We start from the raw sequence: 220,834 nt of genomic DNA, 5'->3' as shown, positions 1-220,834 counted from the left end.
TCATCCCAACTGTAAAGTATGGTGAAGGAAACATCATTATTTGGGCCTGCTTTGCTGCATCAGGGCCTGGCCAGCATGCAATCACTGAGGGGAAGGTGAATTCCCAATTATATCAGACAATTCTTCAGGATAATGAGAATGTCTGTACGTCAATTGAAACTGCGTAGAAGGTGGGTGATGCAACAGTTCAAAGACTCAAAACACAGGAGCAAGTCCACAACAGAATGGCACCAGAAAAACCAAATCCACCTTTGGAGTGGTCGAATCACGAAACAGGGGTCAACCTGTTATTAATTCTAAGGGTTCACTTACTTTTTCCACTGCCGTTTTGAATGTTGAATGAGTGTTGAAAAATCCGAATTTTGTGTCATTATTTTTAGACACATTATGTTTGTCACCATTGACTTAGATGAAGATCAGATCACATTTTATGACAAATCCACTCAGAAAACCACGAAATCCCAAAAGGTTCACATACTTTTTCTTGCCACTGTATCTCCAGTACTATTGTTCCTTTCAAAAATAATATATCTCTGTGTCAGAATTAGACAATTACTTATAACTTTTTACAAAGCACAGTTTTTAAAAACTAAGTTAATGTTACACATTGCTAAAAGCATCCAAGCTATGTACCAATGCAACTATTTACTAGCTTTTTTGGTTACTTTAAAGGTTTTTACTGAATTTAACCATTTTATTAAGTAAATAACTCTCAGTGTGAATTAAGGATATGTTTTTAGCATGTGTTTTTTTTTTATAAGGATTGGACACATCAAACGGCAAGGAGAAAGTGCTTTTTGTATTAAAGTTACATCACTTTGGTCAAATGCATCAGAAGTCCTTGGCTAGATTTTCCCCACCATTCAACCACATAAGTTCACCAAAAGCAATAAACAATGAGCCTCTGGAGACGCAGCCAACCTTCTGTCCTCGTGCTTATTTTGCATTGGGACAGTAAAGTGGCCACACCCTCCCCACTCACTGTCAAACTGGAGCTACCTCCACACTTCCCCGAGGGACGTGGCAAGAAGTGTTCGTCTGTGTCTGAGGTCCAGAAACCTCCAATGCCTCGTGTTTGCCGTTGCTTTGGGTGACCATTGGGGGCCTGTTATCTCCGTTGCGGACGGTGTCGGGGCAGTTCTGTACAAAGATGATCCTGTTGAAAGCCTTCAGCCTCCTCCACAGCTGCAGATAGACTTTGCACTGAATGTACATGAAGACGAGTCCCCCAGCAAATCCAACGGCCACCACAATAAGCTTGGTCCAGAACGGCCACTCCAGCACCCCTACGGCAGTGAGAGGGGACAAACGCAGCAACGCTGTGTGTGCAATGAGAGCATGGCATGGCATTACAGCGCTATATCATCACTATGCCACACAGCTACTCTAAAAAATCTGCAGCATTATTTTAAATGTTTTTAATAACAGCAAAAATTACTAAATGACTTTTAGAATGTATTAACATCATCATTAAGGATGTACATATTTACCTACCCAGACAATTTTTTCATTTAAGCTCATGCTCTTGTACACAATTCATACAATTATTTCTTTCATTTGTTTGTGTTTACCGTTGTTTTTGCCTTGTCGGATTTCTTCAGCTGTACGGTCAATCAGAACATACAGAGACCAGACGACGCACACCACGGCTGCCAGATGAAAGGTCACCGAGCAGAAGATCTTCCTTCGTTCACTTGCAGACATCTGCAACTTCTCCCACTAAATCAGAAAGAGAGAGGGAGAGAACAAGAGTGCAGAAAAGGGTTAAAAAGTACACTTCCACAATGCAATGCTTTTAAAAGCCATGGTGTGGCAGCACTAGTCTGGCAAGCTTCACTGTTAATCTCTAATTCTGCATCTTTGTGATAAATTTAAAGAGATAGGTGAGCTTTTGACTTAGGTAATACCTTAGGTGTCCATAAATATGCCAAGAAAGTGAAAATCACTTATAAGTCAGAATTTTGTAGCGTCATACACAGCACAAGCTGCCATGGTGCACGTCGCTATGGAAACAGGAGATGTGATGATAAAGTTTGGCAAAGGCCAGAAAAGGACATTTTTTAATAATGCTGATTCACCCGCCATAGCAGTTTTGCTAAGAGGCGAGATTGGGGCTAGTTGTCACATAGGGAAGTTATACTTCAGTATTAACACTAATGGTACATTTAAATGGGACAGAAGCGTTAACGCTTGACGGAAGGCTTGTCTGAAGCGTGGCCAACAGCCAATCGCAGTGGCCGCAACACATGCATACTCCGGTCTTCCATAAACGTAATTGGCTGACATATTTACATGCCGTTCCTTAAATTATCGTCTTTTGAAACTTTACAGATTAAACTCTAAGCAACTGTTTTCTAAACAAGCTACACAGTTCTACTCCTATTTTTGTTAATTTTTAAGAAGAAAAAAGGTTACAGATTGCAGCTTTAAAAATAAATATAAATAAATATTTATTTATTAAATTAAATATTAAATATAATTAGTTGTTGTAAATTGTATCCTTCAAACTAAAAATCCAATATTAACGTATTTTATTAGCTTTTAGGTAAACAATGTAACACAAGAAAACCACACTTGCATATATTTAGACAAGGCTAAACAACACAATGAAAGCAGTGGCGGCCGGTGACTTCTTTTTTCGACGGCGCTCGATGCGAAGTTCGTCACAACATGTTTGTAGCCCGCCATGTGCGTGGTTCTTTATTTCAAAATATGTGTTCTGCGCGTCGAGAGATCCTGTGTGCATCACGTGTCTTGTCAAAATAAGTGCCTGCTGCAGACACGTCTAAAGGGTTTATGATAAAAGAGACGCTCGCGTTTGCAATATACTCGCATAATATCATGCGTAATCAGAGTTTACTGTTAATAAGGGTGTCTGGCATGTATTTCGTGAACGCAAGCGTCTCTTTTATCATAAACGGTTTTGATGCAGGCACTTATTTTGACAAAACACATGATGCACATGGTTCACATGACGCAACAAACACATATTTTGAAACGCAAGCAACACACTATTTTGAATTTGCGCCCCTCGGATGAGCAGTCACGAGCAGCCACTGAATGAAAGTAAGAAATGTATTTTTCATAAATTTGAGATTTATGCAAGCAATTTTTTACAATTTATTACTTTACAATTTTATTACGTTTCTGCCTAAAACAATGTTTTTGTATTATAACCTTCGTATAAATTTGTGAATTCAGTGTTTAACTTTCAAAAAACGTTCTAATAGGCTTTTTAATGGCAGGCTACTATTGTGACAACATGCCCTACAAAGTTTGTTTACTTATTTATTTCTTTATGCCATTTCAGCATCCAGGGCTATATTTGTGGCAAGAATTGGTTTAAGGACAACACCACCGTTTTTCAAGATTTTACAATGTTCTTACCTCAACTTAGACGAATTAATACATACCTATCTTTTTTTAATGCCTGCACTTTTAATCTTTGTACAGCGCCTTGTGAATGTCTTAGCATTTGGCCTAGCCCCATTCATTCCTATGGCTCCGGGCGGGGACGAATTTGGAAGCCACCAAACACTTCCATGTTTCCCTATTTAAAGACTGTTACATGAGTAGTTACACAAGTAAGTATGCTGGCACAAAAAATAAAACTTTTGTTTGGAGCCATAGGAATGAATGGGGCTAGGCTAAATGCTAACACATTCAAGAAACCCTGTACAACGATTAAAAGTGCACGCATTGAAAAAGACTGAGGTAAGAACATAGTAAAATATTGAAAAACTGTGGTGTTTTTCTTTAATCTATACACAAATAATTCTGTGGAAGGACATTTTGGCATCTCTGAGGACTGAGAAAACCAGAGTACCTAAAGTCAACCCAAGCTGACACAGGAAGAAAATGCAAATGTCACACAGAAAGACCTCCCAATACAACCAAGGCTCGAACCAGGGACCTTCTTGCTGTGCCCCTGTCCCACAAGGTCAGTGCATGTTCAGCATGTATTGCTAATTGAATAATGGTTATGAGCTGTGTGTGTTACCTTGCGCAGAGGTTTGAGGTGTGTTTCCATGATGAAGTCATATTTGCACAGCTCACAGCAGCGTGTATCAGAGCTCTTGATCCACTGGTGCAGGCAGGTCTGATGCACGAAACGCAAACTTCCTGTACACCGGCAGGGCGTGATGAGTGGACACTCTTCATCACCTTCACAGTGACAGATCCTGCAAAAACACACAAAATCAGATGAATCCCTTGGCATATTCCAACTCTCCCACAACTATCTCTCTGTCTCTCTATCTCTCTCACCTGCACACCTCTAGTTCATCATCAGTGCATGTTTGTTGAGAAGAACCATTTTGATTGGTGGAATTTGTGCATTTATAGGGAGATGGGACAGCCATATCTGGGTGTCCAGAGCTGGGCTCCTCATACGACTTTGTAATAGGCTCCTCCTCCTCCTCACTTCCACACCTACTACTGCCACGCCCACCCTCTTTAGGTGCCTGACTTTGGCTCCCACGCTCCTCCCTTTTTGCCAAAACCTTTTTGTGGCCCTTGGTGGTGGGTCTCTTGCAGTGGGGAGGCTGGTTCTCTTTCTGTCCCTCATCAAGCTCAACGATGTCCTGTGCTTGCACGTGCCGGCCGCTGCTGCGCCTCCGTCTAGCTTTCTGTCGGCTCCAGGAGCGAGCTTCTCTCCAGTGCTGCTCATCTTCAGAGGATGAATCATATCGTGTGGGTACCTGTTTATGTGACCGCGAAGGTCTTGGTTGGTTCACACACTCTGTGACACACCCAGCGGTCCCTGTTCCACCGTTGTCCCGCCGCCGCCGCATGCGCCGTTTGACTTGTCGCTTCGCATTGGGAATAGAGTGGGGGGCGTGGCTTACAGGCATGATGAGTGTAGCTTGATCTAAGCCATCTACTGCATGTTTAGTGTAACCAGTAGAGCTGAACACATACACACATAATACCCAAAACAAACACACAAACATACATCCACAAACAAATGGGATGAAAAAGGAACAAAGCGTGAAATGATTTTGACTGAAAAACATGATGTAGCTACAAATAAAAAGTGAATCTCTTTGGAAATGGAGCTTGTGTTACATTTATTAAAGGGCTCAATTAATTGTTAAAAAAATATATTTTCAAATTTGAGCCCCAGTTCTAAAGAAAATATGACATTCTGAAAACATGTAGTTTGGTTATAAATGCTTTGACATACCTTACCCAACACTGTCAAAAAATGTCCCTAGCTGTCACTGGGGTACTACTACCCTTTAAAATGTCATAATATGTACTATATAGGTACAGAAATGTATACATATGGTACCAATATGTACCTCTGAAGTACTTATATGAACTTTTTAGGTGCAAAGCAGTACTTTTTGAAAGGGTACCGCCCCAGTGACAGCACATATATGATATGCTTAGATGCAGATGAGCAAAGCCATGGTTTATCCTAACATGTGAGGCCAATGCAATGTTTTCCAGGCACACTAACCTGCATATGTCCTGAGAGGAAGGTGAAACTGATGTTTGCGAAACACTGTTTAGTACGGCTCCCTTGGGCTCCTTGGAACTGCTCGCCTGAAACAGCCAATCACAAAAGTGCAAAATTATTTTGTATGGGAGCTGAATGCAAATCATTTACTTTGTTGTGATTAAGGGTGTGGAGGATAACACAACATGTTAAACACAACAAAAGTTTTGTATGTTACCTTAGAAATATTGCTGGAACGACTTCCTGATCGTCCAGGTGCCTTTTCACCCTGATAAAGACAAAGAGAATGAATATGCTCTCTCTCTCTCTCTCTCTCTCTCTCTCTCTCTCTCTCTCTCTCTCTCTCTCTCTCTCTCTCTCTCTCTCTCTCTCTCGTTAATGTTGCCGAAATTAACGTCCTGCCACAATACAGAGTTACAGACAGAGATCGGTTGTGTCACATGTTTGAACAGATCTATAATACGACTGCAGCTTTAAGACAAACCAATCCTATTACTAAAGACATCCTAAGACGTCTCTGCATGTGCACGCATACACGTCTGTTGCTTCATGCTAACTGGTAAATTTACAGGCTATTTACATTTATTTTTAAAGGTCACATTCCGAAAGGTCATGTTTCTGATCCCATTTTTTAAACCCTAGTAAGTGTGTAATGTTGCTATAATAGCATAAATAATACCTGTAAAATGATCAAGCTCAAAGTTGACTGCCAGGCGTTATATTTCCTTTAACAGAATTCACATTTCAAAGCCTACAGTGAACGGCTGGTTTGGACTACAGTCCTCTACTTCCTGCTTTAATGACGTCACTAGAATAGTTTTTTGACTAAACTGACAATGAATACGTCAGTCGCTAGCTAAGCTAACGGCAAGCTAAGCTGCTATCGAATTACATCACACTAAACAAACTACACAATCAGAACTCGATACGTATTTCTGAAGGAGGGACTTCATAGAACAAGGGAGACATCAGCCCGTTTTTAGGACAGTGAAGCAGCGCTATAGAGATAAGTAAATTGTGTAAAAAATACAGCGTTTTTTTTACACGTGAAACATAAACACATGTTATATTGTGCACTGTAAGCACAATCAAAGCTTCAAAAACACAGAAAGAACGAGACCTTTAAGACAAAACTTTAACGGCAAAAAGAAAGAGGGATCCAATTATTTTTTCAAAGGTGTGTGACTAGCACTGTATGTCTACACACAATTTCAACAGCATTAAACAGGTTCTGTTGAGGTTCATATTACTATATGTATATTTTCTGTGACAGTGTAATAATGATTCGTTAACATAAACTGTCAAATAAAATTCTTTGGGCTTTTAAGACACAAAAATGCTGGGTTATTTTCAACCCAGCACTCGGTAAAAAAGGAACAAACCCAGCGAATGGGTTAAATTTACCCAGAAAATTTTTATATTTGGCCCAACAATGGGTGTAAACAACCCATCATAGGTTAAATTACAACCCAGTGGGTTGGGTTCATCCATTTTTGACCCAACATGGGTTAAAGGTAAGCCAGCATTTTTAGAATGAATTAGTAGTAGACACTTTATTTAAATACATGTGTGATATGCAAAATGTGATTTGCATATGGTTTGCATACAATTTTCTATATGTAACTATTCAACAGATTAAACTGGAAATCTGTTTGAAACCATTCACCAGTTTCTGAAAATAATTTCTTTAAAAAGATTTATATTTTATATATTTTGTGGCAGTACTCCAGAATCAGTTGAAGAAACTAAATTCGTTAAAGCTTATTAAATACAATAACAGTTTACATATAAACACAATGTATTTTTTTGCTATTAGGCCAGTTTCTATATGACAAGAGTAAATAGGAAAAATCAATATAAAAACACAAAATTTAACTTCTAATTTTTAAAATGCTGAATGTTTTGTTTGTCTTTTACTGATGTGTATTAGCATTTACTGCCTCTTTGTGCCTCGGGCATTTCTCCTGCTCTTTTGATGGATCCACCTTTTCCTCTGGTCCACACCTGGCTCAGTATTATCTTGAAATGTCTTTCCTGCTAGTTCTAGCTAACTTACAACAGCAAAAACAAACAAATGATCCTCTGATGGTTAATATCATTTTAGAAGCCTATGCAGTGTAGCTTAAATGCACTACAAGCATAAGGGCATCAGATTTATTTTGCATAGGCCATCACTATAAATTCAACCAACATAAAATCGTTTTTATATATAAAGGTCATAAAGGGACAAGCCCAGACCATTAGTTTAACCTATGCTGTGTTGTTTCAACCAAAAATGCTGGGTTGTTTTAACCCATTGTTGGGTCAAATAGAAACATATTCTGGGTTAATTTCACCCAACGACTGGGCCCAATGCTAGGTTAAAAATAACCCAGTACGAATATGGTACTTTCTTTTTAAACAGGGTAATGTTGGTTAGTACAGCTAGCATTAGACTGTATTCTCTCTTCTGGAGCCACATTATATCCATCTGAATTATTAATGCAAACGCTGACAGGCTCCAACATCTGATCAGTTTATCAATATTTCATACACTCGCAGTCTATCTGTCTATCTGTGAAGGTGCTTCCATTGTGTACAAAAAAAAAAAAAACACTAAACTTCCTAATTTTCTGAAATTCAAGCATTGTGCTTACACCTAAAATATAACCAGTGGCAGCTGGTGACTGCTCTTCCGAGGGGCGCAAATTCAAAATATGTGTTCGGAGTGTCGTGTGTTGCTCGTGTTTTCAAAATATGTGTTTGTTGCGTCATTGAACCATGTGCATCACGTGATTTGTCAAAATAAGTGCCGGCTGCACACGCGTCAAAACTGTATAATAAAGAGACGCTCACATTTACAAAATACACGCAAGACACTCCCTTAACAGTAAACTCTGATTACTCATGAGATTATGAGAGTATCTGCCAAACGTGAGCGTCTCTTTTATCATAAACCCTTTAGACCAGGGGTTTTCAAATTGGGTGAATGTGAGCCTCCCCTTAGAGTAGGTAAGGACAGCCAAGCCCCCCCTCCCCAAAATCCCATCCGCCTGCCCTAACCCACACATTAAAAAAAAAAGATTTTTAAATGTTGTTTGTTTTGTTTAAGCAGTTTAGTTTAATGCTACACGTTTGTTTTAGTTTTTTTGTTCAAACACAATTGCAATGCATAATACTGACATAAATGGGTAACTCTTTGACATAACTCATCCAATGAGTTATTTTTTTGAGTGCACACGCCTCTGCAGTAATGCCATCTTTTGTGTGTTCCAGGCTATGATGACTTTAAATATCTGATTGAAAACATTTTATTTCCACAACTTTTTCAAAAGTGCATTCATAAATGATTCTTTGCAACAGCAAATAATTTCCAACTTCATGCAGGCCTAATTAAGGCTTAAAATCACTGAGCATCAGTTGACAAAACAAAACATGCTTAAAAATACAACAATACAACAAGCGCCAAAAATACAACTAACGACACTCCACGGCTGCAGTCGGTGCGTGTTTCTGCGCATATTTGAAGGAGATCGTCTCAAACAAAATCAGCACAATGGACAGCTCTCTGATCAATAAAAAACAACGCTGTTTGTTCACGGAACACATAACATCTAACAGTTAACTGCATTGCAGGTATATCAGATCGAACAGATTAACATATTTTCATCACATTTTTTTAACGATTTCAGCCACATAACACCTTAAAAAACAAACAAAATGCCATTCACATAATGTGTGCTACGAGCGGCATCAACCCCATGGCCCAACCAATTTATGCATTCAATGCCTTGGTCCGGTGACATGATCCCACAGAAGAGAATTTTGAAAAAAAAAAACCCTGAAATGAAGACTTCTGGTGAAAATATAAATATATTTCATACAACTTCTTAGGCCTAAATATTTAATGAATAGCAAAGTATGCCTAATAAGTATACAAGACTGAACCACATAGATGTGAAATATAAAGGCTATCATGATCATTTTGCCAGCAAAGAACCATGGTTTTGTTAAGTTTATAATACGCCCTCTTCAAAGACCCCACCCCTTTTTAACGCTTGAGCTATCTAAATCCATAATTATTTAATAAGAAACCCATCAGAAATGATTAACACATTATGAGACGGGAGGGAGCACTGGATAGATGTGGATTGTTAGTCTAAACCTGTACTATCTCTTTTAATATAATCACTTTCTTATCAACTATATTTGAGTTTTAAAAATCCACATAATTACATACCATATGAGCCTCTGGAGACGACTGATGGACAATGAACCTTGACATTGCTCCCTGTGCCCGCAGCCTCTCGCTCCTCTTGTGATTATCTCCTCATGAGTGCTGCTTAATATCACACACTCCGGCGTGACAAACAGAAAAAAACGCGACGGCATATGATACAATTGGCCTTGTATTCATTGTCCCTCACGCATTCCAGCCACGGATAGTCATTTTCCCAATCAATTCTATGTTTTTGTGCTCGTTTCTTTTTCGCCGGCTGCTCGGATGCAGTCATTTTTACATTTCCCGCTGTTGTCACTTGTCGTCATCGTTGCTATGATACGTGACATCACAATGACTGAAACAACCAATTAAAAGGGCATTCCCTGATGGCGCTGCAAGATGTTAAAAACGCTACGCTGATCATAGACAAACAGAGGGAGAAATTAACGCACCGTCAGGGTTTTCTTATACAAATGACGCGGTCTTCGTTCGTGGCTGACATATTAGAAGCTATGTGTCTGTCATGTATTTGCACTAAATTAATTTTCATAAAATACGGAACAAACTGCTTCCTCTCAAAAAACTCAACTGGCTTGTTCACTAGATTTGTGTGCTTAGTTTCAATGTGACGCCTAAGTTTGCATGGTCTCATGCTATCATTCGCTAGCACCTCCTTGCAGACCACACACTGCGGCAGCGGTGCAGCCTCAGACCCCAACCAGGTAAAACCTAACTTTAAGTATTCAGGATCATATTTCCTACGTTTTTTGCTGGGTCCTGTCTCCTCCCTTAATGCTGACTTCTGTTGAATTGGGACAATGAAATGATGCATTTTAAATATAATACACGCACGCACAATTACAGATATCAATAGAGCTGCATACAGATGTGTGCCGTTATTTTTTCTTCGCGTGTCGCGCCTCCCTTGTGGCTCTTTGGCGCCCCCCTGGGGAGGCGCGCCTCACCTATTGAAAACCTCTGCTTTAGACGCATCTACAGCAGGCACTTATTTTGACAAGACACGTGATGCACAGAGGATCTCTCGACGCACAGAACACATATTTTGAAATGATGAACCACACACATGACGGGCTACATACATGTTGTGACAAAGTTCGCATCGTGCGTCCTCGAAAAAAGAAGTCCCCGGCGGCCGACACTGAATATAACCACAGCAACCTCTACTCAACTTATACTAAACTTAATACAATACCTTTTGGGGTACATTACTGTACCTTAATGACCTTTAAAGGTGCAGTTAACTTTTTTGTACCCCTGAAATTTAACTGGAACAAAATTGTGTTTGCTTGCTCTAGTTTAATGTATGCAGGAGCCTGTGTGCTCAGCAGGGCTGGATTAGATGAGGTCTAATCTGTGAGTTGTTGGGTTGCAGGGATCGGCTAACACAGGGATTTTAGATTCAAGTCTCATTTATTTCTCTGGAGTCTGAGGAAGTGCTTTCTGGTCTTCCCATCCAGAGCTCTGCATAACAAAGATTTCTTTCTCCTAACAGCTTTTATTTTATACAGACAAACTTGTGTATGCAGAGCCACATACAATGGTGAGCATCCCCTGTGATTGGTGTTTGTTTAAGGGACAATGTGCCTGCAGCCAATCACAGACCAAGATTAAAGCCCTTGCTGGCATTCAGAAGCCAACTATAGACACAGGTGCATTATAGGATGATAAAATGTACTGATAAAATACACATGGATAGGGCTGCACTAGTCTTTCATAAGGTTTTACTTAAATTGTAAAGATCACAGGGGTTTAGTAACTACTACCGTAATATGGTCACACCATTGGTTCTCAAGAGTGGGCTTTCCAGTAAAATGTGAAATTCACTAGATTTGTATGCTCTCACCAGAACAGGTGTTTTAATGGGAACGTTTCACTAAAATAAACATTCTGCCAAAGCAACTACTGAGTGACGTCCGGTATTTACATAAAGTCACATTTATACTTATAAATGTGCTCATATTTCCTCTAATTACCAATTTGCTTGACGTAAAGCCTTTTATTAATTCTTCTGGATTCAAATCATGTTCTCTCATAAGGACAAATATGACTCAGACTTCCTGAGAAACATGATAAATCCTAGACACAAACACACGCACACACAAAAAATCTGAACTAAGGTCACAATGAACTGTGGACAAGCAGAATCTTATTAAAGGAACCTTCATCTTGCATATGAAATCCTTAATGTAGTGACTGTTATGTTATCTTTTGAGGTAACAAATATTTTCCAATACTTCTATTATCTATAGAGAGATGTGGGGAGGTAATGATGCTGATAATGACATGAGTAATGTGGCTTCCTGTTTTAAAGAGTAAAGGTCAGAAGAGCCAGCCAAGGAGAGCCCAGTTAGCACCCAACATGATGCCAAGCAATTGTGAGTACAGCATAAGTGTGTATGTGTGGTTGTGTTTTAGTGAGTGATCACTAATTACAACTCCAGCAGAGAGCACAGTAGATTATATAGAGCAGGGGTCTCCAACATTTTTGTCAGCAAGGGCTACCACATTGGATAAAACTATCTGGAGGGCTACATTTTTGATATAGTCTACTCAAATGTTTTTGTTTTACTTGTTGATATGTTGTATTATTGTTTAAAAGATAAAAGAAGCCAAGCTAATATAAAAAATATGTTTTAAATAAATAACAACATTTAAACTATTTATATACTCCTTGCGGACAACATAACACTCTTGACCTATGACCGTCACACAACAAACTTATAAACACATCCATATTGAAGATCTGAGAAACTGCTAAGATCATTTCTCGGTGTTAAATTATATTATTTATTCTTTTCCGGTCCTTTTAATTATTTGCTAGCTTCGAGTAATGCCGCATTATCACCTTGGGTGTGCACTATTTTCAAATAATTCAACAGCCCGTCGTCATTTATTCCTTACAAAACAAATTGAAGTGAAATTAATGCTCAGTGCTTGGCAGTGATAACTAAATTCTTTAATAATAATATTTGGGTTATTCTCACGAAACCACTAATATATCATGACAGTAAAGATTTTAATTATAAAAAAAACATATAACTCGGTAACACAATGATCATAACAAACATAACTGTGTTTTCTATATCGCACAAAGAATAATTTTAATAAAGGAATGAAGTATTTTTGTATTTTATTGCTTTTCCTGCTGAAAATCTCATTACTGTAATGGCCCTGCCGTGATTGCATTGTGTTGTAATTTAAATATTTAAATATTCTGAAAAATATATTGGAAGTTCTACTCGATATTCTCAAAGAACAAAAAGGGGAAAATATTTTTGGCTAAATATTTATGTATAATTAAAATAAAGAAATAGTGAAAAAAGAAATGTCCATAACTTTTGTTCTCATCCTATAAAATTTTTAAAGGATACTCTCTGTTTTGATTCTGATTACTGAGATAGTTTTCCACATTACAAAAATGTTACATTTATAATTTTCTATTGAAATGTACTTCATTAATCTCTTATTTTGTATGATTAATAAAAACGCGCTTAGGCATTAGAGCTTCTCTTTATTTTAGCAAAACATGCTATGGTATGGTGGTTTCAAATGGTTACGTAAGTTGTTTAAGGATCTTTTTTATAAAAATTCGAAATTAATGCCTTTAAACATATTTTTAATGAATAAAAAATAAATTTGTTAATGCAAGTATTTTTAAAAAGTCTTATTGCACAGCTCATTCCAATACTTGATTTTGATTGGCCATTCACAACATTTGCAGGGTTGTTATTCCCAGATAAAACAGTTCAAAACTAAAAAAAACCATGGTTACCCAGATGCTGCAAATAATTTTGACACATACAGTTTAATATTACACAAAAATTAAATATATATAAATATGTATTTAAATAAGATATGTGGCATTATTTTTTACAATTGATTAAACTAAATAGTGTGTTTGTGACATTTGAACATCTTGTCTTATCTTAAGACTGAAAGTTAAAGGGTTTCCTCATAGAAGGTCTGCATTCATAAGAGAGCAAATAAAATATTTCAAATCAATATTTAATGTTTTGAGGTAAATAGCCATCTATTAAGCAGAATAATGTACAGGCAGCTAGTTGTTTATGCGAAATAAGCCCCTTGAGTGTGATACCTCTGATTCGCGTTAGGTCTTGATCACACTGTCGGGGCTTATTTCTGCAATAACAACATGCTGCCTTTACATTATCCCTCATGGTTGACATCTTTAAACTACAATTTCTTGAGAACCACCTATTTATTTTTTAATCCGACATTTCTTTCTTCATTTCTTTCTATTTTTTTTCGACACACATACCACAAACAAACTAATACAATACCAGATTCTCAACAGATGCTCAACAGGAAAACAACAGAATTTTCATTATGCTTTCAAACTTAAAGTATTTTCAACACAGTCTGATTAGTATATCATCCATTATTTTTTGATGTTTGCAGCGAATCCATTTAGGATATCAAGTGTTCAGACTTTGTCCATTTGCATCTTATTCTCCAAGAACCACCCACACAGACAGAATGTCTAAACACATTGTAAGATGAAAAACTGCAGTTTAGAGCCGAGTTTATCTGAATAGATGATGCCACAATCGTAGACCAGCAGATGAAGATTCTGTATCTGTCTGCTATAGCCTTCCATAGAAATTCCACTATTTATTTAAAGGGGAAATTTCACAAGACAATTGTAAGATGTCAAATAAATCTTTGGAATCCCCAGAGTACGTATGTGAAGTTTTAGCTCAAAATACAATACAGATAATTTATTATAGCATGTTAAAATTGCCACTTTGTAGGTGTGAGCAAAAATAAAAAATTTTAGTGTGTCCTTTTAAAGTGACACTTTGTAGTTTTTCAACCTTCATAATACTTTTAAGACCCTTGTGATGGTACATTGACTTATAATAGGTTAAATGACATATCCACCATAGCCTGACGGAGTCTGTATCATTTTTACTTGTACTTTTAAAATTGGGGTTTCGGCCCGAGCACAAAACAAAAAACTACAAAAATCTGCTTTACGGTATACGTCACTTCCTCCACTTTCTCAAATTAGGACGTGGGAGCGCAACTATTTATTTTCCTGATGTTTTTTTCATGGCCAAAGTAGCAACAAAAAAAACCCCAAGGTTTTGTCAGAGGAGACCAGAAAGAGAAAAGGTGAGAGTTACAGAATAAAAAGAAGGACACGGATCAATTATACTGGGCCAGTGTTCACTGGCTGGCGTGAACTAAAGAAGGAGGAGGGGTTTCTGACCGATGCTGACTTGGCCCTCATGCTTTTGTACTAGTAAGTATTGTTATATTGCTTGCATATATAAGTCCTGTCTGGCACCCGAACACTATTTTCTACATGAATTTTACTGGAGGCTACTTGGAGAGTTTAGAAAGAGACTTATATCATGTGACATTGTGGTGCCGTGGTGGCGTCATGGACCTACGACACGGGCGCTCCTGGGTTTGATTCCCCTTTAAGGCAATATTTTTTTAATATAAACTTTAACCAAGCGACCACCGTTACAACTGGCTGTGAGCTACGTTATATTATATGACACATGACATGCTGGAAGGCACACTTTGTGACCTAAAGAGTTGTCTTCTTTTCCTTTGCGACTGTGCTGGGGCGCTAGACGTGAAAAATACATGTCTAGCACACCCTAGTGGCCAAAAAGTTTCATGGTGTGCCTTTAAATGCAAATGAGCTGATCTCTGCACTAAATGGCAGTGCCGTGGTTCGATAGTGCAGATTAAGTGGCGGTATTATCCCCTTCTGACATCACAATGGGAGCCAAATTTTAATTACCTATTTTTTCACATGCTTGCAGAGAATGGTTTTCCAAAACTAAGTTACTGGGTTTTTCTTTTTTACATTTTCTACAGATTTTCATGATATGGCCTCTTTAAAGCAACAATTAGGCTTATTGTCCAATACAACAGCATCGTTTTTATAAGTAAAGTATCTGTTTGCAAAATTAAAATGAGATGATTGACTAATTTCTTGTATTCACATATTCCAACTTCAAAGCAGAGGAAATTAAGCTAAGGATTTGCTTAGTTTGGCTTTTTAATAATCTAAATGTATGCCATGTAAATATTAACATCTAAACACATAGCAATTTGACCCATAATAACAACTTGAGCTCTAATTCAACCCTTATGATTTATAATCATTCCTGCACAGTAATAATCAAAATATCTTATATATTATACATGCAACCACAGGTAAAGCCATAATTGGTTCCTATTGGTATATGATAATAATATTTGCCATAATAACATCAACCTATAGTCTAGTAGCCAGCCCATAGAGCCCCATTGTGAACCCGGAAATGTTGAGTACACCAAAGTTTTATTGCATGAATGGGAAGTATAGGTCCCCAACATACAGAAACTGCCGGATGCTAATTTGCATATGTTGAGCAATTTGCATAATTAGCATAATTAGCAATATTAGCTTAATTGTCCATTTTGGTCACGTATTTTGCACTGTATGGCAGATTTCTGCAGTATGTGAGTGGTTTTGGAGGTTTTCGAGGATTCTGATTTCATTTCTGCCACTTTCAGACTTCAAAATGACAGATTTGGATAAATTTAGACACTTTTTTATTAATTCCGAAAAAAATTTTAGGTTATTTTTATGATAAACACTATATTCTCACATTTCAGAATCACAAGAACTCATGCTCTTTGATGTGAATGTTGATAACCTCAATATGTTTACATTTCTTGAGGTCTGGTCATGTTTTTATGCAAATAAGCTGTTACAGTGAGCTGTTGTATATACAATAAGTATGTTGTGAAGCAAAGGAGCATAGTCCGATATTTTTATATTCTTATATCATATTTATGTTTTCACATTAAGATAAAAGGTTATAATGAGTTATAGTTTTGTTCAGTACATTGTGAATTTCTATTCAGATCCATTTTGTGAGTGAATCTGGTGTTCAAAAATTAGTTACCATTATTAAAAAAATTTGTATTCTTCTTTTTTTAAATTCAGACTTCTTGTGATTTGATCAGGAATGGATTAAAAACATTTGATATTCAGTGTTCTTGCTGCTTTCTCAAGTTGTCGTGTAGTATTAATTTAACCATTCGGATCTAGGTTTAAAGGACAAGTTCGGTATTTTGCACTTGGGGCCCTGTTTTCGGATTGTTTATGATGAGATAGAACGGTTTTGGCTGAAGTTTCGACATATGCAGCTGCCCTGAGAATTTTTGGGTCTTTGTGTTTCACCTCACACCTCTACAATGGGTTTAATGGTGCACTGGAACAATCCTTTCTAAAATGCATTAAACTTTCGTTTACAAAGACGTGAAACTCAGCGAGTGGGTGTTCACTGATATGCTCACACAAAAATCGCTGCAAAAGATGCTATTTCACTATTTCATCATAAACAATCTGAAAACAGGGCTTTAAGTGTAAAATACCGAACTTGTCCTTTAAGTACTTTCAAAACAAAGAGAAACATTTTGATCAAGTCGAAATGTCAGGAAAGAAGTGTCTGTTTGCACCATGCAGTGACAAAAATAGCGACTTTAAAATAACTTTACAATCAGAGGAACTCTGTAACCTTGGATGGAGCCCGTATGAAATTTACCGAAAGCGCAAAAGGCCCCCAGCAGTGAAAGCACTACCTCCTACAGAACGTAATATGTGCCTTCATGGAAGACGTGCCCACCTACAGGTGCTACTATGAAAATCAGCTGACCAGCCTGATCCACCGGTTGTGGATATCACCTTGTTTGGATGGGACAAGAAGATGGGTCTAAAGGAAGGAGAGGAACTGCTTATGCCCACACAGGATTCAAGTCCAGTTGCTCCTCCTGCTTTGTTAGATGTTGTCAGCTGTGGTTTCAAAGCTGTGTTGAAACCTTGTACATCAGCAAAGTGCAGCTGTGTAGCTGCAGGTCTGGGCTGTACCAGTTATTGTTCTTGCAAAGGCAATGATGGTATATACTGCAACATACTTACACAACACCAAGAACACAAAGAAAGAGATGAAGGGTCTGGAGAAGATGATGACAGAACAGAAGAGAATAGTGAAGATGATGAGGCTGCCTTTTTATTAACTGTGAGGCATAGCAGTTTGCCTGAAGGTGGTAGCCAGTGTGTGCTTTGTGTGGTGCGGAGGTAAGGCCCTCTTGGTTAGCCTTCCGTCTGGCGGGCTGACCCGGGTTGCCCAGACTCAGTTTTAACTCTTCCGTTTGGCGGAGTTTTAACTGGGTCCTCATTTGATTTTGCGACTTGCGGACCAACCTGGAAAGCACATCTGCCATTCTGGCATGGCCCTAGTGACTTGCGGGGCCTGTCTTGTATCGCATGTATATGTTGTATATTTACATGTTTGCCTTGGTGCAGAGGTGAAGCCCTCATGGTTAGCCTTGGGTTTGGCGAGCTGACCCGGGTTGCCCATACTCAGTTTTAACTCTTGCGTCTGGCTAAGTTTTATTTTACCCGATTACTATGTATCATACAGTTCCAGGATCCAAGTTATGTCAAATACCCGCATTTCTTTTTCATCCAGAAATGCATAACATTCAGCCTAACAAAGATTAATTGTTTATCCAAAAAGCTATTTTGAATCTTCAAAAGTGTCAGGATTCAGCCTCACTATACCCTGTAAACAATAAATCAACATTTATAAGTGCACTCATGATTCTGAAATGTTAGATTATTTTATTAACCATAAAATAACCTAAAATTATGACTGAAAGTAATAAAAATTTGAATAAATAAATCAAAATTTGTAATAAAATTAGCTCTTTAAAATCTGAAAATGCCAGAAATGAAATCAGCATCATCTAAAACCTCTAGAGCCACTCACATGTTGTAGAGGTTGGCCATTTAGTGCGGGGTGTGTGGTCAAGGTGGACGATTGGGCTAGTGTTGCTAATTATGCGAATTGTGCAAATTGCTCAACATATGCAAATTAGCATCCGGTAGTTTCTGTGTGCTGGGGACCCGTGCTTCGCATTTCTGCGGTGGAACTTTGGTGTACTCAACATTTCCGGGTTCACCTAGTTGGCTACTAGACTACTAACTTTAAAGGTGACATAGAATGATTGAACGGAGTATTAATCCTTGTTCTGTGATGTGACATGTAGACAATTTTTTTTTTTGGGTCTGTAATGCCTTAGAAGCTTCCTAAAAACCTCTCTCAGATAGCTCTATTAGGGTGGGGGATTTTAAACAAGTGGTTTTGCACCAATTTGGCTCCCCCTACTGGCTTAACTTGCAATCTCATTACTGATTGGCTAACTCTGCTGCCACTCAAAAAATGTAGCCAATTATTTTAAAGTGGAGGGGCAGTGAGATGCCTGTGATATCATAAGCATCAGTTTTTCAGATTGGGCCGTTTTCTGGCTGACATTTCTAAAAGAGGAATTTCTTTGAGACTGAGATGTTTAGCATGTTTAGCACTTTTTGTATGTTTGTGAATGCGAGTAGACTACCATTATTCAACAAAGACAAGGTAAACATGTTTTTTCATTCTCTGTCCCCTTTAAATTCTTATTTGTTATAAATAATAGTAGCTAAACATGCTTAGTAACTCTCTCTCACACACACACATACAGGAAGCATCATATGGAAAGATGTGCTATGTGTATCCATAAGTAATACAGATATCCATGTACATACATCTTTAAGCGTTTGTGTGTCTGTCTCTGTGTACTTACCTCATTCTCTTTACTCTTGTCTCTAGTCCTGCTGGAGCTCCGAATGTTACTTGCAGTCTCCTTGGCAATAGGCACAACTGATATTTGATGCACAGGCATGCTAGCAGTGCTCGGCACTGTGGGATACCTCTCTGTCTTCAGTCCACCAAAGACAACAGGCTCACACCATCCATAGGGTCGGCATGGAAACAAAGAATCCGACTCACTCTAGTGCTAATGCAGATAGTCCTATGGAGATATGCATGAAATCAGGTTAAGTGTCCTCGCCAAGATTTAGACTTGAGCTATATGGACAGAGAGAAATGTCTGGAAAGCTGCTTGCCACATTCCAGAAAAGCTTAAGACAGTGCTTCTTATTCCATCCTGTGTGATCTGTAAGAGAGAGAGGGAATGTGAGAGTGGTAGAGAGAGAGAGAGAGAGAGAGAGAGAGAGAGATAAGAGAGAGAGAGAGAGAGCTAATTCAAATTCAGTTCTACCTGGGAGCCGTAGGGATGTGTGTGTCTGTTCAATCTGACCTGTAAACATGCTGCTGATAGGACTTAGAGGTTATTTTAGCTCCAAATCTCCTCCCTCGAGGAGCAGTGTGGAGTAAAGCAGCCAACTAATCAGCTTACAACCCCACAGGCTTCCCAAAACCTCAGCTTTTGTAATACACAGACATAGACAAATACTACCGGCAAACTTGCTATATCATCTAAATTGTCATATATGGTACAAACAGATCATGTTTATTGTTCTTTTATAGGATATCGACATACCAACTTGACTTGTTAGGTACTAAATATTAAAATAAATAAAAAAAACAGGGGTGGAAAGAGTACTTAAAAATCATACTCAAGTAAAAGTACTGTTAATTCCCAAAACATGTAGTGTGAGTAGAGTTAGAAGTATGTACTAAAATCTACTTAAAGTAAGAGTAAGCTATTTGAAAAGTACTTATTAGTAGTGATTAATATTATATGACTATGAATGTTATAACAACTGTAGAACACCATGCAATTTAAAATATATCTTACATCACTGTCATATGTAGTGTTATATATAGTTTTTAGAAAGAACAAAAACACATTAAAGATGCAAGCAGCGATGAAAGGGCTGTCACCCCCATGGTCACCGCCAGCCGATGGCCATAGGAGAGCAGTGAACAGTGGGGGATATTCATTTAAGTGGGTATATATCGGAGGAATATGCACTGATATTTTCCTGTTGGCAGCAGGTGGTGCAACTACTAAAACTGAATAGAGCACATAAATGCCTTTAGTTCTAGAGTCTTATTAAACATTAATTAGAGCAGATTGAACACTGTATTTTGAGCTAATGTAAAACATGCCTGTTCATGGTGCCAGTAGGTGGCGCTATGACTATAAGTGTATATTGGCATGTAGATGTGTTAAGGTCAGGACTCTTATCAATCATGTGAAGTTTAGGACAGATTGGACATTGCATAATCAGTTTAAAATGTCACTTCCTGTTGCCAGCTGGTGGCGCTATGACTATAAGGGAATATTGGTATGTAGATGTGTTAAAGGTGCAGTGTGTAAGTTTTAGAAGGATCTTTTGACAGAAATGCAAAATAATATACAAAACAATATTATCAGTGGTGTATAAAGACCTTTCATAATGAACCGTTATGTGTTTATTCTTAGAATGAGACATTTTATCTACATATACCGAGGGTCCCTTCTACAGAAACCCTTAATGGACAAACTGTTTTTTACTAAGTTGTCTCTGATGACATGTTTGTCCAGTGGCGGCTACCGTAGCCTCTCTATGTGATTAAAAAAAACGAGGGGTAGCAGCAGACTGAGCCATTGGTTGCAATTCACCAGCACTTCACCACTAGATGCCGCTAAAATTTACACACTGCACCTTTAAGGTTAGGACTCTTATCAATCCTAGAATATATTCATAATATAGCCTGGAGTATTACATTATTTTATAAGAAATGAGTATGTAAGTTCAAATACTCCATGTTATATTTTAAACTGCCATGCTTTGTTGTTCTTTGCTTTTCTGTGTTGTTTCTATTTCACGTGAAGCTGCTCTGGTACGACAAACAATTGTTAAAAGTGTTATAAAAACTAAATAAGCGTTATATAAACTGAATTGAATTGCACATATAGTGTTTTCCAGTTTTGTTCGCAATATGGATCAAATTATTAGTTTAGACGTTGGGTGGTCTATCAAGAATAATAGCACTACTAATATGAAATTGGTTGCATTTTATTTGAAAAAAAAAATCTTAGTTTAAAACAGAATTGGAAAAAGACCTTTTCTCAGACCTGAAGAAAACAGACTAACAATAAAAATACTGCGTGTGCATGCGTGTGTGTGAGAGAATTTGCTTTAAATAAAATAAAACCCTTTTCTTTAAATAAACCTTTTTTTTATTCAGTCATTTCAGGAATGTTTTCAAGTGTTTGTACTTTATGAGAGTGTTTTCTTTTACTCTACTGCATTCTAAATCTAAAGCATATATCATACTTTTAAATGTCCTGACTTCTACATTTCACATTAAATTTCATATAATACCTTATTTCATTAAAAACCTAATATAGTTGCTTTTTAATGAGTGAAAATTAACTCAACGTTTTACTTGAGTATTAATATAATATAATATTTAAAAAATAATATAAAGAAAATACTACATTTTTAAAGTACCTAAGTATTAGGGGGAAAACAACTTGTATTTATAAAATGTAGTAGAGTGAAAAATACACTTTTATTTAATTTAATTTTTGCCAAATAAAAAACGACGTACTTTTACACCACACTTATTAATTAGCACTAGATTCTTCATTCCAAGTAACTAAAACCCAAACTATAGCGAGACTTTCAGCGTGGATTTTAATGCTGGCAGTTTCTCAATCCGAAGGCTGCAGCCTCCGGAGGGCGCAGTTCTAGGCTGCATACGTCATCAAGACTGTTTTATTTTAAAATATTAACAATTATAACGTTGACTATAATTCTTAATTAATCGTAAATTGTTGCAATATGCTTATGACTTGCGAATGTAATGCTCAGTTAATTTAAATAAACCAGGTTTGATGACGTATGCAGCCTCCGCATGCGATATCCGCAGGCTGCAGTCACTGCCGCTGTCATATCAGTGTTCACCGTGGGCGGTGTTTACGAACGTGCGCGTTGCTACGGTTGCGCGCCTGTCCCGAAGTTAACTTCCGGTTTGTGTTTGTTTTTGGTCTGGTTAGTGGCTTACAATATGGCGCCCACTACAAAAAAGGTTCGAATTAAGATAATGAGTAGAAAGAAGTTGGGATCGACTTGTAGTGCTCTAGGATGCAACTTGACATCTGGAACAAATACCTTATCGAAAATCAAAATGTATCGGTATCCTAAAGACGAAGACAGACGTCGAGCATGGCTCACCGCGGTGCAAAGAGACGGAGAGGGTTTGCAGACACGCAAGAATCTAAGGCTCTGTAGCAATCACTTCATTACAGGTAAACTCATGATAAGTGACAGATAAATCTAGCTGACCAGTAACGAGCTTTAAATAGGTGTGAATTCGCTACATTAATGGCTACACACGCGTAACGTTAGCTGACATTTTTACACAGTAAGGTAAGCTCGGTTAGTAGTTATTACGCTTTAGCTATGATTTTGAACTAGAGCAATGATACCCGATTACTACCAAACCTAATCTAATAACCTACAGTGCGCCTTTGGCTTGCTCCATAGGCACATGTCACATAACTAATACAATAATTTAATGCATTGCTTTTCTGATGAAGCTTTAAATCTTACTACTAAATAAGGACTTTACTACATTTTCTCTGACGGATTTTACTGCATTATCAGTCATTGATATATTTTATCTTTAAAGCTGCTTTGAAGCATGTGCATTGTGATAAGTGCTCCAAATAAATGTAACTTATCTATTTTTATTATTTTTTTTTGATCACTAGTAGGCTACTGATATTTTTAAAGTAATAATTTTCATGCAAGATCATATAAAGAATAAAAGTTTACACAAAAATGTGCATGTTTAACCAGAAAAGTGGATTAGGCAAAGTATGATGTATGATGCTCAGCAAAGTGCAATACTCTTTCTGTCATTGTTTTATTTTAGGAGCACCATCAGCGGATCCATGGAATCCAGATTATGTTCCATCAATATTCGCGCACAAAACCACCGCTGATGGTTCACAGAAGCTGGAGCAAAAGCAGATGAGACAGAAGAAAAAATCTGTGGTTAAGTCCAATGATTCACCTTCTTTAGAGGTCTCTCATACTGATCCTAATAAACAATGCACGGCTGCAGATCTTTCAATGGCAGACATTGACCGGCTACAAAAAGAAAACACTGAATTAAAAAGAAAAGTGGCTGTACTGGAGAAGACACTGAAATCTCAAGAAAATGACTACAAGATTGTATGTTGGGCAGTGTGTCCGAATTGCTTCTGTGTTTTTCAACCTCGTCCCTTACCTGACGACAAAGTGGAAAGCATCATCGACCATCCTTGCCATTCACGAGCAGTTTCTTGTGGTCCTGGTGAAGCTTCTTCTAGACTTAAATAAATTAAGATCTAGCTTTTCACTTCTGAGTGAATTGTGGAACTGTCCAGTGGCCGTCCAAAAAAGACATCAAAATAAATCTCCCCACCCTCTTCAAGACTACAGGTTACAATATAATAGTGTGAAGTTCCTTGTTGGAATCAGTCCCAACGGGAGCATTTACATTTATATCAAAAGTCTTGGGTGGTCATGTTAGCAAAAAGGTTATAACAAAACATTCCTGTTTGATTGACCTTTTTTCACCATTTAATAGCTGATTGAGGCTTTCATTTTCCTAATTATTTTGCCAACAAATGTATTCGTCTTTATGTACCAATAAAACAATTGATAGGATTTGAGGTGACACACTAGAAAAAAAATCACATGTGAGAATCCATGTGGAAAGGGCCATAGGAAAATTGAAGTCATTTAACACCTTGCCAGTCGGTATTGTTATATTATATGTTAAAATTATAAGTGTTTGCACAATAGATTTATTGACAGATTTATTTACTGATAAATAAAGTTACTAAAGACTACAATTTATGTTGTTTCTACTGTATTTAATATAAAAAGTGAAAATGCTTAAAGTAAAACACCACAGTTATCAATATTTTACTATGTTCTTACCTCAACTTAAACAAATTAATACATACCTATCTTTTTTCAATCCGTGCACTTAATCTTTGCACAGCGTGTTGTGAATGTGTTAGCATTTAGAATAGCCCCATTCATTCCTTGGGATCCAAACAAGGATGAACTTACTTGTGTAACTACTCATGTAACAGTCTTTAAATAGGGAAAACATGGAAGTATATGGTGGCTTCTAAATTCATCCCTGTTTCGATCCTAAAGAATGAATAGGGCTGGGCTGAATGCTAACACATTCACGGCTAGCTGTGCAGGGATGAAGTGCACGCATTGAATAAAGATAGGTATGTATTAATTTAAGTTGAAGTAAGAACTAGGGGTGGACGGTAAATCGATAACGATATGTGCTGCCGATAACGGTAGAACCAATTTCGGTATGACGCCTGTTAATGCACTGCTAAAACGGCATTGGACTACATTATATCGCCGTTCCTAGATCTTAAACAGCCTAAAGCATATAATATGCGTCATCCCTGCTTTCAAAGTACTGCGCAGAGTTTGAAGTGCTGCAAACTAAGTGCTCTTCCGCCATACAATATAGTTCTCATTTTTTTATTCGGTTAAAAAAATTGCCAAATTTTATTTCGAACCACCATACCTTACTCATGTAACAGTCTTTAAATAGGAAAAACATGGAAGTGTTTGGTGGCTTTTAAATTTAACCCTGTTTGGAGCCATATGAATGGGGCTAGGCTAAATGCTAACACATTCACAACGCACTGTACAAAGATTAAGTGCACGCATTGAAAAAAGATAGGGATGTATTCATTCGTCTAAGTTGAGGTAAGAACATAGTAAAATATTGAAAACGGTGTTGTTATCCTTTAATAAAGATGTTTGGGGCAGCACAGTGGCCACCCCTTCCTTCCACAGTCCAAGAACTATACAAAGGTTGATCTATACACACACACTGAGGGAAGGACAATTTGACATATCCAATTCACCTTTCCTGCATTTTTAACCTGGTGATTATTAAATAAGCATGATCATGTAATCCAACCAATCAGCGCTAAGAGGTCCATAGCCGTCCCTCACCTCTGTCCCGTGACAGTTTTTTGCAGTTTTTGGGCTGAAATTCCAGGGATCTTCCACACTAGACTGAATCAATCATTTTTTTTTGATCCATTTACTTTAACCATTTAAGTGATTCTGCCAACAAACCAGTATTTTGCATCTGAGCTCTTCAAATGTTTCCCACATTTGTATGTAAACCAACATTCAAATGGGTTATTGTTTAGCTTATAATGTTATAACTGGTTATAGCTTGATAAGATTTGTTTTGTTTTGCAATTGTATAGTGATCATATATAATTATTTCTCAGTTTCTTTATTAGCATACAACCAAAACATACATGAAATGTGTATGAAGTATTATAAACAGTATAAAAGTATATGCTGATGTGTCAAGTAGGGTAAACAAGTATAGGCAGCTGCAGGATCTCTTATACCTAAATAAAATTAAATCCTAATTTCTAATTCTAATGGAATGACTTCAAGACTTCAGTCTCCCCAAAAAAGCTCAAGATGTGTTTCATGCCAAGAAAGATTACACTTAATACTGACTGATGCCTGAAGACGACATTTAGTTCTGAAAATTGTTTAGTTTTTTTGTTTGTGTGCATATTTACTGTATTTTTTGTTTCTTAAAATCTTAAAAAAGAGTGAAAAATAACTTTACTAAAACAACAAAACTGCTGAAGACTTTTGCACAGTACTGCGTGATCAAATCAGGACACTAAAACATGCAAATGTTATGACAACTGACAAAACTTGATTTTTGCACATGCGCAGTTCAATTCCTCGCTGCCTGAGAGGAGTGTGTTCGCATTATTATGTGGATTTTGTAACAAAATAAAGTTTTAATATTACATTACACACAGATTCATTCACATTCATTAATTTAAAAGACGCTGAATAACACACAAAATAATACACAGAGTTGAAGCTAGAACAGAAGGGTTTTCTTCAGATGTTATTTTTTTAAGCTGAGGTGGACTCAGAATTTGCATTTGGAAAATACAAACATGAAAACTTAGCCCATCACAGATCATTCTGCATACCGAACAAAGCAGCGCATTTCACTAGTGGGTACACAAAAGTTGAAATGACGGATGTCACATGACACGTGTACCGCATATTTTAGTGAGGTTGGGGTGTAGGCTACATTAAGTTTCTAGTTGAAACTTTTCCTGACATAATCAGTAAATTTTTGTAAAAGCAATTACATGATGACAGACTGAAACATTGGATATATTCAAATCCACGGTGAGTCAAAGTGTATGTAAACATTTTGTAGCGAGGGAGACTCCACCTGGGATTTGCATGATCGTGACTGGGTCAGACCTCTTGTGTGCGTCTGTCTTTGTATGTGTACCTGGTATCCAAGGTAGAACCATCATTAGTTAATATCACCGAGCAATTTGAGCCACCCGTTATGGTTACCCCCTTATTGTATTACAGTTCTGTCTGTCTGTGTACAAACAGGTGCACACGCAGAGCCTAATAGACATAATGCGCATCGTCAATGATCATTAAAGTGAATGCCTGGATGTGCGCTAATACACGTGAGTATTTTCTCTTTTAATAAGAAATTCATACGTTTACATACTTAAAGTAAATAGTCATGTGCTTATTTTAGGTGTTTTTATGATTTTTTTAATCTTTAGGAGTTTTGAATTATTGTGTTGTTTGTGTGTTGCTAATTTACAGCTAGGTTGATGAATAAATTAGGATGATGTTAGTGTTGTTATTTTGTCAGCATAACTACATTCAACTTTCTTGTAGCTCAAGTGCATGGTGCTACAAAGCCAAGGTCATGGGTTGGATTCCCTATGAACACACCTGCTGTTAAAAAATTTAAATCTTGAGTACTGTAGTTAGCTCTGGACAAAAGCATTTGCCAAGTTCATAAATGATTATAATACTATATTGTTTATGCTGCAGGGTGTGTGAAATGTCAGCTGTGACAGCTTTGATTTTGCAATGTATTTGTGTTTCTTTCTTCATCTCAAGCAGATGGCCTCTCCCTTCACTGAGATGGAATGGTGCACGGTTGTCTTTTCTCTTTTAATATTCAGTGTTGTTACCCTGTATGGCCTAATACAAGAAAAGTGCATTCAAACTACAGGTAGGCTACAGTATAAGCGACACCTAAATGTTACAGTTTTACAAAAACAAGGATCTCTCAATTGATGCATCATTCATGTTTTCAGCACAAATAGTGTACATGTACACTGTACATGAAAAAGCGAAAGTCAGATATAATAAGTTGTTTTAACTTACATTTTCTCAATTTAAAGGGACACTAACATTTTTTGAGGGTGTGCTTTTCCAGCTCCCCTAGAGTTAAATATTTAATTTTTGCCGTTTTGGAATCCATTCGGCCGATCTCCGGGTGTGGCGGTATCACTTTTGGCATGGCTTGGCATAGTCCATTGGGTCTGGTTGGACCATTGGCGTCGCGCAAAAAAAATGACCAAAGAGGTTGGATATCTTTCCTGTTTGGAGCTTGACTCTTCTGTGGTTGCATCGTGTGCTAAGACCGACGGAAAATTAAAAGTTGCGATTTTCTGGGCAGATATGGCTGGGAGCTATACTCTCATTCAGGTGTAATAATCAAGGACTTTGCGTAATATTATTGCGCCTCCTGCAGCCATGGTACGATAGCAAAGTCGTTGATTATTACACCATAATGAGAGTATAGTTCCTAACCACATCTGCCTAGAAAATCACAACTATAAAATTTTCAGTCAGTCTTAGTACACGATGTAACTACAGAAGAATCAAGTTTTAAATAGGAAAATATTGAAACACTTTGATTATTTTTTTGCGTGATTCCAATTGTCCAATCAGATTCAATGGATTGTGCTAAGCTATGCTAAAAGGGCTAGCGCCAGACCCATAGATTGGCTGAATGGATTCCAAAACAGTAAAAATAAAATGTTTAACTCTAGGTGAGCTGGAAAATGAGCATGTTTTCAAGAGAGTGGAGTGTCCCTTTGGGTGAAAATTTAGGTTAAAATGCTTAAGTTTTTTAAGTGTTACCAATTGAAGTATATTTTTTAGATCCAACTTTTCACTTTATTAATGTGGTTAGGGTTAAACTTAGGAATTACATGTATTGGATGAAAATTCTTCATCGTCATTCCTCAACTACTCAGCACATTTCACATATTTACATAAGCCTAACCCAATCTGCAGTAATTTAACCTAACTAGTTTAACTTGTTTAAACTGTGACGTAGCCTTGGTTTGTTCTTTCCTTATTTTCTCGAAAAGACAACGAAGATAGCAAAGAAAGACTTGAAGAGCTACTCATCATCATCTGACTCGTGTCTGCATTCAATGGAACCAGATTTGTAAAGAAGACTGTTCTGGGATCAGTTATGTTTTGTGTGTGTCATCAATCTATTAATCAATGGACCTCTAAAGACTGAAGACTTGGCGTTGCATATCATCGTGGACACACTCAACTCTGTAACACTGTTCTGGGAACAGTCAACACACCTGACCTGCACGCAGCTGCTTAAAGTTCGATTGAAACTGATCACCTGGATTGAATCCAGCTGCAAACTCGGGTGAACAATAAAGACGGCATGTATGTGTTGGGTGCAAAAGTATGAAAAGTATGTTTGAACGCGTTGACGTGGTTTATAACAGCTGTAAGGAAGTGGGAAGAACTGGACCTTGATTGCTGTGTGTGAGAAAGCTCGTAAAACGCAAGGCTTTAAAACTCAAGCATGTTTCATACGCTGTGTGTGGTATAAATGGAATAAGTTCAATCCTGTGAGGGAAAGCGAAAGAAGGTATTTATATTTACTTCAATATTTAACCTCTCTATGTGTTACGTTTTAAATCTCTATAAATGTGATTGTTGACAGTAGAATAATGTATTTTCATATTATGCTGTAAAAATATACATAAATGTGCACTATATTGACAATACTATGCCATAAAAGTTGTTGAACACTGTAATTTAGGTTAATTATATATCCCAAGGTTGTGATTATCTTGTAATTTTGCTTTTATACTGCATGACTTCACTACAAAAGCAACTATTTATTGTGTTATTACAATGAGGGATAACACGGCCAAAAATGAATTCTGAAAAGTTTGACAAGAATGTTGGCACTGCTCTTTAGTACATCAATACCCTTAAATGCTTTTATGTATTCTAGCTATACATTTATAAAAGTGAATGTAAATAGATTGAGCCTGTCAGTAGATATGAATTTGGGAGAACATCAGAGTAAATGTTGACAGAATAAACAATCCCTTCAGCCTATCCAGTTACACATTCATACAGCACACCCACATCTCCGGCTCACAAGTTTATTGATCCTGTGTACAGTATAGCTTGATAATGGATATGATTTGTGCAGTCAGACTTTTGTGCATGTGTCCCTTCTGGTTTTTCAGCAGATGAGCATCTATTCATTTTTTATATAATACCACAATAATAATGGTATATTAAAGTAAAAATAAAAATGGAAGTAAATCAGATTGGGCTCTGGATGACAAAAGGCAACGTTTGAGTAGACTGTGAAAAGTAAAAGTTGGATCAACTTAAAAATTACTTCAATTGGTAATGCTTAAAATAGTGCCTAAAAAAAGTTTTTTCAACTTAAAGTTTGAAAATGTTATAGGTGTTACTAAGTGAAGTATAAGTTGATCCAACTTTTATTTTTTACAGTGTATAGATTGTGCACAGTGTGATAAAACCTCATCAAACTAACAGCTGATGGTGAAATAATGGCATAAACTAAATAAATGTAACAGCATAAAAATCACTGTAAAAATAAAATGCAGCATGAAGATAAAACAACTTGGTCAATTCAATCTACTTTTTTTCATTTTGACATAGGTTGAAATTGTTTAACCTAATTTGTTAAGTTAAAGTAACACAAAAATATGTTATTTGACATAATTTGTATAGTGTATGCATAACTTATATTAAACAAAGTTTAATGTCAATGTGAGATTTTTGTGGATGGTATTTTACGTTATTACTGTAAATTCAAAGGTGAGTGGTGCTTTTATTTAAAGATATTGTGCTATAAAAGGGTGTGTTTATTTGTAAATAAAAGAGATACCATTATGCTAAGGTAATTCATACTTTACATTTATTTAAACATCACAGGATGCAGCGTAAGAAAAATATCATAAAAAGTAATCCCTAGCTGTCACTGGGAAACTTTGCACCTATAGGTACCTCAGAGGTACCAAAGAGTGCTTAATTGTACCTCAAAGGTACATATTGGTACCAAATGTATACCTATCTGTACCTAAATGGTAACCTGGGTTTCCCCATGCTGTCTTGTGCGCAAATTTTTCACGCTGCAAGTCTAGCATGGAAACTATGGACCTAGTTCGCCCCTGAAATAGGGAACCAATCACCGAACAGGGAGGGGGCAGCAAGACGATGAAGTCGTCTATGCGAAACACCGATTGGCTATGAGCTACGAAGTTGCATTTGATAGACATTCGTAGCACCCAATAAACAGCATAGGGAACCAATCACAGAACGGGGAGGGGGCAGCAAGACGCTGACGACGTCTATGCGACACATCGAAAGGCTATGAGCTACATACAGACGCATTTGATAGACATTCGTAGCACCCAATAAACGACTCTGGGCATTTGTAAACCACGCCTCAAATACGAGAAAATTAACATGTGGTTCCCAGACCATCTCTCATTCTCTATGAGACTGGTCTGGTGTTAGCCAGGCTACCTAAATGGTACATATTAGGACCTTTTTATAAGGTACCCCAGTGACAGCTTGGGACCATTTTCGACCATTAAAGCACCACAACAGTAGTACTGTACATGCATTGATCTATTAATCTATTTAATATCTGTGATGTAGTATTTAGCATACATTATGGTAATGTAACTTACAGTTAGTTTATTGTCGCATTTTACAGCAGTCTTACATTACAATATTTAGAATTTCTTTATAATACACTGTGAAAAACAAAGGTAGGCCTACAAAAGCTATTACTGGGGCAGTACCCTTTAAAAAAGGTCCTGATATGCAGTGGCGGCCGGTGACTTCTTTTTCGCGGGTGCATGAGGCGAAGTTCGTCACAACATGTGTGTGGTTCGTAATTTCAAAATATGTGTTTGGCACATCTAGTGAACCTATGTGCATCACGTGTCATGTCAAAATAAGTGCCTGCTGCAGACGCGTCTAAAGGGTTTATGATAAAAGAGACGCTCACGTTTGCCAGATACTCGTGTAATCTCATGTGTAATCAGAGTTTACTGTTAGGGGGGTCTAGCGTGTATTTTGTGAACGTGAGCGTCTCTTTTATCAGAAATGCTTTTATCATATGCACTCTTTGGGTACAAAAGTGTTCCCTTTTGAAAGGGTACTGTCCCAGTGACAACTTGTGTATCTTTATTTCTGAAAGTGTAGTGTCTTTTATTCCCCCTTTTTGTACACTTTCTAGTAGTAACCATTAAATTGTAGAGATGAAAGACATGATGAACTGTTTAATGCTGTATTATTAAGTTATATATCACACCTGAAAGTATCTCTCTCTCTCTCTCTCTCTCTCTCTCTCTCTCTCTCTCTCTCTCTCTCTCTCTTTCTCTCTCTCTGTAGGTGTGTAAGAGTGTGTGTTTGTTATGGATCTGCCGTTTTCAGGATTGGAGTTGGTTTTCATCGTCATTGCTTTCACTGTCATGTGCTTATTTGCCTTGGGTGCTATCTACAGACATCATAGAAATGATCAAGGTAAACAAATTTTCTTTAAGCACACACCCAAGCACCAAAACAGTCATATAATTTAAAAAGGCAAATATTTGCAATGATTGTGTATGTGTCCTAGATGATATTCAGACAGAGCAGAGGATTACACATCGGAAGAAAAAATCTAAGAAAAAACAACCCGGCAGCAAACTCATTACAGACCTACCATGAACATACTGACATACATCTGAGTGCAGTTGACCAGAGGATTGTGGGATTGTCAGCATACTTGAGCAGGCCAAGAGTGTGACGTCAGGCACTCTCCGAAAAAGTTACAAAAGCTGTAACTGGGGCAGTACCCTTTCAAAAACTATACCTTTGTGCTTAAAGGGTGTGTATTACTACCTCAAAGATAAATATAGTGTTACCAAATAATACACATTTGTACCGAACTGCACTTATTGTTACATTTTTAAAAGGGTATATCGTCCCAGTGACAGCTTTTGTATATCTTCCTTTCTGACGGTGGGGTTTTGCAAAGGCCATTTGTGAAGATGCTGGAGCTTTGAATTCAGTGTTAAATCAAATCAGATTTAAATTATTTTATTTTTAATGTATTTTTAATATTTTAGTGCAGTTTTCGTGTTTTTATTGCTGCTAGACTGTGGGTGAGAATGTATTAAATTAACATTTGTTTTTAATGTATTATCACATATTAGAAAATGTACAAATGTGAAAATGTTTTTCTTTTATTTGTTTATATACCTATATGAGTGCTGTCTTTAATTTCCATATTGACTTTCATAGTAGGATTAAAGTTTACTGTGGAAGTCAATGAGGCCTCTGATCGGTTTGGTTAAAATTTTTTGCAAAATATCTTCCTTTGTGTTAATCAGAACAAAGAAATGTATATGTTTGTAACAACATGAGAGTGAATAAACCATGACAAATGCATTTTTTGGGGTGAACTATCCCTTAAAGATCTCTCTGACTGAATTTAATGTATGAACTTAATCTTTAGTTAACCAGTGAAGAAGAATTTATTGCTAGCAATTTGAGCTAAGTTGATCTTTTTTGGAAAATACAAATATTTGCATTGTTTAAAATGAGGTTAGACACTATACAGTATTGGGTTTGGTTCTGTGTGCTGTTTATCATTAGGGTGAATCATTTTTTAAACTTCTCAAAAGCTGAAGGCTGTTTTCAAGAACACTTTTAGGGACCTTTATTTTGTACAGTGTGTGTCAACAACAGGAACTAAATCAAGTGCACAAAGTCTGTTGACAGCAAAAAGAAAATATAACAAAATATACAATTTTAAACATACTAAACAGATTTGAAGAAAAAGGAAACTTAAAGTCAAATATAGGTTTAAATGAAGTTTATTTAACTAAGTTCGGGAGGAGCATGGTCATTTGATCCAACCAATCAGCGCGAAGAGGTGCCTATAAATAGCAGTCCCTCACCTCAGTCCCGTGACAGATTTTTGCAGCATCCCTCCTTCACCTCATCACCTTACTCTCATCTATCATTTAAATCCCAATTAAAGACGGGGGAGTACTCTGGTTCGGCCTAATATTCCGAGCTCGGAGCCCTCTCCTCGGACAGCGAGCCAAATTTATCTCGTTCTCAAATGTATCTCTATGTTATTGCGAACTCGTGAAATTGCTATTCGAAAAAGTCATATTATGTACAATTTAAGTAAATGTATACAGCCTACATTTAGTATCAATATGTATAGTATTAATATACACTTTGGGTACTCTAGTCTTAAGGTGTACCTTTTGAAGAGTACCGTCCCAGTGCCAGCCTTGTACCTTTCTCTGAAAGTGTATTGTGCATTAACGTGAGACCGACAGTCAAGGATTCAACCTACCGGGCGCCCTCTAACGGTAAGAAAGCGAACTGAGTTTGAAAACTTGTATTTTTGGAAAGTTTTTATAATCTAATGTTATTGTAAACTAGTTAGATTGTAAGAAAAAACTACAAGGAAAATAACTAGCTATAACTGGCTATTAAATAACCCGAATCAGAAAAACATTTACATTTTTATTAAAGTCTTATTCACACAGGTATGTCCTAAGTCATGGGTCTACAACAGGGGGTCTCTGGTGGCATTACAAGTGCAATTTCAAGTAGTACAACAAAATGCATAAATAGCCTAATAATAAAAATTGATTAAATCATAAAAAAACCTTCTCAATAAAAAAGTATTCAGTAAATTATGTTTACTGTATGTAGTATGTTAACAGTATGTGACTGTGTATATCAAAAATTATTATTTGATTAACTTTGCAACAACAACGTATGTAAATCCACTCTTCATTTGATGCCCAGGTGAAAAAGTAGTACACTTCCATAGTACTTTATTTTCGCACACTAATTTTGTACGCATAATAATTCATCTTTAGTACTTCTTATGATGTTCTTAAGATAATCTAAGTGTACTTCACTGTGCTATTTTGAGACACCATAAATATGAACTAAAATGTGCTAATAATGTATTTAAAAAATGTATTAAGGTAGGTACTACTTGTAGTAAACTTAAACCCATCTTTGTATGAAAGTTGAGTTCAAGTGTTAACTAAATACATTTTTAATACATTTAAGAATTTATGGTGTCTCAAAATAGCACAGTGAAGTACACTTAAATAATCTTAAGAACATCTTAAGAAGTACTAATTTAAGAGGAATTTTTAGTATATTAAGTACAAAATTAGTGTGCGAAAAAAAACACTTTAAGTACACTATGGAAGTGTACTACTTTTTCACCTGAATGTACTGGGGGTCCCTGTTCCTCCTCTCTATGGGTCCTTGGCCTTAAGACCTCTCCCCTAAGTGATACATTTGAACAAACTAAACTGAATTACAACACTAGAGTTTCTAAAATCACTTCTCTTTATTGTAAAAAAAAAGTTGTGGTGATGTATTTATAATATAGGCTTTATAAAAGTGTTTAAATGTGGAGGAAGATATGTTTGAGCTGGAGGAAAAGGGTATGTTGGGGGAGTAGTTTGGGTTTGTGCTTCCTGGCAGTAACTAGTTGTTGTAGAGTTGTAAACTCCAGAAGGAGGCATTGTCTCTCTCCCTCTCCCTTAGCGGGTGTGTGTATGTGTGTGTGTGTGTGTGTTGTAAATGGGGGTAGTAATCTAGTTTTGGAGGAAGAAAGGTTATGGGGAATGCCACTCTTATCTGCTGTTGCAACAAGCAACAAAGCTACACTCTGATAACATTTCCTGTTACACTGAACAAGTGTATACAAATGATACAAATGCACTTGGCAGCAACAATAACTTTTTCACTTTGAACTCAGCGCTGGGATAAAACAAACATTATTATGTAAATAAAAAACTCCTACTGTTACTGTTACTAATGTGTGAACATAGATGATCTACTCATATATAAACTGTTATATATATAGCCTACACATATGTGACCCTGTCTGTAAAATAACATTTTAATACTTCTCAAAGTAACCCTAAAAATTTATTTTAATCGTTTTTAAAAATTGCTGGTTCCTCATTGGCTGCCAACTTTTATTGTAGTATGCACACTTGTGTGTGTAGGGGGTGTCTGTCTACTGATTGACACATTATGTGCTCTTGATCCTGAGGGATGGACTCGACCTCTCCCTGGTGGGACAGGGGTGTATTTGAGGTCAGTGTGTGAATATCTGTTCGCATATGAAATTCCTTTCCTAATTACCGCCGAGCATCTACATTTACAAACATTATTGCCATATTACAATTTACAGGTTGCATACCTGAAATACAGAATCTGTACACTAAATAGCACTAAAAGCTCGTAATCATAGGGGAACCATTTTAGTGCTATATAAAGCACCTACGAAGAACTATTTGGGGGTGATATAGCACCACTATAGCACCAGATATGGTTCTATATAGGACAATATTAGGTGCTATATGACACTTAAAATGGTTCCCCTATGATTATGAGCCAATGAACCACTTTTAGTGCACTTTAGTATCGTTTGTTTTTAAAATGTATAGTACAGAAACACACACAGTATCCATTTCTCTCCCATGCAGCAAAATTGCACCTTAGGGCTACTAGAGATTTGCCACTGAATTGTGTGTCGATACAGCGGGTGGAGACGGTCACCTATCTGGCAGGCAGAAGGATTTATTTGCGCAGGCAGGTTAATCCAGGTACTGACATCTAATCCCCAATAAAACAAACATTACAACATACGCAGACGCATGGTCACAGACCCACCCAAGCCATCAGCCTGTGCGTGCGTCTGCCATTTCAAATCTGAGCGAGCCTGTGTTTTCATGCTTGCAATACCTACATCTCTGTCTCTTTTCTATAGGTATCAGTCTTCATGGATACCAGGTGGCTCCGAATAAGAATGCACCTTCATTTGCATATTTAAATTAAGGGAATAAAGCGCAGAGTACAATGTGAACCACCGGGGAGAATTTAAAGACAGTGAATATAGATTGTATGCCATTGATGAGGAACATTTTTGCAAACACCGTAAACCAGTAAATAACCTCTCAAGGGCATCTGCATGTGCACACAAATCGACAAACTTAACACACACATACTGAGATGGGGTCAAAAGCTGGTTTTAGGACCGAAGAGTCGGCTGTGTTGGTCTGTGTCCCTACATCGTCCATTAGCTTCATGCTGGGTTCTAATCCTAATTGACATGGAAAAAGCTCAGAGGATGTGTAGTCACACAAAACAGGTCGCACAAATGTATGCCTAAAAACAACTTTGAGACGTTTTCATACACACTTACATTTACAGACTGATCATATTCATTTAAAATTTTGCAAGATACTTCACAAACTGAAAGCGACACTTTATGTCCACGTGAAGCCTATTGTGTATCAACCAAAAAGATAAATGAACACACACACATGTCGCACAAATGGATGCCTAAAAAACAACTATGAGATATTTTCATACACACTTATACTTACAGACCGATTATATTCATATTTAAATTTTGCAAAACACTTCACAAACTAAAAGCAGGACTTTGTGTCAACGAAAAGCCTAGTGTATCAAACAAAAAGAGAATTGAACACACACACACACACAGGTCGCACAAATGGATGCCTAAAAACAACTATGAGATATTTTCATACACACACTTACACTTACAGACCGATTTTATTCATTTAAAATTTTGCAAGACACTTTCCAAGCTGAAAGCAACACTTTTTGTCCATGAGAAGCCTAGTGTGTATCAAACAAAAAATAAATAAACACACACACACACAAGTCGCACAAATTGATGCCTAAAAACAACTATGAGATATTTTCATACACACACTTACACTTACAGACCGATTATACTCATTTAAAATTTTGCAAGACACTCCCCAAACTGAAAGCGACACTTTTTGTCCACGAGAAGCCTATTGTGTATCAAACAAAAAGATAAATGAACACACACACAGGTCGCACAAATGGATGCCTAAAAACAATTATATTTTCATACACACTTACACTTACAGACCGATTATATTCATTTAAAATTTTACAAGACACTTCACAAACTGTGAAAGCGGCACTTTTTGTCCACGAAAAGCCTATTGTGTATCAAACAAGAAGATAAATGAACACACACACACACACACACACACATGTTGCACAAATGGATGTTTAAAACCAACTATGAGACATTTTCATACACACTTACACTTACAGACCGATTATATTCATTTAAATTTTTGCAAGACACTTCACAAACTGAAAGCGACACTTTGTGTCCACGAGAAGGCTATTGTGTATCACACAAGAAGATAAATGAATACACACACAGGTCGCACAAATGGATGCCTAAAAAACAACTATGAGACATTTTCATACACACTTACACTTACAGACCGATCATATTAATTTATTATATTGTATCAAACAAGAAGATAAATGAACACACACACACACACACACACACACACACACACACACACACACACACACACACACACACACACACACACACACACTTATAAGAAAGGTCAAAGAGTGGACACACATATGGCTGACACACCATTGGATTGCACACATATGTACTTAATTATGGACACAAACACACACTTACACTCCAAGAGGTCAAGTAAGGCCCACTCTCACACTCATTTTATCTCTAAAGCCGACAACCCCTCCCCACACACCCATTATTAATTGTCTTCATTCACGTACTCATACAAATGACCTGATATTTACTTGCATTTGTTTGCCTGAATGTCCCACTCATTGCATATTTGCATATTATACTAGTTATACACATTGTCTTGCACAAGCCGAGCCGTTCGCAGCACATGCGCACTCGGACACACAAACGTGCAGTATCTGTAAATCTAATAACATTACCATATTGGACCCATAACACAATGTGTGGTATCTGTCCAGTTTAGTATCGCAATAGAATGTGCACAATAGATGCTGTGCTAAAATAAATCTCTCTCTCTCTCCATCAGTAAGTCAGAGAGACTCTTCCATTATTCACTGTGTTGTTGGGTAAACAATCTTTGTAAGTCTCCAGCGCTGTGGGTTTGCTATACTTGTACTTGAGCTCATAGGAGGCTTCGGAGGCTTCATTCAACACACATTTACGTGCAAATGTTTGCAGCTTGTGATACACCGGGGGTGTTCCTGAATTAACCCATGCAGGCTCAGTTGAAATCCTAACCCCTAATGCAATCTTAATGCTTTTTCTTAATGCTCAGTATTTGAATTAAAATGTTATTGCTTTTTTATTTCCCTGGTTATGCCTCTAAGTCACTGGACGGTTTACAGGTACTTTTCCTGCTTCCAAAGGCAAGCTGATGAGTAATACAACATGCAATTTCATACTTCTGATGAAAAAGGTGGACATTAGCTTTAACAGACTCTGGCCAGTGTGTAAGTGTGTGTCAGACTGGCTCTCCTGTTGTGAAGCACAATAGTGGCTCATTAGTGAAGAGAGAGTTCATAGATCCAACAGCTACACCATAATCAGCACTTCACAGCTCGTTCACACACACACCCGCGCGCACACACACGCACACACATAACTGACCAATAATTCAAACCTCATTGACCAGTGCTGAAATAAATAGACCCACTCAAAAGCACATTCATTTCGTGACAATAACACGCATATTCATCCACAAAGACAAAAAAAACGTAACAATCTGTGAGTACATTCAGTAGTATATTTTTAATGAAACCTCAATATAAACGTAAAGTTTTACAATTTTTAAACTAGAGCAAATCTGACTTTTAAAATGTTTTTTGAAAGTTGCATTATGCTTACATTGAAGCACAGAAGATACTTATTGAAAAAATCTTAAATAGATTAAGTTGACCACGTGTTGCCATTAAAACAAAATACCATTATTAAGAAATTCCAAAAATCACTTAAAAGTGACATTTTACTAGTAGTCCCATACTTTTCTCTGTATCTCATTCTTAACCATCCCTACAGACACACTACACTGTAAAAAATACTTTGCTGCCTTAAAATATTTTGTTGAATCAACTCATATTTACAAATCATTTCAACTTACTATTATTTATCTTGACTAGAGATGAGTTGTTATAACTACAGGTGAGTTGTTATAACTTATAAAATTAAGTTGACTTTTCTCAACTATATTTTATAAGTTGTGACAACTCATCTCTGTTGACATGACTTGTTAATCTGAGTTAATTTAACAAAAAAATTTAAGGCAGCAAAGTATTTTTTACAGTGTAGAAACACATACTGCACCCTCTGCACAGCAAAACATACCCACACAGACCAAGGTAATGACAATTTGGCTAATTTATAGACATTGTGCAAAACACTTCAAATATCTTTACAACCGTGGTTCATTAAACTTTGTGAAAAATTTCCAAAAGATTTAGCTCTGATACCTAATACATGTGGGGTCTGTATGTGCGATGCAAAATGTGTGTGTGTGTTTGTCCCATGTCCCCACCCAGTTTTAGGTCTTCCATACCCCTCCTTCTGTTGTGCCCTCTTCCACCCTTTTCTCTCTCTCCTCCCCTTTCTCTTGTCTGTATAAAAAGGGGGTAAAGCTACATTGTCCTGACTGGACATTCATACCCATCAGGTCTTCTGTCTATCTATTCTAATGAGGAGAGAGAAGACAGAGTGAACACAGCGACTTGGAAACTTTGGATAAAGTTATACAGAGAGAGAGAGAAATTGTATATTGTAGGGGCTCATCCATTTAAAAAACTGAGACCAGAAGTCAAATAAGAGGACTTCTACTATCAGTATATCAACATATATACAGAGTTCCTTGGAGGTAACGGAGGACGCAGCATCACCATGAGATTCTTTCATCCTATGTATCTCCTGTTGTTGCTTCTGGCAGCCCTGCTCATCACCAGCGCCGAGAGACCAGGTAGGCCTAAAAAAGGTAAAAAAAATATTTATTATCTGGGTAAATATTTATTCATTTAGCACACATTTTTTTTAAAGGAAGCATTTAACATTATCCTTTAGGATACGAATAAAAGATGGGCTATATGCAGAAGTTTGCGATGGGTTTGCTTTTGGATGTTTTAAGCTTTATTTCGTAACCAGAGACTATGATTTTGTAAAGGAAAATAAGAGTGTTAGTTACTTTGTCTGTTGAAACCAACTCTTAGGCGAATAACCGTGGTTTTAATTTAGTAGGCTAATAACATTAGTTTTTGCGCAGCATCTCACTTTTGCGCATTAAACATTTTATGTCATTTATTTAGCTGTTCCACTTTGCAAGAACCCCTACATCAATTAACCATGGTTTTATTAAAATAACATTTATAATCATGTTAAATTCTTATTACCATTTGTATTAGGCTACCACCGTTTTAGTATACGACAAAAATATGATAGCCTAATGCATTTTTTTGTGGTTATAGGTTTTGCTAAAAAAAATACTATCATTAAAATATAGTAAAACCATTTAAAAAATTGTAGGTAGTAGATTTTTTAAATTAGTAGATCAGAGTCTTTACAATAAAACGACATTTTTGCGCAATAAAGAGCCTATGGTGCCAATTTTAGCTTGTGAAAATCAAACGGTTTTTACTGTAAAATCAATGATGTTTTGGTTGATTTATTACTATAGTTTTACTATACAAATATTATTAACTATTTGGTTCTTGTAGAGAGCTGCTTATATGATTTGCGTTGTATGGTTTAATGGGTGAAGTTCTCATGCAGGTGGTTACCGAAAGGTCGTAAGTTTGAACCTCAGAAGGACTGATCAATGAATTATAATATAATTTGTCGTATCAAACTGCTTAAGAATGACTGTCTCCGTGTTCATACACATGAAAATTAACCGTGGTTTTATTAAAGTTAAAGTGTAGTATTCGGTTTTTTGTCTATTTACCATTTATTACCTTAGTTTTACTTACAATTATCGTGGTTAAAATATGGTTCATATTAAGCTATGGCTACTGTATAAAACCATTATTAATTTTCGTAAAGGGAGCTGTGAGACGGGTGAATGTCAGCTAAATAACTCATTAGTATAAGATTTGCGTGGCAGGGCTCGTCAGTGGTCAGTCATGGCTAATTTAGGGTCAGTGCCTTGAGTGGTTTTAAGTAGCACTTGACGCCCCTGCCTGCACATACTCCAGAGACGGGTCCTTGACCCTTGCACGATAAATCTCATTTTGTATTTTTTATTTATTTAAAAACTATAAATTGTGCTGTATTTTATAACTGAATTTATAATTGTTTCTGTAAATAAACGGCTGCAAAGGTCATGGTTTAGAATCCCAGGGAACGCACTGATAGCCTACTAATATACAAACGCGCTGTAAGTTGCTTTAGATAAAAGCGTCTGCAGAAATGTCTTTTTGATTTGTACTGTATAATGGAAGTTTATTGTGAGTTACTGTAACTTGAACGAGCTACTACGTGTATAAACTCAAATCTCCCGCTGCTGTGGCGGCTATGCGCAATTAATCTGGTGCCCGTGGGCGATCAAGCACCGGCATTCATTGTTAGTCATGATGTTGCGCACAATAGGTATAATACATTAGCATAGGGTTACCGCGGTGAAAGAGAGAAAGAGAGGGAGGTGCGGAGTTCGCATAGCTTTAGTCAAAGGCGCACGTTTGTGAAGCGCATCTCCTCCCGTGGGTCTCGCGCCATTGTCCTCTCTCCTCTGGGTGAGGATCTAATAGCTGCTTATGGAGGGAAGTCGCATGACGGTTATCAGTAGACCCTCTGATTGTTATATTGCCCTCCAGATTGTTTGTTACCTACTGGGGAGACCATTCATTTTGATTTTATTTCAGGTAACACCCCAAACAGGAGTGTAGATCCTGGGTGGGTGCTGGGTGCTTCCCCCAACATTGATTGTCAATATTATAATCAATATTGTAAATGTCTTGTCCCCCCACACTTTTAAATATAAAGGAGATACAAAGGGTTCTTCACAGCAATGTCCATATAACTATTTTCGGTCTCCCAATAAATTATTCAAATAAAGGTTCTTATAAGAACAATTCCTTTTATATACTTTATCAAAGAAAGTTCTTAATACAGCCAAAATGCTTCTTATAATCTATGGGATTGCGTAGCACATTTATTTATTTTTAAGTTGCACAAAAGGTTATTTAAAGTGGAAAAATGTTTAAAAAGTTAAGAACAAATTTGTTCTTTTAAGAACATTTAAGCGAACGTTTCATAAGTGCACCAAAAATGTTTTTTCTATAGGAGTGCCGCAAGGAACCCTTGTAGTACCTTTGTTGTTTGGGAGAAATTATTAATAGTTTACAGGAAAACGCTAAGAATTTAGGTTTACGATTGCCCTGATTTTTACTGACAAGTGTTTTATTTGCCTCCCTTTTCAGATTTTCTAAATCTCAGGCGGAAATATCGGAGACACAACTGCATGAAAAAGCGCTGTCTACCTCTTCACTCAAGAGTACCTTTCCCTTGAGGTGAGTCCCATACACAATTTCATTTTATTGCGCTGTGGAATGAGTAAATATTGAATAAGAGACATCAAAGCATAACACATTGTTCAAAGAAGCACCGTCGCCAAATTTTGACATTGCGTGCAACTATTTGGCGACGAATAATCGCAAAATACCTTAAATAACTTCCGTGACTCCTCAACAACACTCATTGCAAGTCATTTAAGATGGTGTTGGCCTCTTCATTGTGATCCGTCAGAGAAGAAACAGCCACATTAATTAACAAACCGCCTGTCAGATCTCCAGCGGCCTAAAGCCGCAGTGGAACAAACAGAGAGCGAGTTAGAGAGGAAAAGACTTTGGGTAAATACTCCAGACTAAATGAGCTTGGAAATTATTGGATCTTTATAGCTGTGAGACTTTCTCTTGGACTGGGAGTAAACACAAACACTCCACACCCACACACATACACAAAAGATTGCAAACCTATACAGCCTGAGCAGAGAGACACACATACAGACGAGGAAAGCCCTACCCCCATAAATACAACCCATTTTAACTATCTGCCACACACACAGTAAAGCTTGGGTGGGACTCGACACTCAAAAACACCTGGCGACCTTTAGTGAGCAATGTATATGCAGTCGAAGTGTTCCGAATGTGGGAAAATACAAAATAATGGAAGGAGTACGACAGGTGCTAAATCGAATTACTCACACATAGCACACAAGGTAGCCTATATAAGGTGTGTCATAAGGCAGCACATGTGAGTTTATTGTGTGTCTGTGTACTGGTTTGGCAAATTTGTGGTCTTATTTGAAATGCTTATATCACACAAATCATGTTGTTTTATTTAAAATCTAAAAATTAAAATGTATAATAATAATTTGGTAAGTCTATATGAGGGTCAGGTTTAGTAAATGTCTTTGCAATGAGACGTCCTCAATAATATAGCTTCTTAGTTTTGTGTGCGTGCTGCTGAAAAAGGATACCAACACAAGTAATAAAGTGCCAGCTGGGCCTAAACACATTCACACATAGGCTACAAAAGCTGTCACTAGGATGATTCCCTTTTAAAAAGTGCACCTTAAAGAGTGCAGATAGCTCAGAAATATAGTGGTACCTTAAATTTAGGTACATATTTGAACCTAAATTGCGCATATTAGGACCATATTAGTACCGTATTTGCTTTTAGCATTCTTCTAAAGGTGTACAAACAGATATAACTCATGAACAGATCGTTCATCAACAAAGCTTTTAATTGATTCATTTCTAGAAAACCGTGTATTTCATACTCTATAGAATGACAGGGTAAGGGGCTTCAGAGTTTGTTCTGGTTGGGTGTCAATGGTGAAATGTGTGTGTGATGTGACACTGTATCTGCGGGGACACACATACAATGTGACAGCCTACCGGAGCCGCCTACTGTTTTCAGACTGTCCACAGAGGTTGCCACCTTTAACCTTTACTCTATGACCCCCACACAATGAGCCAGAGCAAGTCTAGAGTTAACAAAACACACAAACAGACACACACAGGGATATATATATATATAGAACAGAATGCAATATATAATGCAATAACAGTGAATTTATACTCTTTATGCTTTCTTCTACAGTTGAACATGAGGTCAAGCTGGAGAGAAACCTCAACATGGCCATGTTGGATCATCTATAGGATGCTTTGGAGATCGAGAGCCAAACAGTTGGATTACCAAAAGCTGATATGAGTATTAAATTAAAACTCACTAAGGACTGATATATGCCTTACTCCAGCAAACAATGAATGCTGGTGTACAAGCCATACATGGGGACATCCCATCCAACCAAAGATGCCAAATACTCATCGCTCCATCAGTTTGAGTTTTTCAAATCATTGTAAATAGTATGGACTGAATGAAATGTGTTTATATGTAAGTTATGCACTTCAAATGTTTTATTATTAACCTGCTTTAATAAAAAGTGTATCGTCTTTACAGCCAGACTCAGTGCGTGTTTTAACCTAACCGTTCTTTAACTGGTAGAACGTGTTTAATTCGATTCCCAAGTTCCAGTTGGATTCCCAAGTAATGCAGATGCTGATAACATGTATAGTTTACAATGTAGTTTAAATGTATAGTTTACAATTTAGTTTACATAGTCAATTTAGACAAAATTATCTGTCAATAAAACAAAAAAGAGGAATTATTTAATATTAGCTTAACTGAATGAAAATGTGTTAAGCTGTGACGTATCTTTATGTTATTAAGAGTGATCAGAAAATTGTCAGATGATTTTTTTTAAGATTAAATACTGGATGTTTCTTTAAAAGAGATTTATTTTGGTATACTTGGTAACAAATTCCCGCATTCCATTCCAACAAATAGGTGAATTACATTGAGGCAGGACATTTCATATGTGGGTATAGGGTATCATAGATGCATTTAATCATCAAAATGAGCAGATTTAAAACCCAATCCCTATTAATAGCACACTTACAATACAATATTTTATCAGAAAAAAGTTTGAATCATTTTATTCACATTAATTTACATAAAAAGTCAGCAGTCCGAAACATTAGAACTAAAAGGTCAGTATGTAACTTTTTGAGAATCACTCCGATATATAAACAAATCCCTGAATAATCTTTATACACAATAGCAGCACTGATCCACAAAGCTAAGACACAAGTTATTTGACAAATCAAGCACAAAATATTCCCATCTACTGTAGTACCCACTTTTTCCCTTTCTCACACAGACAGGAGTGAGTTAAGATAATGTTCATGATATTAAGATTTACTTTACACACACACAAAGCGTTTGGTAGGACAACAGGATCCTGCGATCCCAAGACCTCATAATGAGCATCCTTAGTGAGAGGTTTTTGCCTTCCTAATTGCATCCATTGTATAGTCCGACTTGTTGTCATGGAAACACGAGAGCATCATTAGAGAGGTTACCAGGGTTCGCTACCCACCAAAAGTCTTCTGATCAGTCAGCCACGGCGGCCGATGCCAGTCAAGATAAACGTGTGCTCGCACGCAACCCGTCATCTCCGCAATCCTGAGTCACTCTCTCCGTTTGCATGTGTCACTGTCTGATCTGCTGAGCGCTTAGGGTCAGGATTCGCTTGTTCAGAAGAGTATTGTGGTGTTTGAGATAATCAATCAGGTCTGCCTGCTTTTCGACCACTTCCTCCAGACTGGAGCCGTCCCTTAGAAATGAAACACAGACGACACGCGCACCTGTTTTAAGTGTTTGGTGCACACAGGCTTGACATGCAACCATGTGTGGCTATATAAACACCCGTCCTGTAGTTCTCAAACTGTGGTCCACAAAGATTTCAATTGATTGGTTGTGCAGCACTTTCCCAAGCTGTCACTGGGGCAGAACCCTTTAAAAATGTCGTAATATGTAACTTTAAGGTACGGATATGTATACTTTTCGTACCAATTACTAATATGCACCATTGAGGTAGTAATATGAACTATTGAGATGCAAAGCTGTACTTTTTGAAAGGGGCAAAGGTGTACCTTTTGAAAGGGTATCGTCTCAGTGACAGGATGGGGCAATTTTTTTACGCATACAAATGTACACCTTTAATGCACTGTAAGTTGCTTTGAATAAAAGTGTTACCTGAAACCCGTCTCTGTATGCTCATCACTGGAGCAGCCAAAAGATCGCTCCTCTTCATTCACATCAGGACGTGGCTTTTTGCTGTTAAATCTCACCACATGTACTGAAACACACAGAGGACGAAGTGAACAAATGTTTAGTTTTCCGCATCATTCCGCAAACATCTTACATTCTGCCTGAATATACCTTTTAGTTCCTCATAGCATTAAAAAATGATTGCTGGGATAACACAGATCAAGATCTCAAACTTAAGCGGCTTGAGCGCCTGCTCAACTGGTATGTTCTGCTTATGCTTAAAAAAAAATTCTTAGGTCAATATTTTAGTTAAGGTTTTCAATGAAATTGTTGACATATGCACAACAGAAGCATTTTTAATGGCTGTCTTTCACTTTTTGGTTTCTCATAGCGAGATAGGAAATGGTACTAAACTGACCAAAAACCAGCGGCGGCCGGTGACTTCTTTTTCGAGGGCACTCGATGCGAAGTTTGTCACAACATGTATGTAGCCCATCATGTGTGTGGTTTGTAATTTCAAAATATGTGTTCTGCGCGTCAAGTGATCCTACGTGCATCACATGTTTTATCAAAATAAGTGCCTGATGCAGATGCGTCTAAAGGGTTTATGATAATAATCAGAGTTTACTGTTAAGGGAGTGTCTTGCGTGTATATTGTGAATGTGAGCGTCTCTTTTATCATAAACGGTTTTGACGCGTGTGCAGCAGGCACTTATTTTGACAAAACACGTGATGCACATGGTTCACATGACGCAACAAACACATATTTTGAAAACAAGAGCAACACACGACACTCCAAACACATATTTTGAATTTGCGCCCCTCAATTGAGCAGTCACGAGCCGCCACTGCCAAAAACACTTGTAATTCTTTATAATATATAATTTATAATGTATATTCTTTGAGGATGATTCTCCTAAAAATATGCAGAGTTGCAGGGTTAAAAAATATTGTTTAAAATGATATGGCCAGAAATGTTAATAGCTGTGTATGTGTGAGTCTGATGGTGAAAGACTCGTAACATGAGCTAGGTGTGTGAAGACACGCATTCAGTGCGAGCAGAAATCACATTCAGTGCAATTTTTTTTTCACCGCAAGGTGGGCAAGGAGACGCGTGGCTGGCACGTGTTGTGTGTTTTGTAGGTGTGAGAACGCATGACAACTGTGCGATTTCACGCTTGCCGTATTTCCTTTCTCACACCCTTAATGTCTCTCAATCATTGTGACTTCCATCTTTCTCTACTACAACAGAATAGCAAGTCAAACAAAACCAGTAAGAAAGTACAAATAGAATCTTAACTTGAGAATTTACAAAAACTAAACTAAAAGGATGGCAGTTTGAAGGAGGAATTGGAGCTGATATGCATTTAACAACAGAACAACAAAAGGATTCTTTGCAAAATCCCCTTAAAGGAAGAGTTCACCAAAATATATAAATTCTCTCAACCTACGCCATCACAAATGTATAAGACTTCCACAAACAAATCATTTTATATTAAAATGTCATCATTTTCTTTTCGTATATCATACTCAACATAACAATGCCTCAAAATGCACATATCCATAATTGAAGTGAACCAAATGACTCCAATAGGTTAATATACATCTTCTGAAGCTAAACAATATGTGGGTTCATGGAGCTTATTTAGCAAACAATATGTCATGTATTATGCAAACAAGCAGATGCAGATCTGAGTTCTAACTTGAAACATGGTGGCATGTCGATAACTTTTAAAGAATTTGATTGGTTCTTGTTTGGCTCGTAACTAAACACGCATTTGTCAACTAATAACTAGACGTGCGAGAACCAACAATATTTGACATTATCGACAAGCCGCCATCTTTGAAATTAATAAGTCGACCCTAGCAGTGGGTTTATAGTTCGAAAAAGCTACAAATAGCTCCTAGTTGTCACTGCATTTTAAGCTGGGATAGAAATAAGTATTTTAAAGAGCACCTATTTCAATGCTAAAAACATCGTTATTTTGTGTATTCTGTATAATACAATGCGTTTGTGTTGTTTATGGTTAAAAAAACACATTATTTTCCACATACCGTACATTTTTGTCTTCCTGAAACGCATGGATTTTGTACAAAACTGTACCCGATTTTGCCTCTGACGTCAGCCGGAAATGTGATGCTCCTTACCATGTTTGAAAGATTTGCGCACAATGCAAAGCTAACAGGAGTTTACTTACAGGCTGTGAGCACGAAGCGGCAGGAATTATGATTGTGTCGGGAGTAATGCCACTAAATTACGGTCTTGTCTACATCACCAATCCCAGGAAGTAAACTGTTGCCTACAATCCGTGTGTTTGTTGTAGTCTAAGAAAAAAGATTTACTTTGGAGATGATAATTTGTGTCGTCATTTACTCTGGGGTTTGTACCTTTTGCATATCGTTAACATGTACTAATACACACCTACACACCAAAGGAAAGGTAAAATCGTGAATCGGACCATTGGTGCTCTTTAACATGGAACGTAATGGGGCGGTTTCCCAGATATGGCTTATCCTAGTCCCATACTAAAACGCATGTTTGAGCTGCCTTATACTGACATATCCTAAAGGAAAACATAACCATTTTTTAATATTTTACTATGTTCTTACCACAACTTAGATAAATTAATATATACCTGTCTTTTATCAATGCGTGCACTTTTAATCTTTGTACAGCGCTTCTTGAATGTGTTAGCATTTAGCCTAGCCCCATTCATTCCTATGGTCCAAACTAAAGTTTTATTTTGTGCCACCATACTTACTCGTGTAACTACTCATCTAATAGTCTTTAAATAGGGAAACATGGAAGTGTTTGGTAGGTTCAAAATTCATTCCGGTTTGGATCCTAAGGAATGAATGGGGCTAGGCTAAATGCTAACACATTCACGAGGCGCTGTACAAAGATTAAGTGCACGCATTAAAAAAGATAAGTATGTATTAATTCATCTAAGTTGAGGTAAGAACACAGATAAATACCGAAAAATGGTGGTGTTTTCCTTTAACATATATCAGTGGCATCATTTTATCTCAAGATGCACACCAGTATTGTTTTTTGTAAGGTATTTTTGTAAAAACGACTTAAATAATGTACTATTATAACTAAGGCCTAGTCCTGTATTAATCGGGAAACTGCCGTATGCCCTTCATATAGGTTGCCGTATGCTAATATAGGTTGTGATCAAACACAAATAAGCATAAGTCAAGGCTGAATAAGTCACGGCTGAAGAGCACTTTGTGACCCCTTCATCCGTGACGTATTCACAATACAGCACTAGCCTCGAGTACCATATTGCTTTTCTAAATCGGTAACTATACATTTAAAATATTAAAGCAAATATGCATCGAAGCAACTTTCATGTAGTAAAACCAAGCACTGCTTGTGCCTGACCGGCTGTGAACAGAAACACAATGTTTCACATACGTTTACGCTGCAAAGGTCGCTGTGCAGTGATAGACACAGAATCGTTGGGTGAAGTGATCGTAGCTGTGTTTGTTATATAATAAATAAACCACAGCTACTAACCAATCAGAATCAAGGACTGGAACTATCCAGTCTAATCTCTAAAACGCTCTACGTATCAAATGCATCTCAAGGTGTCTGAATACATTCTAATTACACCATAACGACCTAAACCAGCAACGCATATACAAAATCCTCAGTGTCATTCCTGACCCACACCTCAATCCCAACCCATCACAAACACACCAATCAGATAAAACCCCTCTTTATTCAATCACCTGCAGGAAATGGGGGCCAACAGGCCATTGAATTGGGCAGGAAGGGACTCCTCTCTTTAAAGATAACGGACACCTTTTCTTTCGCTCTGAAGTGCCATAAACACCAACTACATTAGCGATTGAAACAGTAAATGAAGACTAAAACATAATACTGTGTTGCGTATACCTGTGTGAGTTTAGGTATGTAATGTCGGAAGGTCATTAAGGGTAATTTGTCAGTTCTGTCACCACACATCAAGAATAATCCTGAAGGAATGTTTTTAAAGAGACAAAGTGATAGGTATTCTGATATACGTGTCACATTCCTCATATCTCTGTTAAACAGTAGTGCTTCCCTCCACAAAATACAACGTAAAAATAAACACCATTACAATAAACCATACACATACACACACAACGCGTTGCATTAGCAGTACAAAGGCCATGGGTTCGATTCACACATACTGATAAAATGCACAGCTTGAATGCATAAATGCATAAAAGCAACCACCAAATGCATACATGTAAATGTAGCAGGAACCTCAACAATTTCTCACTATGATAGTTTATTTACATTTAAAGCTAAATATGATCCAACCGATTTATGGGCCTTTCCCATTAAAAACCACTTCAAATATGACTTGTGCCTAAATTGACCAAACTTTGGCCATTACTGTACACAGAATTCATAACATGTCGATAAATAATAATTAAATACAAACACGTCCCATTAAATGGCATTTTTAATAATAGCTGACGTAGCTTCTATTAAAAAGTATAATTTATTTCCAAATCTTCCAAGTACACATCACTGTCACCCATCAATTCCTTCACCTCATCCTCTATCATCATCCTCTCATCAGAGTTCATTCTGAGGCTGCGCAGTTGGACGCGACGGGGGCCGAGCGCATCTTCTACGTGCATTGCGGTAAAACAATGCAAGTCCCGATTCATCTCCCTCCCTCCTTCGTCCCCTTTGAAGGGCCCTAAACTTCCTTTGAAGTGCGGAGGTGGCATACGACCCATACAGAACTCTGCATTCATGTTCAAATGAAGAGAGAGAGGCAGAGATACAACATCACAGAAGAGACTTCAAAGACCCTAAAGCATGACTCTGACCTAACTGCACCTTTCTTCAGGAAGAGGGACAGATAGATGGATATATGGATAGGGGAGATCAACGGCGAGTAAATGGACAGAGATCACCCATTAGCGCATTGAACGTGGATTTGGAGATGCACGGCGCCTACAAACGGTTCGTTGAGGAAATGTGTGCTTACTGGATGCACAAAGATACATACTGTATATACCTAAATACTTAACAGTATATAGATTTGAAGATAACACTTATCCCCCTTAAAGGGTGTGTGGGGGGTAACTAATATGCATACTTCATATAGAGTGATATATGAGACTTTGTGATATCTCCTGATAGGGCTCATTGAGAATGAAGTGACCTAATGAGGGTGTGTCCCTATAGATAACATGTGGTCAAGCTTCACTTCACTAATCATCTGTGGAATCCAGGCACTGATACGAGAATGCGTGTAAGAGTGTGTGCGCGTCAACAGTAAGACAATGCCATGGTGTATTAGGGTGGGGTGGCTTCAGGTTGCCTTTGGCAAAGATGAGCCCTGGAACCATAATAAGACTCTTCCCCCACATTCTGTATCTCTCTTTGGCATTATCTTAAATTTTCTTTCTCCTCCGTCTCCGCTGGATATCGCATTATGGCGAGTAAGAAAAAAAAGTAATGCAAAACACAGACAGATGAAGTAAGAATCCGATCTGAGTGGAACACCAGCTGCTTATTGTGTTTCTAAAGGGGGTTAAGACAGGAGTTTGGGCATTGTAATGCATGCTTGTTAGCTTCTGGGGGAGGTGTGTGTGTGTGTACAGACCTTTGTGAAAAATGCAAAAGTAGCCTTCAGGAACATATTAAAAGAATTACTCTACATCTTTTGAGATGTATGGGTTGTTCATGTATGAAGGAGAAAAAAGCGCGTATTTGTATTTTGCATTCCTCATAATTTAATAACTTTGTCACAAATAATTTTCTTTATTATAAGTTTCTTTATTAAAGGGGCACTCTGATTTTTGAGTTAAACATTTGATTTTTACCGTTTTGGAATCCATTTAGCCGATCTCCGGGTCCGGCGGTACCCCTTTTAACATAGCTTAGCATAATCCATTGAATCTGATTAGACCATTAGCATTGCGCTTAAAAATAACCAACGAGTTTCGATATTTTTCCTATTTAAAACTTGACTCTTCTGTAGTTACATTGTGTACTATGACTGACGGAAAATTAAAAGTTGCGATTTTCTAGGCAGATATAGCTAGGAGCTACTGTATATTCTAATTCTGGCGTATTAATCAAGGACCTTCCTGCTGTAACATGGCTGTATGAGGCGTAATGATATTACGCAGTGCCTGAAAATAGTCCCCTGCTATTGAAAGATACTAAGAGGACTATTTTTTAGCTGCTGCGTAATATCATTGTGCCTCATACAGCCATGTTACAGCCGGAAAGTCTGTTATTATTACGCCAGAATGGGAATATAGCTCCTAGCCATATCTGCCTAGAAAATTGCAACTTTTAATTTGATTTTAACTTTTAAAATCAAACGATCCTGGATCCCTGTGTATTTTCCGTCATTTGAAAGGGACTAAAGTCAATGCAACAAATTTTACGTAAAAAATTTGCATCTTGAATATTTTGTTGCTTTACATTACATGACCCTGCCTGTAAAATCAAGTTTAAAATCTAAATAATGAGATTTGAACTATCAAGATTTGGTTAATTTCGCTTTAATTTTAATCTTTGACATGGTCTTACTCAGTCAATATTAAAGATATCAAGGTTATATTTTCACAGAACGTTCTTTATATTATGTAGGAAGATTTTATGTACAAAACAGCAAAACGACAAAAAATGACTTTAGCTGGGTTTTCACAGGCTATTCATATATTGTTTTTAACTTTTAAATCATAAAATTGTGTTTTACAAGTCACATCAACATGTAATCAAATTTGAAATAAAGCATATTTGGCGTGCTGTCCGAGGGGTTGGCTCAGAGCTCGAAATATTAGCCCAAACCCAGAGCACTCCCCCTCTCTGGGATAGATATATATATATATATATATATATATATATATATATATATATATATATATATATATATATATATATATATATATATATATATATATATATATATATATATATATATATATATATATATATATATATATATATATATATATACATACTAGCAGAGAGTGAGGTGATGGGGTGGAGGAGGGATGCTGCAAAAAAATCTGTCACGGGACAGAGGTGATGGACAGCCATAGAGACCTCTTTGCTCTGATAGGTTGGATTACATGACCATGCTCTTCCCGAACTAAATAGACTTTACTTAAAAAAAATCACAGCATTTCTTTGTTTCTTTATTCTTTGTTCGACCATTCCAGCCTCTATGGCTATATTCATGGTGAGAACCAGTTAATCCATACACAAGTTGATCCACACAAGTTAATCCATATACAGGTTAGGAGAGGGGCAATTTCTGGTATCTCCAAATCACCTCATTTGCATGTTTTTGGCCTTTGGGAGGAAACCTAGAGTAAATCCACACTGACAAAGGGAGAATCACAGCATTTCAGTGTGGTTTCTGACTTGTGGGCCTTACTTTATCCTTTACACTTTCTTTAGGAAACTGACACTGTATGTGTGTGTGTGTGTGTGTGTGTGTGTGTGTGTGTGTGTGTGTGTGTGTACCTGCGTATTTAATGAGGCATATAATGGACAGCAGCAGCTCCAGACAGATGATGGTCAGTAGGAGATACACAGAGAGATTCTTCACATGTGCATCTAGCAGTGAGGATGAAGCGATTACAGTCAGCATCGCTGCATTACCTGTGTGTGAGGTCAAAGAAAGCAAAGATTTTAATATCAGCAGCATCAGCCATCAACAATTTCCGCTTGGTTGATTATAAAGTTTTAATGGGATAGTTCACCTTAAAATGAAAATTCTGTCATCATTTACTCATCCTCATGTTGTTTCAAACATGTATGAGTTTTTTTATGCTGTTAAACACGAAAGAAGATATTTTGATAAATGATTGTAAGCAAGCACACATCGACTTCATAGTATTTCATTTTCCTACTATAGCAGTCAATGGGTACTGTGTGCTTACAATCATTTATCAAAATATCTTCTTTTGTGTTCAACAGAATAAACAAACTCATATAGATTTGGAAAAACATGAGGATGAGTAAAGGATGACAGAATTTTTAATTTTGTGTAAACTATCCCTTAAACACCCCCCCCCCCCATTTGCCTGATCATAAAAATCTATCAACAGACGTCTTGAAATACATAATTTAAAACCAATTTTAATTATTATATATTTTACCTTCTCTACCGGCATTAACTAACCTTTTATATGATCATATGACACCCTGCTTTATAGATATCAGTGTTGCCCATTAAAATCTCCATATTTACGTAAGCTCATTGACAACATGTTAAATGCTCTCTCATTTGTAAGCCGTTACGGATAAAAGGGTCTGCTAAATAGTTTCTGTTTAGTTTAGTGGTAGAGCATTGCAAAAGGTCATGAGTTCGAACCCAGAGTACACACATACTGACCAAAACGTGTAATGCACTGTATGTTACTTTGGAGAAAAGTCTGCCAAATGGATAAATGTAATACTGAAATCTATAATTTGGTAAAGATTTAGTTCTAGTCACTTTTTGTTCATTTACTAATAATTGTCCTTGTGCTGCCATCTAGTGATCATTTGTAAAATACTGCACAGGTCATTTGATTAGCTTAAAGGGATAGTTCACCCAAAAATTACAATTCTGTAACAAAAATTATAAATGATGATGATATAATTTTCATTTTTGGGTGAACTATGCCTTTAAAAGCCTTAAGGTTATGAATGCAGATTCCGTTTATAAAGTCTAAACTGTGACTCTTTAGTTGCTGTTCATCAGTATAACAAAAACAAATAGTCAGAAATGGATACATACAAAAACTTTGACAAAGTATTAATATAAAATGAGTAATATATAACAATATGAAGCTCGTGATATATGCAAAATAGTGGTGAGAGCAGACCAAGGATTGGAATCTTAAAGGGATAGCTCACCCAAAAATAAAAATTCTGTCATCATTTACGCACTCTCATGTTGTTACAAACCTGTATACATTTCATTGTTCTGATATTTTGAGAAATGTTTGTAACCAAACCGTTTGTGGACCCCATTTTCTTCCATAGTATTCTTTTTCCTACTATGGAAGTAAATGGGGTCCACGAACGGTTACAAACATTTCTCAAAATATCTTCTCGTGTTCATCAGAACAAAGACATTTATACAGGTTTGTAACAACATGGGGGTAAGCAAATGATGACAGAACTTTCATTTTGGGGTGAACTATCCCTTTAAGATCTTAATTTGGTGTTTGATCCTACAGTTTTTTGTAAACTGTTACTTTTGTCTATAGTTTTGGCGAGTTGTGTTGTCTTATATTAATTTTCTAAATTAAAGGGATAGTTCACCCAAAAATGAAAATTATGTTATAGGAAAAAGAATACTGTGGAAGTGAATGGGGCTCATAAACAAACATTCCCCAAAATATCTTCTTTCATGTTGATCAGACCAAAGAAATTCATACAGGTTTGTAACAACATGAGAGTGATTAAATGACAGAATTTTAATTTTGGAGTTGTGAACTATCCCTTTAATAAAACGGAAACATGTTTTTACCTGCGGAGTAAATGAGCAGGGGAAGGCTTTTCATTCCTCTTGTCATCCTGTAGAAGTTCAGATAACCCCTCCGCCTCACAGCGTTATGATGATGCTGGACAAATCTATCGTATATAAAGACAAACACCCACAATGCGACTTTTCCCAGCACCACCAGACTTTTGGAGTCGATCCCCTGGAGCGCTGCTGTGCATTGAGCCGAATGCTCATCAGATATCCAGCAAAACACAGTGATCACAACACACAAGGCCACATACACCACATGCAGTCCAAAAATAGTGAGGAAACACAAAAAGCCTAATGTGAAAGCAATGCTCATGAAATTTAGTTTCACTGTATCTTCTACATTTTTGATGCCAGCAGATGATGTTTTATTTCTGTGGTTACATCTACATGTAAAGAAAATTTTCTGTGGTTAACACAATGTTCAAATGAAGCTTGCTATGAAATGCTGTCATATTTAACTTCCTGTCTCAGACTCAGAGCATTGTATAGTATCACAGGCACAGCATGCAGATTTTTTTGCAATGCGTACTAAAGGAAGACTTTAATGGTAAAAATTCTATCATTATTTGACACCTGACTTATGTTATTACAAACATGTATGCAAGTAGGGACTGAATCCTTATGCAGCTCTTTTCTATGCATTCAAGACCCTCTCTAACTTCAAAAAGCCTTATGATAGCTTTGTATAAAAACATAATGGTCATGTTTGCTCATATGAATCCCCACAGCAAAGTTCTAAAATCCAATTCATTAAAGTGTAACTCCATGTTTATGGCACTATGTTTCATTGATTTTGATTCATTCAAAGTATGTTTGAGTCATTATGTGTGTTCCCTGAGTATCGAACCCCTAACTTATGCACTGATCTACTAACTAAGTTGAAGGAACACATATTGTTAAATTTTATATTGTTAAAGCTTATACTCATGGGCTACATAACAACTTACATGCAAAAATGAGAGTACACCCACTGCCCAATGAGTGGGTAAAGTTTGAAACTCTCTCCTGATGGCTGATTCAAGTGCATCTTGGGAAAGAACCGGACCGTCGATTAGAGGCTCCTCATCAGTACTTTGTGTAAACTCTACATTTGAGATCTGAAAACACACACACACATTTGCATGCTTTCAATTTGTTACTTTGAAGTCTTGCATTTTAAAGTACCAACATATAAGGCGCATTAGGATAACATAACGACTCTCATTGATGAGTCTTGGGTGATTCAACAACTCAAAAAACTTTGTTAAAGGACTCCCATCACCAGCTGAACGACCTAGAAAATAGCGCAATTTGTAAAACATTAAGTTAAGTGACAAGTGCCTCATTAGAAAGAATAACTAAAGAGGTGCGTTGATATGGAGGTTTACCATAAGTAAACTGTATAACTTCTTACTAACCTAACAGCTTGACATATTAAATATAGTATCATTACAGCTTCGTGCACTGCTTCACATGTAAGGAAAACAGCGAGAAATAAAAGTCTTTATACACACGCCATGAGTCGATGAGCGTCCAGACTCCATCACAACTGCCTCTTCTCATAGACGAAACCGGGCACTTCAGATTTAAGCGAGACTCGCAGACAAAACATTTCTTAATATTTACTTCCGGATTTACCGATCTCAGTGTGACGAAAGCTTGACTCATGAATATTATTAAATACAAATTTGACCCTTCGATGATTGGCTGTCATATGTTGTGGGGTGGCATAATTATTCAAAATCATTGAATATGTAAAGTTTACCGTTCCGTCTTTGCCTTTAAGGTTGTGGCTTATGAATATTAAATACATCACATGACATGATGTAGACAACAGTAGAAATTACTATTTCTTAATAAGCCGTTATTATTAAATAATAGGGAGATGGGATTGATTTATTCCCATTTTCATTTTTTATTTTATTTCATTTTATTTTATCCTATTTGTTATACATTTAGTAAGTGATTATCACAATAAAAGTCCTTGCGTGAGTTTTTACCACTGCTGGGAGACGCTGCTTGTTAATCTTCTGCATCACATGACATTCAGACAGTAGTAGAAATGTAGAAACGCATTAAGCCTTTATTACTAAAAAAAATATAATTATTGGATTTAACTAATTGCCATTTTATTTTATTTTATTTTATTTTATTTTATTTTATTTTATTTTATTTTATTTTATTTTATTTTATTTTATTTTATTTTATTTTATTTTATTTTATTTTATTTTATTTTATTTTATTTTATTTTATTTTATTTTATTTTATTGAGCAATTACCACAATAAAAGTCATTGCGTTAGTTTTTATCACCGCTGGGTGTCGCTGCTTGTTGAACTACTCGTGTGACAGTCGTAGAGCAAACTTTAAAGATGGCGTCGACTTGTGCATGGAAACCATGTGGACAGACAAAACAGGATGCTTTTATAGGTAACTTAACTTTTAAATATAAGAAACATCTTAAAAGTACATTATCAAATTGTCTGCATTCGTCCATATCGATTTATTAAACTGAAACTGCATATTAACTTGCCCATGTGTTTGTATAAACAGCATCCCCTTCAAATAAATAGTCAGTGATGTTTATTTTGTCATTCTTTAACAAAACATGTATCAATTTTACAAATTAAGTAAATATAGTCTTAAACTGGCAGCAGCGATGAGATTGGTTGTGTTTTGTGGTTTTTGTAGTTATTTCTCTATGGTTAGTCACTACTGTCTTTATAGTGAAATTCTCTAATGGACACGTGAAAAAAGCAGAGCAGCTGAAGATCGGAGCCTTCAAACATACAGATGCCGTCAACCCCAGAAAGAAAAACCGACGGATTGTGGTAAAAACGCATTTGCAATTGAAATATTGCGTGTTTGTATGTATATAAAGCTGGAGTAAACCGGGTAAATATTTTGTGTTTCTCAGGTGGCAGAATCAGACAGACTTTCTTATGTTGGAAACAACTTCGGTTCTGCGTCATTGCAATGTAATAACATGTGCAGGTAAGAGCCTTATATACCAGCTGACAACTTGTGGTTTCCAGAACGTATATCTTACGTTCTCTGTTGGTTAGCCTGGAACGCTTTCTTATTGTAAATGTGGTGTTTTACTGATGGTGTTGTAATTGTTGTCATCAGGTATTTTGTGGGAGTCCTTGACAAGAGAACCATGAAAATGAAAGTTCATAATGCTCAGCTATTTAACATGCAACCTGTTATACCAGGTGAATGTATTATATATTACGTATGTCTTGGTTCTGTGATGTTTTTATGGTCACCACAGGTGTTGTAGTCTACAGCGACGGGAGCTATTGTCCATTGTGGCTTTTTATATGTTTTTAGACAAAATATAAATAAATAAATAAGACTGTTGTGAATTACATTATGTCTGTCTTCAGGTGAAGCAGAGGCAGCAAATGAAAACACAACACAAGCTGAGACATACAGAGATAAGGTGAGAAAATTCTCATGCTAATTGGAAGGAGATATGACAGGTTTACAGCAAAGGGTGCTTGAATCACATATTGCAATATATAAATTATTATTATAAAGGTTATGGAAGGCTTGTTTGCAATGCCTCTGCGCAGTTATTTCAGTCATGCAAGACTGAAGTCCTATCATCTTAAATGTGGAAAGACGGATATCTCTAAAATGATGTGCTAAAATCACAATTGACCTATGGCTAAGCCACGCCCTCTCCACTCACTCGCTATGGCAGCTGTCATAGTAGGAGACATTTCGCAGGAGGCAATTGATGATTTTTATAGACAGAAAGACTATATATCATCTCAAAGTCACCAGAAGGGCCTTAACTATGCATTGGAGGGTTATATTAATAATTTTATTGTTGAGAAGGTCGAAATTTGGCTCCCCTTATGATGTCAAAGGGGGTTTCTTATTATAATAATAACACCCCTTAATCCACACTATCCAACAACGGGACTGCCATTTAGTGCAGAGAGCGGGAGAGAAAAATTATAAAGTTTCAATTTAACAAACCTCCATCATCTACAAAGTGGTAATTTTAACATGCTATAATAAATGATCTATATGGTATTTTGAGCTAAAACTTCACATATGTACTCTTGGGACACCAAAGATTTATTTTACACCTTAAAAAAAGTCTTGTGAAATGTCCCTTTAAAGCAGCTTACAAATGAAAATAGCTTATACAGGTTTATGCTGTGATAATGGGGGGGGGCAATTCGGTGTCAATAATATCTGATTTTCCTGATCAGAATAACAGGCGATATTTTACATCCTTAAAAAGTGTGTTTGTTATAGAATGATGCAAACCCCACTTTCGAAACTGAGAAGATAAAGACTGCGGTCAGCTGAAGTTTTAGAAATTAATATGACATTGTTTTTTTACAAATCGTACACATGCCGCAATTAAATGCACATGCACACACAATTTGTGGGTACTGAAGGCTGAAAAGTGAGCGATGCACTCGATGATATGATTTTGCACAGCGATGTTTGATGGAAGTCTGGTTATGTATTCCCTGTCAGGTGGATGCTCTCATTGAAGCATTCGGGACAACTAAACAGAAGCGTGCGCTGAGCTCCAGAAGACTCAATGAGGTGGGAAATGACACACTGCAGAAAGCTGTGGCTCGAGCTGCTAACAACATCATTGATCAGAAAGGAGTGGAAGGTAACTATCAGTTTTTGACGTGGTAATCACAATATGGTGGTTTTAATAAACCTTCACTTGCATTTGACAGTAGAGGTTGAGCCATTGTGAATTTTGTGAATGCAATTGTTGAAAAAGCTACTATCGGCACAGATTCATCAGTAAAACTAATGGTGTTGTTTCTATGCATCTCAGCTCTGCATAATGCTGTAGCTGAAACGGAGGCTCAGACAGATACAGCAAAATTCCTACCTTTCTGCAATACTGAGGCAGACAAACCAGAAGATGTTTACTCTTTTGATGAATGTATCCTTTTAATTGTTTATATACGTAATATATAGCCACTTTGTCTAAGAGCTGTGTTTGCGTCAAGTTTCTTAACTCTGTTTAAGTGTTGTCTCCGGTTGAGTTTGAGGCCCTGAATGACGTTGGTGTGAAGATGGCAGAGCTGACCCCTGAAGACCTGCAGAAGATGAAAGATGAAGGCAGGTGAGGAGAACAGAATCATGCTTTGGTTGGCAGCTATATCTGGGATGACTGAAAACATATTGCTGAAACATTACCATTTATTTACCATTTAAAGGAATAGTCTACTCATTTTCAATATTAAAATATGTTATTACCTTAACTAGGAATTGTTGATGCATCCCTCTGTCGTCTGTGTGCGTGCGCGTGGGCGCTGGGGCGCGCTGCGGCGCTTCGATGGCATTTGGCTTGGCCCCATTCATTCAATGGTACCATTTGGAGATGGGGTTGGAGGTGACCAGGCGCATCGGCGTTTTTCCTATTTGAGACGAGTGGTTGTGCGAGCAAGTTTGGTGGTACAGAATAAAACGTAGCGCTTTTCTAAGCAGATTTAAAAGAGGAACTATATTGTATGGCATAATAGCACTTATGGGAGTACTTCGACTCGGCGCAGTAACACCCTCCCTCTCCCATTATGAGAGTGAGAAGGGGAGCGGACTTTTCAGGCTAGTCGAAGTACTCCCAAAAGTGCTATTACGCCATACAATATAGTTCCTCTTTTAAATCCGCTTGGAGGGGCGCTACGTTTTGTTTTGTACCACCAGGCTTGCTCGTGTGACTGCTCGTCTTGAATGGGAAGAGCGTTGATGTGTTTGGTCACTTCTAACTTTATCTCTAAATGGTACCATTGAATGAATGTGGCTAAGCTAAATGCTATCGAAGCGTCGCAGCGCGCTCCAGCGCTTACGTGCACGCACACAGATGATAGAGGGATGTATCAACAATTCTTAGTTAAGGTAATAACATATTTTAATATTGAAAATGAGTAGACTATTCCTTTAAGCTAACTTTAGATAGCTTTCCTAATTTTGTTTTGTGTTCTGTAGTCCACAGACTGTTCTTAAACATCTTGAATTCTTGCCCAAAGAGGCCGCAGCTCGCGAAAGATTGTCTCGGTGCGCCTGGTATTTGTCTTTTCTCATTAAAGTCTCACTGCAGAAACGTCTCAGTCGCAAATGTAAGTGTTTAAAATTGAATTATTTATGTCTCTCTGTCTGAATTGGTATTATGGCATGACTACATGCTGTTTTCTTTATATACCTTTTTTTTATTTAAGTTTGTGTTGAGAATGGGTGTCCTCGAATCATCATCAACAAAGTGCTGAAGAACTTCACAGTGGAGAGTTTTCACGATGGCAAGTATGTGTGTAGCAAATGTCTCCTTGAGGAGTACTTCATTTCTTCTTCGGTTATTATTTTAGCTTGGCAAAGAAAGTCTTTTATCTGTTTAGACCACCTAGCAACTTCCTAGCGATATCCAAAACATATTAAAAGGCACCTATGGTCCAATTCATGTTTTTAAAATTCCTTTGGTGTGTAAGTGTGTATTAGTACATGTTAACGATATTCAAAAGGTACATACCCCAAAGTAAACAATGACGCGAGTTATCGTTCCCAACATAAATCTCTTTTCTTGGACTACAACAAACACACGGATTGTATGCAACAGTTTACTTGATGTAGACAAGACCGACGTTATCATAATTCCGCCCTTTTCGAAATCAGCATTGCATTGTGACCGAATCTTTCAAACATGGTGAGGATTGTCACGTTTCCGGCTGACGTCAGAGGTATTCAGGCCAATCACGATGTACAGATTAGCTGGCCAATCAGGGACACAGCACTTTTCAAATCGATAAGTTTTGTACACATTCAGATGTAAAAATGTACGATATGTTGAAAATAATGTGTTTTTTAACCATAAACCACGCAAACACATTGTATTATACCAAATACACAAAATAGTGTTGTTTTTTAGTAATGAAATAGGTGCCTTTTAACAAAAGTCTATTTAGGGAAGTCGTGCCACTAGGCGGCCCTGTTTGCAACACCTCCGTGCAGTTATTTAAGTCATGGAAGACTTAAGTCCTATCTACTTGAATAGGGAAATATCTATACAATTGTGTGCTAAAATCACAATTAAACAACATATTCCTGACCAACAATTAAACCTGACATTAACTGTACCATAAAAAAAATTTCATAACCTCAAATTGCTCTATAACAGCTTTTTTCAAGGTTGTTTTAGCTACTGCGCATATGTACAGGTTGGCAGTCATCTCATGTGACTCTGTATAGACGGTTTCAGCAGTAACAACATAAACAAGCGGCTTTCGTGGTCATCACGTAACTTTCGGTAAACCCCGCAAAGAATAAATAACAACAAAGTCCTTTTGAAGTAGTTTATTTATATAACAAGCAAAATAAACAACACGTAGATTACATAGGAATAGGGATGCACGATATATCGGCCGATAACTGCTTATTTTTAATATTATTGGTTATCGGTCTGATAGCAAAATTAGGCCGATAAATGAAAGCCGATAAATGATGGATTATTTTGGTTTGTTGAACCACTTCACTTGCTCATTGCTGGCCATGTGGAGTTTTGATTGGTGTTTTCTGTGACATAGCACAAAGATGACACGTGTTGGGGGCTTAAGAAGAGTATGCTAGTCTAGCGCAAAGACAAGATGTCCACGGTCTGCGAGTTTTTCATTGTGAAAATAATATGAATATTTATCGGCCTATAGATATCGGTTATCTGCCCCCAAATTTAAAGAGTTATCCGTATCGGCCAAAATTTTCATATTGGTGCATCCCTACATAGGAACGCAAAACATTTGTTATTTTCGACAAGGTATTTGTTTAAGAGTTCAGTTTCAGCAACTAGTCAGACCATTAAACAAATAGAAACCAGAAGTAAAGTTCGGACCAGACGCTTATCGCGTCACCGCTCGTGCGCCCGATGAAACGGTCTATAGAGCCCCTCCCCAGAGAATTTCAGTCTTCAATGATTTATGATTGGTTCTTTTAACTGGAAGGCGGGACTTTCCTCACTAGAGCGGGCATTAGGGTTGGGCAATAAACCGGTATGATAGTAATTACCGGTATTGTGTCACGCCATGATATGGATTTTGCAAAACCGTTGATACCGGCTTTACATATTTTAAATTCTATTTTTGCACTTATCAGGGTTCCCGCGGGGTTTTAAAAAAACTAACCTTCAGAAAGTTATATCTATGGCCTTAAAATGCCCAGATCTTCATCCTAGGACTTAAATGTAACTTTATGAATGTTATTTTTTAAGACCCCGCGGGAGTCTACCCAAGTCTTAAAAGCCATACCTCCGTTCCCGAGATGTGCTGGCCACAGAAACACAAAACGAAAAGCTCTGAACGCACTTCAATCCATTCATCATAATTTTTTTAAGAGGATGCACATGCAGGCTATCATAGTGCACGCAAATCCTGCCAAAGACTATATTTCAGGTGTTGTGATCTGTACAGCGAGTTTGGCGAGAAACAAACCCGTGGCTTACCTAAGCATTAAGTTACCAGGTTCTGAAACAGGACCCAGAAGCGAACAAAATCAACACTGCTTTATTGAAAATCAACTTAAACAGTCGGGCTGTCGAGTCCCAAGGCACCAACAGCGCGTCAACAGTGTTATACATTTAGGAGGCTTTTTTTACTTCACTGCTTCAAAGTCGTTTAACGGTGTTACTCCCTTTTCACTCAGATCTGCTCTCTACTGCGCCCTGCACGCGCTCTCCAGGTAAGCGATTGGAGGATGGAAAGCAAGAAATTACCGTAATAAACCATAATTTGCCAAAAAGTGCAATTTATCTTCTTTTAGCAACCATTCCTTTTTTGATAGCGCAAATGGTCGAGGAGTTACGGTTAAATGAATAGCGCTTTCCGAGTCCTTTAGCAGGTAACGTAAACAAAATACCAAACACATTAAAAACAGCATTTAATGGTAAATTTCCTTTTCTTAATGCAGATTTATTAATTAGAGAGGCTATTAAACAATACAACGTATGAGTGGAGTGTTTTTGGCAATGTGAATCTGCTGGTTAATTAAATTAAATGCAATAAATACATTTATTAATATAACTAACTTGTATTAATAAACTGCATTCATTAATGCGTTCAGGGATTAATACTAATTTAAAGTGAGATGGCATCTCCCATCAGATGTTCATATTAACAACAAAAAGAAAATCTTGTTCTTTGTATATTTATAAATCAAACAGACACAAGATATACACAGCACACAGCTTTAAAGTTGTTGGATGTAGCGTAAAACATTGTAATAAGGCACATAGCCTACCAGCAAATGACCATACTAATTTCCATACTTTCATACTTCCCAAATTAGTGACAATACGCATAAGCAGATGAGTCCACCCATCCACACAATGGCACTTTTAAAGGAAAAAATGGGAAAAGATAAAAAATCATGTCTATGTCCAATCCCTCACTTATTAGTAAAATAAGGTTAAAAATACTAATTTTGTCCGTAATTTAACTAAGGTTTACTATAGTGTGACTCCAAAATGTTTTATCTCATATGGCAACATACCGTAATACCGTTATACCGCCTGAAGAGTGAAAAATACCTTGATATTAATTTTTGCTCATACCGCCCACCCCTAGCGGGCATATTGAGCGTTGCATTGTCCCCTATACATAATAATTATTATATCCAATATCTTTGTTTTTAACTACCTTTCTGCATATTGTACCTTTCTAATAGGGATGCACGATATATCGGCCGACATATCGTTATTGGCCGATAACTGCTTATTTTTAATCTTTTATTATCGGTCTGATAGCAAAATTAGGCCGATAAATGAAAGCTGATAAATTATGGATTATTTTGGTTTTATATATATATATCGGTTATCGCCCCCAAATATAAAGAGTTATCGGTATCGGCCAAAATTTCCATATCGGTGCATCCCTACTTTCTAAATTTTGTCAAGACAACATTAAGGGGCAGTTTCTTGTACAGGCCTTATCCTAGTCCCAGACTAAAATGCATGTTTGAGCTGCCCTAATTTAAAAACACCTTGTACCGACATATCTTAACATATATCAGTGCCATTGTTTTGTCTCAAGATGCACACCAGTATTGTTTTTTGTAAGGTTTGTTTGTAAAAACTACTTAAATGTCCTAATATAACTAAAGCCTAGTCCTGGATTAATCTGGGAAACCGCCCATATAGGTTTTTCATAATCTTTTCTTGGTAATATTTATAACCACTGAAATGTTGGATAATAAGTGCAAGTTTGTCCATCTCTGTAGTTTGAGGAGCACGGTGTCGACGTCCATGCGAATGAAACTGGCCTCTCACTGTTTGGCTTTACTGCTGCACATGGGGGATCAGACGGCCAACCTTACACTACTTCACAGAGACCTGGGCATCAGTGATATCAAGTCAGTCATTCATTTATTATAAATATTTTACACTTCGGTTGTGATATTCTATTATATCCATAATTTGTGTTTTTTGTCATTTGAATATCTAGGCTTTAAAAAATATAATTGTGACAGCAAATGGGCACTACGGCAGTCAAGCTGCTAAAATAATGTAAATATTTTAAAAAGTCCCATCTCAAAAAGACTACATGAAATTAAATTATACTGGAAACATTCCTTTTCACAGAGGCTTTCACATATGCACATCAGATATCTGATTTGATGTCAGCAATAATCAAAGACATATCTAATGACAATTGTTGCCAAATTTGACGCTAATGTGTCTTGCAGCTTGTAAATGACCTTTAAGTCATGGATTTTTATGGTGCATTTTTTGTCATTATGAACCTTGATGGCTTCAAACCCTTTACTTTGATTTGAAAACTAGTCATAAGGACATTTTGCCAAATATATGTGTTGATCAGTATTGTGTGTGTATATATATTTGAACTGTTCTTTTACCTTTGCCATGACTTAACACTTTGACTTTAAAATGTTGCAATGCACAGGATGTTGGAGTTGGCCAAAGCCATGGGCCTGACTCTGTCCCGTACATCTGCGTGCAGCACAGAAGAGGTTGGGACACAGGATGAGCACAGGATGGCATCTCTGGTTCTTCCACTGGTCTGTTATGATCGACATAATGAACGCAGGAAACGCAAAAGGATGAAATAAACTGTTGAGAGCACGTTTGACTGTTTTAATTCAGCAGTTTTTGTGATAAATGTGGCCAACATTGTTCTTGTAAGGAGTTAAAAAGTAAATGATGTTATTTACTTCAATAGAAGAAAACTGGACTGGCCTGACTCTTCATTAGTTTGCACCTAAACCTGATGCAGTGTTGATTTCTTGCTGAATTACTCTGTACATCATTGTATGACAAACAAGCACAAGCGTTGTTTGTCTTTTAGAAATCAAATGCGCTGGAGCCGAAGGTGTAGTGGGCAACGCTCCGACATGATATGCTTCCGGCAACCCAAGTTCGATTCCCGGCTCGTGATCATTTGCCGATCCCATACCCCTCTCTTCTCCCTGTACTTTCCTGTCCTTTCCTAATCTCACTGTTAAATAAAGGCAAAAACTGGCCAAAAATTACTAAATAATTACAGATAAAAATAAGTGTTGGGAAAATTAAAACATTTGTAATTATAAAAAGATTATATTTGTACTGCACATAAGTTAAAAAAAAATTAGTAGCTACATATTGCAATTTACAATCAAACAACTGTGAATGTTACAAAAACAGTAGCAGCGTGCTGCAAATCAATTTTTTTTATTAAGGTTAAAATTCAGCTCCTGAAATGTTGTTTTGGTTGAAAAATCAAATTAGACAGGACTATGTTTGTGTACTACCAAACTATTTCTGTAGCATGTCTACACTGTATGAAATTCTAAGTATGCATACAATTGATGACCTATTACATTTGCTACAACGGAGCATGCTGCACAGAATGCTGTATCCCACAATGCAATTCTCTGACTAAACTTGACTTTTCAGTGAGATGAATGGACTTGTCTGTGTAGTACCGAGCCCCTAAGGTGACATTGGAGTAAAAAAAATCTAAAGTTTAGTTTCATGTGCTGACGCAAAACCTTCATGTGCAGAATTTTTTTTAAAAGTTTAGTTTTACGTGCTCGCGTGAAACTATCGCTTTCACGTGCGCGCGCGATAGTTTCACGCGAGCATGCGAAACTAAACTTTAAAAAAAAATTCTGCACATGAAACTAAACTTTATTTAATTTTTGCTCCATGTCACCTTAGGGGCTTGGTAGTGAAATCCAGGATAAAGTGTAAAATTTTGAGATAAAAAATTTTTGTAAACAAACGGGGTCGAACTGCGCAGCACGGGGTCGAACTGTTAATACCATTTAGGCTTTATAATTTAATCTAACAGGGCTCAAAAACGATGACTTACCTCAAATGAAGTGAGCACTACAAACACAAGCCTCTTTGATATTTGCATTGTCCCAGTCTGCACGTTAATTGCTTGCAGACGCAGATGTTTTTTTTTTGTTTGTTTTTTTGAGATTCTGCATGAATCGCGAAAACTTAACGGAACACCTGGTGCGATTTTCACAGCCCACGACGTAGGCATTTTTGACGATACCGAATAATACGCAACTCAATCTGCTGTAATGACTTTTCTGACCCCGACATGCGCAGTGGGAATAGCTTGTGACGTGAACCGTGAAGGGGTCTATTAGGAGCATCTAAGTTTAAAGGCGGAGTCCACGATGTTTGAAAAATTCGTTGGAAAAGGAGACGGGCCGACTACCAAAACACACTTATAGCCAATCAAATCAAATCAAATGCCGGGTTGCGTATGTGTGGGGCGGGTCTATCAACAGAAGGACCAGATTCTATTGGGGTAGGGGCATGTTTGTTTGGGTGATTTCATATATCAACATTGGCTTTCAAACATCGTGGACTCCGCCTTTAATTATAATATTGGTTAATTATGTATGATACTTTTTATGTACACTGCAAAAAAAAAAAAAACATTTGTTGTTTTTAACTTAAATTTTTAAGGCAGCACAAACATGTACTTCTTTAAGTTGAATTCAATGTAAAACCAATTTTATTAAGTCAAAATTTTAAGGCAGCAGAAACACTTTTTAAAGCTGAAACAACAGACTGGGTCATCAATTTAGCATTTATTTTATGCCTTGGTACACTTAACAGATGCAAATCCTAGAAATATGTAATTTTCACACGATTTCTGTTTAACATCTGCAATGTACCTACTATTTATTTATTATTAATAATGAAAAAATACCTCTGTCTTTACTATGTTTAAAGAATACTAGGCAGTAAGCAGTGTTCAGGAAATAGTATGTTAGTACTCTTTCAAACATAGCCATGGACCCAAAAAAACCAACCCAGCTTTAGTTTTACTGGACTACTTTAGGACAGAATTTGGGTCTAGTGACCCCCAGTAGGTTTTATAGGGGGTCCCCAAAAAAAAATTCAGAGAAAAAGTTATTTATAATGTGTTTTATCTTTTCATTCTTGCTACATGCATTTCAGAATCATTTATATTTGCTTTATCTTTCAAGTGTGTTTTTCTTATTACAGTCCCCTTTATCTGGTGCGTAGTCAATTATATATTTACTATACATTCTATATATATTTTGGTAGGGGTCCCTACAAAACATTAATCATATTTGGAGGTCCTTAGCATCATAAGGTTTGAAAACGTCTGGTTTAGGGTAATTAAGTTTAAATAAAGTCTAAATTGTTTAGTATTATCTCTTAATATTTACTTAGACACTAAGGGTGTTTTCACACCTAGTTCGTTTGAGCCCTCCACACGCTCTCAGAGCAGTTCAGGGTGTATATGTGAACAAACCAAGTGATCTCAGACCCCCCTAAAAGGACCCAAAAGTGAACCGAACTCAGACCACTTCTGGATGTGGTCTGAGTACGGTTCGCTTTTGGGTTCTTTTGTGGTTCAATTTCTTTTTGATATGTGAAATCAATGAGGTCCCGGTCAGTTTCACGTGTGGTTTGACATTGTATCAAAATCAACTGCTGTACAGAAAGCTGGGATCTGAGTTCTTATGAAGTTGTGATGTAAACAAGAAAGGGTCTGAGATCACTTTAGTTCTGAAGAGCACTAAAAAAAGAACTGGGTCCTCTTTTGAGTCCACTATATTGTGAACCCCAAAAGGACTGAGGTCACATTCGGCTAGTTCCTTTTCTGGTTCACTTTAAGTGAACTGGGTTTGGTTCTTTTAAAATGAACTATATGTGAACAATGGTTAACACCCTAAGGGTTAACCATTAAAAGATTATGATCTGTATTATTCTACTGTTCAGATTAGTTTAGGCACAGTGTACCTTTTACCTAAAGCAGTGAGTCTTTACCATCAAAGAGCCAGCTGGCAGCTTTCAAGAAAAGTAAATCTGCTGTAAATCATTGCATATCAAAATATTTTATCTCTTCACTATTATGCAGTTAAAAATTGATTCATTGCTTTTATTCCATGCCTGTGAAATCACTTTTAAGATGATGTTTCTTCTGTTCCTGCTCCGCTCTACATGTAGTACGTTCATGCTGGGTTAACCATGCAGTAAAGTGCACCGGTACATTTTCACATGACAGTTCAGTATCACTGTTGATGTAATGTGACTTGAACATTACATCACCCGACTGGCTGCATCACTGTACCCAGCGAATGATGTTTTTATTCATTACAGCACAAGCAGCGTGACCAGAATTCCCAGGGAGCACCGAACCTGTTTATCTCCTATTTGCAGCACTGCTTCTGGTCTTTTGGGAGAACAGAAAGTCACGTGAAAGGCTCTCACTGCCATCTGACTTTGAGTTTCTGTGTAAAATAATAATAATAACAGGCTATAAATTTGCTGGTCACATTAATAAGTACATGTTACTTTTTAATAGGAACAGCCATGCACCTTGAATCGATGCTGAATTTGTTCCTTAATTCCACAGATTAATCCTGTCTCAAAAAATTGAGATATAGTACAGTCTATGGTTCCCAACACAAATGTGCACTGTTGAGTGAAGTAGACAGTTTATGTGTGATCAAATACAAACAGTAAGTGCTCCAGCAAGATGAACCAGCCTACTTTTCATTTTGTGTAAGTGAAATTCCTCACTCAAAGTGGATTAGTAACAGAAAAACTTCATAGTTTGATTGAGAAAGACCTTTGGTAAACATAATATTCTAAAGTAGTGAGTGCTAAGTGCTTTTTGAATAACGTCACGTTTTTGTTCGTTCATCATCTAACACAGTGGTTCTCAGACTTTTTGGTGCGTGGCCCTACCTCGTTTAGGGTGCCTTCCTTTGTGCCCACAGAATTAATGTAGTGTAAAATGTCATTAAACTGGGCCCCAGGCATCATCTCGTGCCCCCCAGTTTGAGAACTACTGATCTAACCCGACATGATCCTAGAACTCCAACTCATTCCTTTATTTCCAAGTGGTTAAGGAAGTCATGAGGGCTTGGTTTTATAAATGTCATCAAATCTGATGTGGTCCCTCGTTCTTCACAGAATAGAGCAGAAGATGCTCCCATTGTTATGGCAACCACTTTCTACAGAGGCAGTGATTCGGTTTGTCATTGTGATGGCGAGGTGAGTGGGGTGTGTTGTTGCGGGTGGGACACTAGAAGGGTTACTATTGTGAGGACGAGGAGGTGGATTTTCCAAAGCCCAAAGGGTTTGTGATCTAGAATAGAAGAACAAACGACATTGTCAAATATTTGCACAAACCTTTGTACATTTAACACATCACAAACATGCACAAACTGTTGGATGATTCACAAACTCATGTGCAGCATGGTAAGAATTATTTCTTACTCTTTAAAATAAGATGATTACTATATACTGCAAAAATATTTTAATGTAAATTAGGCCTTATGACAACATTTGTAATAGGATACTTACAGAAACTGATTTAGCATTTAGCTCTATACGTAAAAGTTTTGTATCGAAAAAACCTTGTGGTTTCGTGTGTACACCCAGGTGAAAAAGTAGTACAATTCCATAGTGTACTTAAAGTGCTTTATTTTCGCACACTAATTTTGTACTTAATATGCTGGGAATGAATCTTTGGTGCTTCTTGAGATGATCTTGAGAACATCTGGGTGTGCTTCACTGTGCTATTTTGAGACACCATAAATATGAACTAAAATGTGCTAAAGATTAATTTTTAGTATATTAAGTACAAAATTAGTGTGCGAAAATAAAGCACTTAAAGTACACTATGGAAGTGTAGTACTTTTTCACCTGGGCAGCCAATTCATATCTTTTGTGATACAATGTCATCACCCCACGTCTCAACCATAGTCAGACAACGCTACGTCAATGGCTGACTACATGCTTATATTCATGCTGCAGAAGGTAGGGAGCCCATTAGCTTTTGATAGAGATCATATTCAGAGCGATCTGAAAGTGTGAAAGCACCACATACACGGACATACAGCTATTTGCTCTAGGACAATATTTCTGGGTTTTATAAGTTGCGGAAGAGCACCTGGTGGATAATAGTGGTATTACGAATTGCCAGAAATACTCGTCCTTTGCAGTTTTTTCTCGTCAATGGCGGGGAAAGAGTTAACAGGATTTTTTAAATACTCGTCATTTGCAGTGTTTTACTCTTAATTGACGAGTTAACTAGTCAATGGCGGGGAAAGAGTTAACAGGATTTTTTTTTTTTTGGTGTACTATCACTTTCATACTTAACGCTAAAGCACACTTGTGGATTTGTGAGTGTCCCTAACCTTGGTGTGACCAGAGAGTTATTAAGTACGACACACTCCAGGTTCTGTGGACTGGTTCGTATTGGGGCTTTAGTATTTGTAGGGTGTCCTTGATAAACCAGGTTTTCCTGCACCACACCTCGTACCCGCTCCTTCACTGTAATCCCATAACCCCGCAATGCCTGAACGCGATTCCTCAATACCTGCCGAACAAAACACAAATCGAAATCAAAGTCTTTTACTATCAATTTTTTTTAAACATTTGAACGAGTAGCAGTAACAAACTCACTTTAACATCTGCGTTGTCCATCACTCGTATTCCAACGGAATTATTTCCAACAACATCATTTTCCATAATCAGACCATCGCCTCGGAAACAGACGCCATGGCAGCCATTGCCATAGACCCCATTGCCGCGGAGCTCCACCCTGCTTTCTCTGTCCACGGTTATGCCCATCCAGCCATTGCCAAGAATACAGTTGCCGACTAATCGCGTCAGCTGAGCGCTTTGAATGATTGACACTCCCGCTCCTCTGTTATTGTTGACCATGTTAGCCACCACATTCAGAGGCTCGCTGCTTTTTACATAGACTCCAACTGCTGAAAGCACAAAGAGAGAGGATGGAGACATTAGCCGTTTCCCAATGTCAAGGATACTTCCTTGGCAGGACTAGTCCTTACAAGTCACTTCCTTCAAAGGTTAGGCGAGGCTCCTTTTAAGAATTCAGAGAACACGTTAATGGAACAGGCTAGCAAGTGCACATCATTGCGTGTTTGAAACGTGTGCTTTCGGTGCTGCGCGCATAGGATTGTGGGTGATTTCAGCGCGTGACGAGCGCAAAGGATACACATATGCATCCTTTCCTGTATATGGGATATTTCTCGAACGAAGGACTCAGTCCTTGGCGGAAATTTCGAGGATCCTCGACATTGGAACAGTCCTTGACGGACGTCGATGACGTAGCATCCTCGAAATTCTGGCTTCCAAGGATCCTTCCTTGATATTGAGAAACGGCTATTGGCTTTAATTTATCAAGCTAGCATACGACAGAAAACTGTGCGTATGGTTATTTCCACGCAAGACTTGCCATTTATCAATATGGACGTGAGCGGTAATAAATGACGAGAGAAGGATGACATGAACTTCACTGCTTCACTAAAAAAAATGCAATTTTGATTTGCTACAAGTGTGTTTTGGTACTTGGACCGACTCCCTTTTCCAAAGCACTTTTCAAAAATCTTGCAACCCGCCTTTAACACGAGCAGATTTTTTCATTAGGATGTACGCTGGTTTTTACGTTCGTTTGATAAACGAGGGCCATTGTGTGAGATGCACCATTTCATTTAAGCTGAAAGTGATTTGATGTTTAACACTAACAAACCTCCATTGTGGCTCATGCAGTTGTTTTCCACTAGGGCAACTGTGATTGGTCGTCGAGAGGAAAAGCGTTCGTCCTCGCTGTCGATGTCGCTTTCCCACGCCATCAATTCTCCTTCCTCATTGAAATTCTCCGGCCCTCCTCTGTCCCTTTCTCCGGCCGCCACTCCTCTCTCCTGTAAAGAGCGATAACCGTCTCTGCTCACTGTCGACTCTGCGTCCTTCCGGCAGAAGACGGCAAGCCCGTACATACGGTTATGGTTAATGTAGTTCCCGGTGAGCTGAGGTAGACTGGATGACATGACCCATACCCCACAGCCTCTGTTACCTACAAAAAAGAAACAATGACATCACTCACAATGTAATAAATCCCTGTGCAATAGATCCATTTCTTATATATAAGTATTTCTTAACCTCAATGTCCACTTCCTGACCCCTACAAACTAAACTTTTTTGCTTATCAATATGCATTAACAAAGTAAGTGAAGTGTGTAGTGAAGTAATAAGAGACCTTCTTGAAATCTAATCACAAGTGGTCACAGGATCCACTACCATGTGTAACACGATGTTATTTGCAATGTGTCCAAGCTGACCATTTGTGATCGCCAGCTCTTTATAAATGTGTAATATCCAATTGGTCCAACAACCCACTTCACATAACTACATGCTATACTACACATCAAACAGGGTGCAACAACATTTTGATTTAAGGCAAACAGCACAATGTAAACGAATGAAATATGCACACCATATATGTGGTTGCCTTCAATGAGACCCCTCCCTCTCTCTCCCACCACCACGCCATCTGAATATCCATAGCAGATGAAGTTATTGCGCAGGACTGGATCTCCTCCTCGACGGATGTCAGCACCTCCCCATTGGTTCTGCCTAATAACGTTGTCTATTGAACACAAAAAGAAGTAGATCTGCCCTTAGTTACCCTCTATTTTGTGTAATTGGTCTATTGTGTTAGATGCACCAGTATGAACCATTAAAGGTCACGTTCTTTCTGATCCCATTTTTTAAACCCTAGTTAGAGTGTAATGTTGCTAAAATAGCATAAATAATACTTGTAAAATTATAAAGTTAAAAGTTTTTTTTACACGTGAAACATTGCGCACGTTGTATTGTGCACTATAAACACAATCAAAGCTTCAAAAACACAGAAAGAACGGGACCTTTAAATAGTAACTGCATTCAAACAGACCAGAGATCAGTCCTCTTCCGTTTTCATTCACAGCGATGCCTGCTGCAAGTCCGTGGAAAATGTGATTCCCACTGGTAAAATAAAATGCCTTTATCAAATATGCATACTTCTTGGTTTCATAACTATATATTTTTAAGTGCTATCCGGTATTTGCCAGAAGATACCTGACCACAGGATTGCCGTTAAAAAGAATATAGACGCCAGCTTCCTTATTCCCATAGATCTGGTTGCTTCGAATAGAACCTCTCCCGTTGCCCAGGACAACGATCCCGGAACGCAGGCCGCTGTGGATTCTGTTACACTGCACCCAGGAAACCAGATAAAAAATATATGGGATACTGGAAATTCCTTAAAGTTTCCTAGGTTACATTTTACCAAGTACAAAGAGAATTGAGTAGCAATTTGTTTACTAAATACAAATCTGTACCAGTATGACCGGGTTGGCCCCTTTACGGATGTCTAATCCCGCCTCTCCATTTGAGTGGATGTTGTTCTCGGCAATGAGACCTTGAGCAGAGAGTCGCAGGAACACACCAGACGCCTTGCACCCACACACTTCATTACGCAACATCACCATCTATTGGAAAAAATACAGACGGCATAAAAGATAGACATTGGTGAAAGAAGAACTAGGACATGATAAGAAGATGAAAAAGCCACTATGTGATATTTTCAATTTTCATTTTTTGGTGAACTATCCCTTAAAGCAAGAATTTTTAAATTATTCTAATATAGGCAAACCCTTCCACCCAAACCAACGTTGCATTCAAGGACAAGGTATACATTTCATAAGTATGCGTGTTCCCAGGGCACCCATGACTTTTGTACTGCTAACACAATCCTCTGCCTTTTGTGACCGTACCTGTGAAAACCCAGCTAAAGTAATTTTCTCTGTGATAAGATTGAAATCAACCTGATGGTTCCAATCTCAAAATTACATCACAGGCAGGGTCACAATTGAGCTACATAGACACAAACACACACATCAGCTTGTGCAAGGTTTACACACTTTTGCATACTGAATGCAGCGCACTGCGTAGTTGAGGCCTCTGAAAACGTTGGCCTCCAGGCGAGCCTGACCGTGATTGCACAGGTGCACGCCACCTTTTCCATCCCGCAGCAGACAGCAACGCAGCAGGCAGCCTTGAACTGATGCCACCAATTCCCGTGCCTCCGCATCCCTCTGCAGCTCTGCGGATAGATCCAGCAGTGCAGGAAATGCAGATGAATCTGCCATTAGCGGTTTGGAGAGATGCGCTAGTCCGTGATGCTCGTACGAAAGTTTAAAAGCTGTGCTTTTCTCGCCGTCTTTCTCATCTTCTTCCTCGCTGGAGTCACTCGAGGTTTCCATACCATCTTCATCGATAACTGTGCCATCCTGACCTGGAATGAGATTATCTACTTTTTTTTTGCTTCGTCCAATTGGTTTCCCAGTCTACGTCCTCTTTATTCCAGTCATCTGTTGTGCTTACTCCTTTTAAAGTTCTGTCTCCAGGACTATCAGCTCCTGTGCCGTCTTTGCCCTCTGGTTTGGTTCGTTCTGTAAACCCATTAGTAGGCATTACAGTAAAGGTCTTAGCCAAGGCGACCAGGTGCTTGAAGGCCCAATTGCGTTCAGAGACCGGAGCACCTTCCACAGTGACAGACGCAGAATCTCCCCCTGAGAATTCACAGCTGTCCATCAAACTGATGGCCACACCCAGAAAGTGGGCAGAGCTGCCCTGGGCAAAGGAGCAGAAGCGAGCCTGACACGTTCCTGGCCCCCTGATATGCAGTTGACAGCCCTCAAAATTACAGTTGTCCAACTGGACATGACCTGAGGATGTCTAAGGACGAAACAATATAAAATAAGTAATTATATCATGTTTTTTAAACTCATAGAATATGTTGATGTGTCAGGATGTACCTTATAAACCACAGGTGAAAACCACGCTGGCATAAACACTAAATTGCACAGCCTCGCTGTCGGGCACTGCTGGTCAAAACACACCAACAACGACACGTCCCCCAACTTCCCCATTCCGACAATCTCCACTGGCACTTTGAGGGCCACTTCCACCTGCTCCTCATACACACCGGCATGAAGCACCAGCTTGTCGTAAGGCCCTGCCACAGCCAGTGCCCCCCTGAGCGTCTCGTACCCACCCCCTGCCATTGTGCCAACGTGCCAAACCCTGCGATCTTTCCTTCGGCGGAAAAGATGGAGGCAGGCGGATGAGTGGAGCTCTGAGCCATTCTGAGTCCAGGTACGACTGGCAAGAGCATGCTGACGAAGAGCCTCCCTCCAGGACGGCGGAGGCAGGTGGGGCCGACGGGGCCAGTTTGGGTGGCGACATTCTGGGCATCCCAGACAGAGCTGGCGCCAGCGAGTGCTGTCCAAACTCAGGATGAGTTCACGCCAGGCTCTGCACACCAGACAACAGCGGCCCAAGTCTGGGAGAGGCAGATATGCCAGGATGAGACGCCAAAGCTCAACAGGCAGACTTCCCACCTCCATGTCTGTACGAACCATGCCACCTCACCTGGCCAGATCACCTTAGTGACAGAGACAAATGATTAGTGCGTTTACTTGTTAAAAAGGTACATTTTGAACAATATTAAATATACACATGAATACAACCATATTGAATATAACCATGTTTGTAACAAATAAAGTTTGTAAATCCTTAGATTTTGCGATATTATTAAACAGTATGCAACGCTGTCACACTTTATTCTTAGCTAAACACAGTGTGCTCAATAACAATGTGTGTGCGCAACTGCAAATCAATAAAGCATGCACAAGACACAAACAAAACATCGAAGGATTCATTACATTCATTGAAGTTCTTGTAGCAACGAAACCAAACCGATCTGTCTGCAGCAAGTTTGTATCTACGCGGCAACGACAGCGTTAACTTACAACGTTATCATCCGATTAATTTCAATCATAACAAACGTACCTAATTTGATCATACTGTTCCCAGCTAAGGTTTTATCACACGTACAGATCATCACAGCGAATGTGTCACGCGCAGAAACGACAGTATCCATCCGGGGAAAATCTCGGATTTCTTGCCGTTGTCCGTGCTTTTAGAGGCGTGGAAAACAGAGGCGCTTGCATATTAATTCAGAAGGCGGGTGCTGTTCTGCAAAATAAATCTCGGGTCAAACGTTTTTAATTATTCCCTATTGTATGATACAGTTGTTAGGCAACATGGCTTTTATTGTGCAACAACACACGTGCGTTTGACCCTAATTATGTTTGAAATCATGCGGCGCTGCGTAGAGCGAACGACATGTGAAATCTAAGTACCGCGAGATCGATTCGAGACAGAGTTCTCGACTCGCTCTCGCGGTACTTTGATGTCACACGCTGACTGGTCTGCGCAGTTCAACAAGACGTCGCACACCTATTTCTTTTACCAGCGCATTATTTGCTGATCAAAATCACGCACTTACTTTTCTTGTCATGAATACCCCCAATTAATTATTATCAAACTGAAATGTGGGGGATTAAGATGATCTGTGTAATAACTCACAATTTCTGCAACGACTGGCTCTATAATTATTTCACCAGTCCAATTATCTTATTTAATAAACTTGATTTTCCTTATTAAATATCACTTAAATACGGCTTTTAATAAAAGTGTCTGTCACATGAACCTACAATTAATGCCACCGTTTTTCCCCCAAATGTAAAAACTGTACATTTTTGCAGTGTAGTGGAAAAGTGAAGATAAAGAAAATGAAAAAAAAAAAAAATGAAAAAAGTGTAAATAACAGAAATTATGCGAGGCTTTGTCACATTATTTTTTTCCTTTCATAAATGTAAATTGATGCATATTTATTCTGTATGAGAGAGAGATAGAGAGAGAGAGAGAGAGAGAGAGAGAGAGAGAGAGAGAGAGAGAGAGAGAGAGAGAGAGAGAGAGAGAATAGCTGTGTCTGTGATAGGAGTGGCAGCGCTGCTTACTGGTGACTTCAGTTTAAACATGGCTGCACAGGACGAGCTCAGTAAGTTTAATTCACTCTGCATGACTCATTTCTTTATTACTAAGAAGCTGTTATTGGTATCGTTTTCATTATCGCTCATTCTTATACAGACCGAGCCCACAGTAATGTTTGTATATGTACATGTAGTTATTTAAAGCAACATTTGTACAGTAAAGCTCAGTTTGGCAGCTAGCCGGCTAGTATGTGCGTATAGAGGCCCAATGCTCAGTCATCCTCCAAAATGAAAGTGGGTCTTTCTGAATTACATTACGTTACCTCTTCCCTGTAATGTGAAATAAGCTTTATCTGAATGTTGGCTTGCGGTCCAGCGCTTGTTGTCATTTATTCACAGCGTGAGAAATAAGTATATAGGTGATATACGTTGACGTCAGTTAGCAAGCAGGCTATTTATCTCACAGGCTAACCAACAAGCGATTTAACCTCTATATTTAGATTATTTCCATTTGTAGTATAGCCTGATGTCCAGTACAAGTTTGTGCAAAAGTGTTATAATAAATAATATTCCAGCGAAATAAATTCACCTTAGGGAAAATATGCATTGCAGTCATTCTCGCTGTCTGTTATGTTTATGTAAATATAAGGTTTCTAACAAAAGTTTGAAGTAAATTATAATGTATAATCTTTAATTTTACACAAACATGTGTAAGCTTTGTGTCAAACTGTATGAGCTTTTTCATTGACACTGTCATTTACTCTATATTTAACCATTTATCTTTCCCCATCAATCAGTTGGAGCGTGTGTTCTTGCGGCTTGGTCATGCAGAAACAGATGAGCAGTTGCAGGATATTATATCCAAATTCCTTCCCCCCGTGCTTCTCAAACTGTCCAGCGTGCAGGAGGGGGTTCGCAAAAAGGTACGTGTGTGAGATACAAGATATCCTACGTGTACCATATGAGGAAAGTGATACATTTATGCCTTTTTGCATCCTTTCATAAATGTGACCCTGCCTGTGAAATCCAAGCTAAATTCTCATAATCAGCCATAGATTTTACATTGATTTCAATCTTTGACATGATCTTACTCAGTCAATATTAAAATAATCGAGGTTATATTTTCACAAAACGCTCTTTACATGGTTACAAATACTTTCCAGCTGTAGTATTGTGAAGTATTATTCTGTACTGATTCAAGGTCTGTAATGATCCCCTTTAGGGCTGCAAAATGATTTATCGCGTCTAGGGCTGGGCAAAAAAGAAATAGATTTTTCGATTAATCGGGTGTGTTTTCACGTGGTCGATTCAAAATCGATAATCAAAGAGCCGAATCGATTTTTTTTCTTTTATATTTATTTCTGCAAACATTGAACGTAAGATTAACGTTAATCTAATTACTAGTCTTCTTCACTAGATGTCACCCCCTTTTTTGCCTTGCGCGATGTGTGAATTGAATTCGAACCGATCCAATAGCGTGTGAATCGAAATCAAACCGATTTCGGTAGCGTGTGAATCAAAATCGAACCGATTCGATAGCGTGCGAATCGAACCGATCCAATAGCGTGTGAATCGAAATCGAACCGATCCGATAGCGCGTGAATCGAAATCGAACCGACCCGATAGCGCGTGAATCGAAATCGAACCGACCCGATAGCGCGTGAATCGAAATCGAACCGACCCGATAGCGCGTGAATCGAAATCGATTCGATAGCGTGTGAATTGAAATCGATTCGATAGCGTGTGAATCGATAGCGTGTGAATCGATACCCAGCCCTAATCGCGTCTAACCGTTTGCAGAATATATGTGTGTGTACTGTGTATACTAATTATGTATATATTAATAGTCACACAAACATGTATAATTTTAAGAAAATTAATCTATTTATATATTAAATATTTATGAATATATATAAAATAAATTGTATATACACATGTAAGTATTTATTAAATACATTCTACATGCATCTGTGTGTATTTATATTTGCATAAATATTATACACAGTACACACACATATATGATGTAAACAAAAAACTTTTATTTTGCAAACGATTATTTACAATGAATCGTTTTGCATCCCTTATCCCCTTGATTTCCGAGTCTGGATTGTGGTGTTGCTGTTTACAGGTTATGGAATTGTTGGTGCACCTGAATAAAAGAATAAAGAGTCGACCTAGGATCCAGCTTCCTGTGGAGACACTGTTGGTTCAGTATCAGGATCCTGCTGCTGCATCTTTTGTTACGGTAAGAGCGCACACATTCACATTAACCTTCAGACTGGCCAAGGTTTTACATTACATATCGTTGTATATGAGTTGAGAATTATTGATTGTAATGGCTAACTGTGTTTGTGCAGAACTTCACTATCATCTACATAAAGATGGGCTATCCCAGACTGGAGGTGTCCAAACAGTGTGAGCTTGCGCCTACTTTACTCACAGCAATGGAGGGTAAACCTCAGCCTCAACAGGATAGGTTAGTATCAGTTCTGTTACTGTTTAAAATGTATATTAATGTCATTGTTAAATTAACATGTAATGCTTGATGTAAATAATTAAAGGTCTTAAAATACCTATAAAGTACCTGTAGAGTAGAATTGCATGCTTTATATCTCAGACGAGTCTTTCAGTCCCTCCAGAAAAATGTGAGCCAAAGTCTGCATATTTGTGCTTGGGCCGCATTTTATCAAATACGCCACACTTTTGCAGCATAAATTGCAGATTTCTGTGAGGAATAAAAATTGCATGATTTCATACATTTTTGTAGCAAAAATCACATATATCTTAGCAGAAAGTTGAAAAATGTTGCATCTACTTTACACAAGCGCAGCCATCTCCCCTGTTGCCATGGGAACGTTATGAAGTGAAATAAACATCAAAGTTCCCGCAGTTTTTGCAAGTTTGCCCGCAGTTTTTGCAAGTTTGCCCGCAGTTTTTGCAAGTTTTATCATTTACATTATATGCACATGACATGTGACATGACCCGGTTGGGATTGACCCATTTCAACGAATTGTTATCGCTACTAGCCCGGTAATACAAACTGCATCCATTGTTCCCATAATGCTGTGTTCATTGGAAAGCTGATTAAGCTTAAATTTCCCTCACAAACAAAAACACACTTTTTGGTGATGTTGATTTCATGCCAGCTCCTGGTTGGTGTGTGCATGCGCTATTTCGAGTAAAGTGCCCATATAAGGACTTCCACTGTACTTCCAGCACTGGTTACGCAACAGAATCAGTAGTCGAAAAACGTTCCGAAACTTATACGAACCCTGACAAAGTGCGTTCGGCAGAGAAATACCCTGTCATACGTCCAAATGGTTATTTGAAACTTGCCCATGTTTAGCACGAGTTAACTCTTTAACCGTGTTAATAAGTCAGAATTCATAAGTTTTAAGTGATATTATTTTGTGCTCTTTATATCACCTTTTTTTTTTTTGTTTTTTTGAGGGTGGTATGGCATAAACGCTGAAAACTGAGAGCATGTAGGTTCAGATCTTGCAAGGAGGGGGCCATACTCACCATTTTTTAATATGGTGGAGTATCAGTATTAAACAGTATCATTGATGAAATCTTTCTCTTTTCTTTTTCTAGTCTGATGCACTTGTTGATCCCTACTCTGTATCACATGAAATATCCTTCAGAGCCGACTAAAGCTTCACCGTTTGTCCTGACGGAGAGACCCAAAACTGTACAACTGCTTCTAGAGTTCATGCTTGATGTTCTTCTGATGCCTTATGGGTATGTAATATAGATAGGCTGATGATAGGTTTTATTAGCTATGGGGATGTTTATGGAAACATTACAACATTGGTTAAGTTAAAGGCAAATTAACACAGATTTTATTCTTACTTTCTCAGTAGCGGTTGATGGTACTGTTTTCCTGCATCTCATCTGTCATTGTCTCTTTTACATTAGGTTTGTGTTAAATGAGCCTCCCAGTCGCCCGACACCTGCATCCCCACAGGGGGGTTCTGGATCTGGGGCAGGAGCTGCTCCGGCACCTGGTCTCCCTCAGCCGCCTCCAGGAATGAGTGTTTATGCAGTAAAAAGAGTCATTGGAGAAGCTCAGTGGAGCCCAGAACAACTAGAGCAGGTAAAGTTCCTATGAACACTTACTGGGAAACATCAAAGCTATGATCACTTCTGTAGTGGATAAACTAGTTGCCTCAATTCTGTGTGTTTTTCTGTACTACTAATCTGCATAGTGGATTTAAGCAAATGCCAAGGTTGTGTCTTTTGGTTGCCTGGCTTTAGCAGATTTGGGGTGGTTTTCATTGCATTGCTTTTACTGCAAGGTAATCGTTGTACCCGTTTTGTTTTTAGTGCAAGTTAGGAATTGTGAAGTTTATAGAGGCAGAACAGGTTCCTGAGGTTGAGACGGTCATTCACTTAGTGGTGGCCTCGAGTGACACCAGGCATAGTGTCGCCACAGCAGCCGATCTAGAATTGAAAAGCAAGCAGAGGTGAGTGGGTCTGCAATGTCAGATTGTTTAATGACCTCTTGCTATTGAAACTCATCTCTTGCTTTCTGTTTTCTACCACAGCATCATTGATTGGAACAATCCACTCATTATCAACAGAATGTATAAGATTTACCTGGGTGATATTCCACTTAAAACTAAAGTAAGCATGTATACACGTAATCTGTCTAATATCATTGTTGGCCAACATTAATGATATAACCTTAATATGCAGAGGTGTGTTAAATATGATGCTTTTGTACACAGGGGACCACAGTAAAGCAGGAACTGAAGCATGAGCCGGTCAGCACAAGGGTCAAGATGAAGATTTTGCCTCATCTGCTCCGCTCCAGACTGGCTGCAGAATGCTTTCCTGCTAATATACAGGTCAGAGAAAGAAAAGCCGGCATAAACACAATATTTGACTTTATTCTATAGATGTGGATATAATTTAACCACCAACATTTTTCTTATCCGGAAAGATGGCATAAGAGGTGAAATAATTTGTCACTTGTGCTGGCAAAATGAGTCGGAGTTAACACATTTTCAAAAATATGTGATTCTCTATTGATAAAACCCTCAAAACAATGTATGATTTGTTGGAATCTGACAAAAAATGACGGAGCTACACGTGTTTGGTTACAGTCAGCAAAGTCAATTTTGAGAAAAATCGAGTTAAAGATTTTTAAAGGTTCGGGGGAAAAAATCACTGCATCCGGATTCCATACATTAAAATCACTTGTAAAACTAATAGATTTTGCAAACACAAATTAAAAAAAACAATCATGTTAAACTTTTTCTTTCTTTTATTGTTTGATTGACATTGAGACAGACAGCTTTTAGATCTACTGTAATGCAATGATGTAATATTATGTTACACAACAGATATTTTTAAAGCTGTATTTCTGTGTATATGTGTATATATCTGGGTCACACGCTTGTGGGTGTGGGTGCACGGTTCGAATCTGTCAGTCAGTGCGAGGAAGGTCGCTTTCATGGCTTATCTTCATCAATTAAGAGAAAACGCTTCCAATGACGAGTATTTCCGGCAATCCGTAATACTGCTATTATCCACCACGTGACGCTCTTCCGCAACTCAAAAGACAGATGTATGTCCATGTAAGTTTTGAGGATCGCTCTGAATCTAATCTCTATCAAAAGTCCTTCACAAAAATAGAATTATCTCAGCTTTTTGCTCAAAATTTGGTGTCTTTAAAGAAACTTACCCATATTTAAGAGGTGATTAAAAGAGAACTAATGAAGGTAGGATCGGATAAAAAAAATTTTTTGGAAAAATAACCGATCTGTTCTTTCATTTGTTATATTGTATGTTTATATATTTAAAGAAGGCATTAAACTTTTGTGAAAATCATGAAAAATGCTTTCACTGGCTGGCAACTTTTTTTTAAAACGCTGGCGGGAAAAGAGTTAATAACTCCTTTAACATAAAGCAAGTTCTGCACTTTATTTCTGTTTCTTGCATGTTTTAAAACCAAAATGTCTGTGGATGGACACGCGTTTGTATTAGGTTAAGCATTTAGGATGGTACACCTCTCAAAAAATTTACAAATAAAGAACATTTTAGATGTTTAATGAATATTTGGAGCATTGGGTTCGCTAGACGAGGGCTCGGTGTACTTATTTGTATAATAACCTTAATTTTGACGAAAATCAGCATTAGTACTTTCCTTTTTCCTGTAGCTTAAAATTAGACCGTGCGCTTTACGACTCATTTGGACAGCACGGGTCACATTTGTGTTTTCTCAGTCACTAACCTCGGTACAGACATGTTTTATTCACATGGGAAACAACTTGTTCAGAGGATGATGTGATAATTATGTAATTAATTTTGTGTTGAGAAGATGTCATGATAACTATTATAATATATTTGTGTTCAGGTTGTCTATGATGGGCTTTTTGGAGCAAACACCAACAACAAACTCCTGTCCCTAACTCTGCAGTTTGTGCATCATATATGTATGGTGTAAGTGTGAATGATCTTCTCTCAAAGTCACTCAAAATTCATAATTCATATGTACTTTAAAAAACAGTTAGTTCCAGTCATTGATTCTGATTGATTAGTCATTATTATATATCATCATAACAGTCAGTCAGGGACTATTTTTCCAGTGGATGGAAGGCTTTTACCGTATTTTTCGGACTATAAGACGCTATTTTTTATGACTTGGCTGGTGGTGTGTCTTAAAGCCAGGTGCGCCTTGTAAGTCATTATGAATTAATTTTGACATTTATGAGGCAAGAGAAACCATTACCGTCTACACCCACGAGAGTCCGCCATATGCTGCCTCTGTATTTATGTTTTAAATTATGTATTTAATTGTCTGTTCTTCCGCTTGGATTTTGTGAAATAATTTTCGAAATAAACGCGACGTATAGTCTACTGTGACTTATATGTGTTATTTCATCTTAATGACGCATTTTTTAATGATGCGGCTTATAGTCGGGTGCGGCTTATAGTCTGGAAAATACGGTAGTGATTTTACTTCATAATATTTTTGTTGATACATATTTTTTGCTTTAGTATTTGAAGAGTTTTGTTGCAAAACGAGATAACCATCGTTTTTTTAATTGTTCAGAAGTCTCGTTTTTTGGTTGTGCGTTCCAATTAATTTCAATTCAACTGCAGGTTTGTTTTGATTTAAACCTTCATAACTTAAAAAATACAGCTAAGTAGCACCATAAAACAAAAGAATAACATGATAACATAATAATAAACATGTTTTGACAAAAATGTTAAAAAATGGATTTATCTCGTTTTGCAACAAAACTCTTCATTTGTACTGTGTGGTTACCGTTTTATAATAGCAATTTGGTATTAATGTTAGTGCACTTTGCTTTTTGTCATGCTTAACAACTCCCTTTAGCTGTGGCTTATTTCACAATACAGCACACCCTCTTGTTCCTTATTGCTTACATTTTATCACACATTTTAATAGATTACAGTGGTATATGGAAACGCAGTGTGTGCCCCACTTCCTTTTTTGGTCACTTTTCCGCTCCGAGCACTCCTAGAAAACCGTGTGGCACAGGTACCGGCCAAAACGCAAGGCGTTCGGCGTGGATAAACGGTGCACATAAAGCCTGCCATTGCCATAAACGCATTCTGTGTGATCCGCCCCTAAGTGCATCTGACATGGCATTTTTTATCAGACCCAAACTTAATGTTTGACGTAAGTGTCGAGAGAGCATTTGGTTTCAATGATCTAATTTGGTCAACAAAGTGGCATTTATTGGTTTTTACATTTGAACTGTTTAAATATTTAATATTTAACGTGTATTGTAATATGAAATTGTCACAAGTGCGATTCATTTGCCTCAGTAATTGGATTGTGGTCTTTGGGTTGGGAGTTACTGGTGCACATTTAACGTGTTTATCAACATCATTTGTCTTTTTATTTGCAGGTGCCCTGATACTAACAAACCGTTGGGTTTAATGTTACTGAACGGGCTAACCAAACTTATCAATGAATATAAAGAGGTAGGAACACATGGTGAACAATTCACTTCATCGATCAAACATAAATTACAAGTGTCCAGTAAAAATAACCTTTATTCTATTTTTATTTTTGTTGAAGGATCCTAAACTACTATGCATGGCATATTCAGCTGTTGGAAAACTTTCAAGGTAATACAACTTTAAAATTAAAGCTATTCGAACTTTGAGAGTACAAAAATAATTTGATTAAAACGATTATGCATGTGTGAATTTCCCCTTTGTCCTCTTCGTTGTAGTCGGATGCCTCAGCTTTTCACAAAAGACATTGCATTGGTGCAGCAGTTTTTTGAGTCCATGTGCAAGGTTTGTTTGATAATCATCTTATACAGTAATTCTGTAGTTATTGCTACATAATGGTTGTTAAATTCTAACCTAACATCTCAATGAAAATAGGAGGAGGCTGATGTGCGCCTGGCCATACAGGAGGCCTTGTCTATGATGGTGGGAGCATATGTTAACCTTCAGGGAGCTCTGCTAAACCTGATGGAAGCACTTGTAGCTGCATATATCTCAAAGGTTAGTTTATTAAATCTCTTATTACAATTTTTTTTTACTTGGTTGATGATTTGGTAAGGCAAAATAATGAGTTATTTTGCCAGGGTTGTCTATAATTGTTATTTACAGGATGTAACATTATATACTGCATATGGATTTGTTTTAGCCGGAGGTACAGGTGCGGCAGGTAGCGATGAAGTTTGCCAGTACAGTGTTTGCTCCAGATCATGTAGCGTCTAGATATCTCTTATTGCTGGCTGCAGGAGATCCGTAAGTATACATATGCTGCTCTTTGAAGTTTCATTTAAGTTTTGTAAGTATGGTACATCACACGGGCTGTGTTTGTAGTCGGGAGGAGGTGGCTGGAGAAGCCCAGCGTGCCCTAAGGTCTCGCCCATCTAAGAGTTCAGAGAAAGAAGGATCAAGGCCCATGCCGTCATTTCCAGAGATGGTCGGCTACATTCAGGAAAAGGTATGGTTTTTAGATTTGTCATTACTTGGAATATTTGTTACCGTTTATGTAAATAGTGACCAACTTTGGTTTTGTGTGTTAGGCTACACAGAGATTAAAGACTCCTGCCAAATACATAGTTGGTACTTCCACGCTACCTTTTAATCCTGGCACATTTGGAGAGGTACTTATTTGGCTTAAGATTTCCCAAAAAATATGTCTGTGCTATATATACTAAATTGTGTTCATCTCTATTTGCTTCCCTAGATTGTTCTGTATCTAAGAATGTGTCTGGCTAATAGCGCTGGAGCCACGCCAACTTCTCAGAGCTTGATTGACATGCAAGATGATGCTCCTGTTATTGGACGCTATGTTCAGTCGTTGCTGTCCAATGAAGTTTCTCCTTCCTCTGCCCCTAAAGGAGGAGAGGCCAATCCAGTTCACATATACATGGACTTACTGCAACAGCTGCTCTCAGCTGTAGGAGGTGAGGGAGATTTGACTTTATGGTTTCTTGTATGGGCTGTATGACAATGAGAAACGACAGGAAAGTTTCTCCTGGACCACTGCAAATTCTTATAATGGATTAAAGAATATGGCATCGCACTGAAAACTGCAGTTCTGAATAAAACAATTATAAATTAATTGTCATAAATGACTAAATTGACTAAATTATTCATGTTGCACTGCCCACCCCTACTTTCAAATAGAGACAGAGCGCCGTTATGCAGATTTGGGGGCCACGCCCACCGGGGGGGAGATCGGTCCGGCCGTCTCCATTGACTTTGTGTTGCGAGAGGCCGCCTCCTTGTCATTTCTGGCTTGTAGCAAGGGGCTGAATAATGCCTGGAGGCTGCTGTGTGACGGTGTGTACAGCTGGCGGGCCAAGGAGCCCAGAAATGGGTTTTTGTGGGCTGTCGAGCCGTAAAACCCAGTCTTTAAGGAGAATAAAGTGGATCGCTGACTGCGTTTCCCCCTAGTGGACGCAGTTCTGCTGATGGAGGTGGTATGGGGGGTTGCCTGTGTCCATTTTTGTGTCTTTAAACGCTCGTTTTTTGGGGTCGACAGCTTATAAAAACTTATTTACAGATTAAACTTAAAAACAGAATAATACCTAAAAGCTGCTGTGTGACAAGGTGTACATCTAACACGCCAAAAAAATAAATAAATAATTTTTTATAAGCTGTCGACTTCAAAAAACGAGCGTTTAGACACAGAAATGTAAACAGGCAACTTTTTATAGTACTCCTATTAGTAAAACTGCGTCCAATAGGGGGAAACGTAATCGGCGATCCACTTTATTCTCCTTAAAGACTGGGTTTTACGGCTCGACAGCTTATAAAAACTTATTTCTGTGTTATTTGGCTTGTTAGCTGTACATATTGTCCCAAAGCAGCTTTTAGGCATTATTCAGTTTTTTGTTATAAGCCAGAAATGACAAGGAGGCGGCCTTTTGCAATACAAAGTCAATGGAGACTGTTGGATTGCTTTCCCCCCCGGTGGGCGTGGTTTTCAGGTTGTGACGCGCTGCGCTCTGTCTCTATACAGGTTGCATACTTTAAAAATTAATTAAAGGAAAACACCACCATTTTTCAATATTTTAATATGTTCTTACCTCAGTTTAGACGAATTAATACATACCCATCTTTTTTCAATGCGTACACTTAATCTTTGTACATTGCGTTGTGAATGTGTTAGCATTTAGCCTAGCCCCATTCATTCCTTAGGATCCAAACAGGAATAAATTTAGAAGCCACCAAACACTTCCATGTTTTCCCTATTTCAAGACTGTTACATGAGTGGTTACACGGGTACGTATGGTGGCGCAAAATAAAAAGAGCCGATTTTTTAATCGGATAAAAAATGAGAACTATATTGTATGGCGAAATAGCATTTAGTTTGCAGCACTTCGACCTTGGGCGCAATAATATTAATGGAAGTTTTATTTTGTGACACCAAACTTACTTGTGTAACTACTTATGTAACTTTAAATGGAGAAAACATGGAAGTGTTTGTGGCCTTTAAATTCATCCCTGTTTGGCTCCTAAGGAATGAATGGGGCTAGGCTAAATGCTAACACATTCAGGACGCGCTGTATAAAGATTAGTGCACGCATTAAAAAAAGGGAGGTATGTATTAATGCATCTAAGTTGAGGTAAGAACATGGTAAAAAATTGAAAAATAGTGGTGTTTTCCTCTAAGCTTAAATGTGCTAGTGTACTCTTATATGTGACTTAGGATAAAATGTTTCTGTAATGTTTCTTTGTTTCTACAATGCAGGTATTCCAGTGATGTACTGTCTATTAGAAGTGGTCTCTGTGTGCCCGGAGAGACTAGCACCCAAGTTTGTCAACAAAATCGACTGGATAAAGGTAATTCACGGATATCTCCTGGAATGGAGTCATTTTGTATCGCAGACCTCTGTTTTATATGACTGTATAAATGTATTTATTATATGAACGAATCATGTTTGTTTAACAGGGTCTCATGAACACCAACAAAGAGGACATGCGTGAGTTGGCAGCTCAGCTGTACGCTGTGGTTGTTTCGTCTATGTCTGGAAATGAACTTAGTAGTGCTGTACAAAACCTGGTCAAGACATCTAAAGACAATCATGTACGTTGCAATCTTTTATTGAAAAAAAAAAGGTTTTAATCCATTTATTGTATTATGAACACGAGATTTTCCAGGTGATGAAAAGCATTTATTGTGCATTTATTGTTTTTTAAATATGGAAAAATACAGAATAATTCTTAAAATGCTAACGCTTTAACACATTCAGTTTGATGAGAAAATAGTAATAGTACATTTTTATCATAATCATCATTTGGTCTACTGTTTTCTTTAAAATTCATAGTCCTGAGACTCAGCATGGTGCCATCTTGGCTCTGGGTTACATGGTGGGCAGATACACAAATAAGAGGCGAAGCCTAACACCTAATGAAGTCACTCCCAAAGAAAATGAGGAACTGATTTCCATAGCAACCAAAACCATTGGTAGGTGCCTTTTCTTAAAAAGAAATACATTTCCCAGAAATAAAAACATTGCGAGTTGCGACCAATTATCAAAATAATTGTTGTCCTTCAGGTTCACTTTTGAATAGCGAGTCTCCACTGTTGACTGTCGCGTCGGTGACAGCGTTGGGCGAGATCGGGCGAAACAGCGTGCTGTTGATACCAGCAGATGGTGACGGTTTCAGCAAACTCAGTCTTGTGGATAATTTGCTCGCCCGAATCCCTTCAGGAAAAGAGACTGGCAAGGTAAAACAGAAAAATGCAGTATGATCATATATTTTTTTTAACACAAGCTTTTGCATAGTTCATAACATTTTCATAATGTAAGATGCAAAATGCAAATGTAATTTTTGTTGTTGTTGTTGAAGTGGGTTTTATGTTACTGATCAGCTATGGCTTGTGTTGTCAGATGAAAGAACGTGCCATCCAGACTCTTGGGTTCCTGCCGGTGGGAGATGGAGAATTCCCACACCAGAAGAAAATCCTGCAGGGCCTTTTGGATTCAGTAGAGGTGATGTTATTACATTGTTACTGCATGACATCACTAAATGGAAGGCCTGTTGTGATGATCTGTGGTTATAGTTATTTATACATGCTGATGCAAATAAGACCACAGCATCAATATTTATTAGCAGCTAATACGCACAAATACATAAAGGTTAATAACGTAAATATGAACTGTTTATATTAAATGTGCATTGTGTAACTTCCAGGGAGGATATCTTGACAGAAATACAATAAAATATACATAACCATATTATCTGAGGTGTATAAAGACCTTACAAAATCAACGGAATTATTTTTAATACCTTAAAGGAAAACACCACCGTTTTTCAATATTTTACTATGTTTTTACCTCAACTTAGATTAATTAATACATATCTATCTTTTTTTTTCAATGGGTGCACTTTTAAACTTTGTACAGCGTTTCTTGAATGTGTTAGCATTTAGTCTAGCCCCATTCATTCCTATGGCTCCAAACATAAGTTTTATTTTGTGCCACCAATTTACTCGTGTAACTACTCATGTAACAGTCTTTAAATAGGGAAAACATGGAAGTGTTTGGTGGCTTCTAAATTCATCCCTGTTTGGATCCTAAGAAATCAGTGGGGCTAGGCTTAAAGGAATATTCAATTTTCTTAAAAGAAAAATCCAGATAATTTACTCACCACCATGTCATCCAAAATGTTGATGTCTTTCTTTGTTCAGTCGAGAAGAAATTATGTTTTTTGAGGAAAACATTTCAGGATTTTTCTCATTTTAATGGACTTTAATAGACACCAACAATTAACACTTAACTCAACACGTAACAGTTTTTTTCAACTGAGTTTATAAGGACTAAAAACAATCCCAAACGAGGCATAAGGGTCTTATCTAGCGAAACGATTGTCATTTTTGACAAGAAAAATAAAAATATGCTCTTTTAAACCACAACTTTTCGTCTATGTCCGGTCCAGAGCGACCTAACGTAAATGCGTAGTGACGTAGGGAGGTCACGTGTTACATATATAAAACGCAAATTTGCGGACCATTGTAAACAATAAACTGACACAAATACATAAATTAGTATCAGTTGACATACAACAACGTAGGAACGGTCCTCTTTCAACACACTTGTAAACACTGGGGCGGAGTTTCACGTTCGTCTTCTGTGACCTCTTGACGTCATGACGTATTGCGTGGGGTCACCTGGCGCATCACGACCGGATCTATAGAAGTTGTGCTTTAAAAGTGTATATTTGTTATTTTTCTTGTAAAAAATGACAATCGTTTTGCTAGATAAGACACTTGTGCCTCGTTTGGGATTGTTTGTGGTCCTTTGAAACACTGTTGAAAAAACTTACGTGTTGAGTTAAGTGTTAATTGTTGGTGTCTATTAAAGTCCATTAAAATGAGAAAAATCTTGCAATGTTTTCCTCAAAGAACATAATTTCTTCTCGACTGAACAAAGAAAGATATCAACATTTTGGACGGACATGGTGGTGAGTAAATTATCTGGATTTTTCTTTTAAGAAAATGGACTATTCCTTTAATGCTAACACATTCATAAGGCGTTTTTCAAAGATTAAAAGTGCACACATTGAAAAGGATAGGTATGTATTAATTCATCTAAGTTGAGGTAAGAACATAGTAAAATATTGAAAAACGGTGGTGTTTTCCTTTTACAATGAGACGTTTTTATCTACATACACCGTGGGTCCCCTTACGTAGAAGTTGCTATTTTCCACCGCCATATTTCTACAGTAGGCCTAAACAGACAAACTGTTCTATAGAGAGAGTTTTGTTTTGTACATCAAATAGAGCTGCCATCTTGAAACAGGGGAGCCCTGCATCAGCGTCATTGTAAGCAATGGTGTATCGGAAATAAAATCACCATAAATTGTCATGAATGCGATTTTCTAGGTTTTGTTTTGGTTCGTTTCAACAGTCTGTTGTATTTAGCATTGAGTCCAGTAAAAAATAAAGTTTTGATATTATAAAAATCTACTTTTTCTAACTATAATGCATAGTGCTAGTAGGCCTAACATCCATACGCAGCACAAAAGTCCGGCATCGTCCATGAATTCGAAGGACAGGCGGAGATCGCCGCATTTCCTAGCTACTTCCTATGATAAGACCCCTGTTCCAAGATGGCGGCGGTTTTGACGCATGCTTAGAACCCCAAGGCGACATCTAGTGTATATATCTATGCTTTAAAACAGTGGCATGTTTCCTTTATACCTCTTAATTAAATATTATTTCTGTAAAGTGTCTGATATTTCTACACACATCTGATTTGTCTCACTACTTTATACTAACTAGAAACAAACATTTAACAGTAAAATCTCATCTAACCAGATATTTTGACCAAGCACCACTACTACTAGCCTTACCTGCAGCCCTTATGCTTATAGATCAAAAAAGCAATGAATATAATTTGTTTTTGCCAGCGCATGGACAAATACTGTCATTTAAGATTTTCTGTTGTTCATGTATTTGTTTACTTTCATTACCTCCAGGCCAAGCAGGTGGAGCTGCAGTTTACAGTGGGAGAGGCTTTAACTAATGCTGCTCTTGGAAGCTGCTCTGGAGCTGCCCGTGATGCGTGGACGTGCACAGAAGATCAGTACTGCCCTCCTGACAATGAGTGTATTTGTGACGGAGAACTTTGTGACACTTTTGCCTTTATTTTTCCTTCTTTTTAAATCTCTTTGGCCTTCACTTGCTCACAGTGCATTTAGATAATTGATTTGTCGATGATGGTGGACTTTGAGGAGATGCAAAGAAATGAGGAAGCATCCATTCAGTGGTCTTTAAAAGCGGGGTCCCTGATTTAAAAAAAAACACTTTGGAGAAGGGAGTCGGGCTGACTACCAAAACACACTTATAGCCAATCAGCAGTAAGGGCCGTGTCTACTAACCAACATTGTTGCCTGGGTTGCGTATGTGTGGGGCGGGTCGTTCAAATGAAGGTTCAGATTCTATTGGGGTAGAGGCATGTTTGTTTCTGTGATTTCAAATGTCAGCATTGGCTTTCAGAGATCATGCACCCCGCTTTTAATAGCACCCACTTTCCTTATACATGCGCTCCACTTTGGACATATGGTCTCTGTCCTCTTTCCATTTCCATTTAGTCCACTTCCCTTTTAGTTTGATTTGTAAACTGCATTGAATGCCTGTTTTCAAATCCTCAGATTTTGATAAGCATTTGTACTTGCCGTTTAAATGCATTTTTGTTTCTTCCTGTCTCTCATTCTCAGATGTGAAGAATAATGATGTGGTGCCCTGGTTGTTGAACTCTGTCTTGTCTAAATACATAAACAGTCCAAACCCTCACGTTCGGCAGGCGGCCTGCATATGGCTGCTTTCTCTAGTCAAAAAACTCAGCCATCACAAAGAAATACAGGTAAGCAAGCAATCGCTTACTCTCTTTTTATCTCACACACATTAAAGCTCCCATAACACAAGCTGTTTCTGCGTATCTGATGTTAAGCTGGAGTACCTACAGAGTAGTATTACATCCTTCATATCTCCAAAGAGTTTTATCAGGTTTATAAAAGGCAGATCACCTTTCTGATTCCTTCCGATAATGTAAAGAGGAGTTACTAGCTGCAGGAGGAGCGAGTCACGAGTCATGCAACACTTTATACAACACTGACTGGATAACTTATGATTCACAACATGTTTGCGTCATTTATATAATATGAACTTACGTGCCTATTTCCAGCATAACACAGAAGTATTACTTACTGCATGCAACTCATTACCCGGTTGGGACTTTTCAAAGAAATCCAGCGCAAAACAAACACACACACACAAAACTCCGCTGCTACCACGGATAAACAAACTATATCCATTGTTTCCATTATGCTGGCTTTTTTCTCCTTACATCCAAAAACACACTTCTTCTTTCGTGTCTTGATATGAAACAAAGCTGTCTCGTGAAGTGATGCCTGTAACTTAGCGTCCTCAGTTCTCGCTCTCCTGTTGATTGACGTGTGGACGTCCAAAAGTGATATGTATGGCTTACCCCTGAAACGTCAGCTGGACCCGTATTCGAAAATAGTTCCCGAAATTTGTACGAACCCTGGCGAAGTGCATTCGGCACAGAAATACTCTGTAACATGTCCATCTTTTTTTTTGACACTTTGCGTTTGTTAAGCATGAGGAAACCAACCCTTAAACAATAAGTCAGATACATGAAATACCATTAAACCCCCCTTTTAAGAAACATTCACCTCAACTAAAAAGTCTTTCTTCTCTTCATCTGTCGTAGTCCCATCTGAAAGAGATACAGGCGGCCTTTATCTCCGTCTTGTCTGATCCTGATGGTGAGTCACATAGTGTTTTTTTTTATGATGTCACTCTCAAAGGTCAGATAAAAGTCTTAATGATGTTTTGTGTGTGTGTGTGTTGGTAGAACTCAGCCAGGATGTGGCGTCTAAAGGACTCGGGCTGGTTTATGAGCTGGGAGGTGAGCAAGATCAACAGGAACTGGTTTCAACTCTTGTGGAAACTCTCATGACTGGTAAAAGGTACATGTAAATCAATTTATTATTTGCTGCCTCTTTGAATCCATGTTTTGTGTTTGTGTTCATCCTGTTGTTTATTTTGCATTTGGGTTTTGATAACTCATAGACAGAAATATGAGGTTTTTATTGATTCGCTTTTTCCACCAGAAGTGTTCCCATCAGTTTTTGGCTCGGGTTATTCTCAAAGTTGGATTTACAGTCAATGCCAAACAAAAACACGGTCGTCGCTTTCAATTGCTACATTATTTTCCCCACTATAAGGCGCACCGGATTATAAGGCGTACCTTCAATGAATGGCCTATTTTAGAATTTTTTTAATATATAGGGCGCACCGGGTTATAAGGCGCATAATAGAAGATACTGCAGTCAAACGTACGACTGGGTTTGCGTTATGCATCCACTTGATGGAGCTGTGCTAAAGGGAATGTCAGATAAAGTCAAACTTTATTAAGCCTTCTGAAAACTCAGTTCACCATGGTGACGTTGTTCAAACGTTAATGTGCATATTAACAATATCTCCCAGCCTTGCTCACTCTTCTCCCAAACGTGAAAGGGAACTTTTCCCTAGTTCAGTAAACACGTTGTAAATGAAACAGTCTGATACTCGTGCGAGCCGGCCGTGAAAGCGGCTCGGAACATTTTGACATTGACCTGGAGTTTGCCTTTATCCATTTATAAGGCGCTCTGGATTATAAGGCGCACTGTCATTTTTTTTTATAAAATTAAAGGCTTTTAAGTGCGCCTTATAGTGTGGAAAATACGGTAGTACTTTAAACGGATGAGTTACAAAAAAATTCACCACCCTCACAGCAAAATTAGCTTTATGGACCAAAAACACTTTTTGTATCAGGCTGTAAAAATTTTCTGCTGTAAAGTTGGGCATTTTAACATGGGGGAGGTCAGAAGGTTGCCCCTCGCTCCAGACACTGAGCACTGTTTGTGTTTTCAGAGCCAAACATAACGTCTCCGAGGATACTGAAGTATTCCAGGGGGAAGCCCTTGGTAAAGCGCCTGATGGGTATGTTATTTTACATTACCTATTTTTTGATGGTTTATAAAAGCATTTTTGGAATTAAGCCTACGTTGGTTTTATCTTTTACCATGTTAGGCAAGGGCTCTCCACCTATAAGGAACTTTGTTCGCTGGCAAGTGATCTAAACCAACCGGATCTCGTTTATAAGTTCATGAATCTCGCCAATCATCATGCCATGTGGAATTCCAGAAAGGTAAGTTATGCTATTTAAAATGTGACTGCTTACTGTAAGTGAAGTTTGTTTTCATAACCCTAATACAAAAAATACATTAAAATGATTGACTCTTTCTGGAATGTAGGGGGCAGCATTTGGCTTTAACATCATTGCAGCGAAGGCAGGTGAGCAGCTGGCTCCTTTCCTATCTCAGCTGGTTCCCCGCCTTTATAGGTACCAGTTTGACCCCAACCTGGCCATCAGACAGGCCATGACAAGCATCTGGGATGCTCTTGTTACAGATAAAACCATTGTAAGTGCTTATTACTTAAAGGGATAGTTGACTCCAAAATGAAAATTTTATCATTCATTCCTTACCCCCCAAAAAGAATGAAAACATTGCCAAAACAGTCCATGCGCCATTAGTGGTTCAATCAGAATATTATGAAGTGACAAAAACACTTTTGTGGGCAAAGAAAACAAAAAAATTTTTCCTCGTTGGCGTGTTCATGAACCACTGATGGAACATGTTTTTTTTGGCAATGTCAAGCCTCCCAGTTTTCATCAAAAATATCCAAAAATGTATTTTGAAGTACATACAGACTTAAGGGTTTGGAATGACAAGGGGGTAAGTGGTTTATGATAACATTTTCATTTTGGATTGAACTATCCCTTTAAAATGAATTCAGTTGCATGACATATAAAAGGAATATTTTTAAGTCTATGGATCTGAATATTTTGTTATTTCATAGGTGGAGAAGTATTTTAAGGAAATTCTTCAGGATGTCATATCCAACCTCACCAGTAACATGTGGAGGGTGCGTGAGTCAAGGTAACATGTCTAGATGGGAGGTCATCATGGGGTCATTTAAATTTAGAGCCTTTCATATATACGTATATCTATATATTTTTTAGTTGCTTGGCCTTGAATGATCTGATCCGTGGAAGGCAGGCGGATGAAATCATCGACCGCCTATCAGAAATCTGGGAGATTCTTTTCCGGGTTCTGGATGACATAAAGGTAAGAAACACACAAGGAACAAGGAACTGAGTGCAGCTACAGTGCAGTGACGCTTTGCTCTCTGACGTGACTTCCGGTTTTCACGCTGAACAGATCGTGCATCGGAGCTCCGTCGAGTTCTTCATCTAAAAGCCTTTTTTTTACTATCTTATTCCTATTTATATATTAAGTTTTACCTAGGAATACTTTACCGTGAGGATTATTGAGCAGTACTACCACGTGAAACTATTTATCACTAATAAACACCCACAGTGTTAGCATATAGCCCGCTAGCTTCAACAAACGCTGCCGACTGAAGCTAGCATTTTCCGATCTAATGGCGGATTCATCTGATATATGCTTTTCTGACCTGTCCTCGCCTGAGCGGGAAGCTACGAAGGAGTTGATCGGTTTGAGCAGATCCAACGCGAGCTACAGCGCCCACTTCACCATGTCTCCGGACGTCCACAAGCGACCGAGGAATGCGACAAACGAGTACTCCACGCGATGCAGCTTTACGGACCGTAAGCGAGTGAACGGAGACGCCATTGCCCAACATGAAAGCGATCGGGAAGCTGTGGAGGAGCCGCTGCCCGGCCTTCGCAGATTCAGCATGCCCAACATCACCCTGGACCCAGACGTTCGCAGGCGACTGAGGCGTACCACAACCAAACCACCAACGCGATGCAGCTCCGCGGAGCGCGTTCGGGTAAACAAAGACGCCATCGCCCAGCATGAAAGCGGTAAGACTCCGCTTGTTATTGTAACATGTACTACTTGCTACATGTATAGTTTAGCTTCTGCCGTTAGCATAGATGGGTTTACATGCACTAAGTGTATTGAAGTATTAAGATTAACTGAGAAGGTTGCTGAACTAGAATCGCGCATCCGAACGCTAGTTGAGGATAACAAAACCGCTAATGTTACTGTTGTAAATACTGTATCGAGCGAAAAGACTAATGGCTCGGTTCCGACATCAGATGCTAATGTAAACATTACAAACAATGTATCGAGCGCACATAGTGTTCCGACATCAGATGCTAATGTAAACACTATAAATACTGTATCGAGCGCGCATAGTGTTTATCATAATACACATGGCTCGGTTCCGACATCAGAGTCAAGTCGGCGGTCTAACTGGGTGACTGTCAGGCGGCATAGTCATATACGGCGTCCATCTAAGACCCATAACGTTACGGTACTTTCTAACAGATTCGATCCCCTAAGGAATACACTAGCTGAAACACCTGTTAAAAGTGCCCTGGTCATTGGAGATTCTATACTCAGGAACACTAACATTGAGGCACCAAACACCCTAGTCGACTGTATACCGGGAGCCAGAACGTCTGACATTAGATCCAAACTTAAAGTGCTGGCTAATGCTAAACGGAAGTTTTCTAAGATTGTTATTCACGCCGGAACAAATGACACCAGACTCCGACAGTCGGAAATCACCAAAGATAATATTAAGGAGATGTGTGAAATTGCAAAAACAATGTCAGACAATGTAATATGCTCTGGTCCCCTCCCCGCCTACCGGGGAGATGAAACACATAGTAGATTAGTGTCTCTCAATGGCTGGATGTCAAAGTGGTGCCCTCAGCATAATGTAGGGTTTATAGACAATTGGAAGCATTTCTGGGGTAGACCATTTCTCCTAACCCGAGATGGCCTTCATCCGACATCAGAAGGAAGTGCTATACTCACCAGAAATCTGATTAATATTCTTAATTCTGATATAGTATGACTATCCAGGGCCCAGGTCAGGAAACAGACGGATCAGCTTAACTGTCCGTCTGTTAGCTGGCATGATATGTCTAGATCACATATATCCCAGAACTTCGAGTCGATCTTACCAGAATATCAACACATTTCAACTGTATCTGTTCCCCGAACAAGCAAATACAGAGCACCGCTTGCCACATCACGTACAAATTTGACCAACATAAAATTAGAAAACAATACATTACAAGATGAACCTCGAATGTTAAAATTCGGCCTTCTTAACATTAGATCGCTTGCCAATAAAGAACCTATTGTTAATGAAATAATTAATGACCAAAACTTAGATGCACTCTGTTTAACAGAAACCTGGCTTAAAGCAGACGACTACATTAGTTTAAACGAATCCACCCCACAAGACTATTATTATAAACACGAACCTAGGTTAAAGGGGAGAGGGGGTGGTGTAGCTACAATATACAACAAAATTTTTAAAGTAAACCAAAAATCTGAACTAAAATTTAAATCATTTGAACTAATGTTGTTAAATATGGAAATAACTGATCGTAACCACAAACAGCTCTCTTTTGCCTTAGCTACAATCTATAGACCTCCGGGCCACCATGCAGATTTCCTTAAAGAAATAGCAGATTTTCTGTCTGAGCTTGTAGTCACTGTAGATAAAGCTCTTATCGTTGGTGATTTTAATATTCATGTGGATAACCATAAAGATGCTTTAGGACGTGCGTTTATGGATGTTCTAAATTCTCTCAATATTAGACAAAACGTGACAGGGCCAACGCATACTCGTAAGCACACATTAGACTTAATTCTGTCACTCGGGCTTAATATTAATGACATCAAAATATCACCTCAGAGTGATGCAGTTTCTGACCATTACCTTGTGTCATACACTGTACTTCTAGATAGGATCACTCAATCCACAACATGCTACAGATTAGCCAGAACAATAATTTCCACCACTAAAGATAGCTTTATTAGCACTCTTCCAGACCTGTCCCAAATTAAACATGCAGATAACTGTGATGATCTAGATATTGTAATAGAAAACCTAAACAATGTCTGTTCTAACACATTGGATGCCGTTGCTCCCATTCGAAAAAAAAGAATCAAAGAAAAGCCGCCAGCTCCATGGTATGATCATCACACCGCAGCTCTTAAAAAGGCAACTAGGAAAATGGAAAGAAATTATAGAAGCACAAAATTAGAAGTATGGCGTGCAGCATGGAAAGATAGTGTTAAACACTACAGACAGGCTATTAAAACCGCCAGATCTACCTATCTTAGCAAGCTTATAAATGAGAATCATAATAACCCTCGTTTCCTCTTTGGCACCGTTGCAAAACTGACTAGAAACAAAGAACAAACAGATACCAATAGTAAACTCCAACACAATAGTAACGACTTCATGAACTTCTTTTCTAACAAAATTACGGCTATAAGGGAAAACATCGTAGCTACACAGGCAGCCACCACTCTACCCGTTAGTTCACTTAACACTAGACTACCACACGAACATCTTGATTCATTTAAACCTACTACAATAGAAGAGCTCTCTAAACTAGTAACGTCATCCAAATCATCGTCCTGTATATTAGACCCCGTTCCCACAAAACTACTTAAAGAGGTATTTCCTGTAGTGTCAACCCCGGTTCTAAATATCTTTAACTCATCGCTAGAAATAGGATACGTTCCAACATCTTTCAAACTAGCAGTTATTAAACCGCTGATTAAAAAACCACAGCTTGATCAGGGAGAGCTTAATAACTTTAGACCAATCTCAAATCTCCCTTTTCTTTCGAAAATATTAGAAAAGGTAGTGGCAAGCCAGTTACGCACATTTTTGACAAATAATAGTACATATGAAAAGTTCCAATCAGGATTCAGGCCCCACCATAGCACAGAGACAGCGTTGCTTAGAGTTACAAATGACCTCCTATTAACATCCGATCGTGGTGAAATCTCAATTCTTATATTATTAGACCTTAGTGCAGCCTTTGACACAATAGATCATACAATCTTACTCAGTAGACTAGAAAACTATGTTGGTATCAGTGGTCAGGCGCTAGCATGGTTTAGGTCGTATCTAACCAATCGCTATCACTTTGTTTATGTAAACGAGGAAGAGTCATATCACTCCCTGGTTAAATACGGTGTACCGCAGGGATCGGTTTTAGGTCCTATCCTGTTCTCGTTATACATGTTACCTCTAGGAGACATTATCAGGAAACATAACATACGTTTTCACTGCTATGCGGATGATACCCAGCTTTACATCTCCTCACATCCCAGCGAAACACACACGTTTTCTAAGCTAACAGACTGCCTTAGCGATGTTAGTGACTGGATGGCACATAACTTTCTTAAGCTGAACTCCAATAAGACAGAGATACTTATTATTGAACCGAATCGCTACAAACATAATATGTCAGATTACACGTTGCACATAGATGGCTGCACTGTGGTGCCATCTTCCACGGTAAGGAACTTAGGTGTGATGTTCGACAGCAACTTATCCTTCGATAGTCATATCGCCAACGTCTGCCGTACAGCTTTCTTCCACCTTAGAAATATCTCGAAAATACGCCATATACTGTCTACATCTGACGCAGAGAAGCTTATCCATGCTTTTATGACCTCTAGAATAGACTATTGTAACTCGCTACTCGGGGGATGCCATGCAAATCAAGTAAACAAGCTTCAGCTAGTTCAAAACGCTTCCGCAAGGGTACTTACTCGATCTAAAAAGTACGACCACATAAGCCCAATTCTGGCATCTTTACACTGGCTACCAGTTAAATATCGCATACAATTTAAAATATCACTAATCACCTACAAAGCTTTAAATGGCCTAGCACCCTCATACCTTAGAGAATTACTATCAGAATACAATCCATCACGCACACTACGGTCACAAAATTCTGGTCTCTTGATTATCCCTAGACTATCAAAAGTGTCTAAAAGTGGAAGGTCATTTTCCTACTTAGCCCCTAAGCTCTGGAATGATTTACCAACCGATGTCCGAGAATCAGACACAGTCGATAATTTTAAATCTAGACTTAAAACTTTTCTCTTCAACAAAGCATTCGCATAATTTGTCTAGTAAAAGTACTTAACTCGAAATAGTTATTTGTACCGAACAAAGCACTCGCGGTCATAAAACAGACCAACCAAATAAATAAATAAAAACCTTATCTTAACGTATAGTCGGATTGCGATTTTGGAACTTTCGTGTTCTTGTGAATAGTATGCCATACAAACCCGTTTGCCACTGATCGTGCATTAACGGCGTCAGTGGGGCTTCCAGCCTTAGTCAAACGGGTTGGCACGTATGGTCGGGTTGGGCTTTTGGCGCTTTCTTTATATTGCGAATACTATGCCATACAGACCCGTTTGCCACTGAACCTGCATTAACGACGACAGTGGGGCTTCCAGCCTTAGTCAAACGGGTTGGCACGTATGGTCGGGTTGCGATTTTGGCGTTTTTTTGTGTCTTGTGAATAGTATGCCATACAGACCCGTTTGCCACTGAACCTGCATTAACGACGACAGTGGGGCCTCCAGCCTTAGTCAAACGGGTTGGCACGTATGGTCAGGTTGCGATGTTGGCTTTTTCTCATGATCTTGTAAATAGCATGCAATATAGACCCGTTTGCCACTGAACCTGCATTAACGACGACAGTGGGGTTACAGGCCTTAGTCAAACGGGTCGACAGGTTTCATTTTCTCTTTCTCTTAAAAATCAGAAGGTGACCCTTAGTTACCATATATACCGTCGCAGTGGGCCCCCAATTTGCAAAATCCTCAACTGTGGATAATATAATTATGCCGCAATAGTTAGTCTGTCTGAAACTAAGCTGATTAAACCACATCACTGTGTGACACTTGCATTACATGTGAACGGCCCCTACGCTAATATGATTTTGTTTTTCTCTCCCTGTCCTGTCCTCGACCCTGAGGACAATGGGACAAACAGACCCAGTTCCGGTAGATGTGAAAGTCGACTCACCTCTGATCTACTGGTCGTCCATCACTGTGATGCCCAGCTGTTGCCTGACCAACGACCACCGGCAGAACCCGCTTAAACCCCGCTTAATCCCCGCTTAATCTCCTTATCCGTTTATATGTGTTTATATACATATATATCTCCCAAGGGTTTTTCCCTCCTAGGACTTTTTATTTTTTTTTCCTCGGCTCAACAACCCGGGGTTTTTGTTTTTTTTCTCCTAGGGGTTTTTTTACCCCGGGGAGGTAGCCTGCTTGGGCTTAATTTAGCATCTTCTCCTAGACGTTACATTAGTAATACGCTCGTTCATAATGTCGAGTCATAGCCTCAGCTGATTTGACAGCTTATGCTATTGTGTATTATGTTGTGCTATCTGTCATTTTTCTGTGCTTTTACTGCTTCTATTAATGTAAAGCTGCTTTGAAACAATTGAGTATTGTGAAAAGCGCTATATAAATAAAATTGAATTGAATTGAATTGAAAAGACCGTGGTATGTTTGCTGCTTTCTGAGCTCATGATATCCACGTTTGCCTTAAAATACATCTTATTTTCATTTGACTTAATCAACTTGTTTCCTTGTTGTAGGAGTCAGTTCGTAAGGCAGCCGATTTGACTCTAAAGACTCTCAGCAAAGTGAGTCGCAGAACTGAATCACAGAGCTGATATTGTACTCTCTGAGCTGTTGCAGGTACTAATGCATGTTTGTTCCTTCAATAGGTGTGTGTACGCATGTGCGAGTCAACAGGTGTCACTGCTCAGAGGACGGTGGCTGTGTTATTGCCAACTCTGCTGGACAAAGGCATCGTCAGCAATGTGTCTGAAGTGCGATCTCTTAGGTACGGACACATATTTAAAGGGACACTCCACTTTATTTGAAAATAGACTCATTTTCCAGCTCCCCTAGAGTTAAATATTTGATTTTTATTGTTTTGGAGTTCATTCAGCTGATCTCTGGGTCTGGCGCAACCACTTTTGGCATAGCTTAGCACAATCCATAGAATCTGATTAGACCATTAGCATCACACTCAAAAATAACCAAAGAGTTTCAATATTTGTTTTATTTGGAACTTGACTCTTCTGTAGTTGTATTGTGTACTAAGACCAACAGAAAATTAAAAGTTGTGATTTTCTAGGCAGATATGGCTAGGAACCATACTCTCATTCTGGCGTAATAATCAAGGACTTTGCTTTGTATCATGGCTGCAGGAGGCGCTATGATATTATGCAGCAGCCGAAAATAGTTCCCTTAGTATCTTTCAATAGCAGGGGACTATTTTCGGGCAGTGAGTAATATCACTACGCCTGCTGCAGCCATGTTACAGCAGCAAAGTCCTTGATTATTACGCCAGAATAAGAGTATAGTTCCTAGCCATGTCTGCCTAAAAAATTGCAACTTTTAATTTTCTTTCAGTCTTAGTACACGATGTGACTACAGAAGAGTCAAGTTTTAAATAGGAAAAATATCAAAACTCTTTGGTTATTTTTAGGCCCCATGCTAATGGTCTAATCAGATTCAATGGATTATGCTAAGCTATGCTAAAAGTGGTAGCGCCAGACCCAGAGATCGACTGAATGGATTGCAAAACGGTAAGAATCAAATGTTCAACTCTAGGGGAGCTGGAAAATGAGCATATTTTCAAAAAACCACACACATTCAGGTTAAATATATTAAATTAATGCACAGTTCCGGTTGCATTTACTATGCAAATAATACGATTAAATAAAAATCACAACCCTATAAACAAGTGAAAGATATATATGTAGCCAGTTCATCTGCTTTTGGAAGGGAGCATTCATTTTTAGTGTACCTGTATATAATATGGATGTCACTTTGCTTTAGTATTCAAACTCTAGTAAAGATCAGTAAGACAGCAGGCAGTCGTCTGAAGCCACACGCTCCTCGACTCATCCCGGCTCTGCTGGAAGCCCTGAGCGTGCTGGAACCGCAGGTGCTCAACTACCTCAGTCTGAGAGCCACGGAGCAAGAGAAGAGTGAGATGAAGCTCTGTGATTGGCTAGTCTGCTCTCCAATGAGTCAATCTTAACATTTATCTGTTATATAGCCTATTATATCTACTAACTTGCCTTTCCATCTGCTGTAGAGTGCCATGGATGCTGCCAGGTTAAGTGCAGCTAAGTCTTCCCCCATGATGGAAACTATTAATATGGTAAGTACATGCTATCATAAGGGTTCCTAAATATATACACATCATGCATTTTGACACATTTAGATGATGTTTTTAGAGTGTGCCGAACATATACCCTTTGTGTTTTAGTGTCTGCAGCACTTAGATGTGTCTGTGTTAGGAGAGCTCGTTCCCAAACTCTGCGAGCTATTAAAAAGTGGAGTTGGCCTCGGAACAAAGGTACACGCTTCGCCCCATACAACTATTATGTACACTCGCATACACAGGCTTACCGTAATATTATTAATGCTATTGTGCACTGTTGTAGGGTGGTTGTGCCAGCGTGATTGTGTCATTGACAGTGCAGTGCCCACAAGATCTCACGCCATATTCAGGTAACACACGCGCACACACTAATAGATTAAAAAAGCTATGATGTAATTTTGGTTATGAAAGTCTTAATCTTGTGTGTGTTTTTGGGCTTTTCCACATTCAGCTAAACTCATGAGTGCACTCTTGAGTGGGATCAATGACCGCAGCAGTGTCATTCAGAAGTCATTTGCCTTTGCCATTGGACATCTGGTTAGGGTATGAAAACTTTTTTCATGTATAAAATTGGTCCACATTATTGTAGGACACTTAAATGCATATTTCAAGCTAAACGCTGGTTCCAAAACAGCTGTAAAATTGTGTGTTTTCTCCATCAGACGGCCAAAGACAGCAATGTGGAGAAGCTCCTGCAGAAATTGAACAACTGGTACCTGGAGAAAGAAGGTATGAGGACTTTCAGAAGTTTTGTAGAGGTTTTTAGCAGCTTGACAGGTGCATGTCACCTTATATTGCTTTTATTATAATTATAATTATATATAAAGGGAAGAGCTTTTGTGATGCATGATAGAAATGAATTTAGTTTGGACTGTGATTATTCTTGTTTATGTGTTATTTTTAAGTAAAGTTTTCCTTTTAATAAATCAAATTTCTTTCTGCTTTTGTGTCTCTGTGTCTCTCAGAGCCTCTGTACAAATCTTCATGCTGTTTGGTGACTCATGCCATCAGTCACTACAGTCCTGATGTGTTAAAGGCTCATGCTGGAGTGGCTTTGCCGCTTGCGTTTCTGGGCATGCACCAGGAGCCCGAGGAGGAGAAAGGAGAGAGTTCCGAGGCCAACCTTTGGGCAGAGGTCTGGCAGGAACACGTACCGGGTGAGTTAACATCCAGTATAAGCCATAATCGTTTGCAAAATCCAAGTGGAAGTGTAAAGAATTTAGTGAAATATATATAATATATATTTATAATCAGCTGCCATTATGCACCTTACATGTTGGCAGGTCTTTCCTGAACTTTCTTACTATAAACACTATGTTTAGCAACAAGAAAAAATGTCCCCTAGGCATTTATTTTACACGTAAAAATAAAAGCTTTTTAAAATAAAAGTCAGTCCCTTCAGAAAAACGCGATTATGCAATCGCATGATTTAATGCATAAACAGTCAAAGTCTGCATATTTATGCAGGGGCCGCATTTATTCAAATACGCCACACTTTTGCCACATAAATTGCAGATTTCCACACGCAAAATATGCGGGGCTTGCATAATTTCAGAATCCCTGCATTTTCATAGCAAAAGTCACATATATCTTAGCAGAAAGTTGAAAAATTTACATTTACTTCACACGAGCGCAGCCATGTCCCCTGTTGCAATGGGAACATTATGAAGTCACGTAATTACGTGACCGCAGTTTTTGCAAGTTCCCACAATTTCATCGCAATAAAATTAAATAAATATCCCGCATATACAGTACGTCGGAGCTGATGGTGTTTGCATGCTCCAAAACGCAATAGCGATGTCCAACGCAAGAACGATTTGCGTGTGATTTACTACATAGGCGCAAAAAAAATACTTGGGCCCAATAATGACATAAGCACATTTCCATAATGGCCATTGCAATCTACTAAGAGCAGCACAAATTAGTACAGAGACCTCGGCAGGACATCGCAATGAAAATGCTGACTGCGGAGTGTGAAATTCCGGCTAAGTAAAAGCACACTAAGAAGAACCGGAGGACGAAAGATAAAGGGTAAAAGAAGTTTTGAAACACCTGATTTGACTTCTCCTCTTTTCTCCAGCAAATTAAACATAGCAAAGGTTTTTCAAAACTATATTTTTTTTTTATATTTTTAAAAAAGTATGTTCCTCTGGCAAAATTTAATACTCTCCTCCCATTAATGTTGTTTCTAAAAGGAAAAGTTCTACAAATGCATATGCAATAAGGTCGCAAAAATAACACCTTTTCAGACCTAAATTTCTACTGCGTGTCTTTAGTAAGTTCTGTCGTTTCTTAAAGGCAAAATGATGGTTTGTGCAAGCTGTTAGTAAATCTGGCCCTTAAAGGGGTCATATGATGAATTTTTTTTAATTCGTAAAATAAGTCTTTGGCGGTCCCAGAGTCTGTATGTGAAGTTTTTTTCTCAAAACACCCAACAGATAATTAATTATAGCATGTCAAAATTGCCATTTTGTAGGCCTGAGCAAAAATGTGCCATTTTTGGGTGTGTCTCTTAAAATGCAAATGAGCTGATAAAATGCAAACACTGATCGCAAGGATGGTGGTTTGTTGAAATAAACATGCTTCATCAGTCAGTGATTTTTACTTTAATGTTTAAAATTTAATTAATTAATTATAGTGCTGCCTCACGATTAGTCGCAACTAATCGTTTGCAGAATAAAAGTTTTTGTTTACATAATAAATGTGTGTGTACTGTGTATAATAATTATGTTTATATAAACACACACACATACATGTAAATTTATAGGAAAATATATATTTATATAATAAATATTTATATTTATATATAATATAGATTATATATAAATCTAAACATGTATATACACATGCAAATGTTTCTTAATTATATACAAGCATGTGTGTATGTGTATTTATACATAATTATTATACACAATACACCCACATATATTATGTAAACATAAACTTTTATTCTGCAAACGATTAGTCGCGACTAATCGTGAGGCAGCACTAATTAATTGACCCTCAGACATTTTGAAAAAAAACACAGCAAGAACGCGAGCTTCAATGAATGGTTGAAACCGTAGCACAACACACATACACGTGAAAGTGCGCATGTGCAGCAAGCGAACCTAGAGGCGAGCACGTACGACGGTTATACGTCAACATATAATCAGAATGATTGACATCTGGGATGACCAATAGTCTTGATGATCCACCCGGAAAACGGAAATCTTCCGCTATACCTTTAATATTACTAATTATTTGTCTTTAAAACACAACTTTGGTTTAGTTTCAATGAAGGGGTACTTGAGCCTTACTGATAGGGCTGTGGGGGTACTTAGGGCTAAAAAGGTTGGGAACCACTGGTGTAGTGGACAGTGCTCCAATATATGGTGCAAACGCACTTTCGGCGACCCGAGTTCGAATCCCGGCTCGAGGTCCTTTGCTGATCCCATACCCCTTTCTTAATCCTGTACTTTCCTGTTGCCTTTCAATTACTACTGTCTATCAATAAAGGCAAAATGGGCCAAAAATATAACTTAAAAAAAAATCCTGCATATTCCATCGCATTTTTTAAGAATGTACCGCAAGATCAAGGATTTTTGTCTGCAACAATCAAATTTTTTTTTTTGGAAGGACTGAAAAGTAGTACCAAGTGGTACGCTTGATATTTACTAACACAAGACTCCATATCAGTAGTTTAAAGTTTTTTATTGTGCACAATATGTGCTGCGGCCAACTGGTATGGTATGGTGGTGTATAGTGTAGTGTAATGTTTGGTGTATAGAATAGATTTTGTGGATTTTTTAATTGGGAAATCTCTGTTAATGGCCCAAAACTATGTGCCCTAACATACATACTAAACGTATATTGTATGTTTGGGTAAAGAAAGAGCATAACTTGATCATAAACTTAATAAATTTTTTGTATTTTCTTTGTTCAGGTAGCTTTGGGGGCATCAGGTTATACATGACTGAGCTCATAGCTATTACACAGAGGGCTCTGCAGTCTCAGTCCTGGAAGATGAAGGCTCAGGGTGCGGCTGCCATGGCAACCATCGCTAAGCAACAGACAGGATCGCTGGTCGCACCTCACCTGGGCATGGTGTTGAGTGCACTACTACAGGGGCTTGCAGGACGTACCTGGGCTGGAAAGGTAATTCTCTCTCTATCGCGCGCGCTCTCTCTCGCGCGCTCTCTCTCTCGCGCGCGCTCTCTCTCGCGCGCGCTCTCTCTCGCGCGCGCTCTCTCTCGCGCGCGCTCTCTCTCGCGCGCGCTCTCTCTCGCGCGCGCTCTCTCTCGCGCGCGCTCTCTCTCGCGCGCGCTCTCTCTCGCGCGCGCTCTCTCTCGCGCGCGCTCTCTCTCGCGCGCGCTCTCTCTCGCGCGCGCTCTCTCTCGCGCGCGCTCTCTCTCGCGCGCGCTCTCTCTCGCGCGCGCTCTCGCTCGCGCGCGCTCTCGCTCGCGCGCGCTCTCGCTCGCGCGCGCTCTCGCTCGCGCGCGCTCTCGCTCGCGCGCGCTCTCGCTCGCGCTCGCTCACTATGTGTAATAACTTGTTGTATCTCCTCAGGAAGAGCTGTTGAAAGCTGTTGGATCTGTGGTGTCTAAATGCAGGTTAGATTCTACAATTCGTTTATTATGTTTGTATATGAACACACAAGCACAGGTGATTAATTGCTCGAGTGATAAATTGGCCTGTCAGTCTTAAAGATGTGAGAAATCTCTCCCCAATTTTAAAATTGCACATACAGCCAACATAAAAATAGTCTGAACAACTCCAGTGTAATATCAATGTCACTTTAAAACAAGTGAAATGATGTAATAAAACAATATTTCCAACGTAATACCGAAATTAAAAGCAAAATGAATTCGCATTATTGAAAAAATCAACAAAAATGTTGTGATAACTTTTTCACAATCAGCCATCATGATGCATCTGTAACACAAACACATACTGTATGCTGACCTGTGTTTATCTGTGTGTGTCATGTGTAGCGAAGAGCTACAGAAGCCTGCGGTGGGTCAGCCGACTGTAAGCGAGGTTCTAGATTTGGTGCTGAAGGAATGTAAGAAAGAAAATCTCGTTTATAAAATGGCGGCTTTACGCAGCGCTGCAGACATCCTGGAGTCGACCCAGACAGATCGTTTTCAGGAAATCACTGAAGTTGTGCTTCCCATCATTAAAAAGGTGCAGTTAACCACACTTCTCTATTAAAGGAATAGTCTACTCATTTTCAATATTTAAATATGTGATTACCTTATCTAAGAATTGTTGATACATCCCTCTATCATCTGTGTGTGTGCACGTAAGCGCTGGAGCGCGCTGCGACGCTTCGATAGCATTTAGCTTAGCCCCATTCATTCAATTGTACCATTTAGAGATAAAGTTAGAAGTGACCAAACACATCAACGTTTTTCCTATTTAAAGGAACACGCCCACATTTTGGGAATTTAGCTTATTCACCGTATCCCCCAGAGTTAGATAAGTCCATACATACCTCTCTCATCTCCGTGCGTGCTGTAACTCTGTCTGACGCAGCCCCCGCTAGCTTAGCTTAGCACAAAGACTGGAAAATGCATGGCTCCAGCTAGTATACTGCTCCTAATAAGTGACAAAATAACGCGATCATTTTCCTATTTATGTGTTGTGATTTGTATAGTCAAACCGTGTACAAATAACAAGGTGATATGAGACACAGCGATCTTTTAACAGTATACATACTGAGAACTATATTCTCTGAAGACGAAGCACTGCCGCATGGGCGGAGTGATCTGCTCGCAGCACACGAGAAGCCCCTGGTGAGGAGCAGAGAGTTCGGTCAGAATTGTGCAAATCACTCCGCCCATGCGGCAGTGCTTCGTCTTCAGAGAATATAGTTCTCAGTATGTATACTGTTAAAAGATCGCTGTGTCTCATATCACCTTGTTATTTGTACACGGTTTGACTATACAAATCACAACACATAAATAGGAAAATGATCGCGTTATTTTGTCACTTATTGGGAGCAGTATACTAGCTGGAGCCATGCATTTCCAGTCTTTGTGCTAAGCTAAGCTAGCGGGGGCTGCGTCAGACAGAGTTACAGCACGCACGGAGATGAGAGAGGTATGTATGGACTTATCTAACTCTGGGGATACGGTGAATAAGCTAAATTCCCAAAATGTGGGCGTGTTCCTTTAAGACGAGTAGTTATACGAGCAAGTTTGGTGGTACAAAATAAAACGTAGCGCTTTTCTAAGCGGATATAAAAGAGGAACTATATTTTATGGCTTAATAGCACTTTTGGGAGTACTTCGACTCGGCGCAGTAACACCCTCCCTCTCCCATTATGAGAGTGAGAAGGGGAGCGGACTTTTCAGGCGAGTCGAAGTACTCCCAAAAGTGCCACCACGCCACAAAATATAGTTCCTCTTTTAAATCCGCTTAGAAAAGCGCTAAGTTTTATTTTGTACCACCAAACTTGCTCGTATAACTGCTCATCTTAAATAGGAAAAACGTTGACGTGCCTGGTCACCCCCAACTCCATCTCCAAATGGCACAATTGAATGAATGGGGCCAAGCCAAACGCTATCGAAGCGTCGCAGCGCGCCCCAGCGCCCACGTGCACGCACACAGACGACAGAGGGATGCATCAACAATTCCCAGTCAAGGCAACAACACATTCCAATATTGAAAATGAGTAGACTATTCCTTTAAGCTTCTGAGCTTTGGCATTTCAGCCCTATTGATTTACATTGTAACAGAAAAAATAGCTTTTTTATTATTTTAATAGCTTTTTAATGATTTAAGGGTGGCATTTGATAAATGAGTGAGGATTTATTGTGTTTTCAGAACCAGCCAGCCAATGCTGCCTCCCCGAGACGTGTTGATGATGAAGACGACGATGATGCTAAAGCTCGTGAACGGCAAACCGAAGTTCTGCTGTGTGCGTTTGAAACGCTCGGAAAAGCCTGGCCTAAAACCGTCCAGACACAGAGTCAGTCTCTTTGTTTTTACGCTTTTAAACTGAACACTGTGTGTTGTGGGAAATGTGAGAGTTTAGAAAACAGAAAGAGCTCCGATTGGCTGCCATTTTATGTAGCACAACTTGTAAACACAAGCTGTGTCCTGACCATGTGCAGCATGTTTTTTAAGTAAAATGTAGAAAATTTTATTTTTTTATTTTAATTGTATTATATGTGTTTTGTTTTGCAGGTCAGTTCCAGATGGAGGTGTGTAGCTTGATGTGTGATAGACTGAAATTAAGCACATGGAGGGTTCAGCTGGGAGTTCTGCGCTCCATGCGGATCTTCTATCAGGGGTATGATCACACGCTTTATTATTTACACATGGTGTAATGTGTTAAAAAATGTAGATGTATTATGTTTTGGAAAAAAGTGCAAATCCAAATATGGATTAGAACTTAAAGTAGTTTTGTCTTATTGTTCATTTGCGAACTAGGTTAGGGGTCTTCAACTAATCTTCTTTGAGGGTCAGATTGTAAAATTGTTAATATGATGCGGGCCACTTTTATCCCTACTTTTACCTTACATATATATATGTGTGTGTGTATGTGTGTATGTGTGTATTTACTTTTACCTATTACATATTACTGTTATATCAAAGAACCATGTCAGTTTTGCTACTTTTTGATTTTATGAAAGCTTTAAGGATCATTTAGAAAGCATTCTTGAACCCAAATGTAGTTTGAACAAAACCTAAGTTGAGTGACTATAAAAAAGTTGCAAAAGTGATCTAGATCATTACCTAATGAATGAACAGTGATCCAGACTAGACATAAATGATACAAGTAAAAAAAATACCAACTGAAATACAGTTTATACTAAGTCTGGTGTGATTTTTCTATGTGCTATAGTTTGCTGCTGTTGGATAAGGATCACCAGAATCCTGCTGTCCTTACAGAGATGTTGACAGAGACTTGCACTGCCCTGGCATCGCCACTAGGTGGGGAACCCCTAAAATAACTCAATTCACTGGCACATGTCTTTTCATTTAGACTGAACTAACCAGCGCTCGTTTTTTTATCCCACTAGAAAACAAAAGTTACTCATCTGTAAGAACGGACGCTTTGACCGTAGTTGAACTTCTTTTGAAGAGAATTGAAGGTATTGTTTTTGAGAAATTCATATACAAGTTATGAGAAAACTTGAAGGTGCATTGTTTTGTTAAAGGGATAGTTCACCCAAAAATTAAAATTCTGTCATTGTTTACTCTCTCTCAAGTTGTTTTAAATCTGTATACATTTCTTTGTTCTGATGACCAAAAAAGAAGATATTTGGATCATGAGCCTTATTGACTTCCATAGTATAAAAAAAGAATAGGGGAGAACCGGGGCGAAAGTAACGTGGAACAAAAGTAACAAAGTGATTTTTTTTCTTATAACGCGTTGCGTTTCTGGTTTCATGTGTTACAGTACTGATCAATCTACAGGTTATGTAGTGCTCTAACACATCCTGAAGTTTGACTTCTCAAGAGTTTTTCAAAATAAAAGTAAATCGGGTTTAAATGTCGGAGTTCCTGTCGGGAAGAAAGTAACACTTGCTGCTTTTGTCCTGCTGCTAATACTGTTGCATTATGTTGAAAAAATAAATATATATATATATATATATATATATATATATATATATATATATATATATATATATATATATATATATATATATATATATATATATATATATATATATATATATATATATATATATATATATATATATAATTTTATAGTGTTATAGTTAAAAAAAAAAAATCAACTATTTAAGTTTGTACTGTCAGGTTGCTTTTGAAACATTTGATGAAACTGAAATTTAAGAAAAATGTTCAAGATTTTTTTGCTTACCCCATTGGTGGATTTTTTTGCTTGTTTTATGCACAAAATCACTTAAATTTGATTTTTTGGTCTAAAAACTAGACCCTTTCTTGGGTCGTTTTGCTCATCAAGAAAAAGCATCTTAATTTAAGAAGTTTTAGATATTTCTACTGAAAACAAGACAAAAATACTATGTGTAAGAAAGTCATTTTTTTTTCACTGTATGTACCTTTTATGTATTATAATTTGTAGTGTTTTGTGTTTCGTAGAAAGCGATCAGTGGGACTGCTTGCCTGAGAGAAGTCGTCAACAGCTTCAGCGTTCTTTAGCTACTATGGAAACAGACAACCGTCCAGATCTCAAGGAGAAAGCCCAGACAATGAGAAGAAAAATACAAGCCCTGCCATGAATAACCTTCCCACAGCCACACTCCAATAATAAAACTTCCAATATTAAACCACAGTCCTGTCGTACTCGCACAATAGTACACTTACTATGCCACAATGTCTCCACTCGATTTAAATACATGAAAGTTTAATCCGATTCATTTCTAATGAGGAATATGCAGTGGCGGCCACACACATTCTTTAATCGGTGTGCTATACAGTCAATTATTCATGTTGACTCAATGCATTTTAACCGTTTGGGTTTTTTAATCAATGAATTTGTGCATTGTGAGAATGCATTTAGATCTTTCATCTGGGGCTGTGTCTATTTTGCTAATGAAAATTATGGAGATTGTGAATCGGGTTGACACCGTTTGTTTCAGAGATGAATTAAGATCAAGCTTGTATTAGGGCAAAAATTGCACAGTATACACTGAATTACACCCTCAAAGGGTTTGCGACTACTGCAATTTATAAAGATGCAATCGACCTTGTTTGGCTAATGGATTTCTAAATTATTAAATCTGTCCCTGTTTGCTTTCATCCATTTAATGCTGTTGAAAAGAAATCACACTGACAACAAAATGATCTATCCCTACTTAAAAAGTTGTGTTTTTAAGAAAGAGTTGGTGTAAAGTTATTGTGTATTAAAGGGGTTTGTAACATAATTGAAACTCTTAAGCTGTCTTTGTTTTAATGTGTGAAGTGTATGTTAGTCATATTTTGTGATTTAGTGTTTTTTACATAATTCTGGGAAATATGACCTTAATATCATTAGTTTTTCCCTCAATCACTTTGGAGGATTTTTCAAATCATTCTTAAAATGTGTAAAATTTCTCAGAATAATATGTATAAACTGCACATAATGGATGTCATCCAAAAGCTTGTAATTGGTTTAAAATCATTAGTTCATCTTTAAAAAGTAAATTTTTATGTCCATGAACATGTCAGTCCTGTCAAAATGACAAGTCCTTGTGTCATTGTTCATGAACAAGACAGTCAAAATGAGTAGCCATGTTGTGAATATAACAATAATACACAATTAGGTGTCAGTATTTTCTGAGGGGAACTTTACGGCTACAATTTTTTAATTTTTGATGATGATTGTAAATGAAAATTTCTGCATTTTTTTCAATTTAAGTTCAATTTAAGTTATTCGAAATATTGCATTCGAGACTGGAATTGACATTTACACCCTTACTTTTTTCTGTAAAAAAGATACACACATTGTGCTATTGAATAAATCATGTTTTACAGTATAACTACAAAATAACAAAACTAGAAAGGTTCACTGATGTCCCATGCTGGCAGGATTGCCTGGGACATCAGATTGTCACCCACATCACAACAGATGTCTATGCTCGCAACTTTGCAAATGATTACTCAGAATGACACATCAGCATTTATACCAGTAAGGGGATTTCGAAGTGGGCTATTGACACAAATATTGAATTCATACATAGAAATCAGAACATTTAGGTATACGGGTTGAGTCATAGTAAAGTGAAATGACACAGGGAATAAGTATTGAACACACTTTATTTAATACTTTGTAGAAAAGCCTTTGTTGGTGATTACAGCTTCTAGATGCCTCTTGTTTGGAGAAACCAGTCGTCTGCACGGCTCAGGAGTGATTCTGGCCCATTCTTCCACACAAATGGAAGAATTCTTTTTCAGCTTTCTGGTAAATGGCAGCAGATTTTTATCCATAATGTCCCGGTACATTTCTCCATTCATCCTGCCTTCAATATGAAGTCGGCCAGTACCCCTTGCTGAAAAGCAGCCCCAAACCAAAATGCTTCCACCCCCAAACTTAACTGTTGATATGGTGTTCTTGGGGTGGTGGGCTGTGCCATTTCTTTTCCAAATATTGTGTGGAATGGCTGCCAAAAAGTTCACTTTTGCTTTCATCTGACCATACTATAGTCTCCCAATAATCCACAGGCTTCTCCAAATGCTCTTTCGCAAACTTGAACCGAGCCTCAACATGCTTTTTGTTCAGCAATGGAGTCTTGCGTAGTGAAGAGTAAGCATTGCTTATAGTTTTATTTGAAAAAACAGTACCTACTGATGCAAGGTCTTCCTGAAGTTCTGCCCAAGTGGTTCTTGGCCCCTGGAAAAGTCTTCTGATTATTCTATGGACCCCTTTGGACAGGGATCTTACGTGGAGCACCTGATCGTGGCCAGTTTATGGTGAAGTGATGTCTTTCCATTTCCAGAAAATAGCCCCCACAGTGCTCACAGGAACATTCAGCATTCTGGAAATGCGCCTATAAACAGTCCCATCAAAATGCTTTTTAAAGATACGATTACGAAGATCTTGAGAGAGGTCATTGCTTTTACCCATCATAAAGTCTTTCCTGTGTGCCTCCTGGGTAATGAGAAGCCTTTATAGGCCATCAATTAGGACATTGTAATATCAATAAGTACAGATAGAGGACAGGGTTTCTCTCTCAATACTGACAGATTTCAGGTGATCTCCTGGCTTTTTATGCCATTTTGCACCTTGTTCTTTTCATGTGTTCAATACTTATTCCCTGTGTCATTTCACTTTATTTATTATGACTCAACTTGTATACTTAAATGTTCTGATTTCTTTGTATAAATTTAATATTTGGCTTGATGGTTACATCTTGTGGAAATTTGGTGTCAATAGCCCACTTAGAAATCCCCTTACTGATAAAAAATGCTGATGTGTCAAATACTTAGTTTCCCTGCTGTATATGTTGACGATGAAAGCACTTTTTCTCTACATCGACCAAAAGTCTAAAAACAGCCGATATGACTGATGTCATGACTGACATATCCTGTCAATCAGAGAGAACAGCAAAATGCAATAAACTTTGAGCTCATCAAACATCACTAGTTTAATGTTCAATATTATCATTACATGAATTAATAAGAAAGGATGTTAATTTTTTGTGTTATGCTTTTAACTCATTATGTATCAGTTTGTGTTAAAATAAAAAGTATAAACCTAAAAATTATTTAGTATTTCCAAGTTATCCTATGGCTGTTAACCCTAAAGGTAGCAAAAAGCAATGTGTGTGTAACTCAATCATCTCAAGTCATGACATACAAAATCTGGTAAAACATCAGATTACATTTATTTGCAAAATATACGAAAACACATTTCTACTTAATTCTCTAAAAATTGCTTATGTACATTTAGGCATGATTTCTGAAATCACTACCTTACTTAAAAAGATCATATTGATAAAAAACAGCCTGCGGAGAGTTGAAAAAAGCGAAAGGTTTGAATGCATACATACAACAAACAAATATAAGAAAAGCAATGCACAGAGGAAAACCACTATTAAAGGTCATATGGCAACTAAACGAGTAAAAGCACAAAAAAGTTGTGTGAATATGGAAAGACCTATTATACACAACCCTTTCAAACACTCCATTTCATTTTAGTTGATACCTTAAAGTGATTACTGGAAGTAACATTGTTACATTTGTGTATAGCATGCGTTTAGCTGGCCAGCATCTGGCGCTGGCGTTTGTCCTTGGATTTCTGCTGAGTGCGCTGGGCCAAAACTTTTCCCTCATGCGTCTGAGCTGTGCGAGTTACCGTAGAGATGCCGTCTACAAATTTGGTCTTGAAAAGCACATTTGCGTTGGTGAACATACCGTCCTTCAAAGACACCACCACGAACTGCAAAGTAAAAATGACTTAGTTGGTGATCTGATCAAAAGCAGTGATGATGTATCTACATGGCACAGGTATTGCCCATACATTTTTATAACCTTATTAAGTGTTCAATCGTATAACATGACAAATGCAGTCAACAGTGTGAAATAAAAAAAAAGGTTATGTTATTTCTTGTGTCATGACTATAGCATTTATTATGTTACATTTATTGTAATGGAAGGAGGAAATTAAACAAAAACATTTTTAATTAAAAAAACCCCAATAAACAAAATATTAATCCATTAATATTAGTGTTTATTACCTGTGAATGTGTAAAGTGTGTGCGCAGCATCTGTCCGATGTTTTGCGTGTGTGAGAGATCAAGCGCAGCGTCCACTTCATCCAGGATATAAATGGGAGCAGGTTTGAACAGCAGCATGGCCAGAATGAGAGAGAGAGCCACCAGTGACCTGAAAAGCACACATGAAGGCATCAAAATGAGAATATGCGGTAATTGGCCGAGTCCAGATTGCTGGCGTAAGATCTGTTGCTGTAATGGATCTGTGGCCAAGAACCGTTGACCTGAAGAGCTATTAAAATAGCTAAATACCTAAATGGCTATTGATTCTTGAACTGTTATGCCATGATAAGCGAAAGAGTGCTGACCTTTGACCGCCGCTGAGCTCTGTCAGGTTCTCTTTCCAGGTGTTCCCTAGAGCCACTTTAAACTCCAAACCGTCCAGGACGCCACACCCCTCGGGCGGAGCCAAACGGGCATTCGCGCCAGGTAGCAGGGTGGAGAATATGGAGCCAAAATCCTTATTCACCTGCAATGATGGAAATTGTACTGAGCAGGAGGCATAAAAAATTTACACTTTATGCTAGTGTATTTAAAGGGACACTATAAAAATATGCTAATTTTTCAGTTCTCCTAGAGATAAACATTTGATTTTTACTGTTGGCGGTAAAACTTTTAGCATAACTTAGCACAATCCATTGAAACTGATTAGACCATTAGCATTGCGCTCAAAAATGACCAAAGAGTTTCGATAATCAATGACTTTGCTGCGTAAATTTTAAACAGGAAAAATATCGAATCTCTTTGGTTATTTTTAGCGTGATGCTAATGGTCTAATCAGATTCAATGGATTATGCTAAGCTATGCTAAAAGTGGTACCACCAGACCCGGAGATCAGCTAAATGGATTCCAAAACGGTAAAAATCCTATTTAAAAAAAAAAGTGGAGTGTCTCTTTAACATAGTAATCTGATGATAATGATTTTAAGGTTGGTATTTTACCTTCTGCCATGCCACATTAAGTGCCTCATTCTTTTTCTGGTCCAACTCTTCGATTGTTTCCAGAATTTTGGCTTTATCGTTCTCAACAATTCGCTTTTTCTTTCGAAGATCATTGTACTGAAAGAGGGCAGAGAGTACATACAATTACATTTATGCATTTGGCAGATGTTTTTATCCAAAGCGGGTTACATTTTATTTAAGGCATGCATTTTATTAGTATGCATGTTCCCTGGGAATCGAACCCATGACTTTTATTATTATTATTATTTTAATTTTTAAAAAAATACATTAAATCAGATGTTTTACTTTATCAAAATAATCATTAGAAAGAATACAGTATTTTTTAACAGTAATTTTGCATTCTTTTAATCTTTGGGTGAAACATGACAGGATATCTTCTTAACCCAAGTGACTTTTATTTTATTTTTAACCAATTTTGCTGCTTCTTGAGTACAGGACGTACCTCTCCTCAGCCTCGCTGAGCATGTTCATGGCCCTACGGTTGACGTTTCTCTCCAGCTTGTCTTTAGTCTCCTCCAGTCTCTTCAATCTCTGTCCGGCCTCTTTGGGATTGTTGGTCTTGAAGTCATAGGCGGTGTTGGGTTGGCCGAAGAGATGCTTCTCTGTGGAGATCCAGTCGTTCTCGGCTAACATGCGAGCCACCTGAACACAAACATTTCAGCTATATGTACATTCCTTTACACAATGATGATCTCCAGTGGTTTCATTCACTTGCTCAATGGTTTGCTCACCTTGGCCGTGGCATCGGCGCTGTCTTTCTTGTGTTTGCTGATGTTGTGCTCCAGCTCTTTGATTTTGAGCTGGGCGTCGTTGTTTTGCTCTCTGAGGCGGTTCGCTTCTCCGGTCTTTCCTTTAATTTCTCTCTCCTGTCCCAGAATCACCTCCTTCTGCTTGGACAACTGCTCCTGTGCGACACGCACTGCTTCCTGTATGTGCACAATGTAAACATTAATGAAACTGCGAAAGCAGTAGTATCATTAAAATAAATAGCAAAAGCAATTGAAAATGTGAAAAAAGTTTCCAGAACACTCCTTCTACATTGTAAAAATTCCTTGTTGCACTTAAATTTTGAAGTTAAATCAATTTGAAATTTCAATTGATTTCAAATTTCATGACTAGTGAGTAAATTAAAAACAAATTGTCCATTGCTGGAATAATATCACAATGCATCTAGTTAGGACACAGTGTCAGGTTCCAATGAGTCAGCAAAATTTCCCATTGTGCACCTTATTGGCCGAAACGTCTGTGGTCATGTTGTCGATCTGCTCTTGTATGGCTTTCATTGCTTCATCAACAGCTTGAATCTGCTGTTCATATCCGGTCTGTTCTCTCTTCAGCTCCTCTAACTCAAGAGCAACTGCTTCTGCTTCCTAGTTAAAGTGAAAGACAGACATCACATAAGCATTTATTACAACTAATAGATTTAAACTAAATATTTATTAAATATGCAATTTGTATAATCCGCGCCGCTAGATGGCGCCAGATCAAATCAATAACAATGATGTAGATTAATGATGCTCTGAAGCAACGTGGACTCATGGGATTTGTTGTCTTTAACTCAAACGCTGATGGCCATCAATGAGACGGGAACGAGAAATCAAGTTACACATGAGGTAAAGTAATCAAGTTTTATAAAAGTTTTTTTTTCATTATTTAAGGTTTCATGTAATGTTCAAAACGCAATTGTTAGTCATAGATGTTACAGTATTAGTCCAATACGATGGTTTGTTAACACAGCACAGAATTAAGTGTTCAGATGAACAAATTCACCATAAAAAGCGAGTGGCCCGACAGACGCTATTACTTCCACATTTGTTGACACTGTTGTCATGTGGTTTTTACGTCCGTAAAGGCGGTAACAAAGGGTAACGTAGATATTAACGTCATTAACAGGCGACTGCACTGCCCCGTGTCACTGTTTAGCGCAGCAATTTTCTCATAATTTACAAGTAGTTGAAAACATTATAGATATTGTTAGTAATCAGCTGGACAAAATATATAACACCAGACTAGTGGTTTTTCAATATTTTACTGCAAATATCTTACAAATTGTACCTTTAATAAAGCAGACACTTCATAAGTTTTTTTTAAGATGAAAATAATTTTTTAAGTATGTGAAGTTTTGTCTCAAATAAGTAATTTATTATAGCATGTTAAAATTGCCACTTTGTAGGTATGAGCAAAAATGTGTCATTTTTGGGTGTGTCCTTTAAAATGCAAATCAAGTTCAAGTTAATTTATTTATAAGCACATTTAAAACAGCCACAAGACTGACCAAAGTGCTGTACATTAAAAGTAAAGGAAGACAAATAAAGCAAAAATAAAAACAGAATGCATTTAAATCCAAAAACACTTTAAAATTAAGACCAACCGATTATACACTAACGTGAAATGCAATTAAAAGTTAATATGCCAGCTCAAACAGATAGGTTTTTAAAAGTGACTTAAAAGGAGATATCGAAGGTGCCACTCTAATCTTGAGCGGCAAATTGTTCCATAGACGGGGCCCTACCACCGAAAAGGCTCGATCCCCTCTACGTTTTAATTTTGATGGAGGGATTGCACTAAATGGCAGTGCCGTGGTTGGATAGTGCAAATTAAGAAACGGTATTATCCACTTTGACATCACAAGGGGAGCCAAATGTTAACAAACTATTTTTTCACATGCTTGCAGAGAATGGTTTATCAAAACTAAGTTACTGGGTTGATCTTTATCACATTTTCTAGGTTGATAGAAGCACTGGGGACCCAATCATAGCACTTAAAGGGATAGTTCACCCAAAAATGAAAATTCTGTAATCATTCACTCACTCTCATGTTGTTAAATTTCTTTGTTCTGATAAACACAAAAGAAGATATTTTAAGAAATGTTTGTAACCAAACCGTTTGTGGACCCCATTTACTTCCATAGTATTACTTTTTCCTACTATGGAAGTGACTGGGGTCCACAAACGGTATGATTATCAACAATTCTCAAAATATCTTCCTTTGTGCTCATTGGAACAAAGAAACTTATACGGGTTTGTAACAACATGAACGTGAGTAAATTATGACAGAATTTTCATTTTTAGGTGAACTATCCCTTTAAACATGGACAGAGCCATGTTTAATGCATTAGCATAACTAAATAAAGGGTTTGGCTTTTTGAGCAAAGTAAACTGCTCTTTTAAAAAATTACCCAAACAACAGTTAGTTGGAGCCATGTGGATTACTTTTGAAGGATGGATGCACTTTTTAAGGCTTCAAAGTAAGAAGTTGTTCCCTGATCCCTGTTTTACCCCATTATAAGCTTGGAAAACAAGGATATTTACTAAAATAACTCCAAATGTGTTCATCTGAAAGTTGACGGACATATGTATCTTGGATTGCTTGAGGGTGAGTACATCATGGGGTAATTATCGCTTTATCGCTTTAACAAGCTTTTATAAGGTTGGAGCACAGTAACCACACACAGTACCTGCTGTTTCTCTTTCAGTCTCTTGTTAAAGGCGTCTGCTTTGCTCTTGGCCTGGTTGAGTTTCTGCTGGGCTGCTTTTAGTTCTTTCTCTCTTTCTGCCTCTGCGTTTTTCATCTTGTTCTCCAGAACTTTGTACTTCTCCTCTGCCTTACTCCGAATCTCCTTCGTCTTCTGCAGCGTTTCCTCGCATTCCTCTAAAAAAAGCAAAACACCCAAATGTTAAAGAACAACACCAAAACCAGCAATACTACATCGTACAAAAAAAAACTGCGTACCAATAGTCTTGCGCAAATTCTCCAGTTCCTCCTGCTGCTTGTGGAAAGAGCTCTGTTGAAGTTTGGTCTCCAGAATCTGAGCCTCCTCGGTTTTCAGGTCCAACTGCTGCTTCAGCTGACGATATCTGCCAGAAAATAAGAACTGCTTTAGCCATCCATTTTTCTCTCTTTGCTCTAATTGGTCAGTAAGGAGGGTTAGAGCAGGTCTCTGATTGGACAATGACTTACTTCTCAGCTGTTCCCTTCAGCCCACTGAGCTCAGACTCCACAGCAGCGAGTTCAGACTCTTTAGCTCTCAGACTGTCCTGAACTTCTTTCACCTCAGCCAGTTTGGACAGGACAGAGGCTGTCTGAGCACGGGCACCTAAACACACCAAAAAGTGATGCAAACTTATATACGGCTTAATGCGTGGTAATAATAATTGTGATTGTGTGTGTGTGTGTATTCACACAAACCTCCAGTCAGCGTTCCCTGCGGGTCAAACACGTCTCCTCCAAGAGTAACAGTTTTTGTGCTCACACCTTTATCGAACGCAACTTTTTTAGCATTGTCCAAACTGTCACAAACCAGCGTAGTGCCGAACACATACTCCATGGCCTTCCTCAGCTCCGACTCATAACCCACCAATGACAGAGCTGTGTGCACGTTATCTGCACCAACCTGTAATAGAAAACAAAATTTGGCTTTCATATAGAAAAAAACTCAAGTCACAATCAATGAAGCTTATTTAGCAGTGCTCTCACCAGGTTTTTGGCAGTGCGCACTACGTTGTCATTTAGGGTACGGGCTGAGATCTTGTTTAGGGGAATGATGGTGTATCTGCGTTTCAGTTCGCCCTTTTCCAGAAGCTTCTTTCCAGTAACCTGCAAATAGTTTTGGTTTAGAGCCAGCGCATAATTTTGCTGTACAATGATATATATATAGTTAGCAATGCAAAGTACCAGTATGATTTGAAGTTGACATTTTCCCATACAGGGTTTAGATTAATCCAGGACTAGGCCTTAGTTTTTATTAGGGCATTTAAGTAGTTTTTACAAACAAAATAATACTGGTGTGCATTTTGAGACAAAACAATGGGTCTGTTGTATGTGAAGAGATCTGTCAGTACAAGGTGTTTTTAAATTAAAGCAGCTCAAATATGCCTTTTTGTCTGAGACTAGGATAAGCTCGGTCCGGGAAACCACGCCTTAGTGTGTTTAACAGTACATTACATCTTTATTGAATTTTGCCATGGTAGGGAATTGAATTGGTATAGAAAACAAAGTCTCACCTCATTGTCAACCACTACGTTATAGAGTCGACCACCAGCTACCACCTCCAAAGCCGTAGCGTTTGACACGTCAGTAACAGTGAAGAGATTTGCCACCAAACCCTTCACTTTACTGCGTTCCCAGCCTCTCTCTGGATCCCTGTGAAACACACACCATATGAATCAATGTTATGTTTACCTAAATAAAGTGTATGATGAATAAAATCAGCTTGTGGGTTCTTACGTATATTCAAAGCGCAGGTTGGGGAACTGGCCCATGAGAGACTCGTATGTTTCTCTGAGCTGAGCGACATCACGTGATAACTTTCTCTTCTGCTCCACCAGACCCTCCTCTCGTCCATCTGAGTGCACACATTGACAAGAATGTTTTAGACCACATCTAGAGCAACCTTTACCAAACTTTACACATCCAGTGCCCTCCATAAGTATTGGAACAGAGGCACATTTTGTGTTATTTTAGCTGTTTACCAAAATGTATTCCAGTTACAGTCATTTTATGACTATTGGCTTACAGTGCACACTCTCAGCTTTATTTTGAGGGTATTCGCATCCAAAGTGGCTAAAGGATTTAGGAATTACAGCCGTTTAATATGGAGCTCCCCCTCTTGAATGTCTTGAATATATTAGGAAGACTTTGAATATAGTGTATAAAAATGTTTATGGTGCTTTTATAATAGTCTGACTTTTCTATAGCATGACAGTAACAACCACGAGTAACGCACAGTATCGGATTTGGATCGGCCCCGTTATTCCGATATTCGATCCAGCAAAAACTCGATATTCGATCCAAAGTATTGGATTCGGCCCACCCCTAAAACATAGTAGGTGTCGATGTACATTCTCTAACTCAGACTTAGTACAATCACAATGTTAGTCTCATTGTAGCGAAATAACTAGCAGTTCAGGTCAGGCTGCAAAAGGACAGACGCCATTTCAACATACGTCACACACTCGGTTGCTCTGATTGGTTGTAGGTCTATCCAATTGAGTGCAGAGTCATCTTTTGTCCTGGTTTGGTTGAAACACGCCCCATAATCACAGCCTAATGGAGCGGTATCAGACTCAAATTCTTTCTGACTAGAATTTTGAGTATGACAATGTCACGTTAAGATAATAAAAAAGTCTAACGCAAACTCCGATTTAACCTAAACTTATTCAGTACCTTCATAATTGAGCTTCTTCATTTCTGCCTGTAGCTTTTCAATGTTTTTTCTCACAGCCTCAAATGTGTCCTGGTCTTTTTTGTAACCACTGTCCATCTTCTTGACCTGAGCCTGTTTAGTCTTCAGTTCCTGTTGAGCATGTTTGAGTTTCATCTGGGCCTAAGAGGGAAAACAAGACTTTTAACGAAGATAAATCGCATACTATCAAATGATATTGTAAAAAACATAAATGTGACCCTGGACCACAAAACCAGTCATAAAGTCGCAGGAGTATATTTGTAGCAATAGCCAACAATACATTGTATGGGTCAAAATTATTATTAGGATAATAAGTTAAGATCATGTTCCATGAAGATATTTTGTACATTTCCTAATATAAATAAATAAATATCATTATCATTAGTAATAACATAACCTTTGTTGCTAAGGACTTTATTTGAGCAAACTTTAAAGTTGATTTTCTCAATATTTAGATTTTTTTTGGACCCTCAGATTCCAGATACATCAATGGAAAGCTTATTTTTCAGCTTTCAGATTATGTAAAATCTTAATTAAAAACAAAAAATTATCCTTATGAGTGGTTTTGTGGTCCAGGGTAACAAATACTAATCAAAAGTTATGTAAAACACAGCCGTAAGACCAATCCTTTAAACCTGGAAAAAGCCAAAAACACAAACTGTAACCCTGTCTCGAACACATGTGGTCACAGGAGACACATTTTACTGCCTGGTAAAACCAGTGATGCGTCTCCATGACCACTTGTGATGCGACCACCTAGAATGCATCCTATACCATAAACAGGGCCTGTGATAATTGGTCTGTATTTAAAAGGTCACCTGTTTAGCCTCTGTTTCAGCTTTGCTCATGTCATTCTTGCAGGTCATCATCTGTTCATTAAGCGTGGCTTCCACTCCATCCTCATTGGCCGAGAGACCGGCTGACACCGCTTCAAAATGCTGTTTTGCCGCCTCCAACGCTTCTGCATCCTTCTGTCCCTCATCCTGAACCACCTTCAGCTGCTCCTTTGCCTTAGCAACCTCCACTTCCTTGGCTGACATCATCTTCTTATCCTAGTTAGAAATTATTTTTTGAAAAAAAAAAAAATCAATTGAGGTATGAAATTTGGATTGAGAATCGTACCATTTTATTGGTATTAGTATTAAGCAATGAAATTATGGTATAGTGACAATCCCAGTGTTTCTCATAACTCGCCGCCACCAAAAAAAAAATCAAGATTACCCGTCACAAATAAATTTTACATAGTGTGTGGTTGTGAGCGCTAAATGAATTTTTTTTTTTTAAATTTGGGTCATTTTTGTGCGAATGCGTCAAGAATAGGCATCTGAAAATTACCGACCTGACAGCAGTTACCCAGTATTCACCCATCTCCCCTGGCGAATGTGCCATCACAAATAAACTGTTAGTGTGTGGGAAACACTGAACCATATGAATTTTACTTTGAGTTTAGAAATTTACTTGCATTTTTAATTTTATTTAATACTATTTACAAATTAGTTAAGAAAGAGAGAATGATAAAGAAAGAGAAATGTTTGGATTCATAACAAATCTCTACAATCGTATATTACCTCCTCCATGTTTTTGATCAGCTCTTTTCTTTTCTTGGTTTCATCTTTCAGATTTTGTTTCTTCAGATCAAGAGCACTTTGGGCCTTTGTGTCCACTCTCTGTGCTTCAGACAACGTCTCCTCCAGACTCTTCAACACTCCCCCAACCTCCTAGAGAGACAGACGCAGATATGAGGCATGCTAATGGAAATGATCTAGAGGAGACGCAGATATCCAATCAATCAACCACACACTTTTCAAACAGATATCAATTTGCATCATAAAAAATTCACAAATGATTTCCCGTACAAAGAATTTAATACTTTTGCCAGTCCATTACCTACCATAACATCTACTATTTCAGACCTTCAGTCTGCACAACTACTCCATCACCAAACCAGTTAAGGCAAGTGTTACTGTGTTTTCAGTGCAACCAAACTTCTAAACCGTAGGTTGCTAATTAATGACCCCGGAAATGAGATCCAGAACTTGGATTGCTTTTTAACAGGACTACAAAGCGTATCTTTCCTGTCAATGTAGATCAGTGGTTCCCAACCTGGATGTCAGAGTTCAAAAGGGGGCACGGAATCCAATTTGCTTTGAGCTCAAATAAAAGATAATAATAAAGATAATGAATAAATTAAATTATTATTAGATAATAACTATTAATTTTATAACTTTTAAAAAAAAAATCATATGCCTACAATGCCAAGAAAAGGTAGCAGGGGTCCAGACTGCCACCAAAATTTGAGAGTGCGCCACTTAATTTTACATCTAGTTGCACATGTGCCACCAGTAAATTTGACCTTTTTTGTGATGTGACACTGAATTTGAAACAGCACATGATACATTTCTGCATCTATCATCAAAGTATTTATTAGTAATACATAGGAAATTAGTATTAATGTGAATATTTGATTAGCATGTTGATTTACAGTGTGTGCCCCTAAATTTTCTGGTCACGCCCCTAAAATTTTCAGTTGGGGCCACTGTGCTCCTATTGAAAATAGTTAGTCTGGAGCCCTGGGTAGTTAAAATATTCCATGTGTAAAATAATTATTTCACTTTTGCTTGCTCCATCTCAACATGCTCGTCAATGTAATGGAAAAATCAAAAGGAAAGATGGATGTAGAGGGTTGGGGGGCTCCGATTGTTGTACACAGCAAAAGTGACACATATGCTGTAAAAATAATTTTTTACATCCAAAATTACATGTCTTTTCAGTTTTACATGACTTTTCAGTTTTGCATGACCGCAGCAAACAAGTATTTGTGACCCTCATAATTGAATTTTGAGATTAGGGGCATCAAAGTTTGATCTCACTTATATCAATCATTGACATGGCCTTACTCAATCAATATTAAAGGGATAGTTCACCCAAAAATTAAAATTCTGTCATTTTCTCATCCTCATGTTGTTCTAAATCTGTATGAATTTCTTTTTTCTGATGTACACAAAAATTATATTTTGATAAATAATGGTAATCACACAACTGATTCTAACCACTGACTTCCATAGTAGGAAAACCAATACAATGGAATTCAATGGGTACTGCAACTGTGTGCTTACCATCTTTAACAAAATATCTTCTTGTGTGTTCATCAGAAAAAAAAGAGATTCATATAGGTTTAGATAGAACAACAAGATGAGAAAATGACGACAGAATTTTCATTTATGGGTAAACTATCGTTTTAAAGATATAAAGGTTATTTTCTGAATGCTCTTTATATTATGTAGGATGATTTTATGTAGAGAAAACACAAACAATTACTTTAGCTAGGTTTTGACAGACAGGGTCACATATATACAAGACAAAATTATTTACTCATGTTTGCCAAATCTCATGTTTACATTTATAAGTATCCCATCCGGCACTTCCTCCATTTAAAGTGCTGCTTGAATTATGGGTTTATTATTATTCATAAATGAAAAACACAACAACAAAACAATCTTGCTTATATTAAACATTATAAATTTTGCCTTCGTCATTGTTTCAGGCAGCTCGCCTCACATACTCTGAAAGTAATAAATGAAATCTGACACCTGCTGCTGCTCTGTGACGCACGTTTAGCACGCACTGAATTAAGGCAGCAGACACATTCAGTTTTTAGTGTCTGCTCTCTTACAAAACTAAATGATTTTATTACTAAAAAAATCAAAACAAAGGTGTAAGACGGTGAGGCTAAAGCACCGTGTATCACCGGATACATCGACTATTGCAACTGAGCATACCATTACGTTAACGACTTTGACAGATGCTTTTATCCAAAGAGAGACTTACAGTCCATACTATTATTTTACAAACATATTGATTTATCAATATCAACAGCTGACAATTCTAAACAGACCCATATGCACACACATAAGAATTGAAATTATACTTTATTATTAACTTAGTCAACTTAGATGAATTAATACATCCCTTTTTTTCAAAGCGTGCATTTTTAATCTTTGTACAGCTCCCCGTGAATGTGCTAGCATTTAGCCTAGCCCCATTCATTCCTATGGCTCCAAACAGGGATGAATTTAGGAGCCACCAAACACTTTCATGTGTTCCCTATTTAAAAACTGTTACATGAGTAGATACACGAGTAAGTATGGTGGCACAAAATAAAACTTTTGTTTGGAGCCATAGGAATGAATGGGGCTAAGCTAAATGCTGACACATTCATGAAGCGCTGTACAAAGATTAAAAGTGCATGCATTGAAAAAAGATAGGTATGTGTTCATTCATCTAAGTTGAGGTAGGAACATGGTAAGATATTGAAAATGGTGGTGTTTTCCTTTAAGAAGAGCCAATTGTGTATCAGATTGCATGGACTTATACATTTTGATGCATGCTTGCTAGGCTTGATATTTACTCCTATTTTTGGTGAATATCTTGTTCTAACTTCAAATCGGGGCAAAACTCAGAACTAAATTCATGAAGTATACAGAAGATGCATTTTACCGCCACACTCTAAAATTGATAGGTTATCTTAACTTAGGCTTGGTTCAAATATGGACACAAATCTGCTTATGTCACAGCTACCACTGGGTAACCTAGTAAATAACATAGAAAACAACTCTATATTGTGATCAGATCAAATACACAAATTTGCTTTAAGACACAGATCGGCTTAACCCTTGACTCACCTTATCCCTTCGGCGTTCCAGCTCCTGTATCTCTGCGCTTAGTTCTTTCACTTTGGCCTCATTCTGTCTCATGTTCTCCTGTAGCTGAGTGATGGAGCTCTGCATCTCCTGCAGGTCTTCAGTAGACTTCAGCTTGGTCTCCTCGGCGCACACAAACAAGTACGCCACATATAGACGACTCAAGTGTTCGATCTCACGCATCAGTTTCTGATACTCCAGGTAGGATGCACGCTCCTGAATAGGAGAGGGAAGGTGACAAGAGATGAAATTGAATTAAAATTGATTTATATAGTGCTTTGCATTGTTAAAAATCAGCTTTACATGGAATAGACACAAACCTCTTTCAGCTTTTCCATAGCAGGGGTGATTTCCTCATCCAAGATCTGTTCCATAAATTAAGACACATTTAATGAGACATTATTCCAGATTTTTAAATGTTATTTAATAAATGAATGAATTAAAAGTATGTACAGTTTGAATCTCTTTCAGCTTGGCATCTTTCTTCTCAATAGTTTTCTGAGCACTGATCTTCTTGCACTCGTACATCCTGGTACCCGCCGCCTCCTCAATCATGGCCAGAATCTATATACAAAAACTTGTTAGGACAAAATTGCAGAAAACATCTTGCATCCAAGACATTGGATATCTGTCTCACTTTAACCCTTCAAAATATAACCACATCTCACCTCAGGAGGCTTCATGTTTAGGACCTTGGTAATTCTTCCCTGAAATTACACACACAATTGGAGGTGACTGGATATGTGAACCATAACTACATTTGTACTGACACAAATGCTTTATGACAAGAATAATGAGAAGTACATACAATAATATACATAAGAAAAACTGCCTGCTATAGTGACTCGGTGTTAGATCAAAGCCACATAACATAAGAAACTGTTTATCACTGTTTTTGGTGATATGTACCTGCATGATCAGAAAGTGAGGGTTGTTGACATTTAGTCCAACCGAGCAAAACAGATCCTGGACTCTTAGGTTGTTTGCGTTAACACCATTGATGAGGTACTTATTGCGTCCACCTATGACCACCTGTGTAACACAAACAACATCGTAACGTTAATCATCACAGTTTGCTATGCAGTTGGGGATCGTTGAAATGTTACTATGGATTTGTGGACACTGGTCTCAGACCTGTCTTGTGATGGTAATCTCATCATGTGTCTCAAACCCCAAAGGGCTTTGTTTTTTGTTAGAGTTGTCGAAAGTGATGGACACTGTAGCCTTGGTAATCCCAGCCAGACCATTTTTGTACACCAGATCTTGGAGATTGGTGGCACGAACCTGCAGGGTTGGACAAACAAGCAGCGTCACACTTTATGGATTTTTAACTCTAAAACTCGCGTCTATATTTTATTAGAGTTAAATTCTATTATATTACACACATCTATTATATTACAAACACATCTAACGTTAGACACGTCGAAGAACAGGCCCCTATGCTTTATGTTATTTTGTTATTGACGCTATTTATAAACGCTTGAACTTTGTATTTATTTACAAAACACATTTGTCGGTATTATAGGTTTAAGACCTTGTTGATTTTACATAAATAAAAAGATAAATGTACTCACCTGTGATAGGTTTGATATCCCCAAAAGAAAGCAGATGGAGTCAAGTATATTTGACTTTCCGCTGCCGTTCAGTCCAGTTATGGCATTAAAAAACGGATCAAAGCCGTTAATCTCCGTCCTCTCTGCGTAGGACTTAAAGCCCTCTAGTACAATAGACTTTATGTACATTTCGACCGAACAGCAACGCTATGAGACGATAAAACGCGTGATAAATAATCTCTATGAACTTTCAGTTGAACGTTTTCAGTTCAACCATCCAAACTTGAAATTTGGCGCCAGGGACATTTCCGCCTCGCCGTTCGAAAAAAAAAAACAGTTCTGATTTATCAGTTTAAATACCAACATTCAAATTAAATGGAACAATTCAGATGCTTAGGCAAAATGTTGGTTTACTGTGTGAAATTTTACGGAAACTTCAAACAAAGACTGTAAAACGTACATCTTCTTTTGAATCAGGCAACGTTTTAGCCACCCCATTGAAGGACCCAAACAATTGAAAAGTACATGACGTCATCGCGGCGGTTTCGCTAAGAAGTGTATTACTGCTTTTATATGCAACAAAGATTTTTACTTACAAACAAAGTAAAATAAGTTTCTTTTAAATGACTTCATAATATAAACCCTTTCAAAGATTTTCTAAAAAAAAAAATCTGTTCTAATTTCGACACCAAATGTATCTTTTGTCAGAATGACATTGAAACTCTTTTTCATTTGTTTTGGTCGTGCATTTATACTCAACAGTTTTGGAAATATGTTGGTTTGCTTACTTCAAATAAGATTGTTTATGAGTCCTAAAATTGTTATTTTTTGGTTCTTTAAAGGATATTCAAATGCATGTTTTATAATAAATCTAAATTTGTATTTGTGTGTATTCTATATACATAAATGCAAATGTTCTAACTGTAAACCAATTTTTATTTATTTTTACAAGTGATAAAACAATAAAGACAATTTTATTTTTTCTCAACAAGACAGCACTCAGAACATGCACAATTTGCACGACTTATAATCTTTTCAATGTTTTTAATTTGTGGTTTCTCACAAATGTGTTCTGAAGTGTGTTACTTCTTCACCGTGAAGTTTTTATTTTTTTTACATAATATCAAACATTTTATAGCAGCGATCTTTAATCTGATTGGTTAATCGTAGCAGTCAAAATATTGTTTTGCTGTTACATATTCCCATAACTGTAGTTCTTTTCTCTCATCATAAAACATTTTATAGTCAAAATTTCATGTTTATATATAATATATAGTATTAACTAGCTAATACTATAATAATTATATTAGTATAATGTGTGCTGATCACCTAAATTAAAATACTGCATCAAGAAAATTGGCACATTTAGATCAAGAAATCACAACAAGTATTTTGCATTACAATTTTCATATTTATTTTGAAAGAATTGGACTTTAATTAACTTTAATGCATATTTAGCACGGTTGCGTTTTTCTCACCAACTTGTGAAACATTACAATAGAAATGTGAAAAAGGATGATAGGCACGTTGAGATGTAGTTTCCAAATGTTTCACTAAGCTTGCTCACATTTACAGTATACGTTTATGTCACAGTATCACTTATTGATAGGGCAAAGCTGAAATTATAAACACAACAAGATTCATAAGCTAAAACACATGCAAATAAGTAGCCCTAAAATTCCTAAGCCAGGTTTATCACATTCACAATCACATACATAAACAACATACAATTGGACATATATATTTAATCCCATTTACAACACTTATAATAAAATACATGTAAATTGTCATGAATAAAATTCAAGTCACAGTGTTCTTGAGTGAATAAGACACCCTTTTGTGCTGCATTTACAGAAGCACAAATTAAATTTTACCCACATTCTGGAGTTATGTTACAGATAGGGCTAAGTGCTCAAAGCATGGTCTAAGAGCTCAAAGAACAAAATATGGTTTTTGCACATTCCCATTATTTGTAACTTCCAAATAGGTATTGGAAATAAGAGGAAAATGGAAACATGTTTTATGAACATCATCCATTTTTAATCATCCATTTGCCTGCAGTAATTAATTTAAATGGTACTGTGGTGTGACAAATGAGTTTCTAGATGTACCATGTAGTCAATCAATATAAGATCATAAAAACTGCATGCATGAGATAATTAAAGAGGAAAGGAATGAGAAATATAAATGAGTTTATCGTAATGTGTGTAACTTGTGTTCCTGATAGACATGTCAATTATTATATTCATAATTGTCTTGAATTGAAAGATTGAATTTGAAAATACTCTCAGCATTAATAAAAGAATAAAAAAATGTGTGTAGACTACTAAAAAGTATAATACCTATTCCACTTGTTCTTCGTTGGATTAACAATACTTCATCAGTGATTTAATTCTTTGGGACAATTTTAGGAACAAGAATGATTTGCTATTAGGATCTCTTTTAGGAAGAATAATTATAACATCTCTCATAACATAAGACTTAGACAAGATTCTCACATATTCTCTATGCCAGAGGCATAGGGCACAGAGACAGACACACCAGATTAAAGGCATAGAAACAAACTTGCGTAAGAACCATACAGTCACCACGATCTGAATACATAGCAGTGGGGCGGATATACGTCCAATCAAAGTTCCGCAGTTTTAGTGCTGAATGCCGATACTTCCTGCTTAAGGAAAGCAGACAGCGAGCCAGAGAGTATTTGGCAGCACAGCTGATGGCTTTGATGAATCGTACTTTGTCAAAATACATCAGGAAACAGGGATCATCCTAACACAGCAGAGAGATGCAAACTGAGCATAAGTCTTGGCCAATGTTTATTGCATCAACGCCAATAAACATCAACATTTATTTTTTTATACAACCTCAGATCCATGGTTTTTAATCAAAATTTCTTAAAGTAATGAATGATTTTATAATTGAGGAGTGTTTAATTCATCTCACTATATCAGGGTCCCTGCCGTCCAGAAGCAGCAGGTCTTCCAGGTCCCAGATCTCTACTCGCTCATAACTGTCCTCCAACCCATACTGCTGCAGTTTCTTGGTCTGTGAACGCTTAACAGCCTGACACACCACCACTGAGATCTGGACTTGTTTATCTTTAGCTACATAAACATTAGTTACATTAGTTTTTTATCACACCCATTTGTCATGCCATGCCAATAGACCTTTAAAGGGATAGTTCACCCAAAAATGAAAATTTTGTCATCATTTTCTCACTCTTGTTTTGTTACAAGCGTGTATAAATTTCGTTGTTTTGATGAACACAAAGGAAGGTATTTTGAGAAATGTTTGTAATCAAACCGTTCGTGGACCCCATTTACTTCCATAGTATTCTTTATTCTTAAAGGAATAGTCTACTCATTTTCAATATGAAACTATTACCTTAACTAAGAATTGTTGATACATCCCTCTATCATCTGTGTGCGTGCACGTAAACGCTGGAGCGCGCTACGACACTTTCGATAGCATTTAGCTTAGCCCCATTCCTTCAATGGTACCAATCAGAAATAAAGTTAGAAGTGACCAAACACATCAACGTTTTTCCTATTTAAGACGAGTAGTTATACGAGCAAGTTTGGTGGTACAAAATAAAACGTAGCGCTTTTCTAAGCGGATTTAAAAGAGGAACTATATTTTATGGCGTAATAGCACTTTTGGGAGTACTTCGACTCGCCTGAAAAGTCCGCTCCCCCTCTCCCTCTTATAATGGGAGAGGGAGGGCGTTACTGCGCCGAGTCGAAGTACTCCCAAAAGTGCCACGTCTAGAAAAGCGCTAAGTTTTTTTTTGTACCACCAAACTTGCTCGTATAACTACTCGTCTTAAATAGGAAAAACGTTGATGTGTTTGGTGACTTCTAACTTTATCTCTGATTGGTACCATTGAATGAATGGGACTAAGCTAAATGCTATCGAAGTGTCGCAGCGCGCTCCAGCACTTACGTGCACGCACACAGATGATAGAGGGATGTATCAACTCTTCTTAGTTAAGGTAATAACATAGTTTAATATTGAAAATGAGTAGACTATTCCTTTAAGTGAATGGGGTCCACGAACGGTTTGGTTACAAACATTTCTCAAAATATCATCCTTTGTGTTCATCAGAACAAAAAAATGTATACAGGTTTGTAACAACATGAGAGTGAGTAAATGATGACAGAATTTTCATTTTTGGGTGAACTATAACTTTCCTAACAAGATGGTGAACTATATAGCGACCATATAAAATTCAAAATCCAATATACCTTTGCAAAATTAATTAACGAATCACATTTCCTGTCTAACCACATGTAAAATTTTGATCCAACAGGTGTATATAATATAATAATAATAATAATGCATGTTAAATTCCTTTAGGGTCATTTAGTGTAAAATATGAGATTCTTTAAAGTATACATCTCAGTGTCAGAGGTGTCATGCAGCCATTTCCTTTTGGATTTCTAAACTGATCAAAAAAACATCTTGCCACAAATGACCAATAAATATGTTACCCCTACAGATTTTTGGACAATAAGCATCTCAGTATATTACTGATAGAATATAATCCAGCATATACAGAATCATGCAACCTCCAAAAAGCATGCATAAAATACACCATTCTTTAGTGGAAACACAGAGGAAGTGTCGCCCCTGTTGCTGCTCCTCTATTTCTATAAACTCCTCCAGTTTCTGCCCCTTCGGCCGGAACAAGACTCTGGCCATCTCTTTCCTCAACAAAGAAGACATCTTAGATTAACAAGAGGGGAAAAAAATGAGACGTGATGGAGAGCAGGAGTTGAATGAAGAATGAAATGTTGTGGTATCTGGTTGGCAGGGTTAATCTCTCTCCTCACTCCTCCCCATCCGTTACTGTCTCTGCCTCCTGGGGATTTGAGAAATGAATTGACAAAAAGGTTTGTACTTAGGTTTGTTTCAGCTAGTAGCACAATGTGAATAAATCATCTTTTTGTGTATCTTTTATTAGAGTTGTTTGGGGAATGCAAAAGCCATTAATGCCAATTTTAATTTTGTTCCTGTGTATCCCAGAAGTTTCTGAAGAGTTACATGTGATATGTGTCTTCATAACCAAAATGCAACCTTAAAGGAAATACTGTGAATTGTCTCAATGTGATGAAGATGTTGCTTAAGTGATGCCAAACTTCAAAGATTTTAACCACCTAAAACCCAAGCTTTGGTTTGTCTTTTTTTCCACCAAGAACTAATAAATATAATAACCAAATATTTTTCTTTGAACATGAAGCAGTGTAATTTTCCACGTTTGTGTACCACGTGTTACACAGAATTAAGTATTATGGTGCAAACAACAAAAAAATGTGATGTCCACGTTTGTGGACATCCAGGTCTTAGAAGGTCAAACTTGTACATGAAATAGCATTGTGGTGCATACACACCCAAATTGCAATAAAAGAGTAGCATATAACCTATTTTTGGACTGATGCATTACACTCGTACATATACACACACTAACAAACCAACTACTGGCTTTACTTTATAGATGAGCTACGTCTGGTTGATTGCACTAAAATTGCCTTTGGGGAAAATACATAATCGGTTATGAAAACACATATGCCTCTTAAATCTTCAAAAGGAACCCATTAAAATTATAATCTCTGCAGGGATAGCTTTCGTATCGACTGCGGTCCCATCAACCTTCGATATCCAGCGGATCTACAGATGCATAATTTATAACCACAAAACACATTCATACAAACAAGTGTATGTATTGTATCTGATCAAGACCTTCTCACAGTTTGTGGCCTTCTTTATATCCATCTGTGTTTTTAGAAGGTAATCTCAGAATGTCAAAAAGCCACTCAACTTTTTAACAGTCAAATGAGGAAATGCCCCGTGCATTTGGTCTTTAGAATAGCTTTTAGCTGATCTTTGAGGTTTTACTTATGGCCACTACATTAGACTGTCAGCTCTAAGGGAAGAAAATGTGGTTCTGAATATTATCCTCCCATGTCCATTTGCCTAAGTAATGGAATATTTTAAACTATATTCAGGCAATTGTTGTGTTTTGCGGGGCAAGCTATACAGACCAGCAGATGAATAACGAAACACACACTAGAATATAAAATTGTAAACTATGTTTTTTCAAACTTATTATACCAACTTTCTCAGTTTATTGTCATTAATGCCAAATTATGTTCCTTGCAGAAACCTGGCAGTCTGTTTCTCAAAGATTTTGTCAGTAAAAATGGACCAGGTTAAATGCCATTCAATAATACAGATATGCCATATTTATTCTAAAACTACTTGAGAATAGAAACATTGAAAACTCCAGCTTGCCTTTAATTATCATTTCTACATGGATTGTGGCCATTTCAGTCCAGTGTCATGCTAACAAAAGCAAACCTCAGGAGTGACAGTCACCCAGCAGCAATGTAAAAGACTGAGAGCATGCCAAGACCCATGACAGATTAGACAGGTTATTCCATCAAATAAATACATGTAAAAAAACAACCGGTTCACTTCAAGATCTAAAAATATAGCATATTTTTGTTAGCTTATCTAGTTTTAGTTTTCTGCAAATAAAACCATTATTTTTATTAGGAATTTGGCAGGAAAGTTGTCAATAATTAACAGAACGAAATAAAAATAAAAATTTTGCTATTCACTATAAATAGTAAATTTATAACTAAAAATAATTTTAAAGGTGTCTTTTATTTTTTCTGTGGCTATATATATATGATTGAAGCTTATTATGACATTATTCTGCTTGAATTATCCGAAAAGGGATGGACATGCAACATCAATACTCAGGTAGGCCATGCCATTTCAATGATGCTCAATGGATACTAATAGTGTGCCAAGAAAATATCCTTCACACCATTACACCTACAATTGCCTGAGCCATTGACACAAGGCAGAATGGATGCTTTCTGGTTGTTTATGCCAAATTGTGACCCTAACATCTGAAAGTCACCGATGAAATCGAGACTCATCAGACAGGGCAATGTTTTTCCAATCTTTTATTTTGTGCCTGTAGCCTCAGTAAGTTTCTGTCCTTAGGTGACAGGAGTGACACCCCATGTGATCCTCAGCTGCTGTAGCCTATCTCACTCTAAAAATGTCTGGGTTATTTTTGACCCATAATGTATTGAACACGTGCTGGGTTAAAATGACCCCATGCTGGGTTAAAAATGACCCAATGTTGGATTGTTGTTATGCAACCATGGGGTATAATGACCCAGCAGTTGGGTTAAAATAACCCAGCACGTGTTCTGTCAAATATTTACCCATTATGGGTCAAAAATATCCCAGACATTTTTTGAGTGCTACTTCAAGGTTCGACCTGTTGTGCGTTCATGAGATGGTATTCTGCATTGGTTGTAATGAGTGATTATTTGAGTTACTGTTACCTTTCTATCATCTCCAGTCTGCCGCTCACTGTATATTTTCTCTTTTGTAGACCATTATCTATAAACACTATAGATAATTGTGCGTGGAAATCCCAGTAGATCAGCAGTTTTTGAAATACACTGACCAGCCCGCCTGGCACCAACAGCCATGCAAAGTTCAAAGTCACTTAAATGTGCTTTCTTCTTCATTCTGATGCTCGGTCATTATCACCATGTCTAGATGCCTAAATGCACAGAGTTGCTGCCATGTGATTGGCTGATTATCAATTTGTGGTAAAGGGATAGTTCCCCCAAAAATAAAAAAATCCATCATAATTTTCTCATTCTTATGTTGTTTTAAACCTGTATAAATGAACACAAAAGAAGATATTTTGATAAATGATGGTGAGCAAACAGCTGATTTTAACCATTGACTTACATAGCAAAACAAATGCGATGAAATTCAATGTGTACCGTCAACTATGTGCTTACCATCATTTATCAAAACATCTTCTTCATCATTTATCACATTTTTTCCATAATATTTGTTTTCCTACTATAGAAGTCAATGGGTACATTTGTGTTTATCAAATAAAAAAAAACTCACACAGGTTAAGAACAACATGAGTGTGAGAAAATGATGACAGTGTTTTCATTTTTGGGTGAACTATCCCTTTAACAAGCAACTGAATGTGCACCTAATAAAGTGGCTGGTGGTTGTATATATAGGCTAGAGTTGTGTGACATAGTAAAGGTGTGGGCTGCTCTAGGGGTCTGACCATAAAATAAGTGTATACTGTTAGTCACAAATATTTTTGGATAATAAATGATTTCTAAAAGATGCCTAACACCAAAGCAGAGATAATCCACTTATCCAGGTTGTTATCTTTATTTTCTGGAGCTCTAAATAGAGACAGCATCAATGTAAACATCCTGGCACAGTGCCATGATAAATAATATAGAAACTTACCATTGCTAATGATGTGGAGAGACAGATTTTATTATCTAAATCTGATGAAAGAGAATAAGAAGCTCTAAAGTAGCTGCTTAGTGAATTCACTTTATTGATTCTGACATGTGCAACAAATTGAGCTGGGAACAAGTCCAAGGAATTCGACAAAGTCAAGTTTATGCACAGCAATGGGCAAAATCTCAATGCGGTTACTTAAGGAAATTGCAATACAATATTCTTCAGGAACAGGCCTGAAATCCCTGGTGAGACCTGGGCTGTTAGAGGAAGTACTGTTTTATTGGCAAAGATATTCAAAGTTGTACCAGTCAGATGTAACATTTGCATCTGGGTCAGTGACATTACATTTTTGGGTTCAGGGGCGTTACAATAAAAGAACTTGATACATTTATGACATGTGCCATTTAATTCTATAAAATCTATTTTAGTTTAAATACATTTTCATTATTTCGTTGGTATCTCAAACTTGTGAAATGTACAAAATAGCAGTTTAAGGAAACTGTTAAAAATGGTGCTTCGTGAAACAAATCAGTAAACAAATTTCGTGAATATCAGTAGTTGTAGGGGCAATTTTAATGTTCTCAAATGTCAAGGTAGTACAACCGCAATCATGGGCCTTTTATAAATTTAAAGGAACAGTATGTAAGAAATTTATATCAAGTAATCATAAAATGGCCCTGATATGTCACTAGACATTAAGAAAGCATTTTCATTTCAAATACTTATATCACTGACAACAGTGGTCTGGCCAGGATATTGTCATTTAAAAAGTGGAGTTGCAGCCCTCAACTGATGTTTATGTTGTCATGTTGTGTATTGGCCACCAGTTGGGTGATTGCAGTACCAGTTTTCGCCACAAGTTTTGTTATTGCAATACCAGTTTTGACCACAATCCTACATACTGTTCCTTTAACAAGTATAAACAGTAAATGTAAAGTCATTGCAGAGGTCAGGTGGTCCAGCCAGAAAGGTAAAGGGTGCAACTGCTATGAATGCCCCAAAGAAACAAAAAACATTAAGCTAAATTATTTTAATAAGCAAATAATTTAGCTAATAAATTTAATTATAACAAATGCAAGCTTAAGTTGCCTATTATTGGTATTATACTTTTTAAAATAGTTCTTAAATGTTAGTTTTTTATAGTAAAGCTTTTTTTACAACCCAGTTTTATTTATTAACACAACATCTTTTCTGTCCAATATTTGCACCACATTGGTTTAAAGGTGCAGTGTGTAATTTTTTGAAAGATCTCTTGACAGAAATGCAAAATAATATTCAAAACTATATTATCAGTGGTGTATAAAGACCTTCCATAATAAACCGTTATGTGTTTATTACCTTAGAATGAGACGTTTTTATCTCCATACACCAAGGGTCCCCTTACATGGAAGTTGCCATTTTGTGCCGCCATGTTTCTACAGAAGCCCTTAACGGACAAACTTTTTTTACTAAGTTCTCTTCGACGATGACATGTCCGGTGGTAGCTACCGTAGCTTCTCTATGTGTTTCAAAAGCGAGGGGTGAGCAGTGGACTGAGTTCGCAACCTCACCACTAGATGCAGCTAAAATTTACACACTGCACCTTTAAAAATAACCCAGCAGAATTTAGAATGTACTACTATAAAAAAAATCAAACAATCAGCATGACACAGGGAGCGCATTAAAACTAATCCGGCAAATAGACAATGATTTTGTGAATAAAATATTATGAAAAAATCATTGAAATGCATTTTTAACACTTTTTAAACACACCGTTCCTGATTCAACAACATGCATTATATCCATTTTTAAAAAATTAAAAAAAATCTCAAACTCAACATTTGTAACTGAATAACGCATTAGGACAATACTCACAGGTGAAAAACATTTTAGGGGCATTTGTTATTGATTTATCCTGACACATGTAAAACCAGTGTGGTAATTTTCTGTTAACCTCCATCAACAGAAAAGCTTATCTGTCCATAGATCTGCCACTCAGTACATTTTGATTCACTTTTACTGTCATTCTGAGTACTCTAGAGATGGTTGTGTGTAAAAACCAAGGAGAACTGCAGTTACAGAAACACTCAAACCAGCCTGTCTGGCACCAATAATCATGTCAGGGCTAAAACACTGCGATCTAATACTTTTATGAAAAATAAACACCTCCTGACCAATGCAGATATGTGTGACAAAAATGCATCATCAAGATTTAAAATTGAAACTGTGTTTGTGGACTGTGTTGTGGTCATGTGACATGTCTTTACTCAGCAAGTTGACTAAGCAGAACTGTCTAAGACCATTTGATGCAGTGAGGTCATCGTGACATCAGCATGTGTATGAGTATGCAGACACAGTAATGCATTTGCCCCAAAATCTATACAAATAAAGTGCCAATTAGAGTCTTTCTGAGCACTTGAGAGACGCCGCATGGACGTTTATAGGGACTGCAATCACTATAAAAAGAGACGCAGTATTTATTTACTACTTAGTATGCCTGCGTGTGAACTTCTCTTACACATTTAGTCATGCTCTCCATTTGTCTCAGGAAGAGATGTGGAAAGTGATCAATAATTTCCAGTGAGCAGCAGTCAATAACTCACACAATGGGATGGGTTTATGTTATAGGAAAGACTTCAATTAGATTTTTTCATGTTTATATGGGCGTGATGCTAATGGTTAAGTGCTGGATATCCTGTGTCTCACCCACTCATATACCCAGGTGTTTTCAGATTTTGACATTTCATGATGTAAAAACAAAACATGAGTAATGATGCTTTGCATAAAAAAGACCAATTTAATTACTTTAAAGGTGCCAAAGAATGCATTGGTACAATATGTTACACTGTTCTCTGATACCTACATGACTTTATTAAGTGCAAAAAAATGATCTAGAGATGTTAAAAAAATGTCTATTTACAACCCTAGGTTTTTCCCCCAATGAAATGGTCTATTATTACCTTATTTAAGGGTCATGAATAATAATGTTGAGCTCTGCTCTGATTGGCTGCTTCTCAGAGCGTCTTATTTTAGTAGCTCTTTTATTGTGCAAACAGACCTTATGTTTGAGCCTGTATCAGACAAAGATACATATTTTGAGGAAAAATCTATTATTCGGACGTTTCTGAGTGGTATGTTTTGTGTTTTTTTTCTGTATTGACCTGCAAAATGTAACTGTAACGTCAATAGTACAACTTCAGCCTAAACACTAGCATATAGCATTAACTAGGATTAAGTGCAAACTCAGCAGTAAAACTTTGTTTTGTAACAACATTGTAATTAATTCAATGTGAAATTTAATGTTGGGATCATACATCACGACTAACGCCACAGTCGGTGTTGAGAATTGCCTATTTTCCAGCAGTCTTTTGCATGCACAAGGTTTACATAAGAAGAAAACAAAAGTGTTTGAGGCTCACGATTATTATTACCATGTACAGAACTCTTATTATTCATCTTTGCCTAGGAAAATACAGTTTTATATATTACCTTTAAAGCACCTTTAAAGTGCACCCATTTCATTGCTAAAATGTTATTTTTTGTATTTGGTATAATACAATGTGTTCGCGTAGCCTGGCTAACACCAGACCAGTCTCATAGAGAATGAGACATGGTCTGGGAACCATATGCTAATTTTCTCGTATTTGAGGTGTGGTTTACGAATGCCCAGAGCCATTTATTGGGTGCTACGAATGTCTATCAAATGTGTCAGTACGTAGCTCATAGCAAATTGTTACAATTATACACTGAAAAAAATGATTCATTGGATTTAATCAATTTTTTTTAAGGTAAGTGGTTGCAATCAATTTATTTAAGCTACATTTAAACAAAAAAGATTAGTAACGTAAAATGAAATATAATTTTTTTGTTTAAATGTAGCTTAAATAAATTGATTGCAACCACTTACCTTAAAAAAATTGATTAAATTCAATGAATCATTTTTTTCAGTGTACCAGATGACGTATGTACAGTGACATCAATTCAAGCGCCAACAACAACTTTTATCGGGTACGTGTGCACACAGGTGAAAGCTATGCAACTAAACTGGTAGCTGTATATTGATATTAAAAAGCAACACAATCCAAACATCCTTCTTGGATATGAAATTGTTTAATGGCAAAAGTTGCTCTTTAAATAAACTTGCGTTCATACTTGAAACACTATCAAAAAGTAACTTTGCGTCTGCTGCCGTGTTGGATAAACAAAACTGCTTCGGTGTGTCGCATATACGTCGTCATCTTCTTGCTGCCCCCTCCCCGTTCTGTAATTGGTTCCCTATTTCAGATGGAAAATTGGTCCATGGTTTTCATGCTAGACTTGCAGCGTGAATAAATTTGCGTACAAAGCAGCATGGGGAAACCCAGGCTAGTGTTCACGTGGTTTATGGTTAAAAACACATTATTTTCCACATATTGTACATTTTCGTAGCTCCAGATTTCACTATCTTCCTAAACGCACTGATTTTGTACAAAACTGTGTCCCTGATTGGCCAGCTAATCTGTACATTGTGATTGGTCTGAATACCTCTGACAACAGCCAGATATATGATGCTCCTTACAGACAGGGCCAGATTAACACTTTGTTATACCCTGGGCAACAATATTCAAGGGCCCCATCATCAGACCCCAGGATTACCATAATATGGTCATATACAGGATATATTACTGTAATATACAGTAAATATACTCAATACTTCAAATTCTAACTGTCATCAGGTGTATTTTTGAATCACAAATATTTAAAGGTGCAATTTGTAAGATATTTGCAGTAAAATGTCCAAGAACCACTAGGCCAGTGTTATATATTTTGTCCAGCTGATTACTATAAATATCTGTAATGTTTTCAACTACTTGTAAATCGTGAGAAAATTGCCATTCAAAACATTGACACGGGGCAGTGCAGTCTCCTGTCAATGACGTTAATATCCATGTGACCCTTTGTCACCGCCTTTACTGACGTAACCCACATGACAACACTGGTCGAGCTCGAAAAAATAAAATGGCGGCCAAGGAAGCGACTGGAGCACAAATTTAGTGTAAATAAACGTATATTTTCACATTTTATACATTTTAATTGCATTTCTAGCGAGAAATTAGTATTGTAGTTTTCAAATATGTGATTAGTTATCACAAAGGCGCTCTCTGTTCATATTTCAAACACGCTGCCTTTGAAGTGCGTCGGAAAGCCTTTCTCTGAGCGGCCTTCAGGCCTCCGAGGCCGAAGTCATTTCCTCATGAGGCAGCGAGGCAACAAGTCCTCACAGTCTTGAGGTTTCGGACGCAGCCAGTGTCGTGGACAATGCGGAACTATGCGCTTGCTTATGGACTTATGGATAACTCTTTACCGTCTGCCGCTGGTTGTGTCAGCTCCTGTTAGCGTACGGGCCAACCAAACGACCCAAGAAGAGTTTGGAACAAAACGAGAGAGGATCGATTTGTTGTTGCATTATCTGGATGGAGAGAGCTTCACGACAACATTTAACTAGACCGAGATTCTGATCCTGCTAGTGTTTTACGCGATGGGTGAGTTGTTTTGATTCGTAACATTTCAAAAAACGTATGCTATTATATTGATCACAACATTAGTGTGTCGATTGTAATCAGCGCGTCTTCCCGCGGACGATATGCACATCAAAGGTATTGTACAGCAATATAAATGGTCATTTTAAGACACTTCACAATAAGATTTGTACTCTCAATACATTATGTGAAAATCATTGTAGATTGTAAGTTGAAAACTTAATTCTGTGCTGTGTTAACCATCGAATTTGGACTAATATAATATCTATGACTGAAAATTTCGTTTTGAACATCACATATAAACTTACATAATGAAATAAACGATGTCATCAAACGCAACATTTATAAGACTTGATTAATGATTACCTTATCCATCAACGTGATTTCTCGTTCTCGTCTGATTGATGGCCATCAGCGGTTGAGTTAAAGACTACAAATCCCATAATTCCACGCTGCTTCAGAGCGTCAGTAAACAACATCATTGTTGTTGTTTGATCTGGCGCCATCCATCGGCGAAAATAATACAAACTGTATCTTTAAATGCGCATACAAATGCATTACCATTGTCTAAAAATGAAAATAGGCTTTTACTTAATTATTATTACAAGACCATCATATAGCCTAATATTAGACACCCAAACCAAAGTGAAGAAAATGATCTTTAATTTGCAAGTCTGAACTGAACATCAACGCAGACATGAATTTCCTCACAGAAGTTTAAGATCATATAGGCTACATCTTGAACGTAGATATACAAATGAACACAGAGAAAGTAAGTTTAACACAAGCAAACATGCAGGAAGGCAGCTAAAAACCATCAGGACATAAACACCGGCTTATTTTATTTTATTGGAGCCTTACCTCCAGATAAAGTAATAAACTGGAATACTAGATTGATGATTTAAATGTTGTTTACTTACATGTGTGTTGTGAAATCTCCGGATTTTATGTTGTGCACTACTCCACTCGTTCACTTCTCAACATGTTTATTTACAGCAGGGGTGGGCATCGAGGGCCACAGTCCTGCAGAGTTTAGCTTCAACCTTAATCGAACACACCTGAATGTCATTTCCAAACAGTCCTGAAGACTTCAATTAGATTTTTCAGCTGTGTTTGATTAGGGTTGGAGCTAAACTCTGCAGGGACACCGGCCCTCAGGACCAGGAGTTGCCCACCCCTGGTTTACAGTGTTGCGTGAGCAGCTACACTGCAGGTTCGACTTCATTTGGCGCTAAGCAGACCTCTTGGTGATGTCAAAGTACCGCGAGAGCAATTCAAAGCAGATTTCTCCATGTGATAACGGCAATCGCTCTCGCTGTACTTTGCTGTCACTCGTCTGTGGGTTCTTGTGGGGCCACACAAGTCTGCTCCCCAGTCACTTTCGCGCCGCTATAGTAATTTGATTTCATACGCCGATCGGATCACGCAGACTACACCACTGTTTATACTTTATATTTTCTGCGTTTCTGATGTCATTTTCCTTTTTTAATTTCCGCTTCGCGCTCCATGTCTCGTTTTTTTCTGTTGTAGCAGTAGTAAGATCCTTTGACCCACCTCATGCGGACTGACCAATGAGGAGAGGGTCTTAACTTGAGGCCCACTCTTCATTGGTCAGTCTGCATGAGACTGACTCTCAACCGCTCTCAACTCAGGTTCAAAGTCATAGCGCAGCGCCGCGTCTCTCTTTGCAGTGCAAAAGCCCGTGTTGACAGTTTGTTTAATATAAAGCGGCCAGTGGGAGATTACCAGATACAGTATTTTGCTCGTGCCCTTGCTGCCCTGGGCCCTTTGGAGATCTTGGGCCCCTGGGCAATTGACCAGTTGCCCGTATGGTTAATCCGGCCCTGCTTACAGATATATGATCTTTGAAAGATTCGGTCACAATGCAATGCTGACATTATGATAATGTCGGTCTTGTCTACATCACCAATCCCAAGAAGTAAACTGTTGCCTACAATCCGTGTGTTTGTTGTAGTCCAAGAAAATAGATTTACGTTGGAGATGATAACTCGCGTCATAGTTTACTTTGGGGTATGTACCTTTTGCATATCGTAAACATGTACTAATACACACGGACACAAGCCAAAGGAAATGTCCTGAATTGGTAAATTGGTGCACTTTAAAGCTTTATTTTTTATATAATAACAGATTTATTTCTTTTAATTTTGAGGTGAAATATGACAAATATTTTTTGTGAGATTCACCCACATATAAGACGGCTTTTATTTAAACAACAGAACAAATAAAGAAATAAAAAGAACTCAAATATACGTTTTACATGTTTTTGCCCATAGATACACACAAGCACAACCATCTTCTGTCCTTGTTTCTCCTTCCCCTTGTATTTTGTGGCATGCAAAACTATTTTTCTTCCGAAGGTTGAAGAAATAAAATAAATCAGTATAGATTTAATCCATCTTTGAGAACCTTGCAAACCATATTAAGAACAGCATATGTCAAGAAACTAGAAATACAGCAAAAAATTGTTATTAATATATCATTGCTTTACATTGATAGCTAAAATATTGTAGTTATAATTGACTAATGGATATCATTGATCTACCCGTTCTCACCAAGATGCGTACAAATGACACGCAGTGTGATTATCGTGCAATAGATACGCCAAATTCCGATTTTGCCAGTCCTTCCCATTCACTTATATGGCGAATCGTTTCGTGACGTTTTATTTATTGTTTTCTCATTTGTTTTCTGTTTTTTAAACCATTTTCGCTTGGGTTTAGGGTTAGATTTCACATTTGTTTAAGCAGGTTATTTAATATACAGGTTTCTCTATGTTTTTATCTATATTTAAGCCATGGTCGCTAATGTTGCTGACAGACACATATCATATCAACATATTTTAATCGTCTTTAAAAGTTTAATTCGTTTTGCTGCAAACTATGATGTGTCTGCAGCACAGTTAGCAACTCTCACCTCAGCTATGTTAACTTTTGTTGTTAAATTGAGGACATCGCACAATTTTAAAGGTAAATAAATTTAACTTAATTCACATTAAGTACTCACGTTGTCATAGCTGTGGAGCATCATGATTCGTACAAAACTTCATCTTTATTTTTCGTCAAACATGTAACTTAAAAACTGAAGAACCAATAATATAATCGCTGACAAAGGACTCGGGGAAAAATCTCGGGTAAAAATTCTCAGAGAAATATACAGATTTAAAGAAATCAGTTGAATTTTGAACTGCTCTACGGTCCCACACGTGCAGCATGAACTAGTCACGATCACGACACGCGTCGATCACGTGACACCGGCGTTTTTTATTAGTTGTATGGTTACCATGGAATTTTAGACCCAACATAGAACGTCTGCTCGGAGGCTAAAGCGCAGTTTGCATAGAGAAACACAGCAGGAAGGGTAGGAAAGGAAACTTTTAAATCTTATTAAGCATTAGGATAGAATAGACGATCCGCTTTTTGGTAATGTGTGATAATGTTATGTGATAAATAATTAACATGTTTTGGAGATTATTATGCATTGTGTAAATGGACCTAAAAAAGGTGTAAAGGCTAAATGGTTTTGGAAAACATAACGCTAACAAATAATTAGAAGTATCGTAGGACATATAAATATATCTAAATACTATTAGAAATTACACGTGAATAGCTTGTTTTAAACAACCCAAAACCTTTCAACAAACCTGCAAAATAATATTTTTATCAAAACGAGTTCACCTTGAATTGTCACCGTTGTGCCTTTACATATTTTTTTATATGAACAGTAAAACGCGGATCCCAAAAATCTTACAGATCGGGGGATCTGACTTAACAACGGTGACATGCAACGAACAGCAGTTCTAGTTTAGAAACGGTTTTTATTAAATGTCGTGACTGGTCTGGACGTACACACAGACAGACGTTTAGAAATGACACTTTGAACTGCCCCAAAACTGCTGATGTTTCCACTGCCCATCTACCCTCATCGGCTGAGGCCTCTCACCAACCACCAACCCCCGGTCAAAGTTTTTTGTTACCGCCCCGCTAAAGATCCACTGATTCTAATAATCCACTTCGTATTTTCCCGCTCACAATCTGTTTCCAAACAGGTAAATTCATTACATTACCTCAGTTGTTGTTGTTCCGCTAAATTAGTAATTTGGTAGTTTGTTTATGTATTTCTTCTGGTAATGATTTGCTCTCGGTGTATTTAAATTGCTAACCATTTAGCAAGCAAACAACAACAAAATATCCACGTTCTTAGAATTTTAATGCTTGTTTAATTGAAATAATATTCCCGAACAGATGGAATATAAATCACACTAAATATGTTGTTGTTCTCTAACTTTGTAGACAAAAAACAATGTCTTCACAAAACAAATAGAGGAAAGGGAGGCTGCTAAAGGCAGTTCAACATTGCAAACATGGATTCAAAGCTCCATCAAGCCAGCAGGTAAATCATATTGAATATTTAGCAGATTGTCAAACTTTAATTTTTGCTATTACATTTCGCATTATAATCACTTTGTCCTAGTTGATAGCACATCATACAACTCCCCTTAGTGACCTTTTTGGTTTGGCCCACCGCATTTTTGTAATTTTTTCACCGCAGTCATCTAAATGACTGTTCTGTTCTCATTACAAATTTATTTCAAAGACAAGTGAATGGTTTACGAATGCTTTTGGCATTAACAAGGTATCATTCTGTTAAGGTTCATGCAATGGAAGTTAAATTAAGCCTTTTTAATTGAACCTTTTAGCAGATGTAAATTTGTGTGTATAGTAGTATGTACGGTACATTATGAGTGTGACTTATGAAATTTAGTTTTCAACGTGCTATTTTTAAGTTTTTTTTGCTAATGAATTTGTAGTTTGTTTAGTTAATATTTACACAATTATAAGCACACTAAAACTTTCCCTCAGCCTTAAATGAGTTTGAAACCCCTGCCTTAAACCTCTTACTTTAGGTCGATACAAGGTGCTCACTATTATTTGCTTATTGTTATTTGCTTATTATTGTTTCACAGATTCATGTGTTGGAGTGTGGTGTGCCCTATGCAGCTCATGGATTGAGGCACAGTGCGTTTTTTGCTGGACGTCCAGGGCTGAGTTCCATGCCATGGCGTCGGGCTGTCGAACGAGTTCCAGAACAAGCTCCAGCCAATATCGTAGCCAATGTTGTCATGCTTTTCCGAACAAGTTCCAGAACGAGCTCCGGCCCATGCCGTCGGGCTGTTGATTCGAGTTCCAGAACGAGCTAAGGCCCATGCCGTCGGGCTGTGGGTCGAGTTCCAGGCCATGCCTCGATCTGTCAAACAAGTTCAAGCCTATAACATCGGGCTGTCGGACAAGTTACAGCCCATGCAACCAGGCCTGTCGAGCGCGCTCCGGCCCAGGGCTGTCGAGCGCGCTCCGGCCCAGGGCTGTCGAGCGCGCTCCGGCCCAGGGCTGTCGAGCGCGCTCCGGCCCAGGGCTGTCGAGCGCGCTCCGGCCCAGGGCTGTCGAGCGCGCTCCGGCCCAGGGCTGTCGAGCGCGCTCCGGCCCAGGGCTGTCGAGCGCGCTCCGGCCCAGGGCTGTCGAGCGCGCTCCGGCCCAGGGCTGTCGAGCGCGCTCCGGCCCAGGGCTGTCGAGCGCGCTCCGGCCCAGGGCTGTCGAGCGCGCTCCGGCCCAGGGCTGTCGAGCGCGCTCCGGCCCAGGGCTGTCGAGCGCGCTCCGGCCCAGGGCTGTCGAGCGCGCTCCGGCCCAGGGCTGTCGAGCGCGCTCCGGCCCAGGGCTGTCGAGCGCGCTCCGGCCCAGGGCTGTCGAGCGCGCTCCGGCCCAGGGCTGTCGAGCGCGCTCCGGCCCAGGGCTGTCGAGCGCGCTCCGGCCCAGGGCTGTCGAGCGCGCTCCGGCCCAGGGCTGTCGAGCGCGCTCCGGCCCAGGGCTGTCGAGCGCGCTCCGGCCCAGGGCTGTCGAGCGCGCTCCGGCCCAGGGCTGTCGAGCGCGCTCCGGCCCAGGGCTGTCGAGCGCGCTCCGGCCCAGGGCTGTCGAGCGCGCTCCGGCCCAGGGCTGTCGAGCGCGCTCCGGCCCAGGGCTGTCGAGCGCGCTCCGGCCCAGGGCTGTCGAGCGCGCTCCGGCCCAGGGCTGTCGAGCGCGCTCCGGCCCAGGGCTGTCGAGCGCGCTCCGGCCCAGGGCTGTCGAGCGCGCTCCGGCCCAGGGCTGTCGAGCGCGCTCCGGCCCAGGGCTGTCGAGCGCGCTCCGGCCCGGTTGCATGGGCTGGAACTTGTCCGACGGCCCGACGTTGTGGGCTTGAACTTGTTTGACAGCTCAACGGCATGGCCTGGAGCTTGATTGACAGCCCGACGACATGGGCTGGAGCTCGTTCTGGAACTCGCTCGACAGCCCAACAACATGGGCTGGAGCTCATTATGGAACTTGTCAACAAACTCAAATGCACAGCCTCATGTGCATAAACTCAAACGCACAGCCTCATGTGCACAAACTCAAACGCACAGCCTCATGTGGACAAACTCGAATGCACAGCCTCATGTGCACAAATTCAAACGTTTTACTTTTAGTTTTACTTTTAATCTTATACACCCCGCACCACTTTTATTAGATTCTTTAGAAGCTACTCTATTTATGCCTTACTAAACTGCATGTTTTTCATAGAGCTAAATATTATAATCTGTAGTGTTATAACGGACATACCAGGTCAGATATTTAGTCTTCTTTTGTGTGGTCAATCTGCATTTGAAAGGCTTTAGATCTATGAGTTTTATTATATTTTATACAATGAATCTCTTTTCATGATTAGTGAATATTACACGATACAATGGCGCCCTCTGTTGGTCCAAAAGTGTAGTACAGATTTGGATAGACTATTTCATACTACGTTTAGGCAAGTTAAACTTCAAATGAAGTTCTTCAATTTTTTTTAGCTTTTAGAACCTGATAAGTAAGATTTTGTTTGTGTATAATTGTTCTGTCCTTAACAGGACATTTGCTTTCTTTTTAAAAATGTAAAGTTATTGTGAAGTGTTACTTTTTTAGATTAAACATATACATTATTTCAGCCATAAGTCTCAATGGCAGATCATTATAAAAAAATCCCTAGTATGAATTCCACTAGTTTGACTATTTATTATCTACTGTATGTGCCATTGTAGCTGACGCTTCAACATGTACAGTGACCTACAGTTCACTAATTGCTGGAAGAGTCCCTCTGGAGCAGTTAGGGTTAAGTGCTTGCTCGAAGACAAAATAGGCATTGATCTTTGAAGCTCTGTAGTTGGGACTGAACCTTGTGCGTTTGTGTAACCAGCCCTAATTCTAAACCATGAAGTTGCTGCCATCAACATACCCATACAGAAAATGTATATATGACTGTTATGATTTCGGTCTTACCGGTTTGCTGTGTGCCTGTTTTCCTCTGTTGTCATGTATGTTTGTCTCACAGATCCATGTGCGCGTTTTTCACAGGTGTTCCCGTTTGCTGTGATTTCTTCACTGACGTCATCATCACCTGAAGCTTGTTGATCCCCAATCGGCAGTAGTAAATAACTCTCTTGTTCCCCTCAGTCTTTGCGAGTCCGTCATTTAATGTAGTAGAGGTGCTTCTGATGCATTTCGCTTTCTTGTCCTGTCGTGTTATGTTCCCAGTTTTATTCACAAATATTAGTCTGTGTTATCTGCTGTCTCGTCCTGGCAGACTTCCAGCCGTCACGCTGCTTCCTTCTTTCCAGTTCTACAAACAGTCAGTTCATGAACTAGATTGTCTTCGCTGTGGAGAGATTGGATTACTACGAGTCTCAGTCAGTTCTCACCTGCTGCACACAGCTGAGTTGTCTCTCATTCTCTGGACATTTACCACCGTCACCAGAGCTCTGTCACTGCCCTTCTCCAGCGAACTGAACAGTTTTTTGCGCTTTCTAGCGCTGTCATTTATTACCATCACTAACTGTGTTTCTCCTCTATATCACAGCTCTGGACTGTTGCTGTTGACGTGCTGTCCCTTTTGGGTTGTGCCGTGGTCTGGTTTGCCGTATAATTCCACGGAGATTTAATTTTCCCCAGCCTTCACCCTGAGCCGTCATTGCCAGGGAATATTCTTCGAGCTCTGTTATCCCTTCCCCGGATACCTTTAAGTGACTTTGGTGACTGAGAGACTTATTGTGTGTATTCAATAAATATCACTCTGCTCTGGAATCCTTTGTCTGTGTTCCTTACAATGACCAGATACAAAAATGAAAAATTGTTTAATAAATGTGTGTATACATGTTTTTAATTTCACTGTTTGTTTGAGAGAAGAATAGTAAAGTATGATCAGTGGTTCAAATATTGCTTTGGGCAATAAGGGGGCCTTGAAGTGAAACATGTTGAGAAACAGGGGATCTTAACAATGACTTAATTAGGGGGACTCAATAAGACTTAAAATTATAAGATTTAAAAAAAGATATATTTTTAGTTAGGTATATAAAATAAATTTTTAAGACAAAATTTTAACACAGTCGGTGTTATTAAAATAAGTTTGACCCTTGTGTGGTGTTCATATTTTTGTTACTCAGGCGGGTCAATTACACCCTCAGCATTATTGTTTTTTTTAAACAATGCAGCCATACAAATTTATGTAATATTGTTTACAGATGTTTAATTTAACTTTGTTACAAGCAGCATAGACCAACGTTACGCCGGTTTATATTTGTCATTGTCATTATAAAAGGGTTTTTCTTTATCATGGAGAGGATAATGCGATCATCCACCACTGTTAGATGGCTGTCCAGTATTTGTTTGTTGCTGGGCTCACCAGTGCATTTCTTTTTTTCTCAGTTTGTACCTAATTATTAATCTGGTCACTACTAATATTCCTCCTGTCCGACTAATGAATTTTTTAAAGGTAAATATGGTCTGTATCACTTGCATGGAGATCCCCCTGAACCACATGATTTGGGTTCACAGATTCCAAATGCAAATGCCACTTGTAAAATCAACTCCAGACCTTTAACATCCTTTATTTACAGTGGATATAAAAAGTCTACACACCCCTGTTAAAACTGCAGGTCCTTGAGATCTAAAAAATGAAAACAAGATGAATCACTTTGGAACCTGTTCCAACCCGACTACACACTTCCAACCTATATATTAAAGTTAATAACAATAAGAAAACTTCTGTGGTGAAAAAATGGCAAGCAAAGCTGCACAACAACCAGGCTGCACAAGCGTGCACACCCTTAAACTAAAACTTAGTTTAATCACCTTTAGATTTTTTCACAGCATTCAATCTTAATGGGAATGTGTCAATCAATTTCCCACTTTTTGAATTTGCAATATTTTGCCATTTCTCCTTGCAAAAGCATTTTAAATCTGTCAAATTGGTTGGGTGTCTCCTGTGCACAGCTCTCTTCAGATCACCCAATAGATTTTGGATGGGACTTAGATCCGGACTCTTGCTGGGCCATTCCAAAACCTTGATCTTGTTTTGGTGAAGTAATTCCTTTGTTGATTAGAGGTGTGCTTTGTGTCATTGTCATGCTGTAAAGTGAAATTTCTCTTCATTTTAAGTGTTTTGGCAGAAGCCTTTAGGTTTTGGGCCAAAATTGACGGGTATTTGGAGCTATTATTCTATCCACCCTGATTAAAACCCCTGTTCCAGCTGAAGAAAAGCAGCCACAAAGTATGATGCTGTCACCTTCATGCTTTACTCTGGGCATGGTGTTCATTTGGTGATGTGATGTGGGTTTTATTGCACCAAATATATATTTTGGTATAACGGCCCAAGTTCAACTTTGGACTCAATTGACTATAATACATTATTCCACATGGATTTGGGATATAGAAATATTTGTTTTTACAAACTTTAGATGGACTTGATGATCTTTTTGGTTAAAAAATGCTAATAGCCCAAACATGAAGAATTCAGGAGGTTTTTGTCACATGTAGGGAACAAAAAGTACTTGCCAGATATTGTTACAATTCTTTTAATGTTGCTGTAGGCCTCTCGGCAGCCTTCCTTACCATTTTTTTTCCTGGTTTTCTCATAAATTTTAGGTGGAGGCCTGGTCTTAGTAATGTCAATGTTGTGCCATATTTTCTCCACTTGTGGATTATTGTTTTTACAGTACTCCATGGTATATTCAGTGTCTTGGAAATGTTTTAACCCTATGTGGATTGATATTTTTCAACAATGGGATCATGTACCTGCTGAGTAAGCTCAATACGGCTTTTTCAGTTGGATGATACTCAGAAAAAATCCTTTAGGACCAGGCACACTTCATTAATAGTTAAAAGGTTATTTTAATTGATGACAGGTATGTACTACTTCATATTTAACTTAAGTCTAAATGTGATTGGTTGCTTCTGAACACTGCCACAATCACTATTGTAAAAGGGTGTGCACACTTATGCAACCTGGTTATTGTACAACTTTACTTGCCATTTTTTCACCACAAAATTATTCTTAATGTTATTCACTTTAATATAAAGGTTTGAAGTAGGGAATTAAGTTGGAACAGGATCCAAAATGATTCATCTTGGTTTAATTTTATAAATCACAAAAACATGCAATTTAAACAGTGGTGTGTAGACTTTTTATATCCACTGTATAAGGAAATAATTTAACAAATAGGCAATAACTGTCCATAAAAAAGCTTTTAAATCAACTGTCTCATTACTTTTGCCCTCTTTAAAAGGGGGAAACCACATATTAAATGCCTGTTTATTATATAACTGTATTTTGAATATGTTTTGGTAAACATCCTAAATAACAAAACTTGTGTCAGTGTCCAAATATATATGGACCTAATTGTAAATGTGTAGGTGGGTGTACAGTCGTTGTAAAGTTGTTTATTTTTATGTTGTTCATAGAAAATGAGCCAAGGCCAAGAATCCGAGGTTGATAAAACAATTAATGGCATCATTTTTGTTTTAGTAAACTTTAAAAGCGTATCCCACAGACCCGAACACCACATAAGGGTTAAATAACAGTATTATTTAACTTTACATGATTCATTTTTTTTGAAAAAATAGTTACAATGTCTCATTATGTTCTGGAAGCCCTGGAAGTCTGTGACAACTTGTTATGTCCTAAACAAGTCGATTACTTATTTGCCACATAATGGTCTTTAAGAATCACCCATGAGTTAAACCCATAAAAATCATCTCATATTCAGTTGATGTCAATGAACCAACATTCTGTTTGGCTTTCAAGCAGCTTCCTCGAAGACCACAACAGTCAGAACTTTCAGTTTGTCTCTGTTCCTTAGTAAAGGAAATCATCTCCTGTCGCTGTGGGTTCTTCTGGTTTCTTAGTCTTGATTTTAGGTAGATGAAGTCTACTGCAGGCTACTACAAGAATATTTGCTCCATGTGTAACAGCACTGGCAACGCACAACCAGAAAGAAAAGCCGAGACTTTCCTCGAGGATCACAAGTCGAAAAAGACTTTCTTTGTAGTTAGCCACGTGTTCTGTGAGATCATGGCACTGAACTGCTGCGAGGAAACATGCAAAGCCCATTGCACTGAACAGAGCTGAGAAATGAGGAAAAATAGGGAAAATAATAATAATGAAATAAATATAAATATGAACCACAATTGGCTGATTTATGGTTTATTGGTGTAGTGAATGTATTGAACAAATGTTCTTAATTTGTGATGGATTGACTTACCTGCAATAAAATTCCAGATGTAGAGGCCAAATGGTCCTCTGATCGATTGATAAGGAACTTTTCTGGCATTATATATACAGAAGGCTAAACTGAGCACTGCAAAGCCAATTGCGAAAAAAATGAAGAAGATTATGACCATGTGCAGACCACCGTTGATTTTTTTTAACAACCTTTAGGAACACTGTAGAGAGAGAAAAAGAGAGTCTCCCTACTAAAACGTCCTGTGGAGAACCAAAAATGGTCCTCCAACACTTAACTGCATTGTTTTCACCCATAGTTGGGGAAAATATGGGCAAATCAAACTGTAAAGTTAAGTTAAATTAACCTAAAAAATGGTTTATATCTGATCCAATCGTGGGTTAAAAAAATCTACCACTTAGCTGGCTTTGAACAACCCAGCACAGGATATTAAACAAAAAAGTTTGATGTTTCCACATTTTACCCATTCATTGGTTAAAACAACAGTATTTTTTGTTTAAAAAAATAAATGTCATTGCTGTGAAGAACCCTTTATACCAACTTTCTTTTCATGAGTGTGCTATATTTACATTATAGATTCACCTAAAGGATTATTAGGAACACATGTTCAATTACTCACGAATGCAATTATCTAATCAACCAATCACATGGCAGTTGCTTCAATGCATTTAGGGGTGTGGTCCTGGGCAAAACAATCTCCTGAACTTCAAACTGAATGTCAGAATGGGAAAGAAAGATGATTTAAGCAATTTTTAGCGTGGCATGGTTGTTGATGCCAGACGGGTCGGTCTAAGTATTTCACAATCTGCTCAGTTACTGGGATTTTCATGCACAACCATTTCTAGGGTTTACAAAGAATGGTGTGAAAAGGGAAAAACATCCAGTATGCAGCAGTCCTGTGGGTGAAAATGCCTTGTTGTTGATGCTAGAGGTCAGAGGAGAATGGGCCGACTGATTCAAGCTGATAGAAGAGCAACTTTGACTGAAATAACCACTCGTTATGTTGTGGCAAAAAGTCTTAGCTTGAATCTTCATAAGAAAAAAATACTCAGGAGACAAAGGTTCCAGGTGCCAAACAAAAAATTACTTTATTTGCTCGAGCCAACAAAGTTCAGATGATCAAAGAATTACATTAGCATGCATTCAAAAACCATCCCCAGCCTTCTAATTCGTACCTCTCTGACTCCATATTTTATACAGTAAGATCAAACACTTTTTATCTAAGATGACGTATACTCTTCTAATTGGTCTTGGTTTGCCATAATTAATTTATTTGTTTGATGTGCAGCTGAATCCTTCTTCATATCTAAAATGACATATACAGCTGGACTTCTCGAATCTTAAAATGACGTAGTCTGTTTGTCGGTGATTTCGACCTTGTTTCTCAAAATAATTGTAGCGAAAATAATCAGTGTATAGTCACAGGATTGCACCTGGTCTCTTTTAATTAGGAAACTGAGAAATGAAAGTTAACTAATCTAAAATGACGTCCTCTTGTTTATCGGTTATGTCGACCTTTTCTCATGAGAACAATCAGGGTATAGTGTTTTAATTGGGAAACTGAGAAAACGAAAGTTAACTAATCTAGAATGACGTCGTCTTGTTTTTCGGTTATGTCGACCTTTTCTCATGAGAACAATCAGGGTATAGTGTTTTAATTAGGAAACTGAGAAAACGAAAGTTAACTAATCTAGAATGACGTCTTCTTGTTTTTCGGTTATGTTGACCTTTTCTCATGGCATAATGTAGAAGCAACAGGCCTTATAGACCTAACAGGCCTTATAGGCCTAATATAATATTAATATAGTATATGATCAATAATATACCCTACAAAAACCACTATATATCTCCCCCCTCATGGACGTCCAAGTCCATCAAACATGAGGGGGTACTCTTAAGAAACCCATCACATAATGAGAGTGCTGCAGCAGAACGTCGTCGCACATGATGCTATACTAGCTCAGAGCTTTCATGGATAAAAGTTCCATGTAGATCCTAACACAGACGCAGTTAAGATGCAGCACTCACGCCCTTAAGAGAACAAGAACCAAAAAACTTCCAAAAAATGGCACCATTCTTATTTTTTTAAGTGATTATATTAGCTTAAAGGAAGGAAAAAAGATTCTTGGACCCTGTAAATACTAAAGGAACGCAAATATGAAAATGTTCAAAACAATTAATATCTCATTATTTGTAATTAAGAAAAGGGAAAACACATGTGAAATCAAATTCAGTAACTTTAAAGGTGTAAAACTTATCATTATTAGAGAATGCAGAAAGAAAATATATCAATCAAAACAAGCCAGTAATCATGATCAGTAGTAAATATATTGATTAATTAAAGATGTGCTCAGTGCAGGTAAAGAGATACAACAGTAATGTAATACAGCAGTGACGATTCAGTAATATATCAGTAATCAAAACATCTAGACCATCTACTTTTAATAATATAATGGTGATGTGTGACTTTAGTGCAACGATTATATTTCCAGCGACTGCACAATGATGGATTTTCGTTCTCAGAGGAACCCCTAGCTTTTCCGGTCACCAGGGGCGCTATCTGAGACACTCTTTAGTGTAGTCGTTGAGGTGAAGTTGTGCTCCGATATCTGTGTTTCGTAATACAGTCTATGTGTATTATATGGTGTATTTCACATCTTTACATTGTCCCCCATTGTGCGGCCGAGCTAGACAATTTGTCCCCTGGATTTTATATCTAAAAATGACACCAGGACCTACAGTCACCACACAAGAGGAGAAATTAAAGATGAAAACAAAGATTAAAAACAAAATTTCTCTAACTTCCTGCCTACTCAGGACTAATGATATGTAACTAATACTGAAAAACAATAAAAGAAATACAATTACAATCTAGCTCCCTCACTAACCAAACATATTACAAAAAGATGGAAAACAAAGAAACAAAAGAATGTAACATTTTAATACATAGTTTCATAAGTATTGTCAACTGGTGGTGTGGTGTCAACTAACGATGTAGTATGTATGTTTAGCATTAGGCCATCAGGACTTTGGTGTAGACTTAGTCCTGTTTGTACTGCCATCTGCTTGGCAGTTGCCTTAGCCACCACAGACCTGAAGATAGGTAGAACACAACAGAAGAGCAAGAAAAAAACAACAATTGCAATACCGCATATAATAGCAAGTTTGGTCAGCCAAGCTTTCCATGAACCAAAGACCGAAGCAAACCAGTTATCAATTTTCTCATCAGTGCCCGCATTAAGTTTTACTTCTTCTCGCAACTTTTTCAATTTACCCATGGCTTTCGTAAAGGCGCCGTTTGGCGCTGTATGGTTTGGAATGAAGGTACAACAGTCTTGTGAAAACATCACGCAGACTCCGCCCTTCTCCGCTAATAGCCAATTAAGTGCCTGTCTGTTTTGCCAGGCCATTTTGCTAGTAGGGGCTAATTGTTCCCCTATAGCTGCCAATGCATCATCAGTGTAGTTAATGAATCTCTGCTGGTTGTAGTATAGATAATTAATCCATTCAACATTTTTGTTGGGCGTTATCCATATTATAATGGATTCAAATCCTGATTTAATTTCGCTTCTGGCTTTAAATTCATTTGGTATTCCCCTTGGCTGACCAATAGCATCTATCCAAACATTAGGATCATTCTGATATGCTCTCTTAACTCTGTGGGTGGGAGGTACAGGTTCAATAGGGTCATCAAAATTCCAAGGAAACATAGTTACACCTTGCAGTAGTTTAACTCTAGCGCATAAGCCATGCCAATTAATGGGAAGTGTAGATCTTAATTTTGTTCCCCCGCATATCCAAAAATAGTCAGCTACAGCAGTTAATTGTTCAGTGTATAGATATGCTAAAGGGAAAGTGAGTGTTTGAGTTTCACAGGTCTGTATATTAGTGTGCACATAGTTAGTAATTCAATAAATCAATGCTGTTACTGCAAGGGAAACTGTAAAATTAACGGTTATGGTTGCTGATGCACAATCAATAGTCCATGAATAAATTACATCTTTTTGTTTGTGCATACGGGGGTCAAGGTGCCAAATTGTTACACAATTTCCTTCAAAATGTCCTACATTTGTTCCCCCATTGTCATGTGATTGATTGAAACATTCATATTGTAGTGAGTAATCAATGCTATATACTTCTGGAATTTCAACATATTCAGGGGCTATTTTTACACCTATGTGTTTACATTCTGTTCCCCACCTCTCATCTTGATAAATTGTGGAAGTGTTACTTCCTGCAAACGCAATGCATTCAGCTGGGCAAAAGGATACGTTCATCTTGTCGGGTAGGCAGTGGTCTGCATAGTGCTTAGCACAGTGTCTGTAATCATAAGGGTTAGGAACAACAACAAGCTTTGTCAAAGGAGATGGTGTGCAAAGCACACAGTCGGACATCTGTGACTCACCCACGGTAAACTGTGCCCACCTGTACCAGTCATTATGCAGGGCCATGTCGAGTAGTTGCTCGTATTGTTGTTCATCATCATCAGTGCACAAATCATTGGGTCCAGTCCAGCACTGAGAGGTCGATGGTGCTGAATTCTTCAGATAAGGGATGTCTACTGGATGGGCCTGGGTCTGTTGGATGAACTGTATCAGAGTATTCAGGGTCATCACAATGAGGAGAAGATTCTGTAACGCCCTGCGGTCCGTCGCTCGCATGTCCTTCAGTTTCTGAGGTGGCCCCCTGCAGGTGTAGTTCTGGTTCCGTTTCATCTCCTCCATCCTCTGAGGAATCAGGTTCATGAGGTGTGTCAGGACGTAATTCAGCATCCAGATCAGGTTCTGCAATGGAAGCAGGACTCGGGGTTTCTTGGCATCTGTCTTGTCCTGCTGGGTCAGGGGGCGTTTCCGGTTCTCCATGTTGACCTTGCTGATCCTCCTCTGATGTCTCAGGTTGTCCCTCCTTCTCTCCTTCTGCGGCTTCTGCGTCTCTTGGCCTTAACCTGGGAACTCGAGTACAGTGATTTAAATGATACCAGGTTGTGCTACCTTCAACTTGTACTGCGGTGGGCGTTGCTCTGACAACAGTGTAGGGCCCCTCCCGTCTTGGTTGATTCCACTTTCGTCTGAAAACTCTCAGATATACTCGGTCCCCAGGCACAATCATGCACGGAGCTTCCTCCTCTTGCCGAGGTCCGCGTTTCTGCTCCTGTGAACATATAGCCTTATGTATAACAGTCAATTGTCTCATATAGGCTCTTAGTTCAACTTGCAACTGCTCCAAAGAGGGTCCCTCATATGGGCCCCTCAAAAAAGGTACTGGCATAGGTCTACCAGTAAGCATTTCATGCGGTGTCAAATTTGTAATCCTGTTTGTTTGCATTCGGTAACTCATTAATGCAAGAGGTAAAGCATCTACCCAGTTCAACTTTGTGTCAGCACAAATCTTATTGATTTTTGATTTCAAAACTCCATTTATGCGTTCCACTGCTCCCTGTGACTGTGGGTGGTATACACATCCAAGTCTTTGCTTTATTCTCAATTTCTGCAATACTGTCTTTACAGTCTTTTGAATAAATGCAGATCCATTGTCAGAACTAATCTGTGATGGTATACCAAATCTGGGAATCACTTCTCTTGTCAAGAACTTAATTACAGTTCCAGAACCTTGGTCAGGTGAAGGCTCCGCCTCCACCCAACGACTGAAGCGATCCACGAGGACTAGCATATAACGTTTTCCTCTCACTGATCTTATCATATCCACATAATCCATAACCAGATGTTTGAAAGGTCCCTCTGGTACAGGTATGTGTCCTATTGGAGCTGAAATACCTTTTCTGACATTATTTTTAGCACAGATATCACATCCTGTCAAAAACTCATCAACTGTAGCCTGCATGTAGGGAGACCAATAGCCTTGCTGCTTTATTCTTCTCATTATCTCCCCCCTCCCACAGTGATCAAATCCATGTGCGTCAGAGATCAATATAGTCAATAAAGCAATTGGAGCAATCATTTGTCCTTCATGAGAGCGCCATATTCCATTAGCATCTCTGGTACAACCTCTCTGTTGCCATATTGAAAGTTCATATGGGGTGGCCTGCTGTTGTATACGCACAAGATCATCAACCTGTGGCTGCGGCTGTATTAGTACCATAGGTGACATAACAGCAACATGACATCCTGAGGCCTTTCTTGCCTCCAAATCTGCAGCATTGTTTCCTCTTATCACAAAATCATTGCCTTTTTTGTGCGCTTGGCATTTTATTATTGCCAAACGCTTAGGCTGCATCATTGCTGATATAAGCTTTACTATTTGTTCAGCATGCTGTATGGGTGTACCATCACTCTTTCTAAATCCTCTCTGCTTCCATACTGCCCCCCAGAGGTGACAGATTCCATGTGCATAGGCACTGTCTGTAAAGACATTCACATTTTGTCCCTTTGCTAATTCACATGCAGCAGTCAATGCCTTTAATTCAGCCAACTGGGCAGAGCATGGCTGAGAACAATGCTGTGAAATTACAGTAACAAAATCATCCCCCTGTCGTCTCACAACAGAGTATCCAGCATGATTGCCATCAAAGTCTTTAAAACATGATCCATCAACGAAATAATCTACAGTAGCATCTTGTATGGGTGCTGACTCTAAATCTGGCCTAAGGCGTGTAAAGGCTAGTGATTCAGCAACACAGTCATGTGGGGTTCCCTCACAATCTAAAGGAACAAAGTTAGCAGGATTTACAGTTGTACACTTCTTGATTGTGATATCAGGATATGTCAAAAGAGCAGAATATGCAAGGGTTCTGGCCTGTGTGAGTACAAATTTCCCTTGCTCCAACAATTCTACAACTTTATGATGTGTATATACAGTAACTGGATAGCCCATAGTAATAGTGGAAGCTTTTTCATAAGCGTAGTATACAGCTGCGAGTCCTTGATAGCATGGAGGATAGCCTTGTGCTACACTATCAAGTCTTGTGCTATAAAAAGCAATGGGCTGCTTACTGCGGCCCTTACAGGTTTCTTGCATCAAAACTGCTGAGGCATAGCCCTCCCTTCTGTCAGCTACATACAAATGAAATGGTTTTGTGTAATCAGGGTGTGTCAGTGCTGGTGCATTCTGTAGCTCTCTTTTGATTGACTCAAATGCTATTATTGCATCAGTGTTCCATATGAGCGGGGCCCTCAGATCTTGTTGTCCCTGCTTCATTAGTTCTCTCAATGGAGCTGTTTTTAATGCATAGTCCTCAATCCAATCAGAACTAAACCCTGTCATTCCCAAGAAAGTCATCATTTGTTTAACAGTTTGTGGCATAGGTGCCCTACTGATGCCCTCTAACTGACTTGGTGATATTGCCTTGGTCTTATATGCAATTAATCTCCCCAAGTATTCTACCTGTGTCTGACAGTATTGCATTTTTTGTCTAGAAGCTTTGTGACCCCCCTCTGCTAATTTAGTCAATACTTTAATTGAATCTCTATGACATTGCTCAAGTGTGGGAGAGCAAATCAACAGATCATCCACATATTGGATCAGTGTACTGTCCAGCACCATATCTTCCAAATCAGCTTTCAATAATTGATTGAAAATATGAGGTGAATGCCTATACCCCTGCGGAATTCTTGTGTATGATATTTGTTTACCTTCATATGTAAACGCAAACAAGTGTCTGCTTCTTTCGTCCAGAGGGATACTGAAAAAGGCAGAGCACAAGTCAATCACAGTAAAGTATTTTGCTTCAGGAGGGATGCTTGTTAACAGTGTGTGTGGATTTGGAACCTCAGCAGGCCAATCTTCAACAATCTCATTAATTGCTCTTAAATCATGCACAAGCCGCCATTTGGACTTATCAGATTTAGCAGCTGGCAGTATTGGTGTGTTGCAGTAACTTGTTATTTCAACCAAAACACCTGCTGCAAATAGTCCATCAATGGTACCTCTGATACCCTCCACTGCTTCATGTTTCAGTGGATATTGTTGTTTTCTAGGCAACTTGGCTTCAGGTTTTATTTTTATTCTTACAGGGCTGGCAGATTTAATTAAACCCACATCTGTGTCATGACGTGACCATAACTCTTCAGGCACCTGCTCTTCCATTTCTTTTAAGAAAGCTGCATTGCCTGCTTTAGTTTCTGGGGAATCAGCCAAATTCATCTCAATGCTATCTCCAACCACCACCTCCTTGGGAATTCCATTCATTACAGTTGTGTTGGCTATTTTTAAATATTTCCCATCCACTGACTGAAACAACAGGGGATTCTCTGTCTCTTTCCACTGGGCCTCTGCTGCTTTTTTCATCATTGGGCCTAAATCTCTTGACTCAAAACCTTCACCTACATATAAAGTAACATGTGGCTTTGAATTTGGTACCTGAAACCATTTTTCAGTGAAATTACACTCATCCACTTGTAATGCTGCTCCCTGTTTCCCTACAATAATGCTTTGTGAGGTCAATTGGATCTTCTGTCCTTCTGTTTTCTGTAACCACTCCGTTTCTAAATCTACTCTCTGCAGGGGGTCATAAATCATTGTACAGTGAAACTCAAAGCTGGGCAAGATGGGCTTCTCAATTTGTGCTCTTATGAACTTTTCCCATTTTATAAGTGTTTGTTCTACCTCCTCTCCTAAATTCCCTAACCAATACACATTTGCTTGGGGTGTGATCATTGTCATCTGCCTAACTCCTGCGCTGTCTATGTAAATACCGTCAGGTGAACAGGATATTTGCAATTTTAACCTACAAAGGGCATCTCTCCCTAACAAGTTAACTGGTGTGTTTTCAGAAACTAAAATGGGCAAAGTTATTTGTTTATCTTTTGCTTTCAGACAGACTGGAGCAGTTAATGGTGTCAGCTGCGATTGTCCCGAGAATCCTACTGTCTTTGCAAATTTTCCAGACATGGGGAGGTGTGAGGCATATTTTGGACTTACACACGTGTAAGTTGCTCCAGTGTCAATCATCATGGGTACAGTTGTGCCTTCTACTTCAACCCGCAGCATAGGTTCTTGGTCAGCATTCTCAGTTATCATTGGAAGCTGGCCCCTCCCCATAGGATTCTCTGGGCATCCCTAGTAGCCTTGGTCTGGTCCTCGCCATGGGTTAACTGGACCAGTCTGGAGTTGTTGCTGTGGTTGTGATTGCTGTTGCCAGTGCGGGGCTTGCAGTCTCTGGTTCGGTTGCCAATCTTGTTGGTTTATCTGTCCGCCTTGTTGATCTGGCTGCCAGTATTGTCGATCTTGCTTCTGCCATGAACTATTTCGACATTCACTTCTGATGTGTCCTATCTGCCCACAGCTCCAGCATCCTGTCTGTGTTCTGGTTGGGCCACCCCTTCCTCTTCCTCTCTGTGGTCTTGGTCCACTTCTGTTCTGTTGCTGTGGTTTCAGATAGATGACAATGGGAGTGGCTGGTTGTTGTGCACTCCCCTGAGTGGGCTGGGCAGGTGCTGCAGTCTGTGTTTGCTGGATGGTGGGGGCCGCTACTCCAACTGGGGCCATCACTGCTGGTTGCTCCTCCTCTTTCTCCTTCAGAACAGCTTGTGGTTTCTTCTTAGTTTTGCTCACAAGTTCATCCAGTTGTAACTGTGCCAGTCTCTTCTGCATTTCTTTCTCCACTGTCTTCGCCTTTAGCTCATTCTTTCTTTGCTGTTCAACTGCGTGTGCAACATGGTCACAGAACTCCTTGTGTGTCTTGGAGTTCAGTCCCACCACATCTTCAAGCTTGGTTTTAACAGGTGGCGGCATAGCTTCCACTATCGCATTTCTGAATAGAGCAGCTAGAACAAAGTCTTTTTCTGGGTCTTTTTCCAGCTCTTCACGCCACCGTTTCAGCTGTTTCTGTACGTATGCGGTTGGGTTCTCTGTTTCTCCAATCGGATCACCTCTCAGCATCTTTGGATCGATCTGCATGGGGTATTCTTTGCGTAATGTTGTCCACATGCTTGTCCTGTAGGGGTCAAAGGCCATTCCATCTGTTCTGATGTTGTCAATTGCAATTTCTAGTCCAGCATCAGTTAAAAGTTCATTCAACTTCGTTCCACCGACACATTTTGCCAACAGGGCCTTGATGTCTCCTATGGCTAAGACACGCCCCGTCGTTTCCTCCTCAAAGATTCTAATCCATTTGCCCGCCCCTTCATGTATTTCCGGAAGTCGTGCAACTAGTCCATCAATATCCTGGGTGGCCCAAGGCACGTATTGTCCTCGCTGTCCCTTTATCAAAATGGGGCACATTGACAGACTTCTTGGTCCTTCAGCACAGATGTTGTCTCCATGTGATAAATCCACCAAATCTGTACAGCTTGCTGCTCTTGTCAAACGTTTCCCAGGTGCTCGTTCCCATGCTTTAAATCCTTGTCCTCTTTCTTCATCTTCAAGATAAAGGCTACCGGTGACTCGCTTTAGTTTTCCTCTTGTGTAGGATTTTTTCTCTGGCCTGGTTTCTCCAGCCTGTCTGTTCCCTACTCTACACTTTCTGCTAGTGTTGTGTAGGGGTGTCTTTATCCATTCTTCCTCCCTAATCCAGTCTTCCTCCCTAGCGTGTCTTGTTGGTATCCAACCTCTTTCTCTCTCATCTTCCTCTCCTGATGATGTATCTGTCTCATTTTCTTCTTCTAAAATATCATCACTGTATTTGTCCATCCTCAACCTAGGCCTCACTACTCTTTCTAAGTTTGGGGGTGCTATCTGATGTAAGGCTGCAGCTGCCCTGTCATATGTGTTGTGTATTTCTGGGGGTGTCATCATCTGTTCTAATGCTCTAGCAGCATCAGCATATGCGTTAAATGCTGGGCTATGACCTTTACTTGCTGTCTGGGTATTTCCTACTGAGCCACTGGGCGTTTCTCTAATATGCGTGAGTGTGGGAATGTGTGTTGAGGTATGCGCAGGGGCCAATGAGCTAGCTGGGTTATTTGCAGGGGTTTGTGATGGGGCCTGTTGCTGATCTGGCTCTATTTCTATTCTCCCTCCAAATTGAATGTCACCTGTAATTATTGGTAATTGATTTTTTGGTTCCTCATAGGGAGGTGGGCTGGAGATGGCCTCTTTCTCTTTTTCTGAAACCATTTTTTCATCTTCTTTTAGAATTTCTCTGGTTACTTTGACACTCTTCAGGAAGTTTATCCCTTCTTTTTTGAATAAATTCAAAACATCCAGCTCTTTTTGTCTTTTTTCATTTCTCTTCTTACTTTTGTCTTTTGCCTTGTAATTTTTGATTAATGCCTCCATTTCCTCACACACTGTCACTTCAAAGGTGCCGCCCTCAGGCCACTTTGTGTTTAAATCTTTAGTGCGTTTTGTCCATTTGTTTGATATTTTCTCAATCAGTTCTCTACTGACAGGGTATCTGGACTTTAACGTCTCCAAAGATGTGGATGCCATGTCTGTAATTATATATATTTTTTTCTTCTGAGTGAGCTAACTCCCTATTCTGATTTTTAATTGTTCAGGTCAAAATGAAACGTCAGTTCTTTCAAGGTCTCTCCCAAAAATTGCCTTGGTGTAACCACCCCCTGTCTGTCACATGTGAACAAAAGTTTGCTTTCCCAATTTACTGTTCTGGTTTTTGCAGTGACTCTTATTTTTGGATTGCGTATATCTTTTCCTGTTCTCCCTGTCCCATTTATAAGGCCCAATTGGTTTCCAATTTCGAAATAGGAACTTGTCAATGTATCGATTGGTAATGTAAGAGTCAATGCTATTGAATTCAAACTATCATGGGTTGTATTTGCTCTGCTCAACCTTAAATAGTTAAATGTACAAACTTGTTCTACGAAGTTTTGCAGCACTGAGACCCTGCAACAACGTCTGATTATTCTCTGCCAAGCAATGTAAGGCCACTCTCTCACTATTTCTTCTAATCTTGGCACTTCCAGCAACTGGGTCAAATACCAATCTTTTCTGGCGTCTGACAGCTCGTGCTGTATGCCTGACAAATCTTTGTAAAATGTCTCTCTCCAGAAATGACTGTGAATTCCTTTGGTTTCAAACTGGATTCTAGCTTGTCTAATTCTTTCTTCAGCTATAAATTCACTTCTCTCATATCTTAAGCCATTATCATCCATAATAACTTCATTATACTTAAAAGAAAAAAAAAAAATATAACATAAAAAATTAAAAATTAAAAATAAAGATGAATAAAAGTATAGTACAGAACGCTATTGTTGAAAAATTAAGTCAAAAATTCAAAGCACAGTTATTAAAGAGTAAAATCAGCAAAAATGCATTCAAATCCACAACATACATTCACAAAGGCCTTTTTCTCTCCTTATCTCTTCACTTACACACACACATAAGCACACACTGAATCTCTCATAGACACACAGCTTCTCACACACTCTTATTCAAAGTAATTTCTCATTCACAAAAATCTCTCTCACTCTCTTTCTCATGCACAATCAGCCCCGCCTTCCTCTGCTCTCTAAGGTTTTATCTCTCTACACACACAGTTCTAGCAGACAATTATTTTCCCACGCTGAATAAGACACAGACACGCAAAACAGTCTCTCATCGGCCCGGGCCTTCACACAAGGCACTCAAACTCCCTATATTACTTGTTTTTGGCAGTGATTGTTGTCTCAACGCAATTCACCACAAATTATTACAACAATTGTCAAAAAATAAAAAAATGCACAAAGCAACAAAATATAGACTGTACCTACAGCCACCTGTCCTACAGGATTCTATTTGTTTTAAATCTCTCGCGTGACCTGCCCAAGCAGGGTTTTTTCGAGCACCTAGCTCCGGACCCCTAGGCCCGACACGCCCCCAGCGTGACCTGCCCAAGCAGGGTTTTTTTTCGAGCACCTAACTCCGGACCCCAAGGCCCGACCTGCCCAAGCAGGGTTTTTTCGAGCACCTAGCTCCGGACCCCAAGGCCCGACCTGCCCAAGCAGGGGTTTTTTTTCGAGCACCTAGCTCCGGACCCCAAGGCCCGACCTGCCCAAGCAGGGTTTTTTCGAGCACCTAGCTCCGGACCCCAAGGCCCGACCTGCCCAAGCAGGGTTTTTTTCGAGCACCTAGCTCCGGACCCCAAGGCCCGACCTGCCCAAGCAGGGTTTTTTCGAGCACCTAGCCCGACACCCGCACTCACACGCACACCTGTTTAGAATCTGGAACCCTTTATTGCTTTTTCAATTCAATATTTTATCATTATCTTAATGGAAGCAAATAATTAATATTATAAGTATCAAATTGCTGTGTTCAATTTGGAGAGGCCTGGAGTATCAACACCGCTCAGGGCTTACCTTCGGCAGACCACACAAGCACTATACAGAATAAGCAAATAAATTTATGCTCACCTCTATAGCGGCGCGCCCTTGTGTGACCTGGCCGACCTCTGCCCGTCTGCAGCCCTCCACTCCGTAGCCTCTGTCCAATCACGTCGCGGGGTCACCAAGTTATGTTGTGGCAAAAAGTCTTAGCTTGAATCTTCATAAGAAAAAAATACTCAGGAGACAAAGGTTCCAGGTGCCAAACAAAAAATTACTTTATTTGCTCGAGCCAACAAAGTTCAGATGATCAAAGAATTACATTAGCATGCATTCAAAAACCATCCCCAGCCTTCTAATTCGTACCTCTCTGACTCCATATTTTATACAGTAAGATCAAACACTTTTTATCTAAGATGACGTATACTCTTCTAATTGGTCTTGGTTTGCCATAATTAATTTATTTGTTTGATGTGCAGCTGAATCCTTCTTCATATCTAAAATGACATATACAGCTGGACTTCTCGAATCTTAAAATGACGTAGTCTGTTTGTCGGTGATTTCGACCTTGTTTCTCAAAATAATTGTAGCGAAAATAATCAGTGTATAGTCACAGGATTGCACCTGGTCTCTTTTAATTAGGAAACTGAGAAATGAAAGTTAACTAATCTAAAATGACGTCCTCTTGTTTATCGGTTATGTCGACCTTTTCTCATGAGAACAATCAGGGTATAGTGTTTTAATTGGGAAACTGAGAAAACGAAAGTTAACTAATCTAGAATGACGTCGTCTTGTTTTTCGGTTATGTCGACCTTTTCTCATGAGAACAATCAGGGTATAGTGTTTTAATTAGGAAACTGAGAAAACGAAAGTTAACTAATCTAGAATGACGTCTTCTTGTTTTTCGGTTATGTTGACCTTTTCTCATGGCATAATGTAGAAGCAACAGGCCTTATAGACCTAACAGGCCTTATAGGCCTAATATAATATTAATATAGTATATGATCAATAATATACCCTACAAAAACCACTATAGTTACAACTGAGGTGTGCAGCAAATTTGTGAAGCCACAACACGCACAACCTTGAGGCGGATGGGCTACAAAAGCAGAAGACCCCACCGGGTATCACTCATCTCCACTACAAATAGGAAAAAGAGGCTACAATTCAAGGTTACTTTCGTAAACGAAAACTGAAACTAAGACTAAAACTATCAGCTAAAAAACATTTTCGTTAACTGAAATAAAATAAAAAATTCATAATAAATGAAAAACTAAAACTGAACAAAACGAGCAACAGTTATTGTAAAACTAACTGAAATAAAATAATAATTATCAAAAATAAGTATTTGTTTTCGTAATTAATAAGCAGAAAATCTGAACAGGCTTTATAATAGACCCCTTAATCGCCTACGTCACTGTGACGTCACCGCTCTAGCTGGAGGCAAAACACTCATGGCAGGCGCACTAAAAGTTTGAGGTTTTGACTTTAAAATGTCATCTTCTTGTGTTTTTGGCTGCCAAAATATAAGTAACAGCACTTTTGGTTCAAAACTAAAGTTTTACCGGATCCCGGCAGACATTCCTTCACAGAAATAAAGAAGACCATTCTGGTTGAATTGACGGAGACGATCGCAAATAATGCTCGTGTTTGCAGTGCACACTTCATATCAGGTAAAATAATCTATGCATTTGTATTGGTGTGTTGGTCTTATCTAGTACAAATCAGAAAGTTTCTGTTTTAAAGGTGATGATAAGTCAACCGTCAGTGCACTAGCTAACTTAAATGTTAAACAAACATACAGCGATAGATGTGTGTGCCATCCTTTGAATGATCTCTTAAACTAAAATGGCCCCCACAGTCACCAGATCTCAACCCAATAGAGCATCTTTGGGATGTGGTGGAACGGGAGCTTCGTGCCCTGGATGTGCATCCCACAAATCTCCATCAACTGCAAGATGCTATCCTATCAATATGGGCCAACAAGAATGCTTTCAGCACCTTGTTGAATCAATGCCACATAGAATTAAGACAGTTCTGAAGGCGAAAGGGGGTCAAACACAGTAGTAGTATGGTGTTCCTAATAATCCTTTGGGTGAGTGTATGTAAGTGGTTAAATTACAACCCAGTGGGCTGTGCTCATCTCTTTTTGACCCAGCTTTTTTAGAGTGTGGGATGTAACCCTTGCAAAACCTAAAGGGTGCATATTAGCACCTAAAGGTACATATTGTTAACTCAAGGGTGCATATTTGTACTTAATGGTAGGCCTCCATAGGCCTTGAACCTTTCTTAAAGAGTACCGTCCCAGTTACAGCTTTTAAACCTTTTTCCTATATTGCAAATAATATGTAAAAATAAATCTTTAATACCTTAAAAAAATATTAAATAAAACCAAACCAAACAACGACAGTTACATGGTTTACGAATGCCCAGAGCCATTTATTGGGCGCTACCAATGTCTATCAAATGCGTCTGTACGAAGCTCATAGCCAATCGTTTCAATTATACCAGATGACGTATGTAGAGCAACATAAATTCAAGGGTCAACAACAACTTTTATCGTGTACGTGTGCACGCAGGTGAAAGCTATGCAACGAAACTGGTAGATGTATATTGATATTGAAAAGCAACACAATCCAAACATTCTTCTTGGATATGAAATTGTTTAACGCCGAAAGTTGCTAGTCAAAACTACTTAGAACACTATCTAAGGCTGCATCGAAATGTAACTTCGCGTCTGTTGCCATGTTGGATAAACAAAACAGCTTCGGTGTGGCGCATATACGTCGTCATCATCTTGCTGCCCCCTCCCCGTTCTGTGATTGGTTCCCTATTTCAGGGGAAAAATTGGTCCATGGTTTCCTGACTAGCAGCGTAAGTAAATTTGCAGCATAAGGCAGCATGGGGAAACCCAGGCGAATGTTTGCATTGTTTATTGTTAAAAAACACATTATTTTCCAGAATTGTACATTTTTGTTGCCACAGATTTCACTCTCTTTCTTAAACACACTGAATTTGTACAAAACTCATTGCTTTGAAAAGCGCTGTGTCCCTGTGCAAGCTAATCTGTACATTGTGATTGGTCTGAATACCTCTGACATAAGCAGAAAATATGACGCTCCTTACCATGTTTGAAAGATTCGGTCACAATGCAATGCTGACAGAAGTTAATTTACAGGCTGGGAGTCAAACCGGGAGGAATTATGATAATGTCTACATCACCAATCCCAGGAAGTAAAACTGTTGCCTAAAATCCGTGTGTTTGTTGTAGTCCAAGAAAAGAGATTTAGGTTGGAGACAATAACTCGCGTCATTGTTTACTTTGGGGTATGTACCTTTTGCATATCGTTAACCTACTAATACACACTTACACACCAAAGGAAATGTAAAATCGTGAATCAGACAATTTGTGCACTTTAAATCTTTCTTTTTTATATAATAACAGATTTATTTATTTTAATTTTAAGGTGAAAATATGAGGTGGCTTTTATTTAAACAACAGAACAAATAAAGAAATAAAAAGAACTCAAATATACGTTTTACATGTTTTTGCCCATAGATACACACAAGCACAACCATCTTCTGTCCTTGTTTCTCCTTCCCCTTGTATTTTGTGGCATGCAAAAACCTATTTTTCTTCCGAAGGTTGAAGAAATAAAATAAATCAGTATAGATTTAATCCATCTTTGGGAACAAGAAACTAGAAATACAGCAAAAAATGGTTATTAATATATCATTGCTTTACATTGATACCTAAAATATTGTGGTTATAATTGACTAATGGATATCATTGATATGTTGACATTTTAGTAGTCTACTTAAATAGTTCTAAATTACCATAAAAAAATCTTACTGCTTCTAAAAACATGTGTCATTATCTTATAAAACACAATTTCTTTTTTGTTTTTAGGTTTCTGGTTGAAATAAGTCTCAGACTGTTTAAAGGAGGTTTGTCAGAGCGCTGGTACATCATCATGATTGATGTGAAAGTATGAGTTATATCAATAGATCAGTATTTAAACAATCAAAACCGTTAGCAAAATGGTTAAACGACGACAATTAAACACTTTCACATTAAATACAAGTCTAATGTTGCTGACAGACACATATCATATCAACATATTTTAATCGTCTTTAAAAGTTTAATTCGTTTTGCAGCAAACTATAAGCGTATGATGTGTTTGCAGCACAATTAGCAACTCTCACCTCAGCTATGTTAACTTTTGTTGTTAAATTGAGGACATCTTACAAATTTAACGGTAAATAAATTTAACTTAATTCACATTAACTTTACTCGCGTTGTCATAGCTGTGGAGCATCATGATTCGTACAAAACTTCATCTTTATTTGTCGTCAAACATGTAACTTAAAAACTGAAGAACCAATAATATAATCGCTGACAAAGGACTCGGGGAAAAATCTCGGTAAAAATTCTCAGAGAAATATACAGATTTAAAGAAATCAGTTGAATTTTGAACTGCTCTACGGTCCCACACGTGCAGCATGAACTAGTCACGATCACGACACGCGTCGATCACGTGACACCGGCGTTTTTTATTAGTTGTATGGTTACCATGGAATTTTAGACCCAACATAGAACGTCTGCTCGGAGGCTAAAGCGCAGTTTGCATAGTGTTGGGTCATTCTATGATAAGGATGGTGAGGCTGGTGAGAAACACAGCAAGAACGGTAGGAAAGGAAACTTTTAAATCTTATTAAGCATTAGGATAGAATAGACGATCCGCTTTTTGGTAATGTGTGATACTGTTATGTGATAAATAATTAACATGTTTTGGAGATTATTATGCATTGTGTAAATGGACCTAAAAAAGAAGGTGTAATTGGTTTTGGAAAACATAACGCTAACAAATAATCAGAAGTATCGTAGGACATATAAATATATCTAAATACTATTGGAAATTACACGTGAATCGCTTGTTTTAAACAACCCAAAACCTTTCAACAAACCTGCAAAATAATATTTTTATCAAAACGAGTTCACCTTGAATTGTCACCGTTGTGCCTTTACATATTTTTTATATGAACAGTAAAACGCGGATCCCAAAAATCTTACAGTTCGGGGCATCTGCTTTAACAACGGTGACATGCAACGAACAGCAGTTCTAGTTTAGAAACGGTTTTTATTAAATGTCGTGACTGGTCTGGACGTACACACAGACAGACGTTTAGAAATGACACTTTGAACTGCCCCAAAACTGCTGATGTTTCCACTGCCCATCTACCCTCATCGGCTGAGGCCTCTCACCAACCACCAACCCCCGGTCAAAGTTTTTTGTTACCGCCCCGCTAGTAAAGATCCACTGATTCTAATAATCCACTTCGTATTTTCCCGCTCACAATCTGTTTCCAAACAGGTAAATTCATTACATTACCTCAGTTGTTGTTGTTCCGCTAAATTAGTAATTTGGTAGTTTGTTTATGTATTTCTTCCGGTAATGATTTGCTCTCGGTGTATTAAAATTGCTAACCATTTAGCAAGCAAACAACAACAAAATATCCACGTTCTTAGAATTTTAATGCTTGTTTAATCGAAATAATATTCCCGAACAGATGGAATATAAATCACACTAAATATGTTGTTGTTCTCTAACTTTGTAGACAAAAAACAATGTCTTCACAAAACAAAGAGAGGAAAGGGAGGCTGCTCTGCTAAAGGCAGTTCAACATTGCAAACATGGATTCAAAGCTCCATCAAGCCAGCAGGTAAATCATATTGAGTATTTAGCAGATTGTCAAACTTTAATTTTTGCTATTACATTTCCCATTATAATCACTTTGTCTTAGTTGATAGCACATCATACAACTCCCCTTAGTGACCTTTTTGGTTTGGCCCACCGCATTTTTGTAATTTTTTCACCGCAGTCATCTAAATGACTGTTCTGTTCTCATTACAAATTTATTTCAAAGACAAGTGAATGGTTTACGAATGCTTTTGGCATTAACAAGGTATCATTCTGTTAAGGTTCATGCAATGGAAGTTAAATTAAGCCTTTTTAATTGAACCTTTTAGCAGATGTAAATTTGTGTGTATAGTAGTATGTACGGTACATTATGAGTGTGACTTATGAAATTTAGTTTTCAACGTGCTATTTTTAAAGTTTTTTTGCTAATGAATTTGTAGTTTGTTTAGTTAATATTTACACAATTATAAGCACACTAAAACTTTCCCTCAGCCTAAAATGAGTTTGAAACCCCTGCCTTAAACCTCTTACTTTAGGTCGATACAAGGTGCTCACTATTATTTGCTTATTGTTATTTGCTTATTATTGTTTCACAGATTCATGTGATGGAGTGTGGTGTGCCCTATGCAGCTCATGGATTGAGGCACAGTGCGGGCACAGGCTGTGGTTTACCCCAGGTTTTCAGTAGTGAGGTTAGTCGTACGTGCACTGTAAGGTGAGTGGGTCGGGAAAAGGCATGCATCTAATGGTAATTACACCTTGTTTTCTAATATCACTGTTTTCGATAATATGCTAATCAATTGACATGTTTACTTCATAATTCGTAAATTATGTGTTTGCTGCGTTTTTTGCTGGACGTCCAGGGCTGAGTTCCATGCCATGGCGTCGGGCTGTCGAACGAGTTCCAGAACAAGCTCCAGCCAATATCGTAGCCAATGGTGTCATGCTTTTCCGAACGGGTTCCAGGGCGAGCTCCGGCCCATGCCGTCGGGCTGTTGATTCGAGTTCCAGAACGAGCTAAGGCCCATGCCGTCGGGCTGTGGAGCGAGTTCCGGGCCGTGCGGTCGATCTGTCGAGCGGGTTCGGGCCTGTGGCGTCGGGCTGTCGGACGGGTTACAGCCCATGCAACCAGGCTGTCGAGCGCGCTCCAGCCCAGGGCTGTCGAGCGCGCTCCAGCCCAGGGCTGTCGAGCGCGCTCCAGCCCAGGGCTGTCGAGCGCGCTCCAGCCCAGGGCTGTCGAGCGCGCTCCAGCCCAGGGCTGTCGAGCGCGCTCCAGCCCAGGGCTGTCGAGCGCGCTCCAGCCCAGGGCTGTCGAGCGCGCTCCAGCCCAGGGCTGTCGAGCGCGCTCCAGCCCAGGGCTGTCGAGCGCGCTCCAGCCCAGGGCTGTCGAGCGCGCTCCAGCCCAGGGCTGTCGAGCGCGCTCCAGCCCAGGGCTGTCGAGCGCGCTCCAGCCCAGGGCTGTCGAGCGCGCTCCAGCCCAGGGCTGTCGAGCGCGCTCCAGCCCAGGGCTGTCGAGCGCGCTCCAGCCCAGGGCTGTCGAGCGCGCTCCAGCCCAGGGCTGTCGAGCGCGCTCCAGCCCAGGGCTGTCGAGCGCGCTCCAGCCCAGGGCTGTCGAGCGCGCTCCAGCCCAGGGCTGTCGAGCGCGCTCCAGCCCAGGGCTGTCGAGCGCGCTCCAGCCCAGGGCTGTCGAGCGCGCTCCAGCCCAGGGCTGTCGAGCGCGCTCCAGCCCAGGGCTGTCGAGCGCGCTCCAGCCCAGGGCTGTCGAGCGCGCTCCAGCCCAGGGCTGTCGAGCGCGCTCCAGCCCAGGGCTGCATGGGCTGGGACTTGTCCGGCAGCCCGACGTTGTAGGCTTGAGCTTGTTTGGCGGCTCGACGGCGTGGCCTGGGGCTTGATTGACGGCCCGCCGGCATGGGCTGGGGCTCGTTCTGGAGCTCGCTCGACAGCCCGACGGCATGGGCTGGAGCTCATTCTGGAACTTGTCAACAAACTCAAACGCACAGCCTCATGTGCACAAACTCAAACGCACAGCCTCATGTGGACAAACTCAAACGCACAGCCTCATGTGGACAAACTCAAACGCACAGCCTCATGTGGACAAACTCAAACGCACAGCCTCATGTGGACAAACTCAAATGCACAGCCTCATGTGCACAAATTCAAACGTTTTACTTTTAGTTTTACTTTTAATCTTATACACCCTGCACCACTTTTATTAGATTCTTTAGAAGCTACTCTATTTATGCCTTACTAAACTGCATGTTTTTCATAGAGCTAAATATTATAATCTGTAGTGTTATAACGGACATACCAGGTCAGATATTTAGTCTTCATTTGTGTGGTCAATCTGCATTTGAAAGGCTTTAGATCTATGAGTTTTATTATATTTTATACAATGAATCTCTTTCCATTATTAGTGAATATTACACGATACAATGGCGCCCTCTGTTGGTCCAAAAGTGTAGTACAGATTTGGATAGACTATTTCATACTACGTTTAGGCAAGTTAAACTTCAAATGAAGTTCTTCAATTTTTTTTAGCTTTTAGACCCTGATACTTAAGATTTTGTTTGTGTATAATTGTTCTGTTCTTTACAGGACATTTGCTTTCTTTTAAAAAATGTAAAGTTATTGTAAAGTGTTGCTTTTTTAGATTAAACATATACATTATTTCAGCCATAAATCTCAATGGCAGCTCAGTTTAAAAAAATCCCTAGTATGAATTCCACTAGTTTGACACTTTATTATCTACTGTATGTGCCATTGTAGCTGACGCTTCAACATGTACAGTGACCTACAGTTCACTAATTGCTGGAAGAGTCCCTCTGGAGCAGTTAGGGTTAAGTGCTTGCTCGAAGACAAAATAGGCATTGATCTTTGAAGCTCTGTAGTTGGGACTGAACCTTGTGCGTTTGTGTAACCAGCCCTAATTCTAAACCATAAAGTTGCTGCCATCAACATACCCATACAGAAAATGGATATATGACTGTTATGATTTCGGTCTTACCGGTTTGCTGTGTGCCTGTTTTCCTCTGTTGTCATGTATGTTTGTCTCACAGATCCATGTGCGCGTTTTTCACAGGTGTTCCCGTTTGCTGTGATTTCTTCACTGACGTCGTCATCATCACCTGAAGCTTGTTGATCCCCAATCGGCAGTAGTAAATAACTCTCTTGTTCCCCTCAGTCTTTGCGAGTCTGTCATTGAATGTAGTAGAGGTGCTTCTGATGCATTTCGCTTTCTTGTCCTGTCGTGTTATGTTCCCAGTTTTATTCACAAATATTAGTCTGTGTTATCTGCTGTCTCGTCCTGGCAGACTTCCAGCCGTCACGCTGCTTCCTTCTTTCCAGTTCTACAAACAGTCAGTTCATGAACTAGATTGTCTTCGCTGTGGAGAGATTGGATTACTACGAGTCTCAGTCAGTTCTCACCTGCTGCACACAGCTGAGTTGTCTCTCATTCTCTGGACATTTACAACCGTCACCAGAGCTCTGTCACTGCCCTTCTCCAGCGAACTGAACAGTTTTTTGCGCTTTCTAGCGCTGTCATTTATTACCATCACTAACTGTGTTTCTCCTCTATATCAAAGCTCTGGACTGTTGCTGTTGACGTGCTGTCCCTTTTGGGTTGTGCCGTGGTCCGGTTCGCCGTATAATTCCACGGAGATTTAATTTTCCCCAGCCTTCACCCTGAGCCGTCATTGCCAGGGAATATTCTTCGAGCTCTGTTATCCCTTCCCCGGATACCTTAAGTGACTTTGGTGACTGAGAGACTGATTGTGTGTATTCAATAAATATCACTCTGCTCTGGAATCCTTTGTCTGTGTTCCTTACAATGACCAGATAAAAAAAGATAAATTGTTTAATAAATGTGTGTGTATACATGTTTTTAATTTCACTGTTTGTTTGAGAGAAGAATAGTAAAGTATGATCAGTGGTTCAAATCTTGCTTTGGGCAATAAGGGGGCCTTGAAGTGAAACATGTTGAGAAACAGGGGATCTTAACAATGACTTAATTAGGGGGACTCAATAAGACTTAAAATTATAAGATTTAAAAAAGATATATTTTTAAGTTATATAAAATTAATTTTTAAGACAACATTTTAACACAATCTGTGTTATTAAAATTAGTTTGACCCTTGTGTGGTGTTCATATTTTTGTTACTCAGGCGGGTCAATTACACCCTCAGCATTATTGTTTTTTTAAATCAATGCAGCCATACAAATTTATGTAATATTGTTTACAGATGTTTAATTTAACTTTGTTACAAGCAGCATAGACCAACGTTACGGAGGTTTATATTTGTCATTGTCATTATAAAAGGGTTTTTCTTTATCATGGAGAGGATAATGCGATCATCCACCACTGTTATATGGCTGTCCAGTATTTGTTTGTTGCTGGGCTCACCAGTGCATTTCTTTTTTTCTCAGTTTGTACCTAATTATTAATCTGGTCACTACTAATATTCCTCCTGTCTGACTAATGAATTTTTAAAAGTAAATATGGTCTGTATCACTTGCATGGAGATCCCCCTGAACCACATGATTTGGGTTCACAGATTCCAAATGCAAATGCCACACGTAAAATCAACTCCAGACCTTTAACATCCTTTATTTACAGTGGATATAAAAAGTCTACACACCCCTGTTAAAATTGCAGGTTTTTGTGATTTAAAAAATGAAAACAAGATGAATCATTTTGGAACCTGTTCCAACTTGATTCCGTACTTCCAAGTTAATAACAATAAGAAAACATTTGTGGTGAAAAAATGGCAAGGAAAGTTGTACAATAACCAGGTTGCATAAGTGTGCACACCCTTAAACTAAAACTTAGTTTAAGCACCTTTAGATTTTATCACAGCATTCAATCTTAATGGGTATGTGTCAATCAATTTCACACTTTTTGAATTTGCAATATTTTGCCATTTCTCCTTTCAAAAGCATTTTAAATCTGTCAAATTGGTTGGGTGTCTCCTGTGCACAGCTCTCTTCAGATCACCCAATAGATTTTGGATGGGACTTAGATCCGGACTCTTGCTGGGCCAATCCAAAACCTTGATCTTGTTTTGGTGAAGTAATTCCTTTGTTGATTAGAGGTGTGCTTTCTGTCATTGTCATGCTGTAAGGTGAAATTTCTCTTCATTTTAAGTGTTTTGGCAGAAGCCTTTAGGTTTTGGGCCAAAATTGACGGGTATTTGGAGCTATTATTCTATCCACCCTGATTAAAACCCCTGTTCCAGCTGAAGAAAAGCAGCCACAAAGTATGATGCTGTCACCTTCATGCTTTACTCTGGGCATGGTGTTCATTTCGTGATGTGATGTGGGTTTTATTGCACCAAATATATATTTTGGTATAACGGCCCAAGTTCAACTTTGGACTCAATTGACTATAATACATTATTCCACATGGATTTGGGATATAGAAATATTTGTTTTTACAAACTTTAGATGGACTTGATGATATTTTTGGTTAAAAAATGCTAATAGCCCAAACATGAAGAATTCAGGAGGTTTTTGTCACATGTAGGGAACAAAAAGTACTTGCCAGATATTGTTACAATTCTTTTAATGTTGCTGTAGGCCTCTCGGCAGCCTTCCTTACCATTTTTTTCCTGGTTTTCTCATAAATTTTAGGTGGTCAATGTTGTGCCATATTTTCTCCACTTGTGGATTATTGTTTTTACAGTACTCCATGGTATATTCAGTGTCTTGGAAATGTTTTAACCCTATGTGGATTGATATTTTTCAACAATGGGATCATGTACCTGCTGAGTAAGCTCAATACGGCTTTTTCAGTTGGATGATACTCAGAAAAAATCCTTTAGGACCAGGCACACTTCATTAATAGTTAAAAGGTTATTTTAATTGATGACAGGTATGTACTACTTCATATTTAACTTAAGTCTAAATGTGATTGGTTGCTTCTGAACACTGCCACAATCACTATTGTAAAAGGGTGTGCACACTTATGCAACCTGGTTTTTGTACAACTTTACGTGCCATTTTTTCACCACAAAATTATTCTTAATGTTATTCACTTTAATATAAAGGTTTGAAGTAGGGAATTAAGTTGGAACAGGATCCAAAATGATTCATCTTGGTTTAATTTTATAAATCACAAAAACATGCAATTTAAACAGTGGTGTGTAGACTTTTTATATCCACTGTATAAGGAAATAATTTAACAAATAGGCAATAACTGTCCATAAAAAAGCTTTTAAGTCAACTGCCCCATTACTTTTGCCCTCTTTAAAAGGGGGAAACCACATATTAAATGCCTGTTTATTATATAACTGTATTTTTTTAATATGTTTTGGTAAACAACTTGAATAACAAAACTTGTGTCAGTGTCCAAATATATATGGACCTAATTGTAAATGTGTAGGTGGGTAAATGTTTTTTGTGAAAAATATGTACAATGTCTTCTTATGTTTTGGAAGCCCTGGAAGTCTGTGACAACTTGTTATGTCCTAAACAAGTCGATTACTTATTTGCCACATAATGGTCTTTAAGAATCAACCACGAGTCAAACCCATAAAAATCATCTCATATTCAGTTGATGTCAATGCACCAACATTCTGTTTGGCTTTCAAGCAGCTTCCTCGAAGACCACAACAGTCAGAACTTTCAGTTTGTCTCTGTTCCTTAGTAAAGGAAATCATCTCCTGTCGCTGTGGGTTCTTCTGGTTTCTTTGTCTTGATTTTAGGTAGATGAAGTCTACTGCAGGCTACTACAAGAATATTTGCTCCATGTGTAACAGCACTGGCAACGCACAACCAGAAAGAAAAGCCGAGACTCTCCTCGAGGATCACAAGTCGAAAAAGACTTTCTTTGTAGTTAGCCACGTGTTCTGTGAGATCATGGCACTGAACTGCTGCGAGGAAACATGCAAAGCCCATTGCACTGAACAGAGCTGAGAAATAAAGAAAAATAGGGAAAATTAATCGTAATAATGAAATAAATATAAATATGAACCACAATTGGCTGATTTATGGTTTATTGGTGTAGTGAATGTATTGAACAAATGTTCTTAATTTGTGATGTATTGACTTACCTGCAATAAAATTCCAGATGTAGAGGCCAAATGGTCCTCTGATAGATTGATAAGGAACTTTTCTGGCATTATATATACAGAAGGCTAAACTGAGCACTGCAAAGCCAATTGCGAAAAAAATGAAGAAGATTATGACCATGTGCAGACCACCGTTGATTTTTTTAACAACCTTTAGGAACACTGTAGAGAGAGAAAAAGAGAGAAAGATCAGTCTCCCTACTAAAACGTCCTGTGGAGAACCAAAAATGGTCCTCCAACACTTAACTGCATTGTTTTCACCCATAGTTGGGGAAAATATGGGCAAATCAAACTGTAAAGTTAAGTTAAATTAACCTAAAAAAATGGTTTATATCTGATCCAATCGTGGGTTAAAAAAATCTACCATTTAGCTGGCTTTGAACAACCCAGCACAGGATATTAAACCAAAAAGTTTGATGTTTCCACATTTTACCCATTCATTGGTTAAAACAACAGTATTTTTTGTTTAAAAAAATAAATGTCATTGCTGTGAAGAACCCTTTATACCAACTTTCTTTTCATGAGTTTGCTATATTTACATTATACATTCACCTAAAGGATTATTAGGAACACGTGTTCAATTACTCATGAATGCAATTATCTAATCAACCAATCACATGGCAGTTGCTTCAATGCATTTAGGGGTGTGGTCCTGGTCAAGACAATCTCCTGAACTCCAAACTGAATGTCAGAATGGGAAAGAAAGGTGATATAAGCATTTTTGAGCGTGGCATGGTTGTTGGTGCCAGACGGGCCGGTCTGAGTATTTCACAATCTGCTCAGTTACTGGGATTTTCAGGCACAACCATTTCTAGGGTTTACAAAGAATGGTGTGAAAAGGGAAAAACATCCAGTATGCAGCAGTCCTGTGGGCGAAAATGCCTTGTTGTTGATGCTAGAGGTCAGAGGAGAATGGGCCGATTGATTCAAGCTGATAGAAGAGCAACTTTGACTGAAATAACCACTCGTTACAACCGAGGTGTGCAGCAAATTTGTGAAGCCACAACACGCACAACCTTGAGGCGGATGGGCTACAAAAGCAGAAGGCCCCACCGGGTATCACTCATCTCCACTACAAATAGGAAAAAGAGGCTACAATTTGCACAAGCTCACCAAAATTGGACAGTTGAAGACTGGAAAAATGTTGCCTGGTCTGATGAGTCTCGATTTCTGTTGAGACATTCAGATGGTAGAGTCAGAATTTGGCGTAAACAGAATGAGAACATGGATTCATCATGGCTTGTTAGCACTGTGCAGGCTGCTGGTGGTGGTGTAATAGTGTGGAGGATACCTTAGTGCCAATTGGGTATTGTTTAAATGCCACGGCCTTCCTGAGCATTGTTTTTGACCATGTCCATCCCTTTATGACCACCATGTACCCATCCTCTGATGGCTACTTCCAGCAGGATAATGCATCATGTCACAAAGCTCAAATAATTTCAAATTGGTTTCTTGAACATGACAATGAGTTCACTGTACTAAAATGGCCCCCACAGTCACCAGATCTCAACCCAATAGAGCATCTTTGGGATGTGGTGGAACGGGAGCTACGTGCCCTGGATGTGTATCCCACAAATCTCTATCAACTGCAAGATGCTATCCTATCAATATGGACCAACATATCTAAAGAATGCTTTCAGCACCTTGTTGAATCAATGCCACGTAGAATTAAGGCAGTTCTGAAGGCGAAAGGGGGTCAAACACAGTAGTAGTATGGTGTTCCTAATAATCCTTTAGGTGAGTGTATGTAAGTGGTTAAATTACAACCCAGTGGGCTGTGCTCATCTCTTTTTGACCCAGCTTTTTTAGAGTGTTGGATATAACCCTTGCAAAACCTAAAGGGTGCATATTAGCACCTAAAGGTACATATTGTTAACTCAAGGGTGCATATTTGTACTTAATGGTAGGCCTCCATAGGCCTTGAACCTTTCTTAAAGAGTACCGTCCCAGTTACAGCTTTTAAACCTTTTTCCTACATTGCAAATAATATGTAAAAATAAATCTTTAATACCTTAAAAAAAGTTAAATAATTAAATAAAACCAAACCAAACAATGACAGTTACATGGTTTACGAATGCCCAGAGCCATTTATTGGGCGCTACCAATGTCTATCAAATGCATCTGTACGAAGCTCATAGCCAATCGTTTCAATTATACCAGATGACGTATGTAGAGCGACATAAATTCAAGGGTCAACAACAACTTTTATCTTGTACGTGTGCACGCAGGTGAAAGCTATGCAACGAAACTGGTAGATGTATATTGATATTGAAAAGCAACACAATCCAAACATTCTTCTTGGATATGAAATTGTTTAACGCCAAAAGTTGCTAGTCAAAACTACTTAGAACACTATCTAAGGCTGCATCGAAATGTAACTTCGCGTCTGTTGCCATGTTGGATAAACAAAACAGCTTCGGTGTGGCGCATATACGTCGTCATCATCTTGCTGCCCCCTCCCCGTTCTGTGATTGGTTCCCTATTTCAGGGGAAAAATTGGTCCATGGTTTCCTGACTAGCAGCGTAAATAAATTTGCAGCATAAGGCAGCATGGGGAAACCCAGGCGAATGTTTGCGTTGTTTATTGTTAAAAAACACATTATTTTCCACAATTGTACATTTTTGTTGCCACAGATTTCACTCTCTTTCTTAAACACACTGAATTTGTACAAAACTCATTGATTTGAAAAGCGCTGTGTCCCTGTGCAAGCTAATCTGTACATTGTGATTGGTCTGAATACCTCTGACATAAGCAGAAAATATGACGCTCCTTACCATGTTTGAAAGATTTGGTCACAATGCAATGCTGACAGAAGTTAATTTACAGGCTGGGAGTCAAACCGGGAGGAATTATGATAATGTCTACATCACCAATCCCAGGAAGTAAAACTGTTGCCTAAAATCTGTGTGTTTGTTGTAGTCCAAGAAAAGAGATTTAGGTTGGAGACAATAACTCGCGTCATTGTTTACTTTGGGGTATGTACCTTTTGCATATCGTTAACGTACTAATACACACTTACACACCAAAGGAAATGTAAAATCGTGAATCAGACAATTTGTGCACTTTAAATCTTTATTTTTTATATAATAACAGATTTATTTATTTTAATTTTAAGGTGAAAATATGAGGTGGCTTTTATTTAAACAACAGAACAAATAAAGAAATAAAAAGAACTCAAATATACGTTTTACATGTTTTTGCCCATAGATACACACAAGCACAACCATCTTCTGTCCTTGTTTCTCCTTCCCCTTGTATTTTGTGGCATGCAAAAACCTATTTTTCTTCCGAAGGTTGAAGAAATAAAATAAATCAGTATAGATTTAATCCATCTTTGGGAACCTTGCAAACCATATTAAAAACAGAATATGTCAAGAAACTAGAAATACAGCAAAAAATGGTTATTAATATATCATTGCTTTACATTGATACCTAAAATATTGTGGTTATAATTGACTAATGGATATCATTGATATGTTGACATTTTAGTAGTCTACTTAAATAGTTCTAAATTACCATAAAAAAATCTTACTGCTTCTAAAAACATGTGTCATTATCTTATAAAACACAATTTCTTTTTTGTTTTTAGGTTTCTGGTTGAAATAAGTCTCAGACTGTTTAAAGGAGGTTTGTCAGAGCGCTGGTACATCATCATGATTGATGTGAAAGTATGAGTTATATCAATAGATCAGTATTTAAACAATCAAAACCGTTAGCAAAATGGTTAAACGACGACAATTAAACACTTTCACATTAAATACAAGTCTAATGTTGCTGACAGACACATATCATATCAACATATTTTAATCGTCTTTAAAAGTTTAATTCGTTTTGCAGCAAACTATAAGCGTATGATGTGTTTGCAGCACAATTAGCAACTCTCACCTCAGCTATGTTAACTTTTGTTGTTAAATTGAGGACATCTTACAAATTTAACGGTAAATAAATTTAACTTAATTCACATTAACTTTACTCGCGTTGTCATAGCTGTGGAGCATCATGATTCGTACAAAACTTCATCTTTATTTGTCGTCAAACATGTAACTTAAAAACTGAAGAACCAATAATATAATCGCTGACAAAGGACTCGGGGAAAAATCTCGGTAAAAATTCTCAGAGAAATATACAGATTTAAAGAAATCAGTTGAATTTTTAACTGCTCTACGGACCCACACGTGCAGCATGAACTAGTCACGATCACGACACGCGTCGATCACGTGACACCGGCGTTTTTTATTAGTTGTATGGTTACCATGGAATTTTAGACCCAACATAGAAATTCTGCTCGGAGGCTAAAGAGCAGTTTTCACAGTGTTGGGTCATTCTATGGTAAGGATGGTGAGGCTGGTGAGAAACACAGCAGGAACGGTAGGAAAGGAAACTTTTAAATCTTATTAAGCATTAGGATAGAATAGACGATCCGCTTTTTGGTAATGTGTGATAATGTTATGTGATAAATAATTAACATGTTTTGGAGATTATTATGCATTGTGTAAATGGACCTAAAAAAGAAGGTGTAAAGGCTAAAGGGTTTTGGAAAACATAACGCTAACAAATAATCAGAAGTATCGTAGGACATATAAATATATCTAAATACTATTGGAAATTACACGTGAATAGCTTGTTTTAAACAACCCAAAACCTTTCAACAAACCTGCAAAATAATATTTTTATCAAAACGAGTTCACCTTGAATTGTCACCGTTGTGCCTTTACATATTTTTTTATATGAACAGTAAAACGCGGATCCCAAAAATCTTACAGTTCGGGGCATCTGCCTTAACAACGGTGACATGCAACGAACAGCAGTTCTAGTTTAGAAACGGTTTTTATTAAATGTCGTGACTGGTCTGGACGTACACACAGACAGACGTTTAGAAATGACACTTTGAACTGCCCCAAAACTGCTGATGTTTCCCCTGCCCATCTACCCTCATCGGCTGAGGCCTCTCACCAACCCCCGGTCAAAGTTTTTTGTTACCGCCCCGCTAGTAAAGATCCACTGATTCTAATAATCCACTTCGTATTTTCCCGCTCACAATCTGTTTCCAAACAGGTAAATTCATTACATTACCTCAGTTGTTGTTGTTCCGCTAAATTAGTAATTTGGTAGTTTGTTTATGTATTTCTTCCGGTAATGATTTGCTCTCGGTGTATTAAAATTGCTAACCATTTAGCAAGCAAACAACAACAAAATATCCACGTTCTTAGAATTTTAATGCTTGTTTAATCGAAATAATATTCCCGAACAGATGGAATATAAATCACACTAAATATGTTGTTGTTCTCTAACTTTGTAGACAAAAAACAATGTCTTCACAAAACAAATAGAGGAAAGGGAGGCTGCTAAAGGCAGTTCAACATTGCAAACATGGATTCAAAGCTCCATCAAGCCAGCAGGTAAATCATATTGAATATTTAGCAGATTGTCAAACTTAAATGTTTGCTATTACATTTCGCATTATAATCACTTTGTCTTAGTTGATAGCACATCATACAACTCCCCTTAGTGACCTTTTTGGTTTGGCCCACCGCATTTTTGTAATTTTTTCACCGCAGTCATCTAAATGACTGTTCTGTTCTCATTACAAATTTATTTCAAAGACAAGTGAATGGTTTACGAATGCTTTTGGCATTAACAAGGTATCATTCTGTTAAGGTTCATGCAATGGAAGTTAAATTAAGCCTTTTTAATTGAACCTTTTAGCAGATGTAAATTTGTGTGTATAGTAGTATGTACGGTACATTATGAGTGTGACTTATGAAATTTAGTTTTCAACGTGCTATTTTTAAGTTTTTTTTGCTAATGAATTTGTAGTTTGTTTAGTTAATATTTACACAATTATAAGCACACTAAAACTTTCCCTCAGCCTAAAATGAGTTTGAAACCCCTGCCTTAAACCTCTTACTTTAGGTCGATACAAGGTGCTCACTATTATTTGCTTATTGTTATTTGCTTATTATTGTTTCAAAGATTCATGTGTTGGAGTGTGGTGTGCCCTATGCAGCTCATGGATTGAGGCACAGTGCGGGCACAGGCTGCGGTTTACCCCAGGTTTTCAGTAGTGAGGTTAGTCGTACGTGCACTGTAAGGTGAGTGGGTCGGGAAAAGGCATGCATCTAATGGTAATTACACCTTGTTTTCTAATATCACTGTTTTCGATAATATATTAATCAATTGACATGTTTACTTCATAATTCGTAAATTATGTGTTTGCTGCGTTTTTTGCTGGACGTCCAGGGCTGAGTTCCATGCCATGGCGTCGGGCTGTCGAACGAGTTCCAGAACAAGCTCCAGCCAATATCGTAGCCAATGGTGTCATGCTTTTCCGAACAAGTTCCGGAGCGGGCTCCGGCCCATGCCGTCGGGCTGTTGATTCGAGTTCCGGGGCGGGCTAAGGCCCATGCCGTCGGGCTGTGGAGAGAGTTCCAGGCCATGCGGTCGATCTGTCAAGCAAGTTACAGCCCATGCAACCGGGCTGTCGAGCGCGCTCCGGCCCAGGGCTGTCGAGCGCGCTCCGGCCCAGGGCTGTCGAGCGCGCTCCGGCCCAGGGCTGTCGAGCGCGCTCCGGCCCAGGGCTGTCGAGCGCGCTCCGGCCCAGGGCTGTCGAGCGCGCTCCGGCCCAGGGCTGTCGAGCGCGCTCCGGCCCAGGGCTGTCGAGCGCGCTCCGGCCCAGGGCTGTCGAGCGCGCTCCGGCCCAGGGCTGTCGAGCGCGCTCCGGCCCAGGGCTGTCGAGCGCGCTCCGGCCCAGGGCTGTCGAGCGCGCTCCGGCCCAGGGCTGTCGAGCGCGCTCCGGCCCAGGGCTGTCGAGCGCGCTCCGGCCCAGGGCTGTCGAGCGCGCTCCGGCCCAGGGCTGTCGAGCGCGCTCCGGCCCAGGGCTGTCGAGCGCGCTCCGGCCCAGGGCTGTCGAGCGCGCTCCGGCCCAGGGCTGTCGAGCGCGCTCCGGCCCAGGGCTGTCGAGCGCGCTCCGGCCCAGGGCTGTCGAGCGCGCTCCGGCCCAGGGCTGTCGAGCGCGCTCCGGCCCAGGGCTGTCGAGCGCGCTCCGGCCCAGGGCTGTCGAGCGCGCTCCGGCCCAGGGCTGTCGAGCGCGCTCCGGCCCAGGGCTGTCGAGCGCGCTCCGGCCCAGGGCTGTCGAGCGCGCTCCGGCCCAGGGCTGTCGAGCGCGCGCCGGCCCGGTTGCATGGGCTGGGACTTGTCCGGCGGCCCGACGTTGTGGGCTTGAACTTGTTTGGCAGCTCGGCGGCGTGGCCTGGAGTTTGATTGACGGCCCGGCGACGTGGGCTGGAACTCGTTCTGGGGCTCGCTCGACGGCCCGACGGCGTGGGCTGGAGCTCATTATGGAACTTGTCAACAAACTCAAATGCACAGCCTCATGTGCATAAACTCAAACGCACAGCCTCATGTGCACAAACTCAAACGCACAGCCTCATGTGGACAAACTCAAACGCACAGCCTCATGTGGACAAACTCAAACGCACAGTCCATGTGGACAAACTCGAATGCACAGCCTCATGTGCACAAACTCAAACGCACAGCCTCATGTGCACAAATTCAAACGTTTTACTTTTAGTTTTACTTTTAATCTTATACACCCTGCACCACTTTTATTAGATTCTTTAGAAGCTATTCTATTTATGCCTTACTAAACTGCATGTTTTTCATAGAGCTAAATATTATAATCTGTAGTGTTATAACGGACATACCAGGTAAGATATTTAGTCTTCTTTTGTGTGGTCAATCTGCATTTGAAAGGCTTTAGATCTATGAGTTTTATTATATTTTATACAATGAATCTCTTTTCATGATTAGTGAATATTACACGATACAATGGCGCCCTCTGCTGGTCCAAAACTGTAGTACAGATTTGGATAGACTATTTCATACTACGTTTAGGCAAGTTAAACTTCAAATGAAGTTCTTCAATTTTTTTTAGCTTTTAGACCCTGATACTTAAGATTTTGTTTGTGTATAATTGTTCTGTTCTTTACAGGACATTTGCTTTCTTTTAAAAAATGTAAAGTTATTGTAAAGTGTTGCTTTTTTAGATTAAACATATACATTATTTCAGCCATAAATCTCAATGGCAGCTCAGTTTAAAAAAATCCCTAGTATGAATTCCACTAGTTTGACTATTTATTATCTACTGTATGTGCCATTGTAGCTGACGCTTCATGTACAGTGACCTACAGTTCACTAATTGCTGGAAGAGTCCCTCTGGAGCAGTTAGGGTTAAGTGCTTGCTCGAAGACAAAATAGGCATTGATCTTTGAAGCTCTGTAGTTGGGACTGAACCTTGTGCGTTTGTGTAACCAGCCCTAATTCTAAACCATGAAGTTGCTGCCATCAACATACCCATACAGAAAATGGATATATGACTGTTATGATTTCGGTCTTACCGGTTTGCTGTGTGCCTGTTTTCCTCTGTTGTCATGTATGTTTGTCTCACAGATCCATGTGCACGTCTTTCACAGGTGTTCCCGTTTGCTGTGATTTCTTCACTGACGTCGTCATCATCACCTGAAGCTTGTTGATCCCCAATCGGCAGTAGTAAATAACTCTCTTGTTCCCCTCAGTCTTTGCGAGTCCGTCATTGAATGTAGTAGAGGTGCTTCTGATGCATTTCGCTTTCTTGTCCTGTCGTGTTATGTTCCCAGTTTTATTCACAAATATTAGTCTGTGTTATCTGCTGTCTCGTCCTGGCAGACTTCCAGCCGTCACGCTGCTTCCTTCTTTCCAGTTCTACAAACAGTCAGTTCATGAACTAGATTGTCTTCGCTGTGGAGAGATTGGATTACTACGAGTCTCAGTCAGTTCTCACCTGCTGCACACAGCTGAGTTGTCTCTCATTCTCTGGACATTTACAACCGTCACCAGAGCTCTGTCACTGCCCTTCTCCAGTGAACTGAACAGTTTTTTGCGCTTTCTAGCGCTGTCATTTATTACCATCACTAACTGTGTTTCTCCTCTATATCACAGCTCTGGACTGTTGCTGTTGACGTGCTGTCCCTTTTGGGTTGTGCGGTGGTCCGGTTCGCCGTATAATTCCACGGAGATTTAATTTTCCCCAGCCTTCAGCCTGAGCCGTCATTGCCAGGGAATATTCTTCGAGCTCTGTTATCCCTTCCCCGGATACCTTAAGTGACTTTGGTGACTGAGAGACTTATTGTGTGTATTCAATAAATATCACTCTGCTCTGGAATCCTTCTTCTGTGTTCCTTACAATGACCAGATAAAAAAAGATAAATTGTTTAATAAATGTGTGTGTATACATGTTTTTAATTTCACTGTTTGTTTGAGAGAAGAATAGTAAAGTATGATCAGTGGTTCAAATATTGTTTTGGGCAATAAGGGGGCCTTGAAGTGAAACATGTTGAGAAACAGGGGATCTTAACAATGACTTAATTAGGGGGACTCAATAAGACTTAAAATTATAAGATTTAAAAAAGATATATTTTTAGTTATATAAAATTAATTTTTAAGACAAAATTTTAACACAGTCGGTGTTATTAAAATAAGTTTGACCCTTGTGTGGTGTTCATATTTTTGTTACTCAGGCGGGTCAATTACACCCTCAGCATTATTGTTTTTTTTAAACAATGCAGCCATACAAATTTATGTAATATTGTTTACAGATGTTTAATTTAACTTTGTTACAAGCAGCATAGACCAACGTTACGGTTTATATTTGTCATTGTCATTATTAAAGGGTTTTTCTTTATCATGGAGAGGATAATGCGATCATCCACCACTGTTATATGGCTGTCCAGTATTTTGTTTGTTGCTGGGCTCACCAGTGCATTTCTTTTTTTCTCAGTTTGTACCTAATTATTAATCTGGTCACTACTAATATTCCTCCTGTCTGACTGATGATTTTTTTAAAGGTAAATATGGTCTGTATCACTTGCATGGAGATCCCCCTGAACCACATGATTTGGGTTCACAGATTCTAAATGCAAATGCCACACGTAAAATCAACTCCAGACCTTTAACATCCTTTATTTATAAGGAAATAATTTAACAAATGAAGAGTTTCGTTGCAAAACGAGATAAATCCATTTTTTAACATTTTTGTCAAAACATGTTTATTATTATGTTATCATGTTATTATTTTGTTTTATGGTGCTACTTAGCTGTATTTTTTTAATTATGAAGGTTTAAATCAAAACAAACCAACTGCAGTTGAATTGATATTAATTGGAATGCATAACCAAAAAACGAGATTTCTAAACAATTAAAAAAACGGTGGTTATCTCGTTTTGCAACGAAACTCTTCAAATAAACAATACCTGTCCAAAATACATAATTCTTTTAAGTCAACTGCCCCATTACTTTTGGCCTCTTTAAAAAGGGAAAGCCCTATATTAAATGCCTATTTATTATATAACTGTTAATATGTTTTGGTAAACAACTTGAATAACAAAAACTTGTGTCAATGTCCAAGTATACATGGACCTAATTGTAAATGTGTAGGTGGGTGCACAGTCATTTTAAAGTTGTTTATTTTTATGTTGTTATAGAAAATGAGCCAAGGCCAAGAATCTGAGGTTGATAAAACAATTAATTGCATCGTTTTTTTTTTGGTAAACTTTAAAACCGGGTCCCACAGACCCAAACAACACATAAGGGTTAAATAACATTATTATTTAACTTTACATGATTTTTTTTTGTGAAAAATATGTACAATGTCACATTATGTTCTGGAAGCCCTGGAAGTCTGTGACAACTTGTTATGTCCTAAACAAGTCGATTACTTATTTGCCACATAATGGTCTTTAAGAATCACCCATGAGTCAAACCCATAAAAATCATCTAATTTTCAGTTGATGTCAATGTACAAACATTCTGTTTGGCTTTCAAGCAGCTTCCTCGAAGACCACAACAGTCAGAACTTTCAGTTTGTCTGTGTTCCTTAGTAAAGGAAATCATCTCCTGTCGCTGTGGGTTCTTCTGGTTTCTTAGTCTTGATTTTAGGTAGATGAAGTCTACTGCAGGCTACTACAAGAATGTTAGCTCCATGTGTAACAGCACTGGCAACGCACAACCAGAAAGAAAAGCCGAGACTCTCCTCGAGGATCACAAGTCGAAAAAGACTTTCTTTGTAGTTAGCCACGTGTTCTGTGAGATCATGGCACTGAACTGCTGCGAGGAAACATGCAAAGCCCATTGCACTGAACAGAGCTGAGAAATGAGGAAAAATAGGGAAAATTAATAATAATTAAATAAATTTAAATATGAACCACAATTGGCTGATTTATGGTTGATTGGTGTAGTGAATAAATGCTGTTAATTTGGGATGTATTGACTTACCTGCAATAAAATTCCAGATGTAGAGGCCAAATGGTCCTCTGATCGATTGATAAGGAACTTTTCTGGCATTATATATACAGAAGGCTAAACTGAGCACTGCAAAGCCAATTGCGAAAAAAATGAAGAAGATTATGACCATGTGCAGACCACCGTTGATTTTTTTAACAAGCTTTGGGAACACTGTAGAGAGAGAGAGAGAGAGAGAAAAAAAGAGAGAAAGATCAGTCTCCCTACTAAAATGTTCTGTGGGGAACCAAAAATGGTCCTCAAACACGAAAATTTGTATTTTGGGTTAAACCAAGCATGGGTTAAATTACAACCCAGTGGGCTGGGCTTCCCTTTTTGACACAATGCTGGGTTGAAAATAACCCAGCTTTTTTAGAGTGTGGGGCAGAACCCTTGCAAAACCTAAAGGGTGCATATTAGCACCTCAAGGTAGGCCTACATATTGGTATCTCAGAGGTACACATTGTTAACTCAAGAGTGCATATTTGTACTTAATGGTAGGCCTGCATAGGCATAGCACCTTTCTTAAAGTTACCGTCCCAGTTACAGCTTTTGCACCTTTTTCCTATATTGCCAATAATAATATATAAAAATAAAGCTTTAATACCTTAAAAATGTTAAATAATTAAATAAAACCAAACAACGACAGTTATATTATAAGCTAAGCTGAATGTATCCTTTCACAGTATTTATGAAACTAACAACATATTTGCTCTTACCGTAAATTTTAAAGCGGCGGGTCCCGAGCCCGCATCTCCGCGTTTTCCCGCCCTGAAAGAGTCCGTAGTAAATGTGTCCCGTGAACTGCTCGAGCTCCGGGTGAGACGCGTTCACCAGGTCCACTCCTGTCTGACACAGGACGGTTCCTGTAACCCAGCGCTCGGTGGACAGCGCCACAACCAGAAGTACAACAGAACCGATGCTGAGCACAGAACCGAAGGAGAACACGATGCGTTTCCACAAAGTTGGCATTTCACGATACCCCTGCTTTACTCACCCCATTGCTCCTAAAAACAACACGTAAGGTAACACGATCTGCCGCTACTGTAAAAAGTAACTCGGGTGTAACTCACAATTAATACTTAACGTCATCATATCTTTGCTGTAAGTTTGCACGAATATAAAATAAACGTAAACACACATAGACTAAAGGAACCCGATATAGGCCTATTCCGCGACGAGGGAAAAAGACGGAAACCGGATAGCAAAAACGATCTCCTCCACCCAACGAAACCTTATACAGTTCACTCGTCCTAGTTTAGTTTGGTTGCCCGCGTTCGTTAATATGCTGGGTCGGTCCGTTTATAATGGATGCCCTTTACTGTAACTATTAATTAATTAAAGACTGATAGTTTATTTGCTGTAAAAACTTATAGGTCAGAGAGCCGTTACATTTCCACAAATGTTCTACCGGGTCATTGCGCATTAATATAAATAGCAAAGGGGAGAGCTGAATGACTTACGTCATAGTAACAGGACATTAAATAGAGTAATGTCACGGATTTATCAACCTTATCCAAAATTTGCTTTATTTAGTGTAGGACCCCTCGTAAAAACGCATTTTCTTCTTTCCGTGGTTCTGAACCAAAACAAAGGAAGCCGAGGAAGCTGTCCATGGTGCTGACGCGTGATTCCAGACGACACATGATTCAGGACCATGGACAGCAACCGCAAAAACACCATTTGGTAAAAAACATGGATTTATATTAAACACGAATCTGTAGATCTTAAAAATTGTCTTTTTTATGAGGTGTAAAAATAAATTGGGATAAGGTGTGCCAAGTTATAAACAAAATGTTGCCATAATATATATTTTGATAATATTTTAAAATGATATGAGAGAAAGAATTATATTGTTGTACTGTGTTTGTATACTATTTTTTACTCTATACTCAAGTACATTTTTTAAGTATCTACTCAAGTAAAAGTAAGTAGAAGTTTGATTTAAGTAAAATAATTTTTTTACTGTAAGGATTAAATGTAAATTATGAAATATAGTGAAGTAAAAAATATGATATTATGCTTTGGAATGTAGTAAAGCATGTTTTCTAAAGAAAAACACTGATAAAGTACAAAAACTTGGAAAACGTACTCAAAGTAGTAAGTAAAAATACTTCACTATTGTCCACCTCTGAACTTGTAGGCTACTATTTATGCCAGTAGAGGGAGACATATTATTATTTTACTAAGAGACTCTTAAATAAATGAATACACTGATCTATGCAACGCCAGTTTATCTTAGAAAGGCCTAATGACAGTGGAGCAAATAATACATGATACAAAATGGTCATTTTCATATACTACAGATATAAAGTACTGCTATAAAAATTTACGAGCATTTGACTGAAATGCTTATAATCTGGAAAACAATTTAATCTAGAGTATGCTTAAATATAATCTTAAAGAGCACCTATTGTCCGATTCACGTTTATACATTTCCTTTGTTGTGTAAGTGTGTATTAGTACATGTTAATGATATGCAAAAGGTACAAACCCCAAAGTAAACGATGACGCGAGTTATCATCTCCAACGTAAATCTCTTTTCTTGGACTACAACAAACACACTGATTGTAGGAAACAGTTTACTTCCTGGGATTGTTGATGTAGACAAGACCGACATTATCATAATTCCTCCCGCTTCGGACTCACAGCCTGTAAGTTAACTCCTGTTAGCCCTGCATTGTGCGCGAATCTTTAAACATGGTAAGGAGCGTCACAGCATAATTACATTTGTGTTATTCCATAGTTGATTATTTTACTATTATTCTAAAATGTAACAAAAATAATACATTATTAACATTAAATCAAGAAGCTTTTTTGTAATTTCAACCACATATAGCAGTGCAGTACAAAGTGAAAAGAGACATTTCTCCAAGACCATGGTGCTAAATACAGACACCAAACTACATAAAACAACACACAGCTGAGGACTAAAAAAGTATTTTTTAACATAGCCACATAAAGTGCATGTGTGCTGTGCTACCTTGTTTAAACCATTCCAGACAAGAAACAGTGCAAGTAGAAGTGCAACAATACCCTACAAGACATATGCACAAAATAAATAGCCTAATAAAAATAGTGCCCGGTAACACATTTTTAAGATGTTTAAGTTGGGATGTCCTCACACTGCAGCAAATGTCTGTTTACTCTGTGAGGACAATTTCATCTTCACAATATAGCTAAAGCACACACACACACACACACACACACACAAAGTTACAGCGAGGCAGTGTCAAAACATGTTTTCAATCCATACTAAAAGCCATGGATGACATCGACTTGCAAAGAACAGCAATTGGCTGTATAAACAAAGTATTAGCTTTAGTGTCAGGGACATATACAATATATGCTCCTTGTGGTCAAAGAGTCTTGTCATATTGATTAAGGAATGGAAGCATATTGACTAGCTAAACTACAGCGATGCTCATTGAGGCTACTGTGAATATCAAATGGCTACTGTTGTGGTTTTGGGCAGGCTTACTGACTTAATGCATTCTGGAATGTTTTTATGTTTATAATGCAGTTACGTCTGGACATGAGTTACAAAGCTGACTTATATGGGTTTTAATGTAAACAACTTTACATGGTTTGACTTGCTTTCTATGCATTTTCAGCTCCTCTTTCATACAGTGATGTTTCATCCATGCATTAGTGCTCAGTAAACAGTCTAATCCCTGTTTCTCTAAATTAACACATCTTCTATCCTATTTTATCTTTCTTTTGTCTCTTTTTCTTTTATCTCTGCCTTATCCACAACACTGGCGGACTTAATGAGATTCAAAGTGCTTTGATGTCTAGATAATCAGATTAGTCACTCAGCTTTAAATTTTCTATTCTGTTTGTACAAAACAGTCCGACATATTATAGAATTTACAAACTGGTCAGGCTGTCAGCATCAACATCTCCAGACTGCATTTCCTGTAACATCTAATGATTATGGAATGAAATTGCCCTCTTAATGATACTATCAGACTTTTATATTAATTACATATGAAATTGTATGCACTACAATACATTAGGATGTTTGACTGAATGTTGAAAATGGTATTTTGAAAGAGATACTTTACATCTACTCCAGTAAACAACGTAGACCCACTGCTAATAAACGAAAACGAAAGTCTAGAATGAAACTTTTTAATGTAAAGCTTGTGTCAAGTTAAGGTATGCCCTTATACAATATTAAGATGGACAAATTTAAAATGGTCCACAAATGCAAAGTACCCTTAATGTGAAGGCATACAGCAACACTTAAAAACCACTAGAAAACCCACTTTACCACACACTGATCATACTTTTATAGAATGAAGAACCTAATGGTCACTTGGTTGGGCAGATGAGGTTGTGTGCACGGTCAGCAAAAATCTAGTGGACAAACTTCATTAGGTTTGCATCCTAGTCCATTAGAGGCTATTCTCGATTTCAGTCTGCATGGTTAAAAAAGGCCTTTTTAATACGGATAAATGTTATGCCTGAAATGCAGTTGTATTACACAACCAGTGAAAATCATTTATCCATCTTCATGACTGGGTATCTAGTATCTATCAGTTTGCCCGTGCATCCATCTGTCTATAGGTAAAACAATAAGAAATAACAGTACTTTGAAGGGCACTGTTCCTCCAAATAGATCACATGTATATAAAAGATAGAATGAGTCACCTCTGAAAAGAAAGACCGGTGAGTCAGCATCTTTTATCTCACAATCGGACTCCAGATGATGAGTAAGGTCCTATCACTACCAAAAACCTTCTCTGATTCATGAATAATAATAAAAGGTAGTCTACACTCAAAACATACATGTGCACAGGAGAACCACAGACCTACAGGTGTCTTATAATACTGCAACAATAAAATGAGTAAGCAAAAAAGAGGCAACGTTTCAAATGTTTTTCTTAAAGTTACAGTGTGTAGGTTTACGGCATCTAGTGGTGAGGTTGCAAATTGCACCCCTCCCTTTTGAAGCACATATAGAAGCTACGATAGCCGTTACAGGAAAGACATGTCCTCATCTAAGACAACGTAGTGACAAACGCACTCTGTAGAGCAGTTTGTCCGTTTAGGGCTATTGTAGAAACATGGCGGCACAAAATGGCGGCTTACATGTAGGGGGACCCGCGGTGTTTGTAGATAAAAACGGCTCATTCTAAGGTAATAAAAACAATACAGTTTATTCTATAAGGTCTTTATCCACCACTGGTAATATAGTTATCTATATTATATTGCATTGCTGTCAAAATATCCTTTTAAAATTTACACACTGCACCTTTAAGATAGACAACATCCAAAATAGTTTAGTGATATATAATAAACACATGTACACAAGCGCACGTGCACCTCTTAGGATGACTCTGATACAGCAGAGAGCACGTCATTATTGAAGTGCTTTATCGATTAATGTGTGGATGAGAGGGTAGGCAGAGCAATAAGTTTTGAATCTGTGACAATTGTCCTTGGCAAAACAGAGGTAACCGAATTGCTGATTTGCTGCAAGAGACGTGACACCTTCCAAAATCCTCCACTTAAAATAATGAATATCGAAACTGGTGTTCTTCACAGAGCCAGTTTTCATTTAAATTCTGATTCTGTTTCCTGTAAGCACACGTCAGCTGGATGGGGGGACGTCCAGCAACGGTACCAAACACACTGGGTCAAAACAACATCTTGACAACAGAGAGAGAGAGAGAGAAGGAGGAGGGAGAGAGAGCGCACTTTAAACACACTTATAATGAAATTGAATTGAAGGGAGGGAGAGAGAGAGAGGGAGAGAGAGAGAGAGAGAGAGAGAGAGAGAGAGAGAGAGAGAGAGAGAGAGAGAGAGAGAGAGAGAGAGACTTGAGTACATACAGTCAGTTGTGGATCAGTCATACTGATGCATGCACGACTAGCGTACACAGACAGAATGGGTAACGCTTGGTTTCTGTGCACCGTTCTGCTTATATTCACCTTACCTGAAGGTGAGTACAAGTGATTAACTTAATTTTAAGCTGTTTAAGTCGATTTTTATTTATTTTTTACAAATATGTTGACGTTGGTTGTATTTATCTTCAGTTAAATGAGCAAATGCTTCATGTGAATAAGTCGATTGTTTTGCAGACAGATGCAGATGGTGACCGTTAAGAGTTTTGATCTTCTTTCCATCTGTTAACGCTTCTCAGCGCTAATTGGCTATTAGTTGTGGTCGCGCTCTATCTATCTATCTATCTATCTATCTATCTATCTATCTATCTATCTATCTATCTATCTATCTATCTATCTATCTATCTATCTATCTATCTATCTATCTATCTATCTATCTATCTATCTATCTATCTATCTATCTATCTATCTATCTATCTATCTATCTATCTATCAAATTAGCGATTAATTTTAGCTATTGCAGACAGCTTAATTCGCACAGCGCGCGATATAATACCATGTGTTGTGTTCAGTGTCAATAATTAATTGGCGTGTAATTAGATACGAGTAAGTCAAATCTAGTTGTGAACGTATGTATCTAGGAACATAAAGGCATAATACTGTATCAATACGAGTCCATAAACTTAAATAAATTCATAGCAGTTAAAGACCGTGTCACAACTTGTCCTCAACTAACGGTGCGTTTTCTGTTTCCTGGTAATGATACAGATGATAAGCAACACTTGTACTGCGAGCAACAGATGCCGCTCGGGAAGAAGGTTCACAACGTACAGGTGTCATCTACAGGTGTAACATGTCCGTCATTTATTTTAGTAAAAATATCAAGGAGACAACACACTAACTATCACTAAAACGGTTTATGGCGTTTTGTAGGAAGAGTTTGACTAAACACTTTACTGTAAACACATCCTGACGTTTAATCTAAGATCACGCGGTGCAGTTTCACGTTTTAAATGCGCGAGTCCTTTAACTTCAAGTAGCCTATTTTAATTGCCTGTTTATAGGTGTGTTCGAATTCATGCGGCACTGAGCAGACCAAACGGCGTATGATATAAAAATTCCGCGAGAATTTCTACTGAGATGTATTCGAGAACATACTGCGCATAGCTCTCGCGGTACGTTGATATCATACGATAGATCGGTCTGCGCAGGACCGCATCAAGTCGAAAACATCTAACGTTTTTATCTTTTAACGTTTATTAGCTAAAAAACTAATTTTGAAATAATATTTTGATATATTTAATATATATTTCCTATAATAATTTGATTCATATTGTTAATTTGATTTATTTCGCGTCCTTTCGTTTTGTGTGCTGGTTTTGTGTTTGTGTGTAGCCTGCGTGTCGCAGCGGTAAATTGGAACAGTTTGCTGGTAAGATCAGGAATGCTCCGGACTGTTATGCAAATGAGATGAAATCTTCCGCGATCCTGAGTAAACGGCATTATAGTGACTAATGCAGCCCATACACATTGTGTGCACTTTCTTTTGCTCAATGTCTTGATTAATGATTTCTTCTTATTCCACTGAAGCATTGATCATGATGAAGTAAGGGATTAGTCATTGTACTCCCACAGTCATTTGGATGATGGAAGAAGACAACAGCGTACAACAAGGCAATTTGGGCGAATGCCAAAATTAAAAATGTGTTGCCTAAAATAAATATCAGTACTCCCAGTTTTAGGAGCATTTAAGATTTTTATAATTACTTTCCCTGTCAATTTCTGGTGTAATTAAAAAAGTTACATTTTCATAAATAATTTTCGTCAATAGTCTCATAATCTCATCAGAATTTCTGTATTTTAAATAATTACAGTAAAATATAGTTAAAATAAAATTATATTTTTGCATAAAACATGACCTGGACTTGTTCTCTGTGAAATTCACCAGTTTATATTGTGTGACCCAGATATCATTGTTTTTGGTCATTTTGTTTGTTGTGATTGAAATCTTTAAAGTGGTTTTGCTTTGATAACATCAATTGACAACAAACAAAGACAGCTGTGGGTTTCTTCACGGGTCATGCAAGATTTGGTCCCTAGCTGTCACTGGGGCTGTACAATTTTGGAAAGTATACCTTTGCACCTGCAGAGTTCATATTAGTACCTCAGAGGTACCAAATGTAAACATATCTCTACTTAAATGGTACATAAAAGGACCTTTTATTAGGGTACTGGGCCTTTGGAAACACACAGGTTCCTCTGACAAAGGAGGAACCTTCTCACAAAGGTTAATAATTTCGCACAATGTGAAATTGTGCCCATTTCACCAGACTTTGTAAGTGCAGTTAACCGATTTGTGTGTGTGTTTATTCTAGGATGGTTTAAACCTGTTATTGTCCCTGATGCCCCTCATCTGGTGATACTCAAAGGTGAACAACTACAACTTAGTTGTTATGACGTGGGAGAGGGAAACACGGGCGGGGTGCGATGGCTGCGAGATAAAGGCCGGAGGATTGATGGAGAACGCGAGGAAGACGGAGCCAGCGTCATCTCCATCACCTCCACACAGATGCAGCATATGGGTCGCTATATCTGCGAAAACACAAACACAAGCGCAAAAACCTCCATCTACATTTATGTGAAAGGTGTGCTTGAATACGTTTACACATCAGTCCTTTTTTTGAGGTTTGTTTGTTTTGCGTCCTTTGTCCTCATTTCCCACACTTTACTCCTGAAGTAGTGTTTGAATGTCTTTTGAAGCAGCACAAATATATATATCCTTAAGCTGTGTGCCTTAACCACACCTTCGTGTAGATGTGGTTTCATTTCTTTTATTTAACGTAGGCTTACTTTATTGTTAACTGTCATTGAATGATGAAGGCATTGAATGTGTGATAAATCTTTTGCAAACACTTGTCTATGTTCTTCTGCTCACTTCCTTATTTCCCTATCTTTTGTTTTTCTCCTTCTTTTTGGTTTTTCTTAACTTTGTCTGTTTCGTTTTTTGCAGACTTAGAAAATGCATTTGTGCGCTCCATGTTGAATGGCCTTCTTGCGAAGGAAGGAGAGAACTGCACCCTTCCGTGTTTGGTAACAGATCCAGCTGTCAGTCAACTGTCTCTGCAGACCTGCGCTGGCTCCGCCCTCCCAGATGGACTCACCTACACCACGCATCCTCAGAGAGGCATCACCATCAGAAACGTCTCCAAGGCTTTCGAGGGATGCTACATTTGTGCAGGGGAGATGGATGAAGTACCCGTGAGGTCTAGCGAGTATAACCTGGACGTTCGACTAGGTGCGTTTGTGGTGGGGTATGTTTGGCAGTGGTTCTCAGCTGGTTAACCAGAATGACTTAAACTGTACCAAAATTGTTTATCTTACAGAAGTAAGAAAAATTTCAAACATTGAAATGTATTCATATTATTTGGCGAAGACTGTAGTTACACGAGTAAGTATGGTGGCACAAAATAAAACGTGGCAATTTTTTAAGCAGACAAAAAATGAGAACTATATTGTATGGCGGAAGAGCACTTAGTTTGCAGCACATCGACCTCGGCGTAAATCATCACTCCTGACTTTTCCCCTCTTGCTCAAACGTCCGTCAATATTACTGCGCCAGAGGTCGAAGTGCTAAGTGCTCTTCCGCCATACAATATAGTTTTCATTTCGCCATGTTTTGTGCCACCATACTAACTCGTGTAACTACTCGTGTAACAGTCTTTAAATAGGGAAAACATTGAAGTGTTTGGTGGCTTAAATTCATCCCTGTTTGGATCCTAAGGAATGAATGGGGCTAGGCTAAATGCTAACACATTCATAACGTGCTGTACAAAGATTATGTGCATGCATTGGTAAAAGATAGGTATGTATTAATTTGTCTAAGTTGAGGTAAGAACATAGTAAAATATTGAAAAACTGTGGTGTTTTTCTTTAAATGAACACATGATTATGATTTACTGTAAGGATAATTAGTTTATCCAAATAAAAAATTATACTTGATCATCTACAATACTAACTACATGTTTATTTGTAATACAGTTCCAGAGACGGTGCCAGTACTCAGCCTATCCAGATCAGAAAATGAAATACTGATTCAGGATCAGGTGTTTGAACTTACCTGTAGTACCAGCAACATCAACCATGATTTTCACCTGAGCTGGAGCCTCCCCACTGAAGCGGTTAGATCAATATACTCTGTAGCAAAATAACCCATTGAACTGTTAAACACAATATCTAACTTGCACTGTTCATTAATTTCAATGATATTTTATTTAGGTAGCAAAGGAGAGGCACAACTCTCACATCCTGATTGGTTCTCGAGGATATCAGCGATCGATAACAGTTTGGACCGAATCTGTGAAAATGAGCGACTCTGGAGTTTACCGCTGCCTGGCGCGAAATGAGAGGGGCGTCTCCACGGCAACGGTCAATTTGGAGGTTTATGGTAAGAAAAGGATGAAGCGAATATCCATAGCTACAGTTCTGCTCTGAAAATAAAGTCCCTGTAAAGAAACATTGTTTCTAAGCACATTGTAAATGTTAGAAATGTATTGCCCAAACACGGGCACAAAGACTGTAAACTATGTAGTACTGAATTGCAGAGTTAGATTGTTAAACAGTTTTTACAATGTCTGAGTTCAGGATTTTTATTGGTGGGCCTAAAACGGTGTCTCGATGACGCACTTGAGCCCCGACGCATGGCCCTGCCCCTAACACAATCGCGAGCATCCATTCATGTTGTAGTGGTATTTGAAAGTTGAGAGAGACAGTAGCTTTCCGTGAGTGGGCGTGGTTTCAGCGGCTACAGCGTGCACGCTGCCTATTTTTTCCATCTTTTAAATTTGGTTGAGTGGTTAACACATTTTTTATGTGGTGTGACAAACACATTTAATATCTGACTTTACAGGGACTTTAAAGGATTAGTCCATTTTCTTTTTAAAAAAATCCCGATAATTTACTCACCACCATGTCATCCGGAATGTTGATGTCTTTCTTTGTTCGGTCGGGAGGAGGTTGTGTTTTTTGAGGAAAGCATTCCGGGATGTTTCTCATTTTGATGGACTTTGGTGGACCCCAACACTTAACACTTAACTCAACACTTGGCAGTTTTTTTTCAAAAGGACTATAAACGATCCCAAACGAGGCATAAGGGTCTTATCCAACGAAAAGATTGTAATTTTTGACAAGAAAAATAAAAAATATGTTCTTTTAAACCACAACTTCTCGTCTATCTCCGGTCCTGTGACACGCCAGCGCGACCTCACGTAATTACGCAGTGACGTCGTAAGGTCACGTGTTACATATATGAAACGCACATTTGCGGACAATTTTAAACAATAAACTGACACAAAGACATTAATTAGTATCATTCGACAAACAACAACGTCGGAACGGTCCTCTTTCTCCACACTTGTAAACACTGGGGCGTAGTTTCGCATACATCATCCGCAATCTCTTTGACGTGATGACATATTGCGTGAGGTGGCGCTGGCGCGTCACAGGACCGAAGGAAGACGAGAAGTTGTGGTTTAAAAGTGCAAATTTTTCTTGTCAAAATTGACAATTGTTTCGCTAGATAAGACCCTTATGCCTCGTTTGGGATCGTTTGGAGTCCTTTTGAGCTGCAATTTGAAACTGCATTAAAACTGTTACGTGTTGGGGTCCATTAAAGTCTATTGAAATGAAAAAAATCCTGGAATGATTTCCTCAAAAAACATAATTTCTTCTCCACTGAACAAAGAAAGACATAAACATTTTGGATGAAATAGTGGTGAGTAAATTATCTGGATTTTTTTTAAAGAAAATTGACTAATCCTTTGATGGTTTTAACTAGAAATAGTAAAGAAAGAGAATGCCACTGTATTATGACCACTAAATTTCAAAGATCTAATTGTTTTGCATATTGATTTTTTTAGCTTTAAGTAGCTGCATCTGCATGAAACATCCAGCTTTTTATTCTGATTCAATACGATTTGACATTTGTTTTTTAAAACGTAACCTTAAAAACAAATATTGGAGGTTTTGGTCTTTCTCTATTCAAGTAGATACTGCAGGTTTACAATAGATGACTGAGAGTGTTGCCAAAATGGACACAGGTTGAACTAGCTGGCTTTAAAGGGACATTGCTCCCTATTGTAAATCTTACATTGCCAAAACAATATTTTCAGTTTGTATTTTTTTTTGTGGCAGAACACGGGTTCATTAACCTCACTGAGGGAGAGGACCATGTGGTGAGAGTGAGAGAGGGGGAGAGTCTGACTCTGAGCGTGGAGATGACATCATACCCCAAACCCAGTGATGTCAACTGGACTTACAACAACCAACAGCTCAAAAACACATCCGAGCACGTCATTACACTACACAACCAGCAGTACAGATACACACACACAAACATATTCAGTTGTAAATTGAAACCGATTTGGATAAATGACACTGGGATGTTAGGATATTGCTCAACATCAATGTTGCTGACTAAAAGTGAAATTTAATCTTAAAATGAATCAAATCAACCTTAGTGACCTGAAGTCTGACATTGCAAACATAAATCTTTAAAGGAAAACACCACCGATTTTCAATATTCTACTATGTTCTTACCTCAACTTAAATGAATTAATACATAGCTATCTTTTCAATGCGTGCACTTAATCTTGTACAGTGCGTAGTGAATGTGTTAGCATTTAGCCTAGCCACATTCATTCCTTAGGATCCAAACAGAGATGAATTTAGAAGCCACAAAACACTTGTTTTTCCTTTTTAAAGACTGTTACATGAGTAGTTAAAGCGAGTAAGTATGGTGGCACAAAATAATTTTGGGATTTTTTTAAAGCAGATAAAAAATAAAAAAATAAGAACTGTATTTCCAGGCGAAAGAGCACTTAATTTGCAGCACCTCAACCTCAGCGGAGTTCTGTAGGGGGGAGTAGTCAGGAGTGATGACTTTGCGCCGAGGTCGAAGTGCTACAAACTAAGTGCTCTTCTGTCATACAATATAGTTCTCATTTTTATCCTCTTAAAAATTGCCATGTTTTATTTTGTGCCACCATACTTACTCGTGTAACTACTCATGTATCAGTCTTTAAATAGGAAAAACATGAAAGTGTTTGGTGGCTTCTAAATTCATCCCTGTTTGGATCCTAATTAATGGGGCTAGGCTAAATGCTAACAGATTTACTACACGCTGTACAAAGATTAAGTGCACACACTGAAAAAAGATAGGTATGTGTTAATTCGTCATAGTTGAGGTAAGAACATAGTAAAATATTGAAAATGGTGTTGTTTTTCTTTAATACACAAACATATTTTTGCCTTGTTTGAAAAGTTTAAGAAATTAATATTGGTGCAAGATAAACAGTCCCAGTGTGAAGCTGCAGTAGTTTTAAAGGAACTCAACTTTAAATACTTCAGTTGGTAACACTTAAAAATTTCACTTTAGTTTCACTTTATGTGAAAAATTTAAATTGAATAAACTTGTTATTTTCACTTTTTACAGTGACTAGTGAGGAGTTGCTATAAATTATAAAAATGAAGTTGAATATGCTTAAGTTATTTTAACTTTATATTTTAATCTATAGCAACTCCTCAGTAGTCAAGAAAGTAAAAATGATTTGTAGTTTTAAATTGATTAAGCTTAAAAATTTAAGTGCAACAAGGTATTTTTACAGTGTAGGTGGAAAAAATCCAGTCCACTGAAATAAATAGTAGACATTAACAAACTGAGAGCAATTTGAAAAACATACTAAATATTGTTTATTGCATGTTACAGATACACCAGCGAACTGAGACTGGTTAGAGTTCATGGATCAGAGGGTGGAATCTACACTTTCTCGGCCAATCACAACTATACATCTGTCAATAAGTCATTCACTGTCCACGTTATATGTGAGTTGGACATAATTGTAAACCTTTGGAAATTCACACTAATTTCTAGATTTGTATACATTCTTTCTTTGTTTACTTTAAATCTCAATTTCTCTTACTCTCTTATTCAGGTAAACCTGTAATTGTTACCCAGGACGGGCCGGTTGATGGACAGGTGAGGTGCGTGGCTTCCGGATATCCTGTCCCTAAAATATCTTGGTATTACTGCGAGCCTCCACTTACACGGTATGGTTCATGCACAGACTTATATAAGCCACACCCACGTGACACACACATTAATGGCCACATCTCAAACACATCCATTTGAATATACTCAAAAAATACATGTCACAATGCAATTTAAAGGTCCCGTTCTTTCTGTGTCTTTGAAGCTTTGATTATGTTTACAGTGCGCAATATAACGTGTTCATGTTTCACGTGTAAAAAAAAATCTGTATTTTTCACACAATTTACTTATCTCTATAGCGCTGTTTTCACTGTCCTAAAAACGGGCTGATGTCTTTCTTGTTCTATGAAGTCCCTCCTTCAGAAATACGTAACGAGTTCTGATTGTGTAGCTTGTTTAGTGTGTTGTGATTCGATAGCAGCTTAGCTTGCCGTTAGCTTAGCTGGGACTGACGTATTCCTGGGGGCGGAGTTTAGTCAAAAAACTGTTCTAGTGATGTCATTAAAGCAGGAAGTAGAGGGCTGTAGTCCAAACCGGACGTTCGCTGTAGGCTTTGAAAGACGAATTCTGCTAAAGAAAATATATGGGTGATTCTCACGAAAACTTGGTTTTAAAAATGTCAAGCATGAAAATGTAAAAATTGCTTAAATTTACTTTTTTTTCCCACCAGACATTGAAAAACAAAGTCTGGAGTAAATGGGAAGATTAATTTAAAAACTTTTACTTATCATTTAACACTTTTTGTAACATAATATAAAAAATTTGTCCTAAAAAATCTCATTACCGCAACAGTCAGAAAACATCAACACTGACATATTTTCAAAATGACATGACAAACCTGAAAGAACATAATTTGGAGATTCTGCACATGCATTTAAAATCAAAGTATTATGCTTCTATTAATTAAATTAACATTTAATAAGCATCTGTTGCGGTAATGATAATCAAAATGTCGTGTAAGCATTCTGACAAGACAATATTTCAAATTAACTGTAAAAAATTATCTTACCTGGTAGCCATCTTGAAGTAACTGGTCCATGTGCTTGGTCACTCAAAATCAAACTTTATTAAAATTCTGTATGTGTGCCTAAACTGTTCTCAAAAAGTGTTGCGGAGGATGAGAACATCAGGCATGGACACATCATTTTCCTAATTTTTCTTCATTATTATTATACATGAATATTCAGTAAATATTTTTTCTGTCATCTAAAGTAGTCTAGCAAAACATCCATTTATTTTTTTTTCTTAATATTTTTGTGTTAATTTGATTAAATTACAACATAACGCATGTTCAAACACAGCCGGACACATTGCGGTAATGAGAATTACAGCAGAAAATGAGATAAAATTTACAATTATAAATTCTTATGTTGAAATCACACATTGTGGAAGGTAGAACACAGTATTGTGTTAATTCTGATGCTTTTTAATGTTACTATATTACACATTTTAAAGCTAAAATCATTAGTGCCATGGTGTTTCAATGGTTTCGTGAGAATCACCCATATCACCTGGCAGTGAACTTTGAGCTTTATCATTTTACAGGTTTTATTTATGCTATTATACCAACATTACACACAAACTAGCGTTTTAAAAATGGGATCAGAAAGAACATGACTTAAAGCGAGAAAAATATGGATAGACTACCTCCAATGGATAAAACAATCTGTATAGTCTACTCAAAACTTTTTTGTTTTACTTGTTGATTTTATTTATTTTACTATTTATTGTACTTGTTGATATGTTTTAGAATTGTTTAAAATGTTATCATACATACCCGCGGGCACCACAATGGAGACCCCTGTTATAGATAATATAATGTGGTACTGGTAATAATCCGCTACAAACATAACAGTTGTCATATTCGTTTGGCTCTAAATAGCACTGTAACCTCTGACAGGTGCTCCCACCTGCTGAATTCAACGCAGGCAGATGAGGAGGTTGCCGTAGTAACCGTGTCCGGGTCCGAGTTCGGACGGAGCGAGGTGGAAAGCCGACTTAATATCAGCAAAGGAAAATATCACACTCTTGAGTGTGTGGCGTCCACACAGGGCGAACAGGCCTACACCTTGTTTTCGATCAGTGGTAAGATTACACACACATGCTTACATAGTAATCTAATTGAGGACCATAGACATTGCAGGACTCATGTGTAGCTCACTGGTAGAGCATTGTGTAAGCAGCACAAAAGGTCATGGGTTTGAAACCAGGGAAAGCACATACTGATACATTTTTTTATTTTGCATAAAATTATCTGCCGAATGCGCAAATGTAAGCTTCAGGGTCTATTCATTTTGTGCAATATTATTGATCAATATAAACACATGAATCAGTTTACACATACACAGGCACGCGCACACACACAGCTGGTAAGATAATCTTTGTATAATGTATTCTCAGAGACACACTGAGTTTGTTGACAGATCGGGGATTATAATTTTGTGCTGCATGTGCACATTAAGGTTCAATACTGACACTAAGCTCCTATAATCCTCTGAACAACAGACCTAAATTCCCACAAACAGCTCTGACTTTATTAGTAAGGCACAGTGAATTAAGACGTATTATACCCAACAGTTTTATTTGTGTATTGTTTCTCATCCCAGAAAGAACTGTGCCCCATAAACTCTTCACACCTCTGCTGTCTGGTGTTGTCTCCACTGCCGTTCTGCTCAGCCTCATTCTTGTGGTTCTGCTTTACAAATACATGCAGGTAGTTTACACGCACACACACACACACACACACACACACACACACACACACACACACACACACACACACACACACACACACACACACACACACACACACACACACACACACACACACACACTACATGATATGAAGTTGCTCAAAAAGTTATTTTCACATACATCATCACTTACAATGTATGATTGTCATTTTTTTATGTTGCCATAGAAACCAAAATATGAGATCCACTGGAAGGTGATAGACAGTTTTGATGGGAACAATTACACCTACATAGACCCTACACAGCTGCCGTATGACCCCAAATGGGAGTTTCCACGGGAAAGACTCCGCTTTGGTAAACTTTGGCACACATGCATACTCAGAATACTGTATAAACAACATGATATGTGACATTTCTGACATTTTTGTAGCCACAATTCTGTAGTTGCTATACATGTGACAAAAGCAATAAAAAAGTCTTTTTAAAAGTAACTTTTATTCATGTTACTTTTATGTCATGTACATTTCATAAACTTCCTGTTTTTGTTGCTGATAAGCTCTGTCATATTTAAGCTGTCTGTGTAGTATATGCATTTATTGACCCGTATCTTTGCTTTTGTCTTTGAGTGTTTTTTATTGTTGCTACTTTATTACTGTTCAATAAACCGCACTTGTGTTCTCTGTAAGACTGTGACTCTTAAGATGTAGTTGTGGAGAACCTGAGTGCAGTCTATTAAACAGAAGTAAGAAAGCACTGATATAACACAAAACTGCCCATAAGCTATACACAAAAGTATATTTTTAAATATATTTCAAAATGTACAAAAAAGCCAAAAAAAAATATTTGCTGAAATCAATATGTTTACAAAAATATATTTTTCACTGTTATATTTTTTGTATATTTTGAAATTTATTTGCTTGCCCTTGAAATACATTTTGAAATATATGTTGTTGATATATGAAGGTTAAAACTAAATATATTTTCAAATTCAAAAATATATTCAACTGAGCATTACCTTTTACAAAATATATTTAGCATATATTTAAAATATATTTCTGGCTTGAGAAATGTATTTTATTTTGCCGTATGGGTGGAACTAAAGCAGGACAATAGTTTAAAACTCTGATTATATTCAATAAACGTTATAAGGAATGCTATATACAGTACGTACAGGTATGTGTGTGTATATTACACATACTGTTCATACTGTATATGTGACTCTGAACCACAAAACCATTCATAAGTAGAATAGGTATATTTGTAGTCATAGCCAACAAACATTATATGGGTCAAACTTATTGATTTTTCTATAATGGCAAAAAGGATCAGGATATTATGTAAAGAACAAGTATCCATGAAGATACTTTGTAAATTTCCTACCATAAATATATCAAAACGTTATTTTTGTGAGTTGATCCAGTGCTAAGGACTTCATTTGGACAACTTTAAAGGCGATTTTCTCAACATTTAGATTTTTTGCCATTTCAGATTCCAGATTTTCAAATAGTTGTTTTTTGGCCAAATATTTCCTATCCTACACTGCAAAAAATGACTTTCTTACTTTGTATTTTTGTCTTGTTTTCAGTAAAAAATATCTAAAAAGTCTTAAATTAAGATGTATTTTCTTGATGTGCAAAAAGACCTAGGAAAATAAGTCTAGTTTTTAGACAAAAAATATAAAATTTAATCGAATTTGTGCTTTGTGAAAAATTTTCTTATTCCATTGACAGATTTTTCTTCTTGTTTTATACACAAATTTACTTAAAGTTTATATTTTTTGTCTAAAAACTAGACTTTTTGTTCTAGGTCATTTTGTTCAACAAGAAAATACATCTTAATTTTTAGAATTTTTTGACATTTTTACTGAAAACAAGACAACATACTAAGTAAGAAAGTCATGTTTTGCAGTGTAACGAACTGTATATCAATAGAAGGCTTATTTATTCAACTTTCAGTTTATGTTTAAATCCTAATTTAAAAAAATTAACCCTTATGACTGGTGTCACATATTTGGCAAAAAACTGTTTATATATTACTTGAAATGATTAAAATGTACACACTTTTATATTGAAATGACAATACTTGTTTGTTGACTATGACTATTGTACGCCAACCTATATTATAAAGCTTATAATTTTATGGAAATGTTAAATGACAACAATGTTTGTTGTTTGTCATGGTGAAGGTAAAATTCTCGGCTCTGGAGCTTTTGGTAAAGTGGTAGCAGCTACAGCATATGGACTCTGCTCAGCAGACACAGTGACCACCGTTGCTGTTAAAATGTTAAAACGTGAGTATTCATCTGAATCTTTGTGTCTGAGCCAGAGTCAAATCACTGTTTGTCATGTTATGCATCTTTCTTTGTGTGTTTTTGCCAAAGCGAGCGCTCACTCCACTGAGAAGGAGGCTCTTATGTCTGAGCTGAAGGTTTTGAGTTACCTTGGTAGCCACATTAACATTGTCAACCTGCTTGGAGCTTGTACAGTAGGAGGTACGTTTTAAAAGGCACAGTTCACTCAAAAATAAAAATGTGTTTTTTTTTAAACTCTGACGTAGTTGGTTGTGTTAGGAGTGCAAAGGTCATGGGTTCGAATCCTAGGGAACAGGCATACTGCATTTTAGTCTGGAACTAGGATAAGCCCTGTCCTGCAAACCACCCTATAGAGTTCACATACTGTGGTAATTTGTCATACAACATCAGATTAAAGTTACAAACTTAGTTACTAATTCAAGTAAAACTGATAAAAATCTAGATATATATGTTTGTGAAAAGATCCCTTTTCTTCCAACAGGCCCCACTTTAGTGATCACAGAGTACTGTTGCTATGGTGATCTTTTGAACTTCCTTAGGAGAAAGAGGGATGCGTTTTTTAGTTCCAAAACCGGAGACGGATACTACAAAAATTTGCTCAGCCAAACACAGCCTTCAAGGTAAGACGTGTTGTCAAGTGAGTACGGATGCTCTTTGTTAAGTTTAGTGATGTAATGCACCATCTATTGTATGTTTACATGCACACACAGTGAAGGGAATGAAAATGGATACATGCCCATGAGGTCCTATCAGAAGAGATCAAATCAGACAGGTGGGAACTTCCCAACAAAATAAATACAAACTGCAGCCACTTTATACACCACCTTTCATTATTTGACACATTTCACATCTGCTTCTCGTCTTTCAGAATGGTGTGATGATAAAGATGATCTCTCTTTGGATACCGAGGACCTGCTCAGCTTCTCATATCAAGTTGCTAAAGGCATGGACTTCCTAACCTCCAAAAATGTAAGTGTGTGTTAGATTAATCGAATTTCAGAGTGGGTTAACTGAGGTCATATAATGTATATAATATAATATAATATAATATAGTATAATATAATATAATATATAATTTATTGAGAAGTGTTACCAATATACAGTATTTGTATATAAATATGTTGGTAACATTTCACAATATATGATATTATATTATATTGTGTTAATAACATATTATAATTGTACAATTATAATATAATGTAATATGTTACATTTTTGTCAAATCGACATATATTTTATGGTACTTTAACTTAAAAAATGAAGTTAAACGATTTTAACTTGTTTTTATAAGTTATGTCAGCTTATTACAGGTCAAAACTTGAAATAGGTTGAATTGACCATGCTGCATTTTTTTTTTACAATGTGGTCATATGCTTTAAAAATCCTAATTCATGTTTAGAAGTGGAACCATATAATAAAGTATGACCTTATACACTCACCTAAAGGATTATTAGGAACACATGTTCAATTTCTCATTAATGCAATTATCTAATCAACAAATCATATGGCAGTTGTTTCAATGCATTTAGGGGTGTGGTCCTGGTCAAGACAATCTCCTGAACTCCAAACTGAATGTCAGAATGGGAAAGAAAGGTGTTTTAAGCAATTTTGAGCGTGGCATGGTTGTTGGTGCCATACGGGCCGGTCTGAGTATTTCACAATCTGCTCAGTAACTGGGATTTTCACGCACAACCATTTCTACGGGTTTACAAAGAATGGTGTGAAAAGGGAAAAACATCCAGTATGCGGCAGTCCTGCGTGTGAAAATGCCTTGTTGATGCTAGAGGTCAGAGGAGAATGGGCGGACTGATTCAAGCTGATAGAAGAGCAACTTTGACTGAAATAACCACTCGTTACAACCGAGGTATGCAGCAAAGCATTTGTGAAGCCACAACACGCACAACCTTGAGGCGGATGGGCTACAACAGCAGAAGACCCCACCCAGTACCACTAATCTCCACTACAAATAGGACAAAGAGGCTACAATTTGCACGAGCTCATCAAAATTGGACAGTTGAAGACTGGAAAAATACTGCCTGGTCTGATGAGTCTTGATTTTTGTTGAGACATTCAGATGGTAGAGTCAGAATTTGGTGTAAACAGAATAAGAACATGGATCCATCATGCCTTGTTAACACTGTGCAGGCTGGTTGTGGTGATATAATGGTGTGGGGGATGTTTTCTTGGCACACTTTTAGGCCCCTTAGTGCCAATTGGGCATCGTTTAAATGCCACGGCCTACCTGAGCATTGTTTCTGACCATGTCCATCCCTTTATGACCACCATGTACCCCATCCTCTGATGGCTACTTCCAGCAGGATAATGCACCATGTCACAAAGCTCAAATCATTTCAAATTGAGTTCACTTTACTAAAATAGCCCCAACAGTGACCAGATCTCAACCCAATAGAGCATCTTTGGGATGTGATGGAACGGGAGCTTTGTGTCCTGGATGTGCAGCCCACAAATCTCCATCAACTGCAAGATGCTATCCTATCAATATGGGCCAACATTTCTAAAGAATGCTTTCAGCACCTTGTTGAATTAATGCCACGTTCTAAAAGCGAAAGGGGGTCCAACACAGTATTAGTATGGTGTTCCTAATAATCCTTTAGGTGAGTGTATATTATATTGTAAATATTTGTTTTTCTAAATATGTGGGTGTTTAAATGTGTTATGTGTATATTCACAGTGTGTCCATAGAGATCTGGCAGCCAGGAACGTTTTGCTGACTCAGGGTCGACTTGCAAAGATATGTGATTTCGGTCTGGCACGTGACATCACTCGAGACTCCAACTATGTCCTGAGAGGAAATGTGAGGAAGTGTTTTGTGTTCTTCATCACACCCTCATTATCATTTGTTTAAAGATAACATAGAATTAAACCATTGGGTTAAAATTGTACGTTTATGAAACTGACACACGATACTAGTCATATATACATTCATCATTATAAAGCTTGTTTCACAGTGTATGTGTGAGATATTACACTGCTAATATTTCCGGCACTGCGAGCCTCTACTGGCACTGAGCCCGTTTCTGTTGTATATACAGTAGCATGCTGAACTCAGCAGAAACTCATGCACTATAAATGTATTTTGCAAAACAATATTTTGCAATACAGACTGAATTTTTTTAAGAAGGTGGCTGTCGGGCTACAGACAAAAATAGCAGCTTTAATGCAGTCACGTATTTGCTCATTTTAAACAACCATATTAAAAAAGCATTGGTCAGCATCACTGATGATGTATTTCCTGTCCAGGCACGTCTCCCAGTGAAATGGATGTCTCCAGAGAGTCTTTTTGCTTGCGTGTACACGTTCGAAAGTGACGTCTGGTCCTACGGCATCTTACTTTGGGAGATCTTCTCTCTGGGTCTGTATGAGCTGATATCACACATTATAAATATCAGATGTAGTGACAATACAGTTCATAAACAAAACCATCATCATATCTCATATGTTAAAACTTTGTTTGCAGGTAACACACCATATCCTGGGATTCAAGTTGGATCCACTTTCTATAAGATGATACAAGATGGATACAGAATGAGCGAGCCTGAGTTTGCCCCAAGTGAAATGTAAGGATTGTGTGTTTGCATAATGTGTGCGTAAACATTTTTTTATTATGTTGTAGATAGTGTCACCCATTGTGCATAACAATTAAGATTTTGTGTTTGTGTCATCAGTTATGAGGTGATGAGATGGTGTTGGAGTGTTGACCCTCTGAAGCGTCCGACCTTCAAGAAGCTGGTGGAACGAACTGAACTTCTGCTGTCAGAAACCACCAAACATGTATGTTTAAGTCAATTAATCACTCAAATTATTGATTATTAATACAATACTTGAATTGTACCAATCTGACTAGATTTGTTTCAATTTGGTCTTACAGGATTACCTGAATCTCAGTACTAGTGGCAGCTGTGAGGCATTTGTTCCTCCCAACCTGCAGAGGGCGCAGCGTCTGAGTTCGATAGGCAGCTCTACAGCCTCGACTCAACCTCTGCTGCAGGCCACCAATGACGTTTTCCTGGAACCACAGATTGTATAATTAATTTGTGTAGTTTTCTCACAGGTTTGACCTGAAGAAAGCCAATGGCCTTATCTTTCTTTAAGTTCTGTCATTTTTTTTTCTTATTGTCGCTTGGAGTGTTTTGTTTTTTGCGACTTTACTCTTTCAGTATGTTTAAAAAAGTTTAAGCTCAGCATGTCCCGCCACGTAACTCCTAGTAGTTGTTAAAGTGCGTTCCTCTAAATTGGGTTCTCAGCCTTTCGTTTTCGTTCATCGAACGTTTCAAGTTCTAAAATTCTTGCGATTTCCCACCTCAACCATATTAGAGTATTGAGCTACACACTGCACAATGCATTTTACAGCATCTCAAGGGCCACATTTTTAAGATGCCTTGTTGAGTTAAACTAAAGTCCCTTTTGAAAAGTCGCATCACCAGGCGGCCATCTTTGCAAAGACTTAAATCCCATCTGTTTGAATGGGAAAAGACAGCTATCTCTACAATTGTGGACCCAAGTCACAATTAAACAACATATTTCCAACCAACAATTAAACCTGACATCAACTGTCCCCAACTTTTGTTTTTCAAGCTCAAAGTTCCATTGAAAAAAGTTGTTTTAGTTACTTTGCATGCGCACAGGTTGACAAACGCCTTACGCGAGTCTGTACTGATTGATGATTGGTTCATGTAACTGGAAGGCGGGACTTCCATCGCCAGAGCGGCCATATTGAGTGTTGCACTGTCCCCTATTCATAGTACACTGCAAAAATTACTTTCTTTCTTAAACAGCAAAAAAATTATTTTCAAGAAAAAAATTCTTGGTGTTTTTGTCTTGTTTTCAGTGAATAATGTCTAAAAATTCTTATATTAAGATGCTTTTTCTTGATGAGCAAAACGACCCAAGAAAATAAGTCTAGTTTTTAGACCAAAAAAAATCCAATTTAAGTGATTTTATGCATAAAACAAGCCAAAAAAATCTGCCAATGGGGTAAGCAAAAAAATCTTGACCATTTTTCTTAAACACTAAATTCAAGAAAAATGTAAGAAAAAATTGCTTACCCCATTGCCAGATTTTTTTTCTTGTTTTATGCACAAAATCACATCTTAATTTAAGTATTTTTAGATATTTTTACTGATAACAAGACAAAAATACTAAGAATTTTTTTCTTAAAAAATATTTTTTGCAATGTAGTCTTGTTTAAGTAGAATTTTCAAAAAATTCTTAAATTAAAATGCTTTTTCTTGATGAGCAAAATGACCTAAGAAAATAAGTCTAGTTTTAAGACAAAAAATATACAATTTAAGTGAAATTGTGGTTAAAACAAGCAAAAATATCTGCCAATAAAAATCTTGAAATAAGTTTACTTTTTCTTAAACATTTAATTCTAGATTTTTTTGCATCTTGTTACACTGCGGAAAGTGACTTTCTTACTTAGTATTTTTGTCTTGTTTTCAGTAAAAATATTAAGATGACCAAAATGACCCAAGAAAGTGGGTCTGGTTTTTAGACAAGAAAATATAAAGTTTTAGCGAATTTGTGCTTAAAACAAGCAAAAAAATCAGCATTGAGTGTTTATGAAAAAAGTAAACTTATTTTAAGAAAAATATTCTTATTCCATTGGCAATTATTTTTCTTGTTTTAAGCACTAATTAACTTAAAGTTTATATTTTTTTGTCTAAAAACTAGACTTATTTTTCTAGGTCATTTAGCTCATCAAGAAGATTTTTACTGAAAACAAGGCAAAAATACTAAGTAAGAAAGACATTTTTTGCAGTGTATATTTGATTATATATCCCCAACGTAACAAGGGCAAAAGCAAATCGTGGTACGAATTAATACGAATTAGCCACCTCGTAAAATTGGTCTGTCACATTGTTGCCTACAGTGTACTAAATATTTTAAGCAAAGAAAGCTGCCTATTTACGGTATATACAGTTCTAACTATAAATTCATGCTCAAAAACGTATGTCATGAATAAGATTAAAACCCTGTGCTGCACCACCTGTGACTAAATACAGCTGTGCTCTATTGCATTGTAATGATTTACGTAGATTAACAGCAACCATGGCATTATTGTGACAGGCAGTGAGCCTGTTAACATGAAGCATTTAGATATATGTGACCTTATCAAATAACTAACTTTAATGATGACCTCATAAGGATTGGTGTGTCATTACTGGCCGTTATTCTTGACTGCTTGCAGGTGCTTCATTAGACTGCACACTAACATAGGTCAGTGTTAAAGATTTTGATCTCTGCTTAACACGTCAATATCTTAGGCACTTAAGCA

The 220,834-nt window shown here is 38.2% G+C and overlaps 10 protein-coding genes and 5 long non-coding RNA genes across 21 annotated transcripts; 7 read left to right on the top strand and 8 right to left on the bottom strand.

Moving 5' to 3' along the window:
* Positions 1–781: 781 nt before the first annotated feature.
* On the bottom strand, positions 782–19,748 carry marchf1 (membrane-associated ring finger (C3HC4) 1). 2 transcript variants are annotated; one of them, XM_055205606.2, is made up of 7 exons: positions 19,344–19,748; positions 5,682–5,732; positions 5,465–5,550; positions 4,267–4,908; positions 4,001–4,181; positions 1,572–1,719; positions 782–1,286 (listed from the first exon to the last, which is right to left on the bottom strand). In XM_055205606.2, exons 1-7 carry the CDS (start codon positions 19,440–19,442, stop codon positions 985–987), a joined length of 1,509 nt encoding a protein of 502 aa, XP_055061581.2. In that variant the 5' UTR covers positions 19,443–19,748; the 3' UTR covers positions 782–984. The 2 variants fall into 2 exon arrangements, with proteins under 2 accessions (XP_055061581.2, XP_055061580.2); XM_055205605.2 differs by having other exon boundaries at positions 782–1,319; positions 19,344–19,747.
* Positions 19,749–22,266: 2,518 nt separating this feature from the next.
* Positions 22,267–24,146, top strand: LOC141362809 (uncharacterized). Its single transcript, XR_012368393.1, has 2 exons — positions 22,267–22,805; positions 23,435–24,146. It is a non-coding gene; the product is annotated as an uncharacterized lncRNA (long non-coding RNA).
* A 2,528-nt stretch (positions 24,147–26,674) lies between these two features.
* On the top strand, positions 26,675–33,178 carry LOC129444751 (uncharacterized). 3 transcript variants are annotated; one of them, XR_008644595.2, is made up of 6 exons: positions 26,675–26,896; positions 26,995–27,074; positions 27,526–27,637; positions 28,788–29,314; positions 32,119–32,250; positions 32,345–33,178. It is a non-coding gene; the product is annotated as an uncharacterized lncRNA (long non-coding RNA). The 3 variants fall into 3 exon arrangements; XR_008644596.2 differs by having other exon boundaries at positions 26,712–26,775; XR_008644594.2 differs by having other exon boundaries at positions 26,676–27,074.
* A 7,194-nt stretch (positions 33,179–40,372) lies between these two features.
* apela (apelin receptor early endogenous ligand) lies at positions 40,373–45,192 on the top strand. Its single transcript, XM_055206682.2, has 3 exons — positions 40,373–40,598; positions 43,036–43,125; positions 44,720–45,192. The coding sequence occupies exons 1-2, from the start codon at positions 40,508–40,510 to the stop codon at positions 43,122–43,124; spliced, it is 180 nt and encodes a 59-aa protein (XP_055062657.1). The 5' UTR covers positions 40,373–40,507; the 3' UTR covers position 43,125; positions 44,720–45,192.
* A 393-nt stretch (positions 45,193–45,585) lies between these two features.
* On the bottom strand, positions 45,586–57,886 carry tmem192 (transmembrane protein 192). The gene is made up of 6 exons (XM_073865056.1): positions 57,729–57,886; positions 57,188–57,332; positions 56,230–56,496; positions 54,231–54,368; positions 46,718–46,820; positions 45,586–46,295 (listed from the first exon to the last, which is right to left on the bottom strand). Exons 1-6 carry the CDS (start codon positions 57,756–57,758, stop codon positions 46,172–46,174), a joined length of 807 nt encoding a protein of 268 aa, XP_073721157.1. The 5' UTR covers positions 57,759–57,886; the 3' UTR covers positions 45,586–46,171.
* Positions 57,887–58,505: 619 nt separating this feature from the next.
* On the top strand, positions 58,506–67,807 carry polr1e (RNA polymerase I subunit E). The gene is made up of 12 exons (XM_055205602.2): positions 58,506–58,643; positions 58,941–59,044; positions 59,131–59,207; positions 59,343–59,428; positions 59,603–59,658; positions 60,717–60,861; positions 61,036–61,146; positions 61,233–61,329; positions 62,193–62,323; positions 62,423–62,504; positions 66,459–66,590; positions 67,142–67,807. The coding sequence occupies exons 1-12, from the start codon at positions 58,586–58,588 to the stop codon at positions 67,305–67,307; spliced, it is 1,245 nt and encodes a 414-aa protein (XP_055061577.2). The 5' UTR covers positions 58,506–58,585; the 3' UTR covers positions 67,308–67,807.
* A 1,905-nt stretch (positions 67,808–69,712) lies between these two features.
* fbxo10 (F-box protein 10) lies at positions 69,713–78,718 on the bottom strand. The gene is given in 12 exon segments (XM_055205597.2): positions 69,713–71,827; positions 72,882–73,063; positions 73,150–73,460; positions 74,243–74,566; positions 74,987–75,139; positions 75,446–75,516; positions 75,610–75,746; positions 75,873–76,022; positions 76,455–76,844; positions 76,846–77,271; positions 77,352–77,980; positions 78,388–78,718. Coding segments are annotated over 11 exon segments (2,931 nt in total). The 5' UTR covers positions 77,958–77,980; positions 78,388–78,718; the 3' UTR covers positions 69,713–71,646.
* A 608-nt stretch (positions 78,719–79,326) lies between these two features.
* Positions 79,327–116,277, top strand: ecpas (Ecm29 proteasome adaptor and scaffold). Its single transcript, XM_073865037.1, has 49 exons — positions 79,327–79,441; positions 80,166–80,296; positions 81,502–81,618; positions 81,731–81,849; positions 82,969–83,115; positions 83,293–83,470; positions 83,701–83,840; positions 83,922–84,000; positions 84,105–84,224; positions 85,736–85,821; positions 87,261–87,336; positions 87,434–87,483; positions 87,591–87,657; positions 87,748–87,870; positions 88,016–88,119; positions 88,198–88,321; positions 88,404–88,484; positions 88,568–88,787; positions 90,581–90,672; positions 90,782–90,916; positions 91,156–91,297; positions 91,389–91,561; positions 91,725–91,826; positions 94,315–94,441; positions 95,059–95,201; positions 96,072–96,126; positions 96,216–96,330; positions 97,277–97,345; positions 97,436–97,553; positions 97,660–97,827; positions 98,267–98,346; positions 98,430–98,535; positions 104,850–104,897; positions 104,982–105,100; positions 106,105–106,259; positions 106,371–106,432; positions 106,541–106,630; positions 106,719–106,785; positions 106,887–106,978; positions 107,098–107,164; positions 107,401–107,592; positions 110,361–110,572; positions 110,984–111,027; positions 111,409–111,601; positions 113,246–113,390; positions 113,609–113,714; positions 114,270–114,358; positions 114,448–114,519; positions 115,493–116,277. Exons 1-49 carry the CDS (start codon positions 79,420–79,422, stop codon positions 115,630–115,632), a joined length of 5,502 nt encoding a protein of 1,833 aa, XP_073721138.1. The 5' UTR covers positions 79,327–79,419; the 3' UTR covers positions 115,633–116,277.
* Positions 116,278–118,692: 2,415 nt separating this feature from the next.
* On the bottom strand, positions 118,693–133,449 carry smc2 (structural maintenance of chromosomes 2). Its single transcript, XM_073864991.1, has 24 exons — positions 133,025–133,449; positions 132,585–132,734; positions 132,360–132,482; positions 132,119–132,157; positions 131,904–132,014; positions 131,771–131,815; positions 131,433–131,666; positions 128,319–128,468; positions 127,569–127,802; positions 126,732–126,891; positions 125,793–125,910; positions 125,570–125,708; positions 125,043–125,162; positions 124,755–124,959; positions 124,527–124,662; positions 124,299–124,423; positions 124,024–124,217; positions 121,793–121,936; positions 121,298–121,492; positions 121,009–121,208; positions 120,546–120,663; positions 119,913–120,073; positions 119,569–119,716; positions 118,693–119,270 (listed from the first exon to the last, which is right to left on the bottom strand). Exons 1-24 carry the CDS (start codon positions 133,190–133,192, stop codon positions 119,088–119,090), a joined length of 3,600 nt encoding a protein of 1,199 aa, XP_073721092.1. The 5' UTR covers positions 133,193–133,449; the 3' UTR covers positions 118,693–119,087.
* Positions 133,450–134,654: 1,205 nt separating this feature from the next.
* exoc1l (exocyst complex component 1 like) lies at positions 134,655–154,402 on the bottom strand. 3 transcript variants are annotated; one of them, XM_073864998.1, is made up of 4 exons: positions 154,161–154,402; positions 137,611–137,867; positions 135,950–136,110; positions 134,655–135,775 (listed from the first exon to the last, which is right to left on the bottom strand). In XM_073864998.1, the coding sequence occupies exons 2-4, from the start codon at positions 137,729–137,731 to the stop codon at positions 135,509–135,511; spliced, it is 549 nt and encodes a 182-aa protein (XP_073721099.1). In that variant the 5' UTR covers positions 137,732–137,867; positions 154,161–154,402; the 3' UTR covers positions 134,655–135,508. The 3 variants fall into 3 exon arrangements, with proteins under 3 accessions (XP_073721099.1, XP_073721104.1, XP_073721105.1); XM_073865003.1 differs by having other exon boundaries at positions 137,611–137,731; XM_073865004.1 differs by having other exon boundaries at positions 137,611–137,709.
* A 3,173-nt stretch (positions 154,403–157,575) lies between these two features.
* LOC129444738 (uncharacterized) lies at positions 157,576–180,389 on the bottom strand. The gene is made up of 3 exons (XR_012368374.1): positions 180,259–180,389; positions 158,417–158,597; positions 157,576–158,279 (listed from the first exon to the last, which is right to left on the bottom strand). It is a non-coding gene; the product is annotated as an uncharacterized lncRNA (long non-coding RNA).
* A 3,165-nt stretch (positions 180,390–183,554) lies between these two features.
* Positions 183,555–192,850, bottom strand: LOC129444739 (uncharacterized). The gene is made up of 3 exons (XR_012368344.1): positions 192,719–192,850; positions 184,304–184,483; positions 183,555–184,162 (listed from the first exon to the last, which is right to left on the bottom strand). It is a non-coding gene; the product is annotated as an uncharacterized lncRNA (long non-coding RNA).
* On the top strand, positions 188,561–193,521 carry LOC129444740 (uncharacterized). Of its 2 annotated transcripts, XR_012368343.1 has the most exons (4): positions 188,561–188,690; positions 189,622–189,721; positions 190,296–190,447; positions 192,794–193,521. It is a non-coding gene; the product is annotated as an uncharacterized lncRNA (long non-coding RNA). The 2 variants fall into 2 exon arrangements; XR_008644582.2 differs by lacking the exon at positions 192,794–193,521 and having other exon boundaries at positions 190,296–190,790.
* A 46-nt stretch (positions 193,522–193,567) lies between these two features.
* Positions 193,568–197,290, bottom strand: clrn2 (clarin 2). The gene is made up of 3 exons (XM_055205587.2): positions 196,355–197,290; positions 195,630–195,809; positions 193,568–195,500 (listed from the first exon to the last, which is right to left on the bottom strand). The coding sequence occupies exons 1-3, from the start codon at positions 196,605–196,607 to the stop codon at positions 195,232–195,234; spliced, it is 702 nt and encodes a 233-aa protein (XP_055061562.2). The 5' UTR covers positions 196,608–197,290; the 3' UTR covers positions 193,568–195,231.
* A 4,104-nt stretch (positions 197,291–201,394) lies between these two features.
* On the top strand, positions 201,395–219,428 carry kitb (KIT proto-oncogene, receptor tyrosine kinase b). The gene is made up of 21 exons (XM_073864963.1): positions 201,395–201,586; positions 203,864–204,133; positions 204,499–204,783; positions 205,527–205,666; positions 205,764–205,932; positions 207,678–207,870; positions 209,257–209,366; positions 209,477–209,591; positions 211,433–211,617; positions 212,139–212,245; positions 212,453–212,579; positions 214,411–214,515; positions 214,606–214,716; positions 215,018–215,156; positions 215,247–215,308; positions 215,405–215,505; positions 217,229–217,351; positions 217,798–217,909; positions 218,015–218,114; positions 218,223–218,328; positions 218,426–219,428. The coding sequence occupies exons 1-21, from the start codon at positions 201,502–201,504 to the stop codon at positions 218,582–218,584; spliced, it is 2,904 nt and encodes a 967-aa protein (XP_073721064.1). The 5' UTR covers positions 201,395–201,501; the 3' UTR covers positions 218,585–219,428.
* The last annotated feature ends 1,406 nt before the right edge of the window (positions 219,429–220,834 follow it).

Source organism: Misgurnus anguillicaudatus, chromosome 3 (assembly GCF_027580225.2).
Source record: "Misgurnus anguillicaudatus chromosome 3, ASM2758022v2, whole genome shotgun sequence".
NCBI lineage: Eukaryota > Metazoa > Chordata > Actinopteri > Cypriniformes > Cobitidae > Misgurnus > Misgurnus anguillicaudatus.
Note: the sequence above shows the minus strand (reverse complement) of the source record. Positions and strands in the feature narration are given on the sequence as shown.

What these genes read in the sequence shown, in the direction of transcription:
- smc2 (XM_073864991.1), bottom strand. Translation starts at nt 133,192, where the DNA reads ATGTACATAAAGTCTATTGTACTAGAGGGCTTTAAGTCCTACGCAGAG. An exon ending in ACGTAGTGGTTGACAATGAG is followed by an intron (nt 125,163 to 125,569) that starts GTGAGACTTTGT and finishes AACTATTTGCAG; the next exon opens with GTTACTGGAAAGAAGCTTCT. An exon ending in GACTGAAAGAGAAACAGCAG is followed by an intron (nt 121,937 to 124,023) that starts GTACTGTGTGTG and finishes CACTTTAACTAG; the next exon opens with GAAGCAGAAGCAGTTGCTCT.
- marchf1 (XM_055205605.2), bottom strand. Translation starts at nt 19,442, where the DNA reads ATGCCTGTGCATCAAATATCAGTTGTGCCTATTGCCAAGGAGACTGCA. An exon ending in GTTCCAGCAATATTTCTAAG is followed by an intron (nt 5,551 to 5,681) that starts GTAACATACAAA and finishes TGGCTGTTTCAG; the next exon opens with GCGAGCAGTTCCAAGGAGCC. An exon ending in CCGACAAGGCAAAAACAACG is followed by an intron (nt 1,320 to 1,571) that starts GTAAACACAAAC and finishes TTGCACACACAG; the next exon opens with CGTTGCTGCGTTTGTCCCCT.
- ecpas (XM_073865037.1), top strand. Translation starts at nt 79,420, where the DNA reads ATGGCTGCACAGGACGAGCTCA. An exon ending in CATAGCAACCAAAACCATTG is followed by an intron (nt 91,298 to 91,388) that starts GTAGGTGCCTTT and finishes GTTGTCCTTCAG; the next exon opens with GTTCACTTTTGAATAGCGAG. An exon ending in CCATGTGGAATTCCAGAAAG is followed by an intron (nt 97,554 to 97,659) that starts GTAAGTTATGCT and finishes TCTGGAATGTAG; the next exon opens with GGGGCAGCATTTGGCTTTAA.
- exoc1l (XM_073864998.1), bottom strand. Translation starts at nt 137,731, where the DNA reads ATGTCTTCTTTGTTGAGGAAAGAGATGGCCAGAGTCTTGTTCCGGCCG. An exon ending in ACACTTCCTCTGTGTTTCCA is followed by an intron (nt 136,111 to 137,610) that starts CTAAAGAATGGT and finishes ATGTTTATGTAG; the next exon opens with CTAAAGATAAACAAGTCCAG. An exon ending in ACGGCAGGGACCCTGATATA is followed by an intron (nt 135,776 to 135,949) that starts GTGAGATGAATT and finishes CTGCTGTGTTAG; the next exon opens with GATGATCCCTGTTTCCTGAT.
- apela (XM_055206682.2), top strand. Translation starts at nt 40,508, where the DNA reads ATGAGATTCTTTCATCCTATGTATCTCCTGTTGTTGCTTCTGGCAGCC. An exon ending in ACCAGGTAGGCCTAAAAAAG is followed by an intron (nt 40,599 to 43,035) that starts GTAAAAAAAATA and finishes CTCCCTTTTCAG; the next exon opens with ATTTTCTAAATCTCAGGCGG.
- polr1e (XM_055205602.2), top strand. Translation starts at nt 58,586, where the DNA reads ATGGCGTCGACTTGTGCATGGAAACCATGTGGACAGACAAAACAGGAT. An exon ending in CAATGTAATAACATGTGCAG is followed by an intron (nt 59,208 to 59,342) that starts GTAAGAGCCTTA and finishes TGTTGTCATCAG; the next exon opens with GTATTTTGTGGGAGTCCTTG. An exon ending in CTGAGACATACAGAGATAAG is followed by an intron (nt 59,659 to 60,716) that starts GTGAGAAAATTC and finishes ATTCCCTGTCAG; the next exon opens with GTGGATGCTCTCATTGAAGC.
- clrn2 (XM_055205587.2), bottom strand. Translation starts at nt 196,607, where the DNA reads ATGCCAACTTTGTGGAAACGCATCGTGTTCTCCTTCGGTTCTGTGCTC. An exon ending in CCGCCGCTTTAAAATTTACG is followed by an intron (nt 195,810 to 196,354) that starts GTAAGAGCAAAT and finishes CTCTCTCTACAG; the next exon opens with TGTTCCCAAAGCTTGTTAAA. An exon ending in CATCTGGAATTTTATTGCAG is followed by an intron (nt 195,501 to 195,629) that starts GTAAGTCAATAC and finishes CTCATTTCTCAG; the next exon opens with CTCTGTTCAGTGCAATGGGC.
- kitb (XM_073864963.1), top strand. Translation starts at nt 201,502, where the DNA reads ATGCATGCACGACTAGCGTACACAGACAGAATGGGTAACGCTTGGTTT. An exon ending in AGCCAAACACAGCCTTCAAG is followed by an intron (nt 215,157 to 215,246) that starts GTAAGACGTGTT and finishes ATGCACACACAG; the next exon opens with TGAAGGGAATGAAAATGGAT. An exon ending in GAAGAGATCAAATCAGACAG is followed by an intron (nt 215,309 to 215,404) that starts GTGGGAACTTCC and finishes CTCGTCTTTCAG; the next exon opens with AATGGTGTGATGATAAAGAT.
- tmem192 (XM_073865056.1), bottom strand. Translation starts at nt 57,758, where the DNA reads ATGGAGTCTGGACGCTCATCGACTCATGGC. An exon ending in GACGCTCATCGACTCATGGC is followed by an intron (nt 57,333 to 57,728) that starts GTGTGTATAAAG and finishes GTGTGTTTTCAG; the next exon opens with ATCTCAAATGTAGAGTTTAC. An exon ending in ATGCCTCATTAAATACGCAG is followed by an intron (nt 46,821 to 54,230) that starts GTACACACACAC and finishes TGTGTGTTTCAG; the next exon opens with TACATGTGGTGAGATTTAAC.